Raw genomic sequence first — 288358 nt, 5'->3', positions numbered from 1 at the left:
GATGTGTAGGTGTATTCTTTTCTTATTAAGTGTCTGAGTAAAGAATGCGCCAACAATAAAAACTTTATCCATAAAGACAGTTCAGGCTTTATGTATGAAAAATGGTGGGCGTGCTCTCATTGTGACTTCCAACGCCACAGCTGAGGTTAACTTTATTCTTCCATATTATGAAGAGAGTGTGTATGAATGAACTCTGTGAACTCTGTGAGCTATTTCTCCTCTATTAAACAACCCTATATTTAATGTAATAACCAACATCGAAATATCAATAAAACATCAAGTGACTCACAATGATAATATGATATTGTACAGCTCTTCAATGTATAATGAAAATGATAATAGAACGATAGACCCAAAGGGAAACAAACCTCTCCACTTATGGCTATTACATTATACAAACCGAGTTGAAAATTAATGGGAAGCAATCATGTTTGGCAGTGTTCCTAACAACATCCGTGACAATAAAACGCATAATAATCCATTGTCTCTCAATGATCATTATGTACTGTAATTACATTATATTACATGTAACAATATAGAATTTCTTGTCAATTTCATTCCCGATTTGTGCAATCAAATGGAAATAGCGAAGCAAGAAATTCAATGTACTTTTCATTCCAGCCAGCCATACTCTCAGTCTCATATAAAATGTAACCAGAGCTGCCTTAGGACTTCTCATCTCACATTTTTCCAGCTGCTCATCACCATGTAACCCTTCAGGTTACATGGACAGAGCCAGGCTAGCTGTTAACCCCTGTTTCAAGTCTTTATGCTAAGCTAAGCTATATGGCTGCTGGCTACAGTATAGCCTTATTTTACCAGACAAGTATCAACCTCTCATCAGCAAGAAAGTAAATAAGCATATTTCCCAAAAATGCCAAACACATGCTCCCTTTGTATAAATGGGATTTATAATGTAGGGTGAATTATAATAAAGTGGGACAATTTCTGCAATTGGCACTTCAGCAATATATTTTGATATGAATCCAATACATTATGCCCAATACCATTCTGAAGTCCCCAAGGTGTTTACTAATGACATCAAAAAAGGGAATGCAAATATCACTCTTGGTGAAGAAACAGGAAATATAAAGTGTTCCTTGTGCCAAATCCTCTCAAATTATGTGCATTTCTTAATGTGGGACAGTTCAGAGTGAAATCTGTGATATTCATTGGGGGGCTGAAAGGTCTAAATCACCTTGATTCATACAATAAAAACTTCTCAGGTCAAAACTACTCAAGGCCAAAGTGCATTTCAGTACTTACAGATTGAATAGTAATGTACCATATTATGTATTATATATTAATAGTAGGGAACTGGGTAGTTAGAGATAGAAGCCCCACACATGTAAAGATTCATAATGTTTCTTCTAACAAGAGGGGTCTTTTATACTGTAAGCTTTTTGTTTTTTTTGTTCAAGTACATTTAGCTGCAATTACACAACATCTTTGCACAATTGCGACCAGTTCTTTAGAATTTGTAAATCATCAAAATGAAAACATGTTGATTCACACAAATACTGTGAAAATTAACTAATGCAATGATTGTACAGTACTGAAACCTGACGTAAGTATAAAGAATCAAAGCCCAAAGAGCTAAAGGTGTATGTGCTGAAAATGTATCTGCGTGTGTGTCTGGCCCCCAACTCAATTTAAGTCAAGGGACCCCCTTAGGTAATCAACAGTCTATAAAAATCACTGCCTGTCCCTCCCCGGACCTCAGCCTATAGACCAAATCTAATACTGAGATGGTCCCCATTTTCCCTAAAATAGACCATTTTTCAACACACACATGCATATACAGTAAACACGCACAAATGCACACAGAAAGTAATTTTTGTGCCCACCTTGCATCACACACATACACACACATACTGTATCCTTACACACCACATGCTCGTACTCTGTCAGCAGCGGGCAAGAGTCCAGCTGCGAGGCACCCTGCAAATTGCCGGTGATTACAGCAGTTTCACAAAACTCAGTGGAAGAGAGAAAAGGGAAGAAACAGGGGGGGACAGAAAGGGAAGGCAATCAATAAGTTCTGAGCGGAGCGTCAAAGAAACTGACTTTCTAATCTATTTCTCTTCATCCATCTGTGGTTTGCGTTTTGATTAGGTGAGGCTATGCTGCGCATGGGTGGAATCAAAGGTGTTTGTTGATGAATGAAATTTCTGAGATGCCTTTTCATGTCTTCAGATTGTTCCAGAAGGGGAGGATAAAGGGAAGTCCAATCAATAGTCATTTAGGAGCTCATTTGTTTCCTCTCAAATGAATCGAACATGAACAGAAAGTGCTGATTTTGAATGTTAAGGTGGTGAGGTGTGCATTATGCATGCTAACCTTGCTTAGTCAAAAGGTAACAGTCTGCTTAACTATTTTGTTTCTTAACGGACTGTAACAACTCGCATAGTAAAGGTCAAGTTACCGACTGGGTTAGCAAAACTAGCAAGGTAATATGTTTATGTAACTGCCGCACATTGGCAGTTTGTTTAATTTGTTAACCTCCCGTTTTTGGTTCCTACTGTTTATAATGGCATTGGGGCGGAACTAATTGCCACCGGCATATGTTTCCTCCCTTTAAGAGACGTACCTAGCCAAACAGCGCGAAAGAAGCAGCACAATCTATAAGCGAGAAGTTTAAAGTTAAAAGTAAAAGCACTTAAAGAAGAAGAAAAACTATAAAGGACAAGGAATAAGCATACAAGAAGATTCCCTCCTTAAGTAGTAAGCAGTGGACGAGGTATGTTTATCATTTATTTATGTCTAAGAAGAATGTGAACGATTGTATTGTGTTGCATTCCATTGCATGGTTTGTGCGTGATAGTGATTTGCATACGATGTATGTTTATGTAAGTTTAGTTTGTAAATGTGCAAGTTAATATTGAGCTGCGGGCTGTATGTGAGGTGTGTGAAGTGTTTTTTGGTGTAATGTAACACCTGTTGTGCTACTGTAAAAACGTACATTTGCATATTGTGAATTGTATTTATTTGATTTATTTTTCTCTTTAAACCCAGTTCTCACGGGTTGCTTCGACCTGGAAATAAAACCCTGTTTTCTAACAAAGACCTCTGGCCTCATGTGTACTACTTGGGAGCTACAGTTTACCTCTGGTTGATTGATCTGGTATGATTTCAGGACAAATACATAAAAAAAGTTGATATAGCTACAGCCAGGAAATGCATTAGCTTAGCATAAGACTGCAAACGGTTAAACAAACAGGATATAATGTGTTACTCAGTGAGTTTTTGAGGTGCTGGTAGGCAAATGTTGTTTTCTTCGGCAGAAACTGGCTAGCTGTTTCAGTCTTGGTGCTAAGCCTTATTTTTACCATACAAACTGCAGTGGTATCAATCTTCTCATCTACTCTCAAAAATAAAACGAATAAGCCTATTTCCACTGATTCATTTCTTTAAACTAAAAAAGCTTTTAAAGAAAGAAAGTTCAAATTCTCTGTGGGAGACACTGAAGCTAAACGGAGCAAGGTTGAAAACGATACGACATATTGAAATGTAGAAGTTTTTAATCAAAGTCAAATCACATTTTCATTTCAAATTACACCTTGGAAAGACGTGCAGAGCACAGCGAACGCCTGAAGGAATTCTCTTCCTCTTCCTTCATCTTGTACTAACTCCACATTTTCAGAAAGCTCAGAATAAAAGAATCCTGTAAAAAGCACAAATAGAGGAGAGGAAAACTGCTGTCGGCTACAGGGAACTCCAACAGAAAGAAGAGGCTCACCTCCGTGCTGTCACAATGCTCCGAAGGGGGATTTGGAAAATCACAGCTGTGCTTGTATGACACATTGTCATTTATGCTACGGCAGTAGAAAGGACACGAAAAAAAAAAATCAAAGGCCATCAATTCACATTTTTTGCTGGGTCTTTATTTTTTCTGCAGTCTGCATATTTTGTCTTTCTGCTTTCTCTTTGTCCTTGTCGCTCTGATTCCTTATCTGTCATTTTAAATCTCTGGCTCCTTCCTTTTTTTCTCTCTCTTCTCTCTGTTGTGTTTCTGGTCACATGATTTGACAACTTTCTCATGGGGTTACTGTCCACATCCGCCTCACCATTCCCTATCTTTCTTTCTGTGTTTTCTCTCTTGGCGTGAGATGCATAGATAGACTCATATGTGGTGGTTAAAAGCTCTGAATCTTTTTTTTTTCTGTGTATTCCCTGGAGCCTAGGGCCTGAGGCAGGGTGGGGCTGAGCTGTCTGTAACTGGGTATTGATTTGACACACACACACACACACACACACACACACACACACACTCACACACACACACACACACACACACACACACACACATAAAACGCACACACTGTGAGACGTGTTTTGCTGAAGGGAGGCCGACTGACCTCAGATCAGATGAGACACTGATTCAGCCTCCTTCTGAGATGAACATGCCTTTTGATTTTCTGTGCTGTGTGTGTTTGTGTGTGTTTGTGTGTGTAGGTGTGTAGGTGTGTTTGTGTGTGCACAAGTTAAAGGGACAGAGAGGGATAATGATGGCTGTTAGCTCTGTGTCCCAGGAGTGTGTTGTAAGTGTGTGTGTGTGTGTGTGTGTGTGTACTTGTATATGCTCATGCACAAAAAGAATGCTCAAGACGGACCTTTCTCCTCCAAACATGGTAGCCTATAGCAATATTGGACAGACCGCTAGCCAATCTGTTCCATGACTACATAGTCAATAAACTTCTCCAATCTGATGTATAATATAATCACAGTTAATTAGAGAATTTGAGGAAGGGCGGATAACTCGGTAGCAGTTTGTCCATTCAAAATGACATTAGATAATATTATGCAACAGTACAGCGAGGACACAGTTTCTCTGAAGGCATTTTTGAAATACATACAAATTAGGGCCCAAAATGCAAAAACAATCCAAGAAGTCTTCCAAGCTAAATGAGAAAACATTGTCATCTCATCATTTAAAAAAAAAAAAGAAGAAAAAAAAGAGCTGTATTAACATTTTCTGACATGCCACGCCATGGTTAAAAGAAGCTTGGCATAAAGAGTGGAAGCAGCGTAAGCATCTAATTATAAAAATCTCCCACTAGCACCTGTTTAGCTCACATGTTAACTTTTATCTTGTTTGTGTAATCTTGTACATAGACATCATTATGCTTTTGTGATTTTCTGTTATGATGTTGTATATCTATATTAAACATGGTCAAAGTTCCACAAGTCGAGGTTAGCCTTTGTTGCTGAGCTTGTTGGTATGGTTTCTCCAACTGTTGTCTGCGTTGTCCACTCTCATATTTCATATCGGAGTTCGGCTTCAACATCTACGGATGTATTTAAGCCGATGACATTTTGAGTAAAGAACAGAAAAAGTAGTAAAATCCTACCACTATACTTTGTTGCACGGTTTATTGATGTAGTCTACGGAGCTGGCACAAGTCTGCTGAGGAAAAGCTTCCCGAGAGCTGGCCAATCAGAGTGGGCTCATTGGGAGGGGGGTCTTAAAGAGACAGGAGCTAAAACGGCTGAACTGAGGGGCTGCATCAAGAGCCAGTATGAGTTATATAAGGAGTTTATGAACTGTGAGTAAAAATATTCTAGTATAGCCCCAGATTAAAAATGTAGACATGTAAATGTGAATAATTTGTCCCATTTAAGTGCTGTAACTATTTGCTGTTTCCAGTCTATGCTATGTTAAGCTAGTTGCCTCCTGGCTCTTGAAAGTGGTATTAATGTTTTCATTTAAATATCAGAGAAAGCACATCTCTAAAAGTTGGACTACTTCTTCAATGTTTGCTTGATTACAACAAACATAATTTCAGGTTTTGCAATGTGATTTTCACTCTGATAAACAAATTAGACTTCATACAGCCAAAAGAGGTTTTTGTAGGAATAATACAAATATTTATAAAATATTTTTATTTAATTGGTGTGTTGCCGCTTGGTGTATCTTATGATGGCTTGTAACTTTAGGTGAGTTTGGGCTTTAAATTATGCAACTTAGTACACATAACAGGATCTTATATGAGACCAGTGAGGATAATTACTACTTGTGTTGTTTCTTTGTGTGTACAATATAATTATCTCTTGTTCTCAGCATAACAAGCTTTTACAAAATATATTTTTGTGTTAATTAGAAAATACATTTATTGTGTGATTTCTCATGTTTACATGAATAAACACAAACTGTTTTCTCATCATGAACTCAAGCTTGTATGTAAATGTGCCTTCTTTTTTTTATCAGCCTCTTAGTTTCTTGCTTCAATCCTTCTCCCTTGCCGTCCTTCCTTTCTTTCTTCCCTAAGCCTGTCCTGACCTTGGACAACACTCCTCGCTGCACACTTTCCACTCCACTTGCAAAGCCATCATAAACAATCCTCAACTGCTAATTATACGCTGACAACAGTGAGGCATAAATCAGTGGCTGGCTAATGAATTCCCACAGATTGTGCTTCTATTTGTGTGTGAAAGAGAGATCAGGGTGGGAAAAACTGAGAAAGCACTGTTGTTCTTGTTTAAGTCTCCAAGACTCCTTCTGTATTATCATTTATTGAGCTCGCCCCGACATGGAGAATGGCAGGGAAAGACTGAGTGATGATTGTACAAGGTGTGTGTGGCGATTAGCGTCTGGAAATAAGAGAAAGGCAGAGGAGAATGCACAGCGAGATATTATCCATGAAAAAGAGATCGTTACACAATGACTACATTTTATTTGGATTGCTATTTGCAAAACGTTGGGCGCAATATTTTCAGTACGCATGAATTCATAGATAATTTTTATGTCATAAATTAAACAAAAATAAATGAATTTGAAAAAAACGTCATTGTGGTATGTGCAAAAGTTTGGGCACCCTATATATAGTCAGTACTTATTAACAGCCCCTCTGGCAGATATCACAGCTTGCAAACACTTTTTGTAGCCAGAAAAAAGTGGATTTGGATTTTCTCCCATTCATCCTTGGAAAAGGCTTCTAGTTCTGTAATATTCTTGGGCCGTCTTGCATGCACAGCTCTTTTAAGAGCCACCCACAGATTTTCAATTATATTTAAGTCAAGGGACTATGAGGGCCATGCCAAAACCTTCAGCGTGCGTCCCTTGAGGTAGTCCATGGTATGTTTAGGATCATGATCCTGTTGGAAAAGCCATCCTCTTTTCAGCTTCATTTATTTATTTTTTTTTTTTACAGACGTGTGATGTTTGTTTCCAAAATTTGCTGGTATTTAGTGGGATGTGCAGCCACTGGCTGTAACACAAACCCAAAGCATGATTGATCTTGCTTAACAGCAGGCAAGGTGTTCTTTTCATGAAATGATTGTGGGGTTCTACTTTAACTTCATCAGTGTACTGCACTTGTTTCCAAAACTAATCAGGCTTCTGTAGATGTTCTATTGCATACTTCTGATGTTGGATTTTATGATGAGGACGCAGATAAATATATATTTTTTAGTGGCTCTTCTATGAAGGTCTCCTTTGTGCAAGCATCACTTCACAGTGAGTCTTTTAAATCTTCCTACAGGTTTTTTATAGTCAAATGGGGGATTTGATTGCCTTTCTGACCAGCATAGGAGCAGGTTTCTCTGAGGGTTTTCTTGGCCTTCTAGATCTCATTTTGAGCTCCACAATTCCCCTAAACTGCCATTTCTTCATTTCATTTCAAACTGTTGAAACCGTAACATGACAATCTCCTTTTAGCCTACTCCTGCATTATGGGCATCAATAACTTTCATTTTCAGAGTCTTACACAACTGCTAAGAGGAACCAATGGTTGCTAAGTGGCCACACAAGGTTTGAAAAGTCAAAGTATTTGTAAAGCTTTGAAACTGGACCAGCTGACATTTCCCAATGACAATTGTTGACATGCCTCACACCTAATGAGATGATTAAAGTCTGAGACCTTGTAAAAGGAATCTGAGGTGTAAAAGGTACCCACACTTTTTTCACATCCCACAATAATGTTTTTATTTCATTCAATTTATGACTGAAAAAGTACCTATGTATTGTGTTTGCAGAATATAGTGTTTTTCTATTTCCTTGACAAATTGTTTTTACATCTTTTCAATTAAAAAAATCACCAAAATATGTTTTCTTAACTCTAAAAACTGACCACAAAGAAGGTAGGGGAAGATAAATGTACACAATTCTTGACAACATTTAATCTTCTAACACTGTGACATCCCTTGCCGAGCGTGGTTTTTTCCCCAGAACAAATCCAACATGGTGACATTCCACGTAAGAAATTCATAGAGACTTCCAGTGGACCGACAGTTTGGTCTGATGCACACTGTAGCGTGTGAAGAGATACTGTAGATGTGTATTGTGCATCTTTGTGAATGGTAGGCAGAGCATAAAAATAGAGCTGTTAAAGTGCAAAAGCTGCCTCATACAATGATTTATTCAGATTAGCTACGAGTGCAGACGCAGGAGCCATATGGGCACTTTACAGGACAGAGCTTTCATGTGACTACTGTTTTCATTTTGGTGATGCACTGGATTTATTCAAAAATAAACTTTTGGTGGTTGTCTATACATATTCAGGAGTTTCAGTACAGTATTTGTCAAAAACACAATGTAGCCCTGTTGGGAGTCAAACACTGCATTGCAACATTAAACACAACATCCAAAAGATTTGCTATCCTTTTCTGGATTTTACTCCTTAGCTTGCACTGTTACTCTATTTTGCTCTCTCTCTTCTTAATTCCTCATCTTTTTTCATTCTTTGACCAACAACCTTGCCTTCTTCTCCTTCTCTCTCTTCTCTCCAGCTCTTGACATGAGTGAAGAGGCCCGCTGAGATAAAACACAATGTCAGAGCATGCCTCAGCTCTCTCCGCTGAGTGGGAAAATTGACTGGGATTGTCTGTGGCAGTCCCCACTTGCAGCAGTCTGTGGCCCGTGATGCTTAAAGTGCTGTGCTAATTAGTTTTCTCTCTGTCCCTCCTTCCACTGCAACACACACACACACACGCACGCACGCACGCACGCACGCACACACACACACACACACCACAATAGTCTCCCTCTTTCTTTTGTGCTGCCTTGCTCCTTTGCCATCTATTATGTAACACTGTGGAAAGTGCAGATACACCTTCTCAGGGTTTTCTGTGTGTGGCTTTGTATTTTCACACAAGCAATGTCTCCTGTTATGACTGGCTTGTGGGCCACAACAAAAGAGAGCCACACACCAAACTTTGAAATATTAATCAGAAATATATTAAGTAACAAAAGTTAATGCAATGAAGTGTGAAAATCAATGTCAATGATGTTTGAAAGTGTATGAATGTGATGACTAATGTGAGGCGTGTGTTGTTAGTGTAAAACAAAGCCAAAAGGGTAACGCAAAACAAACAAAGCATCCTCATGTCTACGTAGAAAGCCAGTCCCCTTCCTTGGAGCCCACCATGTTACACTGCCATGTTTCTACAGTAGCCAAAAATGGATGCGGCCACTCAAGGTTCTCCTGCACACTTTGAAGGGGAAGGTATTCAGTTTGTTGCAATGAGCAACCTCACTGCTAGATGCAACTAAATTATACACACTGGACCTTTAAGTAAGTTCTGGGACACTGGCCAGGTGTTCCCAGTTAGTATTTAGTGGCACCTCAGCTCCACTTATCCAAAGACCTGGATGGGACAAAACAGAGTGCAAATAAATACACATTAGGATACCATTCCCAGGGAGAGAATGCATCCACCATTACATTGTCCTGGCCCTTTATGTAATGAATGTCCAAGCTATAAGACTGGAGCAGCAGAGCTTAGTGAATCAGCCTCTGGTTAGGACACTATAGAGAGCTGAGAAAGCTTAATGGATTGTAATCTGTAAAGACCACCACAGGCATAGCACTAATATACACACTGACATGCTGCAAAACCCAAATCAAATGTTTCCTTTTCAATAACTGAATAATTTGCGTTTGTTGAATTTCTTGAGGAAAAATTACCATGCATCCCAGATCAGGGCTGTAACACTCTCAAAAACCTTCTGGCACTCTTAGAACCTTTCAGCAGGTCAGTGTGGGGCACAACAAATGTGGAAAATTTCTTACACAAACACTGGTAAAAATCAAAATAGCCCGAAATGCAAGCCTTTAGTCACAGGTGGTGAATAGTCTTCAATAGCTTGCACCTGATGAATGAACCAAGGCAGTAAACACCAAAACAGTGAGCTGAAGGTGCTAAAACCTGATGAGCTATGATATGATTTCTCACCATGACCCTTTAACTCGTAACACCCATTATCAATTCTCATTTGACCCCGGGTTCATCCCCTTGATCTTGACCTTATCCAAAGCCTTTTACCCTCCAACCCTCATTTCATTAAAGTATGCAGCATTTGTACAATAAGTGACGTGATCTTTGTTAGCAAAAAGCAAGTTAAAAGGTCTGGGTCATTATTGTATTCTGTTGCACTGAAAACACATTAGAATAGCAAGTTTAATCAGATGATTCAGGAGGTTGATTTCAAAGTAAATTCAGCAGGACAGTTTACTTACTAGACAAGTTTTGTGACTCAAACAACCTTGACATTAGCAATGAGGAGCTCATTCAAAAATAGATGACATCATGCTAATGAAAAGCGTTGTATAAAATCTCCTTCAAAGCTGAAAACAATAAATCCCTGTCCTTAATTGCATCCACAGTTAGAATCTGGGCTCAGACAAGACCACTGTTAAATAAATAGCACCGCGATTGCACTTTTATTATGAGCTATTAGTTATTAGCAGGGTTGTTGGCAAATAAGCAACACAGCATGAACCCCAACCGAAATTTTGAGCATTCATGGAATTTGAAAAATGGTGTGTCAGGAATGATTCTCAGGACAAATTGTCTCTGCTGCTATCAGCTCAGTGAAAGCTTCAGTCTCACTTTTGAAAGCTTGAGCTGGCTGTCACTCACAGTGTGCCCTGCAAATGTTGTTAGCAGAGATACTATTGGCTACGGTAGCAGTTGGAGCATTCAGAACTGTTAATGAATGTATGGCATCTGTTTTTTTCAGATTTTATGAATGAGGTATGCCATTTCTCTGAACTGCTGTATGTGACCAAAAGAAATCAGTGAGGCACTGGCTGCTTGGCAGTGTGCAGCCGTCAGGTTTTATTGAGAGAAGTGAATGTAAGATGACGAAAAAGTGAATGAATTCACTCATAAAGCAATAGTTGGACATTTTGGGATATATGCCTGTATTAAGAGTAAGATGAGAAGATTGATACCACACAATCCTCTAGTCTAGTTTTTGCCAAGAAAGTGAATAAGTGTATTTTCTTAAATGTCACACATCTGTCACATTTTCTTTAAAACCACCAGTGGGAAAGAAAATTAGCAAATTGTTCTTCATGGTGTCAGGTATAGGGAGCCAGTTACCTGAATGTAATAAAAAAGTAATTAAACATCACTCATAGCATCATATCTTCCTCACCAAACACCAATTTTCTGTTTCCTTCAGACTCTTTTAGGCTTCTTTATAAAACATCAGGTGGCTCTCCGGCAACGTGTCGGCATTGATAAGGTGTTCGGATTCTCCAAGGGAAATGGTGACAAATGGATTTTATCAGGGTGGACGTGTTCTCACTGGGTGGTTTCAACTCACCGATCAGAGAAAAAGAAAGCAGACAGAGAAGACTAAATAAGCTTGGGAGATATCATCATAACATAGTCAAACACATTAAAATGCAGGTGTAGTGTTTGGGAATCAATATAAGAATAATGCTTGTAAGCATTACAGGCTATACTATACTTTCAGTTCAGTATCCCAATTAGGGTTAGGGACTCAACACCGCTCCAGTTCACAGAATAGAAGTAAAAGCATTCTTTAGTTGAATATGACATAACCTTGTGATACATTTAAATGCTTGAGTAATCATTTTCCTGGCATTTGGGGAACAAGTATCAAATTTCATCGTGGTGATTCTGTAAATAGAGGGACAGTTACAAATAAATACAGCTGTCAAAAGTTCAATGTCCTTACAACTTTTAGTGCCTGTGACTAAAACACCAGACCTAATTATACTTTTGAGCGTGAACTATAAAATTAAGGTGACCTCTCAGGTGGATGTGGATTAAATGAACCCAGAATCCAGAGTGAAAGAGCAGTGACTTTATTCTTCCACTTCAAATTAAATATAATTTAATTTATAAAGAAAACAACATTTGTATGCATGCAATTGTTGTCTCTCGCTCTTTGCTAGGCATGCCAACTTCTTATACACTCACTGCATTAGCTACAGTAGTACATTTTAAATGAAGGCTATTGAGCCATGTTTTTTATGACCATCATGTATCTGCAAACTGTTCTCTACCTACACACAATGTTCAAACTGAACTCTAAAGCAAGATTAACTTTTTAATGATTTTGTTTTGACAACATAAAGCACTTAACCTCAACCCCAACCAAGTGCTTTATAGTCAGAGCCAATAAACACATTTAGGCAGAAGTGTCAAGCCCTCTAGCAGCCATAGAACTGGACTCTTATCCATTGGGAGCTTTGGCCGTGGTCATGATAGTTCCTTAACATTAACAAAGTAGTTAAATCATTATTTTCACTAAAAATAACCAAACCTTAACCACTGCGGTGTCAGATCAGACAACTCACGGTGAGTTGTTACAAATTTGGAAGGAAATGACAAATGTAGTCATGTAGATAGTTTTTTTCTGATCTTACAATCCTATGTTACAGTCTGGAGGCCAGTGGCAAAGGGCAAAATTCAGATGACTCGTTGAGCCCACTAGTCTTTGGGGACAAAACCCTGCCGCTCTGCAAGACTAAGCATCCACCTTGACCTCCTCTTTGCAACAACTACGCAGTTTACAGATGTTACAGATGTTATAGAAGTCTTGGATTTGCTGCGTTATGAAATGTGTGTCCTGTACAATGCAAGTACACACACGTACGGTAGGTTTCAAACCGTTACATCGTCTCCACCGAAAACATCTCAGTCAAACAGTTTGAGAGAGAGAAAAAAAAAATCACTCCGCTCAATTAATAATAAAGCAAACACAGCCAGCGATGAGGTAACAGAATGGGCAATACTGCAGTTACTCACTGTTAACCCCCCTCTGAAAGTATTTCCCTGCTGTAATCACACCCAAATCTCCAAAGAGCAAGCTGACACATTTTCCCAACACCCCCCTCACCACCCTCTCTCTTTTGCTGCACACACACTTGCCGCTGCGTCAAAGCACTCTGCCTGAACAGGCAGATTGCTGCGAGAGCTAATGAATTGTGCTGTCAGGGAAGTAACAGATTTATTTACATCTAGAAATGGATATCTCTTCCAGCCAATCCTGGAGAACTGAGCTGGTGGAGCTTTTCACTATGCGGCTGCTAATGGATCAGACGCAAGAAATGAGAAGGAAAATACAAAAAACAAATGAGAAATATCCAGGAAACAGCATGGGGCCGGACAGTGTGCTGGTACACCACAACACGAGAAATTGGAGAGAAAATAAAATAGCCAGAGGGTAGGTTGAAGTAAGTTGTAGGGTATTAGTAGAAAATCCACTTTAAGGGGTGTCTCGCACATACACACACACACTCATATACACACACACACACACACACACACACACACACACACACACACACAATAACGGCCTTGGAGGCAGGTAGGCAGAGCACATATCTCGGTTATCTGGCCTATTTAATGGTGTTGCAAGAAAAAGGCTTGCACAAAAACCCACACCACTTGTCTACTGTATCTACAGTATCTACAAGGTAACTAGCCGAGCCCGGTCTGAGAATGGAAAATGGTGAAAGCCTTGACAAATGCAGCACACTGGAAAAAAAATAATAATTGAAAGAGAAGCAGGAGAAAACCCTGGGCTTAAATGATAGGGGGAAAAAAGAGATGAAGGGGGGAAGACAGGAGGCTGTTTAAAAGAGTGTGTGTGTGTGTGTGTGAGCGCTTGTGCAGCTGGTATCATCATCAGTCCGCTATGCTCAGACCTGTCACAAGGGTTTATGTCATGCAAACAAATGCTTGCAAACACACTTTCACACACACACACACACACACACACACACACACACACACACACACACACACACACACACACACACACACACACACACACACACACACACACACACACACCCACACACACACACACACACGCATGCATCATAACACAACACAGGATCCAGCCAGCCAGTGTTAAAGGAGAATGAAAGAAAGAGAAAGAAATCCAGAGAGTACGAGAGAACAGGTCAAAATGAAACACTAGTCGGAAGAACAATGATCTGTTTTTCACCTCTCTCTGAAAATCTCAATACATCTTTTGATCCGTCTCTTACGTCTCCATCTCTCTCTATCCCTGTCTGTCTTTGTCTTGTGGAGCTAAGGTGGTTCAGTTTAGATTTGTGCAGTGCTGAGAAAATGAAAAGAGAGAAACAGACAAAAGCATGTGTGTGTGTGTGTCTGTGATGTTGCAGTGTATTTTAGGTTTATTTGTTGTCTGTGATGTTGCAGTGTATTTCAGTTATTTGAAGAAAAATGGAGCCCTAGTGCTCCAGTCCCAGCTCAGCATATTGAAACGGACAGCGTACACACTTCTCACTTTTTCTTTTCTTTTTTTTGTTAATCCAAGGAAGGTACAGCTCACTGCTAATCAGGGTGCAATGTAGCATGGTGTAAAATTAAATCCCTACAACATATTGAGAACAGTGTTGGAGAGGGCAGGAAAGGACAAGCCACTGGCGATGTGTGTGTGCGAGTGTGCGTTCTTGGACGTTATCAGTCATGTCGGCTGCTGGCCACAGATGAGGTCATTAGGCCCTTTAGCAAGGCAGATTTCTTCCCTCCTGTCCAGTCCTGTTAATAAATCTCCTCGGTTGCTTGCATGCTGTGGTCATTTGTGTGTGTGTGTAAACATGCGGCTGTGTGTAAATGTCTGCTCATGCAGCGGATGTATGTGTACTTGTGTATGCACATGTATGCCTGTGATTGTGTGTCTGGGGAATCCCTCTTTATTCTGTGTTGCTAATGTGTGTGTGTGTGTGTTTGGACTGTATGTGTGTTTGTGAGGCGAGGACTTTGTCTCGTTGTATTTCGATGAGGAGGCCTGGGGATTCAGTGCAGCCCATTCTGTCTCACGATGGTGATTTGTGTTTATGTGTATTAACCATCATGGAGTCTTGCATTGTTTGCAAATGGCATAAAAACACTCACTAGTCTTCTATGTATGTATTGCTAGCTTACGGTGTGTGTGAAAACTACACTCATACACATAATTCTGAATTTGGATCGTGTGTGTGTGTGTGTGTGTGTGTGTGAAAACATTCATATTGTAGCTCTCTGGCTACAGTAGTAACACAATCATTATTTTTACTGCATATTAAATACCCACACCTGTATTCACTAATTGTGTTATTATAGATCTTTTATCAAGATTAAAGGGGGCACAACTGGGTTAAAAAATATTTGATGACAATTAAACGTCTGTACTAAAAAATATGGTAAAGGAGTAACCTGCCATAAAGACCCCGTTGCACCAGCATTTAAAATGGTTAAATTGTGTGGTAAAAATTAATTTGGTCACAGATTAGAAGTAAATTGGTATGAATCCTATCTTCTGCAAGTTAAACTTGAGTTAACTCTAGGGAATTAAGAGCTTGGGAGTCCAAAATAGAGAAAGTTATTTGCTGTTTGTCACCTCCTTTGCTGAAGTAATTTACAAAAGAAAGTTATACAGTTATAAAGGACTTGATGTCAAATATGTCTCTTGATTAAACTGTGTGAACTTATTATCCCGTTAGCAACTGCTATTGCGAGCTTGCTCATTGTCAGTCAAGCAGCTTATAGGCCCAGACAGTTTTTTTTTCTCTCCAGAGATGAAAATAGATCGGAGAGCTGATTTGATGAGTGCTAACAAGTTCCTGGTTTTCTAGCATGTTAGCTGTTAGCTCTCTGGCTACAGTAGTTCACTAACTACTTCTGTGAATATTCACTTGTGCTTGAAGTACAGCTGCTGCTCCTTTGTTTTAAAAGCAGCCAGCTGACGTGGTTTGGACACCTGGATAGGATGGCTGATGCCTCCTGGATGTGTTCTGGGCAAGTCCAACTGGTAGGAGACCTCGGGGCAGACCCAGAACACGCTTGAGGGATTACATATTTCTTCTGGCCTGGGAATGCTTTTGGATTCCCCAGGAGGAGCTGGAGGGTGTTGCCAAGGAGAAGGTCTCTGTACTCAGTCTGATGCCACTGTGAGCTGGTCATGGATAAGTTGCAGAAAATAGATGGACGCATCTGTGTAGGTGCACTGATTATTGTGGTAACCAATGATTGTTTAGATCAGTGGTAAACTTGGATAATATGTTGTGCTGTTACAGCGCTATTTCACCAATTATTCCATGCAATTGCAGTATCAACAAATCACTCTGAACTGCTCCCTGGTGTGATTTAACGAAGCAATAAGGAATGGTTGGAGCCATCAATACTTCGAGATTATGTTGCTTGTTTTTTTTAATGCACCTCTCACCATTTAATTGCATTTGGAGCATGGGGAAATTGAACAACTTAGTGTATTAACAATATTTACCATGTCATTTGTTAATTGAGCTTTCAACTGCATTCACTTTATCAGCAAAAGCCACAATTGGTCATACACTAGCCATACCAATTTGTCACATCCCTTAACTATAAATTAAAAATGTATGCAATTTTTTAGGTCATTGTTCATTTTTGGAATCTAATATTGTAGTCATGGACAGTAGACTCCCTCCACAGCAAAATATGTTAATTATTAAAATATTATGAATTATGAATTAATCTCCTACCCTTTTATAAACAACCCCAATGATATTGGAAAAGGAAGATCTTAATTGGCTGAGCAAGCTATGTGAATGTGTTTTGGTGTGCAGAGATAATGTAAATGTGAAAATCAATGTAAAACATAGTATTAGTGGTCTTTTGTATTGCATTTGGAAATGTGGGCATTCATTTAATGTGTAATTCTTCCTTATCTGTACAGAAAGTCTACTTATGTGTGATGGTATTGTGCAGACACTTAGGCAGTACTAACTTGCAGCAGCGGTTGGTAGAATTAAAGATGAATTACCTCCTCAATAAGGACTAAGTGCTGTATCTGCCCAAGCTGTCAGGCCAAACGAATGAATCCCAATGACTAGGCAGCAACGTTGGCATGGGGAGGGAGGGAACAGAAAGGGAGAGATGGAAGGATTGCTGATAAGTGGAAGGAGAATTAAAGAATGAGATGATGAAAGAAGGAATGAGCATGTTTGAAAGCGACAGCAGCCACACAGAGTAAAATACAGCCTAAAAATGTTGCAATTGCTCGTTTGCTCTGTGTTAATATGTCACCTCGTCTCTTTTCTCTCCACATTTTGCCTTTCATCTTTCACACCTTTCACCCCCATCTCCTTCCCCTCCCTTCTGTCGGCTCAACGCTTCCATCAGTGCAACGCTTTGCTCTCATTTGCTCTGTACGACTTTTTCAGAAGAGTAGTGGTGTATGTATGTATGTGTGCGTGTGTGTTTGCTAATAAAACGTCTTAAAGGGTGGATGGATGATCATGAGTTGGCCAGCTCAGACCTTTTGCAGTGTTTCATTCTCTCTATTTTCCCACACTTGCAGACATTTGATCTGTAAGTTCCAATTTTTTTTTAAACAGCAGCAAAAATAGTCAGACATCAAAGACTCGATAATAAATGTGAGTGTGAAAAAGAGGCGAGAGAGGGAAACTAGAGAGGAGAGATTAGTGCATTCAAGTTGACAGGAAGGAAGGAAAGAAAGGAAGGTTTTTATGCTGTGTGTCTTGCAACTGAAGAAAACTGCACTGCCAGAAAATATGTCTTGTAAAAAGTAATTTTATACATTTCAATTCCAATTTTTTTTAAAGAGCATCTGCTGTCGTATTTTCGAAAGATTCAAGATTAATAAATTGACCCTTCTTGTTTCTGCATCTGAAAGTACTGTAGGACAGTGTGGGAAAAACATTTTAAAACTGAAATGTGAAAAGAAAAAAAAAAACTACTTTAAAAGATTAACATTTTATTGCAGTGAGGCTTAGACAGTCAGTCCCCTGACAGTGGCACACGAGGAAAATGCCAACTCCAAATGAGACTGTAATCCTCTGACGCGCAGAGCAGGAGAGCGAGAAATACATTAATGCTCGGAGAAGAGCGATGACAAACTCGGGCTAGTTGCACTGTGGTTTGAGTGTGCACATTGGTAAAACTAAACTGTCTCCTGGATCACACATTTAATTGGATTTAAAATAACGTATAAAAAACGGCGTGTGAGTGTGCTCATGTTTAAAACAAAACATTTGCACACATTTAAGTGCATGAACAGATTATGTACTTTCCAGTATGCTGACTGCTTACATATAAGTTAAGTGTCTGAAATGCTGTGTGTCATGTCTCTGGCTGTCTGTTTAATGAGGTGTGGTCCAATATGCATGTGTGTAAATTGAGGCTGATTCTGGAGGAGTTCCTGAGAGTTACCTTGTTAGAGCCAGGGGCATGGGACTGGTCATCCTGGAAATTAATTTTATGTGCACTTGACCATGCTGCTTTCCCACTTTGACTCACTTAACATGCAAAGTGCTGCTCACAGTTTAGTATTAACGCACTATGAGGTTGTCAGTAGTTTACCAGCAGCTGCTGACGGCAGTGCAGGTTCAGCACCAAGGCCAGCGACAACAAGAGTGAGCAAGAAGGTTGCAGCACCTCAGACCTCCCTCCTCAGTCATATTATGGATCCAATTGCTTTTCCTGGCAAGACACAGCCTAATCTGCCTCTGATTGGCTAGTACTTTTTGCTTTTGTTGGTTGCCTTGGTTAGGTTTATGCATGAGCAGTGAGATTGGTTCGGTTTAGGGTAGCAATATCAGGGTAGCTAATCAGAGGCAGAGTTGGCCATGTCTTTCAAAGAAAAGCAGTTGGATCCATAATAACGCCTCTCCTCAAGCCCCCCTGCTGATATTACTGCCCTCTGCTAATTGGATGATATATCGTATTTTCTTTCACAAGTGAACTGCCAGGACATAGTTCACAAAATGATCTTTAAATAATATATTAGAAATGTAATTATAAATATATGGAGACTATATATGATGTAATATATATTATATTAGATACCTAAATCCTTATTGATGCACAAAAACAAATATATATGTATTCATATCATTAATATAATAATAAAGATCTGATTTTGCAGTTCCCCTAAAATCTCCAGAGCTTTACAGTCTTTTCCAGCAAATTGTTTTGGTTTTTCTTCTATTATGGTTCAATCTCAGAGTGCTCATCAGTATCGTTTTCAGCAAGCAAGCTCTGATAAACCCTGATAAATCTGACAAACTGCACTACACCAATTCGCAACAGCCAGAGTTGATGGTGATGATACAGGATGTCAATGTTGTGTTTATAGCGTATCCCACCAATTTTGTGCTCCCAAGTGGCCGAAAAATCAATTACCACAGGTTTAATGACAATTTAAGAACAATATATTGCATCAAGGATCGGTCACACCAGCGTTTATAAGAAATTGTTTTTTAACGGAGTCACCACAATCGGGAGATTTGGTTGGTGGAGGCGAAATACAGAAAATACTTTCAGTTACAGATTCATGTTGGTGGACTTAAAAAGGAATTACTCCATTGACCAATTGCAAACCATCTTATCGTTGTTGACATTTAACAGAACAGAGAAAGGTTAAAAATGAAGGTTGGTATCATTTTAGTTGTGTTCTTCCAATCCAATTTTATGTGGATTTAACTGGATGGGCAGTAAGTGAATGACCACCTGATGCATATCAATTCTGCTGTGTTTGTGTTTGTGTGGTATGACCAGGTACTAAATTGTTGTAATCTGTAGCTACTACAGAGCTAGTGTAAGTGGCTTAATTGATCACTTCTCCTAAAACACTCAAACTAATCTCATATTGTAAAGAATCTCTTTTCTTGTCAAGTTTTATTGTCTCAAAGATATAATGCCACTGGTAGTGAATAGGACTTGATAATCACCTCTAATGACCCACACCTGTGTGCAATTCAGCACAGCTGCTGCTCATCAGCAAATCATCTTAGCAGCCTGCAAAAAGGAGAACGGACAAAGGTGAGCATCTGTGAAGCCAGGGCATCGCCAGCTCCAGCTCGCATGCCCCTTTTGTTTTTCTACAGAATTGTCCCCGGAGGACATATAAAGACCACCAAGGTGACTGCACTGCCAGCACATCTCCTCCAATTCGTAGCCGTTGAGTTTTGGCCCCGGTTCTCTTTTTCTCTCGCTCCGGTGCACAAGACCTCGAGGCAGCTAAAGCTTTTCTCATGTTTCTTAAACTTGGTTATCCACTTTTTTATAGCCAATAAACTCACACCAGCAAGGCATATTGTTGCACCAAGCTTGAGCCTTTGTGCATGTTTTACCCTGCCCATGCTACAGTGAGATAAAAAAACGCATTGATTGTGCTCTTCCCTTTTAAAAAAAAAACCCAGATTGACCTCTCTTGCAGTTGCCCTCCAGACCAAAATAATTCCACCTAAGTTGATGTAATAGAAGACGTGCAAGTTTGACCTGCACTTCACACAAGACAGATGAACTTTAGAAACGACTGGCAAGCTCTACAAAATCTTGATTATTGTGTCACTTCTCACTCTTCGTAAGCTCTTTTTCCTGAAAGCTTGTCTTGCCGTCAAATTGCTGTTGATAAAGGCTTCATTGTACAGATTTTCCTGTGATAAGAGGATGCAGGTTTGATAATATCAAATAATGACTCATGGACTGTGTTAGGACAAATCTCCAAATTCCATACTACAAACTGTATTGTATACAGAATGTACCATACATTATCTCTCTGTCTGATATGGTACAGTAGGACAGTGATGTCCATTGGAGTATAATAAAAAATAAAGCATATTTTTCATGCATACTTATTCTTTTGCATATTCTTAATTTTATAATTGTGAATACAAAGTAGTACAGTACAGTGGGAAGTATGGTATTGGAACACAGCTTTACTGCATTGCTGAGTCAGCATTTCTGTAAATATGATGGAATTTAATAGGTGCTGCTCCACTTAAGTCAATAAAAGTGGTTTACTAAGTTGGTAGTTAAAAATAAAGGTTATAGGTCCCCTCCAGACATGTTGTACAATATAAAAAGTTGGGGTAGCCTCACACAATAGACCATATACAGAATATGTTGCACTGATGTGATGCTGCAAGTGCTGCCTACTATGTTATACCATTTTTGATTTGCGAACTTATATCACACCCAAATATGTTTAAGCTTATGTGAAGCATATTGTAGTACCCTTTTCCCTGTATCTGTTGGCAAAAAGCTCATAAACAGGACTTGTATATGACTGATAATGAGGTGGCTGTATAAACTGACTGTAGATATTTATGCCTATTATTATTTCTTTATGCTGAATGTGAATGCCTGACAAAATGTGCTCCCAGGGTAACTGGAATGCAAAGCACACAAACAATGCATCACGTTAAATTTACAATCCACGCCTAACAAGACAAATGTAGACAATGATGCATGCTGTATAATGGGAACAACAGTTTCTTCTTAATGGCCATTTCCTGAATCACAAACAGTCCACTAAAACAGATATTCAAAGTTCAAAGTGGTTCATGTGTTTTAAAAAAATTGAACAAGACCACAATATACAGTCTAGCCTCTAAGTATTTGGACATTGACACATTTTCTATAGATTTTACTTTGTATTCAAGAATAATTGGGTTTATGATGAAACAATGACTGAGGTTAAAGTGCTGACTTTCAGTAGTTCAGATTAATAGTTCAGTTCAGTGCTGGAATTGTAACCCTTTACAGCCATTTACAGTGTTGCTCTAGTGATTGAAGTGTTGGTTGGTTCTCCAATTCGGTCCAGACTGAAACTATTAATGTATTGCTGTAGATTTTTTTTTTTACAGAAATTCATGGCCCCCAGTGGATGAACCCTACTGACCTTGGTGACCCCCCTGACTTTTCCTCTAGTGCCATTTCAAAATCACTGGAGTTCTTAAGAACAGCATTGTAGTGACAGTATGTCTCTCCCAATGGACTGCCTTCAAAGCATTTCTAAAAGCGGAAACAGCCACACATCACCCCTTTCATTTCTTGACGGTGAGGTAAAGGTTGCCTCAGAGTGTTATGCCCAGCAAGAAGCATCAGCGGTTAACACGCTTGCATAAATCATCCCTCATCGGCCATGCCGCTCGCAGATTCATTTGAAATTGTGTCGTGTCCATATTGTATGAGCCCTGCACAGACAAAAACATGTCATACTCAATCCTGTTTCATTGACAGACTTTTCTGGACTGTAGGAGAGGCTCTTGTCAAGATTATTTCCAATCATGGCAGAACATTTATTATCAGCGACCTCTTATCTTTCCCTCCCTGTCAGATAATGACAGTGCTAGAGAAACAACGGGTGACCTTCATCTAAACCCTTCACTGGGGAGAGTCTGACAACTGTTGTGTATGCATTCATGACATTTCATGGTAGCATCAGTCCTGATGGTCAATGTTTGTAATACGGACACAAATCTCAAACAATGTTTATCGCAAAAATAGTGTTTCTCTTTGTCTTTCATATTACATCCTTTCACTGCAAACCCTCCAACCCCCCTTTTCATTTCCAGATTTTTTTGTATGACAATTCTTAGAGTCAAGCTTTAAATTAACTGCTTCCATTCATTAACAAATCCCATATTTTAAGCTGAGCGGATTCCCATTATTTTTCTCCCAGAGACTGAACTCTGCCATGCATTCATTTAATTCCCCTATGTATGAAATAATATCCTGCCTTGTGCAGCCGAGCCATTATGGCTAGTTTCGCTGTGGCATGATAAGTGGATGTATAAGGAACAATGATTAAATGATCTCAGAAGCCTTCCTCCCACTCTCTCATTAAGGGTTTCCTGTCCTCCTCTCCAATACAATCACACCAAGGACATTTTGACTAGAACATTAGATTGGGATTTTCTATTGACTGTTTAGAAACCAAGAGTGAAAACAACAAAGATTTCTTTTGAGAACAGCATGGCATTGAAGAACTGACAAGCATTCAGAAATTATTATTTTTTAAAAATTCCTATTGAAACCTTATTTTGTTCTTAGCCTTCCACTTTTTAAATTCTTGCATTTGTGAACCAAGCTGCGTCTTATTCTCATATATTTGTCCTTTATGACTCCGATTCATCAATCTTTTGTAGACACAGGGGGAAACTCAGACCCCAGTGAGAATAATGTTGACTTGGGCAAACAAAACCACCCCTGTAGCTATTGTAGTTAATTGCATCTGTCACATTCATGCTAAATTGAAGTTACTGTACCACAGTGGCCTTGTAAATAATGTTCATGCCAACCTTCAAGTTGTAAATACAACTGGAAATCTTGTATTTTTTCTGAAAGTGCCACTATATGTGGCTTTGCATTCACAGTAACTAACCCCATATATTGTATAATAGATATAGAACTATATTGTCAGTGCACAGTATAAAACCAAATCTGCAATATGATTGTGTTAAGTTGTCCAATAATGAGTTTTTTCGATCTTAACTGTCATGACTTAACATTTAAATGAAGCCAAAATATGTTCCTAAAAGTTGTTACAAAATGCTATTATTAATCTTTCAGCAGGGCCTTTCCAATGTCTTCAAAGAACTCCTTTAGATGAAATACATTTGTCCCAGTGCTATTCCCATGCCTGGAAACATTTCTTGTAGTCATCTTTTGCTGTGTCCAGAGCCTCCTGTAATTCTTCCTGGATTTCTTCCACGATAGTGAATCATCTGCTTTTCATTCCTAATTCAGTTTCACCAAGCTGTAGGCATATGCTACCTAGCTGCAAATACAGTAACTACACCCTTATCCTGTGCAATCGATGGCTTCCAAGAATTTTTGTCCCACTTGTACATGCAGGACTTAAGTGTAAGGATGTAGCTAATCTTTGATTTAGTTTTTCTGTATGCTAAAGAAGTAGTAGCAAATGCAAAAATGTGGTTATTTTTGAATGAGAAAAGATAAAAAGACACTGTTCAGTTTTCACTTCAATATAAAAGGACTCCAATGAGACAGTAATGGCTAAAATGGAGGTGCTGGCAAAAATGCTAACATGACCAATAGTTAAAATGATGGCCTAACTGATATTGTGTTTTTGAGGCCGAGGCTGATGAGTCTTTAACAATCTGGCAGTGATATATTGGCTGATATTCATTTTTATAAATGCAAACATTTTTGTTTTAACATATGTACTGTAATGTCTTGTTATTCATTGCCTGAACGATATAAACCAGTACATCTGCAATAAGCAAAAGTCAGCTGCTGTATGAGGCTAGCGTAGTTAGTGGTCAGGCTGTAGTCATAATGGATGTATAATTTACTTTTTTATAAGCTCTCAAAGAGCTTCAGGTTTTAGAAATTTATATGGGCAAAGTGGTATGGTAAGTCATACAGTGCTGCTGGCACTGACGGGATATAGTTGCCAACTTAAGCTCTAAGTCCCTCTGCTTCCTTGCAGATTTGTTATTAACCTTCACAATTAAAATGTTCAATCTTACAAGGCTAGAGGCAAAGCAGAGCAAACCACAGGATGAGAATTGTCTCAAAGAGGTGCTGATTCACTCCTCCGGGACTCAAACCATACGAACAGGCGCTTTGTAACTTCCATTGATTTTTAAAGGGCAGTTTATTCCACTGACTCTGAGAATGATTTACCTTATCTCCTCAATTAGCAAATGAGAGTGAAATCTGCTGCATTTTCCTCGTCACCCATCCTTTCCTGACATAGGGAAGGCTAGTGTGGGGTTTTTTCCCCTCCGGTTTTATTCCTTTAGTTTTTAATCACTTTCGATTAGATTTTTGCCTATTAGCTTGGGCCGAGTTTCAGAGGATCAGCAGAGTAGATTTTGTCCCCTCAATGGGATGCTCATACATCAGTGTCAGACAGGCAGCAATTTTATCTCTGGCCTCTGAATAAAAAATAAATAATGAGTTGTCTGTTGAGGCCTACTCTGACTGAGCGTGAGAAATGTACCCATCAATAGGTCTTTTCCCACCACCAGGCAATAAACTCCCTCTGGAGAGTTTCTACAGCTGTCTTTCAAAACGTTTCTTCTTCCAGATAACATGCTGTCAAACTACAGTTCTTCAATTTCACAAGCAATGTCATTCCACTGTTTTTTGTTTAAACTTCTAAGGCTTGTCAAAGATATCCTCTACGTAGAAAATATTTCTCTATCATCATAGGTGAAGTTTGTAACTTTCTTTAAGTTTAAACCTTCAGCAAAGTAGCATTTTGTCTCATGAAGTGAACTATGAAAACTTAAACTTACCTTAAACTAATTACCGCAGTCGTTAAATACACCATTTTTATTGTTCCATGACAAACATTTTTAAGGTTTTGGTTTTTTTTTTTAAAGCAAGTCAGTTTGATATCCAGTTTTCAAGAGGTCACTCAGATGATGGAGCAGTATTTACACCTGTGATTTTCCGACAATGACACCTCAACATGTCTTCCTTGAACAACACCAGTCCAATCTCTTTAAGTGCTACATTGTTTGGTATTGTTGTTTAACCATGATTTAATATCCATATGTTTGTTAAAGGGGGATTACATTTCAAAGAGGAATCCTCATTGCTGCTGAGATTTTTTGAGTATTCCATCAAAGAGGAGAGCCTTTTACTGCCAAAGTCTCTGACTGAATCCAGCTAAAGTACAACCCTGTAAATATGCGACTGCAAGTGACAAAGCATCACCTTTCCAGTTTTCAGTGTTTTTCCCTGCTCTGTATATTCTACAGAATATAAGTACACAAGACCAGTGTTGTCCCCAGAGCAGCTGGAGTGCCAAAATGCAGTAAAAAAAAATCCAATAAACAGGACCCAGAGTTCCTGGCTGAGACCTTACTTAAGTAAAAACACTTACTATTATGTAACTTTTGAACTCACTGCTTGGTCCTCAACCTGCAAAAGTCAAATCCTTACAGTATCCCACCTCATTTGGCGTGATGGTAAGAACTGTTTACCCAAATACCAGCTGTTCCATTATATTTGTTTGTGTTACGGTGGCCTTCTCACATGTATCTGCATATCACTGTTGGCGTGATGCGAGCTGACGGCTGGAGAAAATGTGAGAAAGTGGAGAAGCAGGTGTGAAGATGCTGTGGGAGGATGGGGACGTCAACGTGTGGTCGATGACACAGAGGACATGGGCATTTTCTGTATTCTTCCCCTTGCATGTCTCACTTTTTTTTAGCTTTGGCAGTTTACATTGGACGTCTGTATCAACTCAAGTCAACTTGCTGATCAGTGTTGCAATTTCTTTTTCATAAACAAGATTTCAAGATTCATTTGTTGATGGATCACTTTGCTTATTTCCAAAGCAGTGAAGACATACTAGAATGCTCCTAAAACACATGGAAATAATAATGCAATAGTCACAGGGATTTTTTTATGAAATATTCATGGCTTTCAGTGGCTCCCACAGCTCTGCGCTGTTCTTGACTGGTTGAGAAATGTGTGAAATTATGCTTTGCTAGGGCGAGGTTAGACATCTAAGATCTTGTCAGGAAGGATAACCAGACCAGTTCACTAATGAGCAGCTGTGCCCGACCAGCTACAATTGTCTTCACCAGCTGACTGGATGTCTTTACTTGCCTGCAGCCCAGGCTCTTATTATGCTTAGGTATTTATAAGAATAGCCCAGTAATCACAAAGATACGTCAAGATCTGGCTCTGGAGAACACTGGATACCTTATTAGTGCTGTAAAAGCCAGTCAGGCAGAATTCAGCAAAAAATCGAAGGTTGCAAAGTTGGATAAAAATTACAAAGCATGTGACTGTCCATCAAACTCTTCTTATATTTTTATGTGTGTGACCAGAAATGGCTTTATAAGTTTTTGTTAGAGCTGCCAGCAAAAAATTGACTTTTGAGCATTCTCATAGATATCCATTGGCTTTTGTGTTTGGGTTAAAAAGAGGTTTGGAATCGATTATGATAATACTATGAGTCATAGCAGGATTCATACCTCGTTGGTCTGTCCATCTGTGTTCTGACTGTCTGTCCTTTGGGATGGATTTACCTGCGTGCCTTCTATCTGTCTGACCTGTCAGTATCGATCCGTCGATCTTGTCCGTGCGCTGCTCTGAGGGACATTTATTTCACATCTCCAGTGCTTATTCACAGAGGACGGGGGAGAAAAATAAAGAAATGAAGCAAAAATAGAATGAAAATATAAGATTGTTTTTTGTTATTCTAGTGGCATGGTTCTAGTCTGCTGGTGTGGTCTCCACTGCTGAATGGATTGCCATTAGCCATTTATATTCTCCAGAGGGTGATGCATACTGTTTTTCATGAGGTCACCAGCAGGACAAAACTTTCACTTTTGGAAGGATTATAACAAAAGTCTGTACAGATATTCATGGTACCCAGATTATGCATTCAAATTATTTTGGTTATCCACTGAATTTTCTTTTGGTATCACCAGGACGTTGACATTTAGTTTTGTGTAAAATGTCTCAACAACTATTGGAAACATTGCTATGAAATTGACAGTCATTTATGAAATCTGATGATAATATATAGCAACGAAATCAGGAGGAAGTCAGGATGGATGGATGGGTCAACAAAACACTGGATTTTTAAATACAGTATATATGATACAATACTAATATATACTGCAGTTAGTATACAAGGAATCACCACTCTAAGAGTCCATAGTCTCTGTGAGGCTGCACTATAAACACAGTAAAATATATCTTAGGAATGTCTTGGATGCATTTAAGGCACTATTCACACATCATTTTATAACACATACACACACAAATAGGTAGAAGATTTGTCTGCCCCACTGGGCTGCCACCACCAATGTCATCACTCATGTCTGTATGTTCCAAGTTGCCGCTGAGTAGATATGTGGGAGTGAGTCAAGGCTGCTGTCATGCGCCGTCCTTTTTGTCCCCCCCATGTCTGGCAGGGATGACTAAGACTATTTAACTAGATGTCAGAGTGTATGAGGCACGCACACACACACACACACACACACACACACACACACACACACACACACACACACACACACACATACAGTACATCCATACATAAGAGCTACGAGGAAAGCCCCATGACATCAAGCAGGGTATGCTCTTGGCTCTTGACAGCAGAATATAAATAACACTATTATTTAATTTCATATTTCTATTTTTAGATTTCTCCCCTGAATTTACTGAGCATAATTGCTATATTAGACGAAGGGAAATTGGAATATGGAAAAAGGTGGACGCAATAAATTCCTAAGATGAACGATTACTGAAAATGCATTTGACTCAATCCAACCATCAGTTAGATGCTTCTTGATAACATAATATTAATAGGGTGATCATGAACCCATATGAAGGAGTTGTTATCTGTTCCATTCACTGAGATTCTTGTCTCTGGCATGTGTGAGAGAGAAAAGTAGCATCATGTTTGTAACAGGGTTGGTCGGAAAATTCTAATTGTGCTTCAACAAGATTGATTCAATCTGCCCTTTAGTTCGTGACATAACATTTAAATGGAACATTTAACTCCCCCTCTTCATGCTCTCTCATTTGAGCACTTATGCACACACACACACACACACACACACACACACACACACACACACACACACACACACACACACACACACACACACACACACACACACACACACACACACACACACACACACACACACACACACACACAGTCATACTCACACATGCACAACCCATCCACACAAACCCCAAGAGCAGCAGCTGGAACTTGTTAATTGCAAGCGCTAAATTCAAACGCTATCGTTATCTTGGTTGGCAGGGGCATAAATATTAATATATCATAAAGAGCTATAAAAAAAACTCGCCTAGGCTCATTTGGATCCATATATATGCAGCTGTTAGTGTCTATCGGGGAGAAATCATTTATTGAAGAGGAGAGTTGTTGGGTGGGGGGGCTGCCACAAAGGAGCCCCAGCAAGAAAACAGGAAATGACTTGCTCTCCAAATAGAAGCCTGAAGGAAGGGAGTTGTGAAGGAGGAAGATGTGAGGGCATTGGAGCTAAAAGCATCAACCAGGGTCCAGAAATCCAAATGTCTGATTCAGATGGAAATGTAGGCCTTATGAAGAATGGAAAAACATCTGCTCTTCATAAAATCTAGGAGAACTTTAGACCCAATTGATGCGCACACATCCTCCCTTACTTCATCCTTTTTCTCAGTCGAGAATGCACACCTTCACACATGCACACCTCACAATACGCTTGACCTGTCCTTGGTACTCAGCTGTCCAGGGTGCACCAGACGGTAGAAGTGCTGTTGCGCTGTACTGCTGTGCTTGCTGTTCCTCTCTCCGCCCCAGCCTGGTGCCTGCCTGCAACTGCTGAGAGCAGAGCGGAGATGGCAGGTGTTGACAGGGTTCCACCTGAAGGGATTTTATCACTCCCGAACGCTGCCGCTCCCCAGCTGCTCGGCGCGCTGCTTAATCAACGCGGACGTCACAAAATAAAGCAAAAAAAGTGCCTGGGAAGGTAAAACAATAGCTTGTGTATGTATGCGTGAAGAAAGTGAAGAAAGAGGGGTTATTTGATGAAAGACAACACTGCCTCCATCCCAAAATAAACACAAATGTAATTAGCCATCAGTAGGCTCATTAGCTGTAACCGACATTGTAAACAACATGTCGGGCAAATTCACAAACCAGTACATCACAGTAAAACCACAAGATAAGATGAAGAGTTATCTTAAATCCTGAAAAGCAAGTGAATTAGTGAACACCACAACACTCACTCATCCCTGCCTTACAGTACTGTTTGCAACCAAACTAATTAGCCTATAGCAGCATCCACTTGCTAAGTTAATTGGCGGCGGATGAGTAGGAGGCCTGGATTATTTTAGGCTGGGTATTTCAAGACAGGGCCCTGCTTCTTTGACACATGAATAGGCTGTGGGAAATGGAGACAAATTATTGCAGTGTTATTGATTGACTGACCAAATGAGTTGGAAAGGCAGATAGAGAGAAAAAGAAGAGTGGGAGGAACACACGGGTAAAAAGAAACCCAACAAAGAGAGAGAAGAGGGAGAAAAGGAAAGGGAAGGTGGGGGCAGGTAGAGACATTGAATGACTTTAGTTTGATTTATCAAGGTCTATTTTGTCTGCAGAAAATGCTTTAAATAAATATAAATGCTTTCAATTTTCATGTCTTTAAAAATGTCACATTTTCTGAATCAGTGTTTACATCTTTCACTATTTGTCACCTCAGATCTGTTATTCAATTCATGTACAAAAAAGAAATGGCTGCACCATCAACATTAAGGACACAAGATTAAAACCTGCTATTACTCCCAAACTGATCAGGGACAAACCAGCTAACAGAAAAATATTATTGGATCTTCTCGGACAATATAGAACCACTATTTATTTGCACTTTTACTGTCATTCAACCATTGAAGGTCCAGGTTATGTTGCCTGCATTGCTTTTTTGCCCATAGAAAAAGCATGTGAGGAGATAAAATTTTCAGCAAGAACTTCACTAAATTAAGATGCAAACAAATTTGTAAATCCAGGTATTTTGCTAACTGCGGACCAGATCCAAGATGGAACCAGCTAGTTAATTAAATTATTATGCAGGAAAATCTACCATAAGTTTGCTCACATTAGCTAACACCATAAATGGTTGGGTTTCTGTTACCTAGTTCAAAGTGAGCTAACTGTGGCTTCGTCTGGCCCAGTGAGAGTGATGACCCACCACAAGGAGTGCGATGTAAAGTTCACCTCAATGCTGATTGTGTTTCCCTGAAGCCCAAGTTAACATATTCAAATGACTTGCTTTGTTGACTAACAGTAAAATGCCCAAAGATGTTGACTTTGTAGTACTACTGTATCATGGGAAACTGGGTCAGCTAGCAAATATTCATATTTGAGAAGCTGGTACCAGTAAACTTTTAGGCATTTATATTTAAATAATGACTTCAAAACTGTCTATATAATTGGGTCTTGGGTATTACCATGTATAGTGAGGGTCTATAGGGGCCTGGCAAAAAATGTTTGCCCCCAGGCCTTGGTTATGGTGGTAGCATGTGCTAATGGGTTAAATGACTCAAGTTATGGATTGTGATTAGATATGAAACATACAATATGCAGATATTTAATCTGTATGCAAAACTTTCAATTATGTAACTTCACCAGCTGATGTCACACTTTAGGAGGATGTGCAGTAAAGGAGCTATTTTATAAAAGCTGCACATGTACAGTATGTAGAATGTACATCCAGCTACAGTACGCCTGTTATATAACGTTTTATATGTCAAAGCAGCCTTTAATGTGTACAGCACATTAGTCTAATTGATTTCTTTGGCACACAGAGCAGTGTTGTTCCTCACAGTGAGACTTCTTTATCTTATTCCCCTGCTTCTCTTTCTCTTCACCATGGTGATTTATTTGTCCCTGGGTTAGAGGCGTCACTGCCTTCAGAGTCGTATACTCTCCCAATCAGTCACAGCGAGGTCCAAGGCTCTCAGCTGTCTGCCAAGCTTTCTCTTAAGAAAAGCCTTGTGAAGGTGTGTGTGTGTGTGTGTGTGTGTGTGTGTGTGTGTGTGTGTGTGTGCGCTTGTGAGTAAAGGAGAGAAAGAGATAAGGGTAAGGTTTAATTATCATATGCAACATTAAAGGTATATGATTATGTGCAGATTATTTGTGTTTGTTGATGTGCTTTTGAGAACAATAATACACACAGTAGAATGACACAAAGACTTGCTTTATTATTGAATCCTTTTCTCTCTCCTTCCCTCTGCAGGCAGCTAGTTACAACTAATGTGTTTATCTCACAGCACTGCTGCCAGAGAACCTATCTCATGCAACCTAAATGCATGCTGGGACATGGACCCAAGCAGCCTGCATGACAGTTAATTTCATACACAAACAATCACACATGATTCTTTTACCTCAGAAGAATGCATCAACATGGTGTTTATCTCTTAATTAGGCTTTGGTGTGAGTGTGCATCTATCTGTGCGTTTCAGCCCGCTTCCGCTTGCCAGCCAGTCAAAAGGAATGAGCAATGAAAGAGGTGGCAAGGGATTTTCTAATTGACAGCCTGTCTAATTCATTCTGTCTTCATGTATATGTACACCACTGTCATCACCGATGCATACAGTGAATATGCAAAAACTAATTGCTCTAGACAGAACGGTGCTGGAATTTTGTTATAATATCTTTAGAAAGCCTAATGAGTGTGGCCCTGTCATTGCTTGGCTCCAGTCTCTTTGTTCCCATTCTTATGTTCAGAGTAGCATCCAGAGATAATGACACACACATACACATATATACACACACCTGCACACAGATAGATGGGAGCCAAATAATCTGGGTGCAACGGAAGCATGGGGGCTATTCTGTTGAGAGGTGTTTGAAGCGCATGCAACAGAGAAAATAGGGCTAATTTAAATTGCCAGATGTGATTGAGTTCTATTGTGTGGTCTGGGTTGGCTAATGGGTGGCAGTCAAAGGAAAAGCAGGAGGAAGGATGAGAGCGAGGGAGTGAGGCGGAGAGAAAAAGGGAGAAAAGCCTTCATGTGCAGGGCTTATTAGGGCAGGGCTGCTGAATTGGACTTGATCACTGGGGATTCTTTGGCAAAGCTGATACATCAGCAGACGCTCTCACTGAAATACTGCCATGTGACTTTCCTCTATAGTACACATACACACATGCTCACTGACAAAATGACATACATACTCTCACGGGGGATATATATAGTACTGTATGTATATATAGTACTATCTATATATATATATAGATCTAATATATATATATGCTCCCATGTGCAGTTACCATACACATTTAACACAGATAATCACACATAACCACTCAGTCAGAAGATTGCATGGTTTCCCCTTGAACTCGAGGAAGGGAGATTATCAACTTGGGGATATTAAGTGGATGTGTGTGGGTGAGGGACCCAACTGGGCTCTAAATTAGCCCAGCAGAGCTCTCCACTTCATCTCTGCTTACTGAGCAGAGACAGAATATGTACAGCTTCCATTTGGCGCAATATGTCACACCAACTGGCATCCCATCACATTTTTTTGGTCTCAATCTGCTTACATCTGTATTTCTAAAAAAAACCATACCCTTCCAAGCTCTTTTCACACTCACACAATGGTCATTGCTTTGATTGTAGAATTTTTCATTGTGAAAGCTCATGTGGTACTAGAGCGATGCTTTTATGTCCAAGGACATTAGGGAGTGAGATCCTGCCCCAAGTGAAGGGGTTCAAGTATCTCATGTTCACAAGTGAAAGTAAGGTCAAGTGCATGGTTGACGAGTTCGTCTGTTGCGGTATCAACGGTAATGCGAGCGATGTACCGGACCATTGTGGTGAAGTATTTATCAGTCGATCTACACCTGAACCCTCACCTATGGTCACAAGCTTTGTGTACGGGAGAAAAAAACCTCTAAAATTAGTTTCCTCTTCATTTTTTTCTGGGCTCAGCCTTAGAGATAGGGTGATCAAATTTTGCAGGGAGCTTGGAGCCATCGCATCAAAAAGGAGCCATCTAAGGTGATTTGGAAATCTGGTTAGGATGCCTCCTGGATGTCTCCCATTGGAGGTGTTCCAGGCATGTCCAACTTGTTGGAAACCAGATCTCTTGGAGTCCCCCAGGAGGAAATGGAAGGCCCTGCTGAGGAGAATGACATGTGGGTAACTTTAAACCGTGTTCAGACTTACAGTAGCTCTGCATGAAATAACGCACCCCTTGCATCCAGCAAGGTGCTGCATTGACCAGTCATATATATGGAAGCGTATTTTCCTGCTGAATTACTTTGTCATGTGAACAGTGCGTTTCTCCTGTTTACTTTGCGATTATTGCAACAAAAGATCTGGGCATCTGTGGAGTTAAAGCTCTGGAATTGCTCCAGATGGCTGCGCCAACGGTGTGTGAATGTGTGTTAAAGGTTAGTCTACATCTGATGAGCAGGTTGGCACTCTGCGTTGTTAGCCCCTGACATAGTTTAAAAGCGCTTTGAGTGGTCAAAAAGACTAGAAAAGTGCTATAAGTACAGTCCATTTACCAGAAGATAAAAGTCTTTATAACCTTACGAAGTCTAAAAACCTGTCTGTGAGCATTACAAACTACTGTGCATTGTTTTGCCATCTGATAACCCTTTAAATGCATCAATCTGTAGCTCTAACTCAATTAGCATTTTTTAATGCAGGGCTGTTTTTGTTCTGAATGCAGCCACCACAACGCAGTCCTGGATAAGGAGTGGAAAATTGATGTATGGATGGAAATGAATTAAACTCAGCATTAGAGCTACTTGGACCACCTACTGTACTTACAGGCCTTATGGTGGGGGGCTACTTGAAAAGAACTACTTTGTACAATGTGTTGTCTAACCATGTTGAAAGGTAAACTATATTTATAACCATTCCATATAGCCACACTTGTAAGCAGGGTTAAAAGCCAGTCATCAGAGAGAGAGAGAGAGAAAGAGAAAGAGAACTGTTTTGATGCTGATGTTTAAATGTCCATTAGCTGCATCAACTTGATGACTGTAATGAATCAATCAGCCATTAGCTGACAGTGGCGCTTCAAACATGAATCCAAAAAGCCTGCCGCTAAATGAGGGACACAGGGAGCTCAGAAGACAGCGTGTTGTTGATGAGCAGGACAGAAGGAGAAAATCTCTCCCTCCCTCTCCCTTTTATGTGTCCAACAAAGCATCCTTTAATCACTTTGACTTTGAACACAAGCCCCTAATGGCTCCCAAGGGTTCGTTACGGCAGCCATCTTTACAAATTTCTTCCATCCGGAAAGGAAAGTTATGCAATTTTAATAGGAATCCTGTTGCTCAGATATCGCATGTGCGGTGATGAAAGAATGATGAAAAGCTGCAGCGTGGGAAAAAAAATTGTGAACAGTCAACAATGGTTTCTGAAAGCCATGACCACAATCTTTCCCCAATTTTAACGTGACCTAACCTCGACCAAGCAGTTAGTAGATCAGTCTAGGCTTAATCATAGAGGTGGCAGATCAGAAAATGCTCATATGGATCTTTTTGGAGGGCAGTGACCTGTTTTAACATTAAGGTAAGTGTTTTTCACACCAGATTTTGTCATTTTCATACAACCGCATACAGTACATGTGAAACCCCACATGGTGCATGACGTTGCTAACTTTATGTATAATGCTCCTTTATATTCATGATGGACTCTAGAACTTGTGGTAATGCCAAATGTGTGCGTGTGCTCTTTTCAGCTTACGCGTCAGCATTGCTCCCAAAGAAGCAATCTACCCTTAAACAGAATTTACATCATGCTTTTCCAGTGATTTTGGACAGTAAAATCAATATCTACAGAGACAAGTCTATCTCTAACCTAGAAACTAGCACATCAAGATTTGAATGGATGGCTTCATCTACAGCTAGTCCACCGACATGAAATTTGTGACTAGCATAGTTTTTGTTTTGAGAAATTCCATCCAGATTTATTTGAATGCTGGTCTTCCAGCTGTGAACTACGTCTCAATTCCTATAAAATCACAGTGGGTGCTGTCATGTTGTCCTGGGAGTTACTTAGTGTCAGTGGAGCAGCTCGAGGATTTGTCATTTGATGACATCATCATTCCAGTCTGTTTCTCTACTATATGACATTTTTTTTTTTGGGGGGGGGGGGGGGGGGGGGGGGGGGGGGGGGGGGGGGGGGGGGGGAAGCTTTGATCTTGAATTCAATATGATTTCATATGAGATGTCACTTTTTTCCAAACGGTAAACTCTCACTTTTGGGGAAAAAAACACATGCAAATTACTACAAACAGATTCATATAAACACATGCACATGTCCGTTTCAACAACACCCCCACTCTGCCAGAGATTTCAGTCCCTTGGTACAGCTGCCACACTACATGGTGCTACCTCTGACATGTGCCAATCTGACTTGTTTACACTTGTTAATTGCTTAAAGGCACTTCCTCTAGACGCAGTGCACCCATCATGGCAACAGGACAGACTATGATTAGATGGTTCTTGTTTGTGCTGCTGGAGAAAACACACACAGTTCAGAGGGAGAACAAGGCACTGCACAGCTCACTAATTATGCCTGTTTGTGAATTCAAGCAATGGACGTCTGCCCCTTAACCACAGGCATGCATGTAAGAGACATGCATTGACTGCTGGGATGGTTATGCATTTCTGTCATGCCAAACAAGGCCGAAAAAAATGATGAACAATAATCTTAGTTTTCTTTTTACATTGTCATGTGAGTGACAATATTCATTCCACCATGCTTTTTAAAATAATGATTTCGTGAGAGCCTGATTTAGTGAGCAGAACAGTACATTTTGGGGGGACTCCATCACTTGGCCTTGCTTGTTAGCATTCCTGTTTGCCAGCATCCTCTGGGGAAATGCTTCCACTGTGAGCCTACAGGCCGAGCTGTCATCACAAATATAGTCTGAGAAGGCCCCTGGGCTTAGTTAAACTCAGATTATTTTCCCCAAATGATGCTCAGACAATATTAAATGTCATTCACAACCCAGAGGGGAAAGGTAATGGTGTGTTGTACGTTAAATGATTAATAAAAAGCTATTGGCATAACCGCAGTAGTGCTTGTTTTTCTGTGCTCATGCCATCAACCTCCTGCACTGTGTGTAACATCATCAGTTTGGGCAAAATGTAATAATGTACAATGGAGGCAAAAGAGGGTACTGGCCATTGAGGAACTGGGATAATCATGTGGAGACGTTAATTAAGGTCCACTCAGTTGTTTTTTCTGGCTGTAATATTTCACTGTACTGACTGTTATTGAATGTCTGACAAGCTCAATTTCAATTCAGCTAATTCAGAGACAAATTGCTGCCCAGTAGTTGTAATTACTTCTTAAACTGTTTTCCAGTCAACTTAATGTTCTCCAATCATGCAACACACAGCACATTGTTGTAATAGTGCAATGCCTCATTGACTGTTTGCTAATCTGCTCATATACGAAGCCATTGGCCAAGCAATTTGTTCAATTGGAGGAATTAAGTCAGAGATTAAGCTCTGCAAATGTGTGGGAGCTTGATTTCTCAGGGTTCCAATTGGGCTTTTATGTCCAGTGTTAATTAGCATCCTGGGATAGCAATGCTAATGGCTAAAAGTGAAATAAAACCAAGAATTTGAAATAATAGCTTAACACTGAAGGGGTTTTGATTATTTATATCATTTATAAGACCAATAAAATGGCTGTTAGGAGAAATGTAGAGGAGAAATAGTACAGAATGGCAGACATTTATGTGGACCTTCTCAATATGGAAAGGATTAAATGTTTGCTAAGTCATCATACAAAAAGCAGCTTTCTCACAGGTCCAGCTAGGCTTTTGTATTGCATTGTTAGCATCCTAGGTTATTCATGCAATCAGCTAAAAGCTAAATTAGCCAAAAAATGCGTAACTTAATGATTAAGAAAATAAAATTCTGACAATTCCTCTCATTGTCTAGTCAAAGCATAATGTGTTTTTTGTTCCAAAGAGAGGTTTTACTAACTTTAACTTCTCTTTTGCTTAAACTTTAGAGAATAGCATGCATAATTTCATTTACATTTACAGTATTAGACCCACGCTATTCTATACAGCAAAAAATAAAATGCGCGCCTCGTCATCTTAAAAAAAAAAAGAAGTATGGTAGCATCTGAGAGTGTCATTAAAAATCCTAAATGATGTGCTAATCTGAGGAGCGCTGTGTGTGTGTGTGTGGGGAGGGATCGTCCACATTGAGATGCAAAGCTGCGATGGAAAGCGCCTATTTGCCTCTCCAGATGACGTTGGAGCTTTCCTGTTTGACACAGGATTAATAACAACAATACAGAGATTTATTTGCTTGCGTAAAGCTTGAGGTCTCTTTTGCTCTCCCTCTCTCTCATGCTCATTTTTGTGGTTTAAATATTTGACTAATTCCTGCACACTACCACAGTGTTCAAGCAGCAGAAGCTGGAGATAGGAAGAATGCTGTAGAAGCTGAGTGCGTATTGTAACCTTTTTGAAGTAATTTTTTTTGCCTCAAGGTCCTTTTGATGTCGGGGTGTTGTGTGTAAAAGAGTCTTCATTTGAAATGCACAGAAAACCTGTCAAACATATGAAATAAATGTATCTCTGACAGCGAGTCAAATCTCATTGAGATGCATCCTTGTGGACTAATAAAACAGCACTCGGTGAGGCAGTGCTGGCTTTCTCAAAGCTTTTAAGGGGAGGCCACCATCTCTTCTGTTTTGCCTGTGCAGAACTTAATCGAATTTGTCGAAGAAAACAACAGATGAAAGCTTGTCTGAGGCATTTCCTATCTGCGTGTGTGCGTAGCTGTGTCTCTCTTTTCTCTGTTTGCCTGTGCATGTGGGTTTGTGTGTGTGTTTGTGAGTGTGCATCCGTATCAATCCATCCAATCTCCTAGCCAACCAGCCTCTTGAGAAGTGCTGTGGTAGCTCAATTAGTAAAGCAGCCAGCAAATTACGGAGCTCTTTTCCTTCCTCTCGCTTCCATTTGTTTTGTTTTCCTCCTGTACGCACTTTTTTTCCCTCAACTGTTAAAGCCAAGAGCGGAGTTAAATAAAAAAATATCACACATGTACATGCACTCACACTCCCTTTTTCACACATACACACACAGACAGACCACAGATATGAACAGACACACAGGCACAGAGCATACAGAGAGTACAATATCACCTTTTGGCCTCAGCCATCCATACCACTATACTCTGTCTCTGCACAGACTCGACCTGTGAAGGTGAAAGCCAGAGGAGCCAATTAGAGCACACAAAGATATCTAGGGTTTCTTTCTTTTCTTTTTTTTCTTCTCCACATCTATCCAGCTTGCTCAACCAGCGCTTTCCCAGTCCTGAAAACAGTTGTTGAATATTTCAATATATCTCTGACTAGTTCCTTGGTTCTTGATTGGCTACCAGTCAAGCAAACTTAACAATATTTCGACTCGGTCACACAGGAAGCTTGTGGTGTCAGCAGTGGCCAATCGGTTCTGTGGAGGCAATTTTCGTGGGTAATTAGTCTTGAGTGCTCGCTGGGGGAAACTGTTGACACCTGGTCCATAGTTATTGTGTCATGTCCCTTTGCTGTACAAAGCCATCGGCAGGTGTCAAAATTGACTCTGAATCTTGGTAATTGCGATTACCTTTCAGATTGTTAAAGGCAATACCTGTAAATGTATCCTTCCCAATAGCTGGCACACCATATGAGTTAGAAGTTGCCTCAAATTAGTTCAAATTTTGAGTGCTAATATGATAGTAAAACACATGTCCTGTTTTTGACACCACTTGTGACCATGTAGTTCCCTACACAATGACTGTTTAGGGGAAACCGTTAGCTTAGCTCAGCCTAAAGGTAACAAAATATGCCTTGCACCTCTAAAGCTCCCTAATTAGCCTAGTTTATTGAATTTGTACTAAAAACTAGATTGTGAAAACTACACGTTTTATGGGACCGTTTTGTAGGAAGCTATGTGCCCAAACAGTTCCTTGACCTGGAGCAATGACTTGCAGTTGTTGTACTGCACCTAGCCAAGAAATAGTTGTAACGTCAGTAAAACTACAATATGTTGTTTTTACACTAAAGTTTTTGTATGAATTAAACGAGAGATAATACATCAATTAATGACCTTGAGAAGTACTGGAAGTTTAATTTAGTTTACTTTATTAGGATCCCCATTAGCTATTACAAATAGTAGTAGCTATTCTTCCTGGGGTCCACACAGAACATATACAACAGTATACACACAAAGAAAATAACTAACAATATATATTTACGACAACAGATTATTCAATTATTCGTCAAGTTTGTAAGATGTATTTTTAGTTTTAATAAAAAGTTCATTTCACCTGTAATGTAGATACTTCCAATGACATTGCTGTCATCATTGTTCTCCTCATTGCATTTGTTTTAGGTGTAGGCATTTTGAATAGACCCATCAGTTCATGCCTGGTTGTTTAACTGTCTGTTACTAGTGTAATGTATATGTTTATAGAAGCAGTTGTTTTTTTCTTTAAACAAATATTCCTAAAGCTGACAATCTATGTTCTATCATTAGCCATGAAAGGCTCTGATGCATTTTTAAAATATTGGACTTACTTCTGCACCAAAGGGTAAGACGTAATCTTTAATTTAGGGCTATTTGTAGTTCCCCCACATCCTTTTTAGCTACACTGGACTACACGGCCGAATGGACAGTAATCAAGGTGGGATATCACCTGGATAACATACACAGCAAAGGAAGGTGATAAAAGCTCCACACATCTCCTAATCATGGACAGCCCCTTTACCATTTCTTACCAGTTCTCATTAAGAGTGGACCAAGATAGATGACTATCTAATGTAATGCCAAGTAATTTTATCTCACATGCTCAATTCCCAAACCTCTCAGAGATAAATTGAGTTTTGGGTTTGATTTTAACATGTGATATGAGCCAAAGACAGTATGTGGACTTTGTTATCTCTGGGCCAATCATGGAGCCCATCGGCTATCAGTCTGAAACCAGAACGCTTTCGATCCCAACATCTTGTCCCTTGCCCGCAGCTTCTGCATTCATATGCAGATTTTTTTTTTATAGAGATTACCTTTGAGCAAACCCAAGTTGGCTGTTTCCATTTGTTTTCACTGTTTGGTAGTATCAATTTTTTCAAACTGACAAGTGGTATCAATCTTTTCATCAAGCCCTCAGGAAGAAACTGAATAAGCGGACACAGATAGCAGTCGAACCCATGAGCAAAATTACAATAAAATTACATGCTGTTATTATTTTAGTTACTGATTTTTATTGTACAGCTCCGTTTTCTAGGCTGTCAGATGTTTAATTATGTTTATAGTACATGGAAAGCAAACATTTATTCACTTTTTATTCTGTTGATACCTGTTTTGACCCAACACTCCTGAAGATAAAGAATACACAAACAGAGAATTACACATTAATTTAGGGCAATATGTAAATAATTTCCTTTTGTCCTTGGGTATTTCGTTTATCTGTTTAATCAGCACATGTTTTCCACCTATTTAAAAAGTAAATCTGTGGAACGGTGGAGACATCTGACAGCCTTTCTTGTCCTCTTCCCTCTTCTTATTGTCCCAGAAAACAATAAAGGGAAATGAAAACAAACCAAAAGGTCATGGTCATAAAAAACAAAACATCTTCAGAATAACTTTCATGCCTCCCACTCCTTGATCATCAAATTACATTTATCTATTTTTAGATTCTATCAGTCATTTTGAGATCTGCACAGCAACCATGCTTAAACTGTTAGTCCAGATATTTTTACATTATAATTGTACAAAAACGAGTGGGATTCTTATATAGAGTTCAAGTGAATTAATTAAAACATCAAAATATGTTTTTCTGGATAAAAGAGGTAATAAAAGAGGAAACACAATTTGACATGGGTATGATGTTGATGCTGGGCCTGTTTTCTTTCAGTCAGTGCACTCCTCACTCTGGGTCTGCCTATCCCTTACATGTGCACTGATTGACACTTGACAACATGAGCCTACAGGCGGTTGTGTTTGTGCCGGGGTTTGAAGTTGAGATGTGGGGCGCGTAATTTGTAGGTGTGATATTTTTTAACTGTTTTGCTCACCATCCGGCTCATTGCTCTCCCACATTTGCTCTCATAGTCCGATAAAACAGATACCGCCCCCTCGCCACCCCGCCGACTCTCGGCCCAGCAATCAGCACAGGCTTAAACGAGCAGCAGTCGCGAATGAGAGAGCCGCCTGGCATCCTCATGAGGTATCAGGTCAATCAAGCCTACTGTGGGCGAAGCGTGTGGGGGCCCTGAGGCTAAACGCTGTAGTACAGAGCTCAATAAGCGCCTGTTGGCCTCAGGGGCAGCTTACTAAATGAAAGAGGATATTGGGGAGATTGTTTAGTATTATCATCATTCATCATTGTTCCTCGGTTGGCCGTAACAATATGGTGCTTGGTTATTGTGCTCCCCCTAAGGAAGACTAGCAGCTGCCACTGATAAAGATATATGAGCTGATTGGAGACAAAAACACTGTGGCTGGCAAGTGGAGCGAATGTGACAGAGAAGTATTGGTGACAGAAGTGGGGGGAAAAAAGAGCGTGAAGAGAGAAGGAAATGAACGAGAGGATAGATGGTGAAAAGCTGTTCTTGCGTCGCGATCCCCATCCCCATCAGTGAGGTCTCAATCAATTAGTCGCAGCTGTTTTTCGCAGTGGCGAGACAGCACTAAAATTGGGGCTGCAGGTGGGATAAACAAAATGGTGAGTAGGGGATAAAATGGGCTGATTCTGCCTGGACACCCTGGAGGCAACAGCAGCAGAGGAGAGGATGAGGATTAAACTAAACTCCATCTCAGACAGCACCACCCGTCCTCTCTATAGTGAGATGATGTAGCTACAAAAGCACTGCAGCCGCTGTGTCTTTGCTCAGAAGATGCAACCTTCAGATTTTCCCACAACAGATCGTCCCGGTTGGCATCGCTCCCTAAACAACAGATTAAAATCTTCCATTTAGCCATTTAACAAATTTGACACACCCTTTGGAGTGCTTCCACTCCTGCATCATTTTGACTAGAGGAGCTAGTGCTGCATGTAAGGGCCAATGTTTCACAGAGGGATAGCTTACACTTTAATGGAGCAATTCAAGACTTTGTGGAAATAGAAATTGCCCAAGTTTACCATAAAAAACAAAAAGGAGAATAGCTCACCTAATATCACATAATTGTGTCATTTTTAAATAAATCTTGTAAATAAATCAGCTTTAGAGTTATGGATAATTTCCACCTTCCTGCTAAGCTAGGCTAAACTAAATCATCTTCTTATGTCACTCATGGAAAGAAAGGCAATTAAACATATATTCCAAAATGTTGAACTCTTCCTTTATGAAAAATGACACAAAATATATATATTTCCAAAAGATCATGAAGCAAATTCCCTAAAAAATGCAACGTCCGCATTTGCTTTGCAATGACGTTTGGCTTTTACACTGGAGGAAAATTATATGATGGAGTGGCAGAAAAGCACCTTACAGTTGATGACATCATCATGTCTGAGTGATGTCACTGGAGCGAGGGCACACGGTCATCCTTTGCTGTGCTTTAAATAGTCCACTGCCTTCTTTATCTCCTCTTTTACCCTCTTCTACCCCCAACCCCCACCCCTTTCCTTACTCACCACCTCCTGTCATTCCCTCCTCTGCTCATTTTGTCCCCTTTGCCTTCTATCCTCCACAATTTTCCTCCACTCACTGGACAATACAGTAGCAGCTTATCTCTCTCTCTCTCTCTCTCTCTCTCTCTCTCTCTCTCTCTCTCTCTCTCTCTCTCTCTCTCTCTCTCTCTCTCTCTCTCTCTCTCTCTCTCTCTCTCTCTTTCTCCCCCAACCATTTGTCTCTCAGTTTCTGTCTCTTCCTCCTCCCTTTCTTCCAAGTTTTTTAGCAAGGGTGGGGAGGGGTGGGTGGTTGTAAAGCCGGGGGTTCAGCGCGGCCACATCCCAAGCTCTTTGCTAGATTAATTTGTGGGGGCTCTGGCCTGCGCCGCACTGCTTACTGTACGCAGTGAAAGTCACTCAGGGATTAACGGCAGGCAGGAAGGCAACGGCCCCCACCCACTTGCTGCCTCGGCAGAAAAAGACCCCCCCTTCTTCCCTCCCTCTCTCCCAAATGTCTCTATCCTCTCTCACTTGAAACCACTTTCTCTATCTCTTATGCCTCCTTCTCTCTATCCCAACCCTCTTTCTTTCTTTTCTCTCTTTCCCTCCATCCCATCAACCCCCTCTCTAGTTAATTACTCTAATGGGCTGGCCGTCCTTGGGGGGTGGGGTAGCTGGAGGGCGGTGGGTGGGACCAGAGGAGATACTGTAAGGTTCAGCTCTGCCATGCTACTCGCCTCCAGCGCGTGCACGCACACACACACGCGCACACACACACACACACACACACACACACACACACACACACACACACACACACACACACACACACTCTCAAAGACTTAAATGCAGGGTCATATGTACTGTACATTCCCCTACATGTTCACACACACACACACACACACACACACACACACACACACACACACACACACACACACACACACACACACACACACACACACACACACACACACAGAGCTCATTCCTACAGATTAGTATCCAGTATCACTTGGACACAAATAAACTGCAGAGACATGAGCTTGAAACAATTCTTTATTTAATGTTGGCTTTACATTAAGTTTTACAAGAAATACTTCCAAGCAAAATACAGATTGAGAGGAAAAAGAAGATAGAAAGATACAAAAATGTGTGGAGAGGAGTGATGGTTAGAGAGAGTAATGGATGGCAAGATGCAGCAAAGTGTCCACATGCAGTGAATGTGGCTTTTTTTTTGTGGGAACTTATTGGCCCAGTTTAAGGATCAGTCAGCTGAAACACTTTGGCTGAAGCTGACAGCTGTTTGAGAAATGCCAAACAGTGCAGCCAGAACACGAACACACACACACACACACATACACACACACACACACACACACACACACACACACACACACACACACACACACACACACACACACACACACACACACACACACACACACACACACACACACACACACACACAGATATTTCCTTCTTTATCCGTCTCTTGTACACACAACTCTGAACAAGCCCCAGATCGCACTCAAATATGCACAAGTATAGACACTCGCACACAAAGTCTGTGTGATTATGAAAGCAAAATTTGCAAGTGTGCTGTTCAGTGCACATGAGCAAACATGCTAACCACCCCCACCACGCTACATGTTCTGTAGGCACACATTGAGGATGGTAAACCACTGCCAATTGCAAATGAGGGAACACATGTCTGTGCTTATAGGAGACACTAAGCAGACATGACTTTTCTCAATCAAGCCCGTTAACTTGATCATCCGTCTGGCCGACTTCAGGAGGAAATGCCTTTAACTCTTTCACTGTCTGGACTATTTATGGCTTCACAGCTGTGAGACTGAATCCACAGATAAAGTATTTCGCATTTAATCACCATCAGCTCCGTCTTGGGTTCTCTATACTTTATTTGCACGATGCTTAAACACGTTGAAGGGAAATGATAAGAGGCACTTTTTGGAGCAGCTCCATGCACAGCCGAGAGATACTTGGACAGTGAAAGAGAATTTAATTGAGATATTCTGGGGTTACTGAGTACAAAAGTGAGCCATAATGGGGACATTTCCAAAGGTTGCTGGGTTCATTTTCTAGGTATATCAGGCGCTTGTTCAGAACTACTATGACAGGACACTGTAAAGCTAAAAAACCCAATTAAAGTAAAGGTGATTCCATGTTTGAAGCTTCATAGAAGTTTCCTGTATTGCTGTCTGTAAGATAATTTGGATTTAGAAACGATTTAGAAACGTCGATTCACAGCAAATTAATTGGCAACAATTTTGGTGTAATTTTTTAAGACAAAAGACACAATATTTCTTAGTTCTAGCATCTCAGACATACAGATGTGCTGCTCTTCTTTGTCTTATGTAACAGTTAAGTAAAAGTGAATGGGTTTTCCAGTGTTGGATGGACCAAAAAAGCAATTTAGATCTATCAGATTGGATTTTTTTCTCCGCTATTTTCTGATGTTTTATAGACCAAAAGATCACACAAGTAAATAATCGAGGAATACATTTTGTCAAATGTTATTATATCAGGATAAATCTGTTGATATATCGTTTTCAAGCGGCTTCCAAAAATAATCACTAGTGTGGCAGGTCTAATCCAGTTCAATTAAACCTGGATCTATCAATTATGATAATGTTGTATTGGCACAAGTGGGACAGGGCAAGAAACTCATCATTCAGGAAATCAGACAGGTTGTAAACAAGTGTGCAGTTCAACAATAGTCCTTAGTTCATTGCACAGGAAAACTGATCACACAAAATTTCACTAGGCACAGGAAATCAAAGCTGAACCAAGAAGCCTGTAAACTATGAGGACTTTGAGGATTGTTGATTATGATTTAACCATTTACTTTCTTTTTGTCTATATTGAGAATTCAGCTGTTTCTTTGTATAATAACTGCTACTGACAAAGATAAGAGTTGTGTCACAAACACACTGCTTACACTCTTGTGGCAGCATCACTTTTTACAAATAAATATGCGAGTCGTGCAGGGCTCTCACATGTTCATGTATGGTTTGATTGGTGAAAAGGTGTCAAAAATCATCAGGATAGGAAATTATCTCAAGTAGCAAATCACAGTTTGCATGTTGCAAATTTGGTGAAATGAGCCCTTCTATCCCAACATGCAGCCGCGACGAAGAAAAGCAAACTCATTTCATTTCAGGATTACTGGCGATGAATCAGTCAGTGAATGATTGATGTGAATATTTTATTATTCATTTGGGATTTCAGACAAGGGAATGATGTCATGTCACACTATCTAAATTGTGAAATTAATGAAATCCAGTACTCGTTGGTTTAAAGCAAGTATACACATGCACATACAAACACACAGAGGTTTAGGATTATGATGATATAGTAGCTTTGAGCTTGAGACCTTTTCCAGTTTAGTCATGATCATTGGCCTCAATGTGTGTATTTGTTTGTAGATTGCTGGTTCTATGTGTCTATGGGTACTTTCACTCTTGTTTTTACAAATTTAGAGATCTGTAGGCTACACCTGCTTTGATACTCTTGTGAGAAGATAAATGACACCTTAGGGATATGGCATAGAAATGGTATAGACACACACACACACGAAAAAAATAATCAGACAGGAGTAGGGAGAGACCTTACAGCACTTCCAAATTGCTCTGATGCCACCACTCATTAAGATGATTATGATGTGAATATTTACTGTCGTTCTCCTGCTACTACTACTATGCTTGCTGCACAATGGGCCAATTGAGACGTTAAGCCTGGAGCTTAACATCTCAACTGTGGCATTTAGTTTCACACACAAACACACACACACACACGTTGTTGTACAAACCTCCACACATTCACATCAGTTTCCACACACCAAGTAACAGAGTACATCAATAAGCTACCCCATGAAGTGAGTCAGTAGCAGACTACTACCATAACCATTATAGTTAGGCATCATTTTCATTTCTCTTTTTCAAAGCATTTAAGAGGGAAAAAGGAAATGATCAAGCAATTGAGCAACTTTAGCTACATAAAACACAACATTTTGTTCTTTGCTAGCAAGTTGTAGCCAGAAAGGCTAGGATCCACCAAAAACCCAGCATCAGAGTTGACCTGATTACACATAATATTTGCAAGAAATGAGAAGTTCAATACCACTTTCATGTCTGTGCACTATGTACGTTGCTAGGGGAAATTAGCTTAGCTTATCTGGAAGCAGGCAAAAGCTTCCTAGTTAAAACATGCAATGCCATTTTTGTTCAAGTCTTAATTAAACAAACAGACACTGCATGTTAATTAGTGGACTTAGGTTGTGCTGGTATAGGGCTGTCTGTTTACCCCTTGCTGTGAGTATTTATGCAAAGCTAAGCTAATGACCTCCTGGCTCCCACTTCCTCCAGACATCTCTGACCATATAAAAAAACTGTGCTTTGACCAATAATTTGAGTCTGACATTGTTTTTCCACAAAAAAGTTCAATTACTCACCTCAAAATCCTTACAATGACATTTCCTGCTTCTCCCTCACATGAATCCTGAATCTCTGAACACGTTTTCCTACTAGACAGAAAATGCCTCCTACATCACTGAAAATTCTATTCTTAGTACAGTATATGAACTCTGGAGACTTCAAGTTTCCTTCCAATACTGATGTTAATTGCACACTGGATCCAAACTACTTATGTCACAAATCATGCTCACAAGTACACACTTTAAACTCTTTGAGAAACTTCATGGTTTTTAGCAGATGAATGTGGCATATCCTTCAAGTGTCAAACCCTGCACTGGCACCATATTGTACAGTGAAACTCAAACAACATCCTGAAGGGAAAAAGAAGAAAAAAAGATTTTTGACTGGAAAGGGACTTTATTTCTCAGATATAAGCCTATATTGTATGTTTGAATTTGATCTACTGTCATTCTGTTTCTCTATATTGAGATTCTCTCATTGCTACATCTGCATCTCCGATATAACAGCAGCTATTTGATGTCTGTTATAGAAGAGGACTTCCTCTTGATACTTTTCTTGATTTTTCTTCATATCTTGACTGAATTCTACTCCAAAGTCTTATTATGATAAACTCTAGTGTGACAAACCCTTACACAAAGTCATCTGTTAAATAGAAATTTGTAGTGTTTTTATACTTTTGGTAATTCTTGGTTTTAACATTTTGCTCACCTATTCTATACTGAAACCTGAAAAGTCAGAAATTTCACAGTCCTACCTGCTGAGCCTTGAAGCTTTAGCCTTCTGTAAGAAAAACACCACAGCAGACATAACAACTGCAGACAGAATAGTAGATACCGCCAAGTCATGGCCATGTGTCCATCAGCCATACTCACTGGAAATATTTGCAGGCTAGTCTTAGTCTAGTCTTTCTTTACAACCGCTGTGCTGGGTGCTGACCAAGGGCTAAAGATCAGAGGCCAGTGAGAGGTCAGCCAACCAGACAGATGGTTGGCTTACAGCGGGGAGACTAACAAGATGCTCATGTAATGTAAATGGCAACACAAAATCAGTGCCCTCAGCAGAGTGAACCCAGGGATTTTAAAAGGACTGCTGCATGGTGCTAAAATATTATTACCTGCATAACGCTTCAGTCTGCCACAGAGTATAGTAACCAACAGCTTAAATTGACCAGATGCATAAATATTACTTATATATACAAACACTGCAGTCCCATTTCGTTCAATGTCGTGTGAATATCTAAACACAGTCAAACCCATGTTGATATTTAGATATATTGCTCTGTGACCAGGAAGCCACATTATTGCCTCCAGTGGTTTGGGGAAACAATGGAAAAGCAGTGAATCATTGTCTGCCGGAAGAAGCGTGACATGTTTGTGTCGCAGTGCGATAGTGTTGTCATCTTTTATTATTTTCAATCTCTTTTCTCTCCTGTCATATGTGCATCATAATGTGTACTATGCCACTGGGGTCAGCTTCTCAGTAACAGAGATCCTGCTGTTGACGGCATCGGCAAAAAAAACCAAAGCACTGATGATGTGAGTGTGTGAATGTCTTTACTGACAGGTCTACAATCCAGAATTTTTCCACATACTCCCTGCTCAACTGGCCACATGTAGAAAGAAATCAGACCCCTTGACTGCAAGGTTATTTGCAGTGCATCCATCCAATGAGGAACAGTGGAATTAAAAAGGAATGAAGACAGCTGATTCTAAGAGGAACGTGGGGGAGAGTAAAAAGTGATCGAGAGTCAAGGGGAGATGAGGCCTCCACACAGTGAAAAACATAATCTGTCACCCACTGCAGCACTGAAGTTTGAATCTTGTTTTTGTTTTGAGGAAAATTCCTGCATTGAGGGTGACAGCTTCCTCCATTTCATTCAATTTTCAAGGATTTAGTTTTAATCAAGTGTCTAGTGGAGTGATAAGCATACAGAGAGAGAAAATTCTTTCAAAAGAGTGAAAAGACCATGTGTGAGACTCAATGACTCCTCCTTCTTAGCACGCAGAATCTCTTGCTATGTCTCATGGGACATAACCAGGACATCAGTCAATGATTGACAGGTGAAAGTGATGGTAGACCCAGAGGCAGAGACATGAAGATGAGAGATCAGAGGGCATTAAGAAGAGCGTGAGTTACAGAGAAATGTCTTCATTGTCATGCCAATCTACTTCTCATATTCATCTTCTCCTTGCTACTACCCAGAAATGTTATGTTCTTTAAAAGGGATTTACGTGTCCGACCCAAACCAGCCCTCAACACATGGTTTAAAGCTGTTATAATAAATATCTTTTGTAAAGACAATGTGTCAAATAACTGTGTAATGTGTACGTGTGTATTCTAATGATGAACCCACCACGTTTTTTGTCCTTTGGCATGTTCTTATATGTGCACACTTCTTTGGTCTACAGAGCTCCTGTATGTGGCATATAAAGAGAACAGATAATAATGATTAATGACCAAACTGTTGTAAATCTTAGCAGTGACATTTTGCTTTTCATAAAAAAAGTGATGGTGCAAATGATTATGTAAGATGATGAACTTTATGTTAAACTAGGTGAGGTCCTTGATGATGACCTTGATAAGTATGTGAGATTGTGTCGTAGTGTATATTCTTTAAACGATGGTTATGTCTAGTGAGAATGGCCTCGGGCCAGGAGGAAAATGAAAAGACTGATGCTGGATAAAGTGGTTCTATTAGTGTGTGAACTACACACAGAAAATATATCAATAGCAACACAATATGTATAATAATTAATTTTCATGACTGTAGGTACAAATTGATGTTTAAACTTGAGTGAAAAAATCTGCTTTAACAAATGTACAACAATGACATCTTGAGTGTCCATCCACAGTTTTTAACAATGTAAACATTTATGTAGCTTTTTTGAGCAGGCAAGGTAAGAAATGCAGGAATAACTGTAAGCTATTTAATAAATGTCATATTTTTATCAGGCGGCCTGACAGTTATATCAATTTTGCTCCCAAATTAAATGCAAGTGTCTGGAGCTGCAGGGTGCATTAGCTTAAAGCCATCAGAGACATTGGAAATGTAGTGTGACGGAACAAAATGACTTGCTTTATTGAATACAGTAGGAATGATGATAAAAATGGGTAATTTTTAAAGTGAGTTTTGGTTACAAACTGACTTTAGTTAGCATGTGTTGTACAGTTGCTGCTCGCAGGGAGTCGGGAGTTTCAGATATGTAGTTTCAGGGTCATATAAGTGTTAGTTATGTTAGGATGCATGTACAGCGCTCTCTATGTGTGAAATATAGATGTCATGGGAGTCTGAGCAATGCACTCTTTTTGACCTTTTTACCCTGAAAGTGTTTGTGTTTTGTGTGTTATGTGTATGTGAAGGAAATATCGAGCCAGTCTCCATGACTCTCCCCGATCACGTTTGCACAAACACACACACACACACACCAGATGTCAGGCTGGTTTCACACACCAGTAGACACACTGTTGCTACACCTCTTCTCTCTCACGTTTTTACCCTCTCCCATCATGTCACACCTTCTTGTGGGCTCTCCTCTTCCTCTCATCCCCTCTCCTTTGTTTATTCAGTCTTCCATCACTCCTCCAACACCTCTTCACCCCTGCTGCCGCTCCCTCCATTTCTCACCGTCTTCCCATCCTTTTCTCACCTTTTTTTCCCCCTCCAGCTCCGTCTCACAACATCTCACACAATCTTGCAGGATTTCCAGAGTAAACAATACCAATTTAATTCGATCGGAAAATGGTCCACAAGGACAGAGGGATGTTACAGGAATTGCATTTGTGTAATTGTGTACGTCTGGTGCACTTTAAAATCATGAGCCATTATAAGAAGTATGTAAATTTAGGCATAGAAAAAGAACACAACATTTCAGACACAACGCTGCCCACTCCTGTAGGATTTTGGGCCACAGACTTTCCTTTATAACTTCAACTTAAGCTCCAATGACCAGACCATTCCAGCTCCTTTGTGCCGCACTACTGCATGAACAGTTTTCAATCAGTCTCAGAAAAAAATCTGTTTGTTTACTAAGCTAACTTCACTCAACACTATCTAAACCTTGCAAAAAACTTTGGACCAGCTTCTTCACATATGATGAAAATCGGACTTTACTTGACTCTTAGCTTTAGCTGTTATTGCTTTTTTCTGCACAGTACCACAAACACTAAAATGGGCCATCTATCTGCCTCGCTATCTGCATCTATCTGAGTCGCTTTAGCTACTCAATAACTTCTTTTAAACCTGCAATAGCTAAATGTTGGCCACCTGGGGGCAGTAGAAACAAGCTGTATAGACAACACTGACATACTATCACCTTTGTAGTTGATATGGTAAACTTGTAACCATATATTACACATCCAGAAACAATAGCATACATTTGGAATCATGTTTGTGTCCTACTGATAAATTGAAGACCAATATTCACCCTCCTTTAGCTCTGTTTTTCCCAACTCCTGATGGATATATCTGGCTTTTTAAAGAACTTTGTCTGCAATTTAATACTGGGCATGTAATGTAATGTAGAGTGGGTTTATAAGAGTGATGAGAGTTGTAGACTATAAAACCAAAACAATTAAATCAAAGATGCTAAAAGTTGCTGTAGAGGCAAAGGGGACTGCAGAACCAATTAATAATTCTCTGTGGGTTTGTCACCACACATGATACATTTCACATTACACAAGGTCAGCTGACCCATTGCTAATATGAAATTAATGATTTAAAGCAGCTTTAACCATTATTGAAATGTGATGAAACTCGGGCACTGTCGGGTCACGGGCCCCACACAGCTGCCCTGTCTGCCAATGAAATGAGGGACAAATGAAGAGTTTGTCATGGACCAGTGAGCAGTACACCTGAGAGGTCTCAGTCTCCCTCCCACACACATGCACATACACACTCAGGTTTGCTTAAGACACTTTGGGGTATTTGCATAGACTTACATTCATTTCCTGGAGACTTACCCTAACCACCATAACCAATACTTGCTTAAACCTAACCCTTAAGCCCGACCTTAACCACTGACCCAAAAATCATTCTTTTATCAATTTGGAACACAGCTTTTGTCACCAATTGCATAAGCAATCCCCAATCAACTGGCCTTAACACTGGTTTCTGTCCCTTAAAGTGTCTTAAGTCATACACGCACACACACACACACACACATAGAGCTTGAGTCAAAGAGTCACCCCACAGATTCGATCCATCCATGTTTTTGTATGAATGGGCAGCCACACGGGAGCTGTCTCCATCTTTAAAATATCACAGGGTTCACCATGGCAGTGACCTGTATCACCCACTGGACCTCATGGTGCTCCAACACTAGTAATTTCACAGGTACATGTTGAAATGTACCTCCATTCTGATTTAACAGATATTTGTTGATCTACAGTAGCTTGTGAGACACTATACCTCTGTATATGGAATGTATGTGGACTTATTTGATGGTCTTACTTCAGCTAAATTTCTTGGGATATATAATGGCACTCACTATTAAAATAAAGTGCTGTAAAAATAATTATTTAAGGAAAACCCTATTTTAGAAATATACTAACTGGCTTTCTTGCCAAACAGAACATAATAGGGAGTTAGTGCACACAGCCAAGAGATAGTCCAGCACATAACTTTTCGTAAAAGCACGACATAATGTTTTTATGCTTTATGCAGATGAAACAAATAAGATATAACATGTTAATTAGTGATATTTAAAGATGCTGGTAGACAGATTTCAGTATTTTTTTTAACTGAGCCAGGTTAGCTGCTTCCCCCAGTTTCAAGTATTTGTGCTAAGCTAAGCTTATTGACTGCTGCCAGTAGCTTCATACTTACAATACAGACACAAGCCTAGTTAAGCTGCTTATTTCGTTCTCGAAGAAAATGTTAACTTAAAGTGTTTGTTGACTGTTGAGATCCCAAAGGTCCTAATTTCTGTGAATGTGTAGTCAAAACCGCGGCCGTTAAATACATAAATGAGATGTGCGTTCCTTTTCAGCATCTTTATATTGAATGTTTACGAAGATTCTACTTTGATCTAAATTTCTCTGAAGAAGTATAGCATGTATGATTGCCTAAATGAGTAAACAAGAGCCTGAGTAATTAAAGCAGCCTTACAGCTAACAGAAAGGTTGCATAACTAATTTGTCCTTCCAGTTCTGTCACTTTTATGCAAAAAGCCAATTTACAGAAAATAAAACAAGTGCAAATGTGAAAGAGAAGAAGCAGTTGTGAACACTGCAGTCTGATAATTCTCAGGCTGAGTTGTGACAGTGCATGTGCTCATTCACGACTGCTCCTGCATCTCAATCACAGCACACTTGTTTTACCTTGACAGCTAAAAGTGTGAGAGCAGCAACTGATCAAGGTAGCAAGGATTTCTACAAAAAAAAAAACCAAAAATCTGAATAAGGAGGATAGTGATGAAATGGGTGATGAAACAGATGATGTTTTAATCAGAATCTCTTTATGCTGGCCCTCGGTGGGAATTCTTCACCTCATCAGCCCTCTGTATCCTCCCCCACTGGACGACGTGCAGCCTCCTGGAGTGCCTTGCTGCGTGGCCTTTTCAATAATGTAGAGGGAGAGAGAAGGGAGATAAAATGAGAGAGGAAACGATTTCCTGGCACTGTGGGAGCCCCCTCTGTGACATTTACCTCTACCAAGTCCCTCAGTGTGTGTGTGTGCGTGTGTTTGATGGCCCTGTGCCAGACTAATGATACCCCCCTCTGGCACATACACACTCAAGGCACAAAACTATCCGGCTAGTGATGCCACACGTGTCCTTTAGAATCACACCGAAAGGGGGAAGAAGAGAGAGAAGTGGGAAGATAATAGCGAGAAGGCAAACAAAGAGTGTACCGATTTTAAAAAGAGAAATATGAGCACAATACTCTGACATAAGTGTGGAGCTGAGGAACAATAGCAGAGCAGCAGGATATGAAGGGAAGAGAAAAGGTTAATGAATGTAGGAGACAGTTTCTGTCAGCGAGTGACAGAGAAGGAACAGGAGCGATCATCCTGTTTAATCCATCAGATCCACCTGTTACCATTTCATACTTCATTAACCGTCCCCTCTATATGCAGCACTGGGTGGTCTCCTGTGTCTCCATGGGGAGTCCCCTACCCCCACCTGGACACATGGCATCTATCATTACCCCCCTGCTTCAGCTCAGGGCCTGCAGAATGTCACACAGCTGGAGTTTGAGGCGCTGACGACAGATGTAAAAGAAAACCCCAGTGAATGTCATTAAAAAGACAGAGCTCTCTTCTGCTGGCTTACTGTAGCACAATATAACCAACTTCAGCTGACAGATATATTTTTGGACTATACATAATAGACTGGAAAACAATCTCACTACAAGGTCTGTTTAGTAGCTCAAATGGTCTTAATCAGCAGATAGTTTGCCCACTTGTCATGGATTTATAGCTGTTTAAATTTCCATTTTTTCCGAGCACTTTAAAGATGTCTCATCCGTGTTGAAGTAAAAGCCAGGTGTCAAAGTTCATCCTTGACCTTGATGACAGCAGTTAAGAAAACAGTTTAACCACAAAGTGTATTTAGTAGCTGTTCTGGTGCTTTTGATTATCATCTTTTTAAGGGATAGTTAAATGGCATAATGTACAGCCAGCAGCTGGTACGCATAGCATACAGAGGTAGAAGAAGCACTTGGGAACAGAAGTAAAAGTAGAAATACCATAAATTAAATAAGGGAAAAGTCAAGAATCAAAGTGTTATTCAAGTAAAGGGAAAAGAACTATACAAAATATACTTGAAATATCATAAGTAAACACACTCATTGTGCAAAAAGAGTATCCTGTTTTTCTGTTTGTTTGTATGTGTTCCAAAGAAATGCATGCAATATTTTGATGTTGCTGTTTGTAACCTTTTTTTTTTTTTTGTTAAGAGACCAGTGGATTTAGTGTAAGTGGATTTTATCATTTTCTGACCGAGACAGCCTAGTTCTTTCCCCTTGTTTACAACCGTCATGCTAAGCTAAGCTAACTGAATGCTGCTGTTGGTTTAATATGTAGTCTTTCTGCTGAGCTAGCTCCAATTTAGCCCGTATTGATAGTGGTACTATATAAATCTTCATTTAACACTCTAAAATTCGGAACTATTTCTTTAAGACAACATGAACAAGAAGCTTAACATACAACTACATTTTATGAATCCACAATTATTCAACAGCTAGGAAAACTTCTTGTGCTGATGAATGTCATGTGATATGATCAAAAGCTCCATTATAGCTATTAGCTGGACCTTGTGGTTACATTGTTTTCTCAACTACTGTTTCCAAGGTCAAAATAAACTTTCAAACCAAGGGATACATGTTTTAGTTATTTGTTCCCCAGAATTAGCAAGCATTAAGATATGCAGTGGATTTTTATGTATATTTATTCTAAAATTCATACTATATATATAGACAGAAAATGTACCTAGTATACATATAGTATAATGGTATGCTGAGAAATATATATATATTTTTCTCCAATCCATCGGCAGATTATGAGACAACGGGCCACTGGGCACTTACATGTAAAAACATGTCACATATAACATATAACATTCTTTCAAAGTCCAATGTATTGGTCAGTTTGGCCTCAATTGCCATGAGAGGAAGTGCCTTGAGGTATTTTTGCATCATCTTAGTCTTCAATTCATTTTTAATCCTGGACAGGCGAGGGAATGACCCCTCCCCTTTGCAATTACTGACGGGCAGAGTCAGAAAAAGCTGCAGTGCGATATAAACATTTGGAAACACAGATTGCAAGCCACGATCTACAATTATTCAGAGGACCCCTTTTGGGTTTATACCATCTTCAGGCTTAATAAATGATCTGAGCTAAATTCGTTTGTCATATAAGCTGTCATCTAGGTCAGATGTGTATGCAGATGCAATTTGGCCTTCTCAATTACTGAGGCATTGGACTTAGATTTTGCACATAAAAAGCACAGTGAACAAACTGTATAGGCCTCCAGACAGTTTCCAAGGCTCTGAGTAGGCATGTCGTTGATAACATTGAAAGTCGCTACGTGACACTTGTGTCTTCCCTCAAGCTCAGTATACTATCACTATCGTCAGAAAAGGTCTTGCGTCTCTGTCTGCGATAGCTGTCATGCCTGTAAGTCTGGCTGACTCCAGGTACACTCAGTTTGGCCCTATCAAAACTGTCAAAAAGGTCTCTCTGTGCAGACACAAAATCACAATGATTCAATTGTCCTAACTGCAGTATCAAGTGCTTTATCACTTTGCTGCAAAATAGTGCTACTTGCTTGAAATCATGATGAAATATTATCTCAAAACTTGGCCATGAATGCCATCGCCAACTTCTCCAATTGTGCACAATTGTGTGTAATCCACTCTCTATCAACCACTTGGTCATTGGGCAATCAGCATGTGAGCTGCTCATTTGTTAAAACTCGAGTCTTTCCAACAATCGCACTGTCCCTTACAGAAGCTGGATAACATGCACGTTGATTGTGGCACACTTGAACTCCTCTTTGGTCCACTCAACTTGAGTGTTGTGCCACAACCAGTCTATCCGTAATCTAATGGAAATGGTCATTTGTAGCCCACACAAGCTTCTCTTTCTTGAAAAAAAGGAAAAGATAATAGGCTTAAGATTATCATATTTGCAATACATAGGGTAACCCCTTGAGCTGTGCAATGTGGGCCCCTATAAACTATTCAAAATGGTTTTCTATGGTCATTTAAGACATTACACTAAAACATATTCAAAGGACCAACTGAAACACCACAAAAAATAAATAAATAATAACAAAATAAATCAATGTACAGTACCAGTCAAAAGTTTGGACACACTTTCTCATTGATATGAATGGTGAGGTTTGTCCAAACTTCTGACTGGTACTGTAGGTTATCTGACATACATACTATTTCAAAGAGCATTTTTCAACAGGCAGCACTTTCTGTCCTGGAAAACAAATCTACTGTATTGCCATGCAGTTGTAGATTGGTCTGCAGGCCTATGATGTATGATTGAGGGGCCCAATTCAGACAAATATTGCATGGAGTACTCAGCCCCTAGATAAACTGAGGGGATAAACACTCACTTAAAAGGTATTATGATCATTCTTTTTTGTGACATCTGCAAAGTGAATGTTTAGGCTATTCCTTCAGTATTTCAGTGGGACTTTTGGAGCTCTGTTATTGATTAATGCAAAGTTAATAACAATAGCTTCACACAGATGCTCTGGCTTAGGGGTCCCCTGAGTCCTTTGGCCTCTGGACCTGGGCCCGGTGGGCTTGTTCAGTAATACATCTGTACTCCAATCAGTTACCATTATAAGACGCTGTCAAGTCTTAAAGATTCGATGTCACAGAGCAGAAAAGAGGTCACAGCTCAGTGTCAGCGATTGTTTATGCAAAGAGAAGAGATGGCTGACTGGTCTTGTAAATCACCCACCTGTCTGTGGAGATGAACTGCAATATCAAGTGAGAGTGTGGAGGCACTGTCAGAGATTGATGATTGCAAAATGTTCAGATTTTAAATGTGACAATAACCTCAGAAAACACATTTGTAAGTGTGCGTTTGGTTCCAGCTACACTACGTACATGAAAACCAGTCATGCGTATAACTATCTTAACACTTTTTATTTATTTGACATAAAAGTTAATGTGTGTGTGTGTGTGCGGATCCAGATTGTTAAAACATTTATCGCATTGTTGCACATAATGTGAGGTAGATATTAATTACAAGTGGTTACACTAAATATACTTTCTAAACAATATGAAACAAAGAAACGTAAAAACCAACCATCAATTTTGCCCTTAATTAGAAAATTAAGGCATTTTAAGATGCACATTAAGGGGTGTTTTTCATGTTTTTTGTTCCTTTTTTTGAGAGGTTTTTACCCCTTAAATTTAGATTCAGTGTGAATACTTGGCCTTGATTGTCTGAATGTCTCTCTCAGTGTTCTATGTAATGATCTGCAGCTATTTTTGCTTCAAATCTGCCAAAATATATGCTAATATATAATACATTTTTTTTCAACACACAGTGAATTGACCCATGTCTAGAAGAGACTACTGAATATTACAGTCCAATGCTGACCCCTTGTGGATCAAACAAAACACTGCCAGCATCTTTTATGGCAGACACACATACTCTGACCCTGGCTGATTTAAAAAACTTGTGTGAATTCTATTTTACAAGCATCCTTATTTCAGTAAGCCCTGCGTGGTGGTTGCGGCCTGTCGTAGCAGCAGCTCTCTGGCCAGATCAGGCCTGCCGCTCTTGGCCAAGCAGTGGGCCAGCTGAGAGGCCTTGGGTTGGTGTGAGGCAGCAGGCAGCCCCCTCCTCCACATGGCCAGGACCTGGAAGGCCTGGGCAGACAGGCTGTCCCCAGCCCGGAGCCTCACCAGCTGCGTGGCGCTGCGTCGAAGGCGTAGGGAGAGCACCAGCAGAGCTATTTCCTCCTCCGAAAGCTTTCCGGACAGCCAGAGAAGAAGAGAGTCTGACAGGGAATCTGCAAGGGAAAGAGACGAAAGGATGTAGGTGAAGGTTCATCTAGTGAGGTGAATACAATGCTTTTACCTTTTCAACAGAGAATTGAATGTAAGAACTGACAGCAAAGGAGCTAAAGCTACACAAACCTTAACTTCTTTAACATCAAATACGTACTGTAGATCTGAATTAAAACTAGAGGATGACTTTGACAGTAGAGTATGTGAAAATATAAAAAAGAGACATTAGAGTTCAACATCTCTCCTACCTGTCTCCTCACACAACTTAACCCTCGCCACAATGGGCCGATTAATGCTTCTCACTTTCTGAAATGACAAATAGTGAAATGCCAGAGTACTCTTTTATTGTGAGAGTCAGAATATGATGCAAGTGCTTCTACTCTGAAGTATACAGCACCTTGGGTAAAGTCAGAGACAGCTTACAGACGGGATCCCCCAGAAGTTTCGCGTCCATTGGAACAGCTACGTCACCTCGCCACTCAAGCTGACCTCTGGTGATCTTGTAAAACATAGCCGTGCCCTTGTAGTGAGGAGAGCTGTAGTTGCCAAACGGATCCACTTCAGTCAGATGAAGGAAGAGGTGATTCTTCCACTGGCTGTGAAAGGTGATGCGCTGGCTTAGGACCGGTTGGCTGGTTTGAGTTACTATTTAAAAACATGAATATTCATAATATTGTGATTAGTTATTAGTAGATATTTAACACACGACTTTTTCTTTGTCAGTATTTTGTGAATATGACTTGAAATTGCTTGTTATTACAGTTTTTCTCAATCACATACACACTATAAATGGGCCTATTAACTAAACATCCCAAACCATGACACCATCTACCAAAAGGCAGACCCATTTCCTAAAACTACAAACACTAGTGTTTTGAATTGATCTAACCAGTGTGTAATGGTTATTTTCAAGTGCATTTGCATTTGATGGCTTTTGTGAGATGTTTGAAGGCAAATGTTGTATTTATGTTGAAACTGAACATAATTAGAAATGCTGGTGGTAATGTATTCAACAAAATAGATTTTTTTGTCTATAAAACAAACCATTTTGTGAGTCCATCAATAACACAAAAAGGATGATAGTAGAGCAAACACACCTGAGAACCAACAAGCTTTCTGGTGGCTCCCTGTCAAAACATATAATTCATTCACTTTATTATAAGGTATGTGGCATCCAGTTATGTGGAGACACACGGGAGGAAGAGGAACCTGTTTCCAAAACAGCAACAGTTTTATTATTGTTTGTGCTGTTGCTGTGTACAACCAGTATTCTTAGTTTATGTAAATTTTGGTTTATGGCCAAAGAGGAACCTGCCAAAAGATTAACTGGAGGAGGAAGTTGTTTTTTTAAAATGACATTTATCTTTTTTGCTTCCTTCCTTTCATGTGGAGGCCAGGGTACAGGTTCAGCAGCAGTAGCATATGCTCAGTAACAATAGCAAACCTTGCATACAATGTCTGTGAAATTTGACCAATTTTAACATTTAACAGCTGTACAAATACCCCAAATGTTGTCCGTTGAGGCTGTTATGGGCCAAATTTGACTCATATCTATTGATATGGCTTTTTGATTCACCAGAGTGGGTCAAATCAAGGAAAATTGTTTTAGAGAATCTTTAAACTGGACATGCCATGTCTGTGTATCTTTTGCCAGGTTGCCAAAAATGAGTGGTGTAAAACCTAAATTTAAAAAAAAAAAACCGACCCAGACCATACTGTGTGGATGTAGAATAGGTTAAGTAACATTAATAGATCCTAGCACTGTGTCAGTTTCACTTGCAGTAAGTCCACAAAAGTTTAAGGTGAAAATGGGTTAAAATGCAGACCAGTTTCAGTTTCGACCACAGCAGCAGGAAGCGGTGGGGAAAAAACAAACAAACAAAACCTTGCTCTCCCTAAGAGTGTTTTTTTGTTTGTTTGTTTTTTGCGTGTAACATTCCAATTTCCTTGTTTCTTTTCAAGGTGTTAAGAAATGTTAATGAATACATAAGCTACATATGCATGGGATCCCTCGTTTGAATACAACTGGGGCCTTAATATGGAGCTTTTCCAATAATTCAATCTCACACTTTACCTGTTGCAGTGATGTTTCCACTAAAATGAACGAGAAGCTGGTCTCCTTCACGCATGCAGATCTCTGATGAGGTTTCCAGAGGGTCGCTGTAGCCCTGCGCCTGCAGTTTGGACATCTCCCAGCTGAGGTCTCTGCTGGGTAGGGCGGCCACCATGACGGTGTGGGGCTCGTCTTGTCGGCGCCAGAGGACGACTGTGACGGCGTGGCAGCAGACCGACTCCTCCAGCTCCTCTGCCAGGGAGGTGAGATGGCAAGGCTGCAGGGGGGAGAGGAGACGGACCACCAATAGCCTGAGGAGAGGAGTGCGAGAGGAAAAGTGAAGGGCTGAGAGGAGAGATTTAGATAGTTGCTGAACAGAGAGGAAGAGGGGATTATTATGGGCCTGAATACAGACTTAATATACTTAAAGCAGAATAAAGAACTTATATTACCTACTGTACTATATATATATTAAATCTCCACTGGAGCTGTTTTAGATAAGAAAGTAGAATTGAATTGCAAGATGGAAATAAGGAGAATTCATCCTTATTAAAGGAACAGTTCACAATTTAAACATAGTAATTACATTTTCTAAACCAGTGGTGATATCAGAAAGCTAATCAAAACTACCAGATGTACCAAATATGTTTTCTTTGTCTATTACTTCTTTAGAGACTACTTCACATTTTTAACCTGTGCTTATGTTCTGACACAGAAATGTTAAAGCCTGGAATTCATGGCATTTACACCCCCCCCTTTAACCATACTGCCTTTTCTTAAATCCCTTACGTAAAGAAAAGCTGGCTGTAAGTCTTGTTATTAGTTGTGGCATTCTGCCTTTCATTTCTTATCTCACTGTCCCTTAGACTTGAACATATTTAAAAGGCATGTACTCGTAAGCATCAAAATTCCCGGAGTGGCGGAGCATTTGGATAAGTGGTGAGTGAAATAAAAATCTTCATGTTCATTACTTGAATTTAAATGAACAGTACTTGTTTTTTATGTCTTGAACTAATAGTTATGTTGTGATAAAGATGACAAATGTTTTTTCCCAAAGAAGTGTGATATATAGCTATGTTAAAATATGCTCTCATAAACTGCACCACATTAAAAATGTAACTGAGCTGTTAGGAAAACTATATGGGAAGTACTTCTAACCCCAGCTTCATCAAGGTTATGTTGAAAAATGACTGTACATCACCAAAAAAACAAAAAGTGAATGAAATTGTTGTCTTATTCCACACAAAACACAAGAATGACTGTATAAAAAATGTCATACTGTCAAATTGTGGTCACATAAACATATTTTCTACTCTAGCAGTTTAAGACCTAGAGTTGTTCCTGCAGGGTCTCTCATCAAATCTCCTCATGTTAAGATTTCCACCAGAGTTAATTGTCCGCAAGTGAGTAAGAAACCATTAATTAAAAAAAGAAGTTATCTTCAAATATGCAGGTCTTCATTCTCTAATTTTCTCTTTTTTCTGTTTATCACAAGGGGGAATGTTTTCCACTTTCTATATGTGGTTGGGGGACTCCTGATGACAGTGACTGCTGGTAGTTGTTGTGTGGATGTTGCTGTGAAGACAGCGCAGAGCCCTGCTAACCTGCAACGCCTGTCAAACACACTAATCAGGCTCATGGGCCTCAGATACCAAATCCATGTGGTGAGGAACCTTTAAAAGCATGTTTGACACATGTAAGATCATCAAAATGTTCTAAAAATTGCACAAAACATACTGTAAGATTTAATTCTTCTAAAACAAACATAATTGTTGTTTTGAAAAGTTTTTTTTTTTCTGTATCCTGCAGGCTAAGTCTGTAGCAAAAAGGAAACTGAAGAGGCTGTACTTCACTGAGAGGTGTTAAATCTAAAACATTTAATTTTTGTAGGGTTTTTTTCTGCAAATTGCATCCCTCTATGCATCAACTATAGTTTACTGTATTCTGCATGTGTTCCAGTGGTAGCAGTCTCTTTGATATGACAACAACATGGCGAGGATGTTATGTTTTCACAAGATTGTTACTGTTTCCTGAGGCCCCTGAGAAGCAAACTCTCCTGAAGACTGCTAACTGCATCTCATCAAAAAGGTACACGATCAAATAGAAACCGCTTTGGTTTCACTTCTTTTAATCAGTGACGCCTAAGAGCATTTTTACTGTTCTGTGGTCAGGTGTAGGATTTATTACATCCTCCTTTGCGGTGCGAGCCAGACGCCCATTCTCACGCTATGTGTGAAAAATAATGGCGGCGAGCTGAAAACCTACAATCCTTCCAATCAGCTACAGTGGCTGGTCAACTTCAGCAGCGAGGCACAGGCACGAGGAGATGTAGTAAGAGGCTTTGGCATTACAGCACAACTCATGCATGTGTAGTGTATTGTTTAAGGTCTTCTTTTGATACTATACTGCATGTTTTTATTTTTTTCAGATTGTACTGCTAGTGAGTGGACAAACTGGACAAATCAGCTCAGGATCAGACTCAAGCGATGCTACAAATGAGCAGTACCCTACATATTTGACCCTGGGGTTTTCTGCGCTCTCTGTAATCCTATTTTGGATGTTTCTGCCTCATATTGTGATTTGCTCTGTGATCTGTTTGGGCTGGAGGCTGCAGCACCACATACATTGAGTATATTTAAATTTGGCCCTTCTTATTACTCATAGAGTATCTTTTACCAATATCGAACAGTTTGGCTTTTTTAAGCTCCATTGGAGAGTCAGAAACTGTCTTGAGGACAATATGTTGGATGGCTTACAAACTTCTGCAGATGAATGACAATAAATCTTTCTAAAGTGGGAATAACTCTCTCTCTCTCTCTCTGACCTGCAGCAAAGCATCCAGCCTTTGATCACTCTTAATGTTTTGACCTCCAGCGTCAAACTGGTCCAGAACTCTGCAGCAAGGCTTCTAACAAGATCAGAAAACCACATTTTACATTTTCCCTCGCCTCCCTGCAGTGGTTTTCCACTATGCATCATTTTTATTCTACTTCTGTCTCCTTTGAAGTGACTATGTCACATTCAGTGGACCATGTCAAAGCTTGAACCTGTTAATTCTCAATTCTCTTGTCAAATATTCTGATCAGTAATTTGAAGATGCACATTTTTTAAAAGGAGAAAACATTCTGTTGCAAACCTGTCAAACATTTCTGTCAGCTCAAAGGACACCAGTCCATTCTGCTGATTCCTGATGGTGACTTTCTCCAGGACGCTCCACTGTTTGTCACTTGAGCCCAGAATAATCAGCAGCTCAGTGGACATCTCTTTAGAGGACTGCACAGAAGAGCCAAGCATCCTGACAAAAACATTTAAAACAGAATATCCTTATCAAAAAGTATCAAACTTTTATTATGTTGTGTTGTTATTCTAGACTAAAATGACTCGATAAAAGAGATTTTTTTTAAATTTACTGACCAATGCATGTATGAAAAATAATCTGCTAAATAATTAGTAGCTATAGCTGTCAGAAAAAAAACCTAAATTTATGTCCGAAATAACAGAAAATGGAAATAATTTGGTACAATTTCCACTTAAATACAAGTCACCCACAGTACAGCACTGGGGTAAATGTACATAGTTCCATATTCAAGATCAAGTAACTTTATTATCTGTCACATGTTAACAGAAATTCCTATTTGACATAAATATGCAAAAAAACCAAAGTACAAACATAAAATATGTTTGAATGAGTTAAATTCCGCCACTATCATCGGTGTAGTCTCCTAAATATAGCCACAGATGCTCTGTTTTATCATCACTTTCCTTTCACTAAAATTAAGACAAGCATGGAGAGGCTTCATCTTACCTCACTCTGCAGGAAGAAGATGGATCCCACAATGCAGCAGCACTGACAGGCCAGGTGTGGTGATGCTCTGTCTCCTTCCTTTGTCCTCTGGTGTCCCTCTTCTTCTCAGGGTTTGGGGGACAGGGAAGGGTGAGTGTGAGGGGTCTTTTCAGTGGTTGTGAGGACGGGTGGGTGAGGTACAGCAGCGGGCTAGTAGACACCACTGATTGATAGGCATCACTTCTGGATTTGACTGCAGCCAGGAGGACAGCATCTACCGGCTGGATCTGAGGCATGCGAGGAAACATCTGTTCTGTATTATTAAGGCAGCATTTGGACAGAGATTCTGTGTGATATGAAAATCGATTTTTTCCACATTTCTGTTTTGCTGACAGCATGCTGTTGTATCAAAGAGAGCAGAGTGGAGTGGGAGCTGTTGGTTTTTGGCGTGTGATCAAGCAACAAACTGCTGCGGGGAAGCTAGTTCACAGATGATTGGACTCAGAAGTCAATTCAAATATTGGCAGCAGCTGGCAATATTGGAATCAAACATCTGTTAAAACTCAAGCCTGTGAATTTTAAACAGTCTACCTGTTTCTCCTTCACATTTTTTTTGTTTTTATCTGTCTGTCTTGTTTTATCATTTGTTGGAAAGATATTTTTCAAATGGCTGATCTCAAATTTACAAAGATGTTTTACCCCCGCAAAACCCTGTGATTACTGCTTGCAATGTTTGAATACAAAATAATTAAAACTGTAAGTGATCAAATCATCTTCTCTTACCATGGACTGTACCATTACAGAAGTAGTGAAAGATCCTGGGAGGTAGTTAAGGCAGATGCGAGGATCCATGGGGAGTTTATGTGACAAACCCCGACTGGGAACTGTGTAACTTTCTCTTTTCAGACAGGAAATGACTGCAAACAGGCCCAGGAAGTACACCTTCACCTCTGCAAATGAGCCCTGAGGCACAAAGAAAAGATGCACAAGGTTGGTTAAAAAATTATTTTTCAGACAACAACTTTAAACTTCTCAAGAAACCACGGCAATTCATTATATAATATAGATAATATTACTCTATAAACAATAGATTTAACTGTTTTAGAAAAAGTCTCTTCAATCAAATGTACTGAAATTTGACTGGATGAAACTAAACTTTCAAATTCACTTTCATAACCTTGTAAATAATCATAGGGTTTCATGTCAGTTATAAGAAATGCTTTCCCTGTGCAACAAGAAAAAAAAAATTCAGTCCATATTGTTGTTCTGGATTATGGTGACATCCTGCACATGCATGCATTAGTCTTTTTATAATAAATAATTAATTAACACATTTCATTTAAAAAACTGGATCGTGTTCGGCATTTAAACCCCACGCTTAAGACCTGGTTTTTGATGAATGTAACTGTTTTCAAATAGTCAAGTTCTCTCCATTAGGCCTCTCAGATCCCATGTTTTTGTGCTATGTGTAAATATTTTATGTGACTGTGTATTAACTATGCAACAGTGACATTTTGATCAAGTCTTTCTTGTTGAAAACATAATGTATCTGAGGAGATTTCCTCGTTAAATAAAGGTTATATAAATAAAATAAGACACCTAAGAAGATGCATTCATATTTTAAATGAAAATATTTTATAGTTGATGGTTTCTGTCCCTTTTAAAATATAAATGAATGAGCTTACAAATCAAATGCATGTATGGAAGTCATAGAGAACTTTACCCTCTGCCCTCCGTACGTGCCCTCTGTTGTCACAGGAGTGATGTAGCTCGCCCTCCTCGCCCCATCGACTACCTTGACGGCGACGTCCCTGTAGCTGCCGCGGTAACGTGTGCAAAAAGGCACAACCACAGTTATGGGGAAGTGGACGCTGGCACCGTCTTGAACCTTGACCCTGACCACTCTGCTGACTAGCTCCTCAGAGCCGGTCACCATCAGGCAGCTCAAGTTGTCAGCTACATCACACCTCAGGACTTCAGCGACACTCATAGGTGCTCGGATAAAGCATGCGTCTTGTACATCTGATTGGTCATCCTCCAAGTGGCCAGATAGCCTAGAAATAATTTAAAACCACATATAAACATATATACAATATTTGTGCACAAGTTTCAACAAGTGAGACTATCTTAAGAATATCTGAAATGCTGCAGTGTGCACATTTCCATATCAGCTTCTCCCAGACTCGGCCTCTTCATTCAATCAGTTTCTTGGAGGCTAGGGGGTCAAAACGCATGCACCTTGTGATAAATCGTGCAGAGAGTTTACTTCTTCATCAGTGAGCAGGAGAAATGAAGGGAAGGAATCGAATCATGTTCAGGCTCAAAGGCTGACCTCATGCTTTTTTTTTTTTGGGGGGGTTACTGAAAATACTTTCAAACACCTTCAATTAAAAAAGTTTTTCTGTCATATGTTGTTACTTTGACATCTTGAATATGTCAATTAAAAAAAAGACAATCATACAGTATAAAGACATGAAGTGTGAATTAGAACAACTGGGTATAATAATATATAATACTGACATTATTATTTACAAGAGGTTAAGTTGACCAAAAAGGTGATTTTAATCAACTTACCCAACTGTGATCCATTCATTGTTTGTCTCCTCTTTGCTCTTGTCATCTATCCTCTTTGTATCTCTATTTGTCTTCTCCAGGAAATCTGTGTGAGTCTCTACCAAAATGTTAACATTGTCTTGACCTTCGATCTCTTGCCCATGCCCACTATTTGCTCCATCATTGCAGGCAAGACTTTCAAAGTTTAAGGCTGATGTCAGGTCAGTGTCTGGTGAAAGCCTTGTAAGGCTTTGATCACCTCCATCTTCAATCTCCTGTTCCTGCCCCGAGCTGCATTCATGGGAGCTCAGGTCATTTCTGCCACCTTCTGAATCTTTACTTTCCTGAGGTGCTACATCCAGAGTCTCTTCTGCACATATTTTGAGGATTTCTGCATCCAGCTTGGTTATGACTATGTTCAGTTTGTCCAGAATGTTCTCTACGTCCTCCCCAATACTCCAAAATGTATTGCTGAAGGAATCTGAACAAAGCATGTCTTTACTTTCTGCATTATCTGAACCAAACAGACATAGAGAACATACAGTATCACAACTATAAAACAAGTACAACTTTTACTTGGCAAACTGCAATATTTGAGAGCTAATTTTATATTTTTCATCTACTCTCTAAAGCAAATGCTGATTCACCACGCTGTTGGTAAATTTTATACACTAATGAAAAATGTATAATGAAGTGAATTGTTGTTGTTTCATACTTCTGTTCACAGGGCATTTGCTTTCCAAATAGAATTTTAAATAGTCATAAAATCATTCAAGGTCCTTTTTTTCATCTTCTCTTCTTACTTTCAGGATGTCATCTTACACTGCTGAGACTTACATAAAATATTTGATACCATTCTCAGATGAAGGTGGTATCAGTCTTCTTAACTAAGTCTCGGCAACAATACAAATGCTTACACTTCAACTTCTACTGATTGTACTACTTTCAGTATTTCACTCTTAACTGACACTTAATTTCCTTTTCCTACTCACAATTAAACTTAATACTCCCATAAAAAGACAATTCAATGTGTTCAATGGTTTCAACTGCAATTTTTTTGTTGCAAGCTCATTTTATTTAGAAAATCATCACCTTAAAATTAGAAGGTTATCAACATTTTGTTTGGGATTTTTCCCCCCCCCCACCCTTTTTTTGGGCCCCAAAAATTGGTGCTATACGGTTCAATCATCCCAATCTGCAAAGCATCAACAAGTGCTTGGAATGTAGACAGGAGGACCAATCATATTCTGCCTCTTTACCATGTGACCTCACTGCTCTGTGACTGTGGTTGAAGAAGCTTAAATTTTGAGACCTCCAAATTGATTACTTTAACAAAATAATTAAGTATGACACTGAACAAACACCAACTGATTTAAAGTAAGTTTTTTGCACCATGCATGTTTTGTTATTACTAAAACTTTATGAATTGTATTATCATTTCAAATCTGTCAGTTGAATCTAAATGTAGTTGTGTCTAAATTTAAAACAAGCAGCTAAATTATTGACTGCCCAAATATTGTGAGTCATAACTCCCTTCAGTAGTTTACACATTAATTTTGTGTAATAAACCAAAATAAGACTAATGTCATGTTTCTGTGAAGCCTCGACTGATACAACCTTGTAATCCTAAGCAGAAAATGATTTTTTAGAGTTCGAAGGCTATCTAAAAATCACCTGATCATGACAACCCCATTTAAAAATTTGATAAGAGTTTGATATTATCTATTTATAGTACATGAAGGGTGTCTGTTATTTTGAAAAACAAAAGCAAAATACACTGTATATTAGTTTTGCTAACTAGGATGTCAAGACTTTGAACCTAAATAATAATAATGTAGATCCTTATAACTTTAAGGGGTCCTAAATGTTCTAGTTAATTTGAGCTTCAAAGCAAGGCAGAGAAAGACATTTATTAGACAGATGAACTCCTACTACTACTATACCTGTTGTAGTCTGGTGGTGCTGATTGGCGCCCCCTGGTGGATATTTGTTGAGGATGCAGGCACAGTCTCTTAGGGCTTCTCTCCATGCTGTCACTCTGTTTGAATGAAAAACACTCACCTCCCTCAGCACTGCCAGAGATTTCTTCTTGCAGTCTTTCTCCTGTTGTTCTTCATCAGCACTCTTTCTTCTCCCCATCCCTTCACTCTCTGTCTCTGCTGGACTGTGCATCCCTTCTTCAATCCCTGTCTCTGTCTCCTCTCCTATGCATCTCCTTCCACCCACCGTTCCATTATAATGATCTGTGGAGAATGTGACAGCTTCAAGCCCCCGGATAGTATCAGTCAACATGTTGAGGAGACTGTCTTCCCTCGTTTCTTCATGAGGACACTCATCTATCTGTTTACTCAGGTGTAGATGATTATCCATGCTGAGCTGAAAAATGTAATCAGATCAGGGTCAGAAGAGTCTATTCTGCCTTGTTTACTGTCCCTTTTTCAGTCCTTATTGTATATGGCAAAAGGTATTTACTCCTTCTACAAACATTTGGTGAATAATATCAAATATTAATTCAAACTGCACTCCATTCCCCTGTCTACTTCCTTTTCTTTTTTTTAGAATTCTTCACCGTGTCCTTGGTATTAAGTGTTACTGTGCACCGCTATCCTAGTTTACAGGAGCCAATACTGTATTTATATGGCTGCCAGCAGTAAAACATGTTGCCAAGGCGACCCCTGGAGGCGTGGCAGGGAGGGACAAAAGAGGAGCCTTACAGAAAAAGACAAAGTGCTGTCCTCCAGACGTCTCATCCTTCTCCTCTATTCTTTCTGTCACTCATTTTACGGCTGTCTGCATGGGGGAAGACATCAGCTCTTCAACTTTAACCACTCCTGCATCTTTCAAGAACACAGCTGGCTGTTACTCAGTGATGAATCACAGAATATTTGATTCATCAAAGATGAGAAATGTTGCTTTTTTGATGGATTGTGGAGTTGGTAGTGAAACACTTTGGTTGGACATCTTGTCTTTTTTCCCAGCAAACATTTTCAGGCATTTCAGGACAACCACAGCAAGTTTAACTATAACCTTAACAATGTGTCCCTTAAGCCATGACAGTGTGACAACATGACATTGAAACTGAAGCACTTACATGAATTCAGTCATCGTTAATTTGATCATTTACACATGTGCTGTTCTTATGAAATGTCAAAATGTCTCCTGTGAAAAAGGTCTGTTTTAACTCTGATATCATAGTCACAGCAGCCTTGAAGCTGCAGTGCTCTGTCACCATCATGTGGCTGATTCTGCACATTGCACATTTCTTACATTTTGTACATGTTATACTAATGATAGTTAATTTATACTACCTACTATTATTACTAATAATATTTAATAAAACTCATTTTTTCATGCACCTTTTCCCTTTAGATGTTGGTAATGCTTTATTTACATCTAATCTAATCATCTATTTTTAAACCTTAACCCTTACATCTATCTATCTATCTATCTATCTATCTATCTATCTATCTATCTATCTATCTATCTATCTATCTATCTATCTATCTATCTATCTATCTATCTATCTATCTATCTATCTATCTATCTATCTATCTATCTATCTATCTATCTATCTATCTGTCTATCTGTGTATGTGTGTGTAGTAGTAGTTAACTGGCATCTTGACCTTAACCTTAACAATTACATTCTCTGCAATTTAACTGACTGTGTTTTACATTAGTCTTTCTTTGAAAGAAAATTGAAAATGAAAATGAAATTAGTGCATTTCCCCTAATGACATTATTCGAAGAATGAACAGTTACCGAAAAGCTACTTTTAGGAAATTGTTGAAAACATGTTGAAACAACTAACAGCTACATCCCCCTTTTTCTTATAAATTGCACCAGCCTTTCTGTAAATGTCCTAAAGTAATTTTTCCTTACAGTTTTTGTATTCTTTTGTATGGTCTATTCTTATTTATTTGATATGTATTTAGTTTTAATCTATCATTATAATAATCAGTAGCAGTAACAATAGTAGTAGTAGTTTTAGTAGTGTTTCAGTAAATCAAATCTCATAAAGCAATATAACCTATCATAGCCTATGTATGTTCATGTACTAACTGTGATTAGTCTGTCCTTTTTCTTTCTGTCACCAACGTATAATGTTACACTATGTATATCTGTGGATCTGGAGCACAAACCCTGACTACTAATCAACAGTCGCATACAATTCAATGTTATACTGCATGCTACAGTCCCATGTTATAATTTAATTAAAACTTTAATCCTACCGACAGCAGTACTCAAAGACCCCCAAAGGTATAATGTCCGTTATATATCATAGATGCTTTATTCTATCATCCCAATTGTTCATGACTTTGTTAATCAATGTGTTCCTAATGACTTCATATCATTGTGTTCTGTTTCTGTTTTAATTAGGGCTTTTTAACACCAATGTATTTAGGTCCCCTGGGGGCACTATATTTTCATTTTACACAATATACTATTTGGCTATTGTTTTTATTTCTTACAGTAGTTTATTCTTGGGGACCCCAGTCAGTATGGCTTTGTTTGTTAAATATGTTGGTAGGATGAGGGTTAAACAAGTAATGATGGATTAAAAACAATGAAAGAAAATGTGTTCTTATTCCCCAGGGCTCATTTCATCAAGTGTGCCAGGGAGCCCACTGCATTCCTGCCTCAGCTGAATGAGTATCTTGGAAGTTCAGGATCAAGCTGGGACATGCAAGTGTTCCCAGGAAACACATCACAAGTGCACAACTACAAACACACTTTTTTCTTCTTCTTCTATTTAAATCGTGAAAACTGGCACCCTGAGCACAAAGCAACACTTTTCAGACCTAACTTACAATGAGGCCAACCAGATCATTGACACTTTTACAACCTGTAGTGTTTATTATGCTGTACTGGTAGTAGAAATGAAGTTGAAGGGAACCACTCACTCTAAACTTCTGGCTGTGTGCTGAAATGGGCGTGGAGTAGTCTAACTCTCAGTGCTTCACCAGTAAGGGAACGGAAACAGACGAGTTGGGGACCTGAGGCAGCCAGCGGAGACTCTGAGCGGCAAAATATGACAGAAAGTGGACCCGGCAGCGGTGTGCGGATGATGCCCGAGGTTCCCTGTCTTTAACCCGCAGGTAAGCTCTGCTGACCTCCAGCGAGGACGCTCGTTAACGTGTTACGTCATTTATTTATCAAAAGCCGAGTAAAGTGGGCACGAGGCAGAGACAAACTAGTCATTTTTTCACGCGTCATATTTGGAAGTTAATACAGGTGTTTTAAGTGGTGATCTGTATCATTTATCGGCAATTTAAGCTGTTATAAGAAAGTGAAAGAAGCTGCGTCAGTCAGACTTTTATGGCATCTGTTTCATTATATTCATAGTTGTGAAATACCTTTTTTTTTCTCCTCTTTTTTTTTGTAGCTGCGATTGTAAACACATATAAGCACATCTCACACGTGCACTACCATACCAATGACAACACATTTGACAACAACATTTGTGGAGTGATAACTTTATAAGACTTAGCCTATATTTACTTCACTCTTCTGACATTCTTGTGTGGGCAGTTCACACAGTTTAAAAGTGGAAGCACGGTTCAGTGGTATTTTCAGTTGCCCTTGCTCACAGGTACTTTCTTTTTTCTTCTTCAAACCAGGAAGGGGACACAAGTTGGACTTTGTTCAAAGTTAGCTGGCAGGGTGGGATGTGCAGAAGTATGAGGTAGGTGTGTGTGTAGCCATGCAGGCATGGGCGTGCATGCTGTGACTCACTCCTTACACTGGGTAACCATAGCCTACCTGTGGAAGGCCGCTAGGCAGGGTGTAGCGCAGACACACACTTCTGTGTTGGCTGCCTTCCAGACATACCTGACATGAGGAAACAATAACTTGAATGCTTTGATCAGTTGTCAAATTGTAGGCCAGTGAATAGTGTGTTTGTTTAGTATTTGTGTTTGTTGCCTCCATTTGATTCTTCACATCTACAGACAAAGTGCTCCATATTATATTCTCATGCCTGCCTGGCATGTTCAAGCTGTTTATCTTGTGAAGTTCTCTTTTAGCTCTTTGCTATTGATCTACACACTCTGTGGGTTTTGACAGCGGGCAGTAGCTGTGGATCATAACTCCTCTATCCAGCCCTTAATAATGTTTTTTGTATTTGCTGGCCTCATAGTGTGTAGTTTTGTGTTTATGTGCAGTCGTGTGAGTGGGTGTATAAACACTGAAAGGCTGAGAAGTGGAGCAAGCCAGGTCAAATGTGCCAGCAAGCATTGGCGTGTGCCTGTAATGGCTGTGAGCCAATACAGGTCCCTGCATGTTAATGCTGCAGCATATTATATTTTATAATAAAGACGTAGCACGGACGTTTTTTACCTGAATCCACAATGCTAAAAATAAAGCAATGTTGCTTCCAGCAACAGCTGTAATGTGTTTGCTCAAGACTTCAAAGGTCTCTGAACACAAATGAACACAATGATGACCTTTGTGCATGGATGCTGCAGTTTTATGCACAACAATCATTATTTTAGTACAGCAATGTTTCAGAGAGAAAGAGATGCTATACAATTTAATGCAGGGTTCATGTTAAAAATATGTTGTATATAATGGTCAGTTTCTGTTCTTGTTTATTCTGTGAACTGCTTACATAATAAAGCAAACAAATATATACACATGCGCATGCTGCAAGAGTTTGTTTACTTGAAAGCAGAAGTAACACTTCATGTGCCCTGTGTACTATTAGGCTTGTATCTCGAAAGAGGAGAAGTGGACATGACAAGATGATGATGATGATGTGCCTTCCTGTGGGTGTGAGTGAGAGGTAGATAGATAGGAGGAGAGAGAGAGAGAGAGAGAGAGAACACATTTCTGCAACACTATTCATTGGTGCTTGACTATGAAAAGATGGTGTGAATGCATCAGGAAACAGACAGTTCAACTAAAGGTTATTATACGTTGTCAGGCAATGAGCTGCGACGCAAAGCTTGGATTTTTGAAGTGTACTGTGGTAAGTACTGCAAAAAAAAGGAAACTGGGGTCAATTATGTGCCTTTCTGTAGGAATTCATTTTGTGTGTTGTTTAATTCAAGTGTCAGACAAAAAGGAAAGTAACTAAAACCTGACCATAGAGACACTATGGTGGTGGTATACTGTTTCCTCATAGCTGTTTCCTGCTATTTCATCCAGAAGTGTTGCAAATTTTGGTGTGGTTATGCTGGCTGGCAGTTTTTTTAAAACTGGTTGAATGTAGTGCAGATATACACCTTTTTTTTTTTTTTACAGTAAGGTTAAAGGAATAATTTCACATTTTCGGAAATTCTCTAATTTGCCTTCTTGTTCGATGAGATGATTGATTCTACTCTCATATATGTACAGTAAATATGAAGGTGCAGCCAGGAGATGTTATCTTAATGTAAAATCTACATATCAGCACCCCTAACATTTCACAAATGAATACCTTTTATGTAGTTTGTTTAATTTATACAAAAATCAAAGTGTATTTCCTGCTCAGTGCACAGCTTGGTATTTTTGTACGTGTTAAATATACTAGGTATACCATATTCATTAGTAAGCTTTAGAAGTGCTGTTAGTTGGATTTTTTGCTTCTTGTTTTTATGCTAAGCTAAGCTAACTATCTTTAGGCTGACGCTAGGCTGATTTCCCATGAAGTCAGACTATTCCTTTAATGATGTCATTTAAATTCTTCACCTGCAGACCTTCCCTGTCAGACAATTATTAATATCCGCTCTCTCTGTTTCTGTGTCAACAGTTCAAAGCTGGACCACAAAATCCTCTTAAGTTTCTTACATTCATCAGCTTCTTCCTGATGTGGCAGATGTAAGACTAGAGCATCATGTTGGAGCCTCCAGAGCCCAGCCAGGAGATTGAGGACTGGCTATGCACCCTCCGCCTGTCCCAGTACACCCTATATTTCCAGCAGAAAGGCTACCACATTCTGGGAGACTGCAAAGACCTCACAGATGAATGCCTCTTGGAGCTCAGAGTGTTTCCAACAGGCCATCGTAGACGCATCCTCCGCAGTTTGGAAGCACTCGGTGTGAAGCAGCAGAGTGGGGGAGAGGAAGATGAAGAGGGAGGGCAAGAGAATGGAAGGGGTCGGAGGAAACCTGCGCTATACCCAAGACATATTTTCATGTACGATAAAAAGAGGGGGACTTCATGTCCACACCCTCAGTCAGGAGTCAAGGACAAGAATCAGTATGGTTTGGAAGGGTGTCAGACTTTGCCTCCAGGAGCAGGACTGGGATCAGAAATTGAGGACATCCCAGAGAGCAGATACGTCCGCCCGCCTTTACCGGCCCCGCGTAATCTCCAAAACATTCAAAAATCCACGTCTCAACATACCAGCGTCCTTGCCTCTGTGTTGTCCTCCAGCAGCAGCAGCAGCAGTGAGTCTATCAACATTTCTGAAATCCCTTCAGACTGGGAGGTTTCCTCAGAGGAGCCTTTGCTGTCTATTACCGACCCAACCCTGAGTGGAAACCAAAGAGATCTTCAATGCGAGATGGTGGAAAACTCCATCTATGAGTTGCAGGCAAGTTTTAAGGTTCCTAAAGGTCCACGGCCCACTCGCTCCTACCGGCTGAGGCACAGGCCTGTCCCTGAGATCCCAGATCATGTTGTGCCACCGTTTCTGGACAGGTATGGAGCTTAAAGTTAAATCAATAGAAAATGTGAGATATATGTTTATTGGTTATTGGTGAGAGTTGGACAAAAAGATTGATAGTTCTATGATGTATGTGCAGTACATATAATGCTACTGGCAGGGAGATGGTGAGCCTCTAAACCACCTCTAAAGCTTTCTATTTCCTGTTTGTGCCATAGTGTAGAAACAACAATTTACAGGGAATTATGGGGCAGACTATTTCTTGTCCAGAGTCTCCAGGAAATTACCAGTTGTGATCAAGAAACAGATTGGCGTAAAAACAAAAGCTATGGACAGAGTAGGGCTGGGTATTGTTTAAAAAATGATGACACCTGTAACCAACCCAAGTACCATAAAGTGATACAGATACCAATTGAGTACTTAATTTTATACCCATCGCCCACAACCCATTAAATTGAAGAACGTTTGCGTTGATTGACTGTGAGCAAGTCCATACAAATAGTCCAATTATCTAGCTCTGAGTGCAAAAATAATCTATTGCAGGTATTGTTTGACGGGAGACGTTTTAATACTACTTGGTATTGATTTATTTCAGTCGATACCTTAAAGGTATTGAGTATCGACACCGAGCCCTAGGAACGAGCCAAGCTAGCTGTTTTGCCCCTCTTCCAGTCTTTGTGCTGAGCTAAGCTAAGCGTCTTCTAGCCGTAGCTTCATTTTTACCATAAAGAAATTAAATTTGTATCAATCTTCTTAGCAAGAAAGAGGAATACGCATATTTCCCAGTATGAAATATTAATGTTCTAAACTAATTTTCTAAGTTTAAGCATAACTTGGGACTTATCAGAACTGATATGCTTTTTTTGAGAATAAAACAAGAAGAGTGCCACAGGAGAAATATGCTTGATATGAACAGGAAAACAGGACTGACTTTCTTTATTTTCAGATTTAAACTTATAGAGAACCTGTAACCTTTAATTTCATATTGAACTTTATCTTTGATGTACAGTAACAATCCTAATGCCCTTTTCCATAGTTCTGAACTTCTGAACTGGGAAACTAACTTCAGAGTTTCACATCTCTATTCTGAACGCCTTTATGTTTATGTTTACATGCTACCGACTGTAATTTTCCATGCGCTGCATTGGTGGTTCTAATCCACTGATTTTTCTTCTTCCTCAGGAGCGCACCACCAGCGCAAACAACCAGCCCTGAACACCTAACCGGCTTCGAAGGTCCCACCGGTGCAAACGGCATACAGAAAGGTACACACAGTCTTTCAGCTGCATCCGCTTCATCTCTGCCATGAATATTTCATTTGGCAGTAGAGTCAGCAGTGCCTGTTGTTTGCCCGGATGAAAGAAGGGAGAGGAGATGATGGTATTGTGTGGGTGGGGTGGAGGTATCGTGGGAAACGGCGTCGCCCCTGATTCAAGCATACATCTCACAGGGAATATGCTCTCTCACATCTTGTCCCTCAGCGAGACGCTAGTGTGTTTTCCTGTCGCCGGCCTTTTTAGAAGTTTTTTAGAAGTTGTTTAACTTTGCTAACAACACAAAGGCTTGTAGTACAACCAGAACAGATATGTTCTGAATTTGTCTTCTTCCCTGGCTGTATTGACTGGACGTATCAGACCGATATGTCCCATTTGGCAGGGTAATACGTGAGCTGCTTTATGTGCTAAGGTAGATGTGTTCTCCTAGGTTGAAATGGTGCTTGCCTGTGATGACAGTGTGCATGGATTTGTGTTGAAAACCCTGTAAATATATATATGTCAGTCTTATTGGGACCATATCTGACCATATTGTGATGTTCCCTCCTCTTGTCGTCTACAGTGAGTGTATCAACAGATTTCTACACTTAAACTCCCCTCACGTTTCTTTTTTGGCTTCACCTTCACTCCTTTTACTCCTTTTTCTGTGTACCTTCACCGAAGCAGTCCCTTGGCAGGCCTTGTTTTCCAACTTTATCTCTGTGTGGAACAAGACAGGGACTAAAGGGAAGAAGAGAGGAAGGCAACTGATGTGGGTTGGGAGGCACGAAGAGGACATGGATGCAAAACAGGCTGAGAGACGGACAAAGAAAGGGAGCCAAGGCAGTCCCAGAGCAGGGAACAGGGAGCTTGACTAGCAAGCTAAATCTCACTTCACAGCAAGGTCTAGCAAGGCATTGTTTGACATATCATTTTACCAAAGCATATTTGGAGGGGTTTATTCCTAGATGAGATCCAAAACTTTAAAAGTATGCAGTGTAGGTGCAGAGAATGACTGTTTCACTCAAAAGTCGAAACAATCGAAACTTGCTATTGGAGGCTGGCTTGAGGCTTTTTTCTTTAGCAGGCTTTAAAGACAAAGTAACAAACTGAAGCACACCAAAAATAAGCATCCATTTGAATTTTGTATCTCCTGTACACCAGAATGTATTGACACGCTTTGGTGTTTTACTATTTCATCTTGTGAGATTTTTCTCTCTTTTTATATCAGTATTTTAAAGTTTTGGGTTATGAACTCTTGGTCAGACAAAACAAACAATATGAAGACAAAGTGGAAGCAACAACAAATCATTTTATAGATTAAACAATTAGTAATGTTTTCAGTTAATTAATGTAGCAGTTATTCATTTTATTTAAAATCTAACATTTGAATTAGCATTCAACACAAAGTACAGCTGACACTGATAGGCATTTTACTTTTACTTTACTTTTTGAAATGTATACTGTGTATTGGCTTTCTGAGGATATTGTCTTGCACAAACAAATCATTTTTTAAAGACTTTCCAGAGCGTTCTAACCATCTCACAGTCTTTACCAGATGATGGCTCAGTTGGCATATTTCCCCCCAGTTCACTGGGGAATTCAGAACTCATGACTAACATGCTAAACTGTTTGGTGACTAATTTAAATTCAGGTGGCAGGTTGTTTCCTCCCTCCATGCTTAGTGTCGGAGTGACACAGACAAGCAGTAATAACAAAGTGACGTATAACTCCCTCACTTAAAAGAGGCGAGACTTCATTCAGAACAAAATCAATCTCCTCACTAACTCTGAGCTGATGGCTTCCCAGACTGCGACTTGAGAGAGTCTGGTCAGGAGCAGATAAAGAAGCAGCATGGTCGACTTACAGAAACAAAGACAAAATCCCAAGACCCGGCCAGTGAGGGAACAATAAAAAGAATCAGACAGGAATTGAGTACAGTAGCGTCCGGCGGCCCTGGAAGAGAATCGCGAGTGGCCTGAAGGTCGGCTGATAGATGATGATTGAGGGTTGCTGTGTGCCCACCAGGCATGTCCATAGAGAGGGCTGCTGTGTTGGAATGAATTCTATCATCAAGTAAACTGACCCCTTCATAAAGCTTACCAAGCCCAGTACATGCCCTTTGTTCCCCTCTGTAATGGTCCAGATTGTTTGGATCTGTGAGTTGGTGTCTGTAAAGCTTTAAGAAGGAGCACATTCACATCTGTATGGATGTGAGTTTGTGTCTATGCCTTGTTTGCACTTATTTGACTGTTCATCCTTTCATGTCTGTGTTGGTCTCAAAGCATCTTTATGTGTCTGAGGGTGTTTCGATCTTCATACGCCACTTTCTAAGTGCATTTCTGTTTCTCGTCAGTGTCTTTGTGTGTGTCTAGCCCGTGGCGGCGTTTTCTGGCCCTCACCATCCTCAGGAGAGGGGGGTGTCATTTTTCACAGTGACAGGCAGTGGCCCACGCAGGGTGGCCTCGGGTCTCCAGACTAATAGTGTCTGGCCAGCATCTCTCCTCTCTTCTTCTTCCTTGCCTGCACCGACCACAGACCACGGTCCCTGTAAGAGCAAAGTCAGAGAAATGGCCTTGGCAGACACTCAGGCTGTTTGATACAGACTGAGGAGGATCATACTCCCAGTTGGGCAGGGAAGAGGCAGAGGCAGAGAGATAGGCATGCTAAAACAAAATTTAATTGGTTTACTGGCTTGCATGGATCAAGGGTTGGCACATTTATTCAGATCAATGAGTTAGTTTAATCAAAGGGCACTATAACATCTGATGGGTTTAAAATTCAACTGGAACAATTCTGTTAAGCTCCTTACTTTCATTCACCACATTGAGGCCTTCACACTGTATTGTGCAACTTTCAATGCCGTGACAAAACCACTGTTGTGTTGTCTCTGTGTGTCCTTTTTAGCTCCACTTCAAAGAACGTTGACGCCCATTGCTCCCTATGGAGAAACGTTCCTGTACAACAGACGAGAAAGTGTTCCGGTAAGACCTTATACACTTCCACTCGTGGACAGTGAATAGCAGCTTGCCAAAGAGGAACAGACATTTCTCAGATCTTTAACACTATCAGCGGTGTTGCAGCCACAATCTACACACTAAACTTCCCTCTGTGTAAATGTTGTCACACATAGCAGAGTGTAAAATGTGCCTGTTTCAGTTTGCTCCCTGAGGTTAATAGAAATGTCACCTAGCCACTAAAGTTAACATAGCTTAGTGCACCAACAAGATAACATTGTCTAACTGAAACATGGACACTTTCTTTTCATCTGATGCTAATCTCTTCTATGTTCTATAGGACCAAGGAGGTAAAGAAGTGTTACAGAAGGGTTTTAAGGACAAGATAAAACAGAAAAAACTGAGGTACGGTATGCTGATATATGCGGTTCAGATGTTCAGAAAGAGAACTACTGATTCCATGTTTAATAAGTCTCAGGGTCAACATATGGTAAACAACAATAGAATCATATCATGTTTTAGTACATCACATGGTTAAGCAAATGCAGTCCTGAAAATAGTGGTTTCAACCCCCACTCAAAGCACAAAATGATGTAATCTGCTTTCATGCATCTTTGCAAGCTGGTGTGATGTTTTAAAATTGCCCGGTATTGAATATTCGGATGCAAATATTTGGCCACATCTTAAAAAGTGAGTGCATCACTAAATACTGTAGATGCAATTTTTGGGGAGAGAGAAATAGTTATAATTTTTGAGGAACAATTATATCTGCTCTAGTTATATACAGAAGTAGGCCTTCTTAAAGGAAATGACTGAAACAGTTAAGTTGTAGCCGGACAGATAAACAATTAACTGAAACTTGCTATCTGGGCTCCCCAAAGCTGAGGAGAACTGCAGAGTTGGGTGGTTAGGATTCATACCAGCGATGCCTTTCACGTTACACATTCTTATTGCATACATTTTTATTGTTAAAATATCAGTTATAGGCTAGTTGCTTTGAATTCACAAATTGTACATAAATAGATGAACATATTGTCACCTAACACATAATGTCGTATGTGCCCCATTTAGAAAAAAGATTCTCAAACAGAAAGATTCCAAGGAAAAAGATTCTCCTCCTGCTCCAGCTCCTCCAGACCACTACAAAGACGAATACTCGACAGTGGATGAGTGTGTCAGCATTTTGCCGCGATTCAGTTTTGACCAAAGTTGCACAGTAACCTCTGACGCTCTTGCTGTTAGCGCAGCGGCCCCTGGCACCATCTCTCAGGGCGGCTCCTTGATCATGGTGGAATGTGACCTCTACTCAGCGCCTGCAGATGCTCTGGGGATTGCGAGCAGAAATGCACTGCCCGATATTTCCCCATATGCATGCTTCTACGGAGCTCCTAAACACCAGGTGCTCAAAGTGGGTTGGCTGGACAAACTATCGCCTCAAGGGTAGGTTACAATACTCAAGCTTATAAATGCTATTAGACGCATTAGATTACATTTGAGATTCAGTTCAGATGATCAGACATTAGAAATTCTTTATGTGATGTAATGATACATAGATCTGCATGAAATCCTCTGCAGTAGAGCTGTTGACAGTCAGGTTCACAGCTCTGCAGCTCTGCATTGATCTGCATTTCCTGTTAAAATAAAATTAGTTTCTGTTCTCACTACGTTTTTGTGTGAATAATTTTACCTCAAATATATATGTGGTAAAAACTGTTGCTGCTCTGGAATGGTAAAGATCAATGCCCCAGCAACACTGCAACCACTGCTTCCTGTTATTTTGCAGGCCCTTTTCATTGCGCAATTAAAACTGATAAATGGTATTAGATACAGAAGCCTTAAGCAGATCTATTCATAATGCATAGCACAATCCAACAGATAGGAACTGGAAGACAGCCTTGTAGTATTGATATGCACAATAAATCGACTTCCGCTTAGTTTGGCCTTTTCTGGCTAAAAGACAGGACATTTTCTCTCCACTGTCTCTTGGAGCTGTGTATTTCACTGTTGCTCAAAGGCAGAACTATCAATCATTTACTTCCTTTTTATATTCTCCTTCAACACCTGATTTGCATAGGTTTGGCAAACTGCCCTTGGGCTGTTGAATATTCAAACTGAAAGTGGCCATTTGTTTTGATTATGCTAATTGACAGCTGTTGATACAACTCTTGACATTAATGAATCAATGGCAGTCTTGATGAAATATGAGTACCTGTTCAGAGCATATTTAGGGACTGGCTTACTGTTTTTGGATTTTCTTTCCTTTTGGCTCATTTCACTCGAAAACTGGCTTAGTTTGGTTGAATGAGCCAGATGGATTGAATTTGTTAGTGCAAAGAAGCACATTTTCACCTCACCCTTTCACCTTTCTTTACAGGAAGTGTGTTTTTCAGAGGAGGTGGGTGAGATTTGATGGCGAGAGTCTGGCCTACTACAACAATGACAAAGTAAGTGTGACATACACTCATTGTCATGGCTGCTAAAGCATAAAACCTTTTGCGTGCACACATGTTCACACACACAACCCTGCTGACGCACCCATAGAACCCACATTCACACTAGCAAAGACAGTTTCATATCTCCGTTGCAGCAATCTATACCACGAGAGGGTGAGCCAAGTTCTAAGTGTTCCCTTCTTTTTCTCCTCCTCCTCGTTCTTATTGTCATCATCATCATCATTAGCTTGGCAGGGTAAAGAATGAGGGCAAGGACGGAGCGACATTATGCCATGCATGACGGGCTAGCACTCTCTGTGCCCGTCCAGCCATACAGTAAAGTACATTGATGTTGGCACCTGACCAGTTCCTCGGGAAAGGGGAAGGAGAGGGAAGACTCTCCTCTCTTTTTTGACTCCCTCAGCATTTCTCCCCCTCATTGCATTTTTATTGAATTTCACTACAAAATTTGCAAATATTTTAAACAATAAAGTCCAAAAGTGTTAAAGTGCAGACATTTATAAAGTGCATAGAGTACAGTGATCGTGAATAAAGTCCATGGAAGGCACTGATATTCATTTATACTTCTCCGATGAAGGTCAAGTACAAGTACTTGTTTGATCACTGTGTCGATTACAGTCTGCTGTGTTACCATGACGCATCTTGTTTTACATCATTTTAAGCACACAATGCTTATAATTAATTGTATCAGTTCTGGATGTTTAGCAGTTTAACTTCTTTAATACAATACGCAACAGATTGATAACATAGATTAAAATGTACCTCAAACCATTTTCCGTTGATCTCAAACTTTCTGAGCTCTGTAACATCATCATCATAATCATCATTACAGCAAATAATTTAATATTGTTTTGTTGTTACATAACAGGAAGTCTTTCTGCAGATATCAGCTAATGTACAACCCTACTTTAATCACCTCTGTGCTGTCATAATTTTTTTCACTCCAGTCTATTTGTTAATGTTGGTACTGTGTAATAATGTATCATAAGCTCTGTATTCTTTGCTTTGGTACATTTATTCTCTTTTGGGGAATTCCCTGCTGTTCCCCAAATTAACCTGAAACGCTGTTGAGTGAAGGAAAGACATTTGATAAAAATGGATGCTTGAGTAGATGACCATTTTGACAATATTTACTCTTGTTTTGTAATTAATATGCCACCCCATTCCTGTACATCTTCTTTAATTTGACATATTTTTTTCACCAATTTCTTTCACCAAATTCACTGTAACATATATGACTGAATATTATAATTACGTGTTACTATTATGTTTTGTCTGTCATTCTCCGCTATGATCCAATCACTCCTGCTTTTTTGTGATTTAGATTGGCTCCAGATGCATTTTAATATAAAGTTAAAGGATTACTTAAAACATCCATCTCGGCCTGAAAGCAGTGCTAATATTGCAAGCATAAACAATAGCAGTAACTTCGCACACACGGCCTAAATGTGTTCCAGTAAAATGTTTGTCTTTGTTAATTTGTTTGATTAGGGGACTGATGGCTAAAATATATGAATTCATAATTATTTTAGCAAATATTTTATAGTGAGTATTAATGTTAATAAGATGTCTTTAATATTTATATTAGATTCATCACCTTTTTTATACAGTAAGCAAAAAGCAGCTTCATAAAAGAGTCCCTCATACAGCCACTGTGCAGAGTCAGACCTTGATTATACATTGAAGTGAGCATGTTTATGACTTCATCAACACACAGCTGATAAAACTCAGTGGGCCGTCTGGACCTTTTCCCATCATTTAATTGTTTGATGGTCTGTACAACCTCATCTTCTATCAGGCCAATAAGTGAAGTGAAAGTACACAGGTTATAATATGGGCTAGTTCTCAAAATGGTTTCACAATTGCAGTGTCAGTTTCTATCTACTTATATGCAGTTGCAATGCAATCTCTAATAACTTTCACAGAAAACAGCATCTTCATCATTGTTTTTATGAATTTAATGAGCTTAGTTCATAGTTCTTCTTCCAAATTTAATAGAATGAACATGGTTTCCTCTTTTATCTATTTCTGATTGTATACTGTATATGATATAGTTCATAGTTAAGGATGTCTGTTTGTGTTTTTAAGTTTAATACTGTTTTTTCATCTCTAGCTGATCTTTGTTTCATCTGCTTCAAACTAATATATTGATTTATTTAATTCTTAACATTTAAATATAAAGAAACTTCATATTCTATATTTTAGTTCTTCTTATGTACTTTATGTATCTCTTAAATCCGTTATCAAATCATCATATTTTAAACTCTGTGCATTAAGTTTCCAGAAATCTCTGTTTATTGAGGTTCCAGATGACAACAGTTTTAACCAAAAGATGGTCACAGAAATCATTTAAAACTGTTCCTTAGTGAGTTATTTTTTTATCCTTCTCTTTGCCTCCCTGTTCCTTTCATCACTCTCCTTTGAGCTGAGTTTGAAATTTCATTCGGCATTTCCTGCCTCCTCATCAAAAAGAGGGAGAGAAGGGTGGGGTTGGAGGAGAGTGTTGAGGGTTGAAAAAAGCAAAAACTTAAGAAAGATGCATGCACGACAACATTTTGACCTCCACCTGCGTAGTCCGGACAGTGTTGTTATTTTTTCCACAGCCTTTTTGTATTGATTCCATATTTAGAAGTGGTCATTGCTGCAGATTTAAATGAAGATGAATAGTGATCATAAACTGAGACAATGAAAACATTTAGAATTTTCATTCAAAGAAGTAGATTAAAATCAGCCAAGATGTTTCTGGTTAATTAGCTGAAAAGCAAACTGAAGAATTGTAGTTAAGACTGAGGCCAAGCTCAAGAAAGAGATATGAGAGCAGGTGGGGACTGAGTTTGAATCATCCTTTGTCACCATGGGGAAAATTACAGGCTTAGTGTTGATGCATCAAAACACATTTATCTCCCAAAAATTCTTACACACAGCAAATACTTTTAATATATATACCTTACAATCATTCATACATTAAAATCACTACAGCTTAAAAAGGGCAGTGAAAATGTTTTGCATTAGTACTTCACACTGTTCCAATACTAGTGTACTGTATCCTTTTATTGACGTTTTACTGTTTAATGTCAATCATCATCAAACTAATCTATACAATTCAATTGATTTTGGTAAGTACGAATGCATATTGCAGTTTGACACAAGGGCATGGCAGATCTTTTGTATCAATTGGCACTTAAACGCAATTATCTTGCAACAATAAGGTAGTATTGATAAAAAATGAATGCACATTTGATTGATAAGATTATTCATGCAAATTTCAAGAATCTGCTAACTGGTTTTCATACCAAACATAACACTAACCCTCAAAATGTCAAATTGTTCTTCATGTATTTGAAAATTGGTTTGCAGAAACGTTAAGCATGCATGACTAGTACATGAGGAATTTGCAAACACACCTCAAAACAACTTTTAACTCGTGTATTCACTCTTCTCGAGTGAGTCTCAAGAGGTCATAACCTATCCGACATAATGTGATTCACCTTCCTGTTCTTGCTAATGACCGTTGGATATAACTCGCACTGAGAACAAACACATTTGTGTGTGTGCGTTTGTTTGTGTGAGCGGTGACCTCGGCGCCCCCCTCCCAGGGCCGGCTCGTTTTCGCTGCAGCAGCATTGCACAACATCACAATCAATGATGTGGGACCTGTCTGATGCCTGCTCGTTAATCACTTACTAATTATAGCCCTCTGTGCTCACTCGCTCTCTTTTCCCCCTCGTTTTCTCTTTCCATTGCATTTGTTGCTTTATTTATCAGGACACGCTCCGTCGCCGGCAGAGTGGGATTAGGCAGGGAGGCCAGCGAGTCAGCACTTTATACTCCGTGTCACTGTCGGCGGGGGCACGACCGTTTTTGGAAAGATGAAAGTTTGCCTTTGTGTGTATGTGTGTGTGTGTGTGTGTGTGTGTGTGTGTGTGAGAGAGAGAGAGAGAGAGAGAGAGAGAGAGAGAGAGAGAGAACAGGGATTGTTGTTTAGACTTTTTTAAAGTCATACTGCCAATGTGACTCTCCCCTCTGAGAAAGCAGAGGGCTTCATCATGTTTCGGTTGAGCGGCGAGGTCGCTCACAATCTCTCTGTCATCCCTGCTTTGTGCGGCCAGCTGAGGCCCAGCACCACCCTGCTTGCTGCACAGTGCCACCTCCACAGGGTGAGCGCGAGGGTAGGAGAGGAAGATTGCATGGACAGACAGGAAGTCTCTTAGCACCACTTTATGTCAGAAATTGAAATATGACTCGTGGTTTGCTTTCCCTCACAGTGCAGACACATGTATGTGTGTGCTTTTATAGCTAGTGCAGAGTACCAGTATTGCTGCACTGCTCACACTACAACACATTTTCTCCATCATTGTTCTCAGGGTGCATTAGGGTACAAAAACTATGCAACTAATAGGGCTGATTTATTGTCATTGTTGATTCGTTTGTCGAATTCTTTCATGATTAATTGAAATTTGTAAAGAAAAATACCCATCACAATTACCTAAAGGCCAAGATGAATATTTTCATTATTGATCAATTGTTTAGTCTATAAAATAGTCATAAAATAGTGAAAAATGTCCATCACAAATTCCAACAGCCCATGAAAAGATATGACTTTATTGATCCTCGTTGGGGAAATACAGCTGAGCAAGAGGCTGAATAAATATACATAGAATAAGACTGAATAATCGAATAAAATGCACAATACAATAAATAATGTAATTAAAGTATATGTGCGTGTGGTATATGTGCAAGAATAAAGTGCAGTCAGTGGTAGGGAGAAAACATCTTCATCGCAAAGACAAAGATATTAACTTAGAAAGGATATTATACAAGGGAGAGATGCCGATTAATTTTCTTTTGATTGACTAATCGATAAATTAACTAAAACTTTCAGCTCTAATTCAGTTAGATAGCAGAGCAATGACTGAAACTGATTATCAAAAGAGGTATTGATACGTTTTCTATGGATTGATTAATTGACTGTTAATTTCAGCTAATTATGATATATTTCCAGTTGTAGACATCTCAGACTTGTGTGAATGATTGTAGAATTCAATTAAAACATACATTAAGTAATTGAGTGTGCATTTATGGTCTGTCATAGGCCACTTTTGGGGACAAATTTCAGACTTAGGACCAGTTAACTGCGGAGGGTTGTCTAATTGGGGACAATCGCTCTGTCCCAAATTGGGAAAAAGCAGATTTTTGGGTTAGTGGTTAAGGTTAGGGTAAGCGTTAGGTTTAGGCAAGTAGTGGTGATGGTTCAGGTTATGGTAAGTCTCCAGGATATGAATGTAAGTCAATGTAATGTCCCCAAAAGTGACCATATTCTGATATGTGTGTATATGTGTGTGTGTGTGTGTGTGTGTGTGTGTGTGTGTCTTGGATACTGTTCATCTCCCATCTGTGATTCTGGATTTTTTTTTTCTCAGATCTTGAAAAAAAAGGGTTTTGGACAAACAAGTGGTAGCATAAGTTTTGTAGTGTGCACTGGGATTTAGTTTGGACAGACACGGGCATGTTTTGATGTCAAGGTGTGTTCCTGTACACAAAAACAAAAATACCCACACACACCAAAATCATTCCCATGCTTGTTCTCTTTCTCAAACTTTCACACCCAGAAAAAAATAAAAAAATAAAACTCGCTTGTAGTTTGAAATCCTCTGGGATCTGTCAGCCCCAGACAGAACTAATCGCACTTAATCACAGTCGCTGCTTGAAGGTCTCTGGCCGCGGTGATGTCATCATCGGGGTAGCGAAGGTGGCGTGGGAGAGTAGCGAGATCCTCAGTCTCACTTCTCCCTCACTGCAGCGCTCGTATCCGATCCGTCTCATCAATCACCCCTTTCTCCTGATTTCGTCAACACCGGGATTGACTTGGGAGAACGCTTTGGGCCTGAGATGTATAGTCTTCTGGGTCCTGATGTGGTGTCGTATGTGTCTATGTGTGTGTGTGTGTGTGTGTGTGTGTGAGTGCTTGTGAAAACAGTCCAAAGCCTGGCTTCAGGGTAGTGAGAGGAGGAAGTGAGGAGGATGGCTGCGAGGGATGAAGGGATGAGATGATGGAGGAGGAGGGGAATGAGGCTGGATAGGAGGCCAAGGGGGTGATGAGGTTTTAGGATCGAGGATCAGTCTTTCAGTGTGTCAGTCTGCCTGATTGTCTGTCTGACTGTCTGATGCTGCAGATCTCTCTCTTGCCAAGCCTGAAAAGCTCCTCTGCTTACTCTGCCTGTGTCTTCCCAAGATGCCTCTGCTGACACTTACTGTAGCTGTTGTTCAAAAGAATACATAGAGGCTTTTCATCTCCTTGATTCATGGTTGGTTTCATTAACTTTTCATAGTTTCATGAATTTAAAATGTTTCCTTTCATATGCACACATCTGTCTGAACATATTTCAATATCCAAGACTTTTTTAATTAAAAAAAAGTTTATTCTAATAGAGGTAGATATTTCTAGTTTGTGATCAAGCAATATGATCACATTAATGTAATATAGAGAGACATTTAAGAAAATAATCAATAATTCAAATTCATCTCTGGGCCAACCCACGGCTACATTTACAATTTTAAATTTAAAGTGTTCCCTAGAAGCCCCCCCCCCCCCACGAAAAAAAAGCTGCTCTAATCAATATTTGTATATTAACAATAGATAAAACGCTTATATGTTATATGAAAATGGTCGTTCATAGTGATGAACCCACAGAGAATGATCAGGTGACAGCTTCTCTCAGTTTTACATAATTAATATCACCTTTCAGCTCACTGTTTTGGTTTTACAGCCCATAACTTTATTGTTTTTGGTTCACTCATGCTGCTATCTTCAGCATTGCTTTCAGCCAAAGCAGGAACCTGTAAAAACCATGAGCCACAACAGGCTGACAAAGCGACTAGCTAGTAAACAGAGTAGCACTTAAGCAGCTGAAGAGCCAGATGTTTCCCTCTGAAGTTTGTGTAGAGCAAAGCGACTTGAAAAGAGACTGAATATTGGATTCGCGTTTTTTCAGCTGGACACAAACACGACTCCAAATGAATGCTAATGTCGTTCAGTGTGTGCTGGGTGTGTAAATGAGTTTGCTAACATGTTAGCTATATCAACTTCTTAAGGTGCCAATTTGTTGATCTAAAATCACAAAAACAAGTGATGAATGCAGCTTTAAATTTTCAACCTGGCACCAAAAATGGAACAAAAATGAGGGCTCGGACTTGACTTCTGTGAGACTTGACTCCCTTAAGACCTGAAAGGGATTTTTTTGACCTTGATAAATCCTGCAACAATAAAAAATAAATGAGACTCCGATAAGCAGGCCTCACATGACTACACACTGTTTAATATTTCATGAAAAGGCCTATGCAGTGTAACAAAGGAGTCATAGCTAAAACAAAAAATGCTGTAGAAATCCCCCTCTGTCAACAAAGAATTAAAAGGAAATGTTGGAAAAGACCATTTTAATGTTCAGCATTCAGAGACTTGCAGTTGACTTGAGAGCTGCAAGGGAAAAGTTGGAGTTACCCCAAAAGGGGGGTCTCTTTGCCTGGGAGAGATTATCTTTAAGGCACCTCAATTGGTAAAACACTGATCAGGCATGCATTGTTTCCCATAAGCATTTTTTTTATCAGGTGCAGTTTTTCACTACGACCAGCTGGTGTCCTCATACCTCCACCGAAAATGAGACGCTTTAGAAATGCCACAGCCTTAACTCATTGCTGGTGGTAAAAACTCCTTCCACCCTCTTTACCCTCCTCCCTGCTTTCTCCACACAGTGCCTCCATTATCGTAGGCTTTAGCTCCATTGCGTTGCCTTAATTGTTTCCTGAAGTTTACTCTTTTTTGTTGTTGGTTTAAAAAAAAAAGAAGAGACAGTTAGGCAGTTTACACACACACAAACAAAAAGTGACACTGCCCCGCAAAATGACACAGGTTGACAGATTTTTGGGAGGGTAAAATGAGTGGGAGAGATAGCTAGAATGAGAGGATGTGGGAGTGAGGGAGTTGAGAGTGGGAGGGAGGAGGTCAGAGTGAGGGGAATAAGTGTACTGTAGAGGAGATCTTTGGCAGAGGAAGTTGAGTCAGGTGTGTCTGTTATTGGAGAAAGAGAGATAGTTAGGCCTCATTGCTTCCTTGGCAGTCCGTCCTCTTGAGATCAGTCTATAAACATTATGTGTGTGTGTGTGTGTGTGTGTGTGCGTAGGCGGCTGCAACGTGTGGTTTTGTGTCTGAATCCGCCGCCTTAATGCTGACCGCTTCTTTTCACCATCTCCCCGCCGACTCCGCTGTCAGAGTATTTACAGATGCAAAAGTCGCAATTAAACAACTCTCTCCTTCATGACCCCAAAACTAGAATTAAAACAATTAATTACTGTTAACCCATACTGGGGTATAATTATCAGCCACCAGGCTAATTCATCTAGACATCCACACACACACACACACACACACACACACACACACACACACACACACACACACACACACACACACACACACACACACACACACACACACACACACACACACACACACACACACACACACACACACACACTTTGTTTCTCCTTTCCTCACCTTCCTTTAACTTCCATCTAAATTTAGAGACAAAGAGGGAGATATTGGTGTGAAACTCCTGGGGAGAGAAATACACTGGCTGGCTGTCGGTAATTAGGTTGAGCCACTTCTTGCCATTGTTAACATCCTGCTTTAATATGAGAAGGACCCCTCCCTGACCCTCATAGGCATCTTCATTTCTACATGATGTCTCTCTTTCCCACACGCCTCCTTTTTTCCCCCTCCCTCCCTCCTCTTCTGCTATGCATCCACCAGCCACATCTCTTTCTCTTCTAGATTATGAATTTTCACAGTTGCTTCTTCCTCTGTTTTTTTAATTCCCCCCCCCCCCCCCCCCCATCATTGTATCCTTCCACAGTCTTTCCATTTTCTTCTTTCAAGTCCTCTCCTTGGCCTTTCACACAAACCCAATTTCTCTCTTTCTTTTTTTTTTCATTTCACGCTCTCTCCATCTTTCCCCCCTCCCTGTACCCCCCCCTCCTCCCTAACTGACTGTGCCGGTTGGTATTTTTGGCTGTATGGGCTCTAGAAATAGGCTCTTGTGGATGGCAAGGTCAGTGGCTTAATTAAGAATGGCGAGAGGGAGTCAGAAGTTCACTTCCTTTTCTTCCTCCGTTCATCCGTCCTTCGCTTACGCCACACTCTTGTGTCTTTGCAGGATGTGACAGCGGCGCTACAGTAGAGCAAACGAGCGTGGCGTTGTGCATGGCAATCACCACAAGCCATTATGTTGTGCGCAGGACTGTAGAGAATCAAAATTCAGGTTGAGCCTGTATGAAGAGCGACATGTCTTTTTTTCTTCGTACTTTGCAAAAATAATGACATTATCGACATGAATAATGCAATGTCTGCAACGACTCTTCTTTTTTTCTTTTTCATAATCCAGTGATTTTCATGCCACTACAGAAGCGTAACTTCATTGGACCTGTTAGTCAATTTTCTAGAAATTGACTAACAAGTTGCATATTTATAAGAGTGTCCTCCTATAAATACTTTGATGACAAGCTGTGCTTCAAAAAACACATTAATGAACTGGCTAAGCCCCTAAAAGCAACGCTGGCATTCTTTTATAGAAATAAGGCATGTACTACGCAGAATTGCAGAAAGCAAATTGTTCAGTCAACCTTTTTAGCTGTTATGGACTATGGCGATGTCATTTATATGCACTCTCCTGCTTCTATTCCTAAAACTTTGGATGCAGTTTATCATTCTGCCCTTAGGTTCATAACTGGTGATGGCTTTAGAACGCATAGTTATGTTCTTTAGGAAAAAGTTGGGTGGCCGTCGTTGGCAATTAGAGGAGAACAGCGCTGCATTCTATTTATTTACGAAACACTTTTTGGCAAACTTCACGGGTATCTCACATGTCTTTTTAACTATAGATCACTGTCACACTGCACTTGGTCCCAAGACTACTTGGTCCTTGAAAATCCTCATGTTAGTACTGGGATTGGAAAACTTTTAAAGATTTTCAATAGTGGAACAATCTGCAAGTTTGTAAAATAAGACAAGCTAATCCTTTTTAATCAATTTAAATCTCTTTTGACTGACATAGAGCAGTGTGCATTCATGCGTTTTTGAATTGCTGTGGTCTCTTATGTTGATGTCTTTGGCTTGCTGGTTGTATTATCAGTAACTTTTGTGTGCTTTTATATGTACTGTAATCAGGGTGTCCTTGTAAAAGAAAGGTTGCTCTCAATGGCCCTCTCTGTGAAATAAAGGTTATATATATCTGTGATGTACTGTCCCTCAGTTCACTTTATTACAAAAACATTATAATCTGAGATGTTCTTGCCTTTTTCCAACTACTTTAAGGGCATTTGCGTGTCATACTTGTCACACAATGCTCTGAATACTGATTTGTTGGCAGTTCCATTCTGTCCTTGCTTCTTTGTAAGTGATAATATTGAGGATTGATTTGTTTTTTCTTTGCCATCTATTTCTTTTTTTTTTCTCCACGCTGACATTGACCCAGTACTTTAATTGCCATTGTCAAGGGAGATTGTAAAAAGGGTCATGAAGCCTCTAGTGCAACATCTTCCTTATTTGGATGCCTTCACAAGAGCTGCTGGGGGAAAAAATGGGAGTAATGAAACAATACACACAGTCAAATCCCACATTACCCCAACAAGCACATCCTGTGCTTTGCCCAAATCCCCAATACAGCAAGCATGTCTCTTTTTAAACACTTGAGAAGTTTGTTTTCGGCTTGTACATTTGTTTTATGATAACTCCTTACACCCAGATGACAATGCTATGTGTGTTATTCTTGTTTGTGCTGCTTTAATGCAATTTGGGCTCACTGTTCAGACAATTTCAAGTTCATAATTTGAGTTATGGTCAGTTTTATGAAAATATAGCTTCCTGATATGATTGTAATGCTTCTCGTCCAAGAGCTCTGTGCCATCTATCAAAGTTATTGCTTGAAAGGTTACGGGAAAGCTATTTCTGCAAATAAATTTGATGCTGTATTGATGGGTAATGGCTCTGGTTTGATGAGGATGCCTGTCAGTGGTGTTTCAAATTGAACGCTATCCTAGCTGACGTTAATACAATACAAACTACACATCTATTGATGCAAACAATGTGTTGACACACTCATGTCAAGTAATTATGGGTCTACAAGATACAGATAATAGGAATACGCATCAATTCAATAACAGTATTAGCATGCATGATGACTGTCTGCTTGTGTTTATGAACCTATTACCTATACCTGTTTGTGTTTATCTGTGTCTCTGTTTAGGAGATGTACTCCAAAGGTATGATCCTGGCCAGCGCCATCAGACAGGTGCGGGGATTGGGTGACAACAAGTTTGAGGTAGTCACCTTCCTTCGGACGTTCATTTTCCGGGCTGAAAGAGAAGGTACAAGAAGTGCATCCTTTACTTTACCATTTTTGTTTCTCTCTCCCTCATCTGTATTTTTCAGTCATCCATCAGCTCCTCACTTTGTTTCTTTCTCTTCTTTCTGCTTGTCAGTCTGCCTCTCTTACTGTGCCTGTCTGATTCCATGTCTAGCCTTGTTTTTCTCTCTTGCTCTCCCCTGCATCTCCGCCTCCTTCTGTCCTTTTCCTCTCCCCCTTCCCTTTCTGTTTGTCTCTTTTGCGTCCTTACCTCACTCTCTCTAAATGCCTCTGCGGTGATCTTCCGTTTTACTCTTTTCTCTCTTCTTGTTTCTAGTTCTCTATACATATAGTTCTCTCTCTGCCCTTTCGATTACTCTTTCATTGCTGTTTTCATATTGCACTGTAGGCTACTCCTGTTGAAAGGGAAAGTTGCACATTTTAGGAAATTTGCTTATTTGCCTTCTTTCCCTGAATGAGATGAAATGATAGATACCACTGTTATGTTTGTACAATAAATATGAAGGTACCATCACCAGCCTGATAGCTTAGCTAAGCACAAAGACTGGCAACAGTGGGAAACGGATAGCTTGGCTCAGTCGAAAAGTAACAAATCCACTCAGTACCATTTATAAAGCTCAGTTACGAACTTATGTTGTTTGGTTAATCTGTACAATCTCTATTTAATCTATGTTTATACATTGAGTACAGAGCTGGAGTTAGGACACAGTTAGCCTAGCTTAGCACAGGAAGAGTGAACTAAAACAGCTAATCTGTATTTCATTCAAAGCTGGAAAAATATACCAAACACAAACTTTTACCAAACCAAAAGTTAAAGAAAGATACATTGTGTAGAGAGATTGAGAGTTGTTCATATACATATGTTTCACTGTAACAGCCTCGGCTGTTTTCGCTGTCTTTATGCTAAGCAAGGCTAAGCATGCCCTGACTCCAGCTTGATACTTACCACACAGATGTGAGACTGATATTGATTCTCTCATCTCACTCTCAGGTAAAAAGCAAAAACACTTTAAATTTAAGCAATCTAAACTGCCCCAACCCTCCCCCCATTCTTTTCTAGGAAAAGCTTGATAAATATGTTTAGGGAGGTCTCAGTGGAAGTAATGACTTCATATCCCTGCCTGAAGCTACATTATTCAGTCTAAAGTGATAGAGTATGTAAAAAAAAAAGAAGAGCAAAACTTGAATCTCGCAGGAACTGTCCTTTTTAATAGTCCTTCCTCAGTGTCTCTTATTCTCCCCTGTCAGACAAAATGGAGTAAGAGTTGTCTGTGCTTATCGTATTTCAGCTGGAAGCTTTGTCTGTGTCGGCCTTAATGAGAGGGGAAAGAGACACTTTCTGCACTTTACCTCCTGCCTGCTTGATGGCAGTCTATTAGGCAGCTCAGGTCAAACTGCTGATTCACTAATCGAGGGTTCATTTCTGGGGTCAGATGACAGCCGCCCTCTGATTCATTTGAACGACTGAGATCACAGAAATGTAGTTTTGCATGGTTAAGGCTTTGTGAAAATTAGTGTTATATGATGTGGATATTTAAGAAGATTGTAGAACCGAAAGATGTTCATCGAGCAGATCATTGAGACTTCAGTCAGAGTTATTGACAAATAGACATCTTCTGAGCTAGAAATAGAATTATCAATATTTGACCTACTCATTATCTGTATTGAGCATCTGCTTATCACTCTTGATGGGTTCAACTGGCTGTTTTTATGCTTGATGCTCAAGTAGAAACAGTACTTAAGATGTTGTGCCATGTGGTCTATTTGTATAATCCAGCTGGCGACCAGAAATATGTCTAATTCCAGATGTATTGTATTATATTGTAAGTCTGAACAAGACACGTTTGAATCAATCTTGAAGGCACTAGACAGTCAAGTGCTGGAGCTGCTTTTACAATCTCAGTGGTCTACACAGTCTCAGAAGTATTCCTCTGATTATACTTAGTTCACCTATTCACCCTTGGCCATTCATATCAAAGTCTCTCATGTAATAATTAAAATAAACAAACATTGTGCCATCTGAGGTTCAAAATAAAATAAAAGTAAAATCCAGTTCATGCCATGATAGTACAAAAGTAAAACTAATTTGATGTTTAAACCTGGATTAATATCTTTCTTGCCCCTTGGGGGAAACCACAACAAGCTGCAAGCACAAAACTAACATACAGTATTATCACCTTATAATGTTGATATTACAAAGATATTAGCAGTCAGTTGCTTATTTATGGAACAACATTAGCATTCATTTGAAGTTATTTCCACCGCTAGGTCCAATATTCACTCATTATTCTATTCACCCTCTCGGTTTTGTTCTTCACCAACTCCTAAAGGAAATATCAGGCTGTCTAGCAGCTAAAGGCTCCACTATGTTAATGTAGTTGCTAACTTTGCCTCAGCCATTTGGTCCTGGGCAGGTAGTGTGCTGTTGGTTTATCAGAGCTCTCTGGTGAAAACAGCTGCCTCTTGCTGCAGTAAACGAGATTATTTAAAACAGTAAAATTGAAAGAATGAGCTGAAAGACACTAAAATGCTGCGGAGAGCTGAGGAAAACTGCAATGTCATTTAATAAATATCTGTGGATTCGTCAATAGAGTCGACACCTAGGGTTGACTTTCCAATTACATGTAGTCATTTTTACCATTTACCATTGTTACATAAAAGTAATGATTAGTGCAACTTTAAGGACTAATATGGGAAGAGGTGAAAATACATTTTAGAAACAGTCAACTAAACATGTTGAAAGTAGTTGAGTATTTTCAATCGAGTACATTTTTGAGGAGAAAGTAAGATGGTAAAGTTTATATCCAGTTGTTACTAATATGGAACTGTATTTGTAGAATCCAGCTTTGACACTTAAAATGACACATACTGTATAGCGGATTTAAAATATACTTTATTACTTTTGTTTTCAGTTAATTTTTTTCAGAAGTTAGTGTTGAATATTCACAACAACATTTTTTTTCTGCCATTTTAAACAGCAGTGGAGGGACTTGATACAAGCTTGGTAGATAATTTGGGACTCATTAAATTGTGCCAGAATTCGGAATCAGTTATTATTTTGTTGATATGATTTTGCAATGGTAATAGTCTTTTCTCTACAGTAGCACTTCAGCACTATCCCCATGTATACTTGTTTTGGTCAGTTGCACTTTCAATTACTTTTAACAGCTCTCTTTATTATATGATACCTCTACTTCATTCTAAAAAAGGGGAAAACCTTTAATCTCCTGTATTTTTAAAATTATGTTTTAGGCATTTTATGCTTTTTATTATATCGTGCCAGTAGAGAGATGACAAGAAACAAATGGAGAAAGATATGCAACCAATTCATGTCCCCTGCTGGACATGAATTGGGCGCATTGCTGTTCTTGGTCAGCCACTTAACCCCAAAGCCACAGGGGCACCCCAAAAAGCTGTTATCTCTTAAATGTTATTAGCAAATTATTTATGTATGTAACACTTGAGGTCGAATACATGTAACAGTTCATCGGCCTTTTTATACGCTAAATGAAAGCCTTATTTCATGCTTGTGTGTAGATCAGCAGCCTCGTTTGTGATGCCATACAGTTTGTTGGAAAAATGCAATCTGTATTCTTTATTATGAGCTAAAATATAAACATAGGATGAATTGGATGTCTATTTGATACAATTTCACTTCACCTCAGGTTTATAAAAAAGCAATAAAGGCAACAGCTTGCCCTTCAAACTTTTTTCATCTTTTTTTTTTCTTTCTTCACCACACTGAGTACTGAGCATCAGTGATCTCTCTCCCTGTTGATTCAGTGCATCATCATATCGATGACTGCCAGCTTTTTTTGTCCGTTTATGAGTCGCGGGTGCTCAGCGGCATCATTTATCACACTGTCTGCTAGCTGATCGTCATACGTCACACTCAGCCATCCTGACAAGAGCTGGGGGGGTTGGAGGAGGCTGTCTGATTCGGAGGCGGCCTGTAACTCGCTGGGATCTGTGGGAAGCCTCTCGCAGAGGTGGCTCCGTCGTCAGAAGAAAGGGACGGACGGAGAGGGAAAGAGAAGGAGAAAACTTAGCCTCATCACCTCATGCATCTTTAAACAGGCCCACTCGCCTTGTAGCGGAGAGTCATCAATCTTTGGGGAAACACACGAGAAAGAGGGAGACATGAGGAGACAGAGGGGAAGAGAAGGAGTAGGTTAGTGAAGTGGAGTTAAGGAGCTGCTCGGCTGATGCAGTAAGGGTGAGAGAGGGGAGAAAATGATGGAGTGATGGTCAGACGAGCCTGTGAGAGTGTTAAAGGCATTGAGGAGGGACAGAGGAAGAGCGGGATGGGCGCAACGAGGGAAGGAAGGGATTAAATGAGGGAATAACAGGAATGGGTAGAACGCGAGAAGCAGACATGCAATCTCGGTGCAAAAAGCAACAGAGAGGTAAAGGCAGAGACGGCAGGGGGAGATGAAAAGGGCAGAGTGAAGATGGAGAGAGGGAGAAGGAGGGGGGAGAAGTGAGTGAATAATTGAAGGCCACCGGAGAGAGTGTGCACACAGCTGTCGGCTGATTCTCCACTTGGTCCGCAGGTGGCCTCTTCCCTCAGGTACTGTCAGCTTGAGAGAGTATAGATGGAAGGAGGAAAGAAGGCAGGCAGGCAGGCAGGCAGAGATGGAGTGAGGAAAAGAAAAGAGAGCAAGGGAGGAGGAAGGAAGGAAGGGAGGGAGTGATGTGGAGAGTAGTGGCAGCATCGGGGGGGGGGAGAAGAAAGCAAGAGGGAAGGAGAGTTTGGCAGGAAGAGACACAGAGGAGTGTGATGGAAAGCAGTCAGGACAGAAAGGGAGAGTGTTGGAGAGGTGTGGACGGGATGCAAACAAACATGTTACAACAGTGAAGATGGGATTTATTGTGAGAAAAAAAAAAAAGTTGATTTGTATTCAATGCTTCAGCGATAGCCTTTCTACAACCCCCGCTCATAACACATGTTGTATTTGTTGTGAGATGACAGGTAAGAGATTTAGAGAGATGTAGAGGATAAGAACACTTAAAAGACCAGAGAGAGGATGATGGCAGAAACAAAAACCCAGGAGGACATACAACAGTGTTGAAGCTGTTTATACAAGATGTACTTCACTTCACATTATTTCTGTTTTGTTTTTTCATTACATTTCCATTAAATCCAATATCCACCCCCTTTTAGCTCTGTTTTGTTCTGCAGCATTTCCAGAGAACAATATCTCAGGCTCTTTAACTGCTAAATGCTTTACTATGTTCACCAGTTCGGTTGCCATTAAACAGCACTGATGAGAGCTGTGAGAATGAATAAAACAATGAGCTGAAATGCTAAATTGATCCATGAAGATGAGAGCACATAGACATTTTTCAATATGATTTTCCTCATGTTTTCCATTAGTAAAATAACATGAAAATATTGATAAGCGTGGCATTATAATAAAAATTATATCAATCTCCATAAAACCTAACAACATATTTTGAATTATGATAAATAATGTAAAGATTGAATTCTGTGTAGGTATATTCTGTATGCTGGCATGACCGTAATTGAAAGGAGAGGAAACAAAGCAAACAGCCACAATCCCTCTGCTCTATGTATTTTTCTCTCTTTCTGTATTTTATTCCTGTTGATGGAGACTGTGTGGGCGTCCTGTAAGATCTCTGTTGAGCACAAAGTGGACCCGGCTCTCATCTCATCCACTTTCAATGAGGATTATCTTCCACTCCCCCCGTCTCTCCTCATTTAAAGTGGAATAGTCTTTCAAATACATAGCTTTACATACAGTGTAACAAGTCTCTTAACAAGTGATAATTTGGCAAGCTCTGCTGGAGGTTCATGTGCGAGACAAATGAACAAAAACATATACTCCAACATATGCGAGAGACATTCAGATGTACACATGCTACTGTAACACACAGGCGAAGGTGCGTGCCACTGTGTACACTATTTATCTCAAGTTTTTCGCAATCCTCCCACCTCTTCCCTCGCTGCATCCCGCCCTCCCGTGCTCAGATTGACAGCTTGGGCGAAGAGGGAGAGTAGAGGTAGAAAGGAAGGCCCTGAATAAGTGAACAGGCAAATAAGTGAGCACAGGACAGGTAATGGAACTCAGAAAGCATGGTGGGAACGGAAAAGTAAAGCCTAGCGATGTAAAGAGGAGTCAATAATTGAGTAGGCGATTCATTATTGATGTTAGTTCTTTGTGAATTCATAAGAATCTGGTAGGTAGCCAGACCAGCAGAGTCAAAATCACGACCAGGAAGCGGATACACTTTTTGGGGGTTCAGGGTGGGGATAAAGTGTGTAGAAGTGCCCGGGGAGGAGGAGCTTTTCTTCAGAAGTGTAAATGCTGGTAGATTTGCACATGCAAGGTCAAAAAGAGGCACACGTCTGCAAAAGGCTACAGGAGGGTCAGGAAGTCACAGTAAAGAAGCTAATTAAGGTCAATTTAAGACAATGTCAGGTTGACAGCGCCTGCAAAATGATTGACATGTCATTGAGAACGCCACCCTCCTCTGTCACTCAGCAGAGGGAGAGTCTGTTGAGGACACAACGGCAGGTCACTCTGAAGGTAATGCGAGCTCAGTCGGCATTCATTTTAATGTGAACCAATTTATGACGAGTTGGTTTTTTGAAATTTCAGATTTCCTGACCCATGGAAAACCCAACTGAACCCTTGCATAAATTAATTTTCAAGACCTGTGGACAGTCAGATCTCATCCAAATAAACCTGAGGATAATTAGGCAGGACCTAAAATGTGGTTGACCCGAACAGATATAAATAGAGAGATGGCACCAACGCTAGAAGCGATATGATGTACCACCAATTAACAATCACCTGCGGTCAAAGATTTGCATCTACATTTAATTTTTCTCAGATCAGAAAATACTGAAAAATATCCAATATATTTCCCTTTTGTCCTATGTGATGTCATCATATGTATCGTTATATCCAACCAACAATCCAAACCCCAAGGATATTCAGTTTATAATGATATAAAACAGAGAGAGGCAGAAAATCCTCACAGCTGCTGAATCGAGATAATTTTTTGTCAATTTGTCATTACTGATGATTAATGAATTATCAGGTTAATTTTCTGGTGACTGACAAATCGATTATAAAATCGTTGCAGCTTTGCTTTGGTGTTGAAAACCTATAATTTCCCCATTTGCCACAAACACATTACACGCCAGTTTCTGTCTTTAACCACCACCACAAGCATCTGCAGCTGGAAGTAATCATAACATAACAGCCCTCTGGCTTGTTAGATGGTGTTTCATTTCCCATTTTGTCTTTTTTTAAAGCCACTAGCATGTCTAAGTCAAGATGTGACACTGATAATTGCTTATCTCTGAAGAATTTGTGTAACATATGACCTGCATTCAAATGTATTGGTTATGATAATTCTATATAGATTAATCTCAGTCATTCAGGTAGTAAGATGTCTAAAAATGTGCTTCTTGACCAGTGACTGGACTGAGTTGTCGTTGGATCGGATTTACTTCTCAGGTGTATTTGAGAAAGACACTTATTCCACACCAGCCTTGGGCCTTCAGTTCTTTACATGAGCTGTGGGAAGAAAAGTAAAAAGACACATTTTACCATCAAGGTGATCAATAGAGTTATTGAAAAAACAATGATTCTCCCTGCTCTTAAATTGGCATGCTTCAACAGTGTCATTTTTTTTACATCCTCTAAACATTTCCTCATGCTTTCTTAGCCCACAGTACATAGCTAACAGCGCAATTGATTTCGGTGGCATGATTTGTGTTTTGGCATTTTTCTCTTCAGCAAAGAATTGGCACAATACAAGCATAATGGATAATAAAAAGGAAGCAGACATGACTACACCAAGTAAAGATTATTTACTCACCATATATAAGAGGAGGTGTGACCAGCCCCCAGCACAATGATTGGTATCCAAAAATACATTTCCTGAAAAAGGGCATGTGATACCCTGCTGTGTCCAACTGCACACATTCTCTCTGTTGTTCTGACGCCATCATTCTGTCACTTTGAATATTTCAGACACGTCTCTGTCAGTCTGTCAGTTGTTGGTTTTTTTGGTTTTGGATGATGAGTTGATAGCCAGTCAGGTTTCGAATAGAAGTGCATTTACTTTTCAAAAACTTCCTTCTTTGTGATTGTTTTTTTTCTTTTTAGAAATAAATACATGAGATATTTTTATAGCCTTTTCGCAAATATTGCAGGTCCGTCCTAACTGATAGCTTCGTTTTCATATCCGATTTTCTTTTATTTCCTTTCCCTTTTTTCTTGTATTGAACAGTTGCCACAGTGGGTGCTGTTGTGGACCTATGATGTGTGTGTGCTTGTGTGTTTACAAGCCTTTGGTATCTCTTGTGTTTTCACTTTGCAGGCTTTGATAGTACAATGTCTTGGGCGGTAGGGGAATGGGCTTTAGAGAGCCGGCTTCATGTCTTCTTTTATGTCTGTTTGAAAAGTTGTAGAGGAAAATATCTGAGAGGCCTTTTGAGTATACATCGTTTGAATGTAGACCTGGTTGGAAAAGGATGCTTTGCACTCCATTTTGAGCCATTTAGCTGTGCTGTGAGTAATCCATGGTGATTTAAAATAAGTCAAAGATTCAGTGTCCTGCTCAAGGACAGAGTTTTTGAGGTTCCAGTTGCAGGAAAGTTGTAAAATCCTTCCCCCTCAACAGAGATTGCAAAAACACATTTAAACATTCATAACCAGGCATAAACCATAACTAGCTTACCAACTACAGTAGTAACGTAGTACTACTTCCGAGGCCACAAGTTAACATATTGGTAACTAACTATGACTATGTGTTATGGCAAAATAATTGGAATCTCTTAAATGAACTATTCAACAGTTTTTAATTGATAATAATCTTCTCAGTGAATTTCAGTTAGGCTTTAGATCAGGCCATAGAACTATAACACTGGTTATACTAATTACTAATGATATCACCAGTTTTTAAGCACAGTCAAGCTCTATTTGTTGATTTTGTCTAAAGCGTTAAACAGTAAAAACAGTGTATAAGACGCACCTTAAACACATTTCTTTTTCATTTAAAAGTGCGATGCATCTTCTACACCATACAGGAGTAAAATACAGAGAGAAGTTGGATCTGGATATGATTGTAGGTCTGTAAAAGGCTGTCCACACTAAGAACAATAACTATAACTATAAAGATAATGATGTGAGCATCCACAAGTACGACCTACAAACAGCGCTCCAGCTGTGTTGGCAGCTAATGAGAATAGATATAGATGACTCGTTAATGCTGTATTTTGAATGAAAAAAACAACAAAAAAAAACAGACGGGTTCACTGGCGGGTGCTGATTCATTGTGTTGATCAGAAGTATTTCGGGACAGTAGTTTGAGACAGCAGCAGATGTTGAAGCGCAATATGCAAAAGCGCACAGATAAGCAGGTTTTATTGAGCTGTGGCAGCAATACACAGACCTGAAGACTAAAAGATTCACTAGCTTTGTTGTTTTTCCACTGGATGGAACAGAGGATGATTCTTTGTTTGACTCTGGGACTGACACAGAGTCCGAGGACAGTGAGCCTTACAAGGACTTAATATTTGTGCACAGTGACAGCACTGATGAAGAGTTTTTGGGACTTGAGTAATCATATAGCTACCTACCTTATTAAATATGTAAGGTTACCAAGTTCTTTTAAAAGGTTTAATTGAAACTCATAGCCTAACTCGAACCCGGTCTGAGTTAATATACTGGTCCAGCTCAGTTAAGCAAATCATTACCTGACCATTAACTCAACACACTGTTTCAGATGTAATATGTGTGTTTTGAAGCCAGAAAGAAAACTGCAAATCTCATTTGTATCTGTATTAGCTTATGGTTATGTGATTTACATGCATGTAACTTCATTCCTACTGGACCTTGCATATCACGCTGCAGTACGTTTTGTAGCAAGTGCAGGCTCCTGTACTCACCATGGTAATTTATATGAATTTTTCAGATGGTCCTTTCTAAACCAGAGAAGTATAATACATGTAGCTATTTATTTTCAAGATACTGTTCGGTAAACTACCCACTTATATCTCCAGCCTTTTATCCTATCATACCAGGAACTATAGCACTAGATCTCTAATCATATTCTTTTAAATATCCCCAGGGTACACTCAGAGCTTGGTAAAACTGCTTTCTCCTTTTAATCACCTTGGGCATGGAATGAGCTGCAAAATACTCCCTTCGTTGAATACCTTTTAAAGGTCTTTCACAAAGTGCCCTGAAGGAAGCACATTGCTGTTTTCTATAACCTTGTCTTGAGGTGAATTGTGTTATTGTGTTATCAATGGTATGGTCTGTATGTTTCTGTTCTTTTTATCTTACTCTTGTTCAGCCATGTGTATTGTATGAGTTCTATCATTTGAAATTGTTGTGAAAGTACTTATGCTGACTGTTTTTTTTGTGTAGCTAATGTTAGCTTAATTATCTACTATAGTTAATTGATTGAATATGCTAGCGATGCTTGTCATTTCAGCCGACAAAATCGCCTGAAATTAAGATTCAATAATTCAAAATATATTAATAATTTCAAGTAGTACATGTGCCAGTATTCAATGTAAACTGTTTATATACCATGCCTGTGTGAGAACGGAAAGCTACAGGCATAGCAACAGTAACTAACAGTAACAGTTGGCACCAAACAAGACCAAATCAAAGTGTTACTCCTTCTAATAGAAATAAACTGCTCTGTAAAATACATTCACACCTGTGTCTTTGATACATTGTTTTCCAGATTGAGACAAATTCGCAGATTCCCAGAACTGTGGCTGTGTCTCATTAAAAGCTATATATTTTTTTAATTATATACTTATAATAAGGTGCTGTCTTTGACTCAAGTTGCCCTAGCCACATCTTGCTTGGGGCTTGCAAATCTCAAAGCAGCTATCTATAATTCTAATGCTAGACTTTGCACTTTTAAGCTTTGCAGTGTATTTCTTTTCCAGGGGCAAAGTTAATTTTCACCAATTGTGGCTCTTCCTGTGTTTCAATTACATTTCTTTTATACTTGAATTTTCTATATCAGTATGCAGTAGAGGGCTAGCAGCCAATGAGCCAGTGGAGCCCACAGAGGGAATGCAAAAAATGATGAATTAACACTATATGTGATTCAAAGGCTCTAAGATGCCCTGATCTTTCTTTGTCTAGCTCTCTTTTTCTGGCTCCTCTTGATTTTTCACCTCTTTCTTTCACTGTCTTTCACACACTCACACTTGTATCCATCTGCACCATCTCTGCCTCTTTTTCTCAGTTTATGTCTCTCACTCATGCACGTGTCCACAGGGGAGCGCCAGGAGTGGATGGAAACTCTTCAGACGGCCATGCGCCCCCCCCCCCTGCAGCTCCCAGAAGCGCTCTGACAGCCTCCCCCGCCCGTCCTCCACAAACAAGCGAGGCTTGTTGGAGCTCCGCGGTTACAAAGGCAGAGTGCTGGTGTCCCTGGCGGGGAGTAAAGTCAGGCTCTGCAAAACAGAACAGGTACTTCTAACACCGCCGGGACTTCCTCTCTACAGGATGACAGCTTCCTGTTTGAAAAAGGAAGATAATAATCACAGCCTATTTGAAGCAGATGAGACAGAGATGGAGATGTACGTGACAGAGACGGAGGTGTTCATGAATGTGTAATGCAGAAAATAAATGTACATGTGTGAAAGGGTTCCCTGAGATATACTGTGCTCTATTTTCAGTGGGTAAAAGCACACGTTGGCACACAGGAACGACTGGGTGTTGCCAACTAACTTTTGCAACTTTGTTGACCAGAACATTCACATACAATGATTGGGTTGCAGAGAATTATGGCGAATAGGTTGGGGGAAAAAAGCGTGTTTAGTTTTTGTATAGTTAGTGGTCCAAGATGGATCTGGGATGATATTCAATAATGACCAAATCAAATTAGCTCCTTTCACTCATTAACTCAGGACAGCAGCGGACAAAAACATTTGCTTTGTCTCCCAAGTGGGCCACCTTTCGAGTCACGCCACCGAACAGCATTAGCGATTGCCTTTCCCCTGTTTGCTCTTAGCAGCAAATTGCCCTTTATTTTTCAGGTCGTTGTGCAATTTGGCTGCAGCACCAATTGGGTCACTTTCAAGCATTTTTATCACACCACAACCACCAAAATGCTCTTGTGGTTGCCCAGGTGCGTCTTTGTTTCACCCATAATTCCTTTACAAAATCCTCTTACAGGCATCAAAGTGTCCTCATAGTTAGATCATTGCCACTCTATCGTGACTTATGTTGGGGTAAAGATGCCTTTCCTGTAGCGCCAAATTTTGAGTTGTATGGTAAAAATAAAAAAAAAACAGAGGTTGAGATCTTTTGACTTTTAGATCTCTAAAAATAGGTTTGCAATATTTCTGTTTTAATAGTGTTATTTTGAATTTGTAATACACACTAATAGATTCACAATGGGAATCGATGTTAGTGTTCTTTGCTTTGTTTTAACAAAAATAATGATGTTCAAGTTTATTTCTGAGTTTGAGCATCGACTTTTCAGGCAGTTTGTAGCTATAACATTAGTCTTCAGAGACTGTAACAGGCGTGATTGACAGGATGACAAAACTGTGAAGGATAGATATACAGCAAAGGGAAGGTTTGTTGCCAGTGACAGATTGTAACTTGCATATGCAAAAGTGTAATACTTCTTATTGTTCTCTTAAAGAATAAGTCTGCTTTGTTTCTCATTGCAGTCCAATTCAGTTTGACTGACAATTTTGCAATGCAGTCTCTGCAAAAACTTTTAAAGCCAGACAACAAAGGAGAGTGATGTGAAGAGACAAAAGAGAGTTGCACTAAGACTTGTGTGTTGTCTGCTGAAATTCATAAAGTTAAGTATTGACCATCTGTCCATAGGCGGGTGTGGCAACTATCGATGGCTGTCAGCATGCAGTTTTTTTGTGTGGACGCTAGCTGAAATCTACGCTTGTGTCTGTGCTACTGCAGTTTCACCTGAGTGAATGTGAGCTGTCAAAAGCAGACAGGTGTCACAATGTTATTAGTATGCAAGGATCCTCCAACTGCAGCACCGCGTCCAGTCGCATCTTTATGCAAATACTTAGTGCAGAACAGCGAGAGAGAGAGAGAGAGAGAGAGAGAGAGAGAGAGGAGAGAGAGAGAGGAGAGAGAGAGAGAGAGAGGAGAGAGAGAGAGAGAGAGAGGAGAGAGGAGAGAGAGAGAGAGAGAGAGAGAGAGAGAGAGAGAGAGAGAGAGAGAGAGAGAGAGAGAGAGAGAGAGAGAGAGAGAGAGAGAGAGAGAGAGAGAGGTAGCAAGGTGAAGACAAAAAAATGGTTTGTTCAAAAAGAAGTTGATACTATTCAAAGGTGACATTACTGACACCATTATTTAAGGTTCACAATATTGTCAGGACAACATAATTAAACCAGTATTTCTGTGACTGAACTGGAGGCTAGGAGGGGGGGGTTAAAGCCGCTATTAAAGCTGTTTGTCTGACCCTTTAAAAACTGTGGCATTTTCCATTTGTTCAAACTCATCATTACCGCATCTCCGAAATTTGCACGCAAGTTATCACATTAATGACTGAATATATTATAGGAAGAGAGAGCTGGCTTGTTTTGAGGAAGACTAAAATTTGCTCTTTGGTTGTTTTCTTTTTTATAAAGCTTTTTTTAAATGTATTTTTTAATTAAGATTTTTATATTAGCTTATTTTTTCCCCTTCAGTTAAAAACTGCACTTACCAAATGATTCAAGACTTTAATTAAGCATAAAGCATTAAGCAAAAATAAGATTTGACTAAATACACTGAGTGGTCTCACTTAATACCTATACATTGATTAATTTATTGGACTGTCAGTCATTATTTTTTATTTTCTAGAACTGAAGTCCTGTATATATTCTGATACATATGATATTCTGATGAACTGGACTTTTTCTGGACTGCACCTGCTCAATTTGTGTTAGATGACAACCAGCAAGCAGGGAAAAAGTCTAATAAAGGTTTCTCCTGGGTAATGTAGTACTTGTTTGTAGTGTTGAAAGTGTTTGGAAGATAGACATTTGTATATCTCTATTTCTGATGATCATTTATAAACCTTTAAAATGCTTCTCTAGTATTACAGACTTTTGATCGACGGATAAAAAACCCCCTGAAAGAATCTAAATCAAAGCAGCAGGGGTTGAAGCATCCCATATTAGGGACTTTTAATCCCTAGCATGGGATGTATGGGTCACATTCTTGCCAAGAGATAGATGAGAGAAGATGGATATTACTCTCATGTCTGTGACTCATCCTACACTCAAGGGTGCTTACAAAAGTTCATCCAATCAAATGTGCCTTTGTGTGAGTAGCTTGCTACACCCATCATATCAAACCACACTTCACCATTTGTGGGTTGTAGTAGCTAACAGAACAATATGCGGCTGAGGTTTAATCCATTCGTCTCTCCCTCACCCTCCTCCTGTTCTAACAACAGGTGAGGGAGGTGTGTGTGTGGAGCCAACAGTCGTCTGCAGCTCTGGTTTTCTCACTTTTTGCCCACTTTTTAGCGGCCCAATCAAATGCAAAGGATTTGATTTAAATCCCTCCTGGGACTGTACACCACTCAAACACTCCATTTCACTCGGACATACGTCAGAGTACAAAAGATGCTCTAACCTCTGTTTCATGGGATCTTAAAACTTTGGACAGAGTAAGGCTATCAGATCATCATGCTAAGCTAAACTAATTGCCTCCTTGCTGAACTGTGTAGTTAGGTTTAGGGCTAGATGACTCATAAACTCTTGTTCCCCTCAAACACACTGTTAAAGTATCAGCATTCATAAATCATGCAGAAGTAATATAGGGTGCTCTTTTCACATGGCCTAAGGCCCCAAAGGCTTAGCGTAGTCTTTAAGTAGCCTGTTTAGTATTATTGTGTACTTGGAGTATAAATACCCTGCACTCTTTTTGAGAAAGTAAGCTTACATCTTCTCTTAGCCATGGAATGAAGTAGAGATAGGTTTCTCATGAGTCTTTGTTGTTTGATGTCATCCAATTAAACCCTGATAGTCCCAGCTCACATAGAGTGACTGTACTCCCCACCTACTCCTGTCCCGGCAGAAAGATATCCTATCTGAGATGGAACGATTCCTCGTAGCAGTGATACTATTTCTTAAAGTGCCTCACACGTATTTGTGTGCATATTTGATAATGCTACAGGCATTCAGCTCATTTCCATCCCCCCTTGGCTCTCATTTCGTTTCACTCGCTCTTGTAGTTTTGTTGTTTGCCTTTCATTATTTTCTTCATTAGCGTGAACAAACATCTTTGCTAGAATTCTCTTTTGGGTATCACTGCATGTCAGCACATTTCCACTTCCTTGATCTGAGACAGCGGGACAAACGGAGGGAAAGAGAGAATCAGAGAGAACAAATTAATTGTATTATTTCAGCTTACAAGCTAAATCCCCGGCATAAATGCAGCAGCAGCAGCGGCAGTGCATTTCACAGAAAGGGAAAGGCGAGTGAAAGACAAGAGACAGAAACAAAGAGATAGAAGAAGAACGATGAAGTGAAAGGGATATAATAGAATAGAATTCCTTTATTGTCATTGCTCAGAGTACAACGAAATTGAGAATGGAGGGAGCACTTTCAGTGCAGAGGTCGCATGAGTGAGAAACAAGCGTTGGTGGTTTGTAAGAAAGAGAGAGAGTGATGGAGAGCAAGAGCGCAGGGAGGGAGGTAGACCGTTGCCCCGTTCAAGTTCAGTGGAGTGCAGTATTTAATCTAACATGATGAACGAGCTATTGGAAACATCATCCTCCCAGCTCCTCCTTCACCACCCCTACCCCATTTCTCACGGACCATAAGCTTTGTGATGGAGCTGTGTTTAAGGTCATTTAAACACCAAGGTAAAGAAAGTCAGACACTGCGCAAAGTGTGTCGCCTGGTTCTTCACGCCTGACACACACACACTTACACGTTTACTCTTCCTGCCATGGGCTGCATAGGCAGAGTGGTACAACGAGAGCAACTTGTTAAAGTCTTATCATCTCATACATCACAAGTGCCCTCTAGTTTGTGTTCGCTCTGGTAGCTGAGGGATTGATTGATTCTTATTTTTTGGATGAATCATTTTTCTTGGTGTCATCTCGTATGAAATGTAGTTAGATGAACCCAGGTTTGAAATCTTGGTTTACAATTGGCTGAAACAAAAAAATGCTTGCCACATATCTTCCTCTTGCTTTAATTCCTATTTAAGAAAAGCTCCACATACAGTAAAGCCTTCACTGGTGGAAAAGGTAATCTATGTATATAATAACAGCAAGGCTGAGGATTTAATTAATCTCAGCTTTAATTAAAACTGCTTCTCATTCGCTCTTCTCAAGATCTTATTTGTAGCAGTTAATATCATCCCAAGACTGCAATTTGTGACATAACAATGTGTCTGTCTCCACCAAGGACCTCCTCTTATTATGCGTTGCGGTATGTCCATTGCACTTTTTTTGGCCATAGCATTGCTGATGTGGCAAATATGTTACTGTAGCTAACAGCCGTCTGTTTACACATCCAGCAGACATGGAGCAGCGTTAGCATTCTTCTGAAACAGTTTTCTTCCCGCCTGCCCCACCAACTCCTGAGGGAAATATCTCTTTAAATGTTTTTGGTATTCATTAACTAGTTGCTATTTTTTTCTGTCTGCGGTTTGGTGCTGGGCAGGTAGCATATGTGGGTTTATCCGAAGGTTTTTGCTGAAAACAGTTGCATGTTGGTGCTGTTTCTCAAAGCTGAGTTTATTGTCTGAAGTGAGTCCAGTATATTTGGAGGTGGTAAGGTGATGGAAGTGGCAATTCTCTGTGGGTTTGTCTCTCACATTAGCTACATACAATCACGAGACAAAGAGTCTACAGCCATGTTAGCAGCACTGAGAGGTTCTAGTTAGACACATTGATGATCTGAGCTAAATGCTAATGTCACCATGCCAACACAGTCAAAATTACCATTTTAACATGCTTTTAATATTATTAGCAGAGATAATATTCATTATCTTAGTTGTAGGGTGTTAGCATGCAAACATTTTCTCATCACCACAAAACTCAAAGTCCAGCTGGTGCTGATAGGAATGTTTTACCTGGTTGTAGAGCCAGATGAACATTCAGGGATTATGGATTTAATTAAGGTGAGATATTTCACTCAGTCCAAAATTGTATACTAATCGACTGACAGACCAACTGGCAGAGGTTAAAACATCTCTTTACTTCAGTCCAAGAAATATTTTTGTCTAACACCCTCAACATTAAATTGCTTTTTGTTTAGGCCCCAATATAAGTGTATGTATTGCTTGTTGTGCCACTTTCTATTTCTTTTGTCTGTATATTTAATGAATTATTTGTCTTTTCCACCTCTATTTTCAATCCTCAATAGCTCCTCGTTCTTCTTGGCCTCTCTGTCTCAATGTTTGATGTTTAAAATAATCAAAAGTCTTTTGTCTCCATTGAGCATGTGCTCTTTTAAACTCACCTACCCCCGCGCTAGACGGTCTTACCCTGCATGCTTTTAAAGCAGCTTAAGTGGTTGAGTGGACATGGAATTGGAGATAGAAGTAGAGGCCACCTCTACTTGTCTGGCTTCTCTTAGAGCAGCTCGCCACTGTGGAGTGACTGATTCACACAATAAGGGGTTGGAAAGCTTTGAAAGAAATTATAATTGGATGCCTGGCTAGAATATTTAAAGTGGGCTTTTGCTCAGCTCTTCTGTAGGTAGGCAAAGTAAAAACAAAATTATAGAAGAAAATGGTAAAAAATTATGGTAGGCCACTTGTATAGTAACAGTTAGTTATGTTGAATCTTTATTTGCACGGAGGTGACCATGACCCGCAATCCAAAGTACGCTACTCCCTCCAGAGATAGTTATACCAATCAACTGATTCCTGCCTAGTATAAGGTGTAAATGTCAAACATTATATGTGTGCTCAGTGTTAGCAGAGTTGCCTTAAGAAGTTTTGAGAAGTCTTATTAGTGCATTATGTCATTTCACAGGTCTTAAATTTAAGACACAATGGCAAGGAACAATATAAATCTCATGTCTTGCAATGCAACTACACTACAGGAGGATCTTATTTCCTTTGCATTATTAATTTTAAGTCCATGTGTGATTTTCTTGTTTGTGTCGATTTTTGCCTCAGCACTCCCATTATTTTATGTGAGAAGAATTTCAGGCCAACTTTTACATGATGTTGTCGTTGCCAACACATTTCCAGCATCAGGTCTAAATTTGAACATCAGGAACGACGAATGGGCCTTGTAGTGTAACATTTTCAGTTCAACAGTCATATGGCATCTGGGACGCCCAGAAATGTTTGTATTTACCAAAGTATACAATTCTCAAAACTCAATCACCTTTCCCTCCACGAGACCTTATGCCTACATACAGTTAACCTCGTAGCTAGCTACATTTATGTAATGTCCCTGACATGTTAACACATGCGTTATCTCAAGTTCTCTTTGAATAGACAGTCATTACTAACACAAGACCACCAGCATCACACAGTGCTTCTGTAGACATGACCCATCTCCCAGACGACAGGTGAACTGGAGCCAGGTCATGAACAATGATTAGTTAAGGTCATACTTGTAGTGTTGCCATTTTCCCGACCAAGACATGGTAAGAATTTATGGCACTATGATTGCCTAATCTGACATCATGACCATCGTGAAAGACAAGAATATTGTGTGGTCTGATCCCCGGATTAAGCAAGCTGTCTGGGTAAACTGGTCTAAGCTATACCCTAGTTATGGCCTCAGAAACTTTCTTGAAGAGTCCACTGTATTAGACTCACATTTCAAGCACAATGTGGAGGGCAGTACTGTCTGGGACCAAGTCAAGGACAAATTGATAGTAGGAAAGCTGACTGCATGTGAGCAGCCAACAGAGCATGACCGCAGAGAAGATGAGGTAACAATGCAGTCAGAGGAGGAGAAAAAGACAACAAAGAGAGAATGAGAAAGAAGGAAAGGAAAGCAAGGAAGAGAAGTGGCAGTCACTTCCTTGCAAATGGGCTATAATGTCTCGCTTGTGAAAGCTTTTTGCTGCTGAAGAAGACCTAAAGATGAAAATCTTACCAACGAGCTGAAGATGTACCCAGAGATGCCACCAACAATGACATCTGATGATGAAGCAGCTGCCCACGGTTGGAACAAAAGAACCACATATACTTTGCTATCAGAGATGGCCTTTTCGTATTTGTGCATGCAGGCTTCCTCAACCCGTTGTGAGAGAATTTTCTCTACTGATGGAGACACTATTTTCCCCAAAAGATCACTTATTCCAAAGAAAAGGCTGATATGCCGATTTTTTTTTTTTACAAGACCTGTTAAGTTAATGGTTGCATACATCTCTAACATACCTTCTGTTTTTATGTATTGAGTTTGCTTATATGGTTGCAGCTAGATGTTGTGCATTGAATGCACTTTAGGTATAGCATTTTATCCTTATTTCTCAAACTCACTTTTGGAGCCATTGCTTAAGTATTTCATTATTTTACTGCCTCTAGTATTTCAAGTGGAACCAACAGCAATCAATAATTATATATTTTGCGCTTTTCGAGACAAGAGGCACTCTACTGCTACCTTTTTCAGTCCACTTTCATAGAAGTCTGCAGATACCACAGCATCCACAAAAAATGTATGTGGTGACTGTCATAAAAAATGTATATTTTTTGAATTTACTTTGTAAATATTCAGTTAAAAAGACATTGAATTAGGCTAATTTCATTGAAAAGACTTAAAAGTATAAATATATATATATATATATATATATATATATATATATATATATATATATATATATTCATTCATTCATATATTCATTTAAACATTTGATCCCTTTTTTTTACCATACTGGAATTGATAAGAACCAGAATTGATCAACAGAATCTGAATCGATAAAATTCAAATGATACCCAATGCTAACAGTATGTGGGAAAAAAAAGTAGCCATAAAATCACGCATGCGTGTAGACATTCGCCTAAGAGCCTCATCCCCTCTCTCCCTATAAGCGGCATTATTGCCACCTACCCCTTGGCTGTCGTAATTGGGTGAGTTATTTTTACCTTTCCTTCCTCCATGCCTCTGTCTCTCCATCCTTCCTTCCCTCCATCCTTGGTGAATTAATTGGAGAGGGCAGGAGGCCACGGCACATGTTGGGTAGGTAACGAGTGGCGAGGGCTGGACGTCTGCTAACACCCAGCGCTCTAATTGGCTGCCTGAGAGGGATGAGGGTCATTAGGTATACAGTAGGCGACTGCTTTGTCCTCTCATCACACTTGCACACTTGTATGCACATACATCAAGACTGTTGAGGATGCTGATGTGTGGTGTATGTGCACATACAGATGCTTTCCTCTCCCATATATCCACCCAGTATGAAACATCAATTTCCAGCAATACTTGTAAACCATTTGTCCTTTAGTGTTTGAATTACAGCCGTCTGTTGCCTTAAGATACTCCGCTGAACTGAATGGTTGGGGAAAATGAGCTTTGAATGAGGTTGGTTCAAACTCCGTCACCCCCGCACTCTCATTATCGCGTCATGCGTCTTCAAACCTCAGAAAATACTAAACTTAAAAGAGCAATGACTGTACGTGGTTATAATTGATAGGATAGAGAGGCAAGTTTCTGCGGCTGCCTGAGCCCTCACATCAAAACTTTTTGCTCAATTAGGACCTGGCCGTACATTGAATTCGCTTGTATCACTCACGGTGTCTCGCTCCTTTCCTTTTCCTTATCTCTCTCTGTCTATTTCTTCTTCTCTTCTGAGCTCAGAGTGTCTTAATTACTCATAACGCTTCATCGGACCTGAGTTCTCCACACTAGCCTATCGCTATGTTTCTGTTCCACTCGCTCTGTCTCAGCAGACTTTTCAGTATCATTGTACAGAACTGCAAGGGAAAGAGAATAAATTGCTTGAGTATTTCACCACAGTCTTCTAAATTAGTTTGAAGTAGCGGAATTGGGGCTAATGTTTGTGAAATGACGATTTTGACAACATTAGCCCCAATTGAACCAGCCCACAGAATACTGAAAGATTAGGTTGGAAATCCAGCAAATAAATAAGTGACTTCCTCCTTGTGCAAAACTTAGCTACATTGAGAAATTTGTAGTTCATTATTTGATTAATTATGCACACACACACAAACACACACTCATACACTCTCTCCTTTGCGCTGCTGGGCCATGTATTCCCAAAAAGCGCCTCATCAACAAAGACGGTGTCGATTCACTTCCCTCTCTTTGTTTGGTGTAATTAGTGTAAATGGTTTTGCTGGTGAACAGTTAGCACAGAAACACACATGCATCATAGCTGGCAGAGCCTGGGCAGCATTTAGCACTTGCTAAGGCAGCATGTTAATTTCGCTGTTGAGGAGTATTGGCCCAGGTCCTGTTTTGTTCTGGCTTCGTCTACACACACGTACGCATACTCCTTTCTGTCAACTGCTCAGCTGACCCCTCGCCCATCTCACCCACTCTCAGTGAGGATTGCCAAGACCTTCTTTCACTTATACTCTCTCCCTCCTTCCCCTTCCTTTGTGTTCTCACTGTCTTTCAATCCCCCATCTTTTGACTCACATTTTTTGGCTTTCTCTGTGCACCTCAGTGATGGAATAAAGTGTGTATTGTAATGCTTTTTTTGTGATGTTGTGCCTATATGTGTGTGGGTGTAGGTGCTTTTCTTCTGTCTTCTTGTCTGTTTCTCTCTCTGAGCTCAGAGCTCTAGGCTATAGAAAATGGTCTAAACTGCTGTGAGTGTTGAGGGTGAAGCGAAGAAGGGAGGGGCGCAGTGTGATGCAGAGTTACGCTGGAGCTTATGAAAACGGTGCCTCTGCATCTAACCCCTATTTCTGAAATGGGCCTCAGAAAACATGTAGACTGAAAGCTTGGGTTTGTTTGGATTCCCTAGATGCACCTTCGCCTTTCCGCGGAGCTTTGCTGTTGCACACACGCACAAACACACACACACACACACACACACACACACACACACACACACACACACACACACACACACACACACACACACACACACACACAATACATACACACACATAGCTATAGCCTCCCTTTGTGTTTCTCTTTAACTCTTGCACACATGCACGCGTCACGCACAGACCCGATTTGTACGTCATTGGTGAGATGGGGGGAAAAGCTGATGACTGTTCGGTGTGTTATTGGTCTGTCACAAACTATTTTCAGCAGACCTCTCTCACAAGTCTAACTCTATATCCAGTGCTATTTCCAAAAAAACAAAACAGGGCAGCAGAGACTGAGAATGTCCCTGCAGTGATTTTGGGTCTCCCTTAGTGCTTGTTGTTTATGGAAGGACTCTAAAAACACTTTATTTTTTAAATGAGAAGAATGGAACCAGCCTATAGCTTGATTCATGTGATATTTTTGCTGCCATTTATCTGGGTTTAGGTCCTAGTCTTAGCTGCTCAGATGCCCTTCTCCCTAGCTACCTCCTCCAGCTCATCCAGAGGGATCCCAAGTCATACCTAGGTTAGTTTGGATATACATAATCCCAGTTCCTTGTTAGCCCTAGGGTCTTGTTCCAGTTGCCTGGAATACCTGGGATTCAGGGGACACTTAGATGGAACATGTTAGCATTAAGAAGCAGTTTTTCTACTCTGAACTCCTTCATTAGACTGTCCCTAAGAGTAAGCCCAGAAACTATGAGAAGAAATGGTAATGGAAGGAATGGAAGATTCATTTTACTTGCTTCTATCTATAGTCTCATTCTTTCAGTCAGGTACATTTATATTGTAACTGATGGAAATGGTTTAAATATGAAGAAGGATGCAAGGTAAAAGCCTATTTTCCAACATGGCCAAGTATTCCAATCAAATCAAGACCCAGCTGCATACACTTAAAGCCAATCCAAACCTAGCACTGAGTCAGAATAATAAAGTGAGTGAAAAAGTATTTTAGTGTAAGTAAAATGCTTCAATATCTGTTTCAGCATGGTGCAACAGTTTTGTCTTACCTTTTAGTTAAAAAAATAGTTTGATTATTTGCCTTAAATTTTTATTTGCTTATTTGCAACTTACTATGACTTTGCCAAAAGTAAACTGTGTGCTTGAAACCACTTTCATGCTACGCTAAGAATGCTGGAGCATGGAGGCGATTAACTTAACTAGCTAAGGCAACAGTTAGCCTCACTCAAAAGAGGAAAATAGAGTTATAATAGCAGTGGCTAGCTTTATACATGGCATTATATTAGTTTAATTTGCACAAAAAACAGAATTTTTGGTTTTACGAGAAGTTTTATGCAATAACTGTTTCCAGGGTTGGAGAAAACCAAGCCAAAAACACAAAAAAGAGGAAGCCAAGTAAGCTGTTTCTTTTAGCTTCCAGGTTTTATGCCTAAAATGTTTATGTGCCTTCTTGCCAAGAGTTAGATGTGAAGATTGAGACCACTTTCATACTATGCTAAGTATGCAGGAGCAGAGAGGTGATGAGTTTAGCTAGCTAAGCCTCACTCCAAAGTAAAAAAAAACAACAACAAAAAAACCCCCACACAAACAGACATTTTAAGGAAATTTTTGGTTTTACAAGAAGTTATGTGCTACAACTGTACTGGCTAACAGCCTGTGTGGTTGGAGCAAGCGTCAAGTTTTTACAAAAAAGCGGGCCCTCATGGCTATAATTCCACGCTTGAAGCAGAGATTGGTAATTCTTTGCAAGAGAAGCTTTACTTTTGCAAAATGCAGAACAATTAACTTCATGTGCTGTGGTAGTGAGAAGAAAAAGATGCTATTGTTCATGTTTTTTTAGTGGTTGCACTATAACTTCTACAGTTATTTTGTATTAAATTTATAGATCTCCATATCCTTATCTGTGTTTTTCAGGACTATAAAGCCGGACTGGCCATTGCTGAAGTGGAACTGACTGCTGCCAATATTAGGGAGGTGGACCGCAGGGGTTTTGAAGTCATCACACCTTTCAAAAACTTCTGGTAAATATGCACTCCATCTGTATGTGTGCAGTGTGTATGTTTGCATATGCACGCACATACACTTTTGTGTTAGTGTGTTTAGTCTTGCCCTGCTCTCCCACAACAAAGAGCTTTTCATGCTACAGTGTGTGATGTATGATGTTTTTTTTTATTTGTGTGTATGAGAGAGAGAAGTGCATCCTGTCTGTTTGATCTATTAGCTCTCACCTTACACACACTGTCTTTCTTATTGCTTTTTTCATCATCTAAAGATGAATGTTAAGTGAAGGAACCTCTTCATGAATACATGTCCCTCAGAATGATGTATTCAACAGGTTGACATTGTAGTACACCCCCACATTTGTTTAAAATCTTACTGTAGGAAGCAGCAGGATGTCAAGACTTCATTCTTATTCTCTTCAAAAACAAATTTCACACATTACCATATAGTTTTGGAAATGCCCTTCACACACACTAAGCCTTTTGCTACACTGTATTTTATCTCAATAATCATATCTCATAAAGCATCCAATTCACAGCTAAAAGGTTAGGGCAAGCATTTTGGTTAATCTGCTCTTGTACATGTGTGGTATTAAGAGCCTCATAGTGCGATTTGAATTTATGATACTTGAAAGAATATTCATAGTCATATCAGATTGGCCTTTTTTTTTCTTTTCTTTCATAACCACGGTTTTTCTTGAGAGTTGGAGAGTTAATCCACACCTTGAAGCCTTAAAATGCATTTTAATGAGATGTAGTCATATAGAAAATATTTATGTTTATGAATTAGTTTGTTGTATCTACTGCCTGTTTATCTGCAATTCTTTCTTTACTATTTTTATTCCAGTGAATGCAAATATTGTGCAAATATTTAACCATTATCAAGTTTAAAGTAATATTCGGAAACTAAAATGAGCAACGAAAGAGCAAATTATGGACGAAAAAAAAGAACTTGTTGCTCATTATTTTAAGCATATTTTTAGTTGTTTAGCTTTCGAGTAGCACATCCTCTCTCATAAAAACCTGTGGTTGTTCAGTTTTCAACCAAAAAAACCTACACCAAAGTTGTGTAGACGTGGACGGAGGCGTACTTTTTCAGGCAGTCCCACGAAAGCACCCTTAATGGATCGGGTTAGGTGTGAAAACACCCTTAGGGCATTTTCGAACCTTTCTTGTTTAGTTCAGCTGAATCAAACTCTAGTTCGATTTTGGACTGATCTGAACACCGCACTGAGACCCTTTGAGGAAGTTATCTCAGTCTGGTCCCAAATAAACTCTGGAGCAGTTTGTTTGTGGTGGGAATATTATCTGACCTTGATTCGATCCAACTACTAGGCGTACTCGAGGCGAACATTCTCAAGTGGCTTTTAGCGGCTGCATTTTGGTTTGCTTGAATTTTTTCTGTGTGAAAAAGAACTGCAGGAAACAAGTTTAACAACTCATCCACTGATTTGGAAAATAGTAAACGGACTACAGGTTTGAAAACACCCTAAGGTCAACCTGTTTTCAGTGTGGTCTGGTATTTTTGTCAGTTTGGTTCGGTTCGTTTAGACTGGTGTGAAAGCTGTCAATCAAAGTCTGGTGTGGACTAAACAACCACCATGCCACTATTTATGACATTCGATCCAGTTGCAGTTTTGACTAAAAATACTAATATACAGACTCACTGGATGACAGTCACCAAAACTGCCAAATCAATCATTAACCTTTTAGTCTATATAACTTTATGTTTACATCTTTTAACAAATTAGTTTGAACCTGGAATGAATAGAAATTAAAAGGCTGTGTCCAGACAAAGAGAATGAGTATGATAGTAGCCCATGTGTCGCAAACAAAAATTAATTATACAGTAAATACGTTTAAAATAGAATTCACTTTCATTGTTTGATCACCAGTTTTATTTATTTTTTGGTATAGAAGCACACATTAATACAAAATATCGAACCGGTTTCACTTTGAGACATAAGCTGTAAACACAAATGAGCAAGTCTGTCAAAAAGTAAAGACTCAGCTCTAATGAGAGATAGAGGATCTTCTGTTTAGTTCTTTTTGACTGCATACTGTATTAGTAGCACACTGTTCTTATGTCAAATCTCTTTAACAAAACAGTGCACCCACCGTACACATCATAGACTTATTAGGCATTGCAGCATTCATGCGACATGCTACAAAAATCACTAATTATCGATCAGGATTTTTAAAATGAAATCTCCTATTGGACTTGTTTTGTTTTTACAGTATCTGTGCCTTAGTAGGACACAAAGCCTTTGAGGTGCTTCTAGTCCCTGAGGCCCTACAATCAATGAGCACACTGCTTGTTTTGGCTGTAATGGCCCATTTAGAATACAACTGTCACAGCTGCCTGGACAAAGCACGGTATGTTTGTTTACGTGTGCTTGTTCACTATTTTCTCTTCCTTTTTTTTTTTTTTTTTCTACCCCTTCCTTTTTTGCCCGTTGCCTTGTGTAAAGATTCCTCTCCCCCTCCCCTTTCCCCTACCTGTCTGTTGTATGTCCGATCGATCTGTTTGTGTCAGCTCCCTTAATGGTCCCATCGTTTGGCAGCTTCGTTAATACGCTGGACGTAATTGCCATTTTGTGTGGAACCAAAAAAAAAAGGCAGAATTAGAATGAGCTCAGGTCTCCCGAATTGTTTTGATGAGGTAATTGCTGAAAGGGTTTTATTGTGTGTTTGTGTGTGTGTGTACGTGTGTGTTTGTGTCTGTGTGTCTGTGTCTGTGTGTGTGGATCAAATCGATTGGTAGCCCTGGGAGCGTTCTCCTACCTGCTCAAGGTGGGGATTAGTGAGAAACTCATCTAATCACTTTAAGCTGTGGAGACTCACTTTGGCTTTTTCATTGTTTTGCTGCCATTAAATGGACAGCGTTGAGTCCGCTGTGGTAGATACAATAGCAGACTTTTATGAGTTGAGAGAATGACAATTAGGCCGAGAGGAGAGGAGATGTTACCAGGCAAAGACACTCAAGTTTGCAGAAAAGAAAAACTTTTTTTTTTTGCTCTTGATCGGAAAGCACATCCTCTGAAGTAAAGCTACAGATAAACGCCTAGCTCAAGGGCATATCGCAGGAATTTCATGTTTTTCTGGTTTGTCGGGTATTTGTCTGGCATGAATTGAAAAGTGTGGACAGTTTTCACTTTTTTTTTTAACCTTTTGACAAAAAATATTTTCTAACGAAAAGTCTTCACAGCTTTGAATTATCCTGAGTGTAGCAGGCATTGTTTATGGAGGGAGATGTTGCTGTTTCCATTGCCTTCAAATCCACTTACAAGTCTCAGAGGTGGATAGGTTAAACCTGATACATGAAATCAAAAGTTTCTGCCTCGCTGACTTCCCTTTTAAAGCATTTTGGTTTTTTGTTTAGCCTCCTCATTTCTGCCTTTATTAACATCCCTGTCACTGCATCAGATTGCATTAGAAGCAAGGTATATAGGCCATGTGTGCTTTAATATGGGATATTTATTACACTCAGTGACCTCATTCATAACACTGCTTATGGCTTGGTTTTAAAGTTGATGAGGCTGAAATGAATGCTTTAATTTCCTTTTTTTTGGTCTCTTGGGGGCAGCAGAATAAGCTGTAAACACACTGACACATTACTGTATCACCTTGTTAATTTGATATGACAAAGGTGTTAGCGACCATGGAGCAACATTGGAGTCATGTTTCAGGCCATCTGGTGAACACAAGTCTAATATTCACTCTTAGCTCTGTTGTAGTCTTCACCAACTCCTGAGTTGCTGAAATAAAACTATCTTTACTAGCTTGTTGCTAACTCAGACATCCCAACCTGCAAAAAGTCATTTCAGGGAGGTCCAGGGAGGTGAACGATCGGTCTAATAAGCGGCAACACAGAGCTATTAGGACGCTTTGCTCTCACACGCACTGCATTTATAGTCACACAAACATACACACACGCACTTGCTCGCTCACTCCAGATTCCGGGAGATTGGATCTCATTTGCGGGCGCCAGGGATCCGCTATCAATATGCATGCTCAGCAGGTAAAGTACAGTAGACTTAGAGCTTTTTCACTGAACTAGGGGTGTGCTGCATCTGGACTTTACACTGATGACAGCTGTGAGACTGAACCAAAACCGTTATATTGTGTATTAGTTGTGTTATGTAAAACCAAAACAATTAGCTAAAAGTCGCTAAAAAGCTCCATAGAGCTGATTTTTAGACAATTGACTTGTATACAAGCATGGTAAAAAAAATAGTATACTGTACCATCAGTTCTTAATTTGAATTCAATAATTGTAATTTTTTTCTCAGTATCTGATCAGTTGTACATCACTTCTGACTCTCCGACTATTGAACATTCCTCGTTTATGGTTAGTGGGAAAGCAGATAAAACCAAATCCAACCTTTTTGTCGTGTAGCGGTTAGACAAACACAATCTAGATTATTATGTATTTGAACAGATGTTCCTGTAAAACTACTATATATATCTATGGTGTAGCACCCTAACATAATACCTGCTCTAATTCAATACTTCCAGTTCACGTTGAACCTTCAGGCATTTTCGGGCTTAGTCACCATAGTAACTGAATACACTTCTCTATTTCCTCACTCATCTTTTACCTGCTCATGCACTCTTAAATGCCACGTTAAGTAGGCTAAATCCCACTTTAGATATAATGCTTGATTGATTTATCTTTGTGAAATATCTGCCAGTTTTACCTCAGAGTGTTTTAATCTTATCTCAACATCTTGGATATTTTTATGGTGATTGTGACTGATGGAACTTCCTTTCTTGACTTTGGCTCGGAATAACTAATTTATTGTTTATTTTTGGCTGTTGCAATGCATTTTTAGTTATTGACTGGCTTTCGGAGTCTTGAGTCCCATTGTTAGATATGTTTAACCTTTTTAAAATTGGTTTTACAGAACGAATGAATGGTGACATGTGTAATCAAGGTTCTCTGAGTGGAAATAGCAGCTTTTTGGCTTCATATATAAAGGGAATACATCGGCTGGAGAGATAACTACCCAAAGAACCTGGCTTACACATGAAACCTTCTGGTTAGCAACCATATTTATTATCTACATATAACCCTCATTCTCTTAATGCATTTGGGACTGACTAGTTGTCATGTCACCTACATTTTAAATGAAATAATAATGCTCCTCAGCTTATAACAATTAACTGTCCCTATTATTATTATTATTGTTTTTAATAAAAACTCCCATTTAACAATATAAGCAATTTATATATGACTATTTTACCATTATATACATTATGCATGCATGCAGAAAGGAGCCATATGCCCATTCATCATTCATGAAGAAGAATTACATTTCCTCACTCACATGTTGGACTGTATGTGGGGTAGTGGAACATAAAGGACTAAAACATCAATCACAATAAAGGACACCAGTGGGAGTAAATGTAATATTTAATGTGCTCAGTTTAACTGAAAAAAAGTTTTTTCAAAGAATGTCAAGCCACTGCACATCACAATTGAATTACCTGATTTAACTGTATACATATATTATAAAATACATTTTCATAATTGGGGACTGATAAAAGGTCCTTGCATCAATGGGGAACCCTGATCCTGAATATTTCCATCTTTGGACCTGTGTGTCAATGTAAACTAAAAGTTAGACACAACTTTTAACAAATATTTTCTGAATCCTAAAAAAAGAAGGAAAATAATTTGCGTGCGTTTTGGAATATGCTGCTCAATACACTTAGTTTACATTGGTAATATTGCAGATAATTACACAGGAGCAGTGTAGAATAACACGAGAATAACAACTATGATTGTAGTTTGTGACAGGAAGGGAGATGATAGAAGCCCGAAGCCTGTGATTGTGAGGGTGATTGACATATTTCAACAATATACAATATTGCCATATAGTTGTAGTAATAGTGAAAAATGCTGCATGTAAACAGCTTAGCCATGACTAACCCTACCCATAATCAGGGTAAAAAAAACAATGTAATTATTATGAGGATGTAAAACATAGTAATTTTACTTTTACTTCACCTCTTGGATTTTTTTTCATTTTTCAGTCATTTTAAAGGACTGTGAATGTTCTCTTTTGATGTAGGTGTTTGATTAAAGTTTTCTTTTTCATTACTTATTACTTTTTTCTTTTTCTGCTCTTCACCACCTGTAGTCTGGAAAACTGTAGCTTATTTTGAGTCCTCATCTGAGACCAGCCTTCACTTCATATCCAAAGCTCTCTCTTAGTTCCTCTGTGACTTTGGCTGTATGTAGTTCACCAGACGATGTGAGCAGTCATCTCTTCAGACGAGCCCAGGGCAGAGACCAGTGGGCACAGAACGGCTGAACCCAATCAACCTATCGATCTCTGCTAGGTTGCTTGGGCGAAGCTGGGCTAGCGCACATCCTCTGCCATGAGCGAAACCAACCCCCCTCCCCTCCCCATCTCCTTCCCCTTCATCTTCAGTCTTACTTTATACCGGTCTCCAGGTTGCCATGGATACCAGTGGTCCCATTTCTCCTTTCTAAGTGTTTCTTTCTGTCCTAATCCTCTTTCCTCTAAACTTTATATTTCTGTCCATCTCTGTCGTTCTTGCTGTCCATCTTCTTCTCTCTTGCTCGTGCTGACTTAAGTTACTTAAGTTACATACATTTATATAAAGTTTAGCTAACTTTAAGTTACTCATAACATGCAACTACAATCATCTCCCTCAGAAGGTTGTGTCATCTATCCCTGCAAGGTATCTTCATAACTTCTCATTAGACTGTAATAGACATTCAGTCTTGGAAGTACTAAATGTACCTGTTTTTAAATGTGAATTCAACTCAGTTTACCATCATGTGAAAGTCACAGTAGCCTGATCAAGGCATGGAGGACCCTGAATTCTGTGTTCAAATGCACCTGGTTTGATGTAATTTAAAAGCTGCACCTTCATAATACACTATCAGGCCAAAATGGCAGACACCTGAACGTTACACCCATGTGTTGTTGTCGACTTGCTCACAGTCATGTAGGATTAGCTTTTATCTCACACTTAACCATAAAATAACCAAATGATGTGAGGCCCGTTATATTTAGACTGAGCCCCCACCGTACTTTTCATGTTGCCGAAAACAACTTTGCTTCTCATCACCATAAGAGGAAGAGGAAATTTCCTTCCAGTTACTGGTTATGATCCACAGCCTTCTTAAGCTCCCAAGGCATTCTTTGGGTCCCTCACCCAATTAGATATTGCGTAACACAATTATGTAGATCACCACTTTCAATTGTTGGACTGTATGACTTTGAATTGTGTCAGTTATGCAATATGATTTTAAAATTAATCACGAACACATAAATGCTTAAAAAACATGATGAATACCACATTGTCATACTCACTGTCCTTTTCATGTTCTTGTAGCAAAGCACATCATGTATTCACACATCATTGTATCATCTTTGTCAAGGGTCTAAAACTGAGAGCTAAAGGCTGGGGGGGAAGGGGGGGGGGTGTGGTATGCTGGAGGTCGTGGTACTTCCCAGGTGCCATCAGGACGTCCTTGAACAGCAGCTCTAGGAGGTTGTCGATGTATTCTGTGTTGATGATAATTCAGAGATATTTTATTCCACAATTAGACCTAAATTGCATGGATGTTGTATTTTGTATAGAATGTGCGAACTCGCAGCAGGTAGGCTTGTCTTTTAAGACCTTAACACTGTAGTCGCTTCTCTTCCATTTGCTGTAGCTAATCTGAAAGCAAGATTTCCTTCTGCACGAGTTGCCTCGGGCTTGTCAGCATTCTCATTGTAATGGATGGCAAAGAAAACGAATCTGAAACCGAAATCCCACTGACATATATAATTGAAGTTGAGTGAGGTCAAGGATTCTTTGAACATAAATCTAACTATAAATGTGATCAAACAAAATAAAACACACTTGTATAACTGCAAAACATTCCAGTGAAGGGATAGACTAGATTCTTGGGACAGAACATCAGAACAAGGCTGTGGTATGCCTCAATAGAAGAGGTTTGATACTTTCCACTCTGATATCCTTTAGAAGGCTTTTCTAGAGGATAATACTGGAGAGCTTCTCACATGCCTTTGTGCCTTGTGAAAGATGAACACATTGTTTTTCTCTATTGCAGTGTAGTGGAGGTCCTGGTATACATCCCTGGTGCCATCAGGACGTTCTTGAACAGCAGCTCTAGGAGGCTGTTGATGTAGTCTGCGTGTTTCTGAAGTCCAAACAGCTTGTTTAAAGGCACAGTTTCTGAATATGGACTGTGTACATTTCCCTGTGGACTGAAAATCCTTACAGTATTTATACAGCACCCAGACCTCCTTTATGATCAAAAAAGAAATGGAAATAACCTTTTCTACAATATATCCCCTTTTCAATAAGATGTCCATCAAGGACAACACATTTCCATTAAATTAGTAATACATTTATAGGGGTTTTGTAAACCACAGTTATTTGAGATGAGTGATGCAAGTCCTGTTTGTGTGCTATGCTCACAGCTGATAAGGGAAGTTAATTTGACAGACATATTTACATATTCAACAACAAGGACACAGTGTCATGGACATGAAACACCACACTTTATTTGCACTCATATTTTATAGCTTACACATTTGTGTTAGGAAGATATTGCACATGTAGTTATTTAGGCCTGTTTGCTGGCAGGAGCTGCATCATCATAGGCTTTTTGAAAAGAAACTGTAAGTATCCTAATAGGCTAGGTTGAAAATGCAGTGCTCTTACTGAAGCAACAAGTTAGGACGTCCAAATGGAGTGCACCTACAGCTAACCATGATCTTGATGCCATTTCCTTGCCTCCTCGCTAGTGAGGGGTGGATGCAGACAAGTGGGAAATTTATAGCTCTATAGACAAGAAAGTTCTGGACATGAATGACCACGGGGGTCCACTTGGCAACCATTTCATTACCTGACTGTGATTAGGCAGCCGTCCAGAACATGTGATTTATGATTGATGCAACCATGCAACCACAGCCTGGCAGCCCTGTTCTTTGCCGAAGGTATCAATATTATTGGACACACCTGAACACACAAATAAAATCGGATTAATGTTTAAGTTATTTCCAGAATAAATAAGTATTTAATTTGATTAAATGTAGGTAATGAAATCATAACATATGGTTGACTCTGCTTTCACTTGGTGCAACTGCTGCAGTGTTAATGGTGCTGAGCTGTTGTATAACAGCAGCAGTAAGAGAGGCAGAGGAGCACAAGGAGGCAATTGTAACCACCTCTTGCTGCAGTCTGCACCAACAGCCACCAGGTGGTACGTATGAGCAGTCCACGCCTCTTCGCTCTCTCAAATAATTTTAATTTTACGTACAATACATTTCAGATTACATTGATAAATTACCATAGCACAGACAGTTCTGACAGCCATATGGCTCTTACTTGACTAGCGCAAGAATTAAATTATTATATGGTTATGTATTTGGATAATTATATTAACAGGCTACTATATTTTTGTTTAGATCGGAGAAATTTAATATAACAACTACTATACATACCCTTCTGCACATCACACATCAAATAAGTGTAAAATGTCCGTTCTCTTCACCCTAAAGTAAGCCTGAATGGAGCTGTGTCTGTAAGTCATCAATGATGGGGATACATCAACTCCTTCTCAATCTGGAGACTATTCCCCACTTCATTGTTCTAAAAAAGAATAAAAAGGGCAATTCAATTAAAATTGATTCACATGCAGAGACCATCATTTTGTAAATCAGTGCACTGTTGAGCTTGCACCATCCTATAAGGCTACAATATAGCTCCAGTAGAAAGCCTATTGGTAACCATGACAGAGCCATCAAAAACATCCTAGTAGGACGATGGTGCAAGCTCAATAGCGAACCGATTTGCAAAAGTATGGTCTCTACCTGTAGATATCACACTTGAATGTCCACTGAGGCCTGGCCTCAGTTTTCATGAAATTGTCCTTTAACATATGTATCAACATCTGTTCCTGGAGTTGTAGTGAATGTTTTTTTGGCTCATTCTCACCTGTACAAGTTATACATTCAACGCTCTGTTCCTTTTAAGATCCATGAGTGTATGAGCCATACTTGGCACGGTGACCTGATGTAGGCATGGTAAGGCAGCTTTATTTACTGTATAAAGCACATTTCATGTAAAGAGGCAATTCAAAGTACTTTACAGGAGAATAAAAGATACAATAAAAGTAAAGATATAGGATTTAGGGAGTGAAAATGTACAGTAACAATTTAAAGAGCATTTCAGAGTGATACAAATACAGAAACGATTTAAAAGAAAAAAATAGAAAAGGTAGTGCACTAAAAGTTAATTATGTAGCAGAATAGGCAGTGTAGAACAGAAAAGTTTTGAATTTAGATTTAAAATCCATCCGTGTTTTAGCAGCTAAAAAAACAAATGTGACTGACTATGATAGGTTCCCTCTTCATATTAGGCACAGGAAAAAAGTGCATGATTTTGATTCCCTGCTCACAGGTAAGCACTGCATTATTGAACTGGTGGTGTGTGGTGGAAGCTATAAAGTTGAGTGACTCATCAGACTGCACACAGGGTTCTGTTATAGAACATAGAGCAGAAATTGGTAAATGACACAAGGAGAAAAGAGAGGAGTATATAGAAAATATATTATGTCATTTGGGTAATCTATTACATAATTCATGTCAGTGGATCATGATTAATTGTGCAAGAGTTACTTTCCCAAGAAAGAGATAAAGGAATAATAAGAAAAAAATATTTAATTGTGAATGTCGATATAAAAGTGTGGAAAATGGGGAAAGCATAAGGACTAAAAGTAAAGAGTATAAAAGGGAACTGATTATGGAGAGCTCATAGAAAGAAACAGTGAGCTTAGGAAAATGAAAGTAAAAATCCAAAGCTCTACTGGGATATGTTGGCTGACAATAATAGGGATAAAGAATGTCCTGTCCAGTTGAAAGACTCCTTTGAGCACTTCAAAAGCCTGGTGGATATTGAATCCCAGAGGGATGAGTTAACAGAGGAGGTCAGTAGTGATTATATATTTGCTACTGGAGCACTAAATGCTGATGCTGACAGAGGAGGAAACTTCAGTGAGCCTTGCATCTTCTTACCTATTTATATGAAATTGTTCCTGAGCTCCAGAATAATCCCTAAAAATTGAATTACTGGTTTTATTGTTCCCATCTATAAGAGGAATGGGTTATTGAGGATTGTAATAACTATCAGGGTATTACACTTAGAGTTGTTTTGGTAAGCTTTTTATTAATATACTGAATGTAAAGTTGTACAAGTTATGAAGATAATAGCATTTTAAAGAAAAAACAAGCAGGTTTTCAAAAAGGGTACTTGTACTTAAACTTAGGCTGTTTACCAGTGTGCATCTCTCTGACAGTATAGAGAGATGCACACTGGTTTAAATTGCAGAAAGCAGGTATTAATGGTAGATTATTTAATGACATTGTGAACATGTATAACCATATTAACTCCTGTGTTTTGAGTTTTCTGATAGCTCCACTTTGGTCAAACAGGGTGAAAACCTATCCCCACTATTATTTGCAAAATGTATAAATGATATTTATCAATATTTAGTACAAAATTGACGCGAGCCATCTAGATGTGGTGACTCCATCATAAATAGTTATTTTAACCTCATGGTATTACTGTATGCAGATGACACTATCATTATGGCTACAACAAAATAAAGAGTTCAAAAAGCGATGGATCATACGTGTTACTTTTGTAGGAAATAGAAGTTGAGTATACACTGTAGTTAATTAATGTTTGACATCACAAAACTGATGTCAAGAAGTACCAAATATTCATTGACAATGAGGACTTAAAAATCGTACATAGTTTCAAATATTCGGGCATCATATTTAATTACAATGGTTCATTTAAATTGCTATCAAGGAACTTTGTAAATGGGCCTCTAGACCTGTGTTTGCTTTACTGTATAGTTGTAGGAAGTTTGATTTACCAATAGATATTAAACTAGCTGCATGCAAACTATGGGAGTTTGAGAAGCCACTTTAGAAAAGCTGTATCACATCAAAAAATCTCTTGCACACCTGAGTAGTCTTTGTGACAGAGTAGAAATGTACTTGAAGAAAGAAGAGACACCCGCATACTTTCTTCACTTGCTCAATAAAGATCCTTTAATGTTTTCCAATCAAAGACCTTCTTCAGCTGTATGCTATATCATATTATTATAACATTAACGATATTAATGAAAATTTCACAAATTATGGTTTGAGATGAATAAATTACAAATGTGATTTTAACATTGAGGTGAAATGATGCTTTGTGATCAATTGAAGGAAGAATTCACTCTGAGTCCGATGTATTGCAACTGATTGTGATTATTGATCACTGTGAACCCTGCTGTTTTATAAAATGATGTTTGTTCCATTTCTCAGCATATACCTGAAATGCTGTATACAAATGATCTTTATTAAGTGTCAGAGTGAAATAAGTGTTCAAATGTCCCTTCCTAACTTCAAGAGGGATTGCATCTGAAATTCCTTAAAGTACATTAAAAGTTAAAAGATCAGCTTGTAATAATATGATATATGTGGAGTTAGGAAGATACCCACTATGTATTGGGGAGTTTGTTTAAGGGGAAGGAAACACAACTCAGCTGGTTAATGTGTAAGTGTTTATTCAACTTGTATATAAGTGAAGCGATGTATCACCATGGATGAAAACTGTTCAGCAAATATTAGATGAATGTGGCTTCTTCTACTTTTGGTGTAGTAATATCAAAAGGCTGAAGCTAGCAGTTGAGCAGAGGTTAAATGATCAGTTTTTGCAGAAGTCATTATTTGATTTATATTGTGAATTTAAAGACAACTTTGATGGACTGCATTTATACGGACTGTATTTATACCATGCTTTTCTAGTCTACCGACCGGCTTTGCGATACATGTCATTCACACACAGATTAATACACTGATGGCAGGGGCTGCCATGCAAGGTGTCAACCTGCTCATCAGGAACTAATCTAACAATCATTCACACACACACACACACACACACACACACACACACACACACACACACACACACACACACACACACACACACACACACACACACACACACGGTTGGCACAGCCATCAGGAGCAATTTGGAGTTCAGTATCTTGCCCAAGGACACTTCGACATGTGGACTAGAGGAGCTGGAGATCAAAACACTGATCTTCCAAATAGTGGATGACCCGCTGTACCTCCTGAGCCACATCCGACTTTAACTTTGAAAAGTACCTATCTTATGAAAACAGGAGATATGAGCATGCCGTTTGTAATGTCTGAGTTTTTAGTTGCAGAATTCTTAAAAAAAACAGGAAGGTACAAAGGTCTGGAAAAGAAGAAAAGGCTTTGTAATTTATTTAATGACACCTGTCTGGGGGGTGAATATCATGCTTTGTTTGAATGTAAAAACAAAAGCATTGTTGAGAATAGAAATAAATACCTGCCAACATACTTTGCAAACTATCCATCTATGTTTAAACGTATTATTGCAGATAGATAAACAGGTGATAGTACGCAAACTACGTGCATTATTGAGTAATGTTCTGCCTCTCTTTAAGAGACTGTGCTAAAGATCTATTCTGGTCGTTCACCATTGTACTGTTGTTTTTGTTTTATGTTTTCACCCCATACCATAGTAAATAAAATCTGAATCAGTTTTGCTGTGGAGCCAGAGAAAGATCATTGCATGTAATGATGCATCCTCTTAAAGATAATTCCATCCAGATTCTGACAAAAACTAAAACACATATAAAGTAGTGTTTTTTCAAATAAGTCGGTTTCCACTACTTTGGGGGAGTGAGGAGGAGCTTGCTTTCACCACAGAGCCAAATCATGTCATGCTTACAAATAAGTTTTCTTGGTGGGAGATAAATCTCATTACTAACCTGCTGCATGTATACAAATATTTGAAATAACCAGGTTACTACAGTGCATGAAATCTGGTTTCTTGTATTTATGTATTTGCACTGATTGTGTGCTGCAGCTTAAAGATTTCTATTAAGATTTGGCTTAACTAGACAGTTGTGTCCATTACTTGTAGCCTTATAGTGTCGTGCAATGTACTGCTGAAGTGAATTGTTACTATTAATGATATTTGCTTGCAAATGATTCTTGTTATCTACCTTATAATCTGATTTAAAATGGAGAAATTACCTTCTCGGGGTAAAGTTTTAGACATGTAGTGAATGAAACCTTTAAGGCTACAGCTGCACCCATGTCAACAGAAGAAGAATCACCTACATTATTTTCTCACCGCTGTTCCTTTTTCTCACTTTAAAATTGACAGAGCTCTTGATGCGAGTTCTGATGGAACAAGAGTGTTAAGCACGATTTTTTAAATGTATATTGAAGCTGTAAATGGGTTATGTTTATAGTATTTTTCCATCTCCATTTTTCAACATTCCTGAGTCTAACATAGACATTATTTCCTGAAAAATATCCTGCATTAGCACTTTATAGATTTTAGCGGTGCAAGGTGAGGCAGATTGATTTACCTGCCGCGTCACCCCCCTCCTCACCCCCCTATCAATTTCACCAAATATATTGCAATCACACATACAGACTCAGCACCCCCCCCCCCCCCTCCCTAAAAAAAAAAAAAAAAAGAAGAAAAAAACTACTTCAAATACTGCACACCTCTGTAACCCTGCCAAGTGATACTATGCTGTTTAATTGCTCTCTCAAATCAAATCAATAACAGTGAGGCATGTGTTTTTGGGGGGGTGCAAAAAAAAAAAATCAATTGTTGCAGCTTCACGGCCGAGTCGGAACGGGAGAAGGAGGAGTGGATTGAAGCGGTCCAAGAATCGATTGCTGAGACACTCTCCGACTATGAAGTGGCGGAGAAGATCTGGTTCAACGAGGCCAACAGGAGCTGCGCCGACTGTCGTGCCCCGCAGCCGGAGTGGGCATCTGTCAATCTGGGTGTGGTCATCTGCAAGAAGTGTGCAGGTAAGGGACATATGACATACTGCTTTACTCCTGCTCTCTGTGCAGGCGAACACACTGATAAACATCATACTCTTAAATACAGTACGGTACATTCAGATAAACCACCCCCTCGCAAGTACCCACACGCCCACATGCAGTGTTGTGTGGATGGAAGCAAACAGCATGTCAAAACACCTTTATATGATACTTCTTATAGCAGCGGCTTCCAACCAGGGGGTCGGACGCATGTCACTAGGTTAATTTGAGAGGTGGCTGTATGATTAAAAATATGTGAAAATGGAAGAAAAGCGTTAATTCTGCAGATAATTGTGTTTTCCTGTATATCTTTTCTTATTTCTTACATTTTTTTTTATTGTGAGTGGAGAGTAGCTCATAGCTCATAAACATGTCAAATTTGTAATGTGGGGTCACAAGTAGGATCATAAGCCAAAAAGGTTTGGAATCGGTGTCTCAAGTCACGTTTAGGGTTAGTCTATTTTAATCGCACAGTGCCAAGCTGTAAACACATGTATTTCCTCAGGGTGCTCAGAGCCGGGGCTTAGTGAGCCATGCTCTTGTGTTACTGCTTTGTAGCAGGGCCGACCAAGGCCGTCCGATCACTATGACTCAGTACTTCTAACTGAAACTCTGTGGTTCATTTTTGTTCATACGTTGAGATATTAATCTTCTTTTCCAGTTTGTTGACTGCTTAATATCCTCATCAAGTTACTGCTGGCGCAACTCGAACATTTCATGCCGCTTTTGCTGCTTCGCATTAGGTTTCCATCCATTGCATCCATAAGAAATGCAATGGGTGCTTTTCTTTAATAAAAACACGACTGCACAACAAGACACAAACAAATTCAGCACAATTTGCTCTGCGGATCAGTTTCATTATGCAAGGAGTGATAGTACAGCACAAGCAGAGACGAGCGGAAGAGTGAAGCTGAAGTATTTATTCAGATAAAGGGAGAAAAAAAAGCCATGCTGAAAGAAAAAGTTATGATGACCGCTCAAAGACATGCTGAAGTAAAAGAGCATGCATGTTTTTGACTCAATTTTCCATCTGTATGTGTGGCCTAGTAGATGTTTGTGCCTGTGTGAGTATGTACTCTGACCCAGAGGCTCTTTTGGAATAAGAGCTCAGGTGATAAGCCACTTATGGGAGTTGGCGTCTGGCCTCTGGGCTCTCTCTAATCTATTTGGCAATGCTGGATGGCTCAGATGAAATGACAACAAAGATTAGGCCACGGGTGAGAACTTGGGGGATCCCAAACTGCTTCTTGACCCGCTAAACATGATTATAGGGAAGCAGCAGCCATGCTTGATGTGGAGGGATATCTGCTTGGTGTGTAAGTTTTTTTTTTCTTTTTCTCTTGCATGCTCCAATACATTCCTGCTTCCCCCTTTATCTCTTCTCTTTCTCCAGGCCTGAGAGTCACAAGTTTTAATGCGATTCTTCACCTCACCTCTGCAAAGCCCATGTAATTGGTACGCATCAGATATCCAACATCCCTTTTCAAACACCCTTAAATGATTTCATTTGCAGAGGTGTTTAATATTACATTTTGTCGACACGCTGGGAGAGAGAGAGGGTGAATATCTGCAACGAGGAAGCTGTCCTCACACTGTGCTCTCCTTAAATTAGGCGGTGGTCCATTTGGAATACCAATGGCTGCTCACGCTTTTAATTAGTGCTCTCATGTCATGGACAATAAAGAGAAACGCTGAACAAGAGGAAGAGGAAATAAGTAATGAGAAGGCTAATGGTAAAAATGATCCCAGATTGGCTTTCCTCTTTTCGTGGCAAGACAGAATGAATTTTAATAGCCTGTAGCTTCACTCTCTAATGTGAAGCACTTTCATACTGTAATATTTTGTCTTTGTTTGCAAAGACTTTAAGGACTGTTAGAGTTAATCATGTTTCTTTTTTAAACTTATTTTCAACAAACAATCTGTGTTTACTTTAAATATTAAAATGAGGTGAATCTCATCAAAAACCCAATAATACAAAAGCCTGGGTGAGAATGCTTCTAATTGAAAGTGAAGAGAAAAATAGGGAAAACATGCAAATAGGTCCTCGTGTTCTGAGCTGCCATTGTCACAAGAGGACCTTGTTTACTGAAACTGTAGTATTTTTGACCAGATCAAAAGGAATCTGAAGGAAATCAGTTTAAATGATTTTGCTTGTTTCCAAAAAAATCAGGGTACTTTTTTGGCAAAAGAAGTACTGAATATGGTGAGAATGGTGAATATGGTGTTAAAACCAAAACAGCACACTGAAAGATGCTAAAACACTCCATAGAGTTGAGGGAGACTGCAAAATCAGACGATAATTATGTGTGAGTTTTTTTGCTGAGCCACCCTCTCACATTACATATAGTATTTTGAACCATTACTAATATAAAAATATTGATTAGTGTAGCTTTAAAGACTGTTTCTACTTATTTTGAGGAAAGCTATTCCTACCCCTGATTGTTGATGTAAGAAATCTTGTATCCTGGCTCCTAAACTACTCAAGCCAAGATTCCTCAGTAATTTTACATCCCCAGTAACTGAAGCTGTCCCTCTTTCTACACACTTCATTTTGTTTTCCCTCTTTGCCCTTTCTCCCAACAACAAGAGGAAATGACATAACTTCAAAGACTGTGGGATGAGGACATTTTTTTCCACACACATATTTGCAATAAAGTCTTTAAACCAGGATGTAGACACTGGCAACAGTTCCCATGGTAACACAAAAAATGCACTGCTCATTGCTTCGCTTTGTTTTCTTTCCTTTGGACTCGCCATTGAGTGAAAATGCCACACAAGTATAAGGAAGGTTGTAAAAGTGTTCCATGAACTGTCGCTGGAGTCATTGGGTAAGTTTTTAATTGGGGGTGAAATCCTCGTCGAGTTGGGCCCTTTTTTTTATTCTTTCTTTTTTGCTGCTGTGATGGGAATGCCCTTTTGTGTGTTGTTTTTGGTTCGACAGGGAAGATGAAGACATTTACAACAAGCTATTTATATGTGAGGATCTCACCATGTAACCTGATGCGCATGCAGAGTTTTTTTTTTCAGCTTCATTACCCTTGCGAAAGTGAAAATGGCCCTGTGGTGCTGTATGGCTCAGTGGGTGGAGTGTGGCTGTAGCACTGCAGCAGGCACCCAGAGTGAAATACTTTTCACAAGAAATAAAGCCACACATTCTTGCTCTTTGGCCTTTTATTTGTCAAGCTGCACTCATTTGTGATCACTGCTGTCATTTTATGGTGACTTTTGGGATCAGGTGTACCAAGTTGTACCAAGAATGAAACACCTCACTAACGCGCCCCACACTTGACACCCTTTTTATGAGAATCTTTCCTATAAAATCTATTCAAAATAACCTTATTAAAGAATGTAGCTCGGTGCCAGGGAATCCCTTCTATTTTAGCTCCCACCTACAGTATTGCTGACATGACTGCAGCTGCTGAACATTATATTACTGCAGTTTTCTGTTTTACCTCCAGGAGAGAAGAATATTGGCACAGAATTGTTATGGCAGGAAAGCAGGAATCTGTAATGTATGCACCATTGGATCACATCAGGCCTGACCACAGTAGGATGTGGCTTAGCATATCAGATTCAAAATTTGATCTGGGAGCAATAAGACCTGTCAGTTAACTTCTCCTGGTGTTTCAACACCTCAAGCAGTTGTGAACTATGCTTTTACACCGATTATAAGGTGTTTATAAAACAAGAATCACTTAAACTTGGACCTTAATTTTAAGATTATGTTCTGCCCTGTCTAGACTAGTATACCCAAAGTACAGTAAGTAGAGTGAATAGAGTAGAGTAACCATGATCACTAGTTATCAGAAATGACTTCCTGCTAAGTTTTTCTTTTTCATATCTTAGATGACGGAATAATTCAACAATCTGTGTCAAGGCGGCCTTTCACAGCTCACGGCCCCACATTTTCCCCCACAGCTGCTCTACTTGAGCACAGAAGACAGTAATGAGATCATGCCAAATCTAAATCTAAAATTACCCGACGTTACACACAGGACAATAATTCACATTCACACATACAGCGTGTTTCTGTCTAATGTATTATTCATGTGTGCTCTGTCTTTGGCCATAAGCAACCCCAGAAGCCTCTCGTTCACCCAAATAAACAGGCCGACCAACAAACACAATGAATTACTCATGATTCATTAGCAATTAATGGCCCTCGTTCTGTGCTTTCATTTCCAATTAGGAGTGCTGAGGGGACTAAATATGTCTGTTGTGAGTGAGAGAATGAGCTTGCAGTCATGCTCTGTTTCTCCGTCTTGTAAATGCCTGTTTATTGTTTATTCCATCACTAACATTTGGTGTGAGTTTGTGCGCATATATGTACATCTTAATTTGGTATTTTCAGGAACCAAAAGCCTGGCAGCCATTCATTTTTGAATACATCTAATTGGTATACATATGTGCACTCATTTCAATGTCTGTGTCCTCCCCTGTGCCAGGTCAGCACCGCTCCCTTGGCCCAAGCATTTCCAAAGTGCGGAGCTTGAAGTTGGACAGCAGTATCTGGAGCAATGAGCTAGTAGAGGTACATTATATACACACGCAACTCCGCCTTATTTCACTTATAAGGAAAACCACATAAGCCCCATAAGAGTGTATCACAGAGGAATGTTGACTTTCTATTTCCTATTTTCCCGTTCTGTCATTTATTTAAACCAGTGTTCCAGTTCATTTTCTCACATGCAAACAAACAAACAAAAAAGATCCAAACCTATATATAAATGTTTATATTGTACATTATCTAAGAACGTTGTCATCAACCCAGAATGATTTCTAGTTATGGAATATTTTGCCTCAGCTGTTTTGTCCTCTTACCCCTTCATCTAAAAAAACATAATCATCAAGTGCTATTGCCAAGACCATATGTTGCTTTATGGCTTTACAGACTCTATTAACAGGGCTACAAATGATTCTCAACTGTATTTGTTCCCTCTGGATGTTCCTTAACCCCTCAGCTCTTCCTGGAGGTGGGAAACAAAAATGCTAACAGTTTTTGGGCAGCTAATCTTCCCTTGGAGGAGGAGCTCTACAGCGGGGCTTCGGCGGAACAGCGTGCCACGTTCGACCGCAGGAAGTACAGGGAGAGGAAGTACCGGAAGGTCCTCAGAGGTTTTCAGGATTTGGAAGATCTCAATCAGGTACACACTACATGATCATATCTCATGCTCAGAAGCCAAAGCGCTGGAATAGAAATGGGTGTTGTAGGAAATATATTATATGAGATATTAAGTTCCTTTTTTCTGATATAAAGCTGACTGAGCACAGCTATTGCTTTTTTTGAATATAATAGATTCAAAGTCTGTTTTGAACTTCAGGGGCAAAACTTTGTACTTGGCAGTTTCACAGCATTTCAGATGAAGAATACATTGAGTTCATCCAATGTGTGTATCAAGTTCATACCTGATTGGAAATCTCAAAACATCTGCTGTCAAGCCAGCAACTGGGAGATGATGCCTGACTGTGTATTGAAGGCTTACACTAGTGCATGTCCTTAGTCATTTTTTTGTTAGATCTGTTACCTGGACTATCAAGCTACTAACAACTAGCACAACACTGTCATGACTGGAGAATCCGATTTTCAGCAGAGTCAGCAATGTTATGCTTTGCTCACTGTTGAAGTAAAACATGTCTCCATTTCAGACACTGAATGTGTAATTCTATCTCCAGTTACCCAACTAATTTTCAGTTATGTAGGGAGCAAAGTGCAGCAGAAGTTCACCAAGCATGCAATTATAAGTGGGAACCTACAATGGCTTCATCTGTACTTCCAAGAAACATGGAACATAGCGTACTCCATTAGCTAAATCCACTGAACCAGAAAAAGCCCATATCTCTCTGACCTTTTGACAGTCACTAAAACTGCACTATAAGTCTGATGATGCCAAAGTCTTATCGATCTCAAGTGTAAGCAGGCTGGGGCTACAGCCTTTTTTGCCAGTTTGTGGTTGGATTTTATTGCTGCGGCAAAAAAAGTGCCTGTGTTTTTGGCTGCCTCTAAAAAGAGAGTCTTAAATGCATGCTGCACTGAGCCTCCAAACAGCTATGTTTCCACCTGCGTCAGCAGTTACGCAGATCAGCCCCCTTTGTATTGTTTTCTTGACTAGAAAAGGGAGGAGGAAGGAGAGGGGAATGGAGATGTAGAAAGAAAGAGGGAATGAGAGGGGAAAGTAAGGAAGAGATATACCAGCTAGCTAAGTGGAAAAGTGGATTAGGATCCACAACAGAAAACGCTTGGGTTGGTTTTATTGCGGCTTTGCTGTCTTGTGAGTGTGTGTGTGTGTGTGGGGGAGTGTGTGGCGTGTACATGCGTGTGAACATGTGTGCTGCTCCACTAGAGATGTGTGAATTTGCTGTTATAGCGGGAGTTTTTTTGCAGGGTGGTATAGAAAAAGAAGTGTGACAGACATAGAAATGCATGGGGGGGGGTGCTTGCCTAAAAGGGTCTGGCCAAAGAAAAGAGAGTGTGTGTGTGTGTGTGTGTGTGTGCATGCGTGCATGAGAGGAAGCTAGGAAGTAAGAGAGAAGAGGAGGAGTGGAAGTGGCAGGCAGTGTTTGCTTTCTCTCTGTCGAGTCTGCCTTTATAAATGGGCTCAACAGATTTGAGAGGGATCAACGTGTCATAGAGCCATTATACATACCATGACTCGACATATTTTGCGTATGCCTGCTAAAATAATAAACACTCTTCAAAAGACTTGCCGAGATCTTCACATAAAGCAATAAATCATAAGCAATGTATTTAAAAAATACACAAAAAAAGTATTTTTAACATAAACAAGGACACTGAGTCTAATCTCATTGGACAAGTTGTTCCAGTTCTGTGTCACAATTACTTACTGTAACACAAGTATGAAAAAGAAAAAGCTATATAAAACCTATTCCTCTGGGAGTCCTCTCCAGAACAAAGGCAATAATATGAGCAATTTCCTCATTGACATTCATGCATTTTTGAAATCACGCAATGGCATTTTAACAGGTTTTTATAGACCCAGGGGTCATGAAACTCCTTCAACACATACAGTAAATCACCGTTTAAAGTGTCAATTGAAGTAATGAAATTAAAAAAAAAGGTAGTGAAGTGATTTATATGTGACTGTGCCAATAAGTCTCCTTAATCTCATCCATTTGTGCTTATTCTGTTAAGATGCTTTTTCGTTTCATGTCCTCTTTCTATCCCGCTCTTTCTTAGTCCCATGTTCCCCATTAGAAGCTCATATCCCAGTGACCTCCACGGAGTCTCCGCAGGCCACATGACCTAGCGAATGGGGTGTCAAAGGACCTTCTTATATCATTACTCTCACACACACATACACACAAACCCTCTCGTGGCTGCAGTAATTGCTATGACATGGAAGGTCATTTCCAGGGACGATACAGAATAAGGCCAGCTTGCATGGGACTATTTTGCTATAATCTGACCCCATCTTGTGTGTGTGTGTGTGTGTGTGTGTGTGTGTGTGTGTGTGTGTGTGTGTGTGTGTGTGTGTGTGTGTGTGTGTGTGTGTGTGTGTGTGTGTGTGTGTGTGTGTGTGTGTGTGTGTGTGTGTGTGTGTGTGCATTAGTGTGAATGAGGGAAATTAAATGGATAAATGAACACTGTCTTTTCTATACATTTAATAATCTGATGTTTTTCTGTTGATTAAAAATGACACATGCAACCATAAATGGAAATAAATGAATCCAGGTGCTTAAACATCTTTATCTCAGTCCAGGTCCTTTGTGTGGGTGGGCTGTTTATGTTGACAGGTAGTTGTTGTGTGTGCTTTGCCTGTGTGTATATGCGCAGTCTCGCAGCACCTCACTTTCAGATGGATCTTGCTTGTTTGTGGCAGATCGATGCAGCTTACTGACTCGGTCTGAGTCAGATGAAAGGAGAGGTTGCTCGTAAAAATTCCGCCATTTGCCACTCGACTCCTCCGTTGATCGGCTTTGTTGTGGGTCATCGTGTACAGTGTCACATCAATTGACTGGACTGATAGAAAGAGACAAACGGAGAGAGAAAATATTTTCCTCAGACAGACTCTATTCTTCTGTCTCTTTTGTCTCCCCTCTCTTAGCTGGCTTATAGAGTGGATCAGGTGAATAATTTTAACAAAGCGTGTCTGCATGGCTAGACACTACATATATAAGTTTTCTGCTCCTCTTAAAGGAGTCATCCAACATCATGAATTTATTGAACCAAAAGTTTCTTTTGACAGGCCCTGGAGGCCAAGTGCAAGCCACCGTGACTGAATGCTGATGCCAGTGCAGAGGTGCCTTAAATAGCAGCTCCTCTAATGGCCACTTGATGCTGGCCGCGAGAACGTTCAGTCTATATTGCAGTCAAAGCTAAAGCACAAAAAAACAAAAGTCAGACATTATCACAAGAAGTGAAGAATCTCTCCTCCCATGTGTCTTGGTCTTCATTTTTAGGGTCATTCTTCCATTGTGGAGATATTTAAGAAGTATTTGAGGTGTGTTTGTATGGCTGACGTTTCAGCCTGTCACAGTCTGATGTAGTGGTGCTATTTGCTTGTTTCAATCATCCCAGGCTGCTTTTCCTTCTACTAAATTAGTTTTTTTGTGCAAAAACCAACAGGGTAACTCCCAGTCTGAAAAGTGAAGCCAATTCCTGATTTGCCTTAAACCTGTATTATCTCTAATGGCCAGCAGGGGGCGACCTGATTGCAAAAAGAAGTCAGATTGTATAAAAGTCTTTGAGAAAATGACCTTACTTCTCACTTGATTTATTACCTCAGTAAACAGTTTCCTAATGAGTTTAAACAGTCGATGAAGCAGGGTATGCTTTAGGATGTGGCTTGTGATTGAGAAATCGCTACCACAGTGACAATGTTGATTTCATAATGTAGCAATGGCGTAACCTCAGATTCACAGAGTATAACCGTAGCTGCTGCTATTTCACAGTGTGTTCTCAGTTCACAGAAGTTAATTGTAACATTTTGGCTGCTTAAAATACTTCAGCGCTTGGTTGAACTAAAAGACTCTCTAAGGATTTGGCTGTTCAGTTAGTCCAGAAAGTACCTTATGTTTTAATGGTTTAAGCTGTGTTTTTGCTAGAAAAAATAGCATTTGCATTATCATTATCACAGTTAACCATAGACTGTAAATGCACCATGCTTACTAAGCTGGCAGCTAGCACTAGGTTCAGCTTCACCCTCTCGTCCAAATATGGTCACCTCTGGCTCCACATCTGGCATTTTACTACCATATTTTTCATCTTTAAAGGAGACATTTTGTTGTGGTTTTTTTTTATAATTATCTGTTGTTTTTATACTGTTACGATGTTGGATATCTACATAGTTAAAGTTTTCAAACTTGAGGTGAACATATTTAAAAATGCTCCCTGCAAGTCTAAAGCCAAGGCTGAAAACAGTTGAGTAATGTCTTCTGTGGCTCTGTGGGGAACTTTCTAACTTCTAAGAAAATATCTTGAGTAAGGTATGAGACTTCAAATATGTAAGAGAGAACTTTGTTATAAACTGGGGCATGAAGTTTGAAAGATAAGGGCATTCAACGGGCAGGAAAGACTGACGAAAGAGTTGCATTACGCAAATTGTGGGGTCCAGCATTTTTTAAGCTTTGCTCATATTAAAAGTCATCAAGGCTTGACTTTGCTGTGTCAGTTTTAACCATTCTTTGACCATCTGTCTCTCACAAGTTCCCCAATATTAAATTTAGAAAAGTAAGTTGTAAGTCTGAGCTGGTGTTGGTAGTTTTTTCATTTGTATAAAATTGGAATTTAGTAGAAGTTATTCCATCTTTATTAAGTGTTTTTTTGAAGAGTAATAGTCACTTTTTAAATATGATATTATGTTTGTGTATTTTAATATACTGTATGATTGTGGACACTGTAATGTTTTTTTTTTACCTAAAGCTTTTCTAAATGGACAAATTGCTGTGATCTTTTAATATTAAAAATGATAAGATTGTATGCAGTACAGGGCTATTCATACCCTTAATTTCTTTAACTTATTATATCTGTGTTATATTTTATTATTCACAAGTTTTATGTTGTATACATTTGTTACATTTGGAATATTTTCAATGCCTCAGTATACTTTACTGTTGTTATTGTTCTCCGTTCACTATTTTTCAAGCCTTTATTCCCACACTTCTTTTCTTGGAAATTGCTAGTTTCATTATATTTAATATGGCCCATTTGTCCTGCTCTTATTTGCTATATTCCTTTTTCATGGGGATTAGAGATTTAATGATTCCCACAGGGAGTATTAGGGTTTGATGTTATTTTAACTTCTCTTTTGAGATCAGCAGGCGGAACTCAATTCTAAACTTTATATGGTTTTCTGATGCCGCTTTATAGACCCTTTGTCCTCTATCAACCTGGCATACACACACAGACACACAGAGCAACAGCAAGCTGCTCCTCCTACGCTCCTCCTTGTAATTCCAGGGATTTTCGCTTGTTAATTGTCTGGGATGTGGAATTTTTAAAGGTATTAATTGAGCCATAGAAAGCTACTTGGAAATGTAATGAGCCGTGACTGCATGTATCCAGACTTTTATTTGTCTGTCACAACAGGAAATGGAAGTGAAAGGTGGACTTGCTGATTTGTGATTTCTGTGACCACAAAAAATCAGCCACAAGAATCTGATGTACAAAAGTGCCAACATGACAAATTGAGTTTGATCTTAAATATGCATTATTGAATGTTTGAAATGGTGTCGAAACCTTCAGGGACCCACAGTAAGCAAATAGAAGGCACTGCACAGAGAAACACTTCATGTGCTCTTGTATCTTGTTTCTTTGTGTGTATAGGCACTGTGTGCAGCTGTGGTGTTGCCTGGTGTGCTGCAGACCATGGAGCTGGTGTTCAGCGGGGCAGATGTTATGTGTGCCACTGGGGATCCGACCTGCTCCACCCCGTACCTCTTGGCGCAACGTGCTGGACAGAAGCTGCAGATGGAGTTCCTGCACCAGAACAAACTATCTGGTAAGCAAGTGTGTTTGCCCCCCTTAGTTACCTTTGCTACGACTGACAAGCTTTCCATTCTTACCTGTCATTTATAATCACAATGGTGGCTAATTTACCACTCAAAATTTGCAATTTTTTTTTTGAAGGACTGGATCTACATTAGCTAAAAACTCTGTTTCTTGATTTTTTAATCCAGCTCACCCGTTTTTAAGAGTCCCGCAAACACATCTTAGATACACTTGATTACTGCATACATATTTTTGAAAGACTGAAGCAACATGACCCAGGCAAAAAGTCAGCATCACCACCTGCTGAAAATTGATGTGAAAGACGTTCAGATCTAACTAAGTTTGGGAAATCTAACTCTATATCTAGAAATGGGTTTGGTTATACATGTAGTTCCTGGAGCATAAACTTCTTCATAAAGAGCGAGACAGAGCAGCTAACATTGCTATAAACTCTGATATAGAAGCATTATTGTTTCCCCACAGTGGATTTGTCAGTCCTAAACATATACAAAACAGACACCACTCTCCAAACTCTCTGGATACAGAGTATTGCATGGAACTTCTGAGTGTATATTTTTTCACATTGATAGTAATTCATTAAATAATGAATAGGAAAAGATACATGCATATACATGCAATACATGAAACCTTTCCAGTGTTGAACCATGATGAGCTACTGGACCACAGTAAGCGGCTGTGAAACAGAATTACTCACATATTTTCCTGGTCACACGCTCACGTAAATCTGTGAAAAGGCCTTTAAACAAGGTGTGTGAGTTGGACTTTTACAACCGTCGGCGCCACATATATTCAGCCCATTGTCTTTTTACTTTAACAAGCCAATCATGTTTAAAACTGCTGTGCTGCCACACTTAAAAGCACAGTCGGAGTATTTTTCCCCCCCCACCGCCATGAATAGGAAATGAAGGAAGAAAAACCCACAAATCTGAAGCCAGCAAGTTGAAACTCTCCGTCTCTCTCTCTTTCTCTATATTTGTCTTTTTCCCTCTCTCTCCCCCTCTCTCTTTTACTTTCCCCAGACTCTCCTTTGTATTATCCACCTCATGTTCCCGGCATTGGAGGCACGGCACAGATGCGCTGTGTCGAGCGGCTTCCTCATGACGCGTGTGTTTTGTTTGTCTGGTTCCACACAGGGCTGATGATAAGAATGTATTAGATTAAAGGAGCGAGAGAGGCCGTTGGCTGGGGCCGGGGGGAGACTTTTTCAGGGACTGTATTTTACATAATGTATGTGCTGCATCTGTGCATACTCGCTGGCACCGAGCCTGTTAGGGACTCCTAATTGCTAGCATAGGTCACCTGGTCGCCGTGGTGATGGCCATTACCTGGAAGTGTGCTAAAAGATACACAGACACACAGGTGGACAGAACACATTCACGCGTGCGGTATTGTCCATCTGTACTGTGTAGCATACAGACAGTTTGTATATGCTCATTATGTGTCTGGAAGCTGTCATTAACAAACGCACACATATGGACCTAAACAGACTCTTCCTGTAGAGCTAGATGTCCAACTAAACTTACCAATCACTGCAGGCAAGAAAGGACCTCGGTCAGGAAGGTTACCAAAGATCCAAATGCCACTCTGACAGATTTACAGTGGCTGCAGTGGAGATTTTGCCTCAGGGACTACAGTCAGTACAGAAAGTTGAGACTGTGTATGTCAGTGGTCAGCAGGAAGATACTTTCATAAGTGGAACATAATGTTAATTATGATGCCTTGCTTTCATTTAAGAAAAAAATATCTTTATACTGCGTGTGCACTGAAAACATGCAGCCATATTTGTTAGATCTTTAAATACTAGCCCAGTATCTCTAGGCATTACCTTTATATATTTATACATTGGACAATTCTGCAACATATGAGTTATGTTCAATATTGATGCTCAGTACAAATGTAGGAGGCACTCCTGGAGCCCCGAGTTAGCTCTAAATTTTCAACCTTAACCACAAACTTTCCATAACAGGAGCCATGTTTTGTTGCCTAACCTAAGCCATATTTTAACCATAGTTTCAATGCCACAAACTAAATTTTTTCTTTACCATAATCTTAACTCAACCACACAGTACCTGCCATATGCGGATATTGTAGACATCAATAATTTAGAAAATGGTGTCATAGAGTTTTGCTCAGTGTTGTGCACAATTGTCTAATATCAACACAGTGTCTGTTATATTTGTGTAATACACAGCTTATGTGATTTTTGCAGATTATTAGGTTTATAAATGTCTCAACAAAGGCTATTCTGTTCTGCCTGGTTTGGAAATAACTGCCAAGTATTATGATCCTCATGAATGGGTAACATTGCCCTGTTAAGACATCTGTGTTGTATCAACATGCACAGCCATTAAGTCCTATGTCCTTGTAAACCATTCACTATATCATACAGTATTGTATTATGTCTCACAGTAAAATGTGAAGCTTAAAAGTTTTTGTCCAGGTAAGTTTGATCGAGGAATGTGACATTATAGAAAAACCTTTATTCAAGAGTAAATGTGGATCCCACACAGTGCTTTAAACCGACCAACCCACTGAGCAACATTACCATTCTTAGAGCACTGTGCTTTTTTTCTTTTGCTTAAAAAAGCTGTTTGTAGAAAGAAAAAATGAATGCACATATCTAAAAATGTAATTTGTGAAACTACAGTGAACTAGCAGACAATTATGGCATGCTGAAAAGATTAAGGCTCTATACAAAATACTGTCTAAATTCCCTCTTTGACATTTTCCTACTGCTGGACACGTTGTCACATCACACAAAGCTGTGTAAAGTGGCGCCGGCATTGTTTTTGCGCACGTGCCTCCCCTGAGCTTGCAGAAAGACTTGTGAAAATTTTGATTAAACAGAAATTGAACTTTTTCAGTTGTTGTGCTCAGTGTTATGTCTGGCAGAAACCGAGAACAATTCAATACCCATATGACACCATCCCTACTGTGTAGCGTGGTGGAGACAGAAGGAAGATAGAGAGAAGAATAAAAGGGAGCCACACGCTGTAGCAGCCAATATCGAGGACGACACAAAGTTCTGAGTTGTCCTAGAGCTTTAAAGACCTCAGTCTGGTTGGACACATGCAGGACAGATATAAGAATTTCATTTGCTTCCAGTGGTATCTGCTTTCAAGCTATTATGTGCATGCCTATGGTGACTGCATGCTTGTTTCCCCCTAGCAAACCAGGAATTACCTATATTAACAAACATGGTTCTGTCCTAAATTTACGATTTCCATGGTGGTCGACTGGTAAGAAGTAAACCTGAACAACTCACACTTTTAACAACTGAAGTCTAAATTGGAGTCGCTCTAAGTGGGCTGAAAACTTTGCGACTTTGTCTCCTCACAGAGTGAATCGTGCTCATAGTCTGCAAAAATAAAAATAGGAAAACCCTCCATTTCCCCTGGATATACTGTATCAAAACAAAGCTGTCAGCCTATTCCTTCTTGAACTTTTGCACCGTCCCTTCCCTCCACAGCGGCTCATTTGTAGCTCCATTCCCACTAGCATCAGGGCATCCACTGTGTCCTGATGGCAGAGCATTGCCACTTCATTAGCTCCTTCTCGCCGCGTATCTGTGAGTGCGAGCATGTGGGCCTCGATGGACCTCCCGCCCACACCTGCTCGCCCCCAGAGCACCCTGGGATACTGTAAGAGCACGTTCATTTGCATATCCACATCCTGGGTTCCATTAAAAAAAAAAAAAAGCCAATGGCATCGTCTAAAGCAGTGTCTCTTCACATTTTCAAAACCCCCCGTGGGCAGCTTCAATGATGGCTCAATCCCTTATAGTCAAAGTCTTCCATTGTGGTTGTTTCTTGTATTAGGCACCTTTATCATTTATGGCCAGGGTATTCCCACATGTTACACTCATGAGAGCACATATGCCATATAAATAAAACTGAACAATCAAAAATATGCAGTACATACAGTAAAGGTCTTTTTTCAGGTTCTGTCTTCATCACTGGACCCAAAAAAAGTTGTAAAACTTTGGAAATAACAGAACATTTTCAATTGATTTTGCATTTGACATCAACATGTGCCAAACAGACTGTCAAAGTTTTTTTGGCACTATTTAAAACCAAATTTTAAAAATGGGATTTAAAAAATGAAAAATGACACAATGAACACACACTGCCAATGTTGATATTTTTCAAGATGCTCTGTTTTGGCACATCAAATCACTTACATGGTGATGATTGTGCTACCAGACACCAAATACTGTGCATGCTGTATTTTGATCTGTGTCTTTACTACTTTGTACTTTTTGGGCTTTATTATTGACAATAAATTGCAGTGGCAATTGACCGTGGCAGGTTGACCTATCTGTTAGAGAAACACATCTGTAAGTGAACAGTTCTCTTGGCACCGAGATGAGCATTTTGAATCCCAAAAATGTTTCCCACTTTTCACATCTTGCTTGCCATTTTAACAGATATATTGATGATGTCTGTGGCTTAAATGGACTCTACAGACTTATTAACACACAAAATAAGTCTGTCCTTGGATTTGTAGCATTGTGTTCTTGTGCCACTTGTCCTTGTCCAACCAGAAAGACAAGTTGCTAATTGGTTCTTAAATGGTTCAGGTGCAAGATATTAGCAGTTGAGTGCCACCTGCCGCTTGGCCTACCTGCCAATTTACTGTCACACACTTGTTAGATACATACATGCAATACACATTTATCAGTCAAATCTTACACTTCTCTTCAAGGACCTTTTTTTAAGATGAGGTCAACCAATCAAAGAGACTATTGTTATTACTGTAGAGAGATATGTAATATAGTATTCCTATAGGATTTTCAATATGAATAAAATGTCTGTTTTAAATGTTACTTTTTCAACCCAACTCAATCTCTCTCTCTTTCTCTCTCTCTATCTCTCCCTCCCTCTCTCCTTCTGGGGGGTTCTAGCACACGCGCGTGCACACACACACCTAGGGATCTGTAGCTTATATTCAACTGCATTGCAAAATATCTGACGTTAAAATTCAAAAGGAATGCATTTAAATGTAATGCATAACATATTTCACAATTCAGTTTAATTCAAAAACAGTATTTGACAAACAGCAATTCATGCAAATTGTAATTATGAAGACTATTTAACTTCAAAACTTTGAATCATGCAGTTGCATTGCAATTTAATCATCCACAGCAGTGCACAATAATTCTTTGCTTGGTGGCAGCTCCTTATCTGGGGGTTGAAGCCCTTTCTTGCCTTTCTTGGACCAGGGTGGGAAATTAACTCCTTAAAATGTGAACATCTACCAGCCCCAGACAGATAAATGTTCTAATTCACCAGTCACCCAAAAATAAATCATTATTTTGTGTCTGACATCTACCAGCCACTTTCATATTTTACCAGCATTTAGCTGGTGGCTGGTGCTAATTTTTCACTCTGCCTTAGACAAAACTTGTCTCTTTTTGTAAAGGATCATATCTGTGACAACATTTTACTGATGACCTGACAAGTTGTGCAGACTTCCACCCATCTCCTCATCTCCACTGTCCTCTGTACTGTCACCACTCTCACAGTGTGGAGGCTCTGTAAAAATGTCTGCCCTCTCAGTGTCAACTGGTCTTACCAATTCAATCACCTCCTGAACAGTGATTTCATTTTTTTCAGGAATTAGCCATACTGTATCTCAGCAACAACACATTTTCCCCTGCGCCTGCCAGCAAATCCGACAGTGGCCAAATGCAACAAACCAGATGTATAAAAATACACCTGCAATACAAAGACCAAAGATATTTAGGAAGCATCTGGCTTTGGGCTTTATTCGTTTGCTCTGTGTATGTGTTATATAATTAATTCTTACTTGAGTCCATCTGGTCATTAAGTGCATAACGTTTTTTGAACATGTGATTATAGGAAACTGCATTTTCCTTTTCTTAATAATTTCCTTAGTATGTTAGTCATTAATCGGTTAAAATGCAACCAGCAGCCTGTATGTATGTGGATAATAAACAGACCAACACCACCACACACACATATAGACAGACACTACAGTACATCAGAGGCCCTGTTTTCTCTTGTGTCCCTATTCCAGGCTGTAGTTAACCACATTGCAAAGTACTGACAGTTAATTTCGGTGCCTGTTGACAGTTTTTCAGCCAATACATGAACTGTACTCAGGACTTTTAGAGGGGCAGCAGGTCACAGAGAGACACTGGGAGTTTGGGAAAATAAAGGGGCTTTCCCATGGTGGAGTGTCTGTATGTGGATGGTTTTAATTTTGAAGAGAAGTGTTAGTGGATAAAGTGTGTGTGTGTGTGTATGTGGGGCCCCTTTCTCCATATCTCACTAAACAAAGAAGTTTCATTTCAATAATCACGAGAATCAGTGTATGTTTTTACACTTGGAAATTTAGTTTTCTGCCCTCTTATATTTTCCGTCACCATTAGCTCTCTTGTCAATGTATCTATGCTTGCATTGCATATGGTCATGTAGCCAATTATGGTAGCATTTACAGTGTGGGCCACTTTCCCTGTGTGTATGTGTGTGTCTGTGTGTGTGTGTGTGTGTGTGTGTGTGTGTGTGTGTGTGTGTGTGTGTGTGTGTGTGTGTGCGCGTGTGTGTATATGTGCGTAAGCGAGCCCCTCTGATTACCCCACTGTCCACTGCTTGTCAGGGACCACTTTGTGACCGTTGCCGTGGGCGACCAGATGGCTAATTGAGCACTCTGTCATGTCACCTCCCTTCACTGGGGACTGAGCCAATCAGCACAGGCCAGACTTCTCAACTGCCGCCCCCACAGACATCACAGTCCCATCTTAACAGAGTCCAGCTTTAGAGGCCCTGAGGGACTATTTAGAAGGCTCAAAGAGAGAGCCTTGTTACAACTGATACAGCATCAAGCCACTGGCTTATTTACATTCTCCTAACCTGAGTGCTTGGAAAATGTTGTGTGTGTCGTTTCCCTGAAGTTTGCTGATTAAATTCTTTGTCAGATCCCATGTATTTATGATGCTGCTATTGGCAGACACATTCTCTGTGTTACACTCATTGCAACATTACAGATGCTGCTAACTAACATCACCCAGGCTATATGTCACCCTCTTCCTGATTGGCTCTGAATCCTTGGGATCACATCAAAAATGTACTGCGCTTGTTAGAAATGGCTGCAGGGCATAAAAATGCATGTCATGCCAGATGTTGTTCATGATTTGAGTAGTTGTAGCTAGACTGCCAATGGGTTGCTGGGTTGTTTTCATTTTGTTACGGTCCTCATTTATAATAACCATGTTGGAAGTCCACTGTCCTTTAGTTATTTTTTCAAGAAGTCTAATTGAGATGAAGGTCTATTTTATAAGAAAAACATAATCTATCACTTACAAAATGATAATATGCAAGGTACCAGAAACCATGTAGTATAAGTTATTTTTTCAAGTTCTGTCTTCATCACTGGACTCCAAAAAGTTGTAAAACTTTGGAGATAGAATAATTTTCCTTTTGATGTCAGCTTGTGGCAAACAGACACTGTCAAAAAAAACATTTTTGGCACTGTTTGAAAATGAAAAATGACAAAATGAACACACCAACCTGCCAACACTGATATCTTTCAAGATGGCACAGATGTGGTGATGGATATGTTACCAGACACCAAACAATGCAGATACTATACTTTGATCCGTCTTGCTACCACTTGGAAGTTTTTTCGGCTGTATCATTGATGACAAAATTGCGATAGCAACTTACCACAGCATTGGTTAGAGAAACACATTTGTGGACAGTTCTCCTAATCCGTTTAATGCAAAACACAACAAATGTAAAAACGTAAAACGTTATACCTTCAACCTCATAGAGGTCAAGTCCTAAGATCGAGTTTGGACTCATTCTTGGAGGCCCTGACAATATTTTAGAAAACATCTCCACATAATGGCGCTCCTACATAAACATATTATTATTATTATTATTACCAGTAGTAGTATTTATATTAGTATATTAGCTGAGTTTTTGAGTTTTTACTGCACCAGAGGATGTTTTTCTGCTGTAACTTCAACTTGGATTGTCAGTTCTTTACTTAATAATCCATAATGGGCTTTACTATCATGTCAGAAATGATTTTGTAAGGTTGAGCTCCAAACAACATTCCATTTAAGCCCATTCATTTTTTTGTATTAGTAATACTTTACAGTAATACAAAGATTATTAATGTGCCTATGAACACAATTAATTAGTTTGACACAATGAGTCCAGTCAAAATAGTATAAAGCTGTCTTGTTAAATTAACTGATTGCTTTTGTCTGTGGAATGATATGTGGGACTGAGATGAGGCGTCAGTGGTGCCAGTAATGGGTGGAAATGTCGCTTCAATTTCAATTAAAGTTATTTTACCTTGCTTGATGAGAGAGCTGGAGGTAGTGAAGATAAAATCTCAAAGATATTGCCAAGGCTCTGGCAGAAAATTGAACCCCAGAATTGAAGCTAATTGAATTTGGGAACGATAAGGTTGAATGTGGGGAGCTCTTAAAGTGACCAAGAAAGGATGAGTAGAGGGAGTTTGGAAGAAAAGGGGAGGGAGGAAAAGTGAGCAAGGCTCCTTATTTAAATGGACAAAGATGAAGGGAGGACAGAGCATAATACCCTGGTCATTTTTAACAGATACAGTACATGAAGGTTTGAAATAATCTTAGAACACCTTATCTTTGACTTTGCAAGAGAATGACTGTGTGACAAAGTCATGACTAAATAAATACCCGTTTGTATAATCCTGTTTTAGGGTTTCATGGTTAGCTGTTTGTTCTTCGATCTAGGCTTAAAACTAAAGGAGACTGTGCTTTTGAAGTTGTGACTCCTGAAATTTAGAACCCTTTCCCTTTGGATTTAAGATCTGTGGACTCTGTTGACACCTTTAAAAAGCAACTCAAGACCTATTTATTTACACCTGCCTTTGTGTAATTCTTTACTTTCTATTTAATTTGTTTGTTTATGCTTTATTTCTTCACTGAAGCACTGAAGCAAAAATGTGCTATAACAATAAAGGTACTTCTTTATTTTTACCTTTATTCTGCAAGTGGAAAAATACATCACACTGTGCTTCTGCATTGTTGCCTGCAATCATAGAGCTGGTGGGGCTTCAGTCTTGCTTCAGGACACTTTAACAGTGTGGAAGTATGCCAACTTTGAGCAATGACTCCATGTTTTCAGGTTGAAGGATGATCTCTGTAAGAATGGGATGGGATAGAAAGATGGAATCGCATCTGGGATTAGTAGTATCTTAATCTGAACATGTTCCTACATTCCAAATCCAAACCAATTTTTTCCAACAATTGCATGATGGAAACTGGACATCTTGACAGATAATACCTAGATAAAACATGCTGTTCCTACTGTGATACAGGAATAACGCTGCAGATTGTGGGATCATTGTTAAATCAGGCTGAGCTTCTTTTTTTTTTCTTCAAATTTTATGATAAACTATGAGTCATTGAGGTTCTTATATATGAAGAGTTTGAACATACCAGCTGTTCCCCACACACCAAACGTAAACACACACATAAACTTATTTTATTAGGGGCGGCTGTGGCTCAGGAGGTAGAGGGGTCCACCTCCAATTGGAAGATTGGTGGTTCGATTCTTGGGTCCTCCAGTCCACATGTCGATGTGTCCTTGGGCAAGACACTTAACCCCAAATTGCTCCCTTGCTGTGCCAACGGTGTGTGAATGAGAATGAATGGGTAACTTCCTCCTGATGAGTTGGCACCCTGCGTGGTAGCCCCTACCATCAGTGTATGAATGTGTGTGAATGGGTGAATGAGATGTAATGTAAAGTGCAATTTAGTAAAAAACTTCTCCAACACTGACATATTAACACCTTTTAAGTTGATACGACAAACTTGTAAAAATTAGTAGACCATGCGTATTTACACATCTGTATACCCAAGACTTGAGGCTTTAATCACTACCGAAGGTGTTTCAACTAAGTACTAATTAAAGGGTCTAAATACTAATGTCAATGTGATATTTCAGTTTTTTCTTTTTTGATATATTTGCAAAAAATCCTCAAAATTCTGTTTTCACTTTGTCATTTTTGGGTATTGAGTGTTGAATGTTGAGAGAATTTTTTTTTAAACAATGTAAGTATAGAGCAACAGCATAAAGTGAAAAAAGGAAGGGATCTGAATACTTTCTGAAAGCAGTGTAAAGAGGTTCTACATGTATCTTATGCTTGGATTCACTAAGGGTCAAGGACAGTAGAAATTAAACTGAAAATCAGAAATAGAACAGAGTGGAAGTAAAGGATCAGAATGGTGCTTTGCCACTGTTACATTATAAGGGGACAACGGTTCACTTGCTCATCTACTGTGTCTCTTCCCCTTGCAGATTTTCCCATACTAGAGCAGTGGTCAGAGAACGCCTCCCTGTCCGACACTTCACTCTTCATGGATGGCTTCCTCTACATCTCCTCTGGCCCTGCCAAGATGACGTTGGACCGCCGTGGAAGAGATGGTGAGTGTAACTGTCGTTTTGCAAACCCCCCGGCAAGGCCAATCAATCCATCAATCCATTTGTAAGCAATTTAAACTGCGTGTTTGTCAGAGGTCTGCTCCAGTTAAGTGCTGATCGATCAATCAGTGTCAGTCTGTCAGTTGTCAAACTGCCAATCGTTTAATCCGTACACCAAACAGTCCAGTCAAAACGATCAATGAATCTGTCTTTCAAATTCATTCTGCATCGCTCCTCTGGGAGTTGATGTCAGAGAGCAGTGAATGCACTATCAGAGAAAATTAGGGCCAAGTTAAAAAAAATGATTATTAAATTATTTTGGTACACTTCCTTTCTAAATCTACCACTGATACTACCTCAAAAAACATCTTCTTTTGTTTTCCAAGGCAGTTTAAAACTTTTAATCAGGCTCCATTTCACATCCAACTCCTCAGCTGCTGTTGCTGCACCTCCTGCTCTGGAATGGTCCCACTTCTCCAAACAGCTGGAGCGTTTGTGGGGCCCATGGGTAATTAGGAGAAGGAACCGGCTTTGGATGCCACCCCAGGGGAAGGGGGGTTATTGGGAAGGTGGAGGAGTTGTATGGGGGATAGGGGAGAAACGTGGGAGAAAAAGACAGTATGCAGGTGGGGGTGACAGCTTGCAGCTACCTGCCAGTTGAATAAGCTGAATCTCCTGCAACTCAAGCAAGACATCCATCTCCATTTCCATCACCCCCACACACATTCGCACACACTGCTCTCATTGGTGGTTGTACATGCTAGCTAATGAACAGGGCTGAGGTCTGGGAAATTGCCCCTTTAGACCAGATGGAAGGAAATGTGTACCTTTCATTTGTCATGTTAATGGCTAGCAGCTTTTTACAATTTGGACTTTTGGCCATCATTGTTATCAGTTAAGTAATAGCTGAAACTGAGATAGTTGACATTACAGTGAAATGATTATCTGAACAACTTGAATTACACGTAAAATATAAAGTACAGCTGACATTTAAATGTTCACTTGTATTATCTTTTCCAGATAAAAGTGGCTCACCCTTTTGTTTAAAACTGTATAATTGACTGACCGATACAATGATAGCCAAGACAAAGAAAGTAAGACAAGTTAATAAACTTGATAAACTGGAATTATATTAAACCTGAATGTTTTGGGCCAAGAAACGAACCACAAACATGAAACTTACATATTGTAAGTAAAGTGTTACCAATAAAGACGCAGATGCAGAGCAACATTATTATTCATTTAATGTAGTGTTTCTGACCACCTGAATTAAAATGGCCAATACTGACTCTGCTTGTTAGCTTTTTTTTTTTTATTTCACCAACTTTGAGGGGAAATATCTGGCTGTTTTGCTTCCGAGCACTTCACTATGTTCACCAACGAGTTGCTAGCTTAGCGTAGCATACAGTAGAGCTAAAAACTATGCCAATGAGAGTGCAAACCAAAAAACAAAAAAAAATGATAAAACTAAACCTATGAGTTGAAAGATGGTAAAATGCTCCATAGAGTTGAGGTGTGTGGTAAATTTTTGTCACCATTTTTGAGTAGCATTTGGTTAACTTTGAATGAGCATTTGTCTTTACTTTGTGATTCCTTGTGTTGCGTATTTTCAGAAAAGAAGCATTTGTTTTTAAAAATGCTGCCTTATACAAGCCCATGGGTAAGACAATTTATGTTCAGTCATCTTACCCGCAGAGAGTACTGGCTCGAGATGGAGTGACACTACAGGTTTCCATTTTGTCGAGGCCCATTTTAGCCACTGTTATGCATTTTATACCACTCGCAGAGACCACTATTCCAAAGTTGTCTCGCCACAGATAAGTGCTGGTATTATTTCGACCAATAAATACCTTGTTATTTCATCTATTATGGAAAGCCGTACAAGTTTGGCTTTTGTGCCTTAATGGTGCTTCAACTGCAGCTGCAGCTGTTGAAAAATTCAGAGGGGTTGGGTTTAAAACTCAATGCATTCCAACTTCTTCAATCACAGGGAAGTGCTGTCAGGACTTTGAGAGCACGGAGGGATGAGGTATTTTTGAATGTACTCCAGGATGCCTTTCTTTCCCAAGCTAATGGTTTGATGGTCTATAGATACACCCAAGCTCTTAATAATTCATAGGCTGTGCTCAGGGCTTAATAAAAGCACTCTGCCATTGCATCTTAAACTTGAGCTTTTTTTTTTTTTTTTTTTGGTCTGTAGACAACTCCAATAGGCTTTTGTGCTTTCACTGATGGGAGCTACATTCGGAGTATTACATGAATTAATTTGGCACACAATTTTGGTAATGGTCTTGTCAGAGGTGGCAAGGGGAATCATCATGCCTGTCCACCATAATGAAATAAAACACTGCACTGCTTAGCATTTAGCAACAGCATGTTCATTTAAGATGCCACTGGGAATATAGATTTGGATTAGAAAAACAACATTCCTTGTTGTTTTGTTTGTGCTGAAATCAAGGTTGAACTGGTTTATTCCCCAGCGTAGCACCAATTTATTTGCTTTTTTGCTGTTCTGTTGAGCTCTGCTCCATATCCGGTATACGCGGTTGATTCCAGCGTAAATGAAGTCTCCCCCCTTAAACAGGCAGACGAGTGACTCATGCTACTCTCACATTAAAGAGTGTGTACATGCTCTGCGTGCATCTCTGTGTGTCTGTGCTTGTGCGAGTCTCGGGAGGAAAAGAGAGACAGTAGGCAGTTACTGTCTGAAATGGTGAGTGGCAGCAAGGAAATGGCACCCCTAATTTCTGATTAGTTTAGTCTTTTCCTCATCAGCAGCGTTCTGTTTTTGCCTGCAACAGTAACTCACAACTGCCAGAGAGAGAAGAGGGAGGGGGCACCGAGAGAGGAGAGAGATACAGAAAGAGAAGTAGAATTATGTTAACACTTTAATTGAGAACACAAATCTGAATCCATAGGAACAGTTCAATTACTTGCTGCTACAAAACAGGGGTCATGTTTGCGATGGTAAACCAAATATTGTTTATGGTTTATTTTAAAACATAGTTTTCAAAGAATGTTAAATGATTTGAATTTCTAAGTAGACACATTTATGTTATTCTGTTTTATATTTTATGAGAAGTACACAAAGCCTATTTAAACAGTTTGTCTTAACTGAATATGCTCTTCATTCATATTACTGTGGCTTTGCTTCCCTATGGGTGAGTAGTACTGTTGCTTAGGCAAGAAATACATGGCAGATATGTGTTTTTTTCTTTATCTATGCCATATCTGTCCATTCCTTCCTGTAATGAAGTGGGCTATAATTCTGGCACAGACAGATCGTTCAGATCCATTCAGTTTCTCAATTTCCATTTCCAGCCCCCCTGACAAGCTGTCCAGCAGATGTCTTCATCACAGATATTTTAGCCTGATGGCGAGATAGGCAGAAGATTGGCAGAAGGGGGAGAGGTGGGAGAGTCATGGAGGGAGGGAGGAGGGTGATTCAGTAGAATGGGGCATGGCCTGCTGTTTCGATGCATACTGAAATAGGTGTCTGTGCAATGTCGATAAAAAGTGTAGGGGGATTGCGAGTAAATCTGGAGCAGTTTAGTTAAAAAATAAAGCTGGAGACACAGTCAGAGTCAAAACTTTTGAGTAAAAATGTTGATTCTATAACTTGGTCTATTCAGCCGATGAACAATAAAAAGGTTTAATTGGCACACTGATGACTTGATTAGTCTAATCAACCTGCTCATCTGGCATACTTAGGCAATTTGTGAAATTTGCTAAATGCTCCAAGTGAGAGAGGAGGTGAGAAAAAAAAGCTGAAAAAGAGAGAGAGAGATTCCACATTGTAGATTTAGAGGTCTTTCTTCTTCTGGAAAATGTTATGCTCAAAACACTCTTGGCGTACTAACTAATTGGCCCAATTTAGCTGGTGGAGGCATGTTTCACGGTTGGCTTCCGCTTGCGTTGTCTCTGGCGGCTGGTTGCGGACTCCCATGGAGAACGGCTGGGCCACGGGGGCCATTGCTGTGTGTGGGGAACAGCTGGCAATGGACGCAGCTGCTTGATTGTAAATCAAGCACTATTGTTCCACCCATTGCGCCGTTGCTTGTGTAGAAGCTAGTGGTATCCCACCCGCTAAGGAAATGCTGAACCACAAACAAAGAAGGAAGAAGGAAGCTTGTGATTCGGTACTGTGCAGGTTTTGGATAAAGCCAGTTTCCTGGTGGAATGTGTTAAAGGGATCTAGAGGCATTCATTGCTGTAGCAGGAAGTAGCTGGTGCCACAAATTCCAAAGTAGCTGAATTACACTCACATTCAGCTTAGTTATACTCATTGCAGCTATTTCACTCTACTCTTTGCAGTCATGATGGTGCTGAAATGGCATCCACACATCACTGGTGTTGTATTGTTGATTGTAGGTACAACGTTTTGCCCGGTTTGAGATCTTTAACTTTTAGGCCCACCAAGTAAAACATCACATTTTTGCTATCATAGTCACTCCTGGCTTCTCTTATTTATTCACAATTCAAAACCTCTGCTTCTTCAACTTGTTAAGGCCTTTTGTGCGCATCTGTACCTGTGGACGCGCTAACCATTTTCAGAGTAATTGTTCCGAAACTGACCCATCATCCTACAGTAATTTCCTTCCTGTATTCACATCAGGATTTTAAGTGTCTTTTTCACAGCTTTCTACAATGCCGATAAACTATTTTGTCAGATATGGTCAAGATCTGGTTGCCACTCTTGCCAACATGTCAAGTCAAGTCAAGTCAGCTTTATTTACTTAGCCCAACATCACAAATCACAAATTTGCCTCAAGGGGCTTTACAATATGGACAGCAAGACAACATCCTCTGTCCTTAGTCTTCAGATAAGCAAAAAATTCCACCCCAAAACCTATTTAACAAGAAAAAAATAGAAGAAACCTCAGGGTAGCGCTGGGTAGTATGGACAAAATCAAGTATCACAATATTTTTGAACAAATCACTCAATGCCGAGCATAGATTAAAGGAACATACAGTATATAAAACACAAGTAATTACGTGCTGCAGAAATGTGTTTTATTGTCTGCCTTCTTTGCCCTTTTAGCAGGAATCGCTGCACTAGACAATACCTGTTTGTACTCGCCATTGCATCAGTTCACACATAACTTAAACTCTTTAATAACCTCTGCAACCGCAGGAACCATTATTACGCAAAATGTCTAGATAATGGCATTACAGCTTCTTGGCAGCTTATGATAGCAATTGACTCCAGTTAGGAAATCAAGTGTGCCTCTTAAGAAGATGATTGTGTGAGGGTTTCAGATATTACAAATGAAACCATCCAGTTATTACCCTTTTAGAGGAAGGACAGAGGGAAAGATGGCAAAATTACAGCCAAACAAGTGCATAACTATCCTTTGGTGGAAAAATGATGGACGTGACATTTTCTGCAAAACCACAGCAATCCAGGGACACACTGGCACGGAAGTGAAGTGCATTACGATCTTTTCCGTCACCAAGACAACAGTGCATCCTGTCAGATAGATTGGATTGGTAATGACTTTAAATACCAGAATCTGTCTCTTTCTCTCACTCTCTCTCCCACACACACACACACACACACACACATACACAAACCTGCCACATGCATGGTTGGTTTCTGATAGAGATGGTGATTCTTCAGCTGCTGGACTAATTTTTTTCTCGAAGCAAAGTGGGGTCAAATGAACAGTATTTTTTTAAATGCCACAGTAAGCAAGTAGATATTACTCATTTTGCAGTTTTAAAGCTGTTTACTGAATTGTGTCCAAATTGTTTATTTTGACACAGAAAAAGGAAAAGAAAAAGGGAGAGTCAGAAAGAGGCGTACAGAGAGGTAGTGCAAGGGTGAATAGAGTAAAACTGACATCCTCCTTTCCTATGCTTATCACATCCTTTTTCTTTTAACAGCCAGTTGTAGACACTTCCTTTTTTATTGGAACTATATCTGTTCCTTCAGAAACATCACACACAGTTGGCAGAGGAATGCACAATTAGCATATTCATGAGATGAATACAGTTGAAACTTTGGAGTCGCAAGCGACAGGGGGTGGGTGGGGTAGGGGGCTGTTTGTGTTTGTGTTTGTTGCGGAACAAAAAAAGCAGATGGCACGGTGACTGAAAATCCAAAATTAGGTATGTTTTCATGAACTTCATGCTCATTGGCTATGTAAATCGCACAGTCAGACAGTCATGAAAGACAATGTTGTGTGTTTTCCAGCTTTTCCATTGGGATCATGTTTGTTGATTGAAATCTGCTTGGTACTTGGAGTCTCTTAACTCTCTTTACTCCCTTTGAGAGTGTCTTTGTACCCTCACAAATACAGTATGGTTGACTTAGTTGTCCTTTAATAGACAAAAAGTATGAGGGAATGTCCTCTCGCATAGGCACTCTGGTTGAAGGCCAAAAGATTTGGACACAAACCAAATCTTTTGGCTTTCATCAGTGAGATATTGGTTATTGCTTGTTCCATTTGATTTGGAAATAAAGGCCATAGTCATTCCTCTTTGGAGTGTACAGTATGTATTGGTCATAGGAGGATGTTTTTATGACTCTGCACATGACAGTAGGATTTATGTTTTCTGGTTGTCCATCTGCCCATCCCATTGTATTGAACACAATATCTCAGAAATGCCTTGAGGGATTTTTTTCAAATTTGGCACAATTGTCCACATGAACTCACAGAAGAACTCGTTAGATTTTGGTCGTCAAAGGCTAAGGGTCAAGGTTACTGTGACCTCATGTCCACCCCATTTTCTGCTGAATGCGATATCTCAAAAATGCCTGGAGGGAATTTCATTACTTCTCACAAATGTTAACTTGGACTCAAGGATGAACTGACTAGAATGTGGTGGTCAAAGGTCAAAGTTACTGTGACCTCACAAAACACATTTGTGGCCATAACTCAAAAAATCATGCGCTGACTAAGAAAAACAAAAATTTCTAATATGATAAAATGATTTAGAGATGACATTTTATATCCAAACAGTCTCAAAGTGAAGACAGCATGTTTCTCACTGCAAATTATTCTGGAGTTATATATTTCATGATAATTTCAACTTCACCAGAAAATACACTTAATACCTTAAATTCCTTCAAAGTCCTCACTACAAGTATTATATTAGTCTGGACAGAAAAGGATATAAAATGCAACTTGACTGGTTGGTGGAGGCATAAAACTGTGAGGTGGTATTTCTAGGCTTGTATCTTTGCTGTTGATTTTCTTTGAATTAAAAATAATGCACCTTTAACAAGATGAAAAGTGGATGAGAGTGGCCTATGTCACTGTCACATCTCCATGTGAATGCACAGAGTGCCTTATCTCTAAACATTTAAACGATTTCTTGGTAGTGCTGTCTTAGCTTTTAGAGAGTCATTTGTTGTGTTTAATAGGTTTTGGAGTGGCGCTAATTGTTCACAAACTAATCATTAACATTGCAGGGTTTAATTAATCTCTTTTTCCGACTCCAAAAACAATAGCCAATTTGATGCATTTTATCAGTACAGTTGTAACCCAAAAGAAGCACTAGATGTATTCGTGTGTTCTGGAGGCATAAGAAAGGCAACTACAAATTGTTTCAAGATAGCATCAGATCACTTTCCAAAATTAAACATTGTCAAGTACTAATACTGAAATACATGTTACTAAGTGTGGGACTTTGTAACTCTTGAAATAACTACTACAAATGCAAAGTTGAATTTATAAGCAACAAAACATACTTTTGGTAAGTTTAATAGACTGAAATACTTGGTCTGGTATGGCCATTAGCTTTTGGTTGCTAATCTTAGCTCATGTAAGCTAACAATAAGTAGATGTTTCTGTGTGTCATTTTGTTGTCTTGATGACCGTTCTCTATTTGTCTTAGTGTATATTACACCAAAAGCATTTTAATTCACTACAAAAGTAAAACAATAATAAAACATACCTCAAGAAGAGATGTTTTGGTCCTGTTCTGCGGTCATGTAATGATATCTTTAAAGTAACTGAAAACAACTTGTAAATTAAGTGAAACATAATGTGCTATGAAATCAACATCTGTGGACCAAAGTGGCTGCTGTTCACCAGAAGTTAAATTTTCACTTTTTGTAAGTTTTGCATTTGCTTGTGTTTGTGTCATCATTTTTGTGTAGAAGGGAGGGCTAATGTAGGCCCTAGCTGCCAGTATGCCTTACTAAGATACTAAGACTAAGATATCCAAGGACGATGGCATCATGGTGGAGATTTGCTCTGGGACTGTTAATATGTGACTTTATTAAGATTTTTTTTTTTAGGCAAGAAAGTAACCATTTAGATTCCCAAAATGTGGTAAGTTTATCCAAATAATGCCTGTTTGTAAAATGTTTTCAGAGATGTGAGGAGCTGCCAAGTGAGACCAGCTACTCTTTGGTAATTTACCGCTGGCTCTAATGTCTCCATAGCATTTTGATGTATAATGCCTTTTAGAAGATAAATGTTGGTCACAGAGAAAATCGAATCTTACTAAATCTAGGGCTCTTTATGCACAGATATCACTGCATTTCTATAAATATAAATGTATTCAAATTAACAGATCAGTCTATATTAAATTCCTATTAATTATATTAAGCTACATGACAGTTTGAATTTTTATTATAGTTGAATAACATAATTTACTGCATTTCTCTGTCAATGAGGTTATGTTTTTGTGAGAAGAAAAGGGTTTGTGGAGCTTTGAGCTGTGATTATTTTGTCACAGCCAGGTAAGTGTATTGAGGACGTGGCACGTTCTAGAAACAACATTTAATATGGACTGATCTGTTCATTTTAATACATTTATATTTATTGACAAAGTACCCCAGAGGCAGCGCAGTTATGCTGTTCAGTAAAAACATGAGGCTTCACTTTACATTCAGACAACCTAATGTGGCAGCTACAATTGTTCCACTTCATCTGTGAGACCAACATTTATCATATGTCAAAATACTACACAGACATTAAAGCCAGCGGTAAATTACCAAAGAGCTACACAGATCAGTTCATCAGATCATTTTCTCCCAGGAATGATGATGCAGGACTCGGGCTGCTGCTTCGAGATGACCGGCTGGTCTCATCTTGCCAGCAGCTCCTCACATCTCTGAAAACACTGACGCAGATTTATAAGCAGGTGTTATTGGGATAAACTGACATATTGGGATTTTACATGGTTACTTTCTTGTCTGGAAGCCATTCATTTTTCAGTGGAACTTGTTTCAGTTCCAATACAACTTTTCCCAATACTTTTGCCAATATTTCCTTCTTCAGTTCAGGTTTTACTTTCAATGCCAAAATGTAACTGTCGCTGCTTTGGCCCCATATTGAAACAAGTACTTTTAGTTTTGTTTAGTATAGTTTCTTTTGGTTTGTTTTCATCCTTCCAATGGGGGCACCAGATCAGAAAAAATACTAGTAACACAAAATGTGTGAATATGGTCTCACTTATAGTACATTCATCTGTCTGTTTTTGTGACTACATGATTATGTGTGTGTATATTTCAGAAATGGCACGACGTTGGTGTACGTTGGAAGGCGGCTTCCTGAGTTACTATGAGAGCGAGCGAAACCCAACAGCCATCGGCAGGGTGGATGTCACTGAGGTGGTCAGCCTGGCAGCCAGCAACACTGAGACAATGACTGGAGCAGGGTATGTACACACAAAACCACACTTGCATACCCATATTTTATTCTCTGATGAATCTCTTATGAATAAAACCTCAACTAATGAGGTCAATTCAGAAAACCTTTCTTTTTAGAACTTTGAGTTAAAGAGTTTTGGAAAATATGCTCAGCTCAAGTTTGAAAGATTTCAGTTAATCAAAACCGGTGGTGAGTATGTGTCCACTGGGAAAAGGGAGGCTCTGTTATGCTTATGGCTTCAGAGACTGAGGCACCAATTTATAGATTGTGAAAGAGTTTTCGCTTATGAGGTGAAGTACGCATTCTGTGTATTCTATTCTTACTTTATTTTATCATATTTTTCTCTTATTATCAAGTGGGTTTTATTTTCCATCTTGTGAACATTTACATGATTTTATGTTCATTTTATGTATTTTTTATTATTATTTTATTTATTTTTTTATGTATCTTTTGTTGTAATGTTGTATGAAAAGTGCAATGCAATTACATTCATTATTATTATTTAAGATCAAATCTTATACTATAGAATCAAAGTTTAATCTTGAAAATCACAAAAAATAGACATAGTACTGTTGTTAAAGTATTAATATTAGTATCTAAAATCTTACATTACTTTTAAACCTGCTCCATTGAGTGTTAATTTACACATGAATCCACATTTGCATAATTCAGCTAGGTTGTAGGGCATTCATTAACTTTCACACTCACACAGCATTTACATTCACTCTCATACACACCCTGCCAGACACATACAGCATACTGTACACTCCAAACCATTTGAATGCCTTATTTGCATCTCCTCAGCTAAATCATAATTTATATGTCATTGTTAACTGTATAACATTGTTCACTGCTCAGAGTGTGCACACACACACACACACACACACACACACACACACACACACACACACACACACACACACACACACACACACACACACACACACACACACACACAGTTACAACATATGTAATTCATATATTACAGAGCTTCAACAAAGGACATAAATGCACACATACATCGCTGTGTTGATTTTCTTCCTTGTCAAATGTCTCATTAGCATAATCTTAACTTGAACATTATTCAGTTTAACAGAACCTATCAGGGTTTTATGAGTGCTATATTTCGTGTTTAGTTTGGCAGAGATGCATGGAAATGTCTCAGCTTTAACTGCCCTGCCTCCAGTCAACTTTACAGAGGCACCCCCAACGGCCCCTAAACACCCTCGCTCCTGCGTCAGATTATGATTCAGTTATTAAAAAGTTGCTCTGACAACAAACTTTTTTTTCTTTATTTCTCCTGGAAGTGTAACAAACACACAAAAGGAAACAGATGTCTCGATCCGTTCCTGTTCACCCTCTCTTCGATCCCACTGGATCGGCCTGTGTGTGTGTGTGTGTTCATGTGTGTGTGCTCCAGTTTATCATCCCGAACATGGAGGCTGATAATGGCTTATGATTAAAGCATACGCCAGGTCTTTAATGACAGCAGCAGATGTTATGAAGAGGGAACATTGCTTTTATTTGTAAATGTTATTTATATAACTATTAGAAAACACATCTGGCCAGCTAAAACTATGACCTTTTCTAACGAGCTGAACTTACGCACAGTCATGACAGGTTACATTGATAATAGTGTTTGTGCACAGACTCTACCATACCACAATGAAGTGAGGCATTTTTAGCTAACATCCTAGTTATAGGTCATGGCGTCGGCCCAGAAAGGCTATTATTTCTCTGTCGCTAATACTCCGCCATCATAATGGCCATACGCTTAACTCTGCATCACTCCTTTTCACTTATGCAACTTTCACTGTTCCCAGCATGCCTGTTCGCAGAGAGAGCGGGGACACCTCACCTCTTGACTGTTTGCCGCTCATGAATATTAACATATGTAGATGACACACTCCCACCAGCAGCCTATCGCTGCGCTACAGGAGGCCGTAGGTGTCGTTTTCATTAAACACAGCATTGGGATAATTTTACCATGGCAGAGGACACTGTGAATTATAGCGCCGACCCGACACATACGTCTGCTAAAGTTGTATGAATATTACAAACCCCACTCTCCACAAGAATTAATGCAAAGGGGGTATGTTGGCTGGTGATAAGTTGAAGTTTTTCAGGGACATTTTCTTTTAACTCATCTGCCTGTTTCGACAAGAATATTTCAAGTCAATTCTGACCTTCAAATTCAACTAAAAACGTTGGAAACAAACCCTTTCTGCTCTTTTCCTGTTTTTCATCTCCGGCTGCTTTTTTTTTTGCACCATTTCACTTTCTCCGTCACACTCTTTCTCACTGCCATTCTCACACATACACACACCAACAAAAATAGCAGAGAGTTTTTAAAGACTTTTAGTAGGGCTTAGGTGCTAACTTTGCCACTAAGATGGGTGTGTATGTGTATATACTGTATATTTGAGGGCTTGGGAATTAAGATGTTCTCAAAGCACTGAAAAACCAAAAAGACAAACTAAAAGAATACAGAAAGAATACAGAAATAAATGCAGGTATTTCTATGCATGTTTAAACCACAAGTGTATTTGTGCAGCAGACTTCTCCACAAGGAAAAGTGTTTGTAATCTATGCCAAATTTATTAAAAAAACTACTCCTCCAACACATTTAATTAAGTATACAAAAAAAACATATTTATTAAATTATCAATCTTATCTCAAATAATTAAACCATTTGTCTTTGTTTAAGTTTCTATCAAATCCATTGAGGTTATATTTTGTTCATATCAACAATGTTTTAATTAAAAGATGGTACAAATACACAATCACAGACTCATTCAGCAGCTTACATTTTACCCACTGCTTTTTTCTCTTTGTATTACTTCAGTCTGCGATCAGAAAAAGACACTTTCGGCAGTGCCTGGTAACAGCGAGCACACAGTGTCTTTATATGCCCCGAAGTAACCTGGTTACTGTCAGCCGTAGGCAGCGATCAGATTAATTAAACACCTGATAAACAAGAAATACTTTACTTAGTGGGGGGAAAGATTAAGCGGAATCAAGTTAACACAGTAAGATTTCTGCTGATGAAAGTCTGCTTTCTAACAGGTTTTTTTTTTTGCATCTCTGCATGTTTATGACAAAGACTTCAGACGGGAAAAGTGTTGCTGTGGTTGCAGTGTTGCAGGATAAAATAAAAGATTGTTACTCCTCTTGGTGATTCACATATTTGAAATAACTGAACTTGAAGTCAAACAAAAAAAAAAATGCTGGTTTATTGAGTTAGTTTTTAGGTGCATCACTTACGATCAACCTTTGATTTATTTACTTATTATTTATATTTAAGTTGCTTTTTAATTTGTGGCTAGTGTGCTCCTGGGCTACACCTAAGTCCTCGTAGAATATGGAAATATGTCTGTCATATTATGTTGTCTTGAGTGACTGATGTGGCTGTCTGACTTGTTTCTCTTGTGTCACTGTATTTGTCATGGCCAATTTTTCATTTGGGGATTAATACAATTACAGCATCAAATCTAATTCAACTAATGCACACATCGGAAAACCTGCATGCTCTGTCACTACAGAGCCTGTAGTGAGTTACCATCAGTACATATACTCAGAAAGAGTTAGTAGACTAAAAGTGGTTCAAAATTGCTGTAGTATTAAAGGAAAAGTCAAATCACTAACCAGTCTCGTAGAAAAGCTGGTAGTTGAAAACAAACAAGAAAACAGAAAAGAAGGAGGAAAACAAGATCAGAAAACATACAAATCTAAAGAATCTATTACATCTAAACCATTTTTTCATGGTAGACACAAACCATTTAATATTGCAGGCACACAGTACAAGAAAGCGTCTTATTGTATGTCATCATGGCCATATGTTCTTTCTCTTATCTCAAGTTCCTCTGCACATCATTATTTCAACACACCCCCCCCCCCCATCTCTCTCTCTCTCTCTCTCTCTCTCTCTCTCTCTCTCTCTCTCTCTCTCTCTCTCTCTCTCTCTCTCTCTCTCTATCTCTCTCTCTCTCTCTCGCTCTCTCTCTCTCTTTCTCTGTCTTTCTTTTTTTCCCTCCCCAGCCACTCCCTCCCTCGGGGATGCTCATGATGTAGAGTTCATCTCTTATCCCTCTATCTTCTCCTCCTGTCCTTTCTTTACCATACCATTTGGCCGGCGCATCTCTGCGCCCATCTACCGCTTCCTCCCTTGCTCTCCCTCTGGGACCTCCTCTAACAAGCGTCTGCACACCTGCCTGCAAGGAGGACGAGGAGGAGGAGGGCGAAGGAGGAAGAGGGGGAGGAGGAGGAGGTAGGGTGCGGGGTCACGCGAGGGCACACAAACACCCGTGTCTCGCCTGTTCCCCTGACACATGTGAGAAGAGAGCGACTCAGTGCTGCCGCGACCCCTGTGACACGCCAACTTAAACACCCATCGCTGTAGCATTTAGAGCCTCCCTCGCTGTGGCGTGCCATTGGAAAAGGAGCTACTGCTTGGCAGTGTGTTCAAACCATTAAGATAGTGATACTCTGACCTCTACCATGGCAGAAAGAGAGAGAGAGAGTGAGAGAAAGGGAGAGAGAGGCAGGTTAGAGGCAGAAACGACAGAAGGAGAAAGACCAGCAAAGATTAATAGCTGCATTTTTGCTTTTGACAGCTACGGTTTTGCCTGCAAATGTGTGTGGATGAATGAGTGTGAGAGTACATGCATATACTCCTTTTCTTCTTTTTTTTGAAAGATAATGTATTTAGTGTGCCTGTAAGTCAGAAAGGGAATTCATCCCTTACTGATTGACTAACACACATTGTTTGAAAAGCTTGCTGCTTGATAATTTCAAGTTCAAATCTGAACATCTGAACTGAATTATGTTATAGTGTGCTGTAAGCAAAGCCACAGTACATCAATAAAAAAGTGTTGCTTCACATAAATTGGAAAATATATTTTTTTAATCATAGTCTGCGTTAATAAAAAAAACCCAAAAAAACATAATTACTATGGTGTTCTATTTAACATTTATTAAGAAAACTGGTGAACTTAATAAAATGTGTGCTTTGAAGTGGAGCAGGAATCTTGATTGAAATCTCACTGACTGATGTAATGAAAAATTCAAGGCATCCTTTCCACTCCAAAAAAAAAAAAAAAAGTATAATCAGTTTTATATACTCTATATCATAGCCTACTACTCATCAGTTTAAAAATGGATGTGCAAGAAATTAATTGTCTTGGTATGTGTCTAAAATGTTGTGTAACCCTAGGCAACAAAACACTGACATCTGATAAAAATAAATGGATGACTGAATCTCTGCCTCAAGAAAGAAAGAAATAAAGAGTAGTGAGAAAATAAGCTTGGTTCTAATATTTTGAATTCATTTCATGTACAGTTTGTCAATATGTAATCATTACTTAAATAGTGTTTGTGGCGTCTGAAAAGCCGAAAATGTTATTTTAATCCATCTGATTGGTGTAACTGTGCCCTTTCCATTAGAATGAGTAATTTATTCAATATGGTCAACATATGAACATTTGTTTTAATTTGTTCTGTGGAAACTTGGATTATACAGACAATCAGCTACAGCAGAGCTCAGGCTAGTCAACATTCAGCTTGGTAATCAGTACATTAAAAGACAGGTTCACAGTTTTTCATGTCTTTCCTAAAATAACAGTCATATGCCCAAATGAACATTGACACGTTTTTTCCTTCTGTAATTATTCCTCCTGCTGGCCATCAAGAGCTCCCTTCATAATTCACTTTCAATGTAAGTGATGGGGCACAAAATCCACAGCCCTCCATCTCTGCAAAAGTGGATTTTGTCCCTTATAAAGCTTATTTAGTGGGACTCCTCTAATGGTCATTATGAACAGGAGGAATAATTATAGCAGGCAAAATCTGTTTCAATGTTCATATGAGCCTCTAACTCTAAAAAACAGTGGCCTTGATAAATGGAAAAAATGGCTTAGATTACAGTTTATATATACTTAGATAACAAATTATTTTCACTTTTGGAAGCTGATTTTCCTTTTCCTTTAATGCACTTTTTTAAAATTCAACTCTTGTATCCGAGAATATTCCAAAAGTGTAGAAAGCAGCACACGCACTGCCTCTGCATAAAAGCAGTGACATCCAACACTCCAAATAACTCGGGCTCGCTTGAAGTTACAAAAGGGGTCTCACAGGACTCAGTACTTGGTCCTATCTTGTTTACATCGCATATAAATAACCTGGGTTCATTGGTTATTAACAGCTCTTTTCATTATTATGCTGATGACACAATAATTTACTCATTGGCGCCTAATATTGAAAAAGCTTTGTCTAAATTAAAGTGCAGTTTTTTGGCTATTTGGCCAGACAAGACTAATAACGTGGTCTTCACCAGATCCCAAATCTAAAAATCTTCAAAGTTTTACTATTAGTACAAAATCAGGGGCTCAAATTAATGTTAAGTGTCCCTTGCTATAAATACCTTGGTATCTGGATAGATTATTTTATTATAATTTAATCTTTAAAAAATAACCCTAAACCCTAACCTTTTAAAACTTATGTTGAGGAACTGACTAAAGTGTCAGTGCCTCTCTTTTAAGCAGTAGATTACAGATTGTAAAGGCAACATTTTTATGTGGTTGACTATGCAGATGTGATTTACGTGCATGCAGCTGCCCATATACCTTCAAACTCCTTGATGCTGCGTATCTCAGTTTTCTGAGATTTATTACAGGTGACAGTTTTAAAACCCATCATTGTATCCTGTATGAGAAGGTAGGGTGGACATCACTTATCACTCGATGGGAACAACACTTCACAATTTTATGTATCATCACTTTTAAGATTAAGAAATATGGGATACTGTACTCATTCACAAGAATGCATCACCTTGGATATCTCATATATTAACACAGATCTGGGAAAAACTGCTTCTGCTTATTGTGCTCCTTATAGATGGAATAAGCTTCAGGACTCCCTTAAATTAGACACATTTTTATCATGGATATAGGAGGACATAGGAGGGAGGAGGGGTTGTTGCTGTTCAAGTTTTTTCAAATTGCTGTGTGAAATGCAAGAAAGGTAAGAGTCGCTTTAATAGTAAGCTGTGTGTCTCTGGCAGGGCTGTGTTTACAGTGGAGCTGTACCTGCAGACAGAGCGAGTACTGATTGTCGGAGCTGAAACACAGGAAACGCAGCACGACTGGATCCATGCTCTAACAAAGGTGACACACTTTACATACAGCGCACACACAAAAACACACATTTATTTTCATTGCCTCCTTTTTTATAAGTTTGTTTTTCACTTAAAGTTACAAAGAAGGAACTTGTGTGAATGTGTGCCGTGGAACTGCAGCAGATCTGTATTGCACTTTTTCATTCATTCTGCTACTTTGCAACACACACACACACACACACACACACACACACACACACACACACACACACACACACACACACACACACACACACACACACACACACACACACAGTGGCACACATTGTTCTCAGTGAGACCTGTGCAGCTTGTGCTTCTTTCAGTAAGACAAGTGGTCTTGCTATCTCTTCCTCCACATGCTGACAGGATCTTGTAATAACACCTTACATAAATATGTCGCCTATTCCCTTTTTTTTATCTCTTTAATCCCAGTCGACCCAGTCAGAGATAGTGGGAGGTATAGCTGCATTAGCCCATATGTCTCTCCATCTGTACCATAGGCTTTTCACACCTCCGTATTTCAATTTGAATCACAGATCAATGGCCAGCCAGAGCAGAGCAGGAGGGAGGGAAATGTACTTGGAAAATAATTCAGCCAGAGACCAGAAATTGAGCAAAGGTTTATCCTTTCAAGAAGAAATCAGTACCTGTTCTGTGTTTTAGTTGGTTTTGAGGTGATGCTCCACGGTAAAAAGTTTCACAGTTAGTTGCGAAAGTTCTAAACTCAACTCTCTCGCTCTTTTTTTTGTTTTTTTGTTTATTTGTTTACGTGCCTGACTCACAGTGCTTCATCCCGTCTAAAGTGGAGGGCTTGGTGCAGAAAGACAGCGAGCTGATTGGCAGACTCCACTACAAAGAAGGCCACGACCTGTACCACTGGAGACTGGGCTGGTTCGCGCTGGAAGGCTCTGCTCTGCACTTCAGCCCAGGAGATGAGGCGGGAGAAGAGGAAGTCCTTCAACTCAAACAACTGCATGAGCTCAGTAAGCTTGCTGCTTATATGTATTATGTATTTATTTATTTATGGCTATTTAAAAGTGACTAGTAAGACCAAGAATGAGACAGCAACATTTACTTATGCACCCAAGCAAAATAGACGTTTCCGGAAACTTGGTTACATATTTTCTCCTCCTAATCTGGATAACAGGTTATAAACTGCATCTTGTTTGTTTAGTAGATCATACTTTGAGAGATGATTGAAATTGGATAGACTGACAGAGCTTCTATCCAGCTCTCTCTGTTTCCTTAAAGATCAAAACTGCTTATTGATTTAACTGTTTCACCGTCTGAGCTGAACACAATGGACCTCTTGCATCAGTCAATACAGAAAAGAAACACTTTCAACTTATTTTTAAAGGGGCACACCAGAAATTTTGTATTTAAATTGCATCAGGTTGGAAGACTCAATGTCAAAGTCAGACCACCAGCAGCAGCAATATCGTGACTTTTAGTGCAGGGAGTAACATTGTTAGTGTATGCTCTAAAAACACTATTTCCCATAATGCAATTCGTAGTTTTGCTTAATTTGACCCTATCTGCCTTGCATAAATCTTCCAAACTCCTTGTTCCCAAGTTTGTAAAACAAGATTTCAGTTATATTTTTTCTCCATACCCAGAAAACATCATCAGCCTAGCTTTCTCAGACTCAACTTCTTTTTTCCCCCCAAATGCTGCATTTTACATCAGCTATCAGTCTCTTGCTAAAAAGCTTAAGTGGAGCTTTTAATAGGCAATAAATCAGATCTTTATAACCACACAGCACAAAATAACCAAATCTGTTTATGGTTATTAGTGAGGTCAACTGCAGTAACTCTCATTGCAGTCAGAGTAACTTTCTGCCTTTTTAAAAGTCGCTCATCATTCTCACATTCACTCTGTAATTTCCCAAAAAACTACCAATGCATAACAACCTCCTATTACTTGCATTTGTAACTACTTAATAATGTTCGACGACACATGCAAGCAGCCAGTGTCAGAAGACATTTTCGACTTTTCACACCATTACACACCCCTGTTGGATCTCCGCTCTAATTGGCTACTGTAGCTTTCTCGTTCATTAGAGGACCATGCTTTGACAAGCCTGCAGGAGCGTGACAAGGTGCCACAAGCCAGAATGTGAGAAGATGTTCTACTAATATAAGGGTCAATAAAGATCCTTGTTACTCATCTTCAAGCAAACATCAATTAAAATATTGCTAAAATTCTTCACAAAAATGAGTATGAAATTCTCATGTGACAGTTGTTTGCTTTCGTCATTACAAAAATCTGAAGTATTCACAGTATGATGATACTGTATCCACTGCCCACTGACATGAAGCAGTTATTTTTATAGGACAGTCTGTGCAGGGAAGCTGGCAGTATAGGCTGTAGGCTCAGAAGTTCACACACACTCAGCAGATGATAAAGAATTTGGAATATTTCAATCGATTGCGCCAGTGTGATGTGCGAACAGAAGGAGGGGAAAATCAATGGATCTTTTTAATCCATTTACAGACCGACGTGGATCAAATCGCGCAAAGTGCCGCCCCATCTTCTCACCTGGGGCGGGATAAAGAACAGCGCCTGGTGTTCATTTTTATTCCCGGCTTTCTCCAACCATATTTGTCACAGCTGGGGAGCCGTCAGCGCCAGAAGGGACTGTGTTTTGTCGGGGGATGGTAGGTTCTGGAGCAGTGAAAGGATCCCTTTAGGAATCCCAGTCTGTGACATGGGATTAACTGTTATTTTCTCCACAGTGACACCGCCACATGAAAGGTGCCCCTGTGTAGCAGCGAGGGATTAAATAAATACACTTTTCAATTAAAATTTGCTACATGCTTCAAATATGCTGCACTTGAAACTGCATCAGGAGCTCATTGCAAGCAGTTTGCTCCTGTTTTGTTTTGTTTTTTAACCTCAAGCTGACCGAGTTATAATCATTTTCTAAATCACTTCTCAAAACTTACTGAAGGGTTTTCTTATTGTAAGACGAAGGCTCTTATCTTTTGCTTTTCCTGTTATTTGTTCTATATTTGGATTCTTTTTTACTGTCTTAAGTTTAGTGTTCAAACCATTTTATTGATTTTTATCATTTTTCCGTATTCATTTATCCTGGCACTTTGTAACTTTATTTTTTATAAAGTGCTATATAAATAAATTAATTCACAAGGAAAAGAAAGAAAAACTCATACCCCTGAAGAACGGGATTGCACTCCCTTTAAAAATGGCTTCCTGGGGGCTCAGCTGTGTAGTTGAGAGAGGATTGATCTTTTTGTGATGTCTTGTGTCAAGACGTCTGCCTCACAAATAACTAGCGCCCAAGTAAAATGAGGGGAAAATGTCAGATACAGTTGGATAATCATTAACCTGTCACATTTCACAAATCAGCCTTCCCACCCAGAACTTTCGGAAATGAAAGGTTTTCAAACAAGATAAGCACATTAACTATGAACTCATTCACTGCAATTTTCTCAGCAGATTTCTCTTAAGGCAGTAGATAAATAGAGAAAAAATGTTAATCCCATTGCTCTGCTCAATCATCTAAAAATTAAGATAGGCATCAGCACAAGACTGCAGTCCAGCATATTTAGTAGTCAAATGAAGTCAAACTTCAGTGTCTACACTGAGGTTCATTTAAAGGCAGAATGAGATTTTTTTTTCTTTTCTTCTTTTTTTTTTTTTTTTAATACTGCAATCATAGCAAGTTGATGATTCATGTTCATCTTGAAGTTACTTAAAGTAAACTGAGTAACCACACCTATTTCTGATATAGTATATACAAAGATTATACTTCCTTCAGTACTGTAAAAGTCTACAGCTGCACGGTAAACATTTCAAGTACATTTAAGTTAATAAAACCAATCAAGTGTTGAAGTACTAGTAAAAAAATGTTTAAGATCATGTTGGGGTATTTTTTATCTTTATTTGACAGTTGGACTCTGGCTAGAGTGTGCCTTATGTGAAAAGACATTGCTGTAAACAGAAAATACCAGGGCCTACTTACAGTAACAAGGTCCTTCAGTCATTTTTTCCCAGATGTTAAGTTTCAGACGCAGTTAACTCTGCTGTAGTGGTCAGTGTGCGTATGTGGTAATCAGGTGTGGCGGCCATATGTTAGACCTCTAAAGAACCGCATTAAAATGCCGAAGACAAAACACACAATCTTCAGTGATGCAACATTCATTTCACCAGCAATAAACTCGATGCAGTTCTTAAATTAAAAAAGCAATTTGTCTGTTTAGCACCTAAAAATGGTCGCAAATCCTTTTGTAATAATCCCCCTTAATGTTCCCACTGAAAATGTGCACTGGCAATGATTTTCAAAGGAAGAAACAGCACGGAAATCTCTTTGTACAGGATGCCCAGTTCAAATTATAGAGGAAACAAGGCCGCAGACTTAGTTCCTTATCACACAAACATATTAAGCAATAAAACATTTCCTACTGAGCTGCGAGAAGGATAAAAGAGGATTGCTGTGATGATAAGTGCTTTTGCATTTACCTGATAACACTGTTAACAAACCTCTCTCAAGTCAATATCAATCTCTAAAGTTCTCCTTCTTTCTTTTCTTGTAGTTTGGATCAGAATGAAATACTGCGCCCTTGAAAATCAGCCAAAGAAAATCAAAAGCTTAAGAAAGGGGAAAAAAAAGATTATGTTGTTAAAAGAGACTTTTTGGGGATTAATTGTTTTAGCTGTTTAGCTCAACATACAAAAGCCCATACAAAGGAGACAATCTACTGTTAGGAGTCTAACAAAGGAGATTTTGTTGGACTAAAAAACATGTAATATTTCAATAGTTTTACCAGGCTTCTTCCACACACAAAATCAATTTTAATTACATGAAGCAGATACAGAGATTGTGGTATTTGCAAGAGGAAGGAATTGTTCTTTTGTGATGATTAGGACATATCAATACAGTGAATAGAAAATATCTTCCACAGACAGTATTTCTTAACATTACTCAAATGATCTGACTTCCATAGTTTTGGGAATTTTGCTGATCGAGAGTTAAATGAGTGGTAGTAGTGAGGGGTAGATAGTTAGCTCGCTCCTAAAATCAGCTGTTTGTGTAAATGAAGTCCAGGTTCTTCTCTGTTTTCTGATTTCCTTCTTCTACAGTATATATCCATTATTTAAGCACTACCAAGAGGAACTTGATAACAATAAAAGTGCCAGCTGTTGCTAAGAGATTTGCGGCTGCAGAGTCTCATATCTTTTTTTATTTTTGTACTTTTTTCTGTTGTCTGTGATTGTTGCCACGATTCACACAATCGTTTGAACCCAAAGAAGAGATTATTGCAGAGCTTTTTTTCTTTTTTTTTTCTGAGTCCCTTAGCCCAGTTTCTCTGAATCTTTCCATTGTTACTTCTATTTCAAAAGTCTGATTGTATAAGATGAAGACTGGCAGAACTTGTGCCATGTGTAAAAAAAACAAACTCTGTATCGTTTTATGTTGTGTGCAAAGCTTGATGACCATTGATACCTGTGTTTACGCCCCACTTCCCTCTCCTCAGTAAGCCAGTGGCACAAAAACTGAATCCATGTTTCTCGTTTTAACAAGAAAACGCTGTTAACTCCGATGGGATGCATTTGGCATTTTACTGTTGCTGCACGGCGGCCTCACTTTTTCTTCCTATTGTATGTCTGTACATTTGAAAAGACTACTCAGATGTGTCTAGACATATTGTAAAATGTATTATTTGCTGCGATCGACCTGTACAGCAAATGAATACTTAAGAAGAACTGAGACCTTTCAGTGACAGGTAATGAATGCACCGACATCCACACTTCATGGCAAAAGCTTCTAAGTGCTCGTGCTTTTTGACAGCGATTGAACAACTGCAAATGCCAAATATAAACCGTTCCCAACACATTACATTGCATTAGCGCTGAACGTATTGCTCTTTGAATGTAAACAGTTTGGGAGGCTGTATTTTCTACAACTTGTTGCCCTTTTTCCCCCTCCAGCTGTTTCCACACATACTGAGGGCGAAGAGAAGATCCAAGTCCTGCTGATGGTGGAGGGTGGAAGGTATGTCAGTCTTTGAGAAAAGGTTTGCTAATTGGTTAACTTATTTGGGATACAGCAACACTATGCATTATGCAGCATTGTTAGCTTTGGTTCTCCTTTTGTCTTGTTAGTCCAAGTGCACTTTACCAACCATAACCATCCGAGATAATTAAGGCCTCACTAGATTGCTTGCTTTGGTTAGAGAGGAGAGACGAGATGGCACCTAACACATCGCAGCCCTCACAAAAGCTCACAGTTTGAAGCTTCCTTTTAGAGTAATGCAACAAGACTTTGTGCTTACTGCGCTAATTGCTATTCGTTTGTGTGTTTTTGATCAAACCTCGCGGGAAAACGGTGGTTGTTTATAGATGTGTGTTCTGTAGAAGCGCTTTTGGATTCCTTTAATCTTGTTGGTTGTTTATTTAATGACTTAGCCGTGCTTTTCCAAATACTGTGAACAACTTCGGGTCTTGAAATATGAATATCGTTACTGGAAATGATATCAAGGCGTTCTTCATTAATAATTACCTTTTTCCTCTTCTTAATAGAACAGTTTACATCCACGGCTTCAACAAGATGGACTTTGTGCTGTGGCACTCTGCCATCACGCTGGCCGCAGGCACAGACGGCAGGGCGCTCAGCAACCAGCAGCTGACGAAAAACGGCGTCCCCATCATAGTCGACAGCTGCATCGCTTTTGTCACTCAGTACGGTGAGTCGCATTGCATTTATGGGAGAGAAAAGTTTTTGAAAAGTTCTGTATGACTATTATTATGATTTCCCCTTGAGGAGCTGATTCATGCGGCATGCTGTGCCGTGATCAGAATTTCATGTGTTCTAATGTTGTTGAGCATGATGCTGTGACATTATACTATCTCTGTTTTCACCATATTTTTAGAGATGTAACAAATGCGGTCCAATTTTTCTGTGCACTGCGGGATTCCTCTGTCCAAAGTTATTTGTAAAGCATACACACTCAAACACACACTCAAAATCTATATTAAAAAGGGCCTTTTGCCTCAGAAATGCAGAATAAATGCAAATGGGAACTTCTACAGTATCATTATTATTAGCATGCAATGTAATGAGGGACTGGCATAAAAGTTAACTCTGACTGGAACTGTAAAGTGTACAGAAGGTTAATATACCTTGCACCGACAAATTTGTTCTACCTGCAATTTAGATTCAAATGTGCTTATATAATGTTGTTAAATCCCACAACTAAAAGTGTCCATGAGGTTGGTTATTACCCTATAATTGTATTGAGTTGCTATTCTATATGTTAGATAGAGGCTATTCATCATCAGACAGTGACTATTCAACAAAAGAAAAAAAAAGAATTAGCTGAACTATTTCAATGTCTTCAATCTTGGTAAAAGTATTTTTCCTTATTTATTCATCCATCCATCATTCCCTCCTTCTGTCTTCGCACCCAGGCTTGTGCCAAGAGGGGGTCTACCAGAGACCGGGAGACTCCGGCCGAGTGGCTCTCCTTCTGGAGGAGTTCACTCGCGACGCTCGTAACGTCAAGCTGAGAGAGAAGGAGCATCATTTGGAGGACGTCACGGGCACTCTGAAGAGCTTTTTATCCCAAGCAGAAGATGCACTGCTGACCAAGGAGCTCTATCCATACTGGGTGTCAGCTCTGGGTACGTGAGGGGTCTGGAGGGTGGAGATGGGGAAGTTTGTTGGAGTGACATGATGAACAAAAATATGCTGAAGTTGAACAGTGGGATATATATTATAAGAACTATTACAAGGTATAACATTACCTTTGGCATTACCTTTATCTCATTTATGTGTCATGCTATTGTTCTAATTTATACTTATTATTATACTTATTATTATACTTATTGAAAGCATTTTTCTCATCTGTGCGGTTTTGTAGATGAGAGGGACGAGAAGCAGAGAGTGAGAAAGTACTCTGCTTTCATCGAGAGTTTGCCCAAGATAAACAGATCAACCCTCGATGCATTGCTCCAGCATCTTTACAGGTACACACAAACACACACACACACACACACAAACTGGTGCACTTAGAGCACATACAGCTTGTACTAGTCTAAGGTCAATGTCGAGGTAAACTTTATTATTCCAAATGAAAGATTGGTCAAAACCACTAAAAAACATCAAAACAGGACAATGATGAAGACAAAACAGCACTCATTGTTAAATGTGGAATGTCGGACATCCTATTTCAGATTTTGTTAAGCTGCGTTCAGACCAAAAGCATCTGACGCGAATTGAGCAGCAAGTCTACATAGAAAATTAATGTAAATGGCGCGATCACACGCGATTTTATATCAGGCGGCGCGAATGAAGCGTCTGAAGCGAATGAATGAATGAATCAATCAATCAAACGTCTGAAGCGGCGCGAATAAAGTTGGAAAAATTGAACTTTTCAGGCGGCATCGCGCCGCGACATCCAATCAGCGGCAAGTTTCTCCTGACGTCACAAACACGAATGGAGCGATGATCCAAAAATGTATATTTATGATCAAGCGGCCCGATAGAAGCGATTCAAGCGATTTTTGACACTTGAATCGCTTCTATCGTCTCTGATTCAGACGCTTTTGGTTTGAACGCAGCTTTAGACATACTGTGGAGTGGATCTTTCAAATAACAAGCTGGAAGTAAACGGCTGTCCACTTAAGGAACAGTGTCCTTGGGCTGATAATGGTGAATCGATCTCATGCTGATTGTACCTGTTTGATTGGCATTTTCCAAATAAGACGGACCGAGCAGCTCATTATTAAAACTAACTGGCAATTAGCGCACACACAGCTGATGTCCACAACACATGTTTCTGTGCTGCTTTTTTATGCTTCATAAATGTGTTCATTACAAGGCACAAGCTGTCTTAAGAGCTCATCACAAAGCTACTGAGCTCAACTTCTTACATAAGGACTGAGTGAACTACTGTGTTGAGCGAGAAGGTGGGATTGACGCCATTACTATGCATGACATCATTTTACTGAATGTCTCCAGCTATTGGCTGACAGTAGACCAGCCTGTGGTAGTGAATGTGAAATAAAATATTCATCGATGCATAAAAGCGTGAAAAGGAACTAGACTGGATTTAATTTGATAAAATAACATTCAGCAAAATCTTTTTTTTAAATTAATAAAATATATTCAATTGAATTATAAATGAAAGAAAATACTAAATAAAATTAAAACTTAATACTTTTATGATTGATGATTGTGGTGATTCTACATTTAACTCATATTCTACAGGTATAGTTATATAAAGAGCACAGTTTTCCTTTCAGTATTAATTATCAATATATTTCAAGTTCATGGGTACATGCAAAGTGTATGTACCCATATAGTCCTATGTCCCATGTATTGGAGAGTTGTGCAAGCTGTCATTTGTATCGTTGTTGTTGAATCTGACAGATCATGAGCTGGTCTGGGTGTCTTAGGATACTCTGGATTGCCTCTAACTTCTCTTAGACTTAGGAGCTGCTTTGAGCATTAAGCATTTTGAATATTTTGAATTACACTTAGATCAAAAATGCGGGAGTCCTAAAGGTAGGACCCTGGTTTTTAGGAGTTGACCAGTTAGAAGCTGTTTAGCCTTAGGATGTTTTGTGAACACTTTCCTGATAGTAAATGAAACACTAACACACTGTTCTACATGATGTGGGAATACACACTCACACACATACACATGCACACATTGTATAACCAAGGTGCAGAGCCAAAGAGACTAAGCTAGCTTCACAGCGTGGTTTCTGCCCTGCAGCTACCTCACACTGCAAACCTGTTTGTTCTCCCCACTCTAGTTGCATTAAGATACACTTTGCTGTCTGGATGTCTCATTCACTGATGCTCACATTACACAACATTCCCCCAGAAACCTGTAGTGGATAGTTGTGATTTAGCTGCATTATGTTAATGATGTAGATTGTTTGGAGAAGACTTAATTGGCCCTTTGCTGAATTTGGACTGAGGCCCAACATTTCTGTGTGTGTGTGTGTGTGTATGTGTGTGTTTTTGTGTCTGCGTGTAAAGTATGTGTTGGCATTCGAGACTGAGAGAGAAGTGAGATACAGATGTCACTCGTTTCAATTGGCGTGATTACGGTAATACCGCAGTGATTTATCCAGGAGTAGCCGCAGTATGCACCAACAACCACCAGATGGCACATGTGAGCAGTACAGGTGCAGTCTCTGTCTCTACCAAAACAGTTTAGACTTATCTATCACACAGTTTTAAAAATCAATAACGATAATCCTCAATTTTCAATATTTCTTAGGGGGGACTCTTCAGTGTTCTTTGTCAATGTGTTTTCAAGCATAGGATTTTCAGTTATATTAAAATGAGGTTTTTAAATGCTGAAAAATGAATGCGGGGTGTCAAATTCACTCTGTCAACGTGGATCAAGTAAAGTATGTGCTGATAAAACCATTTGATTCCTATCAAACTTTGATTTGAAGTGTCATTACTGAGAGTTAAATGGTGCATGTATTATGTGGCAGAACTGATTGTTGCTGCCAAGTAATGCTTGCCTTAGTATTTTAAGCTTAGGTCATTATTAAATGTATGAAATTCATAATTTTGAGCCAAAACGACCCCAAATATGTGCTGGTTAAACTGTTTCAATGTAGACACTCATGAGGTCGCTACTCTTTCTGGTTCATGGACCCGTTACAAAAGTTAAGCTAGTTTGAGATGAGCTGAGTTGAGCCTGGAAGGTGAACGGGATTAGGCGGCAGCAGAAGGAGGAGGAAGTGACGGAAAGCTTCAGCAAAAGACCCTTCAATAAAATACAGGAAGTCAGAGAAATCAATCTATTGAAGCTTCTAACCACTCAGTCTGTTTTAACGGTGTTCTATAGGGCTATGATGTGAATGAATTTGACAAGTCAGCTGATTATCTTTGACAAATTGATTGGCACATGGTGGTCAGCTATTTAACCTGGACAACCTCAATAAATAATTGATGCAGATTGCTGTATCAATGATGTATTTGAATGTTAGAGACTAATAGCTATTCATTGGTTTGAAAATCTGTTATTGGATCTTAAATATAATCGTTTTCATCATCATGGCAGGGATTTGCATCTCCATTACAACACCCGCTGGAAGGTGTGACAATTAAGCTGAATCTAATCTAATCTAAAACAAAGGAAAGGCCAAGCAGGCATCAGCAGCCATTAATCACAGAATGTAGGTGGGAGTGAGCATTCAAGATCTGTTCTGATTTCTGCAGACAGCCTGTTTCTAGCCATCAAGTACATTGTTATCCGAATGTGTAAGAGAGGTTAATTTACATGAAACACTATTATTTTGTTTTGGACATTTGTGTCAAAATTTACCTTATGGCTACCATTATTTATTTCCTTAGCATATCTATTGTGTACATTTCCTGACTCACACATTACCTTGTGTGTTAATGTACTATATGGTAAGAACTGTTGTGTGTGTGCAGCATTGTAAGCCTGTGAGTGTGTGCAGGCACATTTCTAAATATGTTTCTCCCTATGATTCAGGATTCAGCAGTGTTCCCACCTCAACCAGATGCCGAGTGAAAAACTGGCCTCTGTGTTCTCCTCCTGCCTGTTCCAGACTGGAGGACAAACCCCAAAGGAAATTAGCGTGGTCCATGACCTCATCAACAACTACATTACGCTCTTCAGTGTGAGTCGACATGTCCTTTTTCTTTTTTGCTTGTTTTTTTTACTTTTGAATGCGTTGATAATGGAGAGCACGTCATTGAGAGACAATGAGGAGGTTCACAAAGGGCTGAGCTGAGCATGGTTACATGATGAGGGTCTTCCACCTGTAAGTTAGATAACATCAGGTTTGTATTACATGGACATTTCTACATAATTAGTAGAAATATGACTATAGGGTAAAGAAAATTATAGACACAGACATGTATTCAACCTGCCTACATTAAATCCTACATGTTTACCACTCATGACAAACCAGAACAATGTGGACTGTGCACACATCCTTAGAAAACCCAGAGATTTAAAAACAGGTCACCTAGAACAAAAAAATAACAATGGACATCTTTCGCTTGAGCCAAAAACAAGCCAGGCTAATGACTTTGTCCCATATGTGAGGAGCCATTTTGATGGCATAAAAATATAACAGCGATGGGAGAAAAAAAAAATCATATTTTCCCCCAATGACTGAGCAGTAATAGAAGACAAACAACTTTTTCGCAGGCTGAATAATACTCTTTATGATGTATGTATACAATTGCTCGGGTGCACTTTTAAAAGATTTACTTTTTGAATTGCAAATTAATTTTACTGGTAAAGGCTTGCTGAACTAAATTTCATTACTAAATAAAGTGAAAAGAAGTGACCGATGGTGTGCTTCTTAATAAATTATGCATTGTATACATTATGTATATTGCACCATGACCATCCATAATTGATAAATATACATATTGTTCTATAAACTCTTTCCCAGCTGTGTTTACCACCACTAATTTTACAGCTCTATGACTCTGCTCCACTTTGTCACTGTCAGATATGTTTATCATGTATCCCAGTTAGAACTACAGCAGAGGTGTAGTGCATGTAGCTGTACTGGATTAAGAATCACTTTCACCAATAATCAATGATAGTTAAAACAAATAAACATCCACATATTCCATATCTAAACCATGCTGCAGGCATGACTTCATTCACACTCTGTTACTTCAGCCATCTGTGAAGCAGAACTGTTGTTGCCAAATCTCCACAATAGGCTTGACTTTGCTGATGTGCGGATGAGCAGGGCTGTGGGATCAGTGTTACCCTTGGAGAGCAGCCTGGCTTATGGGATACGCAGCACCGAGCGACTGCTAATTCCCAGCGGAACGCCTGGATCCCTCTTGTTCTGACGTTAAAGGAGGAGCATTAACTCCAAATCGGTTAGGGACGCCATCATTCGCATGACAAATAGCCATTAAGCTCAACCAATCATGAGCCCAATTGCAGTGAATACACACGCTGTGACATAAAACGAGTGAGGCGTCTCACTAATTAAAGCACCAGTTCTGTGCTGGATGGCGTTGATGGGGCCCATTATCAGGCCTAAACACACACACGATGAGCGTGCGTTTGTGAGTTTTTCTTTTTCCCCCCGCAATCTTCTCTGCCATTCGTATAACTCTAACAAAGCAAATTGTTCTCTGAAAATGATAATGCTGTTTAAAAAAAAAAAAAAAAAAAAAAGTTGGAATAGAAAATGTAATTTCCCACCCAGAGCTTTTGTGAAAGAAAGGAGTATTCACTTGGTGCTGAGCTGTGTCAAACATTCACAGCCAACTTCCTTCTTGGAAATTAGTTTTAGAAGTGTTAGCAGAACGACCCAGTTCTACACTTTGCGTATGACCTTTTTTTTTTTGGGAGGGGGTTTATCTAGTCAGCCATGATTGATATTTAAGTGCTGAAATTAATATTTATCCATAATGGTTCAATGAAGCAACCTTATGTTTTTCACAAAGTAGTGCAGTTAAAAAGTTTCTCTACAAGTGAGTATGAACAGAGGTGTGTGTGTGTGTGTGTGTGTGTGTGTGTGTGTGTGTGTGTGTGTGTGTGTGTGTGTGTGTGTGTGTGTGTGTGTGTGTGTGTGTGTGTGTGTGTGTGTGTGTGTGTGTGTGTGTGTGTATTTCCAACAGGTCAATGAAGACCAGGTGCAACAGATGGAGAGAGAGAATAGTTTCATCACACGCTGGAACGACAAAAAGGACACCACAGTAAGTCAAGCTGCAGAACCCAAATGGAAATCCCCAACGGGTGTTATGTTTCTTTGTCTGCGTGTGTGTGTGTGTATTGATTTACCCGCATGCGTCAGGGTCTCTCAAATCAGGGATTCATTTGAGCAGGTTTCCTGTTTTTCTAGCTGAAATAAGGGTGGGGAAGGGGATAAGGGGAAAGCGGAGGAGGCAGGAGCAGGCAGGTGAGGAAAAGGGGCTTTGTTCCTGTTAACCTTTACGGCAGGTACTTTATGCCTGGATGCCTCAGCCGAGAAAAACATTTGGTTCAGATAACTGTGAAAAAAGAAAAAAAAATTCAATCGCATGCTGCTGCTGTTGTTGAAATCTGAAATAAGTTGTTTATGCCCACTTCTCTGTGCTCTTTCCCCCCTTCCCTCCACCTTGCCCGTAGGTTTTCAGAACACGTCTGCCACTGTGGGGCATGCGGGTTACTCAGTGGAAAGCTAGTGCTAATATAAAGCTGTCGGAGGTGAAAATTGGGATAACATTTAGGTTATCGACTTGAATTGTAGGGTGTTACCTGGGAAAAATATATCAGAAAAACATGAAAGTTATTATTTTTTTCATTAAGGACAGTCAATTTAGTGTAATTACAAGCCAGCATGTATAAGATTTCTGCATTGAGATAATGGGTAAGCTTATTTCAGGGATGATTTAAAATTTAGAAAAGTTATGCAGTGTCTCTAAATGCTTAAAGACATTTAAATGCTGCATTAATCATCTCTTTTTACTTGGAACTCACTTTTTTTCATAGTTTAACATTTTACTCAATGCTCCATTGTGGAGACCATGAGCTACAGAACAACGAACCCAGTCATTTATATCACTTATTTGGAAATGGAAGTCAAAAGTGGAAACCTGAAACATATTATATTTATTCATTTCATGCAGCTGCTTTGTTGTAGCTCTCACCCTGAAGAAATGTGTCTACACAGATTGTAAAGGAGATGGTTATGTATAAGCGCAGTTTATTTATAGTGTATTTGGCTAAGGTTTATATTAAGCTGTCATGTAAAAAACTACTGTATATCAGTGACCTTTTATTCAGTGGACTATGGAAAGGGTCTAAATATTAACCATAGAAAATGCTGTAGTTTGAATAATAACATGTCTAACATGTTTTTTCTACAAAAGTGTAGTTATTACATTAAAATTCTTAAAATGACATTTACTCCCCATTTCAAAAGATTAGCTGCTAGACACAAGATGTCTCCTATACTTAACTCAAAAATCTATTTCTTAGTGTATGAGTACTGGAGGTTTCAAGTTTCTACATCACAAATCATTCTCTTAGGTGTACGGCTTAAACTCTGATTTTCAGTGAGCACAGAGATACTTTACCCCCTTCAGAAGATGAATGTGAAAACAGCCTCCTAGTGTCAAACTCTGCACATACATCATTCTGCACAGTGTGGCTCAAACATCCAGGTGAAGGAAAAAGAGGCACATCACATTTTTGAGAGAAGGGGGACTTTAACATTCACCTTTTTAGATTTTTGTCTTATACGAATGAGTTACTCCATAAACTCAAGAATGTTGAAGCTTTTTCTCTTGGCAGTGGTGTCACTTTCGTCACTGGGCAAAATTAGTCTGATTTGGCCATGCTAGCTGCTGCTGTAAGTTAGGCACTGCACATTAGAATGCGAAACACAGTGGTAACACGCTGATGTTTGGCATGGTAGCCTGCTAACATTTGCTAATTAGCACTAAAAACAAACACCTTACTAACAAATCCCATGCCACTGGTTTGGTTAAAAACATACAGTTTAATATAACTATTCACCCTACAGTATAAACCTTACCAAACAAAGAGGAAAGTTAAAGGACTTAAAGGGTATAGGATGTGGGCTTTGCTGAATAAAATATCTTTGGCGCACACTTGAATACCAAGAAAATATGTGTTTTTTTGACATTGCAGGTGATCTCATCTGTTTTCTTTCAAAAACAGAGAATGACAAGCAAGCCTGCATCCTGCAAGTTGATAGCATTGATTGAGGTGAAGTGGGTTGTCCACTAGTCGGAGGATCAGCGGTTTGATTCCCGGCTCCTTCAGTCCGCCTGTCGAAGTGTCTGTGGGCAAGATACTAAACCCCAAATAGCTCCCGAAGGCTGTGCCATTGGTGTGTGAGAGTGTGTGTGAATGAGCTTTAAAAAAACCGTCCTGGTTGGCACCTTGCATGGCTGTGCCTGCCATTAGTGTATTAATGTGTGTGTGAATGGGTGAATGTTGGCATGTAGTGTAAAGTGCTTTGAGTGGTCGGAAAACTAGAAAGGCGCCATATAAATGTTGTCAATTTACCATTTAGACTCAGGGAGTGAGTAAATCGGTGATATAATGAGGTACAAGGCGATGTCATGCCTTGTAAGTTAGAAGTGGCACTTTAAAATCAATACTTATATATATATAATACACTACAAGTGCAAGTATGACTTTGGTGAAAATTAAAAATGTCTTCATTTCAAATAAAACGTTACTGTCTTTCTTACTCATTGCTGAAAAAATCTCCCCATCAACCTCGATCAGACAGAGCACTTTTTAGCAGCTAGGGACGGCTTTTTGTAATTGTTTTCAGTGAGAGTGAAGCTTTTTGCTAGCTTGCGTTGCTGAGCACCTCATGTTTTTTTTGCTCTGTGCGCCTTGTGTTTTTGCAGGAGCACCCTGAAAAAAATTCAACTCAGAGTGAAAGAGCACCTGGCGTTATTTGCATATTTTTCATGTTGTCTATTTGGATGAAATGAGAGACAGCCTGTCTGTGGTGGTGACGAACACAAGTGGAGATAACCAGACTGGTCTGAGACAAATTTAGCTTGCAGTGGCTGTTGCTGGATACCTGGAGCTATATGACTTTACTTTTAATAGTTTCCATGACCGGAACAGAAAACAGCAGGCATGGAGTTAGTTTAATGCTTAGGCTTGGACAGTTGTTGTGGTTGCCTAGCAAAAAATTAAAAAATGCTATGTTTGGTGTGCCTAAGGCCATGTATACACGTAGCCAGGTATTTATTAATAACATCGTACATACCAGAATGTTTTCAGTAAAGCTTTCATCTACACAAACCCGCATAAAGGCTAAACAAAGGTCGCACACCTGACATTTCTGTCGCAAACTGTGAATTTCGGGAACCTAAAACTCTGTTTTCCCCTGTACACACGGAGCCATGAATGAGTTTTCCAAAATCTCCACTTTCGCCGGAGTTTTCAGAAATAATCTTTTTCAGTGACCGAAAACTGAGTTTTCGTGTGGATGAAAGGCAAAAACGCATGAAAATATATCAGTTTTTCCATATATCCGGCCATCTGTGTACATGCCCTAAGACTTCCCTGTTGCTTTTCTACTGCTAGTTGTCAACACTTTATTTTCCTGTCTTTCTTTTCTACTCAACACATGCTGTTTGTAAAGTATGCCCGCAGTCTTCCTCCCATCAAATAACAATGAAAAGTAGGGAGGAAAAGTGTACTGAGCAAACCAACATGGCCCCATATCCGTGTGTGACATTTTCACAATTACAGCTTTCACTCCATTGCTGTGAATGACTGTAATTTCTACAGTATGTCATTTTAGGGCCAAGGGAGTCAGAAGTGACTTCCTTCTTCTTATCATGTGATAGTTCTCCCAGCTCAAGTCAATAATGGACCTCAGGCACCCGCACATTAAAATGACAAAGGGAAAGTAACTGTAATTTCCAGATAGCCAAAGGAAAAGAAACCTTTTCGTGATCACTTTTTCTAGAGGTGGATTACCGCTCCACTTGGTTTGGGTGCCTTTATTATGACCCTGTCTCTTTAGAAAAAAGATGCATTTCACAGTCTCTCCTAACTTCTCTGGATTTTCACACTAATAGAATCCGTTTTTAATTGGATGCAGTGAGGATTAACACCAGCGGTTGGAGGAAGGTGTCATGATTTGTAATGACAAGAGCAATATGTCTTGGAATTTGACCTCTTGAATGTCAGCCACAAAGTTCAAATAAAGTCTTCCTTTTAATTTCACTCAAATTATCTTTTTTTCCCCTCTCTCTTCTACCTGTTGAGCTGCAGGTGAAAAATCACAAATTGCAAACTTTTTTATATTTTTTTATTTTTACTGCCATTAATCAACGCCTGTCCTCATATTCACTCAAACTTGATTTCTTGTTTGCTATGAAATATAGATATTGTAAAATCAGATTTGTACATCACAGAAGAATGATAAAAATAATCTGCTTGCTCTCACGTATGCTATTTTAAAGGACTGGCTCTATATTTTCGGAATTACACTTACTTTCTTGAGGAAGTGTTAAGAAGATCAATACTGCTCACATGTCTGCATTAAGTATGCTAACTATAGCTAGGAGACAGCTAGCTTAGCCTAGTTTAAATGCCAGAAGCAGTGGGGTAAGCTAACTAACCTGACTCTTTACAACTCTAACAAAACAAAATACATATACCTTTAAAGCTTATTAATTAACAGGTTGTATATCGTACTGTACTGTACAAAAACAGAGGTTCAAGACCAAAACATTTGTGGTTACACTATGGTTAAAGAGGTACAGCACGAAACTCATCATAAAACCACAACTTGTGGTTTTTGTATTTTTGCTGGCATATAGATGCAGTGTGCTTATTATTTAGCTTTAGAATTACTGACACGGCAGGGTTTTTTGTAATTTTTCTTCCTTAAGGAACTCTTGTAGCATTAAACCAAAATAAATATGATTATGTTTGCATACATTAATTAGCCTTATGTACCTTTCTGAAAAGAATGTAGAAACCAAGACTGACCAACATTTGATTTATAGAAAAGGAACAGTTGCTCAAGGTTTTAGTGAAAAAAAATAAAAAAAAAATAAATATATATATATTTCCTTGTCTACAGTGTGGCATGCTTTTTATTAATAGAAGATTGAGAGAAGACTGTTACAGTGAACCCATATCTCTCATGTCTCTTGGCATCTCTGCTGGGTTCATTCTGGCACGCTGCTTTAAGTATTTTTCCCATTTCCATAATAACCCCTGAACATTTTTGTAGGTGCATCTTCAAAACATTTTTAAACTGACAGCACACTTTAAGTTAACACCTGAGGAGATCATTTCCGTTTTAGTGTAGGTGAAGCATGCACCCTGCGCTTCCACCTTTGCAAGTTTGTCTTGCGCATGTTCTTTTTATTTAGCCAGGTTTTTGCATTCCATTAATACTACTGGGTTTAGTTTGCCTCCAGCTCCGAAAACGACCTTTGGTTTCCACAAATCCTCTAACCGTTTCTTTCACTTTTCTCCATTTAGATTCATGCCACAGTGGAGCAGGAATTTAGAAGAAAAGCCAATTAATCCAGCTGTATTGTTTTTGTAATTCAACTGATCTCTCTGTCTCACTCATTTTTTTCTTCTTCTCCGTTTCTCTCTCCCTCCCTAGTTCGCTCCAGCTGGGGACTTGATCTTCGAGGTGTACCTGGAAAAGAAAGAGCCCGAGAACTGCTGTTTAATCAAGGTATAAGCGTGTGTGTGTGGGGGTGTGTGGGGGTGTGTTAATGTGTAATATGTACTTTCAGTTTGCATGTGGCCTGCTTTCTCATATATCCTTAGGTGGTGAGGTGAAATAAGAGGGAAGAAGGAGGGAGCGCATGGGAGGGGGGGTGGGAAGTCAGGTGAAGCAGGAGAAAGAATGAGGGATGGTAGTGTGTAGAATGATAGGTGGAGAGGTTGATAGAATAGGGCCGAGACATTCGTGGTTTAACCTGATGGGATTACTGCCACTGAAATAAATCAAAAGCGAACTAATCAAAGAAACGTCTGATTTAATTGTGTGAGTAATTGCATTTTACAAGGCATGCAGGCCACTGTAGGTTACAGACTCTTTTCACAGGTTGTCAGCAGTGGTAGAATAGGGATGGGGTTAAAGAGGAGCACTCAGCAGCACAGTTTGACTCTAATACTCCACTTTCTCTCTGTGGAGCCAGGTAGCACGTTTGCTTTATTCAATCCTGTTCAGGTACAGCTAATAACTCCATGAAGAAGCATTTAATCAGTGTACATGGCTGCGAGTCAGATCTCAGTACAATAAATGTTACATGTTACGTATTGAATGGATTTTCAAAAGGAGAAACGGTTGAAGGCATATTGTTATTGATCCAGAGAGCTTTTATATGCAGGATGAGCTCACTTTGTTTGACTGTTTCTTTTTTATTTGTTTTGTTCTTTGCCCAGGTATGCATTTATTTGTTTGCTGTGTTTGTGGTAGGTCTCTCCCAGCATGCGGTCTATGGAGCTTGCAGAAAGTGCGCTGAGTATGAAGAACGTCACCTTTAACACTGAGGACTTGTGGACTTCCTTTGAAGTCATTGAGAACGGAGAACTAGGTATGTCCGATTCAGTGCCCTAAGCATGCTGAAAACACTGCATTTTAAACCATGAGGTGTGATTATCCTTACCAGTCACAGTCAACGTGATGAAGAGCTGCGCTTATTTTCATTTGTAGAAGTGCAAGTTGGCCTAAAGACCCAACTTAAGATGTCGTGACCGCTCAAGAGCTTGCGAGATAATTCTTCGAGGTACCAAGAGGATTAACAAGATCAAAAAGATGAAAATGAAGATATTTCTTATAAGCCAATTCTGTTTATTTTTGCTGGCATTTCTCCAATTCTGGATAATTAGCTTTACCTCATCATGCCTCTGAAAACCATTTGAATTAACAATCAAAGATGGGAACATCAGTCTTTGGTTTTACTGCTTGCAAATTATAGTCAAATACAAGAATACATGACTATACATTTTAAAGGGTCACACCCAAAAATAGATTCATAGCTGTTGCCAATCTTTTCAAGAATAAGTTCACCATGACTCCATTCTACATCAACACACTAATCTACAAAATTATCCTTTGGAAACATTCCATTGAACAAAATGCTCACTCTAAATGATTTTGACTTTTTTGTCCTTTTGTTTCATTCCAATATCTTCCTATTACAGCTAAAGTGTAATTACAGTTCGGTTAAGTCTTTCTTTATTTAGAGCAGTATATTCATACCTTACATAGTGCACTTGTGCCTCCTCATACTTAAACCCACTGAGCTCCCCTGTGATGTGATGCTGTTTAATCAATATCTGGATTCTTTGCGCAAAGTAACATGTTAGTCTTCACCTCAGATAGTTCAAGCTGACACAATAAGCCTATTTACTTATTACCCCTTTGTGGAAGCCAGTTGAAGAGCTTCAACAGCAACCTTCAGTCCAGCTTTTTGTTTAAGAAGTCATTTATTATTTAATTTAAAGCGCTAGATTCACAAAGGCCTGATTAACATGATGATGTTTCTGTACACTGGCTTTCATGAAAATGATTACTTTTTCCATTTTTAATTGCAGCTTTGTCATAATATCAATATTTTTTACTCGCAATCAAATCAATTTTCTCTTTAATAGTATATATGTTTCACTCCACTCTTTACTTGAATTACTGACAACTATTAGCTATTAGATTGGAAATGGCCATTAGCTGATAGCTTGACCGATACCTGTTGTCTGATCAGACTTTTATCTTTCAATCAGTTTAAAGGATTCTGGAGCTAAATGTGATATTACCTTATCCGATCAGGCTTCGGACTAACTACTGTTTCATTTGTCGAATCAAAGCGAACACTACTGTCAAATCAAATATGTCATTGTAGTCAAAGTCTTAGCTCTAAACTTTTCTCATGCAGAGTATATCCAATTAGTGATTGATGCATCACATCACTGTTCTGATTCAGGGCATATTCAAAGATCACACTTCCTCTCATCTAAGGTCCTCATGATTAGAAGAGTATGCTATCTCTCTAATGAACCAGTGTCTGTGAACATGGATGCCACACTGAGAAATTAGCCAAGCATCATCGGGTTTGATGATATGCACATTAATTAATCATTTTTACCATCATATGTCACAAATTACCTTCATCTTCCTCGCATGCTCGACCTAGGGAGCTGACCCACCTCGTCCTGCATTAATATGCATTGATGGCACCTCACGCCTCGCACAGCCTCATTTGATCACGAGCGGAAGCGTCGGTCAAGACGAAGTCAAAGTTGAGCTTTGTCGCGAAGTTGCTTAGCTGGCGGTCCCTGTGCACTTTTTCATCAGTTCACTGAGAGTTTACACTGCGCTCTTATGTTTGTTTTCCTCCTCACAAAGTTACAGAGGACACGCCGTCCTCTTCTAAAAATGAAGGTGTGTTGAATACTGAATATATTTGCTGACGGTTCAGCATATTTTCCATGCCAAGACAATATGTCTGTGGAAGAGTAAACAGTCAAGCTATTTTGAAGGCGGCAGCGTGACAGGTTTTGCTCATAAAACCATAAAGTGTGTTAATTAGCCATTTTGGAGGATAGCTACAGATAAACACTGTTATCGAGGACAATAGGCAGAAAAGGGGAGCTAATATTTTTGGGGAAATGAGGAACTAATTCCATGGCCTGGGTCTGCAGAGATTCCAGAGAGAAGATAAGCCCACTGTTATGAATAAGTTATGCCATTGTGGCTCTTTTTACCTCCTTCGGTTATAAAAAACTGAGGAGTGTAAAGATGGAGGCATCAGGGCAGGGTCGGTGGTACACAAATTATCTTTTTTTTTTTTTTTTGGCTGATAGCATGTACCCTGTTCACCAATTAGGGAGAGATAATAGGTCTATTTTGCACATGAGTGTGTTTTTATAATCATGTCCTGATATGCTTAGATAATTTGAACTACTGTGTGATGAAAACTGGGAGAAAAAACACCATAATGATTGTGTTTTAGGCATTTAGAGTTCATGTAAGACTGGAAGTTTCTGTTTAACCATTGCCCTCAGATGTAACCTGTGATGATTCTGTTCAATCTGACCGATGTTTTTCTATTTTTAACAGAGCGACCGTTGCACCACAGTGAGAAGATTCTTGAGCAGGTGCTGGAGTGGAGCGAGCTGGACTGTCCTCGTGCTGCTTTTCTTGTCTTAAAGAAGTTTGCAGGGGCTGCAAGAGAGGCTGATGGAAGAGGTGCAGTACGCAAACGGTGGCGCAATGCCATTAAAATGTTCTCTTTTTCTGTTTGTTTGTTTGTTTTTTCCCAATGCACTGTTACTCTAAAATCTTTCATTATTGATAGTACAGTTGCATCTCATAATTAATTCCATGATCGATTTATCTGTTGATTACTTGTTTACTCAATGAAATAAGCCCCTTCCCAGAGCGTAGGTAATTTCTTAAAATGAGTAGTTTTGTGCAACCAATTGTCCAAAACCCAAAATATTTAAGGGTCAAAACCAGTGGATCACATAACCCAGCTACAGATTTTGGAAGCTAGGCTGTTCAATTTTAGAAACTTCAAGTACTTTTATTCTTCTGTACCAGGCTTCCATTGATTTTCTTCACTGTACAGCATCAAAACCAACTAGTAGACTCTCTAAACTTGCTTTAGTTGTGTAATCCATTACAGGTCAGAATGATTTTGTGTCGGAGCAACATTACTGGTCGACTTATTCGTATCAATATGTGCTTTAAAAGAATACTCATTGATTTGGCACTGAACTTCTGTAACATTGTCGGACTCACAATGGCTCAGTTTTTATTTTAAAGTAACAAAATCAATGCAGCAGAACTAGAGATGAAGTCTTTTTTTATTCCATGGATTTTTGGTTTAGTCAAAAACCTGGCATCTACATTACCAGCAATGCAACTCAACTGCTTGAGAGTTCAGGTATGTTATGCTAGTAGCAGCTAGCCTCAAGCAGAGGGGTGGCACAGGCTACAGTCACTCACTTTTTCCTTTTCCCACTTCAAACCAACTTAGCCTCAAGTTACGTAAATCCCCTTTAACAACATCACCACACAGTGATAATATAACTCTGATATAAATAAGTGCAGATTTGATGTTTACTGTGATGGATTACACAACTCAAGCCAGAGTGTGCTATTTTATGTTCAGACTGCACAGAAGTGAACGGAAACTAAAAGCTGCCTGTAGCTGCAGGAAAAGCACGTCCACAAATCTAAAGCTGTATAGCAGGCAGTCAAAAATAGTCAGGAAAATTACTAGTTATACATCATTTGTAGTTGAAGAGATAAAACCTGCAAAGACACCGATGTGGTGTTTGAATTTGCAATGATTTAACTCAGATAAAAGCAGCAAATCCTCAGGTTGAAGCTGAAATTAGTGAATGTTTGGTGTACGGTTTGCCTGATAAATAACTCTAATGATAAAGTATGAAAATGTTAATCCTTTCCAGCACTTTTTCATAGACTTGTCCATTGGGCTGAAAGAGAATGCTTCTACAGTATTTAATCAATTTCACTCTGTCTCACAACAGACCAAAAGCAGTTTATAAAAGGCGAGTATCTGAAGTTCAGCGATGGATCCAGCAAACTGCTGTCAGGGCACAAATTCCAGGACAAATATGTTGTGCTGCGTGCGGAGAAGCTGCTGCTCTACAGAGATATCAAAGTAAGTACACTTTTATTTTCAGATTTATCTTCTACCACATCTATTGTAAACACATCTTGAGCCATCGTGAGTTGTTGCATTCAAACACAAAGTGCCGCCTAGAGAATTGAAAAGGTTAGAAGGGTAGAGTCGAACTGTTTAAGAAAACAAAAAAAAAATGTGAAAAGGAAAGCTGCAACTGAACTCCGCCCAAACTCACTCGGCTACATTTCCCCGGCGACATGTCCAGCTCACGGTTCCAAATCTTCGAATTAAGGAAGAAAATAAAACACGGTCACGGCAGCGGACTTCCCAATATCTTGTGAGAAAAGGAAAAAAAAAAGGAAGAAAACAGTGTGTGCTTCAGAGAGGACCAGCAGGCCTGAGTTCCCTGGAGGGTTTTTCTTCTCAGCACATTTCTGCAGTTGAAACATGGGATTCATAAAGGAGTGTGAAGAAGTGTTAATAATTGATGGAGGTGCAGTAATTCTGGCACTGGGGGTGGGTGAGAGAAAACAGTGAGGGATGTTTGTGTGTCTGTGTATGTGTGTCTGGAGGGGGAGAGGGGAAGGAGGGGGGGATGATGATTTCACTGTACGGTTGTCTTAATACCAGGTTGCACAAGAATATGGCTAATTACTGTAAATGCAACGGAAATTGGAAGTGTTAGTGAAATTTAATTGATGTTCTTTGGCCTGTACAATTATTGCCAGGTCTGTATTTAGCGTAAATTATGTTTGATGAAACAGGGAATGGGTGGTGTGATGTGTAGGTGTCAGAGGCAAGCTCTAACTTTGATTTTATTCGCTTTGTTCTTCTTTGTTCTTTGTTCTTTGTTGCTTGGAAGAAGAGATTTTCTTGTAATGATTTCAAATTGATTGTCGGGTTGTGATGCTGGGAAATGGCACAGAGAGAGTTTGTTGGCAATTTATTTTGTTTTAGTTCAGTTTCATTTAATGCGATTCTTGCTTCTTTTTCTTTTTTTGTATTCCTTCATTCATTTATTGCTGTTAAATATACATTTTCTTGTTGTTGTTGTGTTTTGCAGAGCGCTAAAGCAGAGAAAGTGATCCAACTCAAGTCTGCAAAATGTTACTTGGGTCTGAAGAAAAAGCTGAAACCTCCACCCGGGTAAGCTGCACTCACATGCAATGTAAAATATTAATCATCACAATCAGTCAGGGAGATTTATGTTTGTTCTTTACATATTATGAATAAAATACATAGAATCAGTAGATTGACAAAATCTAGAATCTTAATGTTCAAAAAAAGGTAAAATACATATTTGTGTCTCTTTCCAGCAAGTTTACAGCTCTAAACTATGAAAGTATATGATTGGCTAATAGCTAGTGGTTTTTTTTATTATTTGTTTTGAGTTCCTGCAAAGTGTACTTTATGTGCTGTTATTAATCCCCTGCAATATACTTTGTTTCCATCACTAAAGTGGTTTTCATTGTCATATTGCTGAAATATTTACGACAGAAAGGTCCAAACTTGTCAGATATCTCTCTCCCTCCGCGTACGGCCAATAAAACAACAGTGTCACAAATTTCACAACTGCCTCTCTCAAGACGTTAAATCACAGGAGCAGTGGCCTCAGTCAGTCCATAACGATGATGTCACTTTCACTGATCATTTGTGTAAATTTCCTCTCCCTCCTAGCCTATTTTGTGGCACATTAAATATCGCATTAAGCAAAGCAATTTTTTTTCTGTAATTTTTCCAGCGGTCAAACACAATGTGATTCATTAGTACCAAATCAGCTGCTGCACATTCTTAGGAGAACTCAACCTCTCTCCGTTATTAAGATGAACTAGTGATTATTTAGCATTGCCACTGTCTTTTGAATGTACTTTCCCTTAATTCCGTGCATATGCGCAACAGTTTATGTATATTGTCCCTAAAGATATATTGCCCTTCCTCTTCTCTCAAAGTTTTGCAACACCACAGGGATACCAAAGCCACTGCTGACCCCATCTTATTTTTCACTGTAATGAAATTGATTAAATGTAATTGCATTTTAACAAATACAAATTATCAAACTCTGCTTGCCCGCATAGGAAACATTGCTGCCACTGTTTTATTTTAATGATCTTCTATTATTATAATTTATGACACATGCCAACGCGGAGGCAGCTATTGCTGGTCAAACAAAGAGGAAATCCAAACCTTATATTTCAAATTACCCAATTATAATTCCTCATAATTTTCCCCATGTCAGAATTCGAGTCAGGGGAAGCGTGAAAAATGAGTCCAGCAAGCGATTGTCTGCATAACGCAGTCCTTTAGGGGAGAAAAATTGGATAAGAGAAAGGGAGAGTAGATGAAGGAGAGAGGAAAGAGGGACAGAAGGAAAGAAGGATGTAGCGTGCTATCATAGATATACTATTGAGTGGGCTTTGGGAAGAGGTGATATGGTGAATAAAGAAATAAAGAGAGAGTGCTGAAGAGAATGGAGAGAGTCATAGTCAGAGAGTTAGGAGAGGCAGCGCTCCAGTACCTCATTAGGCAGAGGTCTATCTGTGAGCGGCCTACTGCGGGGTTGGATCGACTGCCTCAACTCACAGGAGTGGTGCTCCAGGCTGTGAGTTCTCTATCTCTGCCCCCTCTTTCGCTTTGTTCTTCCCCCACGTCTCTGCTCCAGCTCAGCCACAACTGTGTGGGGTTTCACGTAAGGTATATTCTCCAGGAAGGTGGTCTTTTCACCTCATGCTGTCGCTGCACGGGTTCATTTACACACACACACACACACACACACACACACATGCATATATACTGTAAGTATGTATACATGTCTTGGAGTGTGAGAAGAGGCTACCTGTATTTATATTGTAGTATCATACAATTAGCCAGATTCACATGGGATCATTTACATATAACAGGCTCTGTTCATGAATTCTCCCACTTCCGAGACTACATTTTTAGAGATTCAGTATCTCTTGCATCTCTTTCAACAAAATGTACTTTAAGGCTTATAGGTGAGCAGCATGTGCTCGCTGTATTGTACACTTTGGCCCAGAGCATATTGAGGTCTGCCCATGCATAAACATGTGGGCTGCAACTGCACTGATTAACATAATTAATTCCACTGTTTAGCACCTTAGCAGTTGTAGTGAACTTTTTTTTTTCTCCTCCTCTTTGCATTTTAATGAAAAGGGCTTTGACCTGCTGCTATCTTTAACAATACGGTTCTCACCAAGTTCCAGAGTTGCGTACTTTAAAATTCCACGTGTGCTTTGACAAAAACATGTTTATAACCTCTGTCTTCAAATGATGTTGGATGGGTGGGGCATTGCAAGTTTGCCAATCTGACCCGTGTCTTTTTCGTTTGAACAGCTGGGGCTTCACGGTCTACACTGATAAACAACAATGGTGAGTGCTACGTAGAAGTTCTCCCAATTCAATAATTGATGGTTGTGACTTTTACTCTTCCCACTTAAAGTATCTCTGAATAAAAGAATCAAGTGGCAGCAAGTTAAAAACTTAAAGCACTTCATAATGAATAGTAGTAGGAGCATCAGTGCAGTCACATGGTGAGAGGCGGCTGTCTGGTCGAGTGTTAGGAAGTTTAATAATACACAGTTACACCATCAACGTTAGATTACCAAGTCAAAGTGAAGTATCTTAAATACTTTTGGACACATTGACATTAAGTTGCTCCAGATATTCACCTTCCCCTTACGGTGAACTGTAATAACTTGGGTGATCTCCGCCGCTTACGTTCAGGTTAACAGGGAAGTTTTTCAACGTTAAAATGAAAAATAAAATCTTTAGTGTTCATAGTGTTTCAGTGTTACACTATACTACATACATTAGTACAGTACAATATGTCATCACATTAGCAGACAGCAGAAATAACTCACAACCAAACAGTGTACTGTACAAACCTGAAGAGGTGAAAGGTATTATTAAAACCGTCATGTTAGATTGTTACTTAGAACACTAATCACTGCTGTAAAGGGATGCTTTAGCCATGCAGCTTTGTGTAATCAGAGCAGCTGGCCCGCCTATCATCAAGTCTATTTACAGCGATCAATGCACATTAGCTTGAACTGTGCCCTCAGACGAAAATGTGTCCAAAGACTGTGGATCGCAGAATCCAGTCACCTGGTTAAAATGAGTGTGAAAATAACGAGGTGGAAATCAGTGACTGGTGTTACAATGGTGTGCTTTCCCTCCTCAGGCATTTCTGCTGCGAGAAGAGGGAGGCGCAGGTCAGCTGGGTGACGGACATCATCAGGATGAAGGTAATGTGACGTGCAACAGAGATGTTAGAACGAATGAAGAGCTCACTCATGCAAAATCTTAATGAAGGAGTTTCATAAATAGAAGCTCAAACATGCAGTGACTTTGGGAGGACAGGGAAAAGTGTTCTTATCCCTTTACTGTGTTGCAAACCAAAAATATCCAATAACCAAAAATAGCAAATGTAACAAACACATTGCAGATGTTTATTTGGATGACAAACACACTTGATTACAGCCGCAATAAATCATCTTTTACAATTCATGATCTCTGAACATGGAGATATGATAAATCATATTTCCACCAATCATCTGTTTCCATTGTGCTGTTAGTCAGATGAAAAACATAAACAGGGGAGGAACTGTGAAGTTTTCGAGGTCACTCAGCAATAACATAAATCATTTTATGTGGAAAAGCTGTGAGAATAAGGTCAAGGCGACTGTAACAATCACATTGTGGTACTTAGCCCCCAGATACAGCTAAGTGTTGTCGCTGTCAGTCGCTGACACAGCACATATGACATAAATAATGCAAGGGGGGGGGGGGCGGCTACATGCGGGGAGAACAGCTACGGATGTGTTATATTTTTGTTTTTTGTTACCCTCATTCATTGCTGCTGCTGTCCTCTTAATGAAATAGCATCTTGAGTGTCATTAGACTGAGAACGCACATCTATTTTCTCCTCTTTTCTGAGTAAATGACTCTAACTTGTAACATCACAGTCATCCTAAACCTAAAGATCTAACCAAGGCTTTGAGTTTTCACAGCTCTGTATTGTATGCTCAGCACATTTCATTAGTATTAGCCCTCTGCTCAGCTTCCTTTATGGGAACCGGTCTGCAGCAAAGTGTTGTTTATCACAGGTGCTTACTGTAAAAGCCTTTTAGTGCTTTAGTTTGGGTTAGCAAGTAAAAAGGGCAACACTGTCAGGGAGAGATTGATCTAAAGGGGAATCCAATTTTTGTCTGTTGTTTCTAAGTGTTTCAAGGTGTTTATTTCAGTGGGCTCAGTGACTTTTCCCTGCTCTTTGGAGAAGCTCTTAGCTCTGCAACGACTAAATCTATAGCAGACTGGAGCCGGCTAAAAATATTAGGATTCTCCTCCCAAATCCGTTAAATATCAGGATTGTCAGCTTCCAACACAGGGGCTTGTGGGAAGGACACAGGACTTGTGGGAAGGGCAGAGAGAAAGTGTAGATGAGAAAGTAGACAGAGAGCCCTTCAGTGTTCTTGATTCCCTTTCTATTACATGTTAGGGAGCATTGTGCTCCAATAGTTTCCATAGCAACTAGTAATGGAGGACCTCATTTTGCAGGAAGGTGGAAAGGATGGTGGTGGTGAGCGTTGGAGGGTTTGAGGAGGGTGTAAAGGTTCAAGGACGGGTCCTAGCAGTGATGAAACAAGGATTTGTTAAAGACAGACAGTTCTATATGTCTGGGGGTCACAGTGATATGAAAGGAGACATTGTTAAAGAGAAGGTTTAGCCGGAGATCAGAACACAGTCGGGGTGCTGTGATGGAGCGGACCATCGTCACCTTCTGACTCTCCCTGGCTGTGTTATTCTGGCCAAAAACAGCAATTAGCACCAACATATACATCCTGTACGGTGATACCAACTCCAGCATTTTTTAGTAAAACTTTATGGGGAAAAAAAGGAGAAACGAAGATTCGAAAAAAAATTATAATTCATGTTGTGTGTATCTGTATGCATGTCCATATGAGTATTAGATGTGTGTTTATGTGTATTACCCAAAATCTGTACCATTCCAAAATAAACGCAATCAAGCTTTGTTGTCCACATTGAATAACAGTCACAGATAGTATTTTTTATCTTACTTCTAATTTCTGCTGTTGGCTGTGTGTCTTCAGTACGGTTCTGACCTGTGTTCAAAGAGCATAAAGCCAAAAGAAACTGCAGTTCACAGAGCTTTGAGCGAAGGTGGGGCACTTCCACCGCAAAACCACAATTCCAGCAAACAGGTGAGAATCATGTACTTTTACATTTACATTTTACATTTTTTAATACTTCTTACAGTATTTTCAACATGTCCGTTTTTAAAATGTTTGTGTTTTGTCATAAATGTGAAAAGGCAGGAGCAGACATTGTATTCAGTTCAAAAATAATGCTGGCTATTTTCCACATGGCCGTCATCTTAGTAACTGCCATCATTGATCTTTTGACTTACGTTCACATTGCACTCGCATCTCTAAATAACAGGAATAAGACAATTGTAAATGAATTTCAGTTTTTCACCACACTCAAAACATTTCTCATTTCTTTCTTTTTCACTAGCAGTTTTTTCTGCTGTATTTACTATAGGATGGGGGTGCCTGAGCTGAGAGATTTTAATAAAATATTTCACTAAGATCCAAAAATGTTGAAATTTAATAAATCACTTATTTTTACCATGTTGAGATTGATGTGAACAATGTTTAGCGTCACTAGCAGCTTGGCTCTAGAGACAGCGATGTTGGTCAATTGGCCAATCCACCATTTTCATCTAGACTGAAATATCTCAACAACAATTGCATGGGCTGCCATAAAATTGTGTACTGGCATTCTCCCTCAGGATTCATAGTAAACATTTTGGTTAACGCTAACTTCATTCAGCAACATCGTCAGGTCAAGATTTATTTACCGAAAACATGTTAGCATTGTAATTGTAAGCATATTATTATTGTGTTTACATTTTGTTAAATCAGTGACTTTTAGTCCTGTTTTCCTGAGATTGCACTCACATAAAATCTGATTTGCGTTGACATTCTTTAAGTGGGGAGTTTTTCTGCTGTGTGTGTACTGAATAGTAGTAAGGTATGCATATGTATTAGATGTGCATATGTACAGTATATATGAGTCAATTCTCCTTACATGAAAAATGCAGTTGGCCCCTTTGGTTTGTAGTGTAGTGTTGAAAATGTACTACAATTCATCTTCATCTACCATTTTCCCCCACAGCTGACAGACAGAAGAACTTCTCATGGAGATGTTAACCCAAGGACCGTGAAGGATGCCGGTCTTCACCAAAAGACAAACAACGCAGCCAACTGCCCGAGGCCCAACGACATGCTCAAGGCCCCCGAAGTCCCACTCAGAAGACGTTCTGTGGATGCTGGCCAGCTTCAACTCCTCCCATCTCCGTCCCCATCCAGACACTTACAGCCCATGCCTTTGCCTGTTCCTCCTCAAAGTGGCGTCAAATCCGCAGGCAGGAGACCCATGGTGGGCGGGGAGAGTCTGATGCCTTCTAATCTGCTGAATGAACTGAACTCAGTGCTGAATAAGACTGGCCGCACCACCAAAAACAATGACTGACAGGAGGAGAATAAAGGAGAAAGAAACATACATACAACTGTCTGTCTGAACGATGACAAAAGCATTACAGTGTTGAAAAGATGTGGAGACTGAGAAAGAAAGACCACACAATGCAGATGGAGTCTATGTGCAATGCTTTCATGAGGGGGGGGGGGATCATAGCCCGAAGACTGCCTTTGAACTTGGATATATAAAGAGATACCGATGCACAAGGGGATGTGGAGAACAGGTGCAGGAGACATCGGAGGTCATGCAGACCTCAGCTGGACATGACGCTGACCCAAGCACTACAAAAATAATTTATATGCCGCTCTTCTAAACCCATAGAACATTATAAAAATATGTTTGGCTTTCAAGCTTCAGAAGCATCAAGAAATACACCAAACATGCTTTCTTAATGCTTTCATATTTCCAGTCACTTTGAAAAGAAAGTTAAAGGGAGCTATGTTCAACACTGTTTTAATTACAACATTTTAGGCAACTTTTAGACAGGCAGGAATACAAAGAAAATGTTGTATCTCAAGTTCAAAAGTCTGGTTTAATAATAGCTCATAGACTCTCCTGTTTTCATAAACATACAATAAAAAAGATACAATAAAGATACAATATCAATATATTGTATTAATAATAATAATTAAATAATTAAAATTGTAACCTTTACCTGTAGAGCTACTAGCAGGGTTATTTTTAAGCGGATCGTTCTGTGGCACATCACTTTAAATTTTACACTGGCTGCCATTGAATGTTTTATTTTTTATTGTTTGTATGAATACATTAAACATTGCAAAATGCTTTAAGATGTAATTTCCTACACAGTTCAACCCATCTTAAAAGTGGCATATGGTGCATGTTGCAGCTTCACATTCAGTATTTTTGAGAAAGATAATTTGTGCTTAACATTGAAAATGAACACAGATGAACCGCATAAGACTCCCAAAGGTTTAGATTCAAATGTTTTGTTTTAAGCTATGCCCTAAATCCAGACTACATAGCAAATCTAATCAAGCTTTCACTCTGTATTGTGCTCACACTAGAAAAATAACACAATAATGCACACCCAAAACAGTCAGCACACATACAAAAAAAACAACAAAAAGCTGTAATATTTGCTGTTGACGACCGCTCGTCTCCCACAACACACAAAGGAAATGGATGATCTGCTCACAGCTGCAAAAAATTCAAAGTAATTGTGGTTGGTGGTGAAACAGCTCCAGGATACCTCAGAAAACAAAAATTGTTAGCACTGGCGTTCTCAGTTTGATTGATGTTGAACGGTGCAAGTATTACATCATTTCTTGTAAATATAAAATGGTAAAGTATGTTGCTTTCCTGTATACTAACTGCAAAACCTGTAAATATTAGTATGTATGCTGTTTATGTTTCTATAGACATTAGATAAAATTGTGCTTTTATAAAGGACTTGATGTGGTTGAAAAGTTACCACAGGTGTCATCAGATCCTCTGAAATAGATTATTTTCAGGGTTATTATTAAAAAACAAACATATCATTCTTCTGCTGTCTCATACCCATTCTGAATCTCTTTCAGCACAAACTATGTTTATCAAGATGTGTGATATTAGATGAAATATATCAGCAAGACTAAGAGAATATCTGCTGTAGAAACGCCATCAAATATCCAGTTCAGACAGTTCAGTCCTGCTCAATTTGAAGCAGGCCTTACCATAGACCCATTTTTGTGGGGGACAAAGGGTCTTTGAAATCTCATGAAACGGCTATAATGGGGGACTAACATAATCACATATGAATACAGTTGGGCTCATTGAAATTGGGCTCATTAGTTATCTAATTTATGCAGTTCCAAGATTTTAGTGACCCCAGTATGCAGAAATATTTAAATACACCATTTTTAGAATAGAATAGGCAAAAATAACTCATTTATACTCTATGGCAAAAAAATGGCATGGCTTTTGACCAAAACTACATGGGATTAGCATAAAGTGGGCAGATATCTTGATTTGAGAGGTCAAGGGGTGCCTAAGAAAATGACCATGCCAGTTCTCTTCCAAAATTTAGCTTTAACTTTGGAGTGTTATTTAACTCCCTTCCCACCAAGCTAGCATGACATAGTTTATGCAGAAATTATTACTGAATTGGACTGAAAACCTGATACATTTAGGAGAAAAACGGTGGACTGCTTTGCCCTTTATCTCTTGTGCAGTGCAAATTGAACATTTCTATCCCTGCCAATAACTCTGGCTAAAAATTACCTTTCCTGTGTTTCACACAGAAAGGCAGTTGGTGGGAACAATGGAGATGGCAGGTGTCAATGCGTGTGTGTGTTTGTGTGTGTGCGCGTGTAGCAGAAAGGGAGATGCACATAAAAAAATTGTTTTTCGGGAAATTGTTTTTATTTGTTTTTTAAATTATTTTTATAACAATACAAAACAAATACAGATAATTACACCTGAAGTATAGGTATTAAAATAATATGGGAGAAAAGTACATGTGATGATCCAAAAATTGATAAACACCAGTGTCGTTGTTTAATGATAATTACAGTCATTGCATTCAGGTTTATTATGCATCATGATTGGATTTTCACTAGAGGATCTTTATTTGTATTTTATGTCTATTTCAACATTGCATCTGCTCTCTGCAGCTTTACATAATACAGTTGTTTAGGTTTCTCTCACCAGGTAAATTTGTTCAGTATTTGGGGGATTTCATATTCCATTGGACTGACTTCCATCTCCACACTCTGTTGTGTTATATAAACGAATCTGTAGGATTGAAAAGATAGAGCAACTTAAGCTCTGTTCTAGATTTCAATGTGAAACAGACTCCATCTTCCATCTTTAACTTATTTATATATAATTATATCATCATTTTATTCATAGATTTCATCAAACTCTGCTTCTTTTCTTGTGTAAAATGTGAGAATAAACTCATCGACTGAAGTCGTGCTCTCTTGTTGAATAATGTATAGCAGTCGGAAAATGCACACGTAGGCAATTGTCACACAGGTTCCTCCATGAAAAATTCATATTAACACTGTATTTTCATTAGGCCGTATACACCAGCTGCTTGTCCTTTGTTTCACGTCCTTTTATTCTAATCATAGAGCTGCCATATTTGTGCATTCATGGTCTGAGCATTGCTTATGAGGGCTTTGTTTGCACTGTGCAAATATGTGTTTTCCTCTCTCGCCTGTATTAATTATAATACTGTGTTCATTGCAATAGTAGAAATGAATACACTCCTACATAATTGGTCTATTGAGAGTCAATTTCAGTCCAAGGAGCCTTGCTTTCATTGGCAGCAAACATACAGTCTGCAATAGCCTCTTTGTTCTTAAGTGTGATAACATATATGTGCTTTTGAATCAGAATCGTTTGTTCAGCATTAAACATATATTTTGTTTTAGAATAGCATCATTACTAACTTGAGGGTAGTGTTGATAACATTTCTTTGAAACACTCTGCACAAAACTACTTTTTCACATTTCCTTGATTTACCAGCACTGTTGGCATACCATCTGTACTGTATGTATATTCACCTCTGTTGTCCTCCAGGTCTAAATAACCCAGCATTTTCTGCCATCCCTCTGAGGCCTATAGTGTACCAAGGTCACCATATGGTGTAAGAGAAAAATCCCTGCAAAGTCATGAACATTAAGTGCCAACATTGACCGTGTCACCCTGCCAAGTATTGTATATTTTATATTTTTGCTCCTCTACATTTCAGTTATTTTATTGCACACATATGAATAATGCAGCTCTTTGAAATAATGGGTACTTCTAGTGCTTTTTCTACAAATCACTTAAACTTCACATCCCAATTAAGCATTTTTGTAAACTATGCTACTATGTTTTAGAAACTTGTATGCATTTTTCATACTGTTCTATGAAGGTTTATTGCTGCCATTATTATCAGAAGATATTTATATGTATGTAACGAGAAGTTTTTTCTCATTATAAGAAGATATTTTAATTCTTTATTTTGAGATATGTTCTTGTTATGACTAAATAACACATTATTTAGTTTTTACAAAGAACCTTAATTAGTAATATATCACTTTATGTTTTTATATGGCAACACATTCACATTATTTCTATTAACATGAAACTTTCTTATGATGTGAAAAGGATTTTGTGATCACATTAACAAGAAAAGTTGTCTTGATGAAAAGAAATTAAGTTTTTTTTTAATATATTAATTAATAGATTTTTTTTATTTTTATGGCGGAACCAACGCAGCCTTACTATCCCTATCCAGGCATCTGCTGGCTTCCGTACAATTTCTGTATAATATGAAACTGAAGTAGCACTCTTGAAATTTGCTTGTGTTGTGGAATCTGACGCATTACAATCAAGGCATTCACAACAAATAACTTAAACTCAAAGTTTCAAGGAGCAGCAAATTGATGTACTGCACAGAAATAAATAGAAACCAGTGGCTACCTTGAACTTAAACTCAGAAACTTTACAACACACATCTGAATGAATACATTAAGCTAAGGAGTTAAACTTTGAAAACAGACCCTTTATATACAATAATTTCAAGTATACATGCAATAATTTATTTGTAAGGGAGTGTTTTACTATTGAAGGATTGTTTTTTTTTTTTTTTACTCATGGTAAATAAAATGTCAAAAATGTTCATCCACCACTGGTTTAGCTGTGTGCTACCAGTCCTACAGTACATGCATGCAGAGGTGTACAGCAGAGTACCTGCAGATTTCGCACAGTCAGTGATGACAGCGAGAGAGAGGGAGCAGAGGGGGATTAGGGAGAAAAGGAGCTAGCTGATATGCTTGAGAAAGAGAGAGAAAATGACAAGTTATTTCAAAAGAACAGACATGAGCCTTCTGATTCAACGTGAGATGCCTCCCAATTAAACCTGGAGCCTGTGGTTTTTAAAAACAAGGCATATTGGGCTTAATCTGATGCAGTTTTGAAATGTGGAGGTTATTGATCAGCTCTTGGCCTTGTGGATGTGTCCACTGAGGCTGCGATCTGATCTCCCCCGTCTCCCTCACTCTCCGTCTCTCGTGTTTGTTCATTTTGTCTCTTGTCTGTGAATAATACAAACATCAAGGGCAGAAATGAAAGGGAGCAGATGAGTGACAGGTCTCAACATGGCTCTAATACCACTTTAGACATCTACATTCTAGTCTGCCGAGAAGCCGTAACTCGTCCTCACACCGCCTTTCTGAAACAGACGGGCAATTAAAATCTTCGATGCTTGCTATTTTTTAGTGGTAGGAAGAAAAACTAAAGATACCATATTAACTTAAAACACACCAGCTGTCCGTGAATATGGCGCAAAAAAATGAAGCAATCTTCTTCACTTTATCCCAGGCCACTGTAAATCAGAGAAGCGGTACTGTTAACTCTGACATACTGCAGCTGTATAACATGGACATCGAGCCATGGCCCTCGTGATTTACATTTCCAGAAAGGGTAAGCCTTATATTAATGGAGCCGTCCATTTTAGCAGCTATAAATAGCTCTCTGCATGAAGTCGTCCCACTGCTGGCTGCCTTTTTGCGCTGATCCACACATTTTACCCTCTAATCTCAATTCTATTAATGTCTCGGGTGATATTTACGACACATGGACCCTTTTAGCCTGACACGACTGTAAAGTATATGTTCAAACCAGCCAAGCTTTATCTAATTAAAAGCCTCTGCAATTGCAATTCAACTGGGATTGAGTCTTTAAAACCTCAATCAGTTTTTCCCCCCTGGTTGAGGGAGGGAGGAAGTGACTGCAGAGCTAATAAAGAAGGGAATGTTAAACATTCCAATTAAACATGTGGAAGAATAAAGCTGTAGATCTTTTTTTCCATGATTGGATATGTAGGAATGTTGCAGGATGGAGGAGGTCACCACAGTGATAACACTATTTGTTTAGGTGGTCACTTAAGTGTCCCGTAACTGAAGCATATTCACATTGACAAACTGTTTTGCATATGACTGTAGGCATAGTGCTGACTAATTCAGTGTGCCAAACACACACATGAACACACACAGTCCCCACACTGTTCCTGCTCATGGAAATAAAGTGATAACACATCACTTGTGGCTGCAGCCTTACAGACTGAGAATATTAAGAAGCAAGGCATAAATCTTTTCAGAAAGCTGCAGCACTAAAAAAATGTATCAAAAGGGATACTTATTTCAAAGCCTAGTAATCATGATGTTAAAATTTTTGTGACATTTTGGAAAATTTGCTTTCTTGCCAAATGTTTGATGAGAAGATTGATACTACTCTCATGCCTGTCTCTGGTTGCCTGGCAACCTTACAGGTAACAAGACTCCAGGATGTTATTGCGCCCAGCCAAAAAACACATCACTCTCCATACTACTTTAGTTGTTTGTGAGGTTTAAACATAAGGTGCGAATTAGTGAGTTTTAGAGGAGCTGGTAGGCAGATTTGTTACCTTTGGACAGATTCCGGCTAGCCGGTTCCCCCTTTTTCCAGCTTTTGTCCTGAGCTAAGCTAACCTGTTGCTGGCAGTATCTTCATGTTAACTGTGCTGGCATGACAGTGGTATCAAAGTTCTTATCTTATAGCAAGAAAGTAGAAAATGTCTAGCTATTCCTTATATTATTAGACATTCTTCTGAGATTGTTATCCGAACCAATCAACAAGTATCCAATACCATCTATGAAATTTTTATTTGACAAAGGAGCAGGTAGCAGTTGGAGCAGCTGACTTAACAATACATCAATCTGATTCCAAAAGTCAGGGTATCTTTGCCTCTGCTATATTACTTTTAACCATTAAAAAAAAAAGTCTTTCTCTTGCAAAGAGAACTTTAAAGAAGTCCAACACTAAATCTCTGGAGTATCCCTTTAAAATAAATCATAAGGTTTCATCTTCACACATAGAGCTCCTGTGTCTCCGCTGTGAACATTGTGCACTGCAGTACAGGAGAATGATTCTAATATTGATACAACCACAGCTGGTGGATTCAAACAACCAGAGGCTGACAAGCTGTGTATTGGGTTCTTTGGGACTCGGTGAGGGTTCAGCACCTCAAGAAAAACAGACGGTTTGAGACAGCCAGAGAGAGAGAGAGCGAAAGAGCTGTGAGCTGATCAGGGTGGACCTGCGAACCATGCGGTCATTTCCATTTAGTAATGTACTCCAGAGGTGGAATGAGAAGCGAGGCCGAGTCGACCCCTGCATACTGCCGTCTAACAGGCTACGGTATCTCAATACCGAGGGAGCAAGCACAGGAATGGGCAGATGTAAGCAGGGGAAAAAAGGTAGAAGGAAATGAGTGAGAAAAATGTGACTAATGGACACAGCAAGCTCTTTTTACCAGAAAAGAAAGTGCATTAGCACGGAAGGGATAATGCCCGATGATCTCCTGACCCCCGTGTCCAGATTCTGTGTATTGGCTTTCTGTTCATGTGTGGGACCTTGACCACCCTATTAAATCAGGCGGCCAGCTCCCAGGAGTGACCAGCAGCCCACCACACAAGACAGTCAGCAATTTGTTGTGCACCATCATGCCCCCCAGCTCTTCAAACCACACTATCCCAAGGACGCAGATATAGATTGGACACCATTGATTTGAATTGGGAAGACTAGCATAATTTGTTGCCTCATTCGGAGTCCATTATTTATTTATCCTCTTCTAATCTAGAATGCCAGTCCATCCACAGTAACCTTCATCTCAAGATTGTTTGGTCTGAATTAGGTTATCAACAGAGGGGGGTACAGAAGTTGCAAACTGGAAATGGTTTAAACATTTGCTTGTTAAAGATACATAGAGTCTCTGCAGAGTGGCAGAGTAGTCGTCCTCTGAAGTTTAGGTGTCCTTGGCTGATGTTTGGTGTTTTTAATGTTTGACATACTGTCTATATACACACTAAGCCACCAATCACCGAGTTCTGATATCTCATTATTATTTCAGTGAAGTAATTAGGTGGTATCAGTGAGTCCACATGAACACCAGCCCAGAACAGATAGATGCCTGTAAGCTATTTTGGATTTTAAATGAGAATACTTACACTTATCAGTGGTAAACAACAACAAAATTATTTTTTTATTACTTACTTATGTAATGTGAAAGTTGTGAAATGACTAAAACTATCATCTAACTTGTCCTCTCAAAGCTTTCACTAAAAAACATTTTAGTGGTTTTGAGCTCATTACAGTCCACCATTATATTGTTTTGATTCACCACTCTTATTAGCTTCCTTTTCAGACACAGCAAACAGCTGTTTTCACTAAAAAATTAAATTAAAAAACTCACTGTATGCTACCTGTCCAGTACCAGCATGAATAGGTAGCATGGTGAACATAGAATAGTTAGAAGCTAAAGACCTGGATATTTCCCCTCAGACATTTGTAAAGACTAAATCAGACTTCAAAAGAGAGTGAACATTGGATTTACACTGGGTGAACAAAAATGATTCCAAATGAATGCCTATGTTGCAGGCTGTATAGGCAACTGTTTGCTTACACCGCCATGTTTGTGTGGTGTTTACAGCTTGTTCTGCTGCACTGAAATAGTTTTTTTAAATCTAGTAATGCAGGATTGAAGCAGTAAGTATTGATTTTTGGATAATTGGTGACACTACTAAGCAGACATGGAGTACCAAATTTGGAGTTGTGCTTCTAGCAAATTGATAAATATACGTCCATATTCATCCCCTTTTAGCTCTGGTCTCATCTTCACCAACTCAAAAATATCTAACTCTCATTGCTTGTTTCATGTTTGTTTTTTATTGCTGGGTAGCATACTGTGGATTTATCTGCACTTCTTCATTTAAAAAAAAAAAAACCTACTACATCTAAATTTAGATTGATGAGAGTGGTGAGAATATGGTAAACTCATGTGGGCTGAAAAAACTAATTAGATGAAGAATGTTGTAACATTCTGAAGTGCAGAGTGAACCTGTAGATTCCTGCCACTTTATACAGTAATTGTATCCACTGTGTGGAATTTGTATATGATGATGTGTATAAGATATAGTGTATTGTAAAATTGTGGCTTAAAACAGGATAAAAAGTGAATTTATGACAGCTTTTGGCAACAACCACAACACGCGTAAATAGGACATAACACTATTGACAGGTGACCAAATGAAATACACCTTTACCGTGATAAAGATTCTGGAATCATTTGGGATAATGTAAGTACACAACTCAACAAAATGTATTTTATAGTGTAGTTGGTGTAGTTGCTTTTAGACACTGTAATGCAGAAAAGCTACTTTTTAATCTTTAAAACCAGCCTTATTTCAATTCTAAAAAATAAATTATTTGAAACTGCAGTTTATCATTTAAAATAAGCTTATTCATTTTGGCTGATGGAAGGCACTGGATTTCTTTTATACTTTTAAATGTCTTTCTGAGTGTATTAAACCTTGATTAAACCTTTGAACTACACCATTTTCAGAACATTTTCTTTTTGTTTTTTTCCTTCAAACTGTAGCTAGGCTCAAAGCTATTTCCGAGTAATGTGTCTGAAATAAGTCTGAAGGTGCAATTAGCCAGAGAATGAAACAATCACAGAATCCAATCTCATAATTGATATTAAGCCTGTCTATATGCAAATGATTGAAAAAGATCCAATCTCCCCATTTTATTTGATAAGGCTGAGAACTCTATCATAATGCATATCATAACACACACACACACAGATACACACATCTCTCTGCATCTTCTCTGCGCCGGGCTGGCCTTTTTTTCCTGATGTCGAGATAATGACCCTCATTGGTGTGTGAGATTTCTGATTAGCAGAACAACAACAATGAGTGCTAATTATCACCTGAAAGACAAAGCCGCGCTGATAGAAGTTTCTTTCAGCCCATTGGTGCTGCAAAATGGTGTGTTTTCGTGCACGCACCTGTGTCTATGAGTGCGTGGCTCGTGTTTACGTGCATGCAGTTGATTTACCACCACAGGATATAAAAGAGATCGAGATAGACCAAGGGTGAGGGGCAAGTGCTCTAGTGAGACATAGTTTTGAGAGGAAAACAGACAAAAGGGATGGGTGAAAAGAAAGGCAGTGATGATAGAGTTGTTCCAGCTCATAGACATCAACTGTGTGTTTTGGGTTTTTTTTTTCCAACCCACCGCAGACTCATTAAGCAGAAAGACATCTTGCTTCTGACCGGTAGACATCTGTATTACAGATCTTTCTTTGGAAAAAGAAAGCACACCTGACTTCACAGCAGCCCCATTGTCAGAAGCTAGCATAACACAGAGCAACTCAAAATGTTATATTCACTGTTGCTAGGAGATGCAAAGAGTTGGTAAAAAAAAAAAAAAAATGGGTATGAGCACAACAGTATCTCAGATGAAAAGGTAGCTATAGAAAATGATTATTTTTCCTTTGACTTTTGAGCACAGTTATAAATTCTTAAAATCACTTGCGTTTGCACTGCGTTGTATTGTGGGTTTCTATACCTGCTGAGCCTGTTGCCTTCCTAGAACATGTTTTCCAGCCTAAACTAAATCTTCAGGCTTTCCATACACTGACAAGATTTGTTGGTTTTCATGTGTCCCTGTTGCTCTGACTGGGGTTGGTCTGTGCCCTCCAGCGAAATGTGTCCCAATGAATATTTGATTCACCTTGATTACCTATTGGTTTGGTTCAATATGGCATGCATAATGAAGCACTATGCAGCCGCATCAAAAATGCAGTTCGACAGCTCGCCAGAGGAGTTAATGCACACCTGTGGACGGACCTTCAATTCTGCTCTGAGAACAGCGGCAGAATGAACTCTGTCCACTATCTTTTCATCTTTGGTCCCTCATTGATGCTGTACCTTCAGGTCGATCTCACCTCTTTAATTGATCTTCCATTTTCCTAACCAAGTTACAAGTGAGTATCTGATGAGGATGTCTCGGAGGGAATTGGATTAGATAGTGGAAAATGGTAATAGCCTGAGCTCATGTCTTCAGACCACCAAACTGATCCCCTCTTGCTGTTGTGTTAGCTTTATTGTGGTGGTTCCCATTTCAGTTCTTATTCCTTAAAGCAAGACTATAACTAATAATAATAACTTTTGAAAGAAAAGTCAAACAATCTTCCTTTTACAACTGAATACTTTAATCATAACTAATGAAATGCACCATTTTTCAATTCAGTACACTCAGGGCTGCTATAAACATATTTGGTCCTGTATGACTGGTAGCTAGTGATAGCTAATGTTAACTAGAAAGCGTAAATAAGGCCCAATTCCATGTACCATACCAGTTTTAGCCACAGGGGTTATAGTTCACCTGATGTTACATAGTCTCTTTGAAACAATGCTATATCAACAAGTCTTGAGCAGGTTAACCAAAGTCAAAATTGTTTTGTTGAAATTATTTTTAGAGTCCTAAAATGGTACCTAGTGGAAGACATGCTTTATATGTAAATGCTTCTAGCCCATCCTTTCAGATGTGTCTTTAGACATCCAGAGACCTAGCTTGTAGAGCTTTGGGTTACAGTAAACTTACAGTAGTGAATCTAGCATGTTTCATCTGGCTGCCCTCACCATGGTTTATTGAAACAAAATCCTCCTGTTGTCCGATTTCAGCTCTTTGTTCCTAAAAAAACCTTGCCTTTTCTTTGACGCATGTGCCAGTGTCTAACTCCAATCGAATGTTTCCTTCTAGCTGTCCTTGGATTAATCCATTCTTTTTCTCTCCCTCTCTAACGAGCCTCTTTTCTGCTTAATTAACATTAGTCGGTGCTTGTTTGTGCAGGCATGCTATTCAGGTCATGAATAAACTAGGGACCGGAACTGGTTTCTTTTGCATTCTGAGAACTGTTTAGTTCTTCCATATTCATCCTGGCTTATCGGGCGCATTGTCTGCATGTGTGTGCAGATTTGTGTCTGTGTGTGCATGCGATTTCCTAATGAATAGAGGAATGCTAATGGTGGTAAAACAGTGATTTCTCCAGCTGATTGGGTGTAATGGATGGTACTCAGAGCTCCTTCATAATTGATGAGGATGTCTTGTGGATGTCCCAGTGCTGTTGTGCGTTGATGGTGGTGTGTATGTATGTGTATGTCTGTGTCTTTGGAAGTGCAGTGTTTTGGGTGGGGCCTGAGACTCCGGAGAAGTCTGCTCTTGTTATTTCTGCAGTAGCTCCTGTCAATTCCTATTAACAGAAGCACGCTCCGCCGTCTCCATAATGTATGACTGCGGATTGCGGGGAAGAATGGTGTCAGATTCCCTTATCAAATTGAAAGAAAACAAAGCCATAATCTAATTGTTTGCAAAAGGAGAATGGGATGATTAAATCTCATTGTTTTTCATCCCTCTCAGAGCAATGGAAAGAGACAAGAGAAAGAGTGGAAGAGGGAGCCATCATGGTGCAGGAATCTATATCAAAATTTTAGTCTTTTCCTTCTACGTTTGTCAGGCATTGCAAGTGAAATGTGTGTGACTATGGGGATAAACAAAAACCCAGACAGACAGACAGTTCACACAGCAGTGTCTGATGAAATAGTCTAACCTGCATGAAAACAGCCAGCCAAGGACATTTGGCTGCTGCATTCTGCCTGTACTGTATTCTTTATCTTAATGAGAGATGGTGTTTACAGGTCTCTGCTTACCACATTGCTACAATGATATTTCATTAATATTGCGAGCCAACACAGCCAGAGACAAAAAATGGACGTGAGGAGCAGAGTTGGGAACGGAGGAAAATGAATAAAAAAAGCTTTTGTTGCTCCTCTTTATTGAAATAGGTAAATTTTAATATGACAGCATGAGGAGCTGACCGCAGGGCCACAGTCTGGTGTGAAACTTTGTTCCCAAGTGTTTATACTCTGTGTGTCTGTACATCTTTGTGAGCTCTATCGAGAGTGTGTGTGTGAAAAAAAACAACAATTGTGACATCTCCGCAGCAGCACACCTGCGAGGTCCTGGAGAGCTAGCGCGCAAAACCTGCAGATTACCTCGGGCCCCCGCGGGGTCTCCCATCACTCCCACACAAACTCCTGCAGTTTAACACATCTCACTCACTCGCTCTTTCTTTCTTTCTTCTTTTTCTGTCCTGTTGTTATGCTTTCATTTTGCATGAGCGGACTCCCCCGGCACCTTCACCGCTACCACATTTTTCACTCGTCCTCCTCTCTTCTCACTCCATTTTTTGTTGTGCTACTCTGTTTCCCTCTTGCTGTTTCCCAGGCATTGTGCCAACCTGATGCTTCACTTTAACTCCTGCCGCCCATTCCTTCCACAAACTTTGACAGAAAGAATGCAGGCAGGCAGGTAAAAGGGGTGATTTAAAGAGGCTGATATTGGATGAAAACTGGAAAAAAAAACTAGCCACACAGTTCGATCATAAAAGCAAATCAAGTCTTTAAAGGAATATTTTTGACATGTTGGGAAATGAGCGTTTGGAATAAAATGCTCATTCACCTTGTTTTGCCAAGCAATAAACCAATCTATATACGCTATCCAAGAGGCTAACGCTAGTAGCTAGTTAATTTAGTTTAATGTAAAGACTCAACACATGGTGAAACAGTTAGTCAGGCTCTGCTCAAAGCTAACAAAATCCATCTACCAGCACCTCTAAAGCTTACTAATTGAAAAAGAATTCAAAAACCACAATTAGTGTATTTTAAGGGGATAACATGCAGGACTGATTCTTGGCTGAGCACAGTGACTCCAGGAAGTCACTTCATCTGTTTTTACACAGTGGTTTTTGAAGCAGTCCCACATTTTTTACACCCTTTCTTTTGTACTGTTTTTTACAGATTAAACAAGCTTTCCATGTGCTGGTAGGCAGAGTTTGTTGCCTTTGGACACAGCCAGTTCAGTTTCCAGCATTTATGCTTAGCTAACCACCTTCTGGTAGGCTTTTATTTAACAGACATCATTGTGGTAGCTATTGATCTTCTCAGCTAACGCTCAACCAGAAAGAGATGGCGTGTCCATGTATTTCCCAAAACATCAAATTGGCCCATTAATATGTGATATGATTGTCATGGAGTAGGAAGGAAAAGCTGCACAAAAGAACATACAGTTAACTTAGAGGTCTACAGAAGGAGGTAACACGTTCATTATATGGCAGAGCAAAAAAAAAAGTCTTGGAGGAAAATATCAGTGGTATAAAAGAACAAAGGCATGTCCTTTAGAGAAAGGGTTAGGCCTTTCTTTCTTACTTCTTTTTCTTTTCATTCCAAGTTGTGGCCTGTAATCACACCGTTGCAAGTCTTGAATAATGTGCCCAATAAGCACCTCACATTGTTTAGACAACCCACAGGTCAAAGGTAGCTTTCTTATGTTTTCATTTTTTTTGCTTTTTAACAAAAGAACTTTGGCAAAACTGCACAACTGAGAGAGACTATGAATTATAATGCTGCCATGTTATAGCTGCTTCCTCGTAAAAATAGAAAAAAGGGAAGAGGGAAAAGTGGATAAGAAAAAGGAAAGTCAACTTTGCAGCTAAAGCTGGGTAAATGGATTAAACAAAGAAATGAGCCAACTTCTGGTGAAAAAAATGGGAGGTTTTATTTCATTTCCTTCACTTCTGGATATGGGGAAAAAAATCAATTGGAAAAAACGTGTGGGGGAAATTCAATATTGTCTTTATTGCAGCAGCACATGCAATGGCAGCAATTATTATCAGCATGCAAGCCGGACATCGAATAACACAATTCCGTTATTGATGACCGAGATGAAACAGACCCCTGTCAATATTATTCAGTTTCATCCATGCGCTGTTCAGCTCACAGAAGCAATGATACCCAGTCAAGCTGCAGTGAAAGAAAACCAATGAAATATCAACAGAGCAGTATTGCGTTTGCTCTTTTCTTTCACTGTAAATCTTCTGTAAAATCCTTTGTAACTGTAATTGCTCTGAGTTTCATAAGATGGAATTTTAGTAGATCCATGAGGATTTAGTGGTAATAGGCGAAATGGAGGTAAGACCTTTATGAAGAAAAAAATATAAGTAAAAATGAGAATCAGAGAAAGTTTGAGCAATGATATGAAATTTAAGTTGGAATGGCAAATAAAGCAACATTTTACTTTTTCTGACAACACCGTTCTGGGTCCTGACTCCCAGACGGATATCAAATTTGTTCCAGAATGGTGAAATGCCTTCATGATCCACTACCTCTACTCAAATTGAATCCAGTCGGCTCCCTCCTGTGCTGATAATAAGCGGGAGGGGTGAGAATAAAATGTCTCAGGTTTTGAATGATAGAGATATAAATGTACACATTTACATCTGGGACACACATTGGAAACCGCAGACAGAACACATGTTTCATAAAACACTTGATCGTATCTGTGGAGAATAATTTCCCCCCACACAGCTTCCTGTATAATCAGCAAGAATGGAGAGTAAAATGTGCACCCTTTTTTAGCATTCTCACATCACACTGTTTCTCTTACATTGTAATGAGTATCATGGGGACTCATTTATAAAAGCATTCTGACACAAATGTATGCTTACCATGCCAAAGTTGCGATCCATGAAAAATTGATCTCAATGTCAGAATCCTTGGATTACACTGATTTTCTCTGATAAATAAAATGCCTGACATAAATTACCGTTTCATCCGACATCCAAATGCTACAGATATATTTATTGCATTCTCCAAAATAATGATATAATACAATTCTCTTCTTTCAAATGAATCCCCTTGATCATTAGATACGTGCAGTATACCTACCAGCGTGTATGTCTGTAGCTGTCCCAATTCTCTACTTACTTAACTAAGTCTGTTTTTCCAATTTATTCACGGTAACAGGGTCATATTTCGGTCAAAAGGATCTTGCAGAGTTCAGGTGGAGCCGTGAATGTGGTCTGAAAAGAAGTAAACTAATATACGAATAATCTTTGTAATGAGCATTTCATTGCTCTTTGAGGCGAAAGTTTATGCATGTTTATCCAAAGCAGGCTACGACAAACCCCTAAATGTATTTGTGCATACTGTGTGGCCCAGTCTGACACGGCTGGATTCAGTGGAAGTCCTGGCCTGTTTCCTTGTCTGTACACAGAGCAGTTGTATCTTGTTTGCTGTACAGTACTGCTGTGGGTGATCATGTGGAACCCAGACTGGAGCGCTTGCCGTGTTGTGTGTACTGTCATTTCAGATGTGCGCAGAACATTGAGGAGTCACAGATCACTACCCCTCAGGGAGATGGATTTCGTGTGTGTGTGTGTGTGAGAGAGAGAGAGAGAGAGAGAGAGAGAGAGAGAGAGCGAGAGAGAGAGAGAGCAGGGCCAGTGTGTGTGCGTAAGAGAGAGAAAGGAAGCTTGTTATTTTACTTCTCACGTATTCCTCCCCTACCTACTCCAGTCTAGCTGTCGACAGCCCCGCATGGCACCATTACCTTCCCAAATCAAGCCATATCAGCACTTTACCTAACCAACTAAAGTCACATGAGCACATTACCTGACCATTTAAATCCAGTTATAGGAAGGCAGCAACTAAACACATATTGCTTATTTTAAAAGGTTAAAAACAAGTCTTGATCACCTAAGTGCTGTTTCGTTGTTGATCTCAGCATTCAGCTCTTGTGCCTGCCTCCTAATGTTCCAATCTAAGTAGCTGAAACTGTATATTTCTGTCAAACTCAGATGACTTCACCCAACCACTTTTATTTATTGCTTCTCAGAAGATGCTCAAGATGTTCTTATGCAGTGATTCACAATTGGCGAAAAAATTTTTTTTCTAACTCTGTTGAGTGCTGTCTCCTTACTTCTCTTAACCGGCTAGTAGAGGCAGCAAATGATCAACAACTGCAGAAAAAGACATTTCTGGCTAGGCTAAGGCTGCTGCAGGACACATTTTGGCCTTCGCTGTGGCTCAAAAACTGACATCCATCGAAAAGTTTGGTTTCATCTTGATTGGAGCATCTGCAGATTAATTCCATGCCTGATATACTATGATCCACTAATGTTCGGCATGATATTAGATTTTTTTTGGCGCCATCTTGACTGTAAGAGAGGGAGGCTCAATTGAGGGGAGAGGGAGCAAGGGAGAGATTTTTGTTTTGTATGGTGTGTTAGAACAAATTGTTCTAAAAAAATAGCAATGTTTAAATTGGGAAGTTTGGACTCATCGTCCTGTTTATTGTCACTTATTAAGTTAGGCATATCCATGAGGAGGCTTGGTTTCAATATCATTACACTATCCTTTGCATCTTAAAGAAAATTGAGATTATACATGTCCCCAGACACACTTGGCAGAGATCTGCATTAACTGGCAGCAATGTGAAAGGGGTTGCCTGTAGTTATGAAACCACAAAGAATAACTGCATATTTTAGCTCACTGTTTTTTCTGGCACATTCATCAATATATTCTCATGATGACAACCACATCAAAACTGATGCTTGCTTTAAGTTGTACCCATGATTAGAGTCATGTACTCAGCAGAGGCATTGTACCCCCTCGAATACTTGAAATTGGATCGCTTTATAAATTCTGAAATTCTATTTTCACAAGATGAGTTTTTAATTAACCTTAATCATATAGTACTTTTCACAAAAGTCACCTTTGTTATATGTTTTTACTTGTATTTCACTCTTCCTGATACACTCAGAGCTAAATCAGCTAATGTTAAACACTACAGTGCTCGTTAGCTGACCAGCTATCGTATTTTCTTGTTCATTATTGCTGTTAAATGCAATAAAGTGTTAAAACGTGTCATTCAATTATAGTTCAAGACTGGCTGATGGTGGTGTGGGGCGTGTTCTTTGTTCATAATAGAAGCTAAAGCAGGTAATTACTGACATTCCCTTGGTGTGAACATTAATGTATATGCACCGTGAAACTGTATACATATATAGGAGTATGCACTAATAATCAAGATAATTTACAGTTGCTATATCTAGTCATAATTGATGTCACTTCTGTCAGGTAGGCTGCAACATACTGGTTAATTTTATACTTTTTGGGGCATTGTCTTCAATTTTCATGTGGATTTCTGTCAGTCTTTATGACAGACATGACATGTCACTGTGCTTAAACACTTTGCTCGCTGTGTTAAGTCTACTGAGCCACGGGTTAAGACTGATGATTAGTTTTCCCTCACCATAGCAATCTATATTTGCAGGTCTGACTGTGTGGGTTTGTGTGTGCTGCTCTGGTTCAGTGTCTTTAATTTTCATCACTTTACCTGAATGTGATCTAAGCTCTCTGGGTGAGAGGTTCATCAGCTGGAGAATGAAGAAATGTTTGACTGCCTACTTTTTTAGCATCGACAAGTCATCTTTACAAAACATAGTGCGTAGCATGTTTTGTTTAATATCTGAACCATCTGGCATGAAGGATATTTTCTGTCTGACTGACTGTCCATCAGTATATCTCGCACACAAATGGAAACACGCATGTCGACAATAAAGTCCAGGCAGTGATGGGTTTTACATCGCTGCGAACACTAGATATGACTAATCATGATTATACGCAAGTAGTCTATTCCAGGCCTAGCGAGCCTGCATATCGCTGCATAATCAGGGGAAAAGGGAGAGAGCGAGAGAAACTCCTGTCACCAGATATTCGGGTGGAACCTAATATTTGCATAACTGTGTGTCAGATAAGGGGGGGAACCATTATAGCGTGGCACAGCCATAACCAGAGGGCACACAGACAGCAAGGCATTATGGGGGCTGATTGGGGATGATGTGTGTGGTGATTCCATTAAAGATGGAAGAGCAGATGTGGAGGATTGAGAAGTTGCAGCAGAAAAAGTGTGCCAGACTTTTTATGCAGAAACATTGAAAGTGTTTTTCTACTGTATCTGGTTTTTATATACAGTCAATAATGAGCAGTTTATGACATCAGTTCTGCCTTGCATGGTGGAAAACATCCAAAGAAGACACAGTAGGGTATGCATACAGTTGATAGTATTGTATTGAATACTTTGCGAGCCTTATAATCATAATCCCCTTAACTCGTTGCTGTTATGTTTGTTGAATGTTTTATGCTGAAAAGCTGATCTTCACTTTAAATCCCTGAACCACTTTCTTTTTTTCTCCCTTTTTTTTTAAAGTTCTGCTGCAACTAACTTTTAGGTCTCTGTCGCAGCAAATGAGTGTCGGTGAGAATTATCAACACAGGCAGCTTTCAGCATGTCACCTCCTCTCTCAGTATGCAGGCACATGATTCTGTCTAGACAATGGTAGACAGACAGCTGCCTCCGAGCACACAGACAGACACACACACACACACATGCAGACTCTCGACGCAAAAAAGCGTTCTGTCCCTTTCATCTTGAGTAGTTGCTTCGGAGGAGCAAAACTAATAGATGAATGTGCGCCGCTTATCAATCAAGCGTGAGGAGCGGGAAATCAATAAGCGAGGGCAAACATTTAGAGGAATGTGACACATAACGTATAATCTAAGCTGTGTGGATTTCCCTTTCATGGACACAGTGATGTCTCAGGGAGATGGTTGCGTGTTGACCCAAATTTCCTTTGACAAGCGTTCACAGCTGCCACTTACACACTCACCCTGTCACCCTCAACCCGATAACCAGCAGGTTGCATCCCTAATATCCCCCTTTTTTCTTTTTCTGTCTTTCCTTATTTCCTTCTCTCACCACCACACCCTGACACTTCCCTCCTCCCTCCATCTCCATTCTTTTACTTAACTTTCCCTCCACGTTAACGTCCCCGTATCCGAGATGAATGCACAACACAACCCTTATTATGGGCACCAAACATGGCATTTGAGACACATCAACACAAAGGCGGAGAGTAAACAATAATTAATGAGACAAAACTTTTGCTGTTTTGTTGACAACAAAGCGAGTGGATGGAAGGGCAGAGGGAAACATCTGGAAAGTCTGATGAGGGCCTTTCAAGTGGGACAGGAGATGAAAACTCTTCAGCCTTCCAGGCATATTAACAAACGCTTTTAAAAAAACATCTTGGAGAAACCCATTTTTTATTGAGGAGGGGGGCTTTTTGCTGTGTAGAAGGTTGTCACAACCAAACAATCAAAGAGAATTTCTGAGCAGAGCTTTGGCACAATTTTGGCCTATATTTAGTGAAGGGAATGAATCCACGGGCACAGGCAGTAATCAGATAATTAGGAAAGCAAATTAAAATAGACAGATACAGTCTGCTTGCTAGAGGCCATGTTTAAATTCTGCCTTTTTTCTCCCTTTCTTTCTCCATTTCTTATTCTTTTTGCTCTGTTAACTGTGTTCTTGTGTCCCTCTGCACCTCGAGCTACATCAGTGCAATCAATGCCGAGGTATGTTTTCATAGCACATCTTCACTCTGACAGATTAATGGATCTGTGTCTGTGTGGATTTTTTTATGTGCACTCACCAAAATTATATGGTGTTTCTATTATACTATACACGTCTTTGTGTAGCTATGGCCACTGGCATTATTTGCTCCCTGGTCCATCAACGTTATGGGGTCAAAACTCACAGCCCTTTACATCAGGATGAACGTAAAGATTTTCACTATAGCATACTCAGTAGAGCAGTTGACCAAAATGTTACAGTTAACTTTCATGAACCGAAAACACACCTATCCAACACTGGTCGCTGTGGTAGCAACTTGTACATTTCAAGGTAGCCACACTCTAAAGCGTACCCCGCTTTATCGTCTATCTTACTCTAAATGGGGCCATGATTTACAAAATGAACATCATTCTGTATTGAAGAAGACATTTAGTTAAATCTTAACCTATATGAATATTAATAAGTGGAGATTTACCCTTTATGGAATAAAAATGGACCACACAAACTATTTCTTACATAGAGGTAATTGTTACTAAATTTTACTCCCAGTAACTGCAAGTTCTAACTTTCAGAACTAATGTCAACGCCAGTATATGACACATTTAGATTGTAAAGGAACTAATCGGGCATGGTCAGCACACAACTTGATCAAAAAGCTAATTAATGATGATGTAAATTAACAAGATTTTAAATAACATTTAATATTGGTCACTTTAGACTAAAATGTCTAGATTAGCAATATCAGATCATTCCCTCTCAATACAGCATTTTAGAGTTTTAGAGTTGGCCACTCCTCCCTGGCAAGCAACCAAGATAGAGAGAGAGAGCAGTGGTGGTTGAGCAAGCTAGAGAGTGAATGAGAGAACAAAGCCATGAATCATATAAACAAAACATTATTTTCTGATTGTTTCATAGTAGTTACGTTCTAAAGCACAAATAAACAGGTCCACATCTCCACACCTCTGGAGGTGCCCCATTGCTGGATTTTTTTTTAATACAGAGGTTCATCCTATTCACTGTGGCCTCTCTGCACTGTGTTTGTATAGCATGGCCCTTCCCTCGGTCAAGCGGACATACAGACCTGCAGCTCTTTACACATCCATTACACAAAGATGTGGAGCAGAGGAGAGAGACTAAGAGAGACATAACCTGGTCGCTAACTACTTATCCCGACGTCACACACTGCGTGCAGGCATTGGCTGGGGTCTACTCACCCACTGACCAAAGGTTGATGCCCAAAAATGTCCTGAACACAGCAAAATAATAAGAGAGTAAGAATATACAGGTAGAGGGCAAAGTCTCTGCAGATACATTCACTGCCACACACTTGTAGTGGGTCATTAGTGATGACTGAGGGGGATTACTTTTGTATGAGTCTATATGTTGTTTTTTTAGGAATATCCTGCACAGTATACCGTTAAGGTACTAGTTTGAGACTCGCTAGTTATTAAAGGTTAGGGGTTGGGACAACTCAATGTAGTTCCTTAAATCAGCTATAAGAATCTGGCAAGGGGATGTGAAAAAGTGATGACATCACATACCATAGACCTGCTTTGTGCAAGGCACTTGGCTTCTTACTTTTGTAGTAGTCACAATAAATTGAAAGTGTGTGTGTGGACCCTTCAAATGTGAAGCATTACAGTGCTGGTGACTAGTGTGCATGCCCTGCATAAAGTAAGATCATTTAGGTAAAAGAGAAAATAAAAACATATCAGTAGGTGCCTCTCCACTTTGCCACTCTTTTAAATCACATACTTTCAACACACAGAGCATGCATCATAAAATTGTACTCTATTTACCGTTCCTATGTTGATATTTGAGAGTTGACCTTTGAAATCAAACAGTCGCGTAGGCAGGGACCAGAGATGGCATTAATGAGGGAATTTGGCGCACAGTGTCGATTTAAAAGTCCATTAACTTTGCAGAGCTCTCTGCATACCAACTCTGCTCTGTGTTTTTCCCCAGTCTACCGCAGCTAATTGCCATTCTGGGTAGGGACGGCTATAAAAGTTCCCGTTTAGCCATGCACAGAGGTTCCTAGGTGCACCTTGTGGTGTATGAGACAATATAAGCCTTTCTCTAAATAAATAAGATAAAGGGGGAAAACGGGTCTACAGGGGCAACTGATTCTGCATGCTGAGCGGAATAGTTAGTAACAGATGTTATCAAGAAGTAAATTCCTGATCCCCTCGGTGCAATTTCCATGTTTTGTCTCTTGAAATCGCAGCAAATCATCAGCAGAGGGGGATGAAGGGGTGACAGAAATAAATAAATCCACAAACAAAAATAATGATGGAGATGATAAAATACATTTTATGCTGTTTGCTATGGGAGAAAGTTTGGATAATTTACTAGCAACTTTCTGCTTGGAGGATAATAGATAACAAAGGAAGGGATCTATGTCTGATATAGTCTGTGTTCTTTCTCTAAAATGGCAGGATACACAAATGGAGAAATGGCCCAAAGTCTAACATACTGACATATATATTGCTTATGTCAGGCCACTTTTATGTATGTATACACTGTATATGAGTGTCATTCCATCTGTTACTTTAATAGTAGAATCTTTTTTCTTTATTTTTTAATTTGGAGATTTAATGATGCGTTAAAGTCATTGGCCTTTGCAACTGCTTTAGTAAGTATCATAAACTTAAAGTTGTTAAGTGCTTTTTGTGATTGGGCATCCAAATGCAGAGCATGTATGTATTTAATACTGTAATTCTAATACATGGCTAATTATAATATATATATTTTTTTAAATTTTTGATTGAAAATGCACAATTCAGATTAAAACAAACATACAATGCAATTATCTAAATTACAGTATACTCTGCAACTCTGCATTTAAACAAAATTATTATAGAGGATGTCCTGATTCCTATTACATCTCTCATCTTCTCATATTCATCTCATATTCCTGATTGTAATTTGTTGCGTAATAGTTGTTGGTAAGATGAATGAGGTTTTTTTCCCCAAAGTACAATCTGATAGTGAAAGATTAATTCAGGTTAAAAAAATACATACATACATACAGTATACCAAGGGGAGGTTGCTGTCCATGGTGCTGACACAACCAGGTTAGCTACCCATTTACTGGGGCTAAGGGAGTTCATGCATTTGCATCTGGGTGTGTATGAGAATTTGCCATTTCCTCAAATTCTCATTGTCTGTGTGTGAGTGTGTGTGTGTGTGTGTGTGTGTGTGTGTGTGTGTGTGTGTGTGTGTGTGTGTGTGTGTGTGTGTGTGTGTGTGTGTGTGTGTCTATGTCTGTGTGTTTATGCTCATCTAACACTCTTCCAGATCCTCCTGTCTTTGTGTTTGCCCCGAGGGCTCCCCTTCATTTCGCCTTCACTGAGGGGAAGCCATGTGTAAAGATGCAGCTCACCCCATTCCCACAACAAGACACACATCACAAAGAGCAAACACCGGCTTCCACTGCCATGCACTCAGCTCTATTACATGTCAAACTGTGGCGCAGTCATGAAAGCCTGCAAACACTTTTCAATGAAGATATGACACACATAGTTTCTAGGAATTCACTGTTGTCAGATGGGAACCCTGTGACTCTGATTTAGTTTTTACTCAAGCAGAATATCCTAAGGGAAGGTAAAGTATCATTCTACCGTGAATGACTTTCATAAATACCTCTAAAATGTATATAAATGTATGTTTTTTATTCCTCAAAATAAAGCTATTTGTCTTGGAAGTCAACAGGTAACTTTTTCTCCATATTTCCTCAAGCTTTTGGGCATCTTTTTCATCAGGAGCAGATGTTTGTGAATCCACATGGATGCCTGAATGCCGTACCCTACTCACATTATTTGCCTCAAAACAAGCAAATTGAATCAACCACTTCCAAATTCATCGCAATACCCCGCGTGTGTTTTGGAACTGATAGGATTCGCAAGGGATAAGAGACCTACAGGGGACTTTTGCAACGGAGAGGATGTGGGACATAAAGGAAAGCACACACAAAAGAGTGAGCTCATCAGCACAGGCCCACCATGAAGACTAAGGATGCCTCATAGTTTGCTGTCTCTGTGACTGAGAGCCAAGTCTGTACAGAAAAATGGCTATATTTGGGCCTTTATTTTCCCCTTAAATAGGGTTTGGTTTTACCATGTGAAACCTCTTCCTCCATTTCTCTCAATGTAAAACACTGACAGTGACTAGAGTGAGAAGTAATTAGGCTGTTGCGGGGAGTTTTTTGATAGTGGTGTTTCTTCCTTCCGAGCCCATCTGCTGCCACGAGCCTTTCAGATGAATAAGCCTTTTAAACCAGAGTGAATAAACATCTCTAACAAAGTCCCTTTTGCTAAAAGATACAGCAAAAACTCTTAGAACTGTTAGACTAGCTTAAGTAAAAAAATATATAATTGAATAATATTGTGCTGCAGTTGTTGTGGAAGCCATTTACTGTAGGCTATACCCTAGTAGACTACTGTGATTTCCAACAAGAAGTACAGTTGCCAAGAGCAAATGGAACAAGTATTAGCAAGTGAGCAGATACGTGAGCTAATTACTTGGCTAAAAGCAGCAGAAATATTCAACTAAAAGGTGTGAATAAAAAGTTGAAATTGATAGTTAGCTAAAAGTAATTGATAAAGAGTTGAAATAGGTAAAATATTTGATAAAGAGTTGATACAATTGCTTAACCTAATGGGTAAACAATGGAAGTTGTTAGCTAAAAGTAATTGATGAACATTAGAAGTAATTCACTAAAGGTTATGGAGAAACAATTCAAGTTGTTGGCTAAAAGTAACTGATGTAGAGTTGAAATATTTAGCTAGAGGTAACTGATAAAGAGTTGTGAGCTAAAAAGTAAGTAATTAGCTAAAAGTAATGGATAGACAATTTATGTAGTTAGCTGAAAATAATCTGTTGAAACAGCTAAAATATAACTGATAAAGAGATTAGTTAGCTAAAATGAATAGATAAACAGTTGAAATAGCTAATTGAGACATTGTTGAAACGTTCAGCTTTTGTTACTCCAAGTGGTTGTAGTAGCCTATAATACTGAGTTGATTAATCCAACCTAAATATTGACTAAAACATTGTAACAATATCCACTTTTCTGTTACTGAACATTTACTTTAAAATCAATTGAAACAAACTAATTTGGAATGTGAAGGGTGGTGTCAATGAAGAAGTTCCTGAGCTCATCTGATAGGAATGTGGGTTATGTCAGACGAAATAGGTTGGGAACCACTGCCCTATTATATTTTCCCTGACTCTTCAAAAGCATAGCCTATTCAGTTATCAAACATTGAAAATGCACATTTAGTCCATTTATGCAGTTGACTTACTGCACCAGGCTGTGCACTTTCATTGGATTCCATCACATTCTTTAATTTGGACATCATGCTGTCTGGAGTATTGGATTCAAAGAGTGAAGAAGGGGGGAGAAGATTGATGTGTGGGGGGTTCAGACAGAAATGGTAAGAGGTTGAGGAATAAATTGCAGCTACAGGGAGAGGGAGAGAAAGTAAGGGATGGGAGAGACAGAGAGAAAGAGACTGAGTAATGGGGGGATACCTGCCGATAACTAATAGAAACACGATGAGGCCTCTACTGTCATCGGGAGCCAATTTAAACCCCACATATCCATTAATTCCATTGCTGTGATAACCAAACCATTGCCCCCTCCCTTCTTCTGCACCCCCCTGTGTCTCCCCACTTCTTTCCCTCTGTTTCCCAGTTGACGGATGGGATGCAACACGCAGTGAGCCAAGAGGGCCCTGATAACAAGACTTTCATATCAAGTTGCTCCATTATTGAGATGCAGAGAGGTATCAAGATCACTCGCTTTCTTGTCGGAGTTTGTCACTGTCTCAGATTCACAGCACGATTTAAAGAGAAGGGCAATGGAGGAATGAGAGGGTGGGATGAGAAGGAGGGGAATAGAGGATGGATACTTAAAGAAAACAAAGCAACTCAAGTGGCACTGAGGCAACAATTTGGGGCTGAGGAGATCATCCTGGAGCGGTGAGAGGAGAAAAAATGTTCAGGGCTTTTACAAAGTCTTGTTTGAGACTCAGGTGAAGAGACAGTTTTATGTGCTCCTCCAAGAGAGGTGGGTGGGTGGCAAGATTGGGTAAGGGATAAATATCATATTCAGTCATAAAATGAAAAATCTGTGGCTTGAATTATTTATTCATGGATTTCAGGGAGGAACAGTAAGAGACACACACAGAGTACAGGGAAAAAAGAGGACTGAAGGGAAGAGCAGAATCTCTTGACAATAAAGTAAGAAACCTACTCCATTTGTCATCTGTTGCGATGGAAATGATTTTACTTGCAGTGAACGCAGCTGACCTTGTTTTACATGTCCCCTAAGTTAAAGTCAGAACATTTATCAATGTGAACCACGAGTTCTTGGCTAAAAATGAAGACATTTAAAGGCAGAACTTGTCTCTTGGGAGATGTTTACTTTTTTAAATCTTTATTTATTCAGGGAACTTTCAGGGAAGAGGAATCCTCTCTTTTGTAGGAATACCCTGATCACATTTACACAGTTACAAATATTCACTCCTAGAATCTGCCCAGTACAACCACAGTCTGATCTGCTGGCCATTGAACAGTTGGGGTTAAGGGCCTTGCTCAAGGGCACCTCAGTGGTGTTAATGAGAGAGGGACAATGCTTCTTTTTCACTTTCCCCACTCAAAATGATCTTGCTGATCCAGGCACTGATCCAACAACTATCTGGTGACAAGCTTGCTTCTCTCACTTTTAGTCCACCACTGCCACTGCCCAGTTGTGTGCTTTTAGAGGACAAACGTGTTGAAAGATGGCACTAACTACTTATCCTGAGTTACCAGGTGGTCGCCATGGAAATAATGTCTGAATATCAAAGTCTTCCTTTGTAACTTTTCTGCCACATCGCTTGCTTTGATGATCATTAAGCATCATGAGAAAAGTGTAGATCATCCAGAAATGCATTGTGGATGTAATGGCAGCTTTGTTCCTTGAGAAGACACATTTAAAGGGGATTAGTTGTGTGCAGACAGGATCCTCCTCCTACCACCCTTTGATGCTTAATGATGGGCGGGCGTTTGGATTGATCTGGCACTGTGTGGGCCAGATGAAAGGGGAGTTTTAGACAGGGATCTGCTGCTTTCCTCTAGAGGTCTCTCCTCTCTCCTCCACCCATCCATCCACGTCTCTGCTGTGGATCTACCTTTCACTCTTGATGTATAAATGGTGTGCTGGTGTTTATCCGCTCCCAGGCCCTCTCTTTATTGCTTTACCCCATCCATCATCCATCAACATGGCCATTCATTCACGACACACCACCTCTCTTGAGCTACTGATTTGCTTTAAAGTCATTAACAGTGCTATTAACTTTAATTTCATCCCTGTTTGTTGACAGTTTCTTGTTAGGTGCTTGTTTGCCCTTCTAAACTCAGTCTGTAAGGTGATTTTGGTGAAATGTAGAACTACTGGAATAATAGCATTTTTCAGAGCATTACAACTCTTTCCACAAAAATTTGGAAGTGCAAGGAAGCCAAAGCCTTTTTCTACGCATGCGCTCATTGAGTAACTTTTGTAGGAATAAATGGGGCAACACCTCTGTAAGAGGAATCCAGTTCTCCTCAATATATCTATGTTCCAAACTGTTATCCCCCTCTTCTCCCCCCTCTCTTTTTCTCCTCTTCATTTGTTCCTCCAACCTCATTTAAATAAAATATTCTGGGAATTTCCCTTTTCAATTAACCACTCAGGTCATGTTCAAGCTCTCACTCCCTCTGCTTACTCGAGCTCTCTCATCCTCTCCACCGTTGTCTTGATCATCCCCTCTCTGCAGGGAATTATATGCTTCTAATCCATCAATTAAGGATATCAGTGCATCGCTTCTCTGCCCCATTAGGGCCCATGTCATCGTATGACTAAGTATATAACCCTTCTACTCACCTGAGCCCTTGCTAATATTAAATCCAATCTGCTCCTCTCGCTCTCTGTCTTCGACTTCGCACCCTGGTACACCAGGAGACGATGTCTTTATGTTCTGTCATGCATGTCAAAGTTCACACCATGTCTGTTTGGGAACTCTTCTTTGAAACCCCAAGTCATCTGGATGTGTTAAGGTATCTGTTTTTAGTCTAATGGAGTGAGAGAAGTTTGAGACATGAAGCAAGTTAGAAATAGTTTTGCCAAAATATTTTTTCATTCCCAGTAGTTTAAAATACATGAGATTCTTTCTGGGTAATTAATTTACATCCTACTTCTCCTTTCAGCCCCCAAACTTTGAAAAAGCTCCACGGTTGTCATTTAGATGAATAAACAGCCAGCTTTACTCATTTGTTAGTGAATAACAAAATAAACCACAGAGCACGTCATCTTGGAAAATGAATGAGAAAGCCTGAAAACACAACCCCAAACAAAAACCCCAGACATTTTGTCCTCCTTATTAAAATCAAGATAAAAGTTGCAAGGTTATTTAGTTTTGTGGAAGTGTTAAGATTTATCGCTTTCAGACTTTAAGTGGTATTCATTTGTTGAACACATGAACTGGTGCAATTATAAATGCAGATGTCTCTACATGTCTGATGATTGCAGGTTGATCACACAGTTGAAAATAATGAGGTCTTGTTTACGAGTTACACGCAAAAGACTTTGCTTCCTGCAAAAGTTGCCCTCTTGGAGTTTACTACTGCAGCCAAAGGTGAAATGCTGGAGATGGATTTCTAAAGCACTGAAGATAATAAGTAAGCATCACTCTCAGGCCCAGGAAGAACGATAGAAAGACATGGGGTTCATTTGAACAAAGAACTATTTGTTGTGTTTGTGGTCGTAAAAGATTAATGTGCTGCTGAGTTAGAATAGACTAGTATTTGCTAAGGCGTTTTTTGATTAAATTCAGTGGAATCCACAACTAGTGCGTTACTGCCCGCCCACTCGGATTACACAAACATTTCACCCACTCGGCTGTCTGCCGTCAAAAATCTTAAACACATAAATTTACCCAGGGGAATGAAGCACAAAGCGTTCCACTCACTCCCGAGAAGGGGCCATCAATATTTCACGGCCTTAGCCCAGCCCTTAGGTGAGCGTGCCAGCCTGGCAGACTGTGTGCTAATTGAAAAGGAAAGGGCTACACTGATTGTGCGAGGCCATTCCTTTGAAGTGGGCCTCCTCCATTTTAAATGTTTAAGTAGTGCCTGTCTTAGTCCTTCCGCATCTAAAGTTGCTGCCGTCTCACAATGAGAGCAGAAACACCTACCTGACTATTCAGAGAGAGCTTTGTGGCATCGGGAAAATGAAAAAACTTAATTCATGGCTTTTTTATTTAGAGAGGCAAGCAAGATGAGTGTAGTGATATAAATAATTCATATCTCATATTGTTGGAGCATGCCATCTATGGGGACAGATTTAGTTAATGACACGTAGGCAATGGGTGATTGTGAAATGGGGGAAAGGGTGGGGTTGCACTTACTTTATGGCAGCCGGGCGAAGCAGAACAGCACCTCTGGGTAAAATCCAAAAAATTAGCACAAAGAATGAGAAAACAGCATAAAATAACAAGAAGTAACAATATGGCTGTGCAGTATAGAAGGATTTAGAGTCAATTACCTATCACATGTCAGAGATCAGGGGGCTTTTGTAGCTCCTCATAAATGAACAGTAAATATGTGCAGTATGTGATGAACTTAGCAGGCACCTTTTCATTCAGTTCATGATTCCATGCTGCCATTTTACAGTATTTATTATTGTACTCTCTATGGATAGGCATTTTTGTGATCACACCATTTGGGAATACCACAGAATTTGTATCATTATGAACATAAGAATTAAAAAAGACACCAGATGAATATGGCAGGTGGTGCCATATTCTCAGTATGTCTCTCAGTAGGTCTCAGTATGCTTCACTAAGGTGCTTGCTGGATGGTTGAACAGCGTCTGAAACACCTCGCCCACATATTTCCATGCCCGGGGATTAAGGAAGCTATGTCAATTTCTTTCCTACACACTGACTTCACACAGCAATTGACCAGGTGAGTGGAGGTGCAGGGGTGGAACTTTTTTCCAGTGTGTTTCAAGATGATGACATTGTTCTGATGTGTTTGTGTGTACTGGATGGTCTTACCAAATACATACTCTAAATTCAAATCCTTCCTGTAATTAAGAATGGTGTAATTTTTGTCACCACAAGGTATTCTCTCTCACTTTGTGTGCCTTCAACCTAAGACATTCTCATTGCTCCCACTCCCCTGCATTACTATGAAACTTTCCTGTCACTGCTATTCTCCACCTGTCCACCAGATGGACTTTCCTGCCTTTCCAGTTACCCGAGCTCCACACTCAGCAGCACACCTGACTCTCATTTTCCCCACCAAGTATTTATACCTGCCCACTGACACCAATCCTCTGCCAGATGTCAAATGTTACCATCATGTTTAAGCCACTTTGTGTTCCTGTTTCCCTCATTCCAGCATGCTTCTACCTGTTTTAGTTGTCATGTTTGAAATATAGCAGGCTACTTGCATTTGCAAGGTAGAATTTTATATTTATTCTTATACGCCTTATACGGTACTCATTATATTGGGGTTTGAAATTTCAATCCTTCAGTGCTGCGGTTTGGAAGTACTGATCTACCTTCCATGCCCCATTGCCTGCCCTGACTACTTTCCTGTTACTTATCTGTAAGTCTATTTTTTGTCTATTAGAGTTAAAGGTACCTTGTGTAGTTTTCCTGTAAACAAATCAAAGTTCTGTTTACTCCAGAGAAGGGGTCATTAGATTTAAGGTACCTTAAGAGTCTATCTTTCATCTGTGTGCTTAATCCTGTTGTTATATTCACAAACAGCAGTACAAGGTTTATAGTGAAGAAACTATAGTAGTTGTACTACTCTAAAAGAAGACTTTTTTTCACCACACAAACTTGAGAGGTGGAGTATTTTTGCAGTCTGTGTTTATTCTTCCCATACAGCCAATATACCAACTGTACAGATTTAGGTGTAGCTAGTTGGCAACGTAATCGCCAACTATGTCGTGTGGAGTAGCTGTGTTTATGTGTCAGCTTAGACTCTGACTGGTCTCAGAACTCTACAGGGACTCCAATTTCTCTATTCCCCCCCCCACACTTATCTTTTTCCCCCTCTGCAGTGGCAGACTTGGGATAAGCACACATCTTTGGCTCAACATTTTCAACTTGTACGGACATGTTTTCACCTCAATTCATGCTGCCCTGAGTAAATTTACATCTTTCCGCTTCCATATATTCCTTCCTTATATTTTAAGGTGTCACAAGTCAGAAAGTTGCCACAGATGCTAAGGCCAATATATGGAAGTTCAGTAAATCTAATTAATAGTGGATTTTGTGACTAACTATGTCCTTGTGTTGTTTTATGACGTTCGTTTTAAACTGCACTGCTAATTCCCAATTCTTTATGCACTCACACAGTCGCCTGCAAGCACGCACACACCACCCAAAAGGTGGAAGCTTAATCTGTAATCAGGAAGGATTGAATGCTTGCTGCAAAGGTGTAACCATGGTATAGACATTAAGGGGGTCCAAATGAGAGCCGTCCCCTAGATTTTTTTTAAAGTCGATTGGTTCTTTGTTGTCTGATGGAATTTATTGTCTACTTCTCATTGCTGCTTTGTTCTTTTACATGTTTTGTATGCTGTTTTTAAATCGTGATTAATATTATGGTGTGTACTGCTGCCCTATTAGCCAGGACACCTTTATGAAAGTGATCTTCGATCTCAATGAGCTAAATACCTAGTTAAATAATGTACACTGTATAAAGAACAGTGTACAATATACAGTAGTAATACTTACCTGAAATGTTAGCTGTTGCCTTATACACTAAGATAACATCACCAGTTTACGTATATAATTAGTTACTGTGTGAAAAATACCTTTTATGTCTGGCTGCCTGTCCTGCTTTCTCCAATTTGTAGGCAACGTTACTTGTTCCATTTGTTCACCTTCACTGACTGACCGAAAAAACCTGTCTGATCACCATCACAGCACAGACCAACCAGAGGTGGATTAGATTCTGGACTTCTGAAGTGAACATTATAGCAACAACATGCTAAATTGTTTTTGAATTTTGACGATGAGTTAACAACTTATCTTTTCTTTAACAAATGAAATGAAATTGTAAATAAATAAGCAATAACAAGTGACATATTTTTCCTACTGTGTATTGGGCGGGGAAGGATTGGTGTTTTTTCAGTATTGAGAATGCATGGTTATACCCATGGCTTACAGCCACTTCAGCTGTAAGCAGCTCCATCTTCTCCTTTGCTCTACTGCTGTTCCTGCATAGCAGAGCTGCTGTAAAGATCTGCTGACAATGTGCCAGCTACCCCTCCGAGACAGAGTGTAGAACTGGGAACTCTCCATCTTCTTTCTCTTTCTTTCCTCCATTCACCAGCTGTCTTTTTCTCCACTATCCCTCTCCTTTACATTGTCCTCCACTCCACCCTCCATCCTATTATTTCATTCCTGCTTTCAGTTTTCATTTCTCTCCTGCTCTTCCCTGCCTTGCAGAGATATGTTAAGGGCAGGGAGGGGAGAAAGAGAGCATTTGTTGCGAGGGGAGTTGAGGAGTTGAGCTGAGGAACATTTAGTGCTGATAAAGAAGCAACTTGAGTGAAGTAAAGTATGTGGGAAGAAGAGAAACAGGCAGGTGAGAGGGAAGGCATGCTCCCCCCCCCACCATCCCCAAGCAGAGGTAGCAGGCTGAGTTGCCAGAACCGTAGAGAGTGTAGTCTTTAGAGGCTCTTTTTGAAGTTGAGCCCGAGGATTACCACGGTTGCTTCCTCAGCAGTGGCAAACCTGTGTCTGATTCCTGAGACAGGGGAGAGGCAGAGAGGGGAGTAGGCAGGGTGCTGAGAGAAGAGGAGAGGAGTAAAGTTAAAGCCCTCAGGAGATGGCTACCACATGCAGCTGAAAGCAGTCAGGGTGCAATGACAAAAGCAGGAGAAAGATACAGAGAAAAGGTGGAATTGTGCTGACAAATGGTCATGAGGTTCCTCCAAAGAGAAGATTCATGAGTCACTCATTAGTCACAAGCTTGTTCATTATTTAACCACATTACCCAGCGACGGCAGGTGAGCAAGTTCCTATTCAAGGCTCCTTTATCTGTACTCGTCACACCCTAACGTCATGACCTTTCGCCATGAGAAATATCAGCTACACGAAAAAGACTCTGAATCTTTTAGACTCCATTTAGACCTGGAATTGACAAGAGGTGTTAAACTGGATAGTGACATCTGATGGCAGACCTTTTGCCCTATTATGATAAACTTTCAAATCTGCCCATTTTGTGAGGGAACTTGCAGACTTTTCAACAACCACAATGTGCCCCAGGTCAATGGAAAAGGTGCTGCTGTGTTGGCTCAACATATATTTTCTTTGCCAAAGAAGTGTTCGTAGATTTTTAACAGCCTCTCTTGAAATAGCAGGAATAGGTGGAGTTTGTTTACCATCAATCGGCTTATTTATCTCATTTACTGTACATCTCACATTAACATGTAATCACTATGTGGATACCCTACCTGGATGGAGAAAAACACATGCTAATGCAAGGTGTAAATGCACACAGATTGATTGGGATGCAAATGGATCGGCTAGACCACATTTGGAGGTGGTACCATTGCAAAAATTATGGCATTGCTTCATTTGACCTGCCACGTTTGTTGACATGAAGTGTGCTAGTCCTGCCTAACTGAGATCTGAGCACTATGCAGGCAGGATTGAGATAATGATAATATTGAGAATGCTTATTAATACCAGGTGTAAATGCAAAGGCCTGTTGATCAGGTGCTGTCTGGATTCAGATCACATTTTAATACCAGGTGTAAATGTGGCCCTGGCAAGGATCCAATCACATTGCAAGCCAGGCCACCCCTAGATGCAGTGCTCTGCTTGCGTTTACACCCTTCATTAACATGTTTTTCATTCTCAAGACAAGATACAGATACACATCGCATGTTTTAGTCGAGCTCTGTGCAAAAAGAGGTGGAGGAAAGTAAGTTAGCAATTTCACTTTACATCCATCAGCACTGGTGCACTGGCGCAGGTGGAGAATGGAGCACTGAGGGGGAGATAGAGATAAACAGAGGATGTGTCTGTCTGACAGAGAGACAGAGGGAAGGGTAGAGGAGGAATGGGGTTCCTGAGATGGATTGAAATCATCCGTACACCACTCGCCCCGGCATCCACGGGCATGACACAAAACAAAGCGTAATGGCCTGGAGGAGGCCATGTGTGACAGCATATAGAGAAGCCACAGGGAAGGGGCAATGGAGGGAAGATGGTGGATGGAGAGAATAGCTGTAACTCAGGGGGAGACAAGTGAGGCATCTGGAATGGAAGAGAGTTTTTGAATACTGTGCTCTGCCTGATACCATCAGTTGACGTTATTAGTGGACGTCTGTTAATATCTGTTCTGTCACATTAATTTACATTCCTCCCTGCATTTGCAACATGGTAGCAGAGCTAATGAATTCAAATGTGAATGAAAGAGTGAGAGAGAGCAAGGGGAGAGAGAAAGAGAGAGAGAGAGGGAGTCATCCTGTGAGAGGTGCACATCGCATACTGAAGCAACTCCTCCAGCCGCTGACTTGGAAATGAGTCACAGTACTCTGCTCGACTAATAAAATCCACAGCAAGTGTTATACTGTTTCTTCTTGTTTAACACCAAGGCAGAATGTGTTGGGTCATAACAATGAGGTGGCAAAGATGTTTTAAATATACTTCCCTTGTGAATCTCACTGTGTTTGTTTCATTTTTGTACCAGCAGAGGGGGGTAATGATACATTAAAGATGCAGAGGCTGCTTTACAGCTGTCTCACTCCAGAAAGACCTCCATAGAGAAGCATTTTTTGGAATTAAGTCCCAAATATTTAAAAATAAACATGCACCCTTTGTGTTCTTCAAGCTTTTGCACTTGTGACTTTTAAGGTTGTATTTAGTGATGTTTATTAGAGCTGTTTGTTTGCTTGTTTTGCTGCTCCTTTGACTTTGAGCTCCAACAAGAGGGTTTATTAGTCATTAAGCCAGCAAGATATCAAGCGAAGGAGGAGCATTTTCCCCAATTTAAAGCTTTTTACAGCTGAGGTGGAGTTGGGATAATCCAGTAAAAAACACGCCTCGTACAGGCGCTCATGCTGACTATGTGTGCAGCTGGTTTTGTGTGAAAGGTGTGTGTTTGTGTGTTGTCTGACTTAACCTACTTTCAGGGACACCTTTCAGACTAAAGACCAGTTAATTGGGGATGGCTTGCCCCACTGGGGACAAAAGCTGTGTCCCCTATCTGAGGGAAAATATGTTTTTTTGGGTCAGTGGTTATGGTTAGGGTAAGGGTTAGTTAATTGTTAGGGTAAGTCTCCAGGAAATGAATAAAAGTCTATGCAATGTCCCCAAAAGTGACCTAAGTAAACATGTTTATGTGTGCGCGTGTGTGGAGGGGGGTTCTTAGTGTACTTGCTGAGCGACTGGAGTGCATAACACTGACAACATGTGAAACAGCTTGAAGCAAAGCAGCGCTGACATGCAGGATTATGTGCTGCTCAAGCTCACGCTGCATCCATAAACAAATCAGCATCAAATCAGGGACATTTTAATTGCAGCATTTGGAAAGACTCTAAATGTAATGTCTTAACATTTCGTAAAACTAAACATAGGTTAAGAGACATGTCTAATTCTCACTGAATAGAATTATGACTATTTTTTATTTTCAAAAGTGTATCTAGCAGAAAGGCAGTCTACCCCTTTTTAATTTGGCTGTGAGCTGCTACTGTAGTGCTGCTGGATTCTCTGCTGATAAAACAGGCTGATGGAAAGCTGCAGTGCAAAAGTGGTCCAAGCGCAGACCAGGGGTTGCCAAACTTTTGTCATGTCAAGGACTAATTTATGTTATTCAGCTTTTTTCCTCCTCTCATTCTTTTAATTGAAAAAGCGCTGTTCGGAATCCGTTTTATCACAACGTAAAAAAGGGTTGTTTCCATAACAACGAGGGGCCACTATCTGCACCCACTACTTATGTCTAACACTCAGACACTTACAGCAGAGACTTCTACAACACAGCCAAGGTGTTTAATGATTTAAAAATCAGCGACAAGTGCCTCAAATATTTTATCCACTCTTTTCATTATGTTTGGCAACATTAAAGGCTGCCACTTGTAAAGGATACGACTGGCATTTTCTTTCATTTTTTTTATTGTTAGCAAATCCCATGAAAACACAAAAACCTTGTTGACTTTTTGACTGCCTACCTTTCGGTGGCACTCAGCCTCAAACCAAATATGCTTCTATTATGATGTAAATCTGAATCTAAATGGGTCACAAATAAAGTTTTATTTTTAAAAAGGCTCAGCAATGTCCTTGTTTTTTATTTATTTATAGCAAATGTTACTCAAACAGGATTAAATAATGCATTTGTTGAAGACTATTTTCAATGTTGGATTACTGCACATTTGGTGCTTTAGTGAGTATTTAAACATCCGAATGGTATACGTACATATGTGACATTGACTCAAAATGAACTTTAGTGCTCATGCTCATCAAAATGAATGAACATGTCACCCTGTGCTACGGTGCGGCTCACTGATGCGTTTTTAATAGTGTCGAGTGTAGAGCAAACAAAGAGGAATTAGGTAGTGTATATCAGGCGTTGTGGACACTACTATAAACATAGAATATTGCCTGTAATGTACTCTAAACTCCACTTTTTCTTTATTAGATTGTAATAAAAAACGGAAAAAAAACACTACAATGTTTTTTGGCCTCTCAAACTAACTTTATTGCTAAATTATGAAGCCTAGGGGAAGGGGGGCTTGGCATGGAGAAAAAGAATTGTGTTCGATTTAGTAATTTGTGTTCTCGATTTAGTAAACCATGCTCTCAGTGTAATAATTTGTGGTCTCAGTTAAATAATTTGTGCTCTCAATTTTATAATTCAATATTAATGGAATTCACCCCCATGCTGTTCTCTTGTCGTGACTATAACCTCATTATGGATCTCTTGGATTTCTTCAGGTTTGTGTAATCTCCATTGTGTACAATTTAGTGGCATCTAATGGTGAGGTTAAAACCCCCACCGCCCACCCCAACCAACTAGTATGCACGTAGGAGAACCTATGCTGGCCACGAAATTGTATGAAAAACACAAAAGGCCAGAGCCAATGTTTGGTTTGTCCACTCTGTGCTACTGTAGAAATATGGTGTTGCAATGTACCTGGCTCTGTGAAAGACAACCGGCTCCCTATGTGGATTTAAAGGGCTCATTCTGAATGAAGACACAACAATTCTTTTGATTATACACCAATTAAAACATACTTCTGCCAAGTCCATTATGCTAGATGCGACACACTGCACCTTTACGGCATAACAATTTTTTTGTTTTTTGCAGTTTTGCCTCTAATTAATTAATCTGCATGCATGACTTATCAAATCAAGAGCCCTAATTATTAATTCTAGAGCAGCAATTATTAAATCAAGAGCAAATATTCTTTTGTTTTCTCTCCATGGGCCTCCCAGGCTCCATACAAAATACAAATCCAGTTATTTTATTTGATAAATGGCTTGTCCAAGAGAACATTCTTTATTCAAATGCGAGGGGGATAAAACCTGAGAATAGTCATTATTTAATGTCCCATCACAACAAATGAAATAAAACTAATACTACTCCTTTTATCCATGCATCCTTTTACAACAGCTAAGGAACCACTCAGTCTGCCATGGAAGCGTTTTTTTTATATACATATTGTAGCTACAGACTAAACAAAATAAAATCTATTCACAATGACATGAAAGGGGCATTCGCTCACTCAGAAAACACTCATTATGAAATATGTGGTCCTTATGGACAAAACCGGCCATTTCTGCTGAGGGTACTTCCACTATTCATGGCATTGTGAAAGGTACAGTATGCACAAAGTAGCCCTGTACCAGTCGTGATCTCTTTAATGCCACTGTTCTCCACATGGGACATAGCACACTGAGCCAAGAATCAATTATTCCATATTAACTATATGACCTGCTGCTTGCAGATTTTCATTATTGCAGCAAAGCAGCAACTCAAAACATGCCCCTAAATCCATTATTCCTTCATGTGCAATTGTTGCCATGTAAATGTTTTCATTAGGCATGTGGAGACAACAAACAGCAGTTAACATGCGATGTGACACGGCAACCAGTCGATTCATTAAGCGGTGTGAAGAATAGACATGCTATTTTGAAAATGACAATTATTCATGCAATCACTGTAATTATTCAACTCTCCCATTGTACTCCTGCCAAGCGAAGCTCATAAGTCACAAAGAAAACTCCTTAACTCGGATGTGAAAATACTAGAATCCGTTTCTATTTTTGAACTAGTGGAACACACAATGCTGACAGCGCTCCCACTGCACACACACACACACACACACACACACACACACACACACACACACACACACACACACACACACACACACACACACACCTGTCTTCCTGCTTAAAAAGATAGAGACCCTACCTCACACAAAACTCCATCCACGCATTCTTTAATCCTTTCTGCTGTGAAATAAATTAGGTCTGTGATGTACGTTGTTGAGTTGAAACATATATTCATATACATATATATATATATATATATATATATATATATATATATATATATATATATATATATATATATATATATACATATGTGTGTGTGTGTGATGGTTCTGTGATTAACCTACCAGGTGCATGTAACACGATGAAGATAATAGTAGTGAGTTAATTAGCATTAGCATATAGTACATCTTGATTATGTAGGAGTGTTGTTTTCATTCTTCCTGTATAGGGAGGGGGAAGCTGGTGTGTTGCCGTGGGATATGAGGTAATTAACTTATCTAACAGAGACACGTTCTTGAGGCTCCTCTTCCACGGAAAATTGGCTTAGACATTCTTTTTTACGCCCCATATAGGCAACTGGAGCAGTTTGAAATAATACCACTGTAATGGGGACAATATAAGTGTATGACTAAAATAGATATTCATTAACTAGTAATATCTCTGCAAGGATATATGCAATGGGAGGGAAAAGGGGTGGGCAGCTGTCTGAAAATGTGTTATAAAATATGAGGCATGTTTGTTAATTAATTAAACCCATATTTGCATTTTTGCATTTGCTTTTTTTCTCCAAAATAAAGCAGATGCTAAATAGGTACAAATAGTGACACCAGCAACAGCAAAAAGGCATTTAAGTTAATGTGCTCGCTTTGCTACAGTGGCTGCAGTTCTGCATCAAATTCACAATAGTGCACTCCACAAGTACTGTGGGAGGCTGTAAACAATGAACCTGGTCCGGCGGGGGGGTACCGGGTACCGGAGTATGATGGATGTATTGGCACAGCCGACTCTGTGTTGCTCTTGTTCTCTCCAGTCATTCGGAACATCAAGAGCTCGCCGGTGTTCCCTATGACTTTGCTTCAGCGGATGTAGGTGTATGCCTCCGGCGAGTTCCAGCCACCTAAGGAATTCCCAACAGAAGCCTGGGCCAAGGCTGCTCGGATTCCCTTTAGGTTTGCCGCTTCTCCAGCTTTGATACCTCTTAATAAAAACTAGCACATAAAGATTTATTAAGCACCCGAGCCAGAAATATTCCAGTTATTTTGGCCCGCTGTCCAGAGACGCCCACAAATCTCACAGGTTTGAGACCTGCAACAGGATTTGGTTTTCTCTAAGTGTCCTTGGTGAGAACGTTCTCATGTTGTGAGGCGAGATGCAAATGCATTTTCAGAGGGCTCAAAACTGCTGCCCAGTGAATGATTCGTCACACTTAACACAGTTACACAACCGATCATTTAACAGAGTGAATGTTCACAAAGAGCTCAGGTAAAACAGCGGTGCTGAGGGCATCCAGCTGCCTTTTGTGAGATGTTTTGTTGTCCCAATTCTCTCATTTGTGTCTCATTCCAGTGATGGAGTCACAGCCCTGAAGCACCCCGAGGCTAAAGAAAGGTTTGGCGTAAGATTAAGGAGACTCATTCTCTTAATTATAATTAACTGTCACCATTTTCTTCCAGCCCAGTCTCACATCAGAATGTGTAATAGCTACGTTGGTCCACAGCAAAAAACACATTAGTTTCCCAATAACAGCTCTGAAATTGTGTGATGCCTCAAGTTTTTATGGTCTATTATTTTCTACTTGCCTGCCTCCACGTCACATGACTGTCAGGTTTCTGTCTGCAAAAAATGACTATTATAGTTTTGGCATTAAAATGCATTTTATTTTCAGAACCTTAATACAGTGAACGTATGATGTTTAGTTTGTTAGTTATTATGCAGGTCATTAAGGTCAAGTCAGAAACAACATTATTGTTGTGATGGTGGTTGCTGCAGTTATCTGAGCTATTTGTGTTGCTTAATGTAACTTTTTGATGATGTTCTTTCAAATGCTCTTCCTTAAAGGTCCACTGTATAAAAAAACGTTATTTCTCAGAAGAAATAGGTGTAGTAGTTGTTGTTGTTGTTGTTGTTGGATCTGAAGTGACCAGTGTCTTTCACTTGATATTTCCAGACTAATAAGTGGCAAGACAGGGTTAAAAGCCACAGCTGTGCAGCAGAGTATGCGATTACCTATACCCAGCTGTCAACAATAATCAGAATCCGCTGTGTTGGTATAATGGACCTGATACACCTGTTCTCTTACAGTATTTGGCAGCTTGTCTCAGGTTACAGACAGCCAGTGTAGTAAGAGGATGGACACCCATGCTGCTTTGCAATCTGAGCAGGATTTCCATCTGACCGCGCACGTTAACCCTGGATTACTCGACATCTTCTTGGTCATGTTCAGATTTTCGAGACACAACGCACCACCGAGCCAATATTGCCTTGCTTTTGAAGAGAAGTGAGGCAGAATAATCCATATTGCTGCAGTAAAGTAAGGACAAACTGGTGCACAGAATTGCAAAATTTGCAAATATATAAATACTACATACAGTGCATATTTAAAGGAACTATGCAGAACTTTTAAAGTCACAGAAAAAAATCTGACAGTTTCCTTATAGAAATGACCATAGTTTTAGTTTTTGAGGCAAACCCAGATTCTTGGATAGCAAAAGTGTTTGGATGGTAAGTTTATTTACAGTACGGTATGTGGGTAATTATTTTGAATGCTCAGGGCACATGAATGCAGTGAGTACAACAATGACTGGCTTTTATGTTGCTCTGTGTGAATAGAGAGTGTGTATATTACTTTGTAACCTGGCAATCCCAAGAGGCTGTTATTGGTTATTTGTCGAACTGAAACTACAGTAATAAGAGCTCACAGTAAAGGTGTTCTCTTGTTTATTTAACATAAAAATGTGTATATCTGCCAATTCACAATTTGTTTGGAAAAACCTAATGCTGAGTTTCATGGTGATGCCAAGGACAGAGCAGCATCCCACACTGTAAGATCTTGAATTTGAGCCCTGCATATAAATATTAATTTTATTCTCATAAAAGGCTTTTTTAACAGTTTTGTTGAAATTGGACATACTCCAATTGCACTCCTATAACACTATAACTATTTTGGAAACTTTACTCTCAAATCTAACTCACTAATTAATAAACTTGTCAATCATAAAAGGGGAAATTATCCAAAAGGATCCAACACAAGGCATTGAAACGATAGGCCCTGAGCATTTGCCAAATAATTCAAGATTCAAGTTAAATGGACGAGAGGGATTTTGTTGACAACACAATAAACATGTCATCTATACTGGGCTTCTTTTATGGTATGTCATTGATCAGTTTATGTACATCTTAGCTAGCGGTTAATTGCTAACTTCTTTATTAGCCAGAAAAGGCTCAGTTGAATTGCCGTTTTACGTTTTTTTTACTTCTTGTTTTGTTTTGCAGCTACTACTGACTTCTTCCTACTTAAAGAAACTGTCTAATATGTTAAAAAAAACTAAACATTTCTGATTGTGGTGGTATTAATGTGGACACTGTGGCAGACCGTGTGTGCTTGAATATTATCTAAAGCTTTCATGAATACAACTTGGGGCCTTTGACATGAACAGTTTGTAAATACGAACAAACCGTAAACCATCAGAATGATTTGAAAGTTATAATCACATAAAACTTCTGTACACGTAGTAGCTTTAATTTTTTTACGATAAGCAAAAAATGAGTAATTTGTTTGTTGTATATCAACATTTTAGCTCTGCCTTTGCCTCATCTCGTATACTTCCCATCTAATCCCCGCCAAAACCATTAATATGGAGTCTTCTTGCCATTTTGCTCATCCCAGTGGCCTCTCCTGGGGGGTTACATCATCAGCTGTGGCTGCCAAATTAGATAGAGGCTCTACCTGAAGTGGAACACATCATTCATTTTCTGGCTGTTTTCCTTGGGTGATATGTGGGGGGAAAAAAAAAAGTTTGGGCACTTGTATACTTGAGATTTGCAGCAGCAAAGACGTATTATCTGTCTAAACGGGTTCTTTGCATCACCAGAGGTAGTCTTTAAGTTCCAACATGAAGGAGGTATAATTCTTATCATTCTGCTCATTTGGGCACAGGGTTCATTTTTCATAAGCTCCTACTTGCTCTTGGTCATCCTTCACATTAAAAACCCTCCAAACACACATCAGTATACAGTTTTTACTGAAATTTTACAAACGTTCTTAGCAATGCTTAGGATTTAGCAATAGTAAAATCTTTAAAAAATCTAAAGTAAGACAGACAAAAACATTACAAAGTGCACATAAGAGTGACTGAACTGTGCTGCTTATAATTTTAGCAACTTTCTGGCTCAGGACTTCACTGTAATGCTTTATGGCACTGGTCCGTCCTCCACCCTTGGTCATCCACTTGCACTACAGTAGCAAGGCTTTTGGGTTAAAGAAGGCAGGCTTTGTTGATGCTGGAGGTAATCCTATCAAAATTGCCCTGGCTATTCACACTGGAGGCAGTCAGGCTTGATCATCCCAGCATGGATGGAGTCAGACCGTCAGAGTCTGGTCTGCTCAGCAGCTGGGCGATGCCGGCCAGTTGTATGTTTACCCCCTTTAATCCCTCCTGCAAGGCTCGCTCGAGCGCTGTGGCCAACTTTATTAGATCAGTGCGTGTCTGGCCTTTTCCTTCGGGACAATGTGTCAGCAGGGGGTTACAGTAACAACTTGGCAAAACAGGTCCTAAAAGTCATCACTCCATCCTTTTCTTCCCAGTTTCTTGGCCTCCTTTAGCAACTGTTAAAGGTCAGATAAAGGTTAGGCATGGGATTTTACACACCTGCTGCAGCAGCTCTTTCTTGGAAGTGCTGGATCAGAGGCCAGTAATCTGGTCTCTCAAGGCATTCTCATGTCAGTGTGACCTGTCTGGTTTGGGTTCTGGCCATTTCAAGATTATCTGTTATAGAGGGTTAAGCCCCGTAGCCAGGGTCGGACTGGGAACAAAATTCGGCCTTGGCAATTTTCATCTGGATCAGCCCCATATTTTCACAACACACGTACTTCTGAGTTGCATGAAGCAATATCAGGCTATGTATAACATATAAGCTAAGCAATATATATTAGTTTGACACCCTAACGGCAGGTGTACTTGCTGGGTTTCATTAAATAATATTATAAATCAATCAATAGCAAACCAACTATCAGTGCACTTATGCTATAATCCATAACTTCACAAATAAAACAAATATGACATAATCATATGTCATGCATGTAGTGTATGACAAAATGCAATGCTGTCACTGGGAAACAAAATAGCCAAGACTTAATTTTCACACTGGGCAAAGCTTTCCTATAGGCTTAGCCTCATGATGACCTGAAAGTGTGTCTTAAATTGGACATCAATTAAAAGCACTATATTTATAGTCAATCAACTGAAATGTTCTAAACTGATCTGATGCAATTCATACATCAGGCTTAACAGTCAGGATTTCATGCCACTAACACTATTTTAACTATTATTCACTGGACCCAGTGACTAATAAGCTGACATAATTTAAAAAAACAGCACAGCACAGTGAGCGGCCTTAAGCAGTGAAAAGAATAGCATGTCCTACCATAGGCGGTGATAAGACATCTCATCAATGCGTTCTTCAATTCCATCCTGTCAAGTATTTTGTCAGTTTCCAAAGTCATAAGAACTTTTTGTTCTGTAGCCACAAGCATGAACGCCTCAAGATGTAGTACTCTGTAATCTATTCTTTATTCATTTTAAAGTTGAAAAGCTATGTTCGCATGCCACTTGCATACCGAGGAGGTAACGGTCTAGGACTCAGGTCTGGAGCTCCTCTGTTAACACTTTCACTACATGAGCTAACGTTTGCAGTATCACCTGCTGGAGATTGTAACACACCTTTCACTTCTCCTCGGCAGTAGCCTCCTCTTGTTGCCCCTGTTCTCTACTGAAATCAGCCTGCTCATCTGTCCAGACTCTTGCACATGCACTTAAAAGGATGGAGAAAGAACAACAGTGGGATTTGCTGCACATGTACAGGTAGCCCATTGGCAACTGGGACTGTGTAACCCCAAATCAAGTGGGCTGTAGCCGGCAGCCCAGGTTGAATTTTTTTTTTTCCCACTACAATTTCTTTTCCCACATTGCTAGTGGCCTTGTGGCCCACTAGGTGTGCCAACCCATCTGGCATTTGCCAGAATTGCCAGATTGCTGAACCTGCCCCTAGCATCTCCCTTTTGTCCTCACTGATAAAATATGCATTGACCATCTACACTCCTCTGCCTTCCCCATGCAGCAAACCTCAAATAATTCTTTGAGCAAGGTTCAAGGACCTTTTATAAAGCACTGACACCTTCTTTTGAGAAATTGGTCTGGTGTGGTTTCACTTTCTAGATTCATGAAATATTACTTGGTCAGACCTAGTAACATTTTTGCAACACTTCCAACATGGCACAAGTCTGAAATGAATGCTCAGTTTATCAAACAATAAAGGCTGCAGCAGTGCAACTTTACATGCACAGAGAGAAATTAAGAGCACGTCTTGTATTGGGAGCACTGTAATGAATTCATCACTTAATTATCAGGCCTTACACACAAATAAAATCAGTTTAATTAACCATGACATTATGAATGTGTCGATTGTACAGTAGCTGTTAAGGAGATTAACCTCAACGTAGACCAGTATATAATTTCCCCCCCCCCCCCTAGCATTATGAGACAAAACAGGTTAAAAAAAATCAGAGAAAAAAACTACAGTTATAATCAGAGGAGCTTTCTTCATCTTTATATTTTACATTTCCATTCATTCTTTTTGTAAGTATCCTGTCATACCTGAATACAGTTTTAACCAGTAAATTAAGCCAGCAATTTTACATATTCCATGTCTGAAAAAGGCTTGAAAGAGAGCGAACAGCTTAAGGAAACACCTCAAGAAGAAAGCTCAAAGTTTAGTGATATATTACAAAGATATATTTCTGGTTCAGGCCCCTGGTCATACTCAAATCAAGAGAAGCCGCAAATGAGCAATTCTAGGTTCATTATGACCAGCTGATCAAAACAAAAACTCCACCAAACAAGCTTCACGCCAAGATTTAATATCATCATCATGAAAGTATAAGCAACTTTTCAAAACTCCACACTTGCAATAACTTTCAAATACATTCTTCTGTGTTGCCCCAAGGAGTTGGTTAATTAACTGAAAGCAAAAAAAAGAAAGAATGGCAATTATTACTTTATGCAGTTGTTAATTGGGGTTCATCTGAAATGAGAATATGAAATGCCAAGGAAATTAGTGTTGAGAGCTATTAATTTACCGACTTTGTGTCAGTATTTTGTAATAAGGAGATGTGCAGTATTTCTTCACACAGCACTGTATCATCCAAAGGGTCACGAAAGGAGTGATCACATTGTCCCTGTTAAAAATAAACATGTCACATAATTATTGCTAAATGAAATAGAGACACTTCATTAAGTCTATTATAATTCTGATTAAATTTCGGTGTAACATTAAATTAATGAAGCACACACACCCAAAGATAATTGAAAAAAATGCAGATCAAACTAATATACATGTAATGGAATTAATGAAGGAAATTAATTAACTATCATCACTAATAAAATATCCATGCCTTGGTTTGTCTTAAAATGTAAATAAATCACAATACAGCTCTATTCCAGCATATGTTAAATATACAAATAAGAAAAATATCACCAGAGTAGGCTAATTGCTTTTTTCTTTTGCAGTAAATTTAAGGTACAATCATACAAGTACTTACACAAAGTATATACTGTATATTCTGAATGTTCTGATAAACCTTCAGGGACATACAGGGTGTTCTCTCTAAGCATCATGTCACTGCAGTGGGGATATTTCTTCCACTGTCTAAACTTTTTTTCACCAGCTGAGCAGCCTGTAAGGTTTGCTGCAGTTCTGCTTAATTTGAATTAACTTCTAAAGGAAGAAGCGGTGCAGCCATTGAGCATCTCCACAAACACACACACATATGCACACACCGCAGTGGAATTGCAGATGTGTTAATAACAGCAGGGGGTTGAGCAGTAGGACTAAAGTTAAAGATCTGAATGTGTTGGTTCAATCATTAAATGTAATACTGGTTTCAAGAGATATTTTTGTCCTACTTAAAAGTATTGAACACTAGATTAAAGTTCTGATGTAGTATCATTTAATAAGTATTTGTGAAATGCTAATTACAGACATTAAATGAATGAGGCCAGAAGGTCCATTGATGGTGGATCTTAAGTCTTACTCCAAGTGTATTGAATCACATTTCTCTATAGCAGTTTTGACCAGTAGTGAAAATGAGGTGTAGGGCATATCCCCAAAAATGAAGCCAAAATATCTCGATCTCCCCTGGTGGCTGGCTGCAGTACAGGTCATAAATCCTGCACCCTCCATGTTAGTGGATGGGACATGACCCAAAATCTAAAAAATCTAAGTACACATCCAATACATTTTTCCTGAACATTGTTTCGGACATTTTAGGTTTTTTAATCGCACTGATGTTTTTCCGAGTGCTCATTTTTCTAAAGTTTGTTTTTAGTTTTTTTTGATGATGTCTAAAAGGGGGTGTGATGTCATGATTGACAGCTGTGACATCTGCCAGGCAGTGGGCAGGTTAAGGGGGCGTGTCCTGTACTGCCAATTGACACTACTGTGCAGACTCTGGCTCTAAATGATGTCACAAAAGCAATATGGCATCTCCTGGAAAGAAGATATATACTATTATATATAGTCACCTCTGCAGAGTGTTGCATCGTTTTCCAGCTCATTTAGTTTTCTGACCCATAACTTTATTCTCAACCACCTCAATTCCAGCCATAGTTTTTACCAGTAAAAAAAGAAGGCAGACACTGTATGAATTAAGAGTGAAATATTCATCAGGCAGCCAATTACACAACTTCCCAAACATGCTAATATTGTTACTGTACATTTTTGCTGGATGTGTAAATTGGCAACATGTCAAATGTCTGTGATGTGCACCATGCTGCAAAGTGCTGCTCATAAGTGGCCAAAAAACTGGTGCTGCTTCAAATAAAAATGATTCTCTGGTCTCAGTATTCATTTCATAGGATTTTTAAATTCAAATCCAAATTCAAATGAAGACTGTCTGAAACAAACTAAAATCTTTCAGCAGACAACTCAAACAGGTGATTTGTTGTTGCCTTGCCACTAGAAGGATCTGGGTTTAAGCCCAGTCCTGTATGACGTTGCATAATTAAAAACATTTTGTAGATTCTACTGGCCTTAGGCTGCATGACTTACTGAAATTGAAAAACATGTCCTTCCCATGTTGCTGTGTGTTTTTTTGCTCTGAGCTCATTTTATATTCCAAGGACAGTGTAGCCACTCTCAACTCTGGCACAGTCTAGAAATATATGGATGAGGACATATACAGCATGTATGACAGGATTATCTTTGAATGAGCTTGATTGAAGTAACATTTGAGGTGTCTGTAGTGAGTAATCAAACATATATTTACATGTACAGTATTTCTTTGTGTCTTTAGAAAAATAGTGATTTTAAGTAACTCATACTGAATAGAGTTTTTCATCATCTTACGCCATGACAAGTGTTCAGTGTTCATGCCCACAGACATAACACCAAATACATAAATCTGATATTGCTTCAACTCATAAGCAATTAGGCTTGCTTTGATCTAGTAAATTGATCAGGCATACTGTATTCCAGTCTTAATCGATTATTTTAGATGCATCAGGCTTATCTCACAATTACAATTGCCAGGTACTAATTGGAAACAATCCAGTCTTCCAACAGCATTTGTAATTGCTAATTTAGGCTGCAATGCATTGTTATTGCGGTGTGTTTTTTTTTCCTTCTGTGGTGAGTTTGTCCCCACAGCCACTGCCCAAAATTAGTGACCATTCTCTACACCATCTGTTTTGGTCTTTATTCTTCCAACACTTTGGCATTCTTAAACCTGCCAGGAGGAAAGGATTGCTATCTGATATAAATCACAGTGTTTTAATAAGCTTTAGCAGCATTTTCAACATTTCTCTAATAACATTGTGTGTGTATGATACGTTGTGAACATAACTTTTCGTTCACTGTCTGAGTTGTAAAGCTAATTAATCTCTTTTTTTTTTAAAGAAAAATTTAGACTGAAATTCAATTTCAGCGTCATTGTCTCAAATGACACACTTGTTTACTTCATCACTTCTAAGAGTCACTGCCACTATGGGCAACTGCAACTGTGCCTCTTTCATGATAAGCACAGTAATTGTGGATAAAAGGTACCCACCACCTTTCATTTCACCCAACGCAACTTTTACTGCACCCCCTTTTCTCCCCATGTCAGTGCCTAATGGCTTTGCAATTGCCTTTTAAAAGCTGCCATGTTTTGCCCTTAACCCCCCAAAACTCTCTCTTTCCATGCTTCCTCTTTGCACAACATTGTATTTCTTTGTACTCTTTCTGTCACAGCACTCTGCTCAGAGAACACAATTAAATTTGTTTGACTTGACCGGTAAATAGTGGAATGGCCCACTCAATTCTAAAAAGCCAACCATGCTCGCACGCTGAAGCGCTCCAAAGATAGAATGTGAACTCAGCTATATGGGTTGTTTGTGGTTGCAGTGCTCTCTTAGAAGGCCATTAGCTGCTCTGACCTGTGCAGTTAAGAGGTGTCAACCGTGATTTGCTATTGTACATATTTGGGCTCTATGGTTCAGTGCTGATGGTCTTTAAAAGCCCCACTGGGGAGCTCTCGATTATCATCTACTTAAGGACCATCACTGCCCATGGCTCTTTGTCATTCACTTCTTTAGATATAAGGTCAAGCATATAGAGCACTTTTCCAATTCATGCAGCAAACTAAAGTAGATGGCTTGTTGAGCAGAGACTGCTTTCAGGCAGAAACTGTCAGGTGGGTGTCGGGTGGTGCAGTTTCTGATAGAACTGTCCCATTTTCCCAAAAGGGATTTTCTGGATGAGGTGGTTGTAAGCAGGGTCATTGGAGATCTTTGCTGCTCACTTCCTGGTTTTGATGTCACGCAGATTCTTGAGTGAGAGGTGCTGCTGCTGGTCTTCGGTCAGTGGTGTCCTTCTTCCTTTGTGTATGTACTTCCTTTTTACGGGCTCAGTTGTCATAAGCGCTACAACACAGCAGCAAACAGTATATCCAGCAATAAGCGAGTGTTTTTCACATGTCTACTTGTTGCTTCTTCTAAACAAGCAAATATTACACCAGCTGACATTTGCAGAATGGTCTACCCCTCTTGGGCCTGTATCTGAGGCTAATGTGTTAAACCTATCTCACAGGTCCACAAATAGCTCTGTTTATTGGCTCAGAAAAAAATCTTATATATTGAATAATATAGCCAGCTGATGATTTGTCACTTCATGGCTATTTAACCAGAAGCTGGTAGTTATTAAGGTCATAACTAGAATGTAAAAGCCTTTGCAATGTGCTACTTTGTGCAGCAGCAGGTAAAATGCATTTCTCATATGACCCTCTTGACATTGTTATTGTCATTGCTATCCAGGGATATTAGGGGGTATATCATCATTCCTCATACCACCTTTTTTAGACTCCCTCTCAAGCAAATAATAGAGCATGATCCCACATATATTATTATTGTCAAGGAGAAGTGTTCTGTCAAAGACTGTCTGTGTGTAAGAGCATGAGACAGTTCAAATTACCCTGGTCAACATGGTGATGATTATGCTGTCGTATTGCCTTTGTGCCATGCCAATTATATTTCCTCAGGTGCAAGAACTGTAAACTCTTAGCCAATCAGCACACTGGTTGCTCCCCTAGATAGTGAACTCCTGAGTACTAAATCATGGATTCTTTAGAAAAGATGCCTTGTCTTTAAAATTGCACACTTTTCTTTAGTCCGTGAATAGGAATTAGGGTTATCGTCAAAGTGCACCATTCTGATGCTGATGTTCACTAGCTCTTGGGAAGTTTCTCCTCAGCAACTTTATCTTTTTTTGATTTTCTTTTCTTTTTCTTTTTTGATAGTGTCACAAGTAAAATTGTGTCAAATATGAAAAAATACATGTATAATGTAAGGGCTGAGAAGCTGCAGTAAAATGACAAATATCATAATGTCCAGCCATTACTGCAATTTTGATTAAAATTATTTCGGTTTACATGTTATTAAACACGATATGATGAGCAAGCATTACCACAAACTTGTTTCTATATAGATCTGACAAAATAAATGCATTTTCTCATTGTTGAGGCCCTCCTAGTCATTTAACCAGTCAGAGAAAAGGCAAAACTAGTCTTGACATTACACAACACTATTACAAAATGACACTAAAAAGTAGTGTTTATTGATAACAGTGGCATAGTTGGCCAGTTGTGGTGAAAATAACTGATAGTATTATAAATCATGCCTCACATTATTATGATATCTGACTGATGACACATAACGTTTGCAGAGTACCAGGATTAGCTGCTTCATAGTTGTGAATTCTGAGAGTCTCAAGTCATTCATTCAATTCAGTTTTTTGGGGGGTTTATAAGCTTAAAATAACGATTTCAGTTGCTTTAAAGGTCCAAACGCACTCGAAGCATCTGGTGCGTGCATTTTGAAGTACACCTAATGTTTTGAATGGCTGAACGTGCACCAAAAGCGTAATGAGGCACGTCAAACTGCCTTGACACCCCTACTCCGACCTTATTTCTGTTGTTGAGCATCAAATGAGGACCAACGCTGTTTTTCTGCAGCCAAAAAAGAGAGGGATAGCACAAGCAAGCTGAGAGCACGAATGACAGAGAGAGACAGCACAACAGTGTTCAAGCGAGAAGATGGAGTGGTAGTGAGAACAAAGCAAGTGAATATGAGAAATAAAAAGTAATTTTCTGATTATTTCATGGCGGTTACCTTCTAAAGCACATATTAATAACCATCAAACATTAAACATAATGATTTACTGTGAAACAGTAAATTAAACATGTTATTTTACGGTTTCATTTTCCTCCTCTGTATTTTTCCTTTTCATCCTCTGTATTTTTCCTTTCATCCATTCACTGCATCCAACTAATACAGCCGTAAATACAAAGAACAACAGGACAAATTGGTGTGGGTCTTGTGATGTTGGAATTTTAAATCTGATGCCTGCATTGTGCCACAAGAGCATCAGTTGACGCGTGTCAAATGATGTGTGTCAATTATCATTTTCCGTGCGTTTGGTCCTTTACTGACAGCCAAGAGATTCTGGCACCTCTGCTCACTAGCTGTCTGCCATTTACATTCAACAACTGCTGAGCTAGCTACGAGTATATTCATAGGATAACCTTTATGATTGCTTACATACTGTATATTGAGTGCATGTTTCGTGTTTGAAATATCTAATGCAAAGTCTTTTAACAGTTATTTCCCCCCATCATCTCTGTCAAAGCAACAGAATCCTGTCAATTCTTTGAGTTGGTTTTTACATGCATTCAGCCAAAGACCTCGCCATTAATGTATCCTCAGAGGCACGCCTACCTTAGCAGCCGTTACCAATGCTACACTGATACAACTATAGAGAATCAAAGCTGTAGGGAGAGATCCATCCATGGGGGTTGTGGGCAACTTTGAAATAAATACAGGTGGGTGAGAGAGAGGTTAGATGCACATGAAATTGCTCGCAGCCTCCCCTTGCACACTCTGAACTCTTTACCCCAATGAGCTACTGTTCCCCCAATACAGAACACATCATTGAAACTGTGCCAAACTGACATGCTTCAGCCCTTCAATACCTACCCTGCGGTGTCTGCAAAAAGAATGCAAGAGGGGAGAAAACAAAACACTTTGATGGCTGCCAAACTACATTTTTCTTTCCTTTAGTATGAGAAAATTATTTTTAAGGCTTCCATAACCTTCCATAACATTGAACTTCGAAAAGGCCTAATGCAGTATGTAGAAATAATTTCCCCCCACCCTACCCTCTGGTATCTTCCCTTCTTGGACCAGCTTCCTTTTCCTGTCTGTTTTACCCTGTCATTTTCCCCCCATGGGTTGAAAATGCTAATTCTTTCAAAGGAGTCATGGGATTCTGCTTGCCTCAGTAAGTTTTCTTTCCAGATCCTGCATTGGATATATTCCATGATGTGTTTTTGTCTGTGATTGAGTGTAAATTACATTCCGTATAAAACAAATCCAGTGCATACATAGATCACAGCAAGAGTTTATTTGCTAAGCAGACACACAGGTGTCTCTTCTGCCTCGCTGTTCCTTTTGCGCTTCTTTCTCTACCACTAATGGGGGTGCATGCCCAGCCATCTGTGAAGGACAAGGGAACCTTTTGGCCGAGACAAATCGCTTTGGAGCAGGGCTGTAGCCTCCCACCACCTCCCCATCCCCATGCTCTCAACACACATACACACACTGTCCCTCTCCCTCCAGGGTAACAAGGGAAGCGTCTGCGTTGGGTCCATAGTGTTCCATCAGGAGTCAGCCAACTGAGCCACCGGTCTAATCCTTACCAGCAGCCCACATGGTCGCACTGCCAAGTTCCAATTAGATCCATAAAAAAGTCCTCCATTTTTCCTGAACAGGGACCTTTATGAGGGGTGTGCCCAGCCCTCCGTGACCCACCGTCCACTCGATAGAGCAACGTGGCTATAAAAGCAAGACAGGATAGGGAAACATTCCAGAATTATAAGGCACCCCTGAGGGGTGACACTTGTGAGGAACAAACAAAGCCCTCTCCTCCCAGTGAGAAACAAAGTAGCAACTGTTTGCTCGGCAAGCTGCAGTGACTCGAAGAGACAAAGTTCAACCTCAGAGTCGATGAAACCCACGAACCCATTGGTTGGACTCGGTGGCGACGGGTAGGTTTATCAAAACGTAGATACTGAAAAATACAGTCCTCCCATTTTCAAAATTTCAGGGGCTGGTGCTTCGCAAGAGATTGGCCAATTATTTGATGGTAATCCTTCACTGCAAGTAATGTCTCATTTCAAGTGAACTGATTGGTTTTATCGTGGGTCAAATACGCCAATAAATTTGTCTGTTTGAAATATTAAAGTTTATGTTTCTGGTGATGGTGTGGTGATGATTTTAAGTTTTACACTTGGTTGTTTTGACTCTCAAAACACATAGCCTACAGATGCTGTCAGGTGGTAATGAAGGATGCACTGATCAGAAATTGTGACTGCAGACCTTTTCCCTAAGTTAGAGGCTGAAGACAGCCATAACAACAGATTTATAACTCCTACGTTCCATAAAGAAGACCAATATACTGTAAATGGAGACAGGCTCTTAATAGTGCTTGCCTCTTCAGAGTTCTGCTGACAACAATGTCATTGATAGTGTCTGCAAGTATGTGTGTGTGTGTGTGGAGGGGAGTGTTACATTGCCTGTGTCCGAACCTACTAATGTCCTGAGCGACCTTGCTAAATAAAGACCAGTAGATTGAGCCATCCGCTCTCCCTGTCCATTGCTGAAGCACTGAGGCTTGAAGTATACATTTGCGCGCCGCATTACACCCTCTAATAGGCAGTCAGTCAAAATAACACGCTGCCTGAAATGTCAGCGTTTACCTTTGTAATGACCAAGCTTCCACTGATTTTAATAGATCCTCAAGCTTGTCTCTGTAGCTGGGTGTCTTCAAACTGTCAGAGGCAGAGACCCTGAAACCGGCAACACACACATAAACACACATCTCTGTATTCCCTCACAAATATGCAACCTTATGCATAGTTATCGCATAGAAAATTCCTAGTATTTGAAGTCAATGAAATGTACTATGACTGCATATAAAGTTCTAGTTTTTATTTGAGAGACTCATGTAAATTAGATTTCAAGGTACTGGACTGAAAAGATACCATGGAGTGCTAAATAATGATGCACAGGAACTACTGCCAGGATTGTATGGCATACCGTCTTAATATTTTAGCAGATCAAAAAGAAGGTAAAAAATGTTGATTTATTTTGTTACAGTAAACCAGTGATCGTTTGAATATTGTTTAGTATTCATGAAAAACGGTTTATTAGATTAATTTAAAACTTTTTGAGCCAAAATCTTCATATATGCGAAGGTGAAATGCAGCCACACCCAGATATATGCTTCCAGTCACCCAGCATTTCAATGTTTACCTGTCCCATTGTTCTCAACTCTTTCTGAAACTTAGTCAGCAGTTAAAGACCCCACTTGGCTATGTTAAGTGATCATATGCATAAACAGGATTTGCTATTAGTGTGCCACCAGAGTGCATTCATGTGTATTCACGGGTCAATGAGAAAATGCAGCATCTGCCCTCACCTCCTCTACTGTTGCTCCCATATACACAATAAAATGAAATGTTAATGGATGCTAATGAAATGGCTAATTGTGGATTCGGTGCAACCATGCGGAGCTCACTCTCTAGGCCTTGCTGTTCATCGTTTATCACACAAACACCTCTTGAGAGTTTCAGTGGAGAAAAAAAATAATGATAATAAACATTAAAAAACCATGAAACTACAATTATTATGCATGCATACCCATTGCCATGTTAACCTGCTGTGCTGCGTGCGTCACACCCACTCAGAGGTGACATTCCTTTGTGCTTGTCCCACAGATTGTGGTGGAACTTTTCGGATGGTGAGATAGAAAGGTAGCTTGCAGTAGACTGGCCGACGGCAATTTTTAACCTCAGAAACAGTCTTGCTTGTCAGTCCCGATAGAGACAGCCGCTGAGGCCTGCTAAAGCTGAGTAAAGCTCGCGGCTGTCTTTATCTCTCGGCCTGTGAGCCCAGAGTGGTTTCAGGCAATGATTAGTGAGGCGGATCCCACGTGGGTCACCCTTTTGCTGGAGGAGATCAGTGCTGGAGATTTGAGGCATCTAGGCACCTTTGTAGTAGAGGCATGTGAGTGACAAGAGAGGAGAGGAGAGGTGGACGGAATGTAAACTGGAGAGGAGGAGAGACAGGCAGATGGAGAGGAAGGTCTGGGTAGGAACAGGGTGAGATGAAGGATGTATGATTAGTTTGCACAAGGAATAGATGTGTTTGTTGATAAAAAAAACAGCGTGCTCGCGTTTCCTAAAAGCTGTGTCATCTAGAATATTTTTTAGAGCATCTGAAAATAAAAATGAGCTAAGAATTAAACACTTTTTGAAAAATATTGCAAAGAGAAACTTTATTAATCTTTGTATTATACTTTTGATATATGTACTCTTCTTTTTGGAAAATGCTATCTAAGAGAAAGAGGTGTCCATTAACAGCTAACCTAGCTCTGTCCCAAATTATCAAAACTCACTGAGTTTAAGCCATTCAAAAATAAAAATACTGGTTGGTGGTTTTTACGGATTACCTTAAACAGATATATATTCTAGCAGTTTCCATCTGTTTGCAGTCACTGTGCTAAGGTTAACTAGCAGGCAGCTGGCTGTAGCTTTATATGGGCAGAAAATACAGTGGTATCAGTCTCCTCATCTAATGCTGCAGAACAAAATTAATAAGCATGTTTTTCTAAAATGTTGAAAAATTGCTTTAAAAATCTCAGTTTAGTAGGTCTCCCCAGAAAAGCTAAAAAATAGTCCTTGTGCTATCTGATTGCTAGTTCCTCCTGATTTCTGGATAGTTTTGTCCTAGCAATGTCAAACACATGTTAAACCAACTGCACAATGCTTGAATAAGAGCAAAGGTGACAAAGTGTAATTACTTTTGAGCAGCGTTGATCTCCGTTTACTTTAATGGCAGATTGTAGATACTCGTCAAGGCTCTTATCATCCAGGACAACTGATCCCACAATCTGTTTAAATGGCAGCAAAAACTAATGGCCGGCAGGAGATAGCTCATCTTTTAAATGAGGGAAAATATCCTTATTGTACAAACCAAAGAAGCAAGATGGTATCGGGAGAGTGTAAAGGTGTTTCGAAGAACTTTGCCAGCCGTGGAAGTAGAGGCGAACTCTCATCTCATCACATTTCCTTTCATTTGGCTTTCTAAGCGAGCCGTGGCGGACATTTCTCTTTTGGCTTACGTTAATTACCATCCCAAACGTACTGAATAACCTTTTTATGAGGATGTAGATCGTTTTTGAGGATGAAAATTGAATTTAAGCAGGTCGCCCACCTTAAAAATTCTCTGCATGCGTCGTTATCGAGGTAAGAGGAAAAAAAGAAGTTTCATTTGATTTGGCCATTGGTCTGATACATTCTCATCATCTTTCACCTGCTTGTGCAGTCTTACAGACATTTTGTGCATGGGTGTAAGTGACTCAACCTCACAGCAGGGCCACTATTATTTAGCACAGTTTCAAGTTTATCAATCAAGGTCCATTCACAATTTTGAATTACTTATCCATCTGTTCCTAAAACCCAGTCTCCAGAATAAAGGACACTTAACCTACTTAACAGGTTTGTTGGGATATGTAATAGGAATGTGCTTCAAGGAGTAATTTACGGCACTGAAATCAGCATTCATTTCCATATTCTCATGGCTCTCGCTTCGACTTTATAGTGCTAATTATGCCCATTACAGTGTCATTGATCCCCCCACCACCCGTCTTCACCAGAGAAATAGAAAACCCTGCCATTTGCTTTGTAATGAAGAAAGTTGTTCCATTTCAGTGAACTAACCTCCCTTCTGCCTTTATGCTGCTAAATGAAACTGATTTGCCTGTAAGACAATGCATCTTAAGTCTGCAAGGGAGAGAGGGAGAGAGAGAGGAGAGTGAAAGAAGAGAATCATACAGTGGCACTTATGCATATGTTTGATAAAGATAAGTGACGTCCCATCTACTGGTCGTTAATGAGATCTCTTGCAACAGGAAGATGTATGTGGCTCTGGCGTGGTGCGCACTAGTGGGAAATGACTGCTGAAGGGGGCTGCGGAGGGATGCACTTCATCAAGTATAATTGCTGCCTTGTACATACTGGGTCCCCAAAGGCTCTGGCTTCTCTGCAGACATGCAGGACCTTCTTCCTTTAACTATATTTTTGCTCTTCTTCCTCTCTCACTCCTTTTTGTCTTTTCCCCCCTCTGACCCTTGTGCCCACTTCCTCCCTGAGTACATTATTTCCTTTTAAACAATGCTAATAGAACAGCGTCTTGCTGGTTACAGAATCTGAATACAGGCTTGATTAATCAGGCAAAAACACTTCCTCTTCCCCACAGGTCCCCTGTGTTCCCTTAGTTTTATGTGTGGTAAGTTTTTTTGTCTACGCTGTGCATTTATTTCTGGGAAACAAAGTTACTAAATCAAACAGGAATAGCAGCTCTTTTATCTTGGTTAAATGTGAACATTTTGCTGTACAGTTCATTTTTAAGAAATCTCTGAAATGGGACAATTGCCTTTGTGCTCTATTTTTAACATATGCAAAAGCAAACAAATAAATCAGATGTGTTTTATGACTTGAGTGTTACCCAAAGATGAGATATATTTACAGCTACTATAATTTTTCAATACGGCATAATTGCAAATTATGATTTTCAAAAAGTAAAGCGTCAGCAGCTCTGCTAATCAGTGATATTGTGTCAAAATCCCTCTTCAATTAGTAAATAAAGGGGTTTTTGCATATTCAGACAATTATGGCGAAATGATGAGTGCATGAATGCAAAAATATTCAGAACAATCTCGGAAATGGCACAAGATATGGCATATTTGTGTGAGGCTTTTATAGGATTCTGATTGATAATGAGTCTACTGCTGCTGTCTGTCCATCTGTCTTTGTCTCCCACTCTCAGCATGTATTCACACTATAGCTGAGAGGACTCGGCCACCAATGTAAAGAAACAAATATTTGAAATATCCAGCCAGTAACATACTTTGAATGTGTCATTCTCTTCCAACAGAGTCAACTTTAACAATAGAGCAACTAATTGGCATAGAAAGGCACCAGCAATTTTGGCACAGTAGTCTCATGGCCATTGAAAGGATAGTGGGAAACACTGGCACATAATCTAAAGCAGTTCCAGTAGGGGCTGTTCATGCTGGCAAAAAGGAGTGGAACTAAGTGCAACCATCAGCCAGTCCACGCAGATTGCATGGCACATCAGTGCAGCGCAGACCCTTCCAGGAATGGAAAGGGTTTGTTTCTTGCCAAAGCTGTGGAGCAGCCATGTTCATAGCAGGTTAGCCCCTCTGCCGGGTCCGTCAGGTGGGCTTTGGAGAATGAGAGGGATGGAAATAAAGGAGTGCATGACTGGATCAGCAGATGGGGGATATTCTGTATTTGGTGCCATGCAGCTGCGACTGCAGATAACATATGCCAGGGAAAGAGGGCAGACAGAGGCTCTGTAAACCATGATAATCCAAACAATGTTTTCAAAAGGAAGGCCAATACTAAGCCTAATGGTACTTCAGTTGAACATTATCAAAGGTACTGGACACATTACAATGCAAATGTGTTTATTTTGTTATATTTACATGTGACAATAATGACATTGCAGCCAAAACCTCCTATGATTGCATCAATTGACAGTTCCTCATAATAATCCTGTTGACATGACTATCCTAAGACGGTCTGGGATTTGTTTATTGACTTGCCAAATTCAATTTAACCAAAAAAATTACAGCCTACTGCACCACATCATATCGCAATTAAAACTGCATTTTAAGATTAAAAATGAAACTGCAGGCGAGGCGGAAAGGAGTCAATGACGCATGCTGTCGTCTGAAAGGAGTTGTGGATGACAAGACAAGAGTAAGAATCAACCATTAATCTTGAATTGAGCACAGACGTTGCTATAATCAGATTATATAAATGTGCGTTTTCGATGTGGATCTAAATTTGTGCACTTGTCGGAGCATGAAAGATGTCACCAGAATTGAAAGACTTTGGGAGGCAATTAACATTTGTTTTCTGCTTGTCAGGAACTTATTTTCATAACACGAGCCACCAAATCTCACATAGGTTATGCTTTCAACAGGTACAGAGGTAGGACTACAATTTTTCCAAGTCTGTCCTTAAATCATAGTCAGGTACCCAAATGAACACTGACACGTTTTTCTTCTCTCCTCCTGTTCAAACTGATCACTAAGAAACTTCTTCATAAAGCTCTTTCCATGTAATTGATGAGGGACAAAGTCCACAGCCCTTCTTCTGTGCAAAAAAGTATTTAAAACTTTATCTGAAACTAATATGAAACCTCAATTATCCAAAATAGCCAATTCAAGTCAATATCTTTCGAATGATGTATGATTGTTAATAAAGGCACCTGACTTTTGACTCTGACTTGAAAAAGTGTGAGCTATATCCTTTAACATTTTTAGGGTTATAAACAAACTTTAAAATGTGCTAGCCTAGCAACATGAAAGCTATAAGCACCCTGTGTTACATCACTCTCTCTATTTATAAAGAATATGTACTGAATATATAAATGTCTACTCTTCAAATATAATGTGCCCCCTACTTATTCAAATGTAATTTTCTGAAAAAAAGTCTTATATCTGGACTGAAACAGTATGTTTAAGTAGACGTTGATTCCCACCATGAAATTACACTGTGCTACAGCACAGTGTAATTTCTAATATGCTCATAAATATCCAACAGTTTGGTGTTACCATACAGGCTGTATTCATAACTCTCCCCATTATAAATCCCATTTGATCAATTTATTTTCACAAGTGGTATATACCTGTAGTTTGATGTAACCATGGTCACATCAATTACTCTTCCCCTAAAACTTTCTTCATGCACAGTTCACACATCTCTTTGTCATATCCACTTTAATGGCTTGTCATTTTGCCACAGACACAAATGCTGTTAGCTGACTGAAATGAGAAGCCGAGTGAAGGGCCAAATCATGTCCGCTGCATGTCCAAACAAACGGAGCAAGAACAGTTGGCCAGCTCTTCAACAATGGGTCCGCCTATCTCCTGCAATGAGTACCTCGCTGCAGCAGCTGCCAAAGCCACTTCAAATGGCCCCCACTTCAGACAGGATCCTTTAGAATAGGTTCGAGCACCATCATGAGACAGAGGCTTAGCCATGAGAGGGACTAGCTTGCATAATTCTCACGAATATGCAAAGCCTTTGAACTCCACTGTATGCTGAAAACCATGCAATATTACAGTTGACTCTGTAACTATGTGAGGGTGGAATATTATTAAATGTTGAATGGGAGAGAAGCCTTGTGAGAGATTGATGGGTTGATTTCTTAACACGTCGTCTCCATGCTTTCTTCTCACCAGAAGCTAAGGCCATCTGGTGTGTAAAACTGAAGACGAACAACTTTCTGCAGCACATGGATGTTGCACAAACCTTCAATGTACAGTAATGTAACAGATGCAAGCGGTAAAAATACACAAAACAAGCATCATAGCTGAGATGGAGCGATGCCACTCCTCTCTAAAGCTGTTGATTTTCTTCTTGAACTTTCCTAAGAACTGGACCCTTAAAAAAAAAAAAATATGGCACTCAACAATAGGCTGCTGTATGTGTGGGTGTGAGGGAGTAGGAGGATAATACACAGGCAGCAGTGCATGAGTGGGCCTTTGTGAAATAGCCAAAGTGAAGTGAGCATCTTTTCAACATACAGTATGGCATAGTTTAACCAATATATGTATGATAAAGTGCAGTATCCTTTTGTTAAAATGGCAGAGGTAGAGGTCATTTTAATTGTGATTGTAGGGGGCCATGCTACTTCTTGAAATATTCATAGACTTTAAGTTATAATCCTTTTCATTACATTTTCATAAAATCAAGCTTAGTTTTCTGGGTCTAGCCATTAAACATATTACACTGAGTAATAACTTCTCTGCTGCTTTCATTTGTAGTGGTGGGGTCCACCATTCCTACTCAAGCATTCAAACCAGGCATGCATGTAAACCCCCCCTTTATCTCATTGATATCACTCAGTTAATGCAGTATCAGAACTATATTAAGTTACTGCTAATGCAAACCCAAGCTTTACTACTGTTGTTGCTTAGGCTGTGGCTCAGGAGGTAGAGCAGATAGTCCACTAATTGGAAGATCTGTGGTTTGATCCCTGCTTGTCTGCATGTTGAATTGTCCTTGAGCAAGATACTGATCCCCAAATTTGCCCCTGATGATAGGTCCAGCACACTGCATGGTAGCTTACTATCATCAATGTGTGAGTGTGTGTGAATGGGTGAGTGAGCAGTATAAACATCGTAAAGTGCTACATAAATGCAGCCATTTACCATTTATTCTACCACATTAAAACCTTCCAAGTGCTTGAAACGCTGGCTGGCTTTTATTGTGAAGCAGTTGCAGGAAATATAAAGTATTTGTCACTAAGGTCAATTTTTGACATTTTTCAGCAGTGCATCAGATTGAATTTTTGTAAGGGCGTAATGGAGCAAGAAACACCAGCCACAGCGAACTGTTAAATGAGGAGCTGCAGGCGACAGCAGCACACAACTGCATACCACAGCAAGGTAACCATCTTCCCCTTACTGCACCCTGCTGTTGTGTGGGAAACTTCTCGCGCTATGTACAGCATGAAATCGGATTGAAGTTCTTCTGATGTATTTTTGACAAAGTAGCTGCAGCAAGGAGAGCCTGGTATGGTATTGATTAGTAAGGTAAAAAGTGAGCCATGGGGTGCAGGGTCTAAAATAAACTTAAAAATAAGAAAAGGAGGTATATTCCATGCAGAATAATTTAATACCAACCTTTCAGCAGACAAGCAGGGAATCTTTACATAGAGAATGACAGTTTTGTAATGTGTATTCTTTTGATTTACACGCAATTATGTTTAGAGTTAATCATCTGTGCAAAGTGTACTTCAGCCATTTGCCTCATACCGGGAAGAGGCTATTCTGATTAACAACCTATGAACCTGCTCATTGTGGGAATTCATTCATAGGAATTAATTTAGTCTGCATATTGGAAAGCTCCTAATTATCAATTGTACGTCATGTATTACAGTAACCTGCCTGACCTCCAATTACAATAGTACCAATCAGAGTGGGGTTAATTCCGAGCGACGATCAATTTGGCCCAATCATTTTGCTCCACTCCCATGGGTGACTGAGTCACTTTGAAGCAAGCAAATGTATTTCCAGCCAGCCCACATCAACATATTACCTTGTTTTACTGTCTCTGTTAATAGAACACATTCATCACAACCACTTTGCATATTGCCATGCTTCTAAATGCAGCGTTAATGGTACTATGCTGAATGCATACTCGAGCGCAGCAGCATTTTCATTGAGATTAATACAAATGGACTATGACTGGCACTTTATTCTGTGTTGTTGTTATCTGTTGAATCTTTTTATTCGCCAGTATGACTGTTAATCCTGGCGGGGTTTGAATGTTGTCCTCCTCTGCAAATTAACTCTAGCAAATGTGCCCTTGACTGCCCTATCTGATAAAATAGAATAATTTATCATTAAAGCATGTGTAAAGAAAGTTGAGAAAAATGGAAATAAATAAGGAATACTCCATACTTCTTAGTAGTTAAGGTCATCAGTGAACGTGTGAACATCAAATTGCATTTCTGTGAGGAATAAGAGGGTTCAAAAAAAGTGTGTGTTACATGCAGCCTCAGGAAAGGAGCGTTGACATTATAGTTTGTATGTGTGCACCCTACAAGAGCACACATAAAAGGAAGGCCACAAGTTGTCTCATGAGTACACTTTCTGCTGAACAGCCAATAGTAACTGTCTTTGAAGGCAAACTACAATGGAGAGGGGAAACAAAAGCTTTGCTCCACTGTAACCCAGGAGTAAGTAGGTAGGCCTAAACAATGACAGCATGTCCTTGAGTTATAAATATATAATATCCCTCAGGTGGCACTGGGAGACAGCAGCTTCTGATTTGCTTTGGTTATAAATCATTCATTACACTTCACATCAATAATTAATATTCCAACCAAGCCTGAATCCTTTATGTAAATACTGTCACACGTTGGAAGGTTACCATTGTAAACTTGCATCGACAGCAGTTTTTGAACTTTTGATTGCTGGATTAAGGTGCAGTGTTTGTCTCTTTATTCTTTTTAACTAAGCCGCCAAATAAGTGCAAATTGCATGCAAGAGTGCAGTGAATAACATATGAACCTTGTGAATCGGTGTGCAAGTTGATTACCGATTGATTACTTTTACAAATATCTCTACACACGACATGTGACACGTTTTCCATGACATGCATAATGAAACTGTCACAAGGATATCAGGTGTCTGTTGAAGCCACCAGTGTTTTTTGTGGCCAGCAGAGAAATATCCTCCAAATTATATTGGATAGTTTGCTGTCAACACACATAATCTAATGCACTGACCAAATGTGTAGTCAGACAAATCAGAGATGGAGCTGATGGTCCGTTCTGAGTGCCAATATCAGAAAAATGTGATATAAAGTCTCTTCTTGAGTGTCTTATTATGGGTAAAAATCTAAATATTCACATTTAAATAGTTCTTCTAGACACGTATGTCCAGTTAAATTTAGTGTTTAACAGTACTGTATGTAAAAGCTGGTCTTAGAATATAGCAAAATGATGGGCCATTTTACTCAAGTATTTATCTTTTAATTTAAAGATTAATCTTAAACCAATTTGTTGTAATCATCTAAGTTTGGGGATTGGGCTATAAAAATCCAACATTGATGAAAAGGTCAGAGGTTGCTTAACACTCAAACTTTGTTTCGCTTCCATATAGTACCTGTGCCACACACAGCAGTGCTGAAGATCCAATCAATCACAGCTCATTAATGACAAGAAATGGGCTGCAAGAAACAGGAACATATGGCCCCAGCTCACAACTCCTCATCTCCCCGTCTGGAACCTAGAGGAAAAAAAGCTGTGCATGTCTTTTCCCCTAATAGTTATGATTATATTGTTAATCCCCTTTGAAACTTTCTTTTTAAAAGTTTGTCTCTTTTTTTTTGTTACATCGAGAAAGGTTGAACTCTTTTTTAACCAGCAGTCAAGCAGCTTCTGTAATATTGAATGCTTGGATTCTGTTTAAGGGTTATAATCGAGAGTTGTTTCAAAAGGTTTGGAAGAGACATGACATCTTGTTACTTGGTTACTGTGAGTCTGCCTGTGTTTGAAGAGTCCAAGATAATTATTTCCTCACATTTCCTTCCATGAGCAAGATGTGAATAACATTTTATCGATTTACAAGTTGAACACATGCATTTACTATAAATTTCACATGGAGAGAATCCACCATATATGTCAGAGCTCTATAGATCTATGTTGATTGGAAATAGCAGGAAACTGTCTGGAGCACACACCTTTTTTTTTTCTTCTAAGCTTACTTACTTCAAAGGCACTGTATAAATGTGCACTTTCGTCAGTCTCTTCAGCGCTTTGATGCCTTGATCTCGTTGAACTTTGCTTAAACAACATTTAAGCTGTAGATATTTTTCAGGAGAGAGAGCTGAGATATTATTGATTCATATTAGGTGTCTGCTGCTGTTTGTGTAGCTGAGGCGCTTTTATCTCCCATTCCATCGACACTAATGCCTCAGCAGTAGCCACTACAACTTTCCTGATGGACACGACTTGGCACTCCGGTATCCTATAAAATGCTTCAGCAGGCGATAATATGGGCAAGAGCAAAGCACAGGACTGCAGACTGGCACTTTTGTCATGTTAATGTGACCGCATATGACGCTTCGCAAATAGGATTTACTGTACAGGGCCTCCTGTGAAATGGAATTGCAGTCTCATAAAATGTACTTTTAAAGAAATTGTGTGAGAGAACTCTGGGCAGTAAATTAAACTCCTCTGGCAGGATTAGATGGAGGAGGAGGAGGAGGGCAGCTGGATGTGGCGCAGCTGGAGAGCTCCTGCTCACAGAGGTCATGGATCCGCTGTAATCCCACACTTCTCCATTTCAGCCTTTATTCTATTTTATTGCATGTTTTATTTTTCCTTGAAACAATCACCAAAAGGAGAGCTATGACATAAAATTCAAACATAATCCAATCAAATGCAGTGGACGTATATAGCAAAATGCCTATAAACTGGATCGATATATGTGTGAAAGATCGTGTGTGGACAGAAAATGTGGACACAAACTGAACCTTTTTGGGTTTAGCTTTGTGGGGAAAGTGTAAAGCTAAAGTTACCTCTCGCTTGTGTAACATTTTGAGAGTGGAGGAGCAATTTTAGGATGATTCTCCACGCTGTAGGCCCACAGAGCTCCCCTCATTAGGCCACATGTACGAGTGGCAGCTCAGCAACAGTATGTAGGCGAGTGAGTCCATGCAGAAGTCATCTAGGGCCTTAACATCGCTCTGGTCACTGACATGTGAGTGTACTTCAAGAGCCTCCACACTATGCCTTTTAAAACCTTCTCCTCTATCAAACCCCCAAATCCCTGAATCCCTCGCCCTTATGTGTGTATATGTGTGTATGTGTGTGTGTGTGTATGTGGAGAAAACTCTCAGTAGATATCCAGCTGTGGCTGCTGATAGGAGCTTGGATGAACTCTTAACAAGCTTGCGTGTAAAGATGCAGGAAAGGTGAGAAATCACTTCCTACTGCTTTCAAAAAAGAGCTCCTCATCTCTCAGGCATTTCTTGCACCTCTGGCGTCAATTGAAAGTTGACAAAACAACCACTCAACCTTCAAGTGTCAAAATCTGAGCAATGGAGTACTCCTAATATTTCAACCAGACTAAAGTGAATACACTCTTTTTTTACTCGGATACATAAAAATATGACATTTTGAATAGAGCCTGTACTGATAATCCAGTTTAAGAGCCTTTAACAATAAATTTGGTTAAGCTACTTTAGAAAGAAATCCATAATGAGGGATAAAGCTGAATGGGGGCTTAATTGCTATTAAAGCCTTTAATAAGTGGATGTGTTGGGTTTTATAACAATACAAAAGATTCAATCACAAGGCATCTACAGTACACCAAGAGGCTTTTATTACACATTTAAAAGCACTACCTTTTAGCAAACCATATGTCTGTAAATACATTGCAAAATTAGATAAAATTTCACTTCGGTTCTCAAGCATTCTCTTTGTAGAGTACTCATGTAGACGCTATCATACACTGTAAAATAGCACTGAAGGAGGCTGATGCTCCTCTGAATACAAAGAACAGCACTACTGTATTTATAATCTGCTACTTGATTTTGTTACACATGACTCCGAAACAGTTGCTATGGCAATTGGTTGCTTTGGCGCCATCTTAGGGATGTTTTTCATGATAGAAGAAAATTGCCTTCCTATTAAATAAAGTATGTATTTTGTCATCTTTATTTACCAAGTTTTACTGTACAAACCTGCATTTCAGTGTGACATTTAAAAATCTAGAGGTGATGTGGTGTAAGATTAGAGTTTCAATGTGAGGTGATACACATCAAAGACATTATTTTTTCACGACAATCTGACATTTGGACGAAAGCTACTGGAGTGTGCATTAAATATCAATCTTTTTTTTGTTTGTTTTTGTCACATGTAAATTCCAAGCACCAATTTGATTCAAAATGTATTGACAGTTGTGATATTGTTTTCTTATGTTGCTAGCACTGCCGTGTTATTTGGAAGCTTCAACATTGATTAATTAGGCATTTAACATTATATGTAACTGGCACATTCCTCTAATTTAGTCATTTAGCATATAAATCAGTACATTTCATGGCTTTTATTTAATTACTGAATGGCTACTGTACTGGCACAGATGTTCTAACATATGATATAGGCCTTTAATTGACAATACATGTACACTGTTACCTATATTCACCCATGCAGAGCAGAGCTATAGATAGTTGTCAGTCACTAAAACAACAAAAAATAAATGAAACAATTATGTTATCCAGGATGCCCTTGTGTGTCTCCTCCGGGATGTGAAAGCATCTCTTCTGATAATTTCCTCCCACATGACTTCCTGCACTCAGCTCATTTGTCCACATATAAGAATAAGGGTTTGTGTAGGAAATGGAGATGCAAAGACAGAAACAAACAATGCTGTAAATCATCTTAAAAATCTGCTTCATGTTTCTAGGATTCCCTGGTCAACAAAAGTAAAGAACTCAACAGCCAGGCAGATCAGCTTTTGAGGAAATATTGATTGGTAACAAACTAAAAGTGTCCCAGTCTTTGAACTGAAATGTTCTTCAAGCAGTTTTTGCTTCTTTTAGACATTTAGGAAAGGCATTTGCTGATTTTTCCATTAACAATAAGGTCTTGTGGGATAGCAGATTTGAGATAATGTCTGAAATCCTACATTTTGACACAATATTTAGAAGTGCTGTCACACGTGATATATTCTGTCTACAGAATGAGCTTACTTTGCATGTGTTGGCATCTCAGCATGGACACTTTTTAAGTCTCAGTCTTCCTCTCTTTCTCTCTTTTGTTTTACACAGCTTAAATCTCTTAAATCATCTCTCTCTTTCTCCACCTCGACTGTTTCTCCAAAATTTTAGACATTTCTTGCTTTACAGTCTCTTTGCTTTTTCACTGACTTCCCTAACACCCCCCAACCCCTCCTCCCTGCTATTTCACGCATCATTTCTCTGTTTAATTGCTGCTGGCTGAAACCTTCTCCATATTCCCCTGCAGCTCAGCATTCCTCTAGTCCAATGCTATTGCAGCCTCGTGCTATTCAATTACCCCTCGGTAGGCTAAACTAGGCAGGTCAGGCCAGGACTTTTTGGGCTCTCAATCACTGAAACAGCACTCTGGACATTGGCCAAACATCGGCGCCTCGAATGATAAAATAAAAGCACCGCAGCATTGTTGATTTGAACTTGAGGTGATTGAGAATGGAGTACTGTGCATGATGGCAATCTATTGTTTATGCTTTTTGGACTGCAAAAAAACAAAACAAACTCAGTAACCAGATCAGTAACCAGATTCCTCCTCTAGCCCTGACTCTATTTTATAACCATTGCTTATTGATTTTAACTGTATCAATTGATAGAGAGCATTGCTTCTTGATGATCTTTTCTTTGTATGTGTGTGTGTGTGTCCATGTCGGAGCAGATTGACAGCGGAATGAGAGGAGATGACAGACAGTCAGAGCTTTTCCTCACAATTTGGAAACCAACTTATTTGGACTTCCACAGGCTAATTTGTGTAAGTTTTACTTTCAGTTGGATGGAATTACTTTAAATTCGAAGACTCAATTTAATGATCTTTCCTACAGTCTTTTGTTTTTTTTAAGGAGAAATCTAGTTTGGGAAATCAGGTATTGGAATGTGCTACCCAATAAAGGAAATCAGGTTTCTCATTTCTTAAATTGACAAGAATTCAGCTTACTGGAAAAACCCTCTGCAACCCAGTTACTTAAAGTATGAGTGTTGAGCCGAGTGTCGATACTGGTCATTTGATTGATGTGTGCTTGTTAAAAAAAAGGGAGGGAAAAAGTCCTGTATCAACGTTTATATGACGTGCTACCACCACGTGTGTTGACAATGTGTCACCTAGCAACACTGGCCCTCATATGTCAGTCAGCTGTGTGACAGCTGTGACAGGAAACGCCCACCCAGAGACTGAAGCTTAGACACTGCTACCAGAAATATGTTCAAAAAATGGTTTAATCCTATTTAAGTTTTCATATTTCATTACACAAAAAGCGAGGATGAATTTCAGTTTGACTTTGAAGCAGGAAAACAAACACACATGATTGAATGACTTGCTTTCTAAATATGGAGCTTTAAATAAAGAGGAGTTTTCAGTCGGATACTTAAGGGGCTTAATGTTTTGTATTCTCTGAGCACGGTGTCTATTGTATCATTTAGAACTGTTTGAAAGCTACATGAGGGCATCAATGTGTGTTTTCTTTTTCTTACTCATCAATTATGCTTTGCTGTCACTAATGCTGGGTGATGGGTTTGTTTCCATAGAGACATCACTCAGTCAGTGATACAAAAAAGCAAGTGAATAATAATGAACTCCCTGAGTAATCAAGCCAGTATTCAAACACCAACGCATGAGGAGATCCAAACATTTGTCTTTATCGCGCTGATGTTTTGCAACTTTGTCAAAATTAGATTTGACTTAGCGTTTTTAAATTTGCGCTAGAAGTGTGGACACTATATTTGTTTTGATGCCATTTTTTTGTGTCAGATGAAGGAAAAATGAAGAGTTTGTGGGTCATTATATCATTCCTTACAGAAGCCCTAAACACCCTCCATCCATCATGCCTCCATAATCAGGCCAGTGTTGTTTTGTTTTAACAGCAGCATTACCAGAGACCGTTTCAAATACTTCCACAGTAAGCAGCAGAGAATATGCTCATATTTGCAATTGTAAGCATGAATATGAATACAAAGCCAGAGCAGGACGTTTCTAGGCCACACACAGACACACGCACACACACACACTCAATATGTTAACCAGCAAAGCAAAATACACACAAACCTAGCGCTTATCTTTTTTTTTCTCTCTGAGGCCTCACACATCGTAATGGCTCTATCTGCGTCACGCACACACACATATACACAATCCACTGAGGTATCCGGAGTAATTATCAGGCTGTTAATGATTGCCGTGCATCAGCAGTGCTCCAACCATTCATTACAAGAGCTTCTTCAGGCCCCTATTGGGCCCACGAGACTGCTTATCACGCACCACACCACTTGATGGGCTTAATGCAACCTATTAACCAACAAAAGTCTGGATGTGAAGTTTGCCAAACCCCTCCCATCTGTAAAACACTTTGATTTATGTTTTTGTATCAGTCCAAAGTCAAGCACTGGATTGGGATGAGATGGATTGTTAAATTTTATCTTCTTAAGAGAGGATGTTGCACTGAAAAAACTGTAATTACTCTTGTAAGAGCTACAGTGGGATGTGAGGAGTGTGGTCACAACTAATCCGCAACTGAAGTCATTTTACAGCAAGCCTAGTGTGAAGTTCTGCATAGCATGTATGGCTATTGTAAACATGTGATATTATAATGTTAGCCACGCAACGGCGTCTTGACAGCTAGTAGCCTTTGGAGTCACCCCTCCTATCCTTCAATCTATCCCATCCACTTATACATTCACCCTCTCTCCTGACACTGACCCGTGTCACTGCCACGCACAGAGGTTTTTACCATGAGATAGAGAAGGTCGATAATGTCTGCTGACATCACAGTGGGGAGATGTCACCCGGACCATAATGAGAAGCTTTCCCCTGTGTACGGGCATGCAATGGTGTGAGTGTGTATGCATGTAGAGGTGCCATGATGGGGGCATGTGACTTCAAAGCCAAATGGAGAGAGAGTATGTTGAAGAAATACACATATTTTCCATGGCAACATGCAGTATGTATTTGATTCCAGGAATTTGCTTTATTACTTTATTTAAAAATTACCAACACAACTGAACATCTAAAAGGCAGACTAGATAGATGACATATTAAAGGAAAAATCAACATGAAGTGTCTTAGTAAGGTGTTGGGCCACCACATTTTGCCAGAACAGCTTAAATTGATTGAGATCTAGTGACTATGAAGGCCAAAGCATAGGTTCACTTCATTTTAACACTCATAAAACTATTAATTGACCCCTTGTGTCCTGTGGATTGGGGGTGTTGTCATCCTGGAAGAGACATGAGTAGCAAAATGCCCCTCACATCATAACAGAGCCACCAAATGCACAAACAAACAAACAAACAAACAAACAAACACACTAATAACCAGCAACTAGATATGCAAGATCTTTACAAACCAGACTAGAGTTTTGTTTTCATCACATTGTATAGGACTATTCCATTAATACATTATAATTTAAATAAATAAATGTGGTTAATACAAATCTTGTGCAGTCATCTATTGTAATGCCTTGCCTGTAAAATTACAACAGATGAGGACTGGTGAAGAAACTATGATACATACTTATTTATTCTGTATTTTTATATTGTTTTTATACACTGTTTCTATTACTTAATAACATTTGTAAAATATCCATCACAATAAAGACCCATTAATTATGCTGTTTCAAATGCCTGTTTTTTTTAAACTGTTTTTTTCTCTCCATTCATTTTGAAAGCAAGTTTAAGGTTTTTTTATATAAATGCCCACATTGATTTATTTCAGTTATTTTTTCTAGGTTAAGATTAGGATACTATAAAACTCAATGCTACTCTATCATTAAAAAGTATAAGATAAATGTGAGGCTTGTAACTGCAAGGAAAATGTTGAAGATGTAATGGTAAACTGTAAGAAGTTCAGTGTAGATGGAGAAAGATTGAAGAGGAGGGTGACAGAATTGGGCAGGGAGTGGACTGTCAAAGATCTGTCAGAGGTAGGGATAAACAAATACAGTTTAAAAGGGCAATATTAAAATAATTAAATGAAACCGGTTTAATGTCTACGATATAACTTAAGCATAAAGTAGTCTTTTTATTCCTATTAGGAATTTTTGTAATTGATGTCATGACATTACTCTGATACAGTAGGGGGCAGTGTGCACTTTTATCGTCCTCCAGGAAAGCAAAGAAGAAGAAGATGGTTTGAATTCAGGAGGGAACCAGTAAGTTAAGGTCACCTCATGCCAAACAATTCATGTTACAATCCTGCTCATTCTTATGTGCACAAACATAGCAGTGAAGGACACAATAAATGGATGAACTTGCCATCCTCCTGAAAGTATTCTGCAATAAATTTGAAGGTAAATGGAGAGTTTTGTGAAGTTTTACAACACTGTTGCAAACTGACTGTGTCTTCTATGCTTGCTTGCTGCTTTCAACCAGCAACACCATGAAGACAAACACTGACAATGTGATAAATGGAGATCTTTTTTTAACTTTAAAACTGATAGAAAAATACATTTCAGCTCTGCTTATCAAGTCTCTGGTGAAACAGAAGGTGGCCCTCTACAAGTCAACAGACATCTTCACGCTGATAGGCCGGTGCATGGACTTCTTTACAACTACAGCTACGCATAGTAAGTGCCATTTTTGAATTGAGTTTGTGTTATGTTGTGTTGGCTGTGTTTTTTTTGGCTGCCTGTCATTAACAGGCCTTAATATGGCTGCCGTGCCAGGACTGGGCCTCTGCTCACCAGTCTGCTTGGGACTTTAAAGCGAGCATTGCTTTTTGTTTGCATTTTGTTTGTGTCATGTCGGCTGCGTGCCATCACTGGACCTTAATTATCTCGGCCGCCGTGCCTTTATTTGTTGTTGTGATGACTTGAACTTGTGTTGGTGCTGCTGTACTTAAGTGAGTGCCAAGCCAAACTGCTGTGTACTTTATCTACCTGTTTACAAATGTGTCTGTTTGGATCCAGATTTGGTCTTGGCATTTCTTCAGGCTGACCTATAAACAATAGGCTTCACTTTTGTTTAAGTTCGTGTTATTTCTTGGCTGCCGTGTCATGGCTAGACATAAGTTTGTTGTGAACTTTAAAAAAAAATGTGTTGAATTGAGGAGCCCGCTGTGCCAAACTGCTGCAGTGAGTTCATCATGCATATATCTGCTCTACTCTATCTATCTTTTCACAGTTCCTCTTTCTGTCTTCACATATACACCTGGCACACACTTTTTTTCTCCCCCCCAGGTAGACCAACGAAAGGTAAGTGTCATTCTTATATTTCTTCAGTTTGTGTTTTTTCTCGACCGCCGTGCCAGGACTCAGTTATGCTTGTTTTTTTACCTCTTAAGGTGTGTTCAAACTGAGCATGAAGCAAATTTCTGCCTTTCTTTATTAGCATAAATTTGAATATTGGAGTGTTTTTTAGAGTGTGTGTCACTACAAACAGCCATGGACTACACAGACATAACATCTGACTAACAAAACAAACTGTGTTTGTGTGTGTGAAACAACTCAGACTGACCTCAATTTTTATTTTATTTTCCTGGTATTGCATAGTTAAATCATTTTAAGCAGGTATTAACATATCTATGCCATCTATTTGCACCGCTAAGGGCTACCCACTTTTCATATCTGCTTGTGTCTTTCCAATAACTTTGTACACAATTGTGTCTCCTCTAAAATTAGCTTCACATTCAGTCTGAACACATCTTTATTCATGTGCAGGTATGTCTGTATATAAGATGTTACCCTGCCAAACTGCTCTAATATGTCTACATATACAGTATGAACAACTTCTGCAATGGCTTTTTTCCTCAGGTAGACCGACAACAAGTAAGTGGCATTCCTATTTACTCTATGTTTGTGATGCTGTGTTGCTTCTCGGCCGCCGTGCTATGACCGGGTCTTGTTTTAGCAGCTGTGCTATGATGGGGCCTATGTGTGTGGTTAGATGGCAGCTGAACCATTTGCGATTATGAAGGCTACTGTCTTACAGCTGCAATGAGTTCTTATTAAACCACCTGGATGCAAATGAATGAACCTCTTCAGTCAGGAGTCTTTACAGTAAGCACATGCATGTAATTGGAAAGGAAGCCAGTTATGATATGGAATGCTTTATACTGTAATTTTAGTCAGTTTGCAAGTTATCATTTTGTATTTCCAACCTATACTGCTTGTTTCAGCTCAAAGTGGTTTAATACTGTGGCACTGTCCTACTTTATTCACTCCATTGAATGTAGTCTGTGATATTTTTGGCATTGAATATAGGACTGTTTTTTTTCTTTACATTATGACAAAGCAGGATGGTGGGATAAAGTGCATATTGTACATATTCACACGTGTTTGGTCCTCAAGTGTGTTAAGTGCTTGTCACCATGCTGTAACCATCAGAGGTTTGCATCACACAAGCTGTATTGTAGGTAGGAAATAGTTTTATCTTTTGAGGGTTTTATGAGTAAAATCTGGCTTAAAACAGCAAGTGCCTTGATCTAAGCAATTGACCTTTTTTGCACATCACCCAGCATATGGTCTGTCCTATGTTTCTTGCCCTCATCCTCTCAAGACCTCTTTGCAGACTCATGTCATAAATACCAGAATAAGCCGCCAGTGTTTGAGCGATTGATGTTTGAACAAAGACTGACCTTGCACAACATGGATGTCTCTGGCTTTGACAGGAAGTAAAAGACTGACGAGGTACATTTTTAAAAAGCAGCCCAACCATGATTTATGTTCCAGCAACATGTTGTCAATATGTCTTCAGGCCAGGTCATTTGGTTGTGTTTAACCTGCAGCCATGTGCTGCATCTTTGGCTGAGCCTGGAGAGATGCTGTCGGTCACAGCTGGTTTCTGACGTTCTTCACCTGAGCCTTTGTTTGATCTGCTGACATGTCTCTTCACCTATCAGTAAACAGCTTGCAGTTGTCCCTTGGTATTTTGCTATATATGTTGCCTGTAGCTCATGCTTGTCAAGATTGTCTACGGTTTTAGGTCACAATTATGAATAAATATTTGAGTAATCAGTATTCAAGTTTTTTGTTTTCTTTTAAATAATCTGGTTAACTTTATGGTTTAACTTTTAAGTAAGTAATGTGCAGTTGTTGACATTATGTACATGCTGTTACTGCAGTTTTGTAAAGAAATGATTTCTATAATTTGTAATGGCTTTTTCCAACATTTTAATAATTCAACACAATACAGATATCCTTCTGAATAGTCAGTTCATTGGCCCCAACAAACAACTAAAATGTATGTGTGTGTGTGTTTGTTAGTTGTTATTATTGGAATAACAATGAAAATGGAAAAAAAAATTTTTTTCCAGCTGGACCATAGCTGCAAGTCAATAGTCTGAATGCTAATTGACTTATTTACATCCACAGATAATGAGCATGTTGGAGGACTAAGCTTAAGTGGTGATTATTATCGGTGCTAATATGTTGCCTGTGGGAACTGCTCGGGTTGATGCTAAATACATAAAGTACTCTTCCCCCAAAATTGCTTAAACATTCTTACCTGTCAGTACCGCTGCCGTAACATCTCGCAAAGACAAGCTTATTTTTTCTGTAATAATTGAATGGGAATGTTTACCAACAGAGAATTTGTAGCCTGAGGCTCACAACAGCAACACAACATTTTCAGGCTGATGATGCCTGCCTGGCTGGCGGATGCGTTGGCAATAAAACCACACACGAGATGTCAGTCTCACAATTATAAGATCAATTCCTGGTAGGATCATGTCATGAACCCAGAAGGAAGTTTTGTAGCCTTAGCTTATTCAGCACTGGAAGGCAACACACTCAGCACAACATAGCCCCCCATGTCCATGCAAGCTAATACATTTTTATTACTTGTGTCAGGCTGTTTTAAGGTACCACACTATGCAAATGATGAATTCTTCCTGGGGTATATTTTCTTGCTGACAGTTGTGAGAAAAGCTGAGTGTCACAATATTGATTCTCCCCCCTGCTTCTGGTCTTGGTTGGAGCAATTTTTCCTCCACATATGTACCATAGCTTAAAGTATAGGACTTTGGAAATATATAAGTGAATACTTGCAGCCAGTTCCACCTCCAGTCAGTGAAAAAGTAAAACTTTATCAGGATGTAGCTGATAAAGACATGAGACCTTTAATGGATGCCCACCACCAGATTGAGCGATTTCAATCAGGTCGCACCAAATCTCAGCATGTTGCTATGTGCTGTGAAGATGTATAGCTGGGTGAAAATACCTTCTTAATGGTGGTGAGTCTGAAAGAAATGGCGAGAGCGGACTCCTATTACTTATATTCTCTCCACTCTCAGCCTCACCTAATGGGATATGCCTCAAACTGAACAATAGTTCCATTAAACGCCAAGTCAGAAACAAGAAGTTAGACGCTGAGCCTTTCAAACTGGCAAGCCAAGCTGAAAGATAGAATTTCAGCTGCTTGAGATTAAAAGCCCTCCGAAGCAGATGGAAGTGGGAAAGAATGAGAGGAGGAAGAGAGGAGAAAAAAAAAGATGGAGGGAAAAACGAGGAAGCACAGGAGCAAGACAGAGGTGGCAGGCAGTCAAAGTGGCAGTTACACTGTAAATAAGATCTCCCCACAGGGTGCTTAGCTCTGGACTGCCTTTGTCTGGCCTTTAATAGCTTACAGGGCTGAGAGAGACAGATTAGAGCAAAACTGCAGGGACACAGAAATATAGGCTTTGTCTACAGCTAGGATTTATCTCCCACCCTGCGTCTGAACTTTGTTTTCCTGGGGGCCTCCAGTGTGTTGACTTGTAAAACCTGAGTTGTGTCGCAGTTCCTGTTGCCTACTGAGTTTGAATCATTATCACCTCAAAAAGATTATCTCAACTGTTTAAATGCCTTCTCTCTCTCTCTCTCTCTCCGTCTCCTGCATTTCACAAACAGCTGTTTGACGGCAGTATGCTTCCACTACTTGCAATTGAATTGTGCAGAGTTGATGGACGTTTGTAGTTTGTGAACTTTTGCAACTTTATTGGGATGCATTTTTCCTTGTTGAAGCAGAGGAGCATACTATGAAGCAGACTCATTAATCAAAGTGCAGCCTAAAGGGAAAACATACTGGGCTACATTAATTTTCACAGCAGAGTGGCTGAGGGGAAATGATTAATATATTACCATGAGGAAACAGGTTAAGAAGCCCTGATTACTGTCATATAACAGATCAATGAGAAGTTATGTATTACTTAACTATTTTGTCATCCTAAAATGAGCTAGAACAATTTAATATACAAGATATTCAATATAGTCCCTACTCTCTTTCAGTAGGTCTTAGATGAATTAATAAATAATGCTTTTTCCAGAATTTACACAACCGTGTAGCATAGGACTGGAAAAAAAAGGGGGGGGGGGGGTGTAATTTACATAATACATCTCGCATTTAAAATCAGGTGTCGTTAATAATGAGCACTTGTGTTTGAAGGAGCTCTTCATTAGTGTGAATGAGCATGTGATTGCCCAGGCTTTGATGTGACTTCATACGCCAAAACCGGATTGGGGTGGCTAATGACATTCGGAAAACGGCGGCCGAGTTCAGTGAATGTCAGTGCTTCTTTTGACATTAAAAGTTAACACGAGACCCTGAGTCCCTTTGATGTGACACACCTAAGTTTAAGGAAGCTTTTGATAGGTGGTTGAACAAACGGGGGTGCGAGGCATGACGAACATTGCACACTGTGCATTATCTGCGAGCAAATAGATCCCACACAGGCTCTAAATAGCCAGACTTAATACTTGAAGGCTGACCGGGACCCTCATGGTACATTAAAATTTTTAGTGCCTATTTTGTGTAAGTTAGTCAAACCACAGGAGGCTCAAATAATCAAACCTAATACCTCTGTTCCTGTTTTGCCACGACTGAAATTTCCATAAATGTCAGTTTCATCCGTCACTCTCTCATTGGCTCCTGCTTTGTCTGTTTTGATCATTTCTCTCTTCTAATTGTCTGAAAACATGATAAGCACACGTTTGTGAAAGTGGTCCGAGCAACAACACGGGCACCTGCGTGTTTTGATGGCGGTATGCTAATTAGCTGCTGCATGAGCGGATGCTCCTTCCGAAAGAGAGGAGAGCCTAATTAATTTTCAGATTCGAGCTTTGATGTGTCTAATTGCTCTAAGCTTCCCAACTTCATTAGTCAGCGAGCTCCCTCGGTGGACGGTGAAGCCGGGTCCCTGCGGTTACCGAGGAGAGATTTACCTGTGTATTTTTAGGCCCTGTTATTATTAGATGCACTGTTGCTGCTGCTACTGCATCTCAGCGAAATCTAAAACCAATAAGATTTTAGCTTTATGAAATAAAATTGTCCTGCCCTGCTTTGACTGTGGTGAAATGAGTTCATAGACACTGTTCAGTTCAGTTTACTAGCACACACAGAGTCTGTTTGTAAAATTGGCCTTATTTTTACATCCCCCTCCATTTTCCCAGTAATTCTGATTTCATGGCCCATATCTCTCAGTTTTCAACCATATTTTGACAGATTTTCGCACGGAAAAATATTTCTGCTTTCAAACATCATAGAGGAGAAGATACTTGGCATTTTTTGCATTCTGTTTGCATGGTATGTCATTGTCTAAGTCAAGCTACAATAACAATCAATACAAGAAAGGTGTGACCCATACAGACTATACATAACTTATGTCTAAAATGACTGAATTTACATAGGGGAAAAGTGAGGATGTAGGAAGGAAAAACACAGACTTTATTGGCACTTGTAGAGGGCTGGGGTCTTGATCATCACCATCTCAACTAAGAAAGGGTCTATTATATTTAATCTAATGAGTTAATCACACAGTTGCAACAATCTGAACCTGGTTTACATTCAGAGGATGCGAGAAATGAAAGGAAAACACAGTACAGATCTGAATGCTTGACCCCTACAGTGAGGGGACTCGATGGGCCCGTTATGCTGCGGGGGGCATTTTACTTACATGGTTTACGTTCACTTGTCCTCTTACAGGGTTCTGAGTGATCATCTGTATCTCATGATGAAACATTTCTATCCTGATGGGAGTCTCTTCCAGTATGGCAATGGCCCCAACTATAAGGAATAAGGGGTCAGAATGGTTTGATGAGTATGAAAATGATGTGAATCATATGCTATGGATTCACAGTCACCAGATCTCAACCCAGTTGAACACCTATGAAAGATTTTGGATGGAGGGTTAGACAGTACCATCATCAAAACACCAAATGAGGGATTATCTTTTGTAAAATCTGTGTTCATCTTTGCTGTAGAGTTTGGAGACTTGTAGAGTCAATGCTAAGGCACATTAAAGCTGCTCTGGCAGCACATTGAGGCCCAACACCTTACTAAGACACTTTATGTTAATTTTTCCTTTCATATGTCACCCATCTTTACATAGCAATGGATACACCGGAATATGTTTTCTTCCCTGCTACCAGACACAGTGATCCAATTGACATCTCGTTACTTGAGATTGGAGATTTTTGTCAGGGTGTGTTTCTGCTATACGTTTTTAAAAAAAAACATTTTTTGACTCAGATTAATCATTAGGGCGACATTTTACTGAAATATTCTGATTGGTTATAACTAAATGTCACTCACTGTCATTGCACATCCTACAAAAAGCTCTCTCTCTCTCTGTCACTGAAATCTGTGATACAATGATAACGGCGGTGAGGACAATGCTGCACTGCTTATTTAAGAAATTTTAGCAGCATGATATAGTTCTAAAAATGACAAAAAAGGTCAACCATAAAAAACCTCATTTTAAGTTAGCTTTGTTTGCAAGGCCAAATGAGAACATATGAAAGGGGGATCCATGCTGAAATACCTTCTTTTTTTTTTTAAAGAAACAAAAGAAAAAAACAGTTGGAGAGTGCTAGCTTGCAAAATTATAGGGGGGCTTGCCTGGAATAGGGGGATTTTGCCTCATTAGTGAGATTCTTGTGGTGTGCATGTCGGGCCCTGGAGTCCTGGGCTGAAGCTGCAGGACTTGCTGACTTGTATAAACACCTTTCTCTCCCCTTTTTAATTTTTCCCTTCTCGAAGCCTGTTTAGCGCCTTTTTAAAACTCCAAGAGAGCGACTGACTTCATCAGTTTGCCTGTTTGACCACTTAGGGTTATTTTCTGCAAAGGATATAGACTTCTGGCTTGCTGTCTTCCCAGCTGTATTATCATCATTTTATAAATAAATGTGTTTCACAGGGATGTGGCACAAGGGACTATTGTTGTTTTTGAAGATATTCAGCAAATATTATTGCCTCTGCAGAACGCACCCTGCTTATTTACATGGGATAATAAATAGCCATATTTTGCACAGAACTGTCCTAGAGGCAAAATTGGGTGGCTTGAACATAGCCACAAACAAATCACCTACAAATTTTGACTAAAGGTCATCATTTAGAGCCTATACTTCTACTGTTTAACCATGGAAAACAACACTATGATCACTACTGACTTTACTCTGAAAGCAATTTTCAGCCTTGGGCTATTTCACACTTGGTTTAAAAATTAAGTTGACTCCAAAGGACCACTAACAATGTTTAAAAAAAAAAAGTTGTTAAATACAGTAAGAGGTCCCTTAGCGAAAAGATCATGTTTCATTTGGCTCATACCGCAGTGCATTAAAAGCCTTTAGTACTGATGATCCATAATTCAGTCTCATTTTGACACATTAGATTCAGGGCCCACATTTTGATTTTTGCTGACCAAACAGGAGAGGGAAAGTCTTCATCAGCATCTTGTTGAGATTATATTTCTTAAACTATGTTAATGCACCCAGTCAACTCCTATCTGGGGATAGTAATCCATACAGGCCCCAAAGGAAAGTCATCATCACTCATAAACCCACAGAATAATATACTGGATATGACTCATGCTTTTGTGTTATGCAACGACCAATAAAATCTCACAGGTGAGTAAAAGAGATTGAGATTTATCTCATTACAGTGGTTAACTACTATTACTGTGAAGCTTTTGATTTCTCCAGAGGTCAAAGCATTGTACAAGAGAATGAAGTAATGAAGTGTTTTACCTTTCCAAAACCAAAAATCAAGAGTGTAAGTCCAAGGAATGGCAACACATTGTGTTTAACGCACTCTGACCTACTAAAGTCATTAGCATAGCTGGCTAATTTGTTTCAGGTCACTCAATAGTAATGTAATATACCATTTAATGCTATTTTTAAGTTAACACTGTTATTCTTTAAAGTTCTCAGGGATATCTTGTCATTTATTCTTTTGTGTAACCTTGAAATGTCTTTTCATTCTGTACTTTATGTGAATGTCTCTCTCCTGAAGGAAGTCATCTCTATATTACTATGTGTAGGTGTCCTTCACATATCTCGACAACTCTTCATCTGATCAACTTCACACTTGCCAGGTGTATTGTTAAGGACCCAAGGATAAGCAGAGTCGAGTGTGGCGTTGTTTGGATGAAGGGTTCTTGTGAAATACATAAAATTACCTCATAAATATTATTGCTATTGCTTCTTGGAATCAAAGAGTGGGAACACTGAAACCGCCACTCTACCATTACATCCACGGTGATAAGAACTACCATAGAGAATGAACTGAAAAAGTTAAGAGAGTTAAGCTCTTCTATTCCTGTTCCTCATAGGGAGGAATGTGTTTTCAAGACATAGGTCAGGATGTCTCGAGCGGGCACTACAGTTTATCCAATGAACTTCAACTCAGCTCAAAATTGTAGTATCCTAATAGTCTGCATGTGAAGTGTTTAAAGAGCATCCGCTAATTGTAGCATCTACTGATAGCCTGCATGTGAGGTGTCTAGGGGACAGGCTCTGGTATCTCTAGATGGGGCACTGCACTAGTGGTTTAAATTACAATAAAAGTAAACTAGAACTAGAGCTTACTACATATTGTTATAACAAAGCATTACATCTGAGGCCAAGAGCATATTATTAATTACCTATAATACCAGTAGGCCAGTTATTACTGTTGTATTTCCCCACAGTGTGGAACTTGGTCCTGGATGGTATTTCTTAGCAGCTCTGTCCTTGTTGCCAGCTATAAATGTGAGTCTTGCTTTTTTTTGCCACTGTCTGAAATCAAGGACCCAATGTTCTAGAGACTACTAAGAATTCTGAGTGATTCTGCCTCTTTTATTGAGTCACTTGATCAAGACTCAATGACATCATGCACAGAATGACTGACAATTCAAATTTAATAGACAGTCAAATGTATGCATATTCCCCTAGTCAGGCCTCCTCACTTCACTGCACAGTCTGTCTGCTTAGTTGCATATTTACATTCCAAAACACTGGCACTCATTAATTAAAGAGGAGACCAAAGTTCCCTGCCAGGGTTATGTTGGGGCCGATCCGCCTCACTAAACCATTTTCATTTGCCCTTGGCTTTCTAGGTGAAGCAGAATGAGGGAGAATCTCCATATCGCGTTTGTTCTTGTCAACCTATGGGCAAACGTTCAACCAGCACTGTCATATATTTGCATTATAATTAGCTGTGCCCAAGCGTAAAACAGTTTATATTTTCCAGTGAATGTAAAATGCACCGCAGAAACGTGTGTAAACGAATGTGTGTGTGTGTGTGTGTGTGTGTGTGTCCATGTCCATGCGGGGGGGTTTGTTGTGATGTTTGATATTTCACTTCTGTGTGGATTTGTTGTGTGTCTGATTTGTCTTTTTTAGCTTTGCTCGCAATTCTTGTGGTCCGTTGTGTGTGTGTCCGTGTGCCCTCAGGAAAGATGTTACAGTGGCAGTGACATGCTCACTTAACTACATGGGAGTTGCACAAATTGAGCATGACAAGCTGCAGCCAGAAGATGGTCGGCACAAAGCAGCCGTGCAAGAGTTGACAATGTAAAAAAAAAAAAAAATCAAAGATAAGCTTCTTACAAAAACTTTATTCCAAATATTAGAAAGTAGTTAGATATGTACACCTGAAGGCCATTTCTGGTATTTTGTCGACCTGCATTCTCAAAAGTGAACAAACGATTAGAAACACCTCTGAATAAAATTGCGACCTAGTTTAACACCAGTATTTATCAAGGTCTCAAATTACCGAACAATTGATTTAACACCTCTTTGACAGAGTGTCAAGAAAACTGAACATTATCAGCCTCATATATATTGGATTAATTAGAGGGCTGCTGTATTGGATTGCATTGCAGTTGCACATACTAACAATAAACAATGAATACTTTTCTATACATTCATGATTTGTGGAAAAAATGGGACATTCCCAAGACAGATACCAGAAATTATGATTAATTATTCATATTGACAGCAAGTTTGAGTTCCTTCCTCTTTGCCAGTGTTACTATTTCTACATTGTTGGTGGCACACTTTAGAAAAGCTTGCTGATTAGCATTCTGTGGCTTTTCCTATTTGGAAATGTCTACTATGACATTCTAACAATTATTGCACAAAATCCACCCTAATATAGCACCATTGGAAATTAGCAAGAATGCGCCACACTTTTTGTTTTGTCACAACAAAACGCAGGGTATTCACAGCAAATAATAACTTTGCACCTTGAGCAAAGAAATTCATGAATTAGTAATTGTACGATTCTTTTGTGTCTGATGTGACGTTTAACTCATTAAGCATTCCTAACAGTGAGCTGGGGTCTCGTGTATGTGTGCACCTCGCAGTGTTATCTAATAACTGGCAGACAAATGGAACACCGGCTTGTATTTTACAAACATTAGGCAAAGGTTGTAATTAACGTCTCGTATTCACTGCAACTGGTTCTTACAATTGGTGCAACACAAACCTTTTCCCTACCCTTTTTTTCTTTAACAAAGATATTGTGAGAAAGCACATATCAGTAAGGATTCAGTGCAGTAGTGTTGGCTCACAACAATATAACATCCTTTGACCTCAAATCAGCGGTGTTGTCATGATAACGTGATTGGCTCAAGGGTTAAATTAGAGGAAATATCGTTTTAGAGATTGTTTCAGTGGTTTTGTAGCCACAGTGCTGTGTAATGGGGAAGTAACTGTGGTTTGTTTTGTGTCACCCCTACATCTTTAATTTAGCAGTGTTAAAGCTCATACAAGAACATACTCCTATTTTAATCCTGAAATTCTCTTACTTTTCTCTATGATGTTTGTTCCTATGAGTGCTCAAAGTCAATGAACTCTCTTAACTGCCTTAACTTGTCATAAATGGCTCGTTTCAGCCTGATGAATGCCACCTGTTCATGAGGAGGTGCATGTTTATGAGATGTGAACATTAGCATAATCCACACCCTTAAAACAGACATATGAGGCTCCAAGTTCTGCTCCGTTTGTAAGTTTCATTCACAAAAAAAGTTTCCAAAGAGTAAAAAAACACAGCATAGCTTCAATTCCTGCTTTCAGAATTTAGTTGACAAAAACATATATTAAAAACGGTGTCAGTAGTAGACTTGACACAATTAGAGCATGTGAATCCAGCTGATGTGTGATCAGAGTGGCTCTGCAAAATGACAGAAATAAAAAGGGGATGCTTGACATATTAGTTAGATGCTAAAAAACATATTTTTCTAAAGCAAAGTGGCAGGTTACGTAGTGGGAGGCGGTCAAAGGATGTGACAGTCACAGAGATAGAGGAGAATATTATAGTCTACTGATGATGCTAAACTGACAGCTGCAACACAAGCTGATACTGGGCAGACACCTGCAGAGAGTCACAGAGGCAGCTGTCGGAGGGAGAGAAGTTTCCCAGCAACTACTGAAATGTAGAAGTTGCTGTGCCAAAATATGCCAATAATAATCATAAAGTCTTAAAAAAAACCTAGTAAATTGGCAACCATGATGATGACAATAATATGGTAAACAGACCTAACTTTGCATTAGGTAAGGTTACACATTTAGCTTTTGTTAATATTAGTATCATATTTAAAACCCAAATAAATTTAGATTAGGACCATATAATTGTATGTCAAATAAGTGTTTCTCCACACTGAAGAAGGGCAGAAATGATCTATTCATGACATGCACAGTACTAGAGGCCTGGACCACTTGTTAATTTCGTTTGTACCTAAGAGAAAATTCTAAGTATGAGAAAAATTGATGAATGCCACACACATTTTTCAATCACTCCTATGTGCATCCTAAGAATGAATGTAAAAAATGTCTCTTGCAAAAGGTCTCTTTTATTTTGTCTTATCAGAGCTCCATTATTTGGGTCCATTGTTGTGTTACAGCAACTTAATGCAAATGAAACAATGTGAATGGATGGTAGAAAATTAGATGACTAGCTACATATAGCAAGCACTTACCGATTTTTGAAAAACGTAATACGTAATAAAAACTTGAAACCTCCAGCACAGATGCAATGTGAATTTCAGTGAAGTAGGCTTCATCTTAGGTCTAGTACTTAAACCATAAATGGATGTAGCGAGATGTGATGTCACCCATTGGTTTGCATAGGAGCCAAAGTTGCTGTTTATGGTTGGTACCATCTTTTTTGTTGGGATTTGGGCCCTCCAAAAAAAAAAAAAAATAGAGTTCACTTTGGTTTGAGGACAAAACCGAAATGAAAGCTAGCTTACTGCGAAAACAGACTGATGCACTTTTGGGTTAACATTTGACTCTTTCAGTCTGATTAATGGAGAAATAATCTCCAAAATGACCACTAGTACACTTATTAGAGGGCCCAAATTTTGCAAATAAGACCCTTACGACTTGTTGGGAAAAGCAGCAAAACAAGAAAAGTTGATGCCTCTTGAGTTAGAGCCAGGGACTTTATGGAGCCAGCATCTAGCAGCTGTTGAAGGTATTGCACTTTCAGGTACTTCTCCATTTTTAAGGTATTTCTGAGTTGGCTTCAGCTTCAAGCTGTGTCAGTTGCAGCTTGAGTTAAATATTGGAAATGAACTCTATTTGCATATTATTATATTCTTGATTTTTAATGAGGGAGATGGAGTAGATGTCATTTTAGGATTTTTTTAACGAGGTAAGATTTTTTTTTAAAG

General features: G+C 39.4%; 3 protein-coding genes across 3 annotated transcripts in view; 1 reads left to right on the top strand and 2 right to left on the bottom strand.

Annotated features, from left to right (window-relative positions):
- Nucleotides 1-9886, bottom strand: part of acap1 (ArfGAP with coiled-coil, ankyrin repeat and PH domains 1) — a 479281-nt gene extending 469395 nt beyond the window's left edge. Inside the window, exon 1 of the mRNA XM_062445085.1 lies at nucleotides 9882-9886. The gene's annotated coding sequence lies outside the window, so the exon portion shown is untranslated. The remainder of the gene's footprint in view (nucleotides 1-9881) is intronic.
- A 48843-nt stretch (nucleotides 9887-58729) lies between these two features.
- On the bottom strand, nucleotides 58730-69795 carry dthd1 (death domain containing 1). The gene is made up of 10 exons (XM_062444459.1): nucleotides 69369-69795; nucleotides 67447-67939; nucleotides 66596-66926; nucleotides 65656-65835; nucleotides 64894-65159; nucleotides 64225-64383; nucleotides 61110-61399; nucleotides 59433-59680; nucleotides 59284-59341; nucleotides 58730-59037 (listed from the first exon to the last, which is right to left on the bottom strand). The coding sequence occupies exons 1-10, from the start codon at nucleotides 69793-69795 to the stop codon at nucleotides 58730-58732; spliced, it is 2760 nt and encodes a 919-aa protein (XP_062300443.1).
- Nucleotides 69796-72399: 2604 nt separating this feature from the next.
- Nucleotides 72400-204344, top strand: arap2 (ArfGAP with RhoGAP domain, ankyrin repeat and PH domain 2). Its single transcript, XM_062444397.1, is given in 34 exon segments — nucleotides 72400-72523; nucleotides 75157-76049; nucleotides 77197-77279; nucleotides 80175-80251; nucleotides 80565-80629; nucleotides 81296-81664; nucleotides 82599-82668; nucleotides 93975-94095; nucleotides 105380-105423; nucleotides 105425-105574; nucleotides 117935-118041; nucleotides 132763-132962; nucleotides 137423-137508; nucleotides 137939-138121; nucleotides 143761-143935; nucleotides 154263-154388; nucleotides 163856-164000; nucleotides 171051-171153; nucleotides 171931-172129; nucleotides 177096-177159; nucleotides 177687-177850; nucleotides 178575-178787; nucleotides 179027-179132; nucleotides 182636-182783; nucleotides 184765-184842; nucleotides 190257-190331; nucleotides 191082-191199; nucleotides 193722-193850; nucleotides 195161-195294; nucleotides 196322-196404; nucleotides 198610-198645; nucleotides 199457-199520; nucleotides 201387-201497; nucleotides 202474-204344. Coding segments are annotated over 33 exon segments (4992 nt in total). The 5' UTR covers nucleotides 72400-72523; nucleotides 75157-75240; the 3' UTR covers nucleotides 202831-204344.
- The last annotated feature ends 84014 nt before the right edge of the window (nucleotides 204345-288358 follow it).

This window comes from Scomber scombrus, chromosome 23 (genome assembly GCF_963691925.1).
Source record: "Scomber scombrus chromosome 23, fScoSco1.1, whole genome shotgun sequence".
NCBI classification, from domain to species: Eukaryota; Metazoa; Chordata; class Actinopteri; order Scombriformes; family Scombridae; genus Scomber; species Scomber scombrus.
The sequence above is the reverse complement of the archived record's forward strand: the minus strand, read 5'-3'. Positions and strand labels throughout refer to the sequence as shown.

Excerpts from the sequence above, each read along its gene's own strand:
- dthd1 (XM_062444459.1), bottom strand. The coding sequence starts at position 69,795 with ATGGATAATCATCTACACCTGAGTAAACAGATAGATGAGTGTCCTCAT. Across the intron at positions 65,836-66,595 it reads GCACGTACGGAGGGCAGAGG|GGCTCATTTGCAGAGGTGAA; the intron begins GTAAAGTTCTCT and ends TTTGTGCCTCAG. Across the intron at positions 61,400-64,224 it reads CTGACAGAAATGTTTGACAG|GCTATTGGTGGTCCGTCTCC; the intron begins GTTTGCAACAGA and ends TCCTCTCCTCAG.